Raw genomic sequence first — 216,074 nt, 5'->3', positions numbered from 1 at the left:
GCCAGTTTCCATACGTCTGCGAAAGTAAAATGGAGTGACAGGATATGCAGCACGGACATCGCACCATAACATGTGGCGAACTCTCTCACTTACTGTTTTGATATCAGCCGGCGAGCGTTCGACGTCCTTCCTCCAGAGAACGAAGGGAATCGACTGCCACCTTGAACGAGAAAAGGAGGAATATGTAGACAACTTCCAATAAAAACACCATTGGTAGGGCGATGAAAATGTTTCATCAGTCCGCCCTAGGATCGTCACTAGGTTCCGATTAATTCTAACCGTTTGATCAAGAGTGGTATCATCATTTGTAATAGCACTATCCAGATACACGAATACCAAAGGATTGCATTGTTACTACACGCCATTTAGCAAGTGATAAACCTAATCCACCTACAAACTATTAGGTGCTGAATTGAGCTCTAAATCGCACAAGCTAATAACAGCTATATGCAACGGCGTAACGGAAGATGAGCAAAACGTACCAGAAAATCCCATGCGAGCCGAGCGCCAGGCTGACACGTTATCTCGCGTCCTGAAAAAGAAAATAAAATTAAAATTCGTAACTGCCTTCCACTATGCAGGCAGTCGCAACTCAAGTAATCTACAACACGGTATCGTTAGGTACACTACGTGATAACTGATGCAGCCAATTTCCACCAAATAATGAATTATACATTTTACTGGAGTTCGCCTTGTTCAGCGCCTTCAGTGCTTCCCTAAGAGATCATAACCGATGCTGAGAAAAGCTAGGCACGTAGATTGTGGAGGTTTTGAAACGGTAGCGCCGTCTCATGCATTGCTAGCATTGCCACACGTAATTCCATTGTATGTTCTCGTTGGGTTGCAATGAACATCAGTGCTCTTCATCTCGTTGCCCGAGGCACGGAACTCATGGTATTGCTGTTCCTCGTCATTATTTTGCTACCGCGCATTATCTATAGCATCTAAAGCCTCGGTAAAATATGTCAGGTGTCTGGTGCCGGACTAGACATTTACTTCAGCGACCGGGCGAAACCAGTGAGCAAGAGTTAAAAATAATAGTGTCTGAATTAGTAAGAAATGACGCCGCTCGAATAAATTTCATCCAATCGTATTTCTATTATTCTCTGCAGACTCCGCGCCCAAATGATTTCTGTGATCTAGAATGTGTCGGACTTACTTGAATTATACTATTTAGAATTTTAGGTAAGATAATTTTCCATCGCTGCAGATCTCGGCAAAGGTAACACTGCACAGTAGTCCGCATCCCGAGAATTCTAATAACAATTTTAAAATTAATCGACCCTTCAGTCATTGGTCGACCTGAAACCTCAAGGCTAGTCTGAGCCGTTACCAGCTTCATATCATTGCGGACCTAAATGCAATCGACGTCTAATGTGAGCGTGTTGCAATGCTCGAGCATTGAGCTTTAGCACTAGCGATAGCGGAAAGAACACAGCTCAGCTCACCTAAAGCCCCTGTTACATCGGCGGAAGCGGACATCTCACACAATAATCAGTTCATAACTAACTACTAACCATTCGATAAACTCCTTCGTTCATCGTCATCCTCCGTTCTAGCCGCGTAGTTTCATGGTGGAAACCTTCTCATTCTGTGTCTGATATCGGCTCGACAGATCACTGCTGGGCAAGCATTTCACCCAGCCGTGAGTCGGAACAGCCCCAGTACAGCACTAGGTGCGGCCGGAACGGTAGCACAGTACGCTAACCGCTCACGTCGCGAGCACAGCCCCGCCTGCCCCGGTCACCACACCGCGCGGCCAGAACGGTAGCACAGTTCACTAACCGTTCGCGACTCGCCCCCGGTGGTGGCTCCATTGTGTCCATCCCTGCCTCGAATTCTGACCAGACAGCCCCCCGATAAATATGACATCCGCAGCTCTTCATCGATTTATTGCACACACATGGCGTAATGATGACGACAGCTTGTATTTATTTTCTCGAAAAATAAAACCTTTATTAGCAAAGATGACACTTCTTCCACTCGAGCAAATATCAAATCTTAAAATGACGTAAAAAAGGCGCGCATAATAAGTCACTAACGTACTTGCGCAGTCGGAAGCGTGGATGGAGAACAGGTCCTCCATCGCGGCCCGGCGCCAACTCGGGTTGATCCTGCAACAAAATAAATCGGACATTAGGAAGAACGTCTCTCTAGCAGAGCCCGCCCGTCCGCTCGTAAATTCGTCAGACCTGTTGAGCTTGATGCTGTCACGGTAATACAGTTGGGGTATGTGATCATCACAAAAAGTAAAAGCTATAAAAACTGAAGGTGCTTTCGGGTAACCATCAAGTGCACCGACATGGCTGATACCAAGTTGAAGCAGTCAAATTCTCACCATTCTAAGCTGGAGAAGCCGTCAAGCAGCTGCAATGCGTGAAGTCTCTGCAGCCTAGGCAATGGGTTGCACGAAGACCGGCGTCGTCGATTCCTGAAAATGGAAGGAACGGATGTTCAGAATAAGCAACGCACAATTTCCCAGTGGCAGGTAATTTGAAGTTTCAGGCGTGAATCCAAATCGTCACAGGGTTCAGGTTTGAGTACGTTTTGTTTTCATCATTGAATGAGTTAATTTATGCAGTGACCAACCAATATTGCACTGAAGACGCCCATCACATACCTTGCTGAACTGTTGCACTGAAGCAGCGGGTGCCCGACGGCTTCCAGAATGGTTGAGATCCACAGGAACGATCCATCCCCTCTCGATAAAAGAACCTGCGGAGTAGATAACACAGCAGTCAGCTGATGCCGAGCACCTGACAGCACACGCCGATGCCCTGCAGTGACTCAGATAGGGGCGAAATGATGCAATCACATGGATCATAGACCATTCAATCATCAGATAAAATGGTTTCGACATTCAACAGCGTTACGATTTGAGCACGAGCACTCAGTAACTCACCGAATCTTTTCTGGCAGTCCAGACTAGCTTCGCTATATGAACTTCGAAGCCTCCTGATGAAATGCCGCGCCAGCGGGAAACCTGGGAAACGGAGACATGTCGGTTAGTCATAAGTGCCAATAAGTCTCTCACATCAAAAGTCGCGACAGTTTTCAGTATCCTTTTGAAACCATCACTATTCGATCAGTCGGATTCTTTCATCATTTCATATCCTATCATTCTATTAAGACACATGATTGAGCATGCCACGAATCCTCACCTCGAGTTCAGGACGGTGGAAGTCAAACGTAGTCATCCTTAGCTGCCCTCACAGTACATGAACTGAAAGGAAGAGAATGACGTTAGCATGTGTAAGCAAAAAGGCTTACAACTATAAACAAGGAGACATTTTGTCAGATAGGGGCGAAATGATGCAATCAAAAAAGATCATAACCAATTCAATCATCAGATAAATGTGGTCAAAGGCAAAGACGTCCGAGCAATACAGACTTCACACTTCGTACCTTTGCGCCGATTCGACTTGGTATGACAGTCCAATTCTGTCCGGCCTCTGGAGTTACCTGCAAACAGAACAGAACAGGGTTGAACTTCATCGAGAACAAACATGCTATGTCGAGATTCCAATGAGGACTTCAGAGATCTTGGTGGTAAGTATTCTGTAATCAGTTGACTCAGATAGCAAATACTGATCATCACTAGAAAGAATACAGTAAGAATAATGTAAAAATAATAATGCAACCTTCAGGATCGAGCGGAGAATGCAATCAATAAGTAGCCGCGAAGTACGGTACACCATGCCTGTAAAAATCAGCGACACCTACCTCTTATCAGCATGGTTTACTTCGCAGAGGCGTGAGGATGAAGCAACTGTGCAGTGTGCAGCCACCCACCAGAAACCTGTAACAGAACAGATCACATCAGAAACAGCTCGGGTCTCCGCAATGCACGAATTGAATAAGGTTTTGTCAGACGGCTGGGCTATAATCCGGACGCCGCTCGGCGCGGTGGCGGCGGCGGCCCCGGCCGGCGTGTCCGCTCAGAGAACCCGAGCGGACGGCACGGCTGCCGGCACGCCGCCACTGCGAGGCCCACGTGGCGGCCACCGGCGCCGGAGGCGCGATCAGAAAATGGATCACAGTGTCATCAGGAAAGAGCCATTGAAAACTCAACACAGAACGAACGGCTTACCTAGACAGAGCGAATGAAGACTGCGAGGATCGACATCACCTCAACTTTTGGGTACCACGAACGCTGCAAAGAAAGCGCAGACGAGCAGACGAAGTTAGCGTTTGCGTAACATAAAACGAGACTGAAATTAGTTCATGTGATGTCAGTCCCGTCTTGAGGTTCCCAGCATTCATGTCGAGAGAGTAAAGGATCATCACTCAGAAGAGCAAGCTACAATACGCAAACACGAGTAAAGCAACAAACGTTACCTGTTATCCTTTGGCCGTGATGACTGACATCCGTTGAACCGCATGCGACATTCACCGACCTGTGGATGAAAACGGAACAGTCCTGAATAGAAGCCCGCATGACCATGATTAAGAGCAGAGGACCAATCAAATTCAGTTTACGAACGCTCAGCACTGCCCGAGAGCATCTATGTCCGCCCGTTCGCTAAGAATCATCAGCAAAAACCGCGAAAAAAAATGTTAACGCAAAAGAGGCAAGCATATGCGAAGATAAAGATTAAGTGCACTGGATATGAAGAGACGCACTGACCTTGCACTGTCAACTGGCAGCGGTGGTGACTTGGGCATCCGGACGCAAGTGTAGATCGAACTGAAACAGAGACGACTGGTCAGCTAAACTTATCCATAAAACCAGGGATGCGGAGCCGTGGAAATTTCAGACGGCTCCGGCTCCGGCTCCGGCTCCGGAGAAAAAAATCGGCTCCGGCTCCGGCTCCGGCTCCGGGTGAAATGGTATGGCGGCTCCGGCTCCGGCTCCGGCTCCGAGTAAAATGGTCCGGCTCCGGCGGCTCCGGCTCCGGCGGCTCCGGCTCCGACTCAGTACATCCCCTACGCAATCAATTAAATACGGGTGGAAGAAAAATTGGATTGGTTATACGCGTTACTCTTTGCCATGACCGGCTCACCGCGTCCCCGCGCAAACGCACCTCGGAGAGAACTGGCAGAACAAAGGGCTAGGAAGCGATGGCATTGGAAACGCAGTCGCCGCGAATCGGATCGGAGTTCAGTGAACCATCGTAAGCTGACACCCGTCTCGGCTGCATTGGGGGGTGAGGGGTGGGGGGGGATGAGACGGTGCTGGGAGTCGCAGTCCACTGCACTGGTTTGAAAACAATGGCCGTCACCTGATGACTGGTCCTCATGTTCTGGGGATGCAGTAGACGTGGGGGGGGGGGGGGGAAGAGCAAACAGGAAGTTGTTTGCGTACTGTGGGATACTGGGGATATTCGGATTTTTTCATTCACTTGATGGCCCATGACGTAAGTACCATATCGTTTTACTGCCTTGTACTGTCAAACCGAACTAGGTCAATTATTTTTTTCCTCTTCAAAAAATAAAAAGGAGCCGGAGTCGCCCCCTTTTTTGGCGGCTCCGGCTCCGGCTCCGGCTCCGGGCTATATTGTTTCACGGCTCCGGCTCCGGCTCCGGCTCCGGGCAAAATATGCCGGCTCCGGCGGCTCCGGCTCCGACTCCGGCTCCGGCTCCGCATCCCTGCATAAAACAGCATCGCTTATCTTGTGTCAAACTGTCAGAGAGTACAAAAGTTATCACTCACAACCTGCGTAACAGGCTAGTGAAGGATCGACTGGAAAAACATCATTCACGACTGGCCGTGATAAAAGTTGCTTTGTACAACGTCGAACTGTTCGCTTACCTTCTTCAAACATTTCAGATTCCTCCGACATGAAGGCAGTGCAGACCGAAGCCAGAAATTCTAGCTCGGTAAAACAAACGATCTCCTCCTGCGGAACAAAGTTTAGGAGTCACCAGACCAGCCAGAGGTAGCATCGTTGAATTTTGATCGATATTGTTTCAGAATCCTTTTGATAGAATCATTGCTGTTCACTTTATATTTTTTCATCACCTGAAAACTATGAAAAATGAGCATCCCCGGCGCTACAGCACGCGTCGCAACTCACCTGTCCCAAAGACCTGCGATGATTCGCAGTTCACAGCGTTTCAGCCTGGCCCACTTGACACGCCGTCCAGATCTGTGGTAAAAATCTTGCATTTAACGGACAGAAATACATCTAAATGATAATTACTTCGTAACAATGATCAGCAAAGAATTTAGTGTCATCCAGCGAGGTCAACAGTCTAACATGTACATCATGTTTACATTATACGTCATCCTGAACAAGCTTGACAACGCTCACCTTAAGTTGTCGGCTAATCGTCAGGCGGGGAGGTCCCATACCACTCTCCAAACCGCACCTGCGGGAGCAGAGGCCTCTTTGTGAAACAGGAAACCGTTACAACACACTGGACGAAACGGATGTCCATCAGCGTGAGGTTTCGTGTCATCCGAAAAGTCAACAGTCTAACATGTACGAACATCACCTGGACATTTAACCTCATCACAAGCCTCATTCATTCAGTGTATTCACTCACCTTACGGAAGTTGACGATACGTTCTCGCTCGGAAATCCAGGCACTGATTCCACCTGAAATGGACAAAAACTGTTAAAATCACTGGCAGCGGTAATATATCCGCACAGACGAATTCAGAAGTCAGTCCGCCCTAGGATCGTCACTAGGTTCCGATATTTTCTAACCGTTTGATCAAGAGTGTTATCATCATATAGAGGCATTAGTAAGGTTTCGTAACTCATTATTCGCGTTACTCACCACATAATGTCCCAGAAGGTAGACCGGATACGCTAGTTCCGAAATGTCGGGCGCGCAGAGAGACCCTGGTCCCATTCTGAAACGTAGAACGAGTCCCAGGTCAGCAACAGCGAGAACAAGGGCGGATATTATCGATGGAAGCAACCATCAGCCGCGTCGTTTTATCTCCAGTACAAAGTGTCAAAATTGCAGGACGTTCTCATCATTATTCATTAAAAACATACGGCTATGTTTAGACCATACATTATTTACTCACCATTGATATAGCACGGGCAAGACGGCGGCAGATACGAGCTGAAGATACCCCTCTGAAATAGAGGCGATGGCTGCATTAGTGTTTGGCAGAGTGAGGGGTGATTGGGTCATTGGCAGTGTTACATCAGTCCTATCATTTGGTAATCAAAGCAATCATTGGATTGGCTCTATGAAATCATCACATTATTGTTTGCAGTCACTAGTCAGAAGCAAATATTCAAGTAAAGTAATTAGGTCTCACCTCTAAAAAAAAAAACATCCAGATCTTAGGCCTCCACATAGGCTGCTCCTGTGGAACAAGGAAGGCCCGTTAGCATAAGTTCACGACGACACATACATCAGTGATGAAATTCAAACTTCAGAAGGAAGGCAGCATTATCGGCGAATCAACATAATTTGTCAGCCAATACCATCGAGTGTGCATCATTGCAATGTTAGCATTATAGTAATATTAACTTCACGCATTAAAAGATATTCCAAGTGCAAGTTTTGCGAGCGACCCACCTGGCGAAGAGCATTAGCCATCGTTCATCCACCATCCATCAAAGATCCATCCAGTTTGCGCTCCGGCGGCGTCCGTCTGCAAAGACACGAGTCTCGTCAAACAACCGTGCACCATCACGAACACGACAGCTCGAGGGCAAGCCATCAGGGCTACAAATGTCTCCACACACTGTCAGAGCGCGAACAGTAGACAAAACTCATCACGGTAAACAGTAACAAATTCACAGGCTATGACAATCCACAGAGACGTCAACATACCTGCACGCTGCATGATGTTGCTGAAGCGCCGTCCTGAAGCCATAAAGGTCTGAAAGATAAAATTGATAGGTTAAAGGAGCTCTAACAGCGGTTACATAAGAATGCATCGATGAATGTATCAGTTAGATAAGTTTTCCGGCACTGGCAATAGGAAGAACGAAAGTATTGAACATCATGAAAATAGTCACGAGTCCACAATATAATATCAGGCGTAAACAGCTCACAGAGAGTATCTCACCGAAAATATCATTTGGAGCGGCAAAGAAATCCGTTTCCTGCGACTGGCTGCCTCGACTTCCGCAGGACTGGAAAAATAAGATCATGGGTTTAGAACGCAGACGAGCTAATATAGCACGCATAAGTGGCGCAGCAAATATCAGCTTGGGTATGCTTTCCTTCAATAAGAATTAGGAAGAACGAAAGTATTGACCATCATATCAGCTTGATACACAAAGTACCTGAACGGCCCAGGTCTGCGTAATGTACTGTATACTTCCTCAGAAAAACACGGGACAGCTGCCACTTGCAGGAGGGCAGCGGTGTTCTAAAATTGGATATTGGTTAGGTGTGCCGATGGAGAAAAAAATCCTAGGATGAGAAAAAAAGAAAGGAAATAACCGAAGTATTTTTGCAATATGGTGTAATGCCAATTTTTATGCCAACTGATAAACCAGGATTTCATGTTAGAATCTTGACAGGGTGTGAAACAAAAGGATGTGGGTGCATCAACTGTCAAGTGACATGCGAACTTGCTGTTGGGAATACATGGAACTCTTTTCAGAGATGAAGTGAAGTCGGTCATTCATATTTTAGGGATGAAAATATTTTCCCCATTAGGTGTGATTTGCCACCAAAAAGTCTGAAAAATGGAACACTGGAGAGCAGCCAAAGGGTAACTCACCAGCTGTTTTAGCCGACTGTGTACTGTGTAGTCCCGTGCCGGACAGCTGTTATTGCAGGATGTCGTCCGATCAGAGGACGGCACTGTAGAATCGGGGCACCGAGGTCAGACACCAAAACGCCCGATTGAGTCAGGTGATATGTAATTCACATTTTTTCAGCCATACGAAATCCTCACGGAGGTAGGTTTAGAGGGATCGTGCGGTCATCATAAACCAGGAGGGCCAAATCAGGGCGATTATAGTTCAGTTTCTCACCTGAAGATATATCAGCCGTATCCGGTGCCGACACCGACGTCTGACTGTGACAATCCCGGACCTGGGGAAAAAGTAACTCTGGAAAAGTTGTCTGGGAACCTATTAAAGCTTCATAAATTTACTTAAGTGTTCAAAGCCATTCAGACCACATTACATCTGCAGCATTCCGTACAATACAAAGTACTACTTACTTATTACAAGTGGCACTTGCGTTCGTTTCGTCATTGTTCCCTGCCCTTCCAACCGACCAAAACCGTTGTATAACAATTGCATTTGTACATCAACATCAGGTCATATGAATGGTATCAGCATAGAACACACAAGAGTGTCTCCCACGAGTGAGGCATATATTTTCGGCAGTCGGGACAGTTTAAATCATGCGCTTCAGCAGCTCGTTGATCATGCCCTCCCGGTTGCCGAAGTCGCCGCCCTCCACGAAGTGAGTCGACTTGCGGTTCCATCCGCCAGTGGGCGTGGACAGCTGCCAAACACACCAACAGACAAAATGTCACGAAAGATCGCGGTTGGCAGCTATTATGACTTCGAACGATGTCGACATTACATCCATACGAGCTTGTCTGGTCTCGAAGTAAAACGAAGTAATCCGAAACCTAAACCCATTGAATGAATCATAACGAGATATGAAAAAAATGGCTGGACAAATCGTCCAATACAGCAGTAATTCGCTGAGTGTTTAAATAAACGAACTTTGACCCTAGAAAACTCCACAAACTTCAAATCCCTCACTGTTCGACACAATAACCAATTTCCCAGAACCGCTCGCTAACCTTGAACGGCCAGAGGAAGTTGGTGACCTTCCTGAAGTTGGGGCCGACCGTGAACACCTCGTGGACGATGTCCTCGACGCAGATGATGTCGCGGTTGCCGAGCTTGCTCTCGATCAGCTCGTTGCTGGTGATGGGCAGCCGCTGGTTGTTCACCTTGACGAAGCCGCGCTTGTAGAGCAGCTGGCGCACCGTCGACAGGCTCGGGTAGCCGTAGGCGATGTACGGCTCCGCGATACGCAGCATGTTGATGGTGGCCTGGTGAGGAGGTGGGCGTCAGTACGGCGGGCATTACTGAGAGCCACAACAGGTGCACGCACATTTTTGACCGATAAAGACCGATACATTACTGCCCGAACTGGATTTTCGAAACAATGATTGCAATACTCCAACGCAAATACTTTTTTAACGCAAGGCACACGCTAACCTATTGCTCCACTCCTTATCTTTTCTACACACGTCAATTTACTCGACAACCCTGGCCTCGACTCACCGACAGCCAACGCACTGCGTGCTCTCTCACCTTGTTCAGTTTGACGAAGACGCCGTTGTTGATCTGGCGCAGGCGCAGCAGCTGCAGCACCTTGCGCACCTTGGGGTGCAGGCCGAGCACACCACGGATGCGCACCACGAACGCCAGCTTGGCCTCCTCCGGCACGTAGAAGTTGCCCTCCTTCTTGGCCTCGCGCTTCAGCCGGATCACCTCACGCTCACGCTCGCGGTACTCCTTGACGTACTGCTCGGCGCGCTTGAAGATGACCTTCCTCTTCTGCTTGCGCTGCTGCCGGTCCTAAGAACAGACAAAGAAAGAACTAGTCAATTATGGGCCTGAAGTTGTCAAAATCAAAAGCAGGTTGCATGGTCATGTCGCGAACATGCAATTACCAACAACATGATATTAAATGATGCATGATTAACCCGCGCACCAACCAACTTCGTACCGACGGGGGGGGGGTGCCCCCCCCCTCCCCCCCCCCCCCGAGATCTCGGGAACAAAGCAAGATAGCGACAAGCGGTAAACGGCATGGGATACGCACGGACAAGGTCTACAATTTTTACGAAGATCATTTTCAGGTCAGGTCAAAGATGACGTCACAGGGGTCAAAAAAGTCAAAATGGAGGCGCTAGATACGGATAGTTTTTTCTCGAATAACTTTCGAACTAGTCAAGCTAGGAACAATCTAAGGGCATGATCGTGATCCTCTCGTCAATCCGCATGAAATGATATATATATTTTGACCTCGAAAGGTCAAGGTCAAAGGTTGACCTCAGGTCAGGTGACCTCGATGTCATGTATATCATTCGATGCGTCTTGACGAGCTGAACACAATGAGACCATCCGCGCGGCTGTATCTTGTTCCTGTACGGCAGTGGTCGGCAGGTCCTCCGGGGTCGTGCCCCCCTTTTTTGGCGCAAGGCAGCGCCATTACCCCCACCTGCCAGGCCCCATTGGTGATATAACCAAGTTTAGTGAAATTCCATACTTTTCCGCGACTCTTTGGGTACCATATCTGCGAGAAACCATAGCCCCCCCCCCCCCCCTGCGGTTTCTTGCAAATATTTCAAAAACGTTGAGCGCCACCATTTTGTCACATTTTGTCATACATCTTTTTCTGCACATGTTGTGAAAATTTCATGTTGTGAAAATTTCAGACCAAAGTCGCTCAAAGTCAGGTCACCAGATCACGTCAAGTGACCTCACCTCAGTAAAGACTGTAACGCCTGTTGTAGCTACACAGAGTGACAGATCTCTTTCAAACTTTCAGGAATTGATAAAGGCAACAGCATGTACAAAATTTGTATCTCGGAGATTTAATGTCTGTGACCAAAGGTCAGCTCACTTTCACGCCCTCTCTCGTTATCAATGGGAGAGGTCGCAAAGTCAATGGTAAAAATTGAAAGACGCCTCTTTTGGACGAGTGTCATTCCTAACACTGTGAAGCACTGAACCACAAGTAAACATGACCACTGAACCGGAAAACTACACCCGCAACCCCGCCATGTATGTCCCTGAGGTCATTTCAGGTCGTGAACGGTATCATAGTTTTTCGCTAATAACTTTTGATAAAGGCATGCCAGAGCGATGAAAATGCCTTAGATGTGTTTAGCTCGACGACACTGATGTGCAACAAGACCTTCGATGCTTCTCGACGGGAGGAGCACGATGCTGATAAAAGTGCGCTCTTGCAAGTTCTGAGTGAAACGCTATATTGAAGAAAAACTAGCAGCAAACAACGTACATTTTATCAGCAAACAAAGTACATTGTAGCAGTTTTTGTCTCCTGAAGGCTAAATCGTTATTCATTAGGTTAAATCTGGGGGCGTCATCAGAAAGAACGGAATTGCTAATTGAGCTAATTGAGTATCGAATGCGTTTTTCCACAGCGCTCTAACTCTATCCTTTCCTGAGCTATAGGCCAGTTTGTCGAAAATTGTCAAAGGTTGACCTGGAAATTGGCGAAATTTTACGTTCGATGACCTCTGGTGAGCTGACCTTTGACTTGACCTAAAAAGTGACTATAGTTTTCCTTCATCATTTCTTACTCTCTTTCGAACGCCGACTACGGCGTTTCGCTAGTGATCCAGGAGCCAAGTTAGTAAGGGGTGTTCAACCTCCACCTCCAGCAGGGTGTGGATACCCAGGAGCCCCATCGGGGCGCGGGTTAACCCCCATACGCATAGGGGTAGCGGGTATTTTTCGGGAATAGAATAGATCACGTTAAAAGGGTGGGATTACGAAAAATGTACCCTCGAGCCGATCATCTTTATCTGTCCTGAAAATGGCATGACCTTAACCCGAATAACCGTTGATTTGTGAGATCTGTCTTGAGATCATGGCAGGCCACAAAATCTCACTTCAAGAAGTTACAGCAAGAGCCGATTTACTCGGGACTTGTCATTGACCTCTGGAAGGTCACCAAATGACCAAGAACCTTTAAATTGGGTAGCAGCGGCTGCCTATCTTCATGGGCAGCACGCTCAATTTTTCTGCAAAGCTCCAGCTCAGAGGCCGAAATGCTCGGGTCAGGGTGCAATGGACAACTCCTCTCCAGTCTCCCTTGCGTTAGTGACTGTGAAAACGCCAATAGGCGAGCGCCAGTTCATACATGACAGTTACTTTTGCGCGACTGTACGGAATGGTGAGCAGCTATGTACATACATGAAAATTGGCATGCGCCAGCTAATCAGTTCATGTTTTGTTCGTTTGCCCTCGACTAATCTTTGAATCCTGGGGCACAACAGTTGCGATGTCTGTCCCATCAAGGGAGCCATTAATTCTAAAAAAGATGAGGCTTTCTCAGAGGCCCTCATTACCCCCCGCCGAAGGGCGCCATTACCCCCAAAGGGGGCATGCCCCACCATTTGCCGACCCCTGCTGTACGGAGTTATTGGCAAAAAACCTTTGGTGACCTTTGATGACGTCACATGACCTTACAGCTGCCCAACAGCAAAACAGACCTCAAGGTAGTGAAGGTTGATTGTATATGAAGTCATGTATGGTATATGGGGCCATTCCGACCCGCTTTAGTGGTAAAAACAGGGAGTTCATTTTTCCCCCATTGACTTATAATGGGGAGGCCGAGAAATTGCCCTGACCTCAGGTCATCGATATCAAAATTCCGAGATATACAAAGTGTAGCTACTAATGACCTAATGACATCCTGCGACTTTCAAAGGCCTCCGACATCTACTGTAGCTCTGGCACGGCGACAAAGTTGCAAAAAAGTGACTTGAGGTTGGGTCATTCAATGTGACCTGGTGACCTGACCTTAACCCTAGAACGCCTAGGGGGGGGGGGGTTGTATCAACCCCCCCCCCCCCCCTGAGGTTTTTTCGAAGTGCACGCTAAACGGCTTGTCGTAGCGGGCTGAAATTTTCAATACCCTCTGGGGCAACCTTTGCGCATCTTTTGCCGAAAAAAAATTGATCGGGTCATGTCAGGTCACGGAGTTATGACGTCATAAGAGGTACAGCCTCCGGCCGACAGTTACCAAACGTGTGCGCCGAATCCCTAGGTTTTCTGCCGGTGATACCCACATTGTTTGATGGATCATGATGAAACTTCCCATGCATGTTGGGGCAAGCATTGGCTATCGTGTGGTGCAAGAAAATTGACCGGGTCAGGTCAGGTCACGGAGCTATGGCGTCACAAGAGGAACAGCGTCCGGTACTATTTTTGAAAAGCGCCCGAACCACTATTTTGCTAATTCTTGTCACCTCAATGGGAATATGCAGCAATATTAGCTTCTATAGAGAGCAAATGGACCTCCCAAATCCAAAAATACAATCAGATTTCAAAAATTTAAATTTTGATTTTTCGAATTTCTGCCGCCGACTGTGACCTTGCCGACTTCCGGCGCTCCCAACGCGCCATTTTTAGAGCTAGGGAAACGAAATACATACCAAACGATAGAGAATTGATCAAGGAACACGATAGTGAAGGTTTCAAGTCGATATCTCCCACCGTTTTGCCGCAATCGCCGCGGAAAGTTGAAAAAGTTTGATTTTTTCGGAAAATTTGACCTTTGACCGGTCATAAGTAGGTCAAATGTTGATCTAGGACCAAAAAATATACCACCAATCGCGAGATCTCGTTGAGAGCAATCCGTTGGTTTTTTCCGCTAAGCTCTACGACCTTCCGTTTCGAAACGCCAGGGGGGGGTCGTAACAACCCCCCCCCCCCTGGTCGTTCGTGTTATGAGAAATGGCCTGGTCGTGCGAGGGTTAAAAGTTAGGAGGTTCAAACTGGCACACTATGTGTAAAATTGATGAGAGAATTGTCGTACGAAATTTCGCGGCGCTACGCGCCGCGGTTTTTCCGCTATTCGCGAAAAACCTCAGGGGGGGGGGGGGCGGATATCCGCCCCCCGTCGCACAGTGTGGCCAAACGCCAGATTAGCGCGAATTTAATCAAAAACGAATTTTGGAATTTTGACTTTTTATACCTATCAGTCGATAGGAAATTGTCCAAAGTATGTCAATATCACAATACTTTGGTTCAATGTCTTCCTTTCGGTGTCCAAAACGCTAGCTTAAGTGGACATACGCAATGCCGGTCCCGGCTGTGCTGAAATCGTCGAAAACCCGCGTCACGTTTACAACACATTTTGGCGTAATTGTCGGAGAGGTTTGGAAATAATTGGAGTGGCATATGACTACTGAGCCTATATTTGATAGTATACCCGAATTCTATAGGTATCCTTGGACTAACCGATGAGTTATGCTCATTTGAAAATGACCTTTTCAGACATCCCTGAAAACATTGTCCATCTTAAAAACGTAGAGATATAAGAAAATGGCCAAAAACTCCACGCAAAATCTACCATGAGAGGATTTACCACACTTTTCTGGACATGATCCATTCAAGAAACCCTGCCCCAACTTGCCCCCCGGCCTTTGGCTCAGCTTTGAACGTATCGGGTTGGCCCGCCCGGGGAGGTCCGGCTACAGGGTGGGCGCGGCGGCGGCTCCGTAACGTTACGTGGATGGCTTAACCGCTGTATTTCTGACTTGTTATATTGCAAAATACGGTCGCCAATGAAAAAATCTTGGCAATTTTTAACCCTCGCCCATATAGGGGGTGAGGGTGGGGGTCGAAAGGACCCCTCTCGGTTTTTCGCAAAAAGTTCATTAAAAAGCGGCCGATCGCGACGAAACTTTCAGTACCCTCGAGTTTATCAATTTTACACCTACCCTTTAAATTTCACGACCCTGACCCCAATGACCTTAGACCTGTGACCTATTTCTCGAGACCGTGTTTGGCCGGAATCGCGATTGGGCGTATGTTTGCTTGCATTAGCCGCGCGTTTGCAGTCTTTTCGTGGTTTCAAGCGTCTAAACATGTGACTGCCTGTCCGTTTGGGGAGGAGCCGCCCAGTGCCACCTCCAACGAGTTCAAAAGTCTCTGAACCTTGCGGCCAGAATGGTGTCTGGGGTGCGCCGCTCAGAGCACATCTCGCCCACACTTGCGGCACTAGGCTGGCACAGAGTGGACGACATGGTACACACGCACGACCGTGCCCTAGTGGCGCGAGCAGTGAACGGTAAATGTCCGCCTGCCATAACCGCAATGTTCACTCGGAGAGCCGATGTCTCACTGCGCAACTCTCGAGCAGCAGCCGCCGGCACCCTGGATCTTCCCAGATGCCGACTAGTGAGAACCCAGCGGAGCTTCACTTATAGGGCTGCATCCGCCTGGAACGCCCAATTAACACGCAGGTAGCCTAGATAGCACCGGAGAGGTCCAAGTTAATCACCAGCGCTGTGTCTTAAACCGAATGTTTTAGGTCTTGCAATGTGTCTCATTTTTAACCATGCTTTTACCAGTGTACACTGGTAATACTTCGGTAATTACACGTGTACAATGACTGAATTCGTAAAACTCACCATGTGGAGAAACCCACAATTCTAATAAATGACTGACTCTGACTCTGAGCACGATGGTGCTACAATCGCGGCTCTACCCCCATTTGTGGCGAAGTTATTTACTAAAAACCAAACCCCTACTTTATGACACTTGACCTGACCTCAGGGGTCACCGGTTGGTGCAAGACCTTGAAATCGGATACCAATCGCTTTGGTTTGTAAAGACGCACACGCTGGCTTTTTCCGCAAGGTTCTATCTCAATTAGGAGCGAAATGGCTAAGGAGGGGGTCTGATCTACCGTGTTACCCCCTCTTTACCGTGTTTGCGAACAGTTCATGAACGTTCGCGAACTGTTCGTTGTTTGTTTACCAAAATTTGACCGATGACGTCACTTGTTCGCGAACACATTTGTTCGTGAACAGTTTGTTTATGTTTTGTTTATTTGAAAAATTAAACAAACACCAAACCCTGCTAAGCAATGCAACTTCTACCACAAAATGAATTTTGCAGTGGCTACGATTGTTATTACAAGAAAGTTTCAATCATATGCTGATTCTTCTTTTTTTTTGAAAAATAAAAAATACCAGCATGCTACCGGCAAGACATGCCTATCGCCAAGAAAAAAACCTGCTGTAGTGAAAAATTACCGGCATGTCGGTAGTAAGATTTTGCAACTCTAGTTGGTGTATTTGTTCATGAACAGTTCGTGAACAACGTTTGTTTGTTTATTCGATAGTTTACGAATTCCTCCATTCAAGGTCACATGTTCACAACAATTATATGTTCAACAACAGTTCGGGAATGTTCAAGTGAGAATGAAAGAATCGTCATTTGTGATATCCTTCGCACTATTATTCTCATAGTGACGGTTACAAGGAGAAAAAGGCGCCAATCTTATGTCATGCACATGGAATCGTTATTGATAATGATTCTTGCAACGCCGAGGCTTAAATTGTGCCTTGCATGGCGTCACATAAGACGTCAATAAAGTTGTTTGGTGCAATCTTGGTTTTTCGCTAAAAACTCCCGATAAAACTGATCTAGCGAGTCGGTCTAGCCATCCATCGTCTCGGAAATACGAGTGATATGCAGCAGTGAGCTGTGTCGTGCTGCATTGCAGCACGACATCCTCCCAGCCTTGTAACCCGAGTGACTTTGACCTGACCTTGCCTTGAGGTCAACAGCAGAGTGACCTAACGCAAACAAAGGGCATATCATTCGACGCGCCTGGCCACGACGAGCACCTTGGTGCCACAATCACGGCTCTGCAACCATTTGTGTCGAAATTACTTACCAAAAACCAAACCCCTACTACGGAACACCTGACCTGACCTCAAGGGTCACCGGTTAGCCTAAGACCTTAAAATCGGATACCAGGCGCCGTGTCTCGTAACGAGGCACACGCTCCCTTTTCCGCAAGGTTCTAGTTAAATCAGGAGCAAAAAGGCTAGGGAGGAGTCTTATCCACTCCCTCTTTACAGTCTTCGCGAACAGCTCATAAGCGTTCACTAAATGTTCACCGTCTGTTCACTAAAATTCGGCCTATGACGTCACCTGTTCGCGAACACAATTGTTCGCTAACAGTTTGTGTATGCTTTTTATTTGGAAAATAAAACAAAATACAAGTCTTGCACTATTAGAAAGATACTTCAGCTGGAAACTACATAAATGACGCGATAAAAAGACACGTATTCGAAAAGAAGGCGGTTTCAAGAAAATTCAAACCTCAAATTGAGCTCGATTTGACTTGCTTAGCGACCACCTGCCCCCGAATGGTAATTAACACTTCGGTAATTTACAGTGTAATTAACATCTTAACCCTCGCCCTTCCAGAGGGGTGTTTATGGTTTTCGCGAATAGTTTATAAATGAGATTTGGCATACTAACTTGGGGCAACCTTTTGGCACCTTCCCATAAAATTTCAGGTCTCAGTCATTTCAGGCCAGGTCAGCAGGTTACAAATACCGATAAAAGGTCAGGGTAAAATTCAACTTGTTTAGCGGCAACGAAATAACAAGTTTTTCGTGAATAGCTGAAGCACCCTGGCACATAGCGCCACCAAATTCAGACAACTTGGGGCAATCATTTGACATGTGTGCTGAGTTTTGAGTCCAAGTGACCTCAGGTCAGGTCAGGTCACAAAACCCGGTACAGTGTCAAATTGGCACCGAAATTAATTTTTTCCACGAAATATAGCGCTAAAAATATAATTTGAGTTGTGCATCTATTTGATTCAAACTTGCATAATATGCTAAGATGACCGAATGCCATGACCTGCATCTCGTTTTTTTCCGTTTTTTTTTTTTTAGTGACCATCCCACCTTAACCCTCGCCCTCGCAGTGCATTTTTCATAACACGGCCTGGCAGGGGGGGGGGGGGGGGGTTGATGCGACCCCCCTCGCGATTGGCTCCTATGGCACCTAGAAACACCAAATTTGGTAGGTAGGTGGGCCCTCTGGAGTTCTCGCACCTGTGCAAATTTGGTTGCTCTAGGTCAATATTTAGGGTTTTTTTGGTGGGTATGAATTAGTGATGTCAATTACGGAAAATCAGAATACCGATACCAAACCAAATACCAACCAAAACCACGGGAAAATACCGAAACCAAACCAACTTGGGAAATTGAGGGAAATACCAATTTTTACCGATTTCTTAGCCTCTTATACATTAGTTAGGGTTTATGATACCAACAAAATACCAAACACATTACGATTGAAATACCAAATACCAAGTTGGTATCGATTTGGTATCGGTATACCAAAAAGTTGGTATCCGATTGACATCTCTAGTATGAATGTAAAAATTTCGCTAAAAACAGGTCAAAAGTTTTTCGCTTATAACTTTTGATCTAATGAAGATAGAGAAAAAAGAAAAACACCAAAGAACTCAGCACGTCAAGGCGCGTCGAATGATATACTCTTTTGTCTGCTTAAAGGGAGATAATGAGCTTTCTTTTTTCTTAAATAAAAATTACTCGACATCTAAACTATTTCTACTGTAGTTTCTATAAAATATGAAAATTTCCTAGCACATTTTCGTATGTGAAAAAGGTTTTTATTTTTGCAAAAAAGCAGTACTTGCAGTACTTGTAACACCCACCGAAATGCGTTGTCCTTCTCTATAAAAAAAAGTCGCAGTATATGGCGCTTTTGTTTCAAACAGCGACGCTTGGGTTTTTGTTTATGTTATCGCCTTGTCGTTGCTTGGTTGTAAGGATTCTAATTTGAATTAGAGTTAATTCGGTTTAGAATTAATTAGATTCTAATTCGGGGGTACATAGTGCCTACTCTTCTTTGTTTCCAAGTATTATTTTGCGCCACAAATGAACGGCATGCGCCAGAAACGCAGCTAAATCTTGCGATTGCGACTACGAAATTCATTATTTTGGCGTCAGAGCCTGAAGCGAAAAATACAAGCATATTTATTTCAAAAAGACTTCAGCTTTGTCGAACAGTGTTATGAGAATTTTGATAACAGTACTGCATAAGTTTTTCAGTGATGCCGCAAAAGTGTTGTATATATCTTCTTTTATTGTGCAGTCGGCGGGACCGATTCAAATTTGAGTCGTTGCTACTAAAACAGCAGCATATGGCGTCAGATGATGAACAGGAAAAATAGTTGCGTAAATTTAGACATAAACCACCCCCAAACCATGAATATCTTTTGAAGGCACTATAGACGACCACCCTCGCCCCGTTGGGGGGGGGGCCATTTTGGCCCCCCCCCCCCCCTGTGGTTTTTTCTGAATAGCAAGAAAACGGCGGCGCGCAGCGCCGCCAAATTTTCAGTACCTTCCCGGGCATCAATTTGACACCTTCACACCAAATTTCAAGTCTTAGGTCACCTTAGGTCAGGAGTTATTGAGGTCAAACTGAGGTCATGTTCGAGCAAAAATGAGCAAAAAACATGCAATCTTGAAACGCTCACCAAATCTACAGTTATCAAGCAATTTCAAAGTTCTTTATATGGTCTAGTAGACAAAAAGCGGCGCTACAAAACTGCTATCTCGTATTTTCAAAATTTTTGGTTTTTGACCCAAAAAAATTCAAAAAATTGATTTTTTTAGAAAAACTTTGAAAAAATCCAAAATTTTTCCGAATTTCGAAAAAAACCGGAATATATGTGATAGTCCCAGCGCTCTTCTATATACATACCAAATTTCAGATCGATATCTCTTTTTTTGGCCAAGTTATAGCGAAAAAAACTGTTCAAAAATGATGACGTCAAATTTTTGAACTCAATTTTTAGCAATTCTAGACCTCTTACGGCAAAACAAAGACCACCATTGAACTCCCCGTGACGAGCTGCATCGATTCGATACCCATTTTATGCAAAAATATTAACTTTGAAATTTGACCTAATTTGACCTGACCTTGACCTGACCTTGACCTGACCTTGACCAAAACGTGATCTAAGCTGGCCCCAAAGGCTGCCTGACCCATATAATTGCATTTGTCATGTAAAATGGACCATAAAACATGTATCACACGACACTTTCATATTGTGACCCCCCCGTGACCTGACCTCTGTGACCTGACCTGGTATCAGTGACCTCAAATAGCAAAATATGTGTTTGAAGAACATTTCCCCATCGATGATATTCAATGAAATGCATTTTACTCGATTTTACAACGCATTTCTTGAAGTGCCTGTAAACGGTGAAAATTGGACCTTTGACCTGACCTGTGACGTCATCGGTTTGACCTAGGTCAATAAAATTGGGTCACAAGGTAGTTCCCCGTTGGGGCTATCCAACGCCGTTTACCGCTTGTCGCTATGTTGCGTGGTTCTCGAGATCTTAGGGGGGGCCAAAATGCCCCCCCCCCCCAACCGGGCGCGTTGCTCGGCAGAGCCCAACGGGGCGCGGGTTAACTAACTAGATGTGATGAAGATCAAATGTAAGGAATACGCTCATTTTACAAAATTACATGCAAGTACCAAAAAGTGATGTAAGTACTTCTTCAACGGTCATTTTCAGCGCTCCCCGCTAACGTGACTTCAAGTTGAGATATTTGCGGCAAGGTACCGAATTGAGCAAAATGGTTTTAATTTACATTATAACTTGTTGTGTTTTGTCAGAAAATGGTCCTAACTCAGATTTTGTGGAAAAAGGTCATTATCTCCCTTCAAGTGTGCTTAAAGTTTTTCTTAATTTTTAAGTTAACTTTAATAAACAAATTTAGTTCAATTTAACCAAATTTGCATCATATCGCATATCATTCGATTCGGCTGCTCACCAGGAACACAATGACACCATTTTTTAAGCTCTAGCGTCATATGTGCCAAGTTATTGGCAAAAACGTCATTTGACCCTCAGTTGACCTGACCCATGGATAAGTACACCAAACAAAGAAAGAAGCACCAAGTGACCTGCTGTTAATTACTATGGTTTCAAAGCACAAAAATGATGGAACGAAGCGGATATCTCCAGTATTTTCCGAATTTAGTATTTTCCCATAGGCTTAACATTATGACGTAATGACCTCTAACTGACCTCAGGTCAGTGACATAAAAAACCCGAACTATATGTTATACAACTCGGTGAACTTAGCACATCCTGAAAGTTTGAAGGAAATCAGTCCCAATCTGTGAGTTGGACAGGTGCAAAAAGAAAATTGAAATTTGACCATAACCTTGTACCGGTTTTTCTGACCTGGTGACCTGACCCAAGGTCACCTTGAAATTTTCAGGTCATATGTAAAAAGGATGCCCCATAGGCTGTGTCAAATTTGGCGGCGCTGCGCGCCGCCATTTTTACGCTATCTTCGAAAAACCTTAGGGTGGGGGGGGGGGGGTTGCATCATCCAGGCCAGGCCAGGGCGAGGGTCAACATTAGTTTTGAGTTGGAATAGCCAAAATGGGGTCCCTGGCTTGCACTTACTGGTTTGAGCACTAACAAGATCGAGAAATGCCTCAAATCGAAAATCTCTCATTTCAAAGTTGTAGCACTTGGATTCAGAGGGGCTAATGCATTAGAATGCCCCTCTGAATGTGTGACGTCAGCGCAGATTTAACGATTTTAAATCTTTTACTAAAACGTTCGGTAGCACGCGGTGGTATATGCTGCTTTGCGCGCATCAAGTGCCGTACTTTCAAATAAAGTCGCTAGGAACAGCGGATATCCCAAAAAGTACACAAAAGTAATTTTAATATCAACCAGTGAATATCTTTTTATGAAATTTGGTAGATATTCGTTTTCGCTCTTTCTGAACCGAGCGAGATCACTTTCATGTCAATTCATTAATTTTTTAAGGTGGGAGGGTCCCTTTAATCCGGCTGACCTGAGGTCATCTAAAGGTCGTGACGAATTCTAAGGAAATTTGTCAGAATGCCTCCGTAAGAACATGAGATGCATGTTCCTCGTTTTTCCGCAATACCTCCTATATCGCTACCGATAACATAAAACTTGCAGACCTTCGGCTGCATAAATTTGGCACCTTGTGTGCGAATAAAAATTTCGTAGCTGCCATAGGTCACCAAAAATGACGTCAGAGCGACGTAATGTTCGGTCGCTTTGGATGCAAAACACTGAACTACGAGAAACGTTCTCAAGGGCTGTTTTTAAGTTCGATCGAATTATTTACACGAGAAGATTTAGAATACACGGGGCTATTAAACTGCTGTCCCGGATACTCTTAAGTTGGAAAATTTCAGAAACTATACCCAACTATAAAATCTCAAAAATTATCTTCAGAAATTGTTACCTATTCAGTTTTTTCCAAGAAAAAAAAAACGTAATATACGTGATAGAACACAGAGACGATCTACTCTAGAAAGCTTCAGCCTGAGATCTTCAAAAATAGCAAGGTTATACACTTAACCATTTCCGGATGGCCATGCTGCATATCTAATTTGGCAGGCCTTTATTTAGCTTGGTCGCATTCCCCAACTCGCTAGCTCAATCACATAAAGTTATTGATGAAAAAAACGATTGCAACAAGCAGCCTTAGTGGCAATTTTTGTCACAAGGTCAAAAATGCAAAAGTTCAGCATATTGCCATGCGGTGCATAAGGAATCACGATTTCACATGCTTGAGATAGGATTTAGGCATTTTCCACATCTACATAGAACAGGCCTGCAGATGTGCCTGCCACTTCAATAATATTGAAAAGGACATAAAAATAGTGAAAATGGTTCATGACTTGTTTATGAACAGCCTATCTTTCAGAATTTCAGCAAAGGAATTTGCAAGCTATCAAAATTCACAGTATATTACAAATGAGCAATGACACATTCCATGCACATGTAACACACAAGAGATTTAAGAATGTAACTATCCACTCTGCCAAGCATAACTTCTAATTCAAGGAAAGAACAGTACCTTGAGGGCCTTAGCAGTAGCTGCATTCTTCCTCTGATCCTTCAACTTCCTCCTCTTGAGAATAGTCTCGGTGACTGTGGGCAGCTTTTTGGCTGCTGCCACTTTCTTCCTGAAAGAAGGAAATGGTTAGGCACCTGCAAAGTGCATTATGTATGAAAGATCAGTTCCTTGATGATGATTATTGGGTTTGGTGGTGTGCCCAACCAGATCAGTTCCTTCAAAGAATAGATCAGTTCCTTCCAAGAATGGCAACAGAACCTATCTGGCAACAGAAGCACCAAAATATTTATTGGAGAATTGTTGCTACTATTGATAAGAACCTTCATCAGTCCATCACGCTCATTGATACCCCGGACTAGACCAATCTGCAGTGGTAGGGGGAAGCTTTTCAGTTTCTTTAATTTTCAGAAGATTTGAACTTTCAAACTGGCAGTTTGAAAGTTTGAACTTGCAATTTGAAAAAAAACTTAGTTTGCCTCAGCTAGCAAAATGTTCTGATTAGCTATTTTGCAGAAGCATCTGCTCCCAATGAAGCAATCTTGTGATTATCTTTTATTCCCTTTTACATCATATTGCTATTTTTAAAGAAACAGCATTGTGTTCAGCAGACAATATCAATATTTTTGTGAAAAATCAGGTGAGCTTCTTGAGACTAGCTTGTTTTCTAACAATTGGTGAAATAAAAAGGGTCTGCATTTATGCCCTAACATGGCTATTAAGGATAAATTTCAAATGCCTTCATTTTTGGACTCCAGAGACCAAAACCCAAGTTTGCCCAGATGAATTATGGTTTTTGAAGCAACTAATTTTTTTAGTTACATAAATTTATAGGTACCAAATACTTCATTTACAACATATAGATAAAAAAGTGCAATGACCTAAAAATGCAAACAACAGGAAGAACAAAAAACCAATTATTTGAAACTGAATTAGAGGTCAAACTCAAGAGTCTCGCAGCCGCAAAGATTCCATGCGATATCATAGAAACTTTGTCATTCGCAGAACTCTTGAATCCACCCTTATTCTTATATCTTAAAAATTATGGCTAATTGTAATTGATATGATAGGTAGTTGATCTCTCCTCATCCTAGGCTGGATTTAGATTTGATGCACTGAACTAAATAGATGAGCTGGCGATACAACAACATGAAAACAAGAAAGTCTTCAGGCTGCGTAACTCGGACCTCAATATTATCTGGATTTTTTGCCAGCTTGCACCATATGGTGGCACTATCAAAGCTTACTATATATCAATTCTAGATAATGAGGACTTAATTTCTATCTATTCATTTTCTATCACAATTAATGCCATTTTTGTTTAAGTTCATCTACTACCATGTTTATATTTAAATCACGGCGACTATCATGCGTCGCCAGCTGACTGAATTCAGTTGTTACCAAGCCCCGTAACTAAAAAAAAACAGAAACTAAAGCGACGAACGCGACGCATGTTTCTATCGAAATACAAAGAGATTCACGGCTCAGAAACCCACAATCAAGCTTCTGAAAGAAAGCCCAATGATTCCTTATATTGAAAGGCAAACTATTAAACGAAATAAGCAGCAAAAAGCCAAAGAATATGAATATCGCCCGGAACTCACGCTGTCGCCGGCGCCATGGTTGACACTTGCCGGAAAAAGGACCGTAGGCATAGCTCTGCGTGTAGAAACATATTATTATATTTTCACACAAAAATGAACATTTCAATTTTAATAAAAAAAATATTACATTTAAACTGTTTTAATTTATTCAAATAATTTTTGGAAGAATAATGAAATAATGTAAAACAAAAATAAAACACAAATTTTAAGAGTGGCAGGTTTTTGACATCAAACCCCTCGGAATCGGCCCAATAACCCATTTACGCCCTTCGTTGCGTTTTCGCAACGCAAGCAAGCGTCGACGTGATCGAAGCTTGAGAAGTGTGTAAAAGAGACTAACCGATGAGACAAGTTTCAGCGTGTGTAGCATGGTTGTGCGCATGATACTACGCAGTTACAAGTCTGTGCGGCCGGTAAGTTACTGACTAGAGCTCCCAGAGGGAAGTCGAAGGTTTTGTGAGTGATGACGTCACGAAAACCAAGATAAGAAGGCTAAGTGCTTAATAATATCTTAATGAAAATTGTGTAAACATATTCTGCAGAGTCCCTACAATAGCGTAGATATGCATTTTGTTAAGAAATAGGTACAAAAAGGGTTTGTGACTATTTTCAAATATGACTACGGTCGCGTTGCGGGAACGCAACGAAGGGCACATCGGAAAGACAGCGGTGTTGCGAAAACGCAACGATGGGCACATTGGCAGGGTAGCGGAAGTATGAATATCAACAGTAGACTTCACTCGTGATACGCTGTGGGTTCTCTCTTTCTCTCCCCCATCTTTCTCCCTCTCCTCCTCGTTCCCCAACTCTCTCCTCCCTCTCTCTCTCTCTCTCTCTCTTCTCTCTCTCTCTCTCTCTCTCTCTCTCTCTCTCTCTCTCTCTCTCTCTCTCTCTCTCTCTCTCTCTCTCTCTCTCTCTCTCTCTCTCTCTCTCTCTCTCTCTCTCTCTCTCTCTCTCTCTCTCTCTCTCTCTCTCTCTCTCTCTCTCTTTCTTTCTCTCTCTCATTTTGTAGCCATGAGGCTGTAGCGGCGGAACATCTTCAATTAAGGGGGGGGGAGCACTGCTGACTTTTGGTCTCATTCTTTCCATTTCCATTTCCATGCAACGCCTATCGGGATAATGTTAAAATGGCAAAATCAAGGGGGGTACGGTGCCCCGGTGCCCCCTCCCCCCGCTCCGCCGCCTATGCCATGAGGGACGTATATAGGTATGTTTAGTGCAAGGTGCGTTCGCACGTAAAATGTTGCGACACATTTCATATTTGCTGGCTCAAACAGCCACAAACACTCCTTTCTTTTTCTCTCGCAGATTTTCGGCCTCGGGCTGTTCGTTCACTAAGCAATGTGTTCCCATGCATCTGAAAATCACATGGTAGGAAAAGGACCCAGGCATCAAACGGTCGGCGATGCTAACGGAGCTGAGAGATAATTAGGTCCTTTGGAAATTGGATCTACTATGTACATTGTAGAGCACTTCACGGATAGGCTTTTTAGGATCCGGCCCGGCCCATATCCGGCAAGTCATATCCAGATCCGCCCATTATCCGCCTTTCTTTGAATATCAGAATCCGGCCCACCCATGGCCCGTATTGCAGCCAAACTTCCAAAAAATATCCGTAATAATCCGTTTCACCAATAACTGGTTTCACCCAAAACTGGACTAACAAATTCAATCTAAGGGACCAGACAGCCATACATCTCACAGACCATCATGGTTCCAAAAACCATGCTTATAAACCTAAAACCACATGAAAATCACCACATTGGTAAACTAGGTATCATCTTTCAATAGTAATACACAATTTCTCTAAGAAGTAAGAAGATAGGGAAGTTCAGGTCATCAAATGCATGTATGGTGGTAGTTGGTGAGTTACAAGTGCCCAACAGATATTACATAATTGTAATACCGCCCCATGCCCACTATCCACATCCCAGTCTTTACTCACCCACACGCTAAGTGCAAACTTCAGTGACTCCACTCCAGAAACTTAACCCTCGCCGGCCGAGGGGGGGGGGCGGGTGCCGCCCCCCCCCCCCCCATAGGGTTTTTTCGTGATAGCTCCAAACACGCTGGGGATAGAGAGCTGAAACTTGGCATACCTGATCTTTGATCCAAGCCGGATCTTTTGACACCAACCGAATTTTTGGGTCAGGTCAGGTCACTGACCTATGACGTCATAAGTGAACCTCTGCACGGTCTTCAGATGTCGCATCTTCGCAACGCCCTCACTGCCAGAGGAGATGTCACAGGGAAATGAAACTTGCAGGATCTAGTATCCATTATGAGTCCCACAACTTGTATGTCTCGGATTTTTCCTAAAGGTCATATGAGGTCAGGTCATTTTCGTGACCTCACCATTATAAGTCAATGGGGAAAAATGAAAACTGCTATTCTGGCGCCGGGAACGATCTCCAACTATCTCAAGCACACAGAATCGTGATTTGATGCACTCCTTGCAAGGTTAGATGCGTCACTTTTGCAATGTTGACCTTGCGTGACGTCATTTATGACGTCATCAAGGTCATATTAGTTTTTCGTCAATAACTCTTGATCAAATTGAGCTAGCGAGTCGGGAAAGCCACCAATGGACTCAGGAAGACCTGCCGAATCGAATGATATGCGACATGACCTCTTTCGACCAACTTCGTGACCTGGGGGTGCTGACCTGACCTTGACCTGAGGTCAACACCCCAAGTTGACCTGACCCGGACAAAAAGTATATCATTCGACGCGCCTGAGCGAGACGAACACGATGCTGCCAAAATCGGCGCTCTGCGGCCGTTTTTTGCGAAGTTATTCACCAAAAACTGAACCGTACCTTGGGGCACTTGACCTGACCTCAGAGGTCACCGGTTGACCTAGGACCTTAAAATCGGGTACCAATCTCTGCGTCTCGTAACGGCGCACACGCTCGTTTTTTCCGCGACGCGCTAGCTGCACCAGGGGCGAAACGGCGAGGGGGGGGTCGTACCCGCCCCCCCCCCCCCTCGGCCGGCGCGTATGTAGAAAACCAATAGGTCCGGCGAGGGTTAAGTGTCATAAAATGATGCCTATTACAGTTTAATCAAACCTCTGCTGCCGCTTAACACATTAGGTTAATTTTTAACTTCAATGTTGAATGTTAAAATTTTGATCCGTTTTGATCCGGGTTCAACCTTCAATTCCCAAATCCGGCCCGCCCATATCCGTTCTTTTTTAACAAATTTAGAATCCAATCCTATCCGGTCCGCGGATTTATCCGTGGATAACGGATTTATCCGGCCCATGAAGTGCTCTAGTACATTGTGCATAAATAATGAATAACGGGGATGTATTCTGGTATCAGGCGACAGATAGGCATCGCCATTCTCTGGATAGAATCTGCTGACTACCAGCATTTACGTTAGAAAAGATAACTGAGGGTCGGCAAATAGTGGGATAGGCCCCCTCTAAGGCTAGCTGAGCCCTTCGGCAGGGGTAATGAGGGCGGCCCCATGGGAAAATAATAATTTTTAGGATTCATAACTCGCATAGATTCATAAGCTGCTTGATGTGGAGTATACGCCTGTTTTCTTACTTTGATAGGCTTTTTATCTAATCAGACCATTTTTAGAGCTAGCAGGATTATTGAAATTAGGGGAGACATTTGTCTGACCGGACACGGTCAATCGTAGACTGGAGACTGAGCCCAGCCAGTGGGCAGCCGCCACCCATGACCCCCCCTCCCCCCCCCCCTCCCAAGCACTCACTGCACCCGGCTACAGGCGCGCTCCTATGTGAGCTGCCCGATTGCGATATACGTTGCCGGTCCAGCCCGGAACAGGGGGATGAGGCGTGGAGGAGGATTCAACTATCCTGAAGATGGAAAGGACGGATTGACGTCGAATCACCATTCTGTCCTGGCATTGTCTCGAGAAAGAGGTTACACGTGAAGGTCGCTGAGAGTGGGGCCATGACAATTTTGGATTAGGTGTTAACATGATAAACTGGGAGTCGATTTGTTGTGATGCGCTACGCCTTACGCGGGTAATTTGTTAGAGCCGGATCGGTCCTTTTTTTCTTTTTGCTGAGAGTGGGTACGACTAACCTGCAATGGAATTTAACTTTACTCCTAGGAGGGTGGTTAAAAATGATTGCGGATATACGCGCATACGAGAGGCACTGGTTTACTCCCAATCCTCCGTTTAATTGTATTCAGTGTGCACTGTGCAGGGTCTGATAGGTGGAGGTAATGGATCTGTCTAGCTTCCAAAAAGAAAGCATCACCCTGGATACGTGTCGACCACAACTTTAAATGAACAGCAATGGACAACGTAAATGGTTGATAATGACCGTGTTGCCATCTCCCCGTTCGCGAATCATGAAGTTATGCTTCCTCACTGAGGCTCTTAGGCGGGTTATAGAGCATGACGGATGTGGGTTCCGCATTTTCAAGCAATAGTTGTCAACAGTTGATTGATGTTTTGTCAAAACATATTAGCATATACGGCAGTTCAGTGTACTTTATGTCCGTCTGATGTGCCCGTCGTTGCGTTTTCGCAACGCTGATGGCGCCCGGTGTGCCCTTCGTTGCGATTTCGCAACGCATGTTTTTTACGTTTTTCTCGAGAAACTTTTGCTGCACGCAAAAATTATTTTCGATTCCATACAAGGCCCTGGTAGGAGCATAACATATTTTGATTTCGTCGATTTGCATGATGGTCAATATTCCTGGGCATAAATGGGATAAGCAAATAATAGCAATGAAAATGTCATTGTTGCACCGCTTTGGCAAACGTAGGTATGCTTCAAATAGTAATTCTTTTTTATAATTATCACCCCTCTTAAGAAAATTTCTTCAACTTTAGTGAAGGGTTCTTTCTAGTTTATGATGCTCGTATGCAATCATTAAAAAAAAAAAAAACGATGCGGGGACTTGCAACACTCTTGAGGCCGACAGTAGGTAACTTATTATCCAAGAGCCGACGCCACATCTATAGGTAGGTATACGTATGCCTTGACAAGAAAATGCTATGGCTCTCGGCTCGGGCCGGTAGTAGGTACTCCCAGCGACTATCGAAAACATTTAGGTACTGGATGAAACGAGACGTTACCCGCACCAGACCTGAGTTAACGAAGTGTGTTGGACTTAGCTCAATATGGAGCCATTTAGTACCATTATCATTCCATATTAGTTTAACGTTTTGGTCGGCGTTGGCTAACGATAGTGTCGGCCTGTCGGGTAACTTGCGCTCAATGTAGGTTCATTTAGGTATAGTGTCGTGGGATGCTCAGGTATCGGCGAGAGCCATCAGAAGCTAGCGTTGCGCGTAAGGCCTCAGAGTTCAAAGGTTAGAGGCCCTAAAGACCGGTAGGGAGTCGTCAGAAGCCAGTGTAACGCCCGCAAGGTCCCACATGTCCTCGCCGATGTACCTAGCTAATCATAAAGTCTCGTGATCTCACAAGCCAGTTTGGGGTCGGAAAGTTCACAAGCCCTGTGTAGCCGAGTATAGCGCCCTCAGAGATCAGGCTTGGCTCCCAGGCACCTGCATTGAGCACCTTATGGATCGGAGGTATTAGAAGACCATTTATCGCGACCCCTATAATGCCTGCAAAATACCTGCAAAATGGAGTCATCAAAGGCCGCCGGGAATCTCAGAGACCGGTGAGACCGCCGAAAAAGATACCTACGTCACTTAGAAGTCGGCGCCGGCCCCAAGAAGCCGCTACGGGCTTTTAAAAGCCGGCTACAGGCTCTCAGTGCGCTTAGGGTTGAGGATAATCACTTCCCGTAGCAAATGGCTGGCATAGCCGTAACCCTTATCCTGCTGCTCACATTTTCGATTTTTTTTTTCTCAGTGCTCACAGCCTATGTAGGCCGCATGGTGTTCCACGGGTCCACTGAGCTACCGCACAGCAGTTTGAGGAATTGTTATAACCCGCGCCCAGATGGGGTCTGCCGAGCAACGCGGTCTGATGGGGGGGGGGGCATTTTGGCCCCCCTCAGATCTCGAGAACCACGCAACATAGTGACAAGCGGTAAACGGTGTTGGATAGCCCCAACGAGGAACTACCTTGTGACCCAATTTCATTGACCTCGGTCAAACCGATGACGTCACAGGTCAGGTCAAAGGTCGAATTTTCACCGTTTACAGGCATTTCAAGAAATGCGTTGTAAAATCGTGTAAAATGCATTTCATTGAAAATCATCGATGGGGAAATGTTCTTCAAACACATATTTTGCTATTTGAGGTCACTGATACCAGGTCAGGTCACAGAGGTCAGGTCACTGGGGGGTCACAATATGAAAGTGTCGTGTGATACATGTTTTATGGTCCATTTTACATGACAAATGCGATTATGTGGGTCAGACAGACTTTAGGGCCAGCTTAGGTCACGTTTTGGTCAAGGTCAGGTCAAGGTCAGGTCAAGGTCAGGTCAAATTAGGTCAAATTTCAAAGCTGATAGTTTTGCATAAAATGGGTATCGATTCGATGCAGCTCGTCACGGGGAGTTCTATGGTGGTCTCCGTTTTGCGCTACGAGGTCTAGAATTGCTAAAAAATGAGTTCAAAAATTTGACGTCATCAATTTTTAACAGTTTTTTTCGCTATAACTTGGCCAAAAAAAGAGGTATCGTTCTAAAATTTGGTATGTATATGGAAGAGCGCAGACACTATCACATATATTCCGTTTTTTTCGAAATTCGAAAAAAAAGGAATTTTTTTGAGTTTTTCTAAAAAATCGTTTTTTTATTTTTGGGGGTCAAAATCCAAAAATTTCGAAAATCCGAGATAACAGTTTTGTAGCGCCGTCTTTTCTCTACACAACCACATAAAGAACTTTAAAATTGCTTGTTAACTGTGTAATTGGTGAACGTTTCAAGATGTCATGTTTTTTGCTCATTTTTACTCGAACATGACCTCAGTTTGACCTCAATAACTCCTGACCTGAGGTGACCTGTGACTTGAAATTTTGTGTGAAGGTGTCAAATTGATGCCCGGTAAGGTACCCAAAATTTGGCGGTGCTGCGCGCCGCCGTTTTTTCGCTATTTAAGAAAAACCACAGGGGGGCCAAAATGCCCCCCCCATCAGGGCGCGGGTTAATATGCCAATGTCGCTCCCATTCTGCTCGGTCGATAGCACAAGATTTGCATTGTGTGAACTGTGAAGTTACTGCGAAATACATATGTATTTTACAATATCGAAGCATCGCTCATCAACCTTCTTTTACCGCCCTTCCCCTTCGTGGACTCAGTTTTACTCCAGCTCAGTGGACCTGAGTGCAGGAGGCTCTCCCATAGGCGGCGGAACGAGGTGGGCAACGGAGCACCGTGCACCCTTTGATTTTGGCATTTTAACATTAGCCTATGGGCGTTGCATGAAAAGAATGGGACCAAAAGTCGGCAGGCCCCCCCCCCCCCTTAAAGGAAAAGGGCCACCTTTAACATGGGGATTGAAACTGAGATAGCCATCTTGTAGCCCGTGTCCGGAAACCTATCTGTCCACCTCCTTACGGCCGATTTCGGCCTCCATTCGTAGTTATCGGCAATTTTAAAAGAAAATACGCCAGGAATGCGTCCTTATCCCAGGAATGCGTTCTTATCTGACAATACAGCCACCCGCGGCGAGGCTTTGGTTTTTTACCAATCAGCTCCAACCAGCTCAGCTTTAACCAATCAGCTTATCTGACACAATCCGACGAGTCTGTCTTCTGAACGCTGATTGGCTTGAGTGTGACGTCATCGCTATGCCATCATACAGTAGGTGCCGTAGAGAGTATCAACATAGTACCAATATGTTAAATAGTTTTAAATACTTTTTCGCGAATTGTGCACTTCTGGCACCAGTTTTAAAAAGAAAATGAAAAATAATAATGTCAAAATGAAAAACAACGATATCTTCATATTTCACGAAGGTGGCCCTTTTCCTTTAATTGAAGGTGTTCCGCCGCCACTGGGCTCTTCCTTTATCAGAGTTTTACGGAAGCCCGTATTAGAGCTTAAGTAACACTAACGTCTTAATTTATACCACTTGCTTACTGTTCAGCAAATTGTAAATGTTCATGTTCAGAGTAAGTAATGTATTTATGTTTTTGAACATTAGACAGAGTACCAAACCAGTCACACACCATTCAGAACTCTAAATGCACACAATGGTGGACTCCGATTTTTTATTTCATCAAGCCACATTCAAACCACCAACATGACTTGTGTATGTGTAGGTATATCATTCGCCGCATTCTGGTATGTAAAGCTTGGCTGTAACACCTTACATAATCTCAACAATTCCTGAGCACCGAAGCACACCTGCCGGTTAATGTACAGACGAAATGATGACCGTTACCCGGTTGGCTAGTGCAGCCGCATATGGACTGTCTTTCTCGACGTACATGCATGCTAGACGAATGTTCACCGATCTATTTGCCTACCGTTCGTTAAAAACCGGCTATTTTATTTCCCGAGATTCTTGAAACGGACTTTCGTCCTTACGTGTGCTTTCTTAGTGGTAGGTATGTATTCTGCCATTTCTACGTATTTTGTTGGCGCTTTATTTGTAGATGTGACCTGATAATAGGGTGTAGTGAGGCATGCCAACAGTAATATGTATGATTTATCAGTTCAAGCGTCGCATTTTCCCCGAGAAGATGTTTTCGTCACGCGCCACACAGAAGTTATCTATCCAAATAGGAAGATAAGAAGGCTCGAGAGCGCAATTAATTTCAGCTGATGGTGGTTTATTTTCAACGCAATAGCCGGTATCTCGTATTTTACGTTACATATCTTAAATGGACGAAAATAGTCTTATAAAGGCCTGCGATTATATGAAAAGCGTATAAATAAATAGATAAATGGATCGCTATCGCTATGGATTGCTCTTAAATGTACAATACAATATAACACAATACAATAAATAGTTAAACAGATGATAGATATAGTAGCATCTACCATGACAATGTGACAGGAATCTCAATTCTTCTTTTTGTTGACTCCTAACTTGGAATTTATGAGCTCGAACTATTTGCTTACCAGCCTCTTACAGAACAGAAAGTACCAACAAATTACAAAACTTTCGTAAAAAAACGCACTCATGACTCAACTTGATACTGAAGCAGGGTCGACTTCCACCTTTTCTCTACACATACGAGCATCTATCGATGTCAGCTTCATTAAAATGATCATTTGCGTTCGACAAAAAAAAAAATGTGACAACCAGACACATAACTAATTAACTATACCTAATTCTTCGTCACATCTTGCCAAACTTCATTGTTCACATATATGTACAAACACAAATAGGCATAAGTAGCACAATTGAGCATAATCAGGGGGCTCTGTTGGGGCCTCGGTAGTCCAATCTCGTGGTGTTACGTTGTTGCGGCGTAGTCTCATCCGAAGAACCTCGGGTTTGCCTGGATGCCGGTCACCGATGTCTCATCGGAAGAACCTCATGTTGGTCTGAATGCCGTCCACGGGCCGCGTGGTGCCACAGAGCGTGGCCAGCTGGTTGGATTCTCCCCGGCGGGCGGCGTGCAGCGCCCGCAGAAACTGCACGATCTGGCCAGACGACGGCTGACACACCTGAAAAAGTGAATATTGCAGATGTTTTTGGAAAGCTGAATTGGATTCATGGTCGAATGGGGTCTCAAGTGTTTATGTGGGAATTTGGAAATGTGTAAACAATGCTTTACCGGGTACACAGCCTAATAAAATGCAATCAGGGCCTCGTCTAACATGTTAACTGGTGGGCCAAATGGCCCACCAGTGCTCAGAATTGGCCCACCAGTCACAGGGAAATGACCCACCAGTTAAATCTTACTTCATAGAGAAAAAAAAACAAAAAATGCGAGATTTTTTTCATTTTTCAGATATCGACCAATTCAGACGGGTTTGTTTTGTACATTAACTGGAAACTTAAAAAAAAAACCTACATAAGCGAATCTTTGAAATTTTCCTTTGTATCAGCACCTCATAGGTATGGCATCCCAAATGGCAGTTTACCTCTACGACAAAAGTGACGAATATGTTTCAAACGAAAAACGCTCTGTGGGTATCGACGTGTTTTTAATTCTCGCTAACGACGCGTTTCTAGCACTATGATATCTGTACGAGCATTCAACAACCAAAGAACAACCAACAGTCATCAACAGTGTAGACATGCTGTAAACTGTGTGTGCATTTCTTGATGGGAAGGCAAGAGACGGCGCCTGTGAGGGCTAGATTAGGACACGTGTGAGAAGCGTGAATTTGTTTGACTTTCCAAGTGTTATTTTTTTTGTGGAGTCCGTAATGTGCAAGCGTCACGGTCACAATGCCGTGTGATAGGTATGAGCATAAATAAAACTGGGTACATGCATTACTCCATTCGAAAAGGTCTCGTGAGTCGCGAGGCATGGGTTCTTCATTCGTTGTAAGGAGGCGATGACACGAAAACGCCAGACGGTAGAGGTTACCCTGGAAAACGAACTCGCTCCGATGTAATATGACCAATTGTCCATAAACTGGTCAATGAAGAACAACAAGAACAGAAAATCTTGCCTCTTTTGCTAACGATTAGGTCAACATCTAGGACTGGAATCAGCCTTGACCTAAGCTGGACAGTAGAAATGTATCTGTACCATCTGTACCTTAGCAACATTAGCAACATATGGCCTTGTTAGCAACAGTTTGTCCCAAGGCCCTAAATAACAGTTTGTCGTATCGGTGATATCGCTCGCACAGCCTTCATTAGGAAATTGCTCTCATCTCGTGCGGTGCTCGCAGTGAATGCTTTCGATGCCCGGATCCGGATCGTGGTGCAAACTCGAGACGCAACAAGTAGGTACACTCGGGGGCAGATTGATGTTCTACAACTCTTTATCCACCGGGTTCCTATGGCTCAGCATTGGCAGCAGCCGCCTGGTACCGGTAGACTGTGCCGCTTCACTTACTTGTCAAGCGGCACAGCCTACCCACACCGTATGACACCGGTCTGGGTCGGTGGCTGGAAGGTGATGTGGGCCGCCTGTGACGTCAGCGCAGCGGTGAGGGCCGAGCCCGGAGGCATGGCTCGGGTCGGCGCGGCGCGGCGGCTGGCGAGGGCTGGGGAGTGAGGTGGCATGGACCATCGCGCGGCTGAGCGAGTGTAGTTAACTTTCGCGTCTCAAGGCGGCAATTATTTTACCTAACAATTGTGCTAAAGCAGTTGTTAAAATATCCTATGCCCAAGACAGCGCCTATCATCATACTTGCCATGAGCATTACGACACACTTTAACGTCGCATTGGGACAGCCGATAGAATTTATATCACACGTGCATCGAGTTGCGGAGCTGCATTATTTATAACAGATAAGTATTAAGGCCTTGATTGAGCTCATTGGTGTCTATTATTTCGCACAGCAATCGTCCAGAGACGTGGGAACTGCGGTTTTTGGACAGCGCGGCAGCCAACGCCCCAACTTTAAGCAAATCTTACTGTTCCTCTAATGTGTGATCGCAGCCACCAATAGCAAACCGTTCAACTAGGAGCAAATAAGTCTCGCACCCGGGACGGTTCGAACCAGGGGCGGATCCAGGAAAACTCCAAGGGGAGGGTCATGAATCGAAGTGGTGCCCCTACCTATACCCAAAATTAAAAACTCAACGGATTTCGTCCACTTCATTTTGGTGGTGCCCCCATTTTCAGTTTTTTTCTTTTTATTTTTTATTTTTAGTCAGTATCTTAACTCTTAGCCACAACCACATTTACCAATTGTAAGCAAGTATATATGAATGTGCTATGTGCATAGATGCTATGTGTATATATGTTGTGGACGCTGAGTAGTGAGTACTTACCAGGAACGTTATCAGGTAAGCAAATCGTTGTCAGTCCGACGAACTTGACCCTGGCGTCTAAAGGGTCTGTCCTTGACACTTCAGGCTTGTCAGGGGCACCAAAGTCCTTCCAGGGACACCACAAACCTTTCAGGGGCACCTACGGCCTTGTAGGGGCGCCACAGGCCCGCCAGGGGCACCACAGGCCTGCCAGGAAGTAGGGGCACCACAGGTCTAGCAAGTATACACGACAGGCCTGTCAGGGGCACAACGGACCTGTTGGGCCCATGAGCACCCCTAGGGGCAGGGGCACCACAGTCCTTCCAGGGGCACCGCAGGCCTGTGAGGGGCACCAGCGGCCTAGCAGGGGCACCAGTCAACACAGGCCTGCCAGGGGCACCACAGACCTGCAAGGGGCACCAGAGGTCTGCCAGGAGCACCACCGACCCCGCAGGGGTAACTTGGGCCTGTCAGGGGCCAGGGGCACCACGGGCCTGTCGAGAGGCACTTCAGGCTTTTCAGGGGCACCATAGTCCTCTCCGGGCGCAGGGGTAGCAGGGGCACCAGAGGCCTGCCAGGGGCACTACAGGCCTAGCAAGGGCACCACTGGTCTATCAGGGGCACCACGAGCCTGTCATAGCCAGGCATCTCAGGCTTGTCAAGGCCCAGGGGCACCACAGGTCTGTGAGGGGCACCAGCGACCTAGCAGGGGCACCAGTCAACACAGGTCTGCCAGGGGCGCCACAGACCTGCCAGGGGCACCAGAGGTCTGCCAGGGGCACCACCGGCCTCGCAGGGGCACCTTGGGCCTGTCAGGGGCACCACGGGCCTGCCGAGGGGCACTTCAGACTTTTCAGGGGCACCAGTCCTCTCCGGGCGCAGGGGTACCAGCGGCCTAGCAAGGGCACCAGAGGCCTGCCAGGGGCACCAGCGGCCTAGCAAGGGCACCAGAGGCCTGCCAGGGGCACCACAGGCCTAACAAGGGCACCACGGGCCTGTCAGGGGCACCTCAGGCTTGTCAGGGCCCAGGGACACCACAGTCCTTCCAAGGGCACCGCAAGCCTGTCAGGGGCACCAGAGGCCTGCCAGGGGCACCACAGGCCTAGCAAGGGCACCACTGGCCTGTCAGGGGCACCTCAGGCTTGTCAGGGCCCAGGGGCACCACAGTCCTTCCAGGGGCATTACAAGCCTGTCAGGGGCACCAGAGGCTTAGCAAGGGCACCACAGGCCTGCCATGGACACCACAGGCCTGCCATGGACACCACAGGCCTGCCAGGGGCACCACCGCCCTTGCAGGGGCGCCTCAGGCCTGTCAGGGGCACCACGTGCCTACCGGGGACACTTCAGGCTTGTCAGGGGCGTTACAGTCCTGTCAGGGCCCAGGGGCACCAGGCCCGTGGTGTCCCTGCTAGGCCTGTGGTGCCCCTGGCGGTCCTGTGGTGCCCCTGTCAGGACTGTGATACCCCTGATAGGCCGGTGGTGCCCCTGGCAGGTCTTTGGGCCCCCGGGCCTCAAGGGGGGGGCCATGACCCATGTGACCCCCCCCTTGGATCCGCCCCTGGTTCGAACCGGGATTCTCCAACCGGTCACCCTACGGCACTATAGCGTGCATCCACTGAGCTACCGAGACCAGCGACCGCTCGTCGCGGTCAAACGCGATCAAATGTCACAATACTGTCATTGGCGGTCAGCGGGTGAATGTCACTTTGTTTTCTGCTGCTGGGGGCCATTCTTGGTAGCTCAGTGGATGAACGGTCGTATCGTAAGCTGACCGGTGGGGGAAGCCCGGTTCGAACCCTTCTGAGTGCCCGAATTTTTGGCTCCTAGTTGGAACGGTTTGCTATTGGTGGCTGCGACCACATATTAGAGGAACAGTAATAATCGCTTTAAATTGGGGCGTTAGCTGACGTACTATACCCATAACCCTAGTTCCCACGTCTCTAGACGATTGCCGTGCGAAACAATAGACACCAATCTGCTCAATCAAAGCCTTAATACTAACATGTTACACAAAATATAGCTCCGCACCTCGATGCACATGTGACATAAGTTCTATCGGCTGTCCCATTGCCACGCTTAAGTACTTCGTAATACGCATAGCAAGTAAATAATAGGCGCTGTTTTGGGCATAGGGCACTTTAACAACTGCTTTAGCACAATTGTTAGGTAGAATAATTGCCGCCTTGAGACGCGAAAGGTAACTACACTCGCTCAGCCGCGCGATGGTCCATGCTCCCACCCTCCCACCCCGCCTCACTCCCCAGCCCTCGCCAGCCGCCGCGCCGCGCCGACCCGAGCCATGCCTCCGGGCTCGGCCCTCACCGCTGCGCTGACGTCACAGGCGGCCCACATCGCCTTCCAGCCACCGACCCAGACCGGTGTCATACGGTGTGGGTAGGCTGTGCCGCTTGACAAGTAAGTGAAGCGGCACAGTCTACCGGTACCAGGCGGCTGCTGCCAATGCTGAGCCATAGGAACCGGTGGATAAAGAGTTGTAGAACATCAATCTGCCCCCGATTGTACCTGTTTTGACCGCAGAGATAAGTATTATTTTCTGCGTGCTCTACCGTGTAATTTTCTGGATGAGCCAGGCGAGCGATACGTGAGGAGTGCGAATCGGCCTTACTTATCCAATATCCAGTATAAAGTTAGTCTGAATTTAATAAGCTGTTTTTTTTTCTTTTAAGCCGGGGCGGGGCTCCCAACTACCAAGCACTCAGTGATACGGCTGAGCTGCTCAGCTGGTCGATTTGACTCTGCCGAATGTAAATGGTGTTTACGTTCCAGTGGACATCTGGATTTGATCTCATATTGCAGTCTGACCTAGGAACACTTGGTCGTCACTATTATCATCACCAAAATGGTCCACCTTTTTCCACTTCGGACAAAATCGATGTCGTTAGCAGGCCATAACCGATGACGACAGCTAAGGAAGAGACGACGGGGAGGATTAGGTCAATTTTTTATTTTATTTTTTTTTTATTTTTTTTTTTAAATACAATTTTGGCTTCGTCTCGAAAAATAGTGGGCCAAATCCGGGGAGTTTTCGGATTTTGGTGGGGGTACACCTTTGACCACCTGGTCGTCACTATTGCTATCAGCTAAATGGCCCACCAGTGAAAATTCCTTAGACGAGGCCCTGAATGCAATAGTGAAAATTAGAATAAGAGAAGAGGTTGACAGAACATAATTACTGTATGTATATTAATAAGCAGTAGGCAATACATTGCAAGGAAACACAATTTGAAAAAAAAACAATGGTTAAGATTTAAATCAGGGCTGTAACATCGGTAGTATGGACATCAACAGGCATTTACGATGCAGTGACCCACCTTATACTGTTCGCTCTGAAACCGGGCCGGGTAGTGCGTGTACTGCGCCGCCGGGCTGCGTTTGGCCTTGACCCCTGCCGTCGCCCCGGGCCGTCTAGAGGTCACCGGGTCACCGCCGGCGGCCGGCTCGGTCCGCTCGTCAGCTGAGCCTGCCGCCGCCGAGAGGTCGGGCGGCGGGAGGACGGCCGGTACCGAGAGACGGACGGAGGGCAGCGGCCGCGGGGCCGGCGGCCCGGGCCGGCAGGGGACGCCGCAGGCCTGGCGGGAATACACTGTGGACGGGGCGAAATGAGATAGCGGCGAAAAACGGCACGCGTCGATATCCTGACGAAAGGTAGATGAAAGATGTTAAAAGTTTGCAAACTTGTTACTCTTTCAGCACTTACATGACTTGTCATAGTTCTAGTATCAGTTATATTGTTAGTGTCAACTGTCAATCTTCTTGAACATCCCCTGTCGTGATTTTAAAGAAATTTAGAAATTGAACGCACTGCTCCCACCTCACCATGAGCTGTGCTCCTTTCCATCCATTTGAGAAATTATGCTGATTTACCATCACCGCTTCTAAGTGTCCATAACGAATTCCTGACCTGAATACTGACGCTCGAAGGCGCTGGCATGGTGAAGGACGGCCACGGTCATGAAGACGACTGTCACGGTAAGTTCCATGGCGTTTATATGTCTGTCGGAAACGATTGGTCACAGAAACACAACATACCTAAGAGCACGCTGCTCAAGCCCCGCACTATTTGAAGCAACTGTGTTCCGTTGTGCAACGTGCATAGGTATACCTACCGCCTACGTCCTACTCCTGCAAGCATATATTACATGCTTTAATCGGTAACTTTTCCTCAATAGTGGTCAGAAAAATACCTATATCAAAAAACTTTAACCCACTTATATTTTGCTATGCTTAACTTCATATTTCATACAATCTTTGAAACAGCCTACAAGGCAGCGCATATCGTTAAAATTCCATCAATAGATGGCACCACCACCGCGCGCCTAAACAGATACTGTGCCGCATGACTCGGGTGCTGCGGTGCAGTATACCCTCCAGAGTACTGCAACTCGTGTGCAGTTCAGCTGCTGTTTCGTGTCGGGCGGCAGTCGGTATAGCACGGCTTGTCTACGATCAAAAGGGTTTCACGTTGCAGCTTTTATTTATCGGTAATAAACTGATATTGAGAAGCCCTTTGACATGCATTTTTAAAAAGAAAGCAAATACCGTTACGGTGTGTAACGGTATTTTACGGTGTGTTTGTAAGACGGACGGTGTGTAAGCAAAGCTGAATTCCAAGTCATAGAGAGCACTAAGGGGTTTGACTACAAAGCTGCATAGCGAAGCTATTTATTGAGTAGGTCAATAGTCAAGTATTTGAATGGCCACCCTACCTCAGAGTCCAGACACCTATACATGCCCTCTCACCTGGTGTCGGAGGGCTGCTGGCCGCTGGACTGCCAGTGCCGGGTCTGCGTGCTCTGCTGATATACCGGCTGTCCCGGTGTAGGTGTGGGCGCCACACCGGGTAGCTGTCGGGGACACTGGTCGACCCCTCACGGCCCGCTGGCCCGGCCGCTCGTTCGTCATTTCGCCGTGAGACGGGGTGGTCACAGGGCGCGGAAAAGAGAAGTGCTGGTAATTGGTGATCGAACCGAGGTCTTAATCGACTTACTGTAATATCAGCCGTCATGCATAAGGTGTGGTGCAGACTGTAGCAAGGGCTAACCATGTTATAGGGAAAGTGCGGTTTACGGTGCGTGCTCGTTGCAATCAAACATCAGAAACCGAATCGAGCTTTACCTACACACTAGACTAGGGAATCTTGTGAACGCGATGTCCCTGAAAAAAGCAGAAAGTAGCAGCACGGTGTGATTGAAGATGTATACATTTGAAAGTTTATACTCTAATAAGAGAGCAGAATCTGCAGTCTGATCTATTCTTGTACTTTTTACCCGTCGTGTGTTCTCCACTCGGCCTGGTCAGTGCTCCCGACTTTTATCATTTGATCGGTAACCCATTGGGTCAGTCGGCGACCGGCAGGGAACAGCCGGCCGCAGCACATTACAACAAAAGTCATGTCTTTTCAAGGTGATGGAAATATTTCTAACTACGAGTGTTGTATAAGATCGAGTGTATATATAAACAATTGTACATGTTTTCTGGAAAACGTTAGTAACATGAAATCGTAACTTTATTCAGTCGATGAGCGTACCACATCTAAAACAATTTAGTTAGCTGCGAATAGAATTATATTTTTTTTCACGTGATATTTATTTCCAGCAGTATCCAAAAGATTTAACGATTCAGAAAATGACGAACAACGCGCACCGTTACCCCAAACTCCCACTTCTCACCACACTATCACATTCTCACCGATCACGCTCGCGACAGACTTTTTGGAAAACCCGACGCCAACAATGTCACCGGAGCCATCACCACCACGCGACGTGGTGTGGCCCGCCTGGTCAAGCCCATCATGGACTTAAGAACCGCCCCGGCCCCGGGGAGAGCTGGGGGATACGGCCCCAGCCGGGGAGAGCTGTGGGCTACCTCAATGAGATATATTTTTACTTTTGTACAAATGCTTAACAACTTGCGTCCAATGCGACAGCAGCCGAGTCAGTTTCTATTTCAACACTCGCCGCGCATGATTTCTATTTCGATTTTCATTTACCGGTTATAGCTATGTATATCTCAATCATTTATCAGACAAGTTTAGTTGTGCGCTCGCCCGTCTTGGCGGAATGACCAAAAACGATCAGTTATGGCTGTCGTCGACATGGAGATGAATTATCTGGGCGAAGAAATTAATAGCAGGAACATTTGTAAAAACAGTTCTTGTTCTATGAGATTGCACCTTATGGAGCACAACTCTCCCGAAGTAGGAGTTAAATCGCAGGATCATTTTATGATGAGCGGCAACAAAGTTCAACAATTGTTCACATACGCATGATATCTCTGTTTGGATAACCATTATGAAAATGAAAAAGGTTGTTATGCGACAAACACGTGACACGTCAAATTTCCTTGAATTTTGGACGCTAGGAGAGCCGTACACTCCCAAATCATCCCTGGATCAACCATCGATAACTAGCTGGCGTCACCTCTCCGCACTGCCACCACGTCTCACGACAATATGACGGACGACCGGGGCCAGCGGGCCGTGAGGGGTCGACCAGTGTCCCCGACAGCTGCTCGGTGCATGGCGCCCACACCTACACCGGGACAGACGGTATAACAGCAGAGCACGCAGACCCGGCACCGGCAGTCCAGCGGCCAGCAGCCCTCCGACACCAGGTGAGAGGGCATACGGTGACAGAACGCGGGTTCGAAGTAGGGTTTGTATTTCAGATAATGGATTAGGTAATGGCCTGCGAGATAGCTTAGCTAGGTGTGTAGCTCTGTCAAACAAATCGCTATGTGCAATCGCGGAATAAGAAGCAGAATTGGAAGTTTTGGACCTTTGGCATTAAAGGGACCCTCCCACCTTAACATTAGATTTGAGTTGAGATAGCCAAAATGGGGTCCCTGGCATTACCGGTTTCGGCACTCACAACATCGAGAAATGCCTTAAATCGGAAATATTGAATTTCAAAATTGCAGCATTTTGATTCAGAGGGGCTAATGCTTAGGAATACCCCTCTGAATGTGTGACGTCAGCGCAGATATCTAACGATTTTTAAATGTTTGACTAAAACGTTTTGTAGCACGCGGTGGTATATGCTATTTACGCGCAACAACTGCCGCAAACGCCGCACTTCTAAAATAAAGTCGCTAGAAACAGCGGAGATCACAAAAAAGTAAACAAAAGTAAAAGTCTAATATCTTGCAAACCGGTGAAGATTTTTCGGTGAAATTTGGTAGATATTCGTTTTCGCTCTTTCGGAACCGAGCGACATCACTTTCATGCCAATTCATAAACTTTTTTGAAGGTGGGAGGGTCCCTTTAATCTTATCTTTACATAAATTTGTTGGTAGCATACGGTGTCTTTGCGACCGCCGCTCGGTCAGAAAAAGCATGCCAGTATCAATTATAATTGATACTGGCATGCTTTTTCTATAATTGATACTGGCAAGCATGCCAGTATCAATTATAATTGATACTGGCATGCTTTTTCTTAATAATTATCAGCCAATATCAGGGTTATGCACGAGTTTCCTTGCTCTGGAGGGTATGTTGCACCGCAACACACAAGTGATGCGGCACAGTATCTGTCCAGGCGCTCGACCGTGCTGCCGTCTATGGGTAGAATTGTAAGGAGCATTGCGCTCTGCATGGGTGTAACTTTGTATACTTTCGAGGTCCCATGTGGGACCCCAATGCGAACATTTGGGACCCCAATTGTCATTTTGGGACCCCAATAGTGGAGGCCCCCGAGACGCATCAGCTACTTTGCAAACGGAGGTCTGATATTCATATAAAAGGTTCTCTGTTTAAATAGGAGGCCCCTTGGACAAATCGGAGGCCCTGTTGGACAAATAGGAGGCCCCCTGAACAAGTAGGAGGCCCCCTGAACAAGCATGGGTGAAACTTTGACATCACCATTGGGGTCCCAAACGTCCAAGGGGGCCTCCATTTAGTGGGGGCCTCCAAGCAATTAGGGGCCTCCAATTGCGGAAGCGGTAATTTACGAGCCACGCCAGGGCCTCCTCTAAGAAATTTTCATTGGGGGACCAGAGGCTCAGAAGCCAAACATGGGGTACCCCCAAATCCAGTTTTCTCGTCGGATTTAGGCCACTTATTTTTCGTCACAGCTCTGATGCCATGATTTTTTTTTTTAATATCGATAAAGAAATGGTAGGTCACCTGACCCTACTGGTGGATCCAGGCCAGCAGGGTGACATTGTATGTAAATATCCCCCGCGGCATCCGAAATCGACGAAAAATTCTGGCTTTTTCACTTTTGACAATAAAACACAATGCCTTTATAATAGAAAAAAAAATTAACGGCACAGCATTGCGCAAGGAATCTAGCCGTAAGCCGACCCCAGAAAGTGTGAGGGTTAACCTTCGCCGGCACCTGGGGGGAGGGTCGCCACCCCCAAGTTAGTTTTTCTGCTCTACACTTAACATTTTTAAAGCTAGAAACCTGATTTTCTTTGTATAGCTGCTTTTCTATCTTTTCTCAGCGTCCATTGAAAATTTCAAGCTTCTGCGGCATTTGGGTTTGGAGATATGACCTTGTTCTTCAGGTCATGTCATGTCCTAAATGACGAATACCCAATATCTTGCGATGGCTATGGGCCTTGTGAGCTTTTGACACGCTGATTTCGGCTTTTTTTGCCAGTCTTACCTCCCACCTATCATTGAACATGTTGTTCTGCGATGTACAGATGTCAGAGCATGGGTGTAACTTTGTATACTTTCGAGGTCCCATGTGGGACCCCAATGCGAACATTTGGGACCCCAATTGTCATTTTGGGACCCCAATAGTGGAGGCCCCCGAGACGCATCAGCTACTTTGCAAACGGAGGTCCGATATTCATATAAAAGGTTCTCTGTTTAAATAGGAGGCCCCTTGGACAAATCGGAGGCCCTGTTGGACAAATAGGAGGCCCCCTGAACAAGTAGGAGGCCCCCTGAACAAGTAGGAGGCCCCCTGAACAAGCATGGGTGAAACTTTGACATCACCATTGGGGTCCCAAACGTCCAAGGGGGCCTCCATTTAGTGGGGGCCTCCAAGCAATTAGGGGCCTCCAATTGCGGAAGCGGTAATTTACGAGCCACGCCAGGGCCTCCTCTAAGAAATTTTCATTGGGGGACCAGAGGCTCAGAAGCCAAACATGGGGTACCCCCAAATCCAGTTTTCTCGTCGGATTTAGGCCACTTATTTTTCGTCACAGCTCTGATGCCATGATTTTTTTTTTTAATATCGATAAAGAAATGGTAGGTCACCTGACCCTACTGGTGGATCCAGGCCAGCAGGGTGACATTGTATGTAAATATCCCCCGCGGCATCCGAAATCGACGAAAATTTCTGGCTTTTTCACTTTTGACAATAAAACACAATGCCTTTATAATAGAAAAAAAAAATTAACGGCACAGAATTGCGCAAGGAATCTAGCCGTAAGCCGACCCCAGAAAGTGTGAGGGTTAACCTTCGCCGGCACCTGGGGGGGAGGGTCGCCACCCCCAAGTTAGTTTTTCTGCTCTACACTTAACATTTTTAAAGCTAGAAACCTGATTTTCTTTGTATAGCTGCTTTTCTATCTTTTCTCAGCGTCCATTGAAAATTTCAAGCTTCTGCGGCATTTGGGTTTGGAGATATGACCTTGTTCTTCAGGTCATGTCATGTCCTAAATGACGAATACCCAATATCTTGCGATGGCTATGGGCCTTGTGAGCTTTTGACACGCTGATTTCGGCTTTTTTTGCCAGTCTTACCTCCCACCTATCATTGAACATGTTGTTCTGCGATGTACAGATGTCAGAGCATGGGTGTAACTTTGTATACTTTCGAGGTCCCATGTGGGACCCCAATGCGAACATTTGGGACCCCAATTGTCATTTTGGGACCCCAATAGTGGAGGCCCCCGAGACGCATCAGCTACTTTGCAAACGGAGGTCCGATATTCATATAAAAGGTTCTCTGTTTAAATAGGAGGCCCCTTGGACAAATCGGAGGCCCTGTTGGACAAATAGGAGGCCCCCTGAACAAGTAGGAGGCCCCCTGAACAAGTAAGAGGCCCCCTGAACAAGTAGGAGGCCCCCTGAACAAGTAGGAGGCCCCCGGAAAACAGGAAGTCCCCTGGAGAAATAGGAGGCTCTCTGGACAAGTAGGAGGCCTCCTGGACAAATAGGAGGCCCTAGACAAATAAGAGGCCCCTAGACAAATAGTAAGCCCCATGGACAAGTAGGAGGCCCTCTGTACAAATAGGAGGCCCCCCTGCAAAAATAGGAGGCCCCCTGGACAAATAGGAGGTCCTAGACCTAGACAAACAGGAGGCCCCTTTCACAAAAGGAGGCCCCTGGACAAATAGGAGGCCCCATGGACAAGTAGGAGGCCCTCTGTACAAATAGGAGGCCCCTGCAAAAATAGGAGGCCCCCTGGACAAATAGAAGGTCCTAGACCTAGACAAAAAGGAGGCCCCTTTCACAAAAGGAGGCCCCCTGGACAAATAGGAGGCCCCTTTCACAAAAGGAGGCCCCTGGACAATTAAGAGGCCCCCTGAACAAGGAGGCCCCCTGGATAAAGAGGAGGCCCCCTAAAAATAGGAGCCCTCTGGATAAATAGGAGGCCGCTAGGAAAATAAGAGGCTACTTTAACCAATAGGAGGCCCCTTGGACAAATAGGAGGCCCCCTGAACATGTAGGAGGCACGCTGGACAAATAGGAGGCCTCTTGGGCAAAGAGGCCCCCTAGAAAAATAACAGGTCCCTTGGACAAATAGGAGGCCCCCTGGACAAATAGGGGACCTCTTGAACAAATAGGAGGCTCCATGGACAAGTAGGAGCTAGAGGCTCTCTGTACGAATAGGAGGCCCCCTGGACAAATAGAAGGCTCCCTTAACAAAAAGGAGTCCCTTCAAAAAAAGGAGGCCCCGGGACAAGTAGGAGACCCTTGGACAAATAGGAGGCCCCTGCACAAATATGAGACTCCTAGTCGAATAAAAGACCCCTGGATAAATAGGAGGCCCCTGGACAAATAGGAGGCCCCTGAACACGTAGGAGGCCCCCTAGATAAAGAGGAGGCCCCCTGGAAAATAGAAGCCCCCTGGATAAATAGGGGACCTTCTGGAGAAACAGGAGGCCTCCTGGACAAATAGGAGGTCCCATAGACGAATAGGAGGCCGCTTGGACAAATAGGAGGCGCCGTTAACCAATAGGAGGCCCCCTAGACAAACAGGAGGCCCTCTGTAACAGTAGGAGGCTCTCTGTACGTACAAGAGACCGGCGCTCGACCTGTAGAAGCTTAGCCGTATGTACGCTAGGAGGCTCTCTGTGCAAGTAGTCGAAGTAGGAGGCTCTCTGTACTGTACCTACAATTACAAATAAGAGGCCCCCTGGGTAACTTAGATGCAACACAAATCGGAGGTCACCTATAAAAAAGCGGGACTCTGTTGGAATACCTGATTTAATAAATTATTTTCCTGATATTCAAATTACTTAGGTAATCCTCGTCCGCACATGGGGGGGGGGGCAGTGGTTGCCACACCCCCCACCCCGACCTAGGTAGTTTTTTCTGCTCTGCACTAAACATTTTGATTGCTAGAAGTCGGATATTTCGTATAGCTGCTGCTCTATCCTTTTTTAGCGTCCACTGAAAATTTCAAGTTTCTGTGGTTTTTGGTTTCGGAGATATGACCTTATTCTTCAGGTAATGTCATAACCCAAATGACAAATACCCAATATCTTGCGTTGGCGTTGGGTCTTGTGAGCTTTTGACACCTTGATTTCGGCCTTTTTTGTCAGTCTTACCTCCCACCTATCATGGAACATGTTGTTCAATGATGTAGAGATGCCAGGGTCAGGGTCAAGGTCAACCTAGGTCGTCTAAAAATATTGCGTTTTAGGCAAGCTGAATTTACTTTCGTGAAGTTTCTTTGACTGTATTTTTGGCAAAAGCTTCTCAGTTCATGATCTCATGTAATATGGACACATTCACAGTCGGTGCACACATCAGTATACTCGTACACACAGACACACACAGACATACAAACACATGTCATTGACCTTGAGCTAACTTGACCTGAAATGACCACAGCCAGCAAAAACCTAGTCGGATAGTGTGACAAAGAGGTTCTAGCTGGCTTGGCACCACAATACGGCAGCGTCATCGGTACATGATGAGCAGCGCACGTGATATTCCAACGGGCAACGGTGACCCCAAACAGCAACATTCTTTAGTTTGACCTGACCTGGAAGGTCAATGACTGACCTGATGAGGTAAAATTGGTATCATTGGATTCGTCACTTCCCAAAGAATCTGTTGCTCTTGACCGCAAGGCTTAAAATCTTGTAAGAAAAAATTGTGGTGATGTCGAATAAGATGCCTACACAAGCAGCGGGCCAACCCATCATATACCGATGACGCTGCCGTATTAGTGCCAAGCGAGCTAGAACAGCTCTTTGTCACACTATCCGACTAATTTGCTGGCTGTGGTCATTTCACGTCAAGTTAGGTCAAGGTCAATGATATGTGTTTGTATGTCTGTGTAATGTGTATGTCTGTGTATGTACTGATGTGTGCACAGATCGGTTTGTGTGTCCCTATTACACTTGATCATGAACTGAGAAGCTTTTACTAAACATACAGTCAAAGAAACTTCACGAAAAGTAAATTCAGCTTCTAAAGTAAGTAAGTAAAGTAAAGTAAGTAAGTAAGTAAGTAAGTAAGTAAAGTAAGTAAAGTAAGTAAGTAAATTCAGCTATGATGGGTTGGCCCGCTGCTTGTGTAGGTATCTTATTCGACATCACCACAATTTTTTCTTACAAGATTTTAAGCCTTGCGGTCAAGAGCAACAGATTCTTTGGGAAGTGACGAATCCAATGATACCAATTTTACCTCATCAGGTCAGTCATTGACCTTCCAGGTCAGGTCAAACTAAAGAATGTTGCTGTTTGGGGTCACCGTTGCCCGTTGGAATATCACGTGCGCTGCTCATCATGTACCGATGACGCTGCCGTATTGTGGTGCCAAGCCAGCTAGAACCTCTTTGTCACACTATCCGACTAGGTTTTTGCTGGCTGTGGTCATTTCAGGTCAAGTTAGCTCAAGGTCAATGACATGTGTTTGTATGTCTGTGTGTGTCTGTGTGTACGAGTATACTGATGTGTGCACCGACTGTGAATGTGTCCATATTACATGAGATCATGAACTGAGAAGCTTTTGCCAAAAATACAGTCAAAGAAACTTCACGAAAGTAAATTCAGCTTGCCTAAAACGCAATATTTTTAGACGACCTAGGTTGACCTTGACCCTGACCCTGGCATCTCTACATCATTGAACAACATGTTCCATGATAGGTGGGAGGTAAGACTGACAAAAAAGGCCGAAATCAAGGTGTCAAAAGCTCACAAGACCCAACGCCAACGCAAGATATTGGGTATTTGTCATTTGGGTTATGACATTACCTGAAGAATAAGGTCATATCTCCGAAACCAAAAACCACAGAAACTTGAAATTTTCAGTGGACGCTAAAAAAGGATAGAGCAGCAGCTATACGAAATATCCGACTTCTAGCAATCAAAATGTTTAGTGCAGAGCAGAAAAAACTACCTAGGTCGGGGTGGGGGGTGTGGCAACCACTGCCCCCCCCCCCCATGTGCGGACGAGGATTACCTAAGTAATTTGAATATCAGGAAAATAATTTATTAAATCAGGTATTCCAACAGAGTCCCGCTTTTTTATAGGTGACCTCCGATTTGTGTTGCATCTAAGTTACCCAGGGGGCCTCTTATTTGTAATTGTAGGTACAGTACAGAGAGCCTCCTACTTCGACTACTTGCACAGAGAGCCTCCTAGCGTACATACGGCTAAGCTTCTACAGGTCGAGCGCCGGTCTCTTGTACGTACAGAGAGCCTCCTACTGTTACAGAGGGCCTCCTGTTTGTCTAGGGGGCCTCCTATTGGTTAACGGCGCCTCCTATTTGTCCAAGCGGCCTCCTATTCGTCTATGGGACCTCCTATTTGTCCAGGAGGCCTCTTGTTTCTCCAGAAGGTCCCCTATTTATCCAGGGGGCTTCTATTTTCCAGGGGGCCTCCTCTTTATCTAGGGGGCCTCCTACGTGTTCAGGGGCCTCCTATTTGTCCAGGGGCCTCCTATTTATCCAGGGGTCTTTTATTCGACTAGGAGTCTCATATTTGTGCAGGGGCCTCCTATTTGTCCAAGGGTCTCCTACTTGTCCCGGGGCCTCCTTTTTTTTGAAGGGACTCCTTTTTGTTAAGGGAGCCTTCTATTTGTCCAGGGGGCCTCCTATTCGTACAGAGAGCCTCTAGCTCCTACTTGTCCATGGAGCCTCCTATTTGTTCAAGAGGTCCCCTATTTGTCCAGGGGGCCTCCTATTTGTCCAAGGGACCTGTTATTTTTCTAGGGGGCCTCTTTGCCCAAGAGGCCTCCTATTTGTCCAGCGTGCCTCCTACATGTTCAGGGGGCCTCCTATTTGTCCAAGGGGCCTCCTATTGGTTAAAGTAGCCTCTTATTTTCCTAGCGGCCTCCTATTTATCCAGAGGGCTCCTATTTTTAGGGGGCCTCCTCTTTATCCAGGGGGCCTCCTTGTTCAGGGGGCCTCTTAATTGTCCAGGGGCCTCCTTTTGTGAAAGGGGCCTCCTATTTGTCCAGGGGGCCTCCTTTTGTGAAAGGGGCCTCCTTTTTGTCTAGGTCTAGGACCTTCTATTTGTCCAGGGGGCCTCCTATTTTTGCAGGGGCCTCCTATTTGTACAGAGGGCCTCCTACTTGTCCATGGGGCCTCCTATTTGTCCAGGGGCCTCCTTTTGTGAAAGGGGCCTCCTGTTTGTCTAGGTCTAGGACCTCCTATTTGTCCAGGGGGCCTCCTATTTTTGCAGGGGGGCCTCTTATTTGTACAGAGGGCCTCCTACTTGTCCATGGGGCTTACTATTTGTCTAGGGGCCTCTTATTTGTCTAGGGCCTCCTATTTGTCCAGGAGGCCTCCTACTTGTCCAGAGAGCCTCCTATTTCTCCAGGGGACTTCCTGTTTTCCGGGGGCCTCCTACTTGTTCAGGGGGCCTCCTACTTGTTCAGGGGGCCTCTTACTTGTTCAGGGGGCCTCCTACTTGTTCAGGGGGCCTCCTATTTGTCCAACAGGGCCTCCGATTTGTCCAAGGGGCCTCCTATTTAAACAGAGAACCTTTTATATGAATATCGGACCTCCGTTTGCAAAGTAGCTGATGCGTCTCGGGGGCCTCCACTATTGGGGTCCCAAAATGACAATTGGGGTCCCAAATGTTCGCATTGGGGTCCCACATGGGACCTCGAAAGTATACAAAGTTACACCCATGGCCCCAGGAGAGTATGCTGCACCGCAACGGCGAGTTATGCGGCACAGTATCTGTCCAGGCGTTCGCAGTGCTGCCATCTATGGTTAGAATTGTAAGGTGTTGCGCCGCCCTAGAGAGTATGCTGCACCGCAACATGCGAGTTATGCGGCACAGTATCTGTCCAGGCGCTCAATAGTACTGCCATCTATGGGCGGAGTTTTAACGACGCGGGCCGTCCTGCATCAGTCTCTATTTAGAAGCCGACATATGAGGATTGAGGATAGTTGCTTGTAGTTGGATTTTTTTTTCACAGGCAGTTAGCCTTCCAACCAATCAATGAAGAGCAATCCAACCAATCAATCCATCCAATCCAACCAATCAATGAAGAGCAAAGCCGACTGAAGGACACGCTACGGGGTAGGTACTTACATTGCACGCAGTGAAACAGGATCTGACTGACGGTGCTACAATAGTGACGGGTTCGGGCAACGTTTATCCGTTACTGTGCTTCTGTAACCAATCGCTTCCAACAGGCATATAGCCACCATGGAACTGTCCATCACCGTCGTCTTTATGATCGTGGGTGCCTTCCACCACACCAGCGCCTTCGATCGTCAATATTCAGGTTAGTAGCTCGTTATGTTCATTATGCACATTTGGAGGCGGCCGGTCACTTCATTTACGAGTATTTCGCAAAAAGTGCTAACAGTTACATAAAACTGCAACTATGTCTCATCTGGATAACGACAACTCAAGAAACTCAAGATTACCAAACGATATTTATTTTTAAATTACTTTTAAATACACAAAGCTTTCGGTCACATACGACCTTGATCACTGTGTTTCACAATGTTATCTTGAGTTTCTTGAGTTGTCGTTATCCAACTGTCATGGATACTTTACATATGTCTCATCTACCTTTCGTCAGGATACCGACACACCGCTTCACCACCATTCCACCTCTCCCCGTCCACAGTGTGGTCCGGCCAGGCCTGCGGCGTCCCCTGCCGGCCCGGGCCGCCGGCCCCGCGGCCGCTGCCCTCCGTCCGTCTCTCGGTACCGGCCGTCCTCCCGCCGCCCGACCTCTCGGCGGCGGCAGGCTCAGCTGACGAGCGGACCGAGCCGGCCGCCGGCGGTGACCCGGTGACCTCTGGACGGCCCGAGGCGACGGCAGGGGTCGAGACCAAACGCAGCCCGGCGGCGCAATACACGCACTACCCGGCCCGGTTTCAGAGCGAGCAATATAAGGTGGGTCACTGCTGGGCGATGTATTTGGTGATGGGTAGAATGTTTTGTCATATATCATAGCGTTTGCGAAAAGAAATAAGCTGGAAATCGCTACTTAGTGTTGTATTCTTATCATTACCTTTCAAACGTAAGAAGTGACTCAAGCTAGCGTCGTGTCGCAAGATAGGTACATAAATTTAATCCTCTACTTCTCTTGCTCTTCTTAAAGTTATTGGGGTTCCGAAAGAACACTGTAACAAGAACATCATATTCCTCCTGACGCCGCAGACATTGACCCCGTCGAACCCGAAGCACATCACCATTTGTAGTCCCCTTGCAGCGTAGCTCACTCTACTCCAAAACTTATCCTTGACATCCATCTTTTTCAGGTGTGTCAGCCGTCGTCGGGCCAGATCGTGCAGTTTCTGCGGGCGCTGCACGCCGCCCGCCGGGGAGAGCCCAACCAGCTGGCCACGCTCTGTGGCACCACGCGGCCCGTGGACGGCATTCAGACCAACATGAGGTTCTTCCGATGAGACATCGGTGACCGGAGTAAAGACCAACCTGAGGTTCTTCCGATGAGACAACGCCTCGAAGACGGAACACCAGATCGAACCACCGAGACCGCCTACAGCTCCCCTGATTATGCTCAAGTTAATCAGCTTGCATATATGTTGATTGATTGTTGAAAATGTAAACGTAAAAGCTTATGCCAGTGCCGACATCACCGCACTTGGTATCTGATCTGATACAACGGATGAACACCGTACTGACTTTAGGACGGATAGGACTGGGACGGATGGATAACGACGTTGGGTGATATGGATTTGGATCTATCAAAAGGTAGCAAACATTGCTGCACTGCCTTCTGTTAACTACAGGGTATCTAAACTAACGAAAAGTGCTGGACGGAACACTGAAAATAGAGGGCACTCAGCGTTGTTCGCCATTGTCAGTCTTGAGCCGCGCTGAAAATGGGAACACTGTCTGAGGCAAGAGAGAAAACTGAACTACAGTCGCCTAGCCAAACATAGTCTCATTGTACTGTCCCGATACCGCCAGAGATTAGACGTGCCGGCAGGTGTGCCCAGAGATTATCAGACACCAGGGAACGCTACTTATGACAGCTACCTACATATATCTACTTGACTGCATAAATGCATGTGCATTGTAAATATACTCAAAGAATATAATCAAATGCCTTTCAATGTACTTGATGTCTGCACTCTATACATCTCATCAATCGTGCAATGTCATTAATCTTCGAACTGCAATCGCCAGAGAACCATAAATGCCATACAATGGTTAAACTAGTTCTTAACTTCGGATGAGCCCCGCTACGAAAACAATATAGCTGAGAAGTCATTAGACAGGCGGCAAGGCTGCTTCAGCCCATAAAACCAGTAGACACGTTTACAAACAACTTGTATTCTTTCTCGACAATGCGCGAACACTTCATAGACAGCTCCTTTTCCCAGCAAATCAGCCCTTCTCCCCTCCCCTCCCCCGGCAGCCACAGCCTCACCCTCTCAGCTCTGGGCTACCAGAACCACGAGTTTTTGACGCTGGCCTTCCTCCTGGTCTTGCTGGCCGGGTGTTGGCCGTCCAGGGTCGGATCGGGCCGGCCCTCCTGCAGGGCCGTGTGTCGCTGGGATACCAGGTGCTGCGGGAGGGGGAGGGGTGAGGTTAGATGACGCTGCAAGGCGCGAGCAAAAAGATGATGTTATAGAAGATTCGGTAATGTTTTTTTTTCGTTACCCAGAAAGTTACCGTCTTAGAAACTGTTATAGGGGTCAAGTGCCAGTGACAATTTTGATAAGCAGATACATAATAAATACAATTTACCATAGCTCTTTTTGGAGGCATCTCTATTCTCCACATTTATAAAAACATGCTTATCCACAAAAAGAGGCGAAAACTCGAAGAAAAGCTCAAAATGTTCAACGGAATACAAAAATGCGGTAAAATAACACCTACTCGCGATCATGTCAATGACAAAATCAAGTGATATGGATGGACTTGATTGATGTTGGACTTAAATGATAGAGAAAAGTAACAATTATGTACCGGCAAGAACTATCCAAGGAGATCCACCACAAAAATATAACCTTCCCATAATCTTGTAACATGCTTGCAAAATGCGATCAGTCTTCGCTTTACAACTGACTCAGAGTTCTGCACTTATCTCAACTCTCTATTCCCTTCCCCGGTCTCTCTACCGCTCTCTACTATCACCCTGTCTCTCACCTCCTGCACTTTGACGAGCGAGGTCAGCTGGACGGTACACAGGTCGCAGGTGTACGACACCTTCTGTCGCACCTTGCCCTCACACCTCCTGGTAATGCAGTCTGGCAGTTCACCCTCCTTCAGCGGTACCGGCTGCAGGCGAGCTGTGCGCAGACGACGAGAGGGGCGTTATTGGATTGGTGGCACGAGACAACACGCAGACTGCTTGGGCGTTAACAAATACATTTTTTCTTTTCTAAAACATGGCTTCAAAATGAACTAAGCTCTCCTTATAAAATATAAGCCTCCTAAACAGACAATTTGGCTTGTAAACTGAATATGTTTCATCTGTTAAGTATTGCATCTAGGGCCAATGTTCATACTATACGTCGAGTATTTCAAGAGGTTTCGCTTCTTTCCATCATTCCGCTTGCAGCATGAATAATATTGACCCCAAACCTTGGTTAATTGAAATAAAGGCTGTAACTTCGCTATTTAGTTCATACGGCCTACAGAAGCTCCTTCTGTCAAGGGCGTACGTGATAGACAAAATACGAAAAAAAACACGTCACAATGCAACACTGACTCGGTGTCCGGTGACCCCTGAGGATGCGCAAACCAACATTTCCAACATCGCCTTCCTATCAATCAGAACACATCAAAACACTCAAAAAAAACTGTGGGTAGACACTTGGTAGACACACTGGAGCATAGGCCTCTGTACACCGGTTTATGACTATAGTCTATTGCTATGAGTCGAGAAACCCCGCCCCAGCTCTCTGCTAACAACATACTGTTGCCCTTGGCCAGCCGGGCGGCCAGTGCCTCTTTGTCGGTGACCTCAGTGACCTGGGTCGTGTCAGCCAGCGCGGCCAGGATGCGCAGCTCACGCCGCCGCCGGGCGTGCCGCTTACCTGAGGACGGGGAGGGTGGGAACAGCGGGTCAGGGACGGAGGCTGGGAGCGGTTTGTGATCGGACACAAGAACTTAAGAGAAAGATTTGCGGTCTTTTATCATTTCATCATCTTTTCATCATCATACCCAATACGTACAATGTAAGTAAACGTAAAAGGCAACACTTTCGATGCAAGATTTGCTGCCTTCACACGGTAATTACAACGCCATCACTGCTTTGCGACTCAGAAGTGAAGGAGGCCCATATCAAGTTTCTTCATGCATTCTATCGCTCGAAATAACTCCGCAAACTCCTCGAGGGGCAAAGTCAGTACTTACTGTTCAGATGTGCCGACAACTGGGCAGAGTTCTTCATCTGAATATCGCAGGCCTCACAGGCAAATGTCTCTGGCGACTTCTCAGTGAACTGTGACGTGAAACCATCACTCTGTGACGTCACGTCAACGACCTGTGCCGTCACATCACCGGGCTGTGACGGTATTTCTTCATCACCGTGTGCCTCGGCGCCCTCAGGGACTGTGGGCCGCGCCTGAAAACGCAGATCTAGTGATCAACAACGCTTCACACATAGGGTGACTAGTAGTCATGCTAGCCAAATGAGGGAGCAAAATCAGTCTGCTTCTGGCTTAGCTATGGAACATTGAACTCTTTGTGTGGAAGCTAAGGTAGTAACCGTAAATGGAGAGCCCGAGGACATCATTTAACTATTCGACACCACCGCGGAAGCGGGAACAGACTGGCTAAAGGATTACGACTGAATCAATTCTGCCTGGTAACTAAATAGCACGTACCTAGTCCGGGGAAAGTTCGCAGGGGAAAGTTCGCAAAGTGTCTAAGGCAGACATTTAGAAAATCGCATAGGACACTTACCTTTTTCTTTCCTCTCCTTCTCTTGCTCTTCTTAACTGATGATAGCTGAGTTGGTGCGTCCTGTTCTGCGCCTTTCGTCTTCATCTTCAAAACAGCTGCAGACAAGGATGGAAAATGTTAGCACCGCTTTTGGTCTTTGGCCACGGTGTAGATGAGATAACGTAGCTTTTGGCAACACGGTTGATCACACGCATCAGTCCACCAGGAATACCAGTCTACCGCTCGCAAAAATAATGGATACAGTTAGGGCTTACAATGAATATACAAAAAGTGACTTACAATGAATACCGTAAGGTGGGGCTATTTGAGACAGTGGGGCTATTTGAGACAGTATTTAAAATTGCTGTAAAATAAAAACCACTTAAGATTCATGCTTAATTTTTTGCTCAGGCGATTTACTGCTCGATTCCACACCTCCCTGTGCAGAAATATCACACAAAAATCAAACGATTTTCATTTTATAGCGATTTTAAATACTGCCTCAAATAGCCCCACTGTCTCAAATAGCCCCACTTTACGGTATACATTTCTCACATCTGTGGACCAGCCTCAGGCAGCGGACAATTCGCCCGTCAGCCTCAGTAGAGTTAGCACGAGGCGCCACCTACAGCTGGTCAACCACCAGATGGCAATTACATCGATGTTGCAGATAAACCAAAAGGGCTTTTGTTTTAATGTTGTGACGTCACAGAACAATTGAATTCTGATTGCTGAACAGCCCGGTCCCAGTATCAGATCCCCGACAAGATGCTGATCACTGATCAGCCTCAGAGCAGCGAGGGATACCTAAGATCATAAATCGTCTACCTCCTCAGCCGTGGAAGACTATTGACTTGCCAATAAAATTAGACACTACGCAACAGCTCAGAGGTCTCCAGAATGTTTAAATATCTTTAATATTAAGTTGGGTTATAAGTGAAGAGGAAGTTTATCTGTTAATTTATATGGCCTTAATCTATCCCGGATTCCTAGCCCACTATCTTGAGCCTCAGCCTAAGCCTACACAAGTTTTGGGTAATGGGTGGTGGCCAGGTTTATCATCATGCTGGTTTATGCACAAAATACTGGGACTTGGGAGGGCTACTTATATGTAGGTACTGTTTGTTTATTGCAATATACCTTCATAACAATTTGCAATTTGCCAGTACCTGGTAATTAGCGAAGTCAAGCTGATCTAAGCACCTTAGTCAAACAATAAAACTTGGCACTTGGCAGCAGGGCCCACAAGCCACTTTGCCAGTGAGACTGACAAAACCACATGAGTCTGCACCAACCATGCTGAAAATCCTCCTCAGATTACACCAAGGCTAGATAACGCCAATTAAGGCTCAGGTATGAGATTTGCATTGCAGAATGCAAAATTCTACACATTTGAAAACAGAAATAGTGATTAAAGGGTGGTATCTGAATGGGCATACTGCCACATCCCCCACACATTATCATAAATAGCACCAAGCTGGCACCACAGTTTGATACTTACATTACTCTATCTGCACTACACAACACCATAATCTAAACCACAAGATAAGCATCTGCACAAGCTGAGAATCTGCATTGTTTCCCACTAAATCCACACAAACTGAGCAAACCTGCAGAAACTTGGCAGTAGAGCACCTCAATTTGTACCTACAGGTTGTATCTGCTATAAAATTCATATCATTGATCAGTTTTATAAGTATATATTTTGCTTAAAAATACAATTATGCACAGCTCATGGGAATGCTACCATTAGGGTAGACTGTCTCTAGTGTCTCACAGCTGGTTCAGGATGAGACACCAGCTTCAGGTTGCTCCAGGGCTCAATAATATCAATAATGGGTACAACACATCTGACAACCAACAACAAGGATGGTCTGATGCTGGTGGGAGCTGCCTCAGTAACATGAAGGCAGTCAAATGGGGCACACTGACACCAAAGCCAGTTTTGATGGCCAATCTTCCCTTTGGTATCAAATTTTCTGTGATAATATGCATCATTTTTCTGTAATATTTTTCTGTGATGATTTTACCGGTCCCATAGCTTAGTCGGTACAGCGTTGGAATCTGTGTGGTGAGAGCCAGCTGCCAGCGTCCAACGATAGCGAGTAGCGACACATCCAAGGTCTTACCAAAGTCTGGATTCGAAGCATGACTGGCGCTCAATGTTTATGAGCCTCCTAGTGACAGGTATGGTTGCAGTTGGTGGCAGGCCATAGCTAGTCAGTCAGTGAGGGGGACCAGCCATGCACTGCTTTGAGCACATGTTGCTAAATTTCAGACTCTAAATTCTGCCATAGACCAGAAACCCCGACTGGAAAAAATGCACGCTTTCGTCGAGAACTCGAGCGTAGTTGGGCGTTTGCGCCGAAAATTTTCGGCGTACTTCGGCGTAAATCGACGGCTTGCGCCGAAATTTTCGGCGTACTTCGGCGTAAATCTACGGCTTGCGCCGAAAATGTCGGCGCACTTCGGCGTAAATAAGCCTGCTCCGAAATTTCGCCTTGATCCAGTGCTTCCGGCCGTATTCGTATGCTCCCAGAGTTCCAAACAAATAAAAAATATCACCGCGACTGCGCGATGAGCTATATTCGTATAGGGCGGACGGTGGGACAACACAGAAGTTCAGGCTCTCAAATTGCATAACCCTCATTTATTTCATTATTTTTGGCCAATTACAACAGCCATACCTGGGACCATGTAAAGTTAACCCTCGCCGGACGCAACGGTTTTCTCTATCTCTCTATCGCAAACGGCTCCGGAGCAGTCGCGAAAAAAACCGTCAGCGGGGTGGCACCAACCCCCTCGGCCGGCGAGGGTTAAATGTCTTCGGGAGTTAAACATCTTAAATGTCACTTATCTTGTCTCGTGACTCGTGTTCGTCTCAGGGTATTTAAGTCATGTTCAGTGAACCTGATTGTGACTCTCCCACGGCGGGAACAGTTCACCGATCGAGAGTGAGGTTATGGATTGTCGGATCCCCTAGTTCAGATCACGTATGCTATCGTGTGCGAATTGACCGTTGTGATTCCTGTATTTCCGGCGTGTGGTTTGTGAGCGGACGCCGGCAATCGGTCCCGCGTGGCCTGGTATCTGCCCGATCCCATCGGCCGTGCTTGCACCATGCCTGTTGAAGGCCCCGTCAGGCGTCAGTCACCGGCTGGGCACTACTGCTGATCAGAGCCGGGCAACAAAATAAAGGTTATGAAATGGAACATGCCAGTGAGTTTGTGAGTCCGGAGATTTTGTGAATTGTGATAGCGAACGCTGGTGCTCGGTCCCGCATGGCCTGCTGATGTCTATTGTCTGCCCGATCCCGTCGACCGTGCCAACAACCGTCTGTAGACAGTAGTCACTGGAAGACAGCCACACACACACGCCAGCCAGCCCCCCCCCCCCCCACCTCGACGAAAAGTGCGTGGCTACAGCTTGCAGCCATCAGTAAGCCTTGAAAATTTTCGGCGCATGAAGCATGGCTTGGTAAAATAATTTCGGCGCATAAACCCTTGCGCAGAAATTTCGGCGCATCACCTCCGGCGAGAACTTCAGCGTAGTGGAGGCATTTTTTCCAGTCGGGCCAGAAACTGCCCGATCAAAAGGGCAGGGCCAACAATCAACAAGCTCAGGTTATCGGTGCTCTGTCCTTGTGGTTGTGAATTCTTCCAATAGCAAAATTTGGACTTAACTTATAAAAAGGCACTGATCCAAGGCACCAATTGACATTTTTCCAACAGAAGGAATTTCCTGAAACCCCTAAATTCTGAGGATAAAGGTTGGGCAATGGGCATGCACAACTTAAGCTGCTCTGCTGAGCTGGGGCTATGGCCTTGGCCTTCGGCTAGCTCAAGCTATCAAATCATCCATAAAGAAAAATTCGAACTTACTATGATCCCTTACTATGGTATGGTTAACTTAAGTTGAAGTACCATATCAATATTAACTATGGTAGATACTGCATACCAGCCAAGGCTATATAACTCACAGCGCAATATCAACCGGCAATAATCCCTTGCGCGACGCCTGGTATAAATCTAAGGCTATATTACCAATAAATCCCTTGAATAAATCCCACACTGACACTGACACGTGCTTCCCCTCCACATAGCCCCATTCCCCTAACACAAATTTCCCGATTTATGGGAATATTGTTTTTTTCTTCTCATAGACTTCAAGCGCAAACCACAGATATTCACTCTCTTTGCGTTGATTTGCTTATTAATGCTGTTTTTCTAAACATTAGCAAAAATTTCGCATGCTGAACACAGCTAAGTGCGTCGGTTTTGAAACAAGGTCACCATATCAGAAAAATAAGCAGAGCTTCCATATTTTCTGCATTTGAAGGTATAACTTCATTTGAGCAGCAGTTAGTGTGGAGGAGTAGTAAAGGAATCTTGGTGTGGATTTTCGGGTGGAATGGAACAAATCTATTTGTCGATAATTTGTCGATAATTGATATTTTCATGCGAGGCGTTTATTTCACCCGTTCAATACGTGAGCCGGCTCGGAGGACCAGACTGTTCGTTCGGACATATATGTCCCAAACGGCTGCAGATATCGCCACCAAACTTTCAGAACGCGGTCAGGCACGTACCCAGGATTTCGCCCAGGAGGGGGCCACCTGCTTCCGAAGGGGCCCTTAGGTCACCCGGGGGCCCCCAGGCCGCCCAGGCGACCAGGGGCCCCCAGGCAACCAGGGGCCCTCAGGGGTCCCAGGCAACCAGGGGCCCCCATGCGACCAGGCCCCCGCTACCAGGGGCCCCCTTGGCGATTAGGGGCCCCAGGCGATCAGGGCCCCATGCGACCGGAGGCCCCCATGCGACCAGGCCCCCCGGCTACCAGGGCCCCCTAGGCGACAAGGGACCCCAGGCAATCAGGGGCCCCCATGCGACCAGGCCCCGGCTACCAGGGGCCCCCTAGGCGACCAGGGGCCCAGGAAACCGGGGGCCCTCGGATGACTGCAGGCCGCAGGGGCCCCTCGGTAACCGGGGGCTTATAAATGAAACTTTGATATCATTTTTTCCTCCTAGTAAAAGACGTTTTATCCAGTGTTTGAAAAATATAGGGGAAGGTGGGGTAAGACGGCCCAGCGGGGCAAGACGGACCACCAGCCCTCCCGGCTGAACCGCTGCTGGTATCTACTGCTTTATGCACTCACTATGTTTGTTTTCCTTCGTAACAATGGCCACCTTGAGCTCATGCTGCTAGGATGCATAGCTTTTGAGTTATTGAGAAAAATGTTGTTTTTCGTCAAACCGATCTAATATAAGAGGTCTACGGGTGATTCAATTACGGCGCCTTTCTTGCATGATTAGTTTCTATTTTGCATTTTACTGTGAAGAACAAAGTTATAAACTTAGTTATAGTCACACTTTAGGAAAGACAAGGTTTTGCAATGTTGGGCTATTTGACATATACGTCATGATAATGACAGAATTTAGATTTGGGGCAAGACGGACCACTGTGGTCCATCTTACCCTGTGGTGGTCCATTGTACCCTGCATATGGAAAGTTCTTTTCCAAAACATTGACACAAGTTTAAGTAAGCTAATTTTTCAGGAAGGAGTCTTTGTTGCATGTGAGCCATGCATGCAAGTGCTCAGTTAGCATGCATTCATGCCAAACGACAATCAACACACATGTTCCCAGCTTTTAGCTGCACTTCCATCACACATGAGTAAAGAATAAAGGCTCATTTGTTATTCTGGTTACTTTTTCTCACAAGTACAGAGCAGAAGTGTAACACACATGAACGGATAGCAGGCACTGCTGGGTGGTCCGTCTTACCCCACGTTTTTCCTTGTCTGAGTTTTTGACATGTCCCTCTTTAAGAGCATCCACCACCTAGATGTCTTTAATTTGAAATTAAGTCTTTACACATATCAACAGAGGAAGGATTGAGCATTCCGAAGACTATAAATAATATGAAATACGAGAGCAGTGTAGCAAGATATGCGGCCTCAAACCTTAGCTGGTCCGTCTTACCCCACCTTCCCCTACCGGGGCCTGAGGGGCCCCCTGAGCGCCTTCGGCGCTCAGGAGGGGGCCATGGCCCCCGTGGCCCCCCCCTTGGGTACGTCACTCTGAACGCCTTCGGGCTGCGGGCATCAATTTTACACATCGTGACCAGTGGCGGCTGATTCGATTTTGGCGTGGGGGGGGGGGAGGGGCAAGATCTTAGTCGAGATGATGTCATAGACGGATGCAGAAAGGAGTTTTCGACGCTGTAGGGGACATACCCCCCAAAAAGTGTCTAAAATCCAAAAACTCCTCGGATTTCGATTCCTTTATACTGTTGAACAGTATAAAGCAAAAACATTCCTGATAAAGTTTTATTATTAGGAAACATAAGGCACATACGTTTTGTCTGTTTTGGGCGATGCAGGGGGAGGGGGAGTAAATATTTGCTTTAAATGCCCGCTCCCTGGATCCGCCATTGGACGATGTAAAGATTTTCGTATTGCTGTATTAGAAAAAAGCTCCAATGGGAAAAATTGTGCCATAACCCGATCGCATATCAGATATTGAAGAACGGTGCCGAACCTTTTGAAGTAGGCGAGCGCTATTCTTCAATGAGTAACTCGTTTCCATTTCCTCTGTTCATTTTACGTTCGATTTCCGCAGGGTTACTTTTACAGGAAAAGTCGAGAGGGGGAATAAAATTCGGGGAGGTCATGACCCCCGTCCCCCGCCGGTTTCTACGCCGACGCCTGTGCCGATATGCCAGTGAGTGCAGTGGCGGATCCAGGGGGGTCAAATATGGGTCATGACCCCCCCCCCCCTCCGGAGTCCGGGGGCACCAAAGGCCTGCCAGGGGCACCACAGGCTTGTCAGGGGCACCACAGGCTTGTCAGGAGCACCGTCGGCCTAGCAAGAGCACCACAGGTCTGACAGGGGCACCACTGACCTGCCAGGAGCACCACCAACCTCGCAGGGGCACCACGGGCCTGTCGGGGCACTTCAAGCTTGTCAGGGCACCACAGTCCTGTCTGGGCCCAGGGGCACCAGCGGCCTAGCAGCGGCACCACAGGCCCGCCAGGGGCACTACAGGCCTAGCAGGGGCACCCGGGCCTGTCAGGGGCCCACAGGCTTGTCAGGCAGGGGCACCACAGCCCTGTAAGGAGCACTATCGGCCTAGCAAGAGCACCACAGGTCTCCCAGGGGCACCACAGACCTGCCAGGGGTACCAGAGGCCTGCCAGGGGCACTACCGGCCTCGCAGGGGTAGTTTGGGCCTGTCAGGGGAACCACGGTTCTTTCAGGGGCATTTCAGGCTTGTCAGGGGCACCACAGTCCTGTCAGGAACACCATCGGCTTCGCAAGAGCCCCACAGACATGCCAGGGCCAGGGGCATCACAGACCTGCCAGGGGCACCACCTGCCTCGCAGGGGCACTACCGGCCTCGCAGGGGCACCACCGGCCTCGCATGGGCACATATTGGGCCTGTCAGGGGCAACATGTTTCTTCCAGCGGCACCACGAACCTGCCAGGGGCATGCCTGCGGCCTAGCAGTGGAACCTCAGGTCCAAAAAATGAAATTAGGGCACCACCAAAATTAAGTGGCCGAAATACGTTGAGCTGAATCCACTTCGAATCATGACCCTCCCCTTAGAGTTTTGCTGGATCCGCCCCTGAGTGAGTGCGAAAAGACAAGACAAGAGACGGTCCCACCGACCATCCGATCGGTATCGGGTCAAACCTGGAGTTCCGGATATTTTAAGTTCCGCCCGGGCGGTGCCACTGCCCACAATCATTGATAATATCTTAGCGCCAGCAACGTTAATTGATGACTAGAATCTGAATAACGATGACAAGAGAATCTGAATAGCGAATTAATTGAAAATGGGCTCACAAATAATTTTGAAAGGGGGAAATTCCCCCTTCCCTCCCTAGCCATTATGACACAATTTGAAAGGGGGAGCGGAATTTTCGAAGGGGGGAAATTCCCTCTTTCCCCCCCTTTAAAAGTAACCCTGGATTTCCGTTTAACCTTCCTTTAAAAAGTATTTCTGAGACAGATATCAACTGAAAATAGCTCACAGCGGGAGGAGACCGCTCAAACATTCAGAGACAGTCGGTCGCATCTAAACCTATTGGGACAGCGATCCGCCAGAAACCCACCCCAAGACAGTAGTTCGCCAACTAAGCTCACCGAGACGGGCTGTCTCGATGGGTTTTATACAGTAAGCCTACAGCAAGGCTTAACTAAGGCCCAAACGCTCGTCAAGCTAGGAACGGAGGTCTGAGGTGAGGGAGCGCGGCGGCGGGCTAGGGTGACGGAATGGTGGACTGGAACGAGAATCCAGAAGCTCTGGGTGGTTTGTTTGTTTGTTTTGTTGGGTTAGGCCCTTTCGGTCTGACAAGACCATTGCAGAGCCTGAAGGATGATAGGGATTAGGGGGAGACATTGGTCTGGGCAGGCACCCTAGTAGTGAGTCGCCGGGGCTGAGCCCGTCCAGAGGACAGGCCACCCAGCCCCAAGGCACTCACTGCACCCGGCTACGGGGTGCGCTCCCCCAGGAGCAGCGGTGCCGCTCCAAGGGAGCAGCCCGCATGAGATAAAGTTGCCTGTCCAGTCCGGAGGGGGGTTGCGGCGTGGAGGAGAAGGATTTCAGTATCCTGAGGATAGAAGCACGGAACGGTGTGATCTCTCTCTGGGTGGGGCGTTTCTTAATCTTTATTAGGGCTTTAGGGTGCACTGACTGCGGTAAGGTCCAAATTATCACACCAAATTTTGCCACGACATCTACCGGTTCAGGCACTAGAGAATCAGCGGCCAGTGATATCTGCAAAGACGAAGCATTTCCAACCCAGCTTCAGCCTGGTGTCCGGGCGCCTCAGGTGGCTTTAATTACAGTGGCACATATCAAACGACCTCAGTGCAGCCAGTCTGTGGCCGAAACCATTCGGAACAGAATTCAACGAAAAGTGAGACAAGGTTAGTGCTATCGTTAAGTGCCATTATAGACTTGGACCCCGATGGCTTGACCCACTGGAAGGTGGTAGTTATCCGACGCTGCGGGGCATACTCATTTTTCCAAAATGCCTTAGATTTTCCTTTCGTGTTCGATGCTCTGTATTCTATAGCCAGCCTTTAGCCAGAGGGGGCCCACTAATGATCAGTGCCCTAACCCTCAAAAGTTTCCAATATTAATTTTTACTTATTTAATAGTGAAGACTGAAATAAAGCGGATACTGAACTGTATATGTACGTACATCCAGTTTTTACACTGGCCCCACACAAGCCTCCAAATGCCCAAAGCAGATCTCTGATGAGTGATGACTGGCCTTTGGGTGTCATACCGTGCATTGGTCAATGTGGTCAATATGTACGACCTCGGTGTTTACCATTTTATGCACTGGAAACTGTTGCGCTAAAAGTGACTACGGTCACTACGAAGTAGTTCCGGGCCCCCAGCTTTTCCTAGACAGTAAACAATAAGGATTGTGTCCAGAAGTGCCACCCTCACCTGTCGAGGCGTAAAACCAATCACCAGCACCAGTGACAGCCGGTAGCGTTTTTCGACCCCTGTCTCTGTCGAACTCCGCTTATAATAATTCAGCTACGGAAACATACGGTACCATACTGCTCGCGCGTTTTCGTGTTCGTTTGTTCAATTCGTGCCTGCGTATTCGTACATGCTCGTACCTACTCGATAATTCAGTTCGTCACCAGGACGACCATATTAAGATATTGTTAATCTACATTTAAAAGTCTATTCTACATAGGTGGGTGCGAAAACGGTTAAAATGGGCGAAGTACGGCGGTCGCAAATGCAGCGCACATCGTCGCTCTTGTTAGACCACGTCAGCCACGTCGTACGCCGGCAGGGTCGCGCACCGCTGGAGTCGCGTCGAAGACTGTCGTGCCCACGTCCCGTCTCAGCCCTCGTGGTAAGTACTAACACATGGGCATGAGAACCAGGAGTAAGGACAGGGAGTCAGGACATGTGACACACACATGTGCACTTGCGGACCTACCGTGCACGGTGCCGGCAGTCTTTGCTCGCATACACATGCGCACGACCTGAAGGAGGTGATCCAATACATATAACTAGCCTACCATTGCCCACATACAGATCCTTGCCAAGCCAAGTAGAAACCTTTTTTTACCTTCATGCAATTGACAAAATGAAATGTTAAGGTTTAAGACTAAGACCAGCATCTTATAGTGTTTACAGTCTTTATAGTTATTCACGAGGAAAGCGAAGTGACAGAAAATAAATGGAATAATTACAAACGAGTTTAGACTACCTTTCGAACGTCATTCATCGTTTGACGCTACGCAAGCACTGAGTTAAGTACAAGAGCGCAGGGTGTGAAAACACCTCCGTGCCTATAACGTTTCATGAGCCTACCACCACCACGGTACAGACCTGTTTCTTTGTTTTTCGCGATTTGTGTAGGCATCTCCTCCCTTATGACGGTTAAATACTCCTCCGGCTCTGTCACTAGTGGATCGACGGGGTTTGTTCCGACCAATCCGATTTCGTCCAAGTGCTTATTTTTCTAAAGAGCTGCCCGTTACCTCAAGTCATCGCCACCATCATTATTGGCTTCAGTTAAAAAATCGTCGTTTGCCTTGGCTGAGAGAAATCAAGCGTTCAATGAGAAATACACAAAAGAACTTGCTATAGTTCGTTTTTTTTTTTCAAAAGGACGCTGGCTCAAAGTTCAATATCGAAGCTCTCACGTGAGTTTTGGCAGCTTCAGTGTCTGGCGAAGAATTTCTTACCGAAAAAATAGCCGATTTCAAATTGTGCACGGTAAGTAGCTGAAAATTGTTTCTTAAAAATGAACATACTATGATGACGTCACTGGTGGCAGCAGGCCCCCAAATGTCCGTGCAATGGGACAAGTGTCAACGAATTTGGGTGAAACTTAGTTTTTCACTGTTGCCGAGCTTATAATCGAGTAAGCAGTTCCGTACATGATAGTTATAAGTAAAGTTACATTGCAATACATGTTCGACAGTATGACGTCACCACTGTTCTCATATATGTTTCCAAAACGCACATATGGAAATTATCGGGAATAAATCACATATTAAAATTAGTCGACGTTCGATTTTCTCAGGTTCAGTTTTTGCTCGTTTTGCTCGCTAAAACACGTGCTTGTTCGAAAAACATACTTGGAGCCAGCGTCCTTTTGAAAAAAACGAACTATAGTGCGAACGATCATCCAATGAATGTTTGATATTTTCTTACTTGCTTTAGGGGAGAGCGGGGCCAGTTGAAACACGGGGTCAGATGACACATGGCTTTAATTTCAACAGTATGCAACAGATAGCGTTGCCAACACCACTGCGCATCCGCGCTCCACCACTTCATTTGTCAACGGCGTTTGGGCGGCGAACGGACGGTTATTTTGATTTGGCACTTGTTTTTGTGTTTTTGAGGGGCGTTTGGGAGAAATAATTATTGTGAATATTTAGTGATATCCTATATATCTTTGTTTGCTGAAAGAAACACTTCTGGCTCCGGAATGTCACCTTATTTGGCCTCTCATTCAGCATGATGCCGTCCCTCCAGCTCGTTTGACATGTGCTTTACGGCGCGTACGAGATGGCGGGAGCGGATGGGGTCAATTGAAACGCTTCTCTTCGCCCTGGTTCACTGAGAGTTGAACCAGGGCCACAGGCCGTTTCAACCGACCCCGGTGACCTTTGCAATGGTTATGTTCAGGGGGCTGTTAACATTAAAGGAAATAGTCTACCTTTAAAATGACGGTTTAAACAGAAAAAGCAGTTTGATGGAGCTCAATTTTTGACCCCTTTATCTCCAGCCTTTTGCTTGAAAGCACACTTTAGACTGAGATATTCCTCATTTTCCTCATCCGCCCATTTTACCATAGTCTATGTACTTTGTGTCACCTATTATGAGGAACTTTGCACTTTTAGCTTTCCAACGACCTATTGAATGTAGCATTTGGAAAAGTAAACCGGACAAAATATGTCCTTTAGAAAGTGGCCTTAAATATGGAAACATCCAATTGTTAAGGATAGGTGCAATTGACCCCATGGGCTGGTTCAATTGACCCTCGCATCGGGGTCATTTGAAACGGGCGTAGAGCTGTTTTATAAGCATGTGTTTGGCAGCAAAATATGTTTGAAACATAATTTCACATATCTTAAATTAAAGCCAAAAGAGTATATTTTTTAATGGTGCTATGCATTTTTCGATATGACAACTAGATCTCGCTGTGCATGTCAATATATAAAAAGTGGTTCAACTGGCCCCGCTCTCCCCTACATGTCTAGGAGAGGTGATATAATTTTTGATTTGTATATGTAGGAGCTGGAGTGCATCTCTTGGAATGCAAGTGCACCGCATTTGCATCTCCGCGGCCGGGAGCATGCTGGCGGCCGGCGGCCCGGGCGAGGGCGCGACCGAGGCGGCACGCGGGCTGTGCTCGGCGTTTGCATCTCTGCGGCCGGGAACGTACCGGCGGCCGGCGCGGCGGCCACGGGCGAAGGCGCGGCCGAGGCGGCGCGGGGAGTGCTCAGTGTTCGGGAGGGATTCGGATGGTTACTGCTGTGTCGGACGGTTATCCAGGTCGGGCTGTCCAGTGCTCGCGATGTGATGTTGCTTAAGTGCTCGTGAGATTGTGGCGTCACTCACAATACAGCAAAGTCGACGCAACATTCGCTTTGCAAGCTACAACACGGTCTACATATATAACAAATTGTAATGACATTACAGATCCTTGCCATTGAGCATGCAGGATTTTGACGCCGCTTGTGAGAATTGTTAATTTTCAAGACCAAAATGTTGTAGCACTGATTAGTGATTACTGATTATGCTACCAAATCGAAGAAAATTACTCGAATGCACAAAACAAATGGTCGATCTTTGTCTACAATCCGTCCAAGCTTATTATTAGAGCACAAACCAGACTTTTCATCAGAAGCCATGCATCCAGCATTCGGGTTTCCGCCCCCGGTCTTTTGTCTGCCTGCCTTTCATCGGTCTGCGCTGCAAACAGAGAGAAGCCCCCTCGCCTCCGACAGAGGGGGGGATGACATCTGCCGCCGGGAGCATCCAGAGGCATGCTCCCGGCGCCTCCGACCGCGCTAATGTGCGAACCAGCCCGCGCGCCCCCGAACCGAGCCTCATTTGTCGCGCTGCCGTGATGAACGACGGCTGCTAATTTGGTCGCCGCGTTCCCCGGTCCCGCGGGAGACGTTTAGCTGCGCCGTGCTCGCCGCCGGCCCAGTCACGCTCGGCGCATTGAGAGGCGCTCGATCGCTCCACTTGGGCAGTTTGAGAGGATATAAACCCGGCCGACAGCGGGATGTGGGAGAATATGGTGCTTGAAAGGCACTAGGGGAAGTTGGGGCAATGCCGGGGTTGGGGCAAAGCCGAAATTCGAGATATTTCGAAAACCGTACGACATGGATGACACCTGTCAGTGATGCTCTGAAGCTTAAGTGACTACCAATTATCGCATGTTTGTTACCAGTCGTCATTCGGAATACTTCGGCTGTGAGGGCGCCAAGAGCGTTTTCAAGGTACGTTTCCTTTGTACTACATGCGTCTTCGAAGCTGCATTTCCTACTCATTATGCTACCGTTTGTCTGGCCAATTCGGTCAAGTAATCTTCAGCACGTCTTTGCATAAGTGTGCTGCCTATTTGAAATTTATACAGCACGTTGAAAAGTTATGGGCCTGCAAATGGAAGTATGGCTGGCTGGGGTAATGCCGAAAACGTGCATTTACGCGTGTTAAAGCATGCTACGTGAACTTTACCGAACTTTAACTTTACCGTAGAATAGCAACGCGTATTTTTAGTCACACAAATTACACTTTTAACCGACACAACGGCCTGTTACCATAAGGAATGATTTACCTGGCCTTTTCTTATTATATCACACAATTATAACTTCCAGTGTGCACCAAGCGTCCTCAAGCTCTTAAAACGCGTGTCAGCTTTGACGAATTCTGGATAAAATTTGAGATAAAATAGCAAAACATCAATTTCGGCATTCCCGTAGATCATTTCTCCCATTTTCGGCTTTCCCCGCAGTCCGGGGCAACGCCGAAAAAGTCACTTCTTTGATATTTTTAGTTTGTGCGCTTAACGGTATGCAAATTCATCAAATGCGCCTGGTATGTTTGAAAGGCAAAAGACTGGCCTCTCGAATGACGCCAACAAGAATAGCTTATGTTGTCTACCTTGCGTGCTACGGGCGTCAGAAAAAAGTATTCGGCGTTCCCCCAACTTCCCCTACAGCCCGCAGTGGTAGATGTAACAAGATGTGTAAAAAAAAAGCAGGAAAAAGAAGCTGAAAAAACTACCATATGAATGCAGCCGTCCGCATCTAAGTTATTCAGGTATATTATTTTTTTTCAGCTAGATGAGTTCAGTTAAGTTTGAGCGACAGAGACTTCTGCTCTCAGTAAATATTCTGTCTGATTCTCCCCCGGTTTGTTGGATGCTTTCCGCTTTGTCTATCACTTGATCCGATTTGAGTTGATTCAATTTGGTGGCGTTTGTTTTCACTTGGACCAATTTGGTTTGGTAAGGCCACTTATGCTCACAGTGGTGTTGATTCGACGGGACGCAAAGTGACGCAAAATGGTCACACCGAAGGGGACTGTCAGATCACATGAACAATCAACTGTGCAGTCGACGGGAAATACACACTCGTGTCTGAGCTCCGCGTTCGCCGAATGCGTTAACCATGGGGACTGGGTTTATTTGAAGATGTGCTGGCGTAGATAACATGATTCATGTTATCAATGGTGCTGGCTTTAAAGACTCTCAGTTTTCTATGTTTATTAAAGAAAAAAGGAAGAGCAGTGCTTCAGTTAAAGGACTAGCAATATTGGTCCTTCTAAGCCACCCAAATTCCTCCAGACTATAAAGTAACGGATGCTTTTTCATCAGTGCTTATTCTCTCCTTCATACCGAGCTGAGACTCTCCGAGACACCCAGCCGTTTTTAACCATCGGGGCCACCATCAATGAGCTTGATCTGATTCACATTTTACTGGACCATACGGCTGGACACATGGATCGATCGCTGGCTTCGCTGCGGTCCTTGCAGGCAAAAGGCATAGATAATCTCAGGTTTTGATATGATAAGACATTCTTGGACTTCTTCACATCGGTGGACGATGAAATAGGCGCGGAACCCTTTCTGAATGGCGTAAGCTCATAAGCTCATTCCGTGCGTCGACATGAACTTAAAAAAAATGCACAAGAGTGTTTGCTTCGACAGGGCTCAGAGCATGCAAAACATTTTACAATTATGTTATATTCTAAATTATAGAATATAATGTGCTAATATATCATTATATATATTATTATATGTAAGAATGGTTGTTGTTGCTGTACATGGCCCGGGATCCTGCCCGATCTTGGATCTAGACTTCCTAGATCCGAGCTGGATCCTGTGAGATTTTCTCATAACTGTCAGCTTCGAAAGGAATGCAAGAGTGTTAGGTCATTTCAAGGTTATCCGAAGCCATGATTTCCTCATCAATTCCGCGCTTCCAATATAATTATTGGTCATATCGATTTTCGTATATCGGTTTTCGTGTACCATACAAGGTGGGTACCATATGGGGCCCACGTGGGCCCAATATGGCTGCCCACAGCCAGCCCACCTAAACCCCACTACATGGGCTGCCCACGCAGTGCCCATGTTTGCCACACCATACAGGAACACCGCGTGAATGCTTGCAAAAATGTATGTTCACCAAAATTCCTAGGTATGCCCCAGCCCTCCTATATGGTGCAGACAATCTCATTTCCAAGCACTATGTATGCCAAAAAATACACGGGCAGCCCATGTGGGGCCTACATGCAGCCCACATATCTGCCCATCTATAGCCCATGGCCCACCTAGCCCACCATGCCCATCAACTGCCCATGTGGGGCCCATATGGGCATGTTGGCTGGGAAATTATACTTACGAAAGAAAATCGACTTACGAAGTCGACGTGAATACGGCCCCTTCTGAGATCCAGGACCAACTTCGACAAAAACTAAAGTGACTACCCTCGCCTTTTGAGCCTGGGTGGAGCCTCAAGGCGAGCGATGCGCAAGAAAGAACGCGACTTGATTTAGGCAGTTGTAAGGTGATGCGTGCGCTGTGATTTAGTGTGTTTGCTTGCATGAGTGCTCCTCTTACCTAACATCTTTTCAGATCCTGTCTTAGTGCCTCAACTCAAAAGCCACCATAGGCTGCATGTCGTATGTCATAATAAATAAATAAAAACATTGACCGGAGCTCCACGGACTCATAAACCGACTGACGCCACCAACAAGCTGTATGCAGCAGAAGTGCACGCCAGCCTAGCTGATAGCATACTATCTATGTCGACCATAGTGTCTTTAATCATTTGAGTGACCCCGTGCACTCTCTGGAACCCCACGACGGTGACAGCACAGCTCAGCGCCCCCTCCAGACCGTTTCCAGCCACCTGACTGCCCCCATGCACCCTCTGAGACCCCAGTGTGTGACGGCGGCCGCTCTGGACACGGCACGGCTCTCCCGGTGCTTCCGTCGTCCCCGCCGTCGCTCGCGCCCGTCGTCGTCGCTCGGACCCTGCCGCCGACGCGTCGGACCGACCGGCGCGCGCCGCTCGCCCCCCATTGGTCGCCGCCGCCGGCCGTCGACGGCGCAGCGACGCGCCCATCTTGTGCCGCCTTCGATCGACGCCCGTGGGCGGGGCCAAGACACCACGTGACCGCGGCGGCAGCCTTCCTCTCCCCGGCTTTAATCAAGACTAATGGTCAGCGGGCCGGGGACCTGACAGCCCCATTTTTATTGGTCGGCGCAACAGAGCACTCGAGCAAATTAGACGGCCGGCGGCGGCGGCGGCGGTGACGGCGGCGGCCGCTCGGTGCGACGGAGGTGCGGTGACCGGTGCGGCGGCGACCTGACCTGACCTGGACTGACCTGTGTGAGCCATGACCGGTCTGGAGCGACCTCCGCCGGACGTGCTGCTGGCTCTCCTCTCCACGAACAAGGCGTTGGAAGGTAGGTCACCTGCTGAAAATTATCTGGTATGGGTGGCTCTCCTGCTTTCTGTCAACGGCACCAGTGTTGGTCCTAGTGTTGGTTGACACCTTTCGGTTCTAAACTTTGTGGCTAGTATGAATACTTGAACAGTCTTATCCAGTGTGTGTTGATTGAGGTCTGTCACGCGATTGATGTCGCACCAACTTGAACGACAAGTTAGTGGTTCATTTTCACCAACGGCTGGGACGATTACAAACTATTCAACTTTTCCCATAACATGATTCGCATACCTATCGAAGCAACCAATATGTGAATAGTTGATAAGTGAACCATGCTGAGGCTAATAGGCCAACTTTTGGTATAAAACATAGCTTCATAGCTCTGCTGTCTAATGCTAAGTACTTATGATTTAACAGCATTGCAATCGAATTTGATTGGGGAGCTTTCCACTGACATTGACGATTTTAACAACAAATATCATTAGCTAAGAGCAACAAAGAACCGTAGACAAATATCGCGTGTTTACACGATGACTGTTGTACCGCGGTTTTAGCTCAAGTTGATGGAAGTAGAATTATTCCGAGGCGTCAAAATCTGCATGCGCTTATGAGCGCTAAGCAATGACAGCATCATAAGTTCTTTGTATGTTGAACAGAGAGCGTTGGGTGTATGCTTCGTAAATAATTTTGGTCGTCCCATGAATATTTCCCACCGTATGTTTCAGTACACACCCATGTAGCATTTCGCACGCAACTTTTTTGGTCGCTTAAATTCGCCTTCAGATTGTATCGCGAACTGTGCGCAGTAGGCCGTAAAACCCGTGTCACACTCTGTTATCCTTAAAAAGGCATTGAAGCATGCAATGAATTCACCTGACGTCTTTTTCATGCATAGTTCTCCCTAGTCCGATAGATTTATACCGCTTTTTATATGACTGGTGCCGACTATTGCCGCAGTGAGTCTCCCTGAAACCCGAAACAAAAGCGAACACCTCCAGAGCACTACATAAACATATGCAGTATGCTATCCACTGGTGGTATGCTCTATTCTTCATTCTGTGGAACCGAAAGGAAAATACGATTTGTTGCATGATATTGAAATAAGATAAGCATGAAAATTCATTTGTGACGTTTGACTGCTCATAGAGCTCTGAATAATGAGGCCTATAGAAGGTCTTCAGAGGTATAGTTATACTGTAAAAAATGTTTTCTAATTTCTTGGTTATCCGGCCATTTTCCACTAACAAAATGCGAGCAGAGTTGAAATCTACTCGTATTTTGTCAGTGAAAAGTGAAGTCAACTCGCATTTTGTTGGTGAAAAGTGGCCGGATAACTAGGACATTAGTTCACATGTTTACAGTGCAGTTTAAGTGGTCGGATAACTAGGAAACTAGTAAGCATTTTATTTTACAGTGATATGCAGAGGCATATTTTTTTAATTTTAGCTCGAATGTTTGAATTAGAGTTGCAAAATTTCCCTACCGCACTACCGGCATGCCGGTAATTTTTCACTACCGCAGGTTTTTTCGTGGTATCTGGCATGTCTTGCCGGTAGCATGCCGGTATTTTTGATTTTGCACAAAAAAAATTATCAGCATATGATTCAAACTTTGGACACTAAGAGGCTATTGAATTGTAATAACAGCAATCTTAGCTACTGCAAAATACATTTTGTGGTAGAAGTTCCAACTTCCATTGCTAAGGGTAATTGTACACATGAACCTCAGCATTTCACAGGTTTGGCTCTAATAAGAATTGTCAAGAATCTACTGTGGTCTATCAAAGGAAGAATACTCATTCATGTTGCAAAAGCAAAACCAATTAGTAAGTCTAATGGTAGGTAATAGGCATAATACAATAAAATAAATTAATGTTAATGGCAACATTCCCTAGCAAAAGGCAGAATCAAAACTGAAACAACACAAAACACATTGTTTGGAAACTGGCCTTGAGTCCTGAGATGTGGTCTGAGATACTCTACAAATTTTTCTCACAGACAATGACAATAGGTACAAAAACAATGTAACCTATTGTCATTGTCTGTGAGAAAAACGAAATGTCTGACTCTTCTAATACTCTACAAAGAATTTGACACTGAAAATCCAGCTGAAAAGGCAGGTGTTAGGTAGCCCTGAGCCTATCTTTGGTCCCAAAATGAAATGAAAATGAATTAAACTGGCATTTTGTCTTATCTTTACAAGAAAACACAACATGCAGACGAAATCAGGCCCATGTCACTCCACTTTTGATGACATCATATGGGGGCCTCAGGACAATAATGGCGCGGCGCGCCACAATCGCTTCGAAGCTACTTGCCAACAGTTGCCATTTTTGAAAATATTATTTTGAAATAAAGTTCTAAGTAATAAAAATATTGTAATAAAGTTGTTGAATAAATCGATACCATATCTAAAAACTTACTGAAAAATGATTTATTCATAGTAAAAATATAAGCTCGATGCGTTTTTACGTTGCTTTCCTTCAACTGCAGAGGGTTTTTAAATCGTCTATATCTTCAAAACCGGCCATTTCTTAGCATATTGCTGCTCTTTTTTATCGCTAGAAAATTAGTTGGACTTTCCAATGACATCAATGGTTGAGCAATATGTGTAGAGTGTCACCAACAATCTTCAAATGAAGTTAGTCATTTTTACGTTGTAAAGGAATGGAGTACCCCTATCGAACATCAGGGGTGACGTCACTCAGGATCTGTCTCTGATTGGTCGGCGAGAGAGTGACTGTACCTTCTATAGATGGCCTTGGACGAAATGAATAGAAAGTGGCGCAGTAGATTAGCTGATCAAGCAACCAAGGATTGACTTTCAAGATCCTCTGTCCCTTAAAAAAAAAAAAGATGTAAGCTGATGACGTAATATTTATTCATATGCCCTTTTGGTTGAATTACTCAAGAGAAGTGGATTTTCTTGTAGTGAATAACACTCACAGTGTTGATTTTATTGGAATTTTATATCGTGTTGGATGATTTTAATCAATAAAATCATTCACGAGGCAGGAGTTTGCAGTTCAAAAACTTTGTTTTGGATGATTTTAATCAATAAAATCATTCACGAGGCAGGAGTTTGCAGTTCAAAAACTTTGTTTTGCAGTGTTTTAATCAGCTGGTTAAAAACTGTGTTATGGCGCATCTGTTTCGAAATCCTTTATAACCTTGTGTTTGTGTTCCCGCGTTTGAGATGGGACAGGATATTATATCATTTTTATACATATAGGGCCTTGATACATATTATTTGGTGACTTCTCAGGACAAGTGAGTTATTAACACATATTTTTGAATGATTCGTATCCTACTCACGAGCCAACAAGCCATGGCAATAGGAAAAAGCAGATGTTGATCTCGCTTCCTCAGTTAGGAACATGGCCAAATCTGTAGTTTTTTTTATATTGTGATTTATGACTAGCTATAGTTCATTTTAGGGTAATATGGAAAATAAGAACGCTTGTGGTAAATGTGATTGCTGCTCACTGTGCAGTCTTCAGAAACACATTTCAGTAATTCAAGTTCTTTTTTACCTTGCTTTTTTAATGAATGTGTTAATGCTTTTTGTAGGCAATACCTCTTTGATTGCAGGTGATAGGGGAAGCCGGGGGAAGCCCGGGCGCGGGGGAAGCCCGGCCACCCCGTTTCCGGCTAAATTATTCACAATAAAATGCTCAACTGTTTGTCCTTTCAGCGTGGCAGCTAAGGTAACGCCAGCAAAGAAGTCAAGGCTGACAAAAATTGCATATTGTTAAAGTTATAGCGCAAAAATGATATTTTAAGGGTTTTTAGCTAAAAAGTGAGATATGTTGCACTGTTAATGTTATACCATACAGTACTAATATTTATACGAATGTTATGTAAGGACCGTTTAAGTGTTTGTAGTGAGGGGTGACGAGGCAGGCTGGCTTAAGTATGACACTTTTTCGAATATCGCTGTTCTAAAATAAAAATTAGCACATTGGGGTAACCCCGGGCGAGTGGCCAAGCTTACCCCCAACCGAGAGCAATGCCACTAAACCACTGTTTTCCATGAGATAATAGGTACTGAGCAGGTTTGGTTTACACCTAGATCAAAGATAAATTTCGAAAATAAACATGTTATCATAGACAAAGCCAGTCATGTCACTTAAGGTCAACTAGGGTCAAACTACGTTTTTGCAGATAACGCGACAGACAATGAAGCTAGAGCTTCAAAAATGGTGTCGTTGTGTTCATCTTCATCAGCCGAGTCGAATGATATGCAATATGATGCATTAAGGTAAAAAGAAAAATAAATTTTAAGGAATTTTGAAATACACATTTTTTTGTCAATTTTGCATCACGATTTTCATCGACCTGTACTGTATATGTAGTAGACGCTAGCTAAAATACCAGTAGTGACATAAACTCTAAGATGTCCAGAGCTAATCAGTACCTTAATATTTCACTTTCCGTTAATATTTGGAAAACACATAATGGTTTCATCAACTCGTTGTAAAGCGCTGGGGAGGTGGCCGGCGTTACCCCTATGCCGGGCTTACCCCAGAAAATTCAACACTTTTTTAAAACTCGATTTTCTCAACCTTATACTTATTCCACGAAACCGAATTTTTGGGAAAACACGGCCAATGAACTTAGCTAGCTAGCAGGATATCAACATTTTATACAGCACGTATGGTATGCAATAAAAATGAAAAAGAGCTTACTATGCCGGGCTTCCCCCGGCTTCCCCTATTTTAACAGCTGTAAACTGGAATTGAGTTTCAAAATTGTGGTATTTGTGGGGCCAACTCAGCCAAAATCAGGCTGCTGGAGTTTTGGTTGGACAATGGGTGGCTGCTGGGTGGGGCGGTTACTGAAATTGCCAAAATGTGGCATCTCATGTACACTGAAAACAATTCAACCCGCGGATTGCGAGTTGGCCCGGGTATCGCGGGTATTTTGAAGAAATTACCCGCTCTGCGCGAGTTTTTGCTGCCGGGTAGGCTGACTACCCGTTTAGCTTCCCGCGTTTCGCAGAGCATCCCGTTATCATCGTAGCTTTCACCCGCTTCACGGGTGTCAACGCCCGCTATACTCGGGTAAAACAGCAACCCGTCATGCGCGGATACATGAAACCTCCTCTGGCGGGGTCAATCACTCGTCCGCAGCGGGTTGTGGCCGCAGGCGTTACTCGCGCCCACGGAGTAAGCGCATCACGCAGGTTTTGCATCGTGTAACTCGCTGCGCCAAGGTAGGTGACATGCTATACGCAGGTTGCCTTGATCACGCATGTGTCATGGCAGATATCCCACTGATGCACGGCATTGGTTTTGGAATTAATACTTTTGACTTCGACGCTCAAACGAGTGTTGAAATGTGACGCGCCACAATAGTCGCTTTTCGGCTCGGCTGCGTGCTTGTGCAGGCAGGGGTAGAGATGTGCAAGGCAATTGTAATCGTAACTGTAACAGCTGTGGGGCTGCGTTCTGTGAGTTAGGAGGGTACTTAACGGGCTTGGGACATTTGAATCATTGTTTGGATGACGTCACGTCTTGGCCGGCAGAATATTTCGCTGGAACGCTCAGCAGAATATTCTGCAGTCCGCGAATCTGGCGCATTGTGGTGAAGTTTGCAGACCGTTCTTAGCACATTTTATTGGTAAAAATAAGCCTGGATAAATAAATCTTTCCCGATGCAAATGAAATATTTGTCCAAACTATTCCTTAATATTTAAAGCACTATAGGTGGATTCATGTCAATTGTCTAAGATAAGCCTTTTTACTTTCTGTATTGAGTCCGCCGTCAGTTCTTCATTTTAATCTGATATACACCGACATTTCAGTCGCTTTGCGTCGGGTCGCCTGTGGCGCAGTTGGTAGCGCATCGGTTTGTAATATTAAAGATATCGGGTTCGAATCCCGGCGATGGCGGCGTTTTCCTCCTTGAACGCCGCCACTGGAGGGTACTTTACCCTCCAGCTGATTTGGACACCCTACCAGCGGATATTTGTACTCGCAGAAAGCGAGTTCCCAACCCACGCAGCGCAGGTAATACGCCATGTGCGGATTGTGTACCCGCTGCGAACGGGTAGGTTGCCTTCTGTGTGTGGGTTGAGTCCCCATCCTATGCGGGTTAGGTACACAATATACTCGGGTTGACAGCCTGCAATATGCGGGTAAACGCACCCGCTGGTAGAGTGTCAAATTAGGTGGTGGGTAGGTGTACCCGCCAGCAGCGGGTTTTACTCGCTGTACGCGGGTTGAATTGTTTTCAGTGTAGGGGTAAGCCAGAATCAAGAATGCAGGTTTTTTAGTATGCCGGTAATTTGGCGGTGTTTTTGCTTGGGGCGTGGTAGCATGCCGGTATCCCAGAAAATTTGTGTGGGGCGGGGCGGTGCCGGTAGCAGCCCATTGGGAAAACTTTGCAACTCTAGTTTGAATGGACGGATTGACAGAGCCGGAGCCCACGCTAAGCAGAGCTTGTTGCGTAGACCCCGACCCCTACCGTCCGATCGCGCAATTCCGTGTAACGGGATACTTTAGATGCCAAAGTTTAACGTGCCCTTCAAAGCCGGACACGGCCTGTCCCACTCAACTGACTTCAACTGGCTGCGGCTGCTCCCACCAACCGCAGACCATCCCCGTCAGGAGTCTCAAATATCGAGCGCCGGAGCGTCTCGAACCCGGGCTCTCACTACCGGGAGTCCAATGCTCTACCAACTGAGCTACGGGACAGGCATATGAGTTGCTGCTTATGATGATACGAAATCATTACATCATATTGAAACTTCTTGATAGCCCGCGGAAAAAAATTGCAAGGGTTTTCAGGCGCAGATTCTCAGAATGAAGAATATAAAGACTCATATCTATGAAGGGTATCAGCACCACAGCCAACGACCAACGTATCACTAACAAAATCATGCTGAGCGGAGGAATCCATAATCACATTTTCACCGAAAAAGATTCGTATGCTTACGACAAAATATCGCACAGCAGAGAATGTATCAAGCATAGATAAAATTTTGGTAGTATCTGCCATTAAGATAGGGCTGGAATCAAAATTTGGTTATCTCTGTTTGAGTGTTTATGTCAGCTAATCGCAATAAATGCTTGGAGGATCTTTTTATATTCAAAGTTAGCTTTACAAAAACAAACTGATGAGTGTGTTGGGCTTCTCGTGAAGTTGCGGCATAGCCATGCAACTTGTGTCTCATTTAGCTCACCTAATTTCGTGTTTACACTACGCTATATTATTTGAAGCTTACAGTTTAATTTAGATTTGAAAGGAGCATTGACATGTTTCTGATAGTCTTATCTTAAGTTCAAAGCTGCACCTTGCCAGCATTAAGGAAACTGAATTCTGACCACTAGTACCTAATAAGGTCTCATAACTGTATACATTTAGACGAGCTATAATATCCAATTATCCAATCTCGGAAGAGTGCAAAATAGTGAATCAAGTACTAACAGCATTTGTCCTTTGTCATATCTTACTGGTTTCTTCATCCAACCGTGCGGTAAATCGGTGACAGACATCTGTGTGAACAGCTGGTTGCGTAAAATATTTTAGTCGCCATCCACACAAGATAGAATGCTAAATATATGATCATATCGTATGACAACAAACAACACCATAACCTTTAGGGTGTTCAAAATGAGGTTCGATGAAATCTGCACAAGAAAAATACATACAAGCCAGCCAGCGTTATCAATAGAACTGTTTGCCTAAATATTCATTCCATGAAATACATGTCCACCCGATTGTTGCGCTAGTCACATGAGAAATAATACATAATTACATAACTAGGAACCAAAAGTAAATGAACCATGATGAGCCAACAATTTTGATAATGAACAACTGTTTTTGCCGCAATTTGCAGAACCGCACATTTCTTTTGAGACGAACATTCGTCGATGATTAGGTCTTTGGAGAGCTCAGATCATCATCACCATCACCTACATTAACGCAACCTCCAGCACCACCTGCAGCACCAGGTTTTTCACCACCAGAACAACCACTAACACCACCTCAATAACCTTCATCGGCACCAGCGCCACTAACAAAATCAGCACCACCAGTACCTCTATCGCCTCCCCCAGCACCAACAACAACACCAACACCAACACCAACACCACCAGCACCTCCGCTCTCCACTGGTCGTTCCGCTGCACCCGCACGAGATCGTCACCGCTCCGTGAGCCGAATGTCACTGGTGCATCCCGCCGCGGACCCTCCAATATATCCTGGCCCTAATTTAATTGTATGCCATTCTTGCAATTGCTCATTTTTTAATCCTCTATGTTATTTTCATGCCGGCACTCACAAAGATTAGAATCCGTGCCTATTAGGGAGGTTGATCGAATTACCGGTCGCTATTGCTGATTGTTCTCCGCCGCGCTGGGTCGCCGAGTGTCGCCCTGTCCCCCCCCCCCACCCCGCCCATCCCATCCCCTCTGCCGCCGCCAGCCCACCCCCGAAAGCCATTTCGAGGATTGGTTTGCCCGCAGAGAGATCTGCGGAGGATAGATCGACACAGGCGGTCTGACCTGACCTCAGGATGGCTGGCTGGTGGCTACCAATGTTGGAACTTGAAGTGTGCTCCTCATTGGAACCGAGGAACTGCTAAAACATGCTGAAGAAGTTGAAGCTGACATTGGTTGCAAAGGTTTCCTTACGGCAAAATTTATTTTGTTCCAATTTTGACGCGATGGCTCGATTATGCATTTGGTGAAAGTTTTACTTGATGATGGTTATAACGCATCCTGTGGCTATAATGTGGCTATAGCCCACCCGAAAAATTCTCTCATCAAAAGACTTTATTTCATTTGTCTCCGCTCACGGCATACACCAGTCTTTGCCGCCTGCCGGCGCAGGGGGACTGCAGCGCCGCGCCGTCAGAATGCCTGGGCGGGTAGACTGTACCGCCTTACACGGCTGTGCTGCGGGCTAGCCTACCATCCCGGCATTGTAACCGGCGCCGTGCACGGTTCCGTTTACTGGCAGCTGCCTGCTGCAGGTGTCTGTTGCAGGACATAAACCCAGAAACAGCACTGCAAGGTGGTGCTCGTTATTTATTTTATGGTTAAAGTCATTTGTTGTTGTTTTCCGGCCATGCATACGAAATGCGTATGAGTGCAGTGCAGCTCATATGACGGCTTAGTGCAGCTTCGTAAATGCGCTGTTTCATAGCGATGTTATTGATACGGCAGACTGAAAGTGCATTTTGACTGGTTCTTGCCGCTCAGCATTCACTGTATTGAATCACAAGTAAGGAAAGAGGATCATTATTGGATTGATAAAATATTAAATCGTAAGTACATATGTACATCGAAAGCTGTATCGAGGTATCTATAGATGTCTTCCATTTGTAGCGTGGCATGTTCACACCGCTGGCCGTTCCGTCACTGGGGCGGGCAGCCCGTCAGCGGATGACGGTCCAGCCGTCAATGGTGACGTTATAATGACAGGTGGTGACGTAAAAATGACGTGACGTGACGGCGGGGCGGAGCTCAATCGCGTCGTTCAACTGTCAGCGAGCGTGACGGTCAGGGGACTCGAATATCGAAATTGAGGAAACTGAATTAGCACCCAGCTACTGAAATAACGCTGTTTGGGTGGGGAATTGATACGCTGTAACCCTTTATTTCCTTGACCGGGCCGTGGTCTGATCAGCTGTGCCCATTGCTCAATGCGTGTCGCGGAACATTCATACGGCGTGAAAGCCTTTCAATATGCCGACGGTATCAGCAAAGAATGAAAAGAGGTACAGTCATCATTAACCCTCGCCCATGTAGGGGGGGGGGGGGGGGTTGGTGCAACCCCCCCTGATGTTTTTCTTAGCTACACGCCGAACCGTTTCAGAAAGCCTGCTCAAATTTTCAGTACCCTATGGGGCATCCTTTGCGCAACTTTTGGTATTTTTTGTCAAGGCCATGTCAGGTCACGGAGTTATGACGTCATAAAGGGAACAACCTCCGGCCAGATTTACGCTAAATTGGAGATTGCTTCACATTGGTATAAATGCCGACTGACCTGACACACTGATGGATTGTTTTAGAATCACAACTGGCTGATTTGACATTGGCACAATGTCCGTTGACATTTTGGAGGTTACTAAAGGTCAAGGTAAGGTCAGTGACCTCGGTTGACCTGTAATGACTTCTTGCACTTGTATGCCTTTTCGGGGTATTTTCATGCCCTGAATTCGAATTTGCTATTCATTTAAGGCATCGTCGGTTGTTTCTTGTAGTTCATTTTGGGTCAGGGTCAGGTCAGTGACGTCACACGCCTGACGTGACCCAATGCACAAATGACCTTGCAGACTTTCGATGCTCCCAACGCATCATTTTTAGAGTTATGACATCAACATACACATCAAACGATAGAGAATTGATCAAGGATCACGACAGTGAAGGTTTCAAGTCGATATCTCTTACCGTTTTGCCGCAATCGGCGCGGAAATCTGAAAAAGTTAGATTTTTTCGAAAATTTGACCTTTGACCGGTCATAAGTAGGTCAAATGTTGACCTAGGACCAAAAATTATACCACCAATCGCGAGATCTAGTTGAGAGCAATCCGTTGGTGTTTTCCGCTAAGCTCTACGACGCTCCGTTTTCAAACGCCAGGGGGGTCGCACCAACCCCCCCCCCTGCATGGGCGAAGGTGTCAAAACACCGTTTACGGGCGAGGGTTGATGCATTCGTAACAGGTGACTTAGAAAATAGGTATTGCCAGCTTTGAGCATGATTGCTGGTTGATGTTGAAGCGAAGCAGGCATCCTACATGATACATGCGTTCTTGCAAGATTAATAAGATGTTCAGTCAAATACCACCGGAGGCCGAAACGCATTATGTTGTAGCTTCATGGTGCTTTAGCTATATTGAACTACCGTATCTGTAAAGTGACTTGGAATTACACATGAACCCATTTTTCAACCTAGCTCATATTCAGGATGTTGACGTTAACTGACGTTTTTTTGCCAATGCAATGTTGCAATAATCCCTCACTGTTCATTATTACACCTAATTACAATGCTAATGGCATCAAATTGCAACATGAATATCAAAGGGTCGTTACGATGAATAGACCAAGACTATGCAAACCACAAAACTTCTTCGTTTGCTTGTGCAGTGTTCACTTTGCATTGTGCACTCTGCAGTGTGCATTGCAACGACCGTAGATAGCATTGTTACAATTAATTAAACACACGATGGTGGACGTTGACCCCGGCAAGAGAGAAAGGCAAATACATAGTACAATTTGATCCTCATCTACGGATTTTTCAGCTGTGACTATTTGTAAACATACATATATGTTTGCCAGTTTTTAGCCATAAAACAACTCGAATGCATTGCATGAAGTGTTTCTTAATGACCTATAGTTATGTATAATGTGTAAGCAATATGTGGCGATGAACGCAACTACGAGTACTACAGACAAAGGAACTTACATAGACATCGCGTGTCTACATATTTGAAAATTATTCTATTTAATGAAATAGAGGTCAGCTGAGACTGGGAGTGTTTCTCTTTAGTGGAGTTTAATAATTTCGGCATCTAAAAAGCATAATAGCTGATTAATCAATTAGGCATGCAGCACATTTGTATTTAATTCTAGACAGTCCAGGCTGCCGCGCGAGCCCGGAGTCGCCGGCCGTCGGCCGCTGAACGCGTCGCCTAGCAACAACCCTGCGGGTCAGCCTACCTCCCGGGCGCTGAGTAGGTCAGCTGGTCTGAGCCTGCCATCCTCCTCAGGGCAGGCAGAGTGGCCTTGGGCAGAGAGGACGTTGATGGATCGGACAGGGTAAGCGTCGGTGGTGTCTCCGTGTGACTTGCCTTTCAGTTGCTTTGTCCTTATATCAGGTGAAAGTTAAAGGTAGTGTGCCACCTTCGAATGATTTCCCATTTTATTTTTCCTAGGATAAGAAGCTTCTGTTTTTACGTAATATCGCAAAAAATCAAAAATGGGCCTAAAATAGTGCTTTTTTCGCCTAAAAGTTTATCGGTTATTCGATATGTATAACAACTGTAGTGGGCTGACCTGCAAACAGGCGTCGGCAACAATCACGAATGCGGCGCACATGTGACAATAAGCAAAGGTCATTATAGAGTTACGACGTACGGGAATGAGTTATCAGCTGTCTAATCGTATACAACACAATGTCGAATTTAAACTGTAAGCCTGTATTGGTATTGTTTCTTTAATTTGGCTGTTGAACATTAATTTATAGTTTGAAATATTATTTTATGTAAAATAATTGATATGAAACAGCCGTCTCTAAAGTTATGACCCCAGCTCACCACATGAAAGTGGCAGAAATGACAATGATCAGCTGACGCTTTTTTCTTGGCCGAAGTCAGAGCGCGCGGCCCGACGCACCACCACCGCACCACAAAGTATGAGCAGAAGCCGCGCCCAAAGCCAGGGCCCCGGTAACGTGAGGTAGCCGAGTCGGGGCAGCGTGCGCTGACCCAAGCCGGGGCCGCGGCTTTGGGCGCGGTCTACCGCATCCCCGCGGGCAGCCCCGGGCTATCACATGACACCGGGAGGACGCGCGGCCCCGGCTTGGGTCAGCGCACGCTGCCCCGACTCGGCTACCTCACGTTACCGGGGCCCTGGCTTTGGGCGCGGTCTACCGCACCACCTAACAGGCGTGTTCGAAACCGCAGGAGATGATGATGAACGGGTTTATCGAAACTTGATTGGATGAGCCTATCGGTAACAGCGATTTCAGTGTGTGCATTTATTGTTCATAGTGGTGTGAAATGTGGTTGGGGTACGACCGACAACCCGTCGGGGCGAATTTCGCACTGGGGTACTCAAAATTTAAAGAATTTAAGACGTTTCCATGAGTTTTGAAGGTATGGATAAGTTCTAAAAATCCGGTTCTCCTTATCTGGGCCATTGACTCCATACGGTCCAGGAAAGCTGGCACACTACCTTTAAATATTGGCCAAAATTATCTATGATGCACATGAACCAGCGCTAGTCGGCACTAGCATACCTATGTGAGTAGTTCGCTAGCAGAACATTCCCAGCCACGGTTTCCGTCTAGTTCTACGATCCTCATCACATCCCATACGGTTTAAACATATATCAAATTCAATCCGTATCAATCAAGCTTTACTCAACAAAGCACCATGACAAATCCCCCTCGACTCCGAAATCCCTTCCTCTCCCCGCCTTCACCACGCACAACCGGTCGATTGTCGGTACCGGGACGCGTCACTTATCGTCTCATCTCTACTTAAGCGGCGCGGCGCGGCGGCGGCGGCAGTGGTGGCATCCCCGGGGACTCCTGCGCCCGTCCAGCCCCCATCGACCCTCGAGTGACACGCGCCACCACACGGAGGTGTCGCCGTCACCGTCGCCCGTCGCCCGTCACACCCCGTACCGGCGCCGCCGCTGCGCTCGTATTACCGCCCGGGGCGAGGGGCGGAGCCGGGCGCCACGTGACCTCACAATACGGGCGCGGGCCCGGTCACGTGCGCGCTCCTGTGGGCAGATCAGATGCCACCCGGTGGCGGAGCGAAATTCGCGTGTAATTGCAGGCGGCGAGACGAGGCATTGTTGGGGGGTCGGCACGCTGGGAGCACAGAGGTGTCGGCGGGAGAGGCGCGTTTGTGTAGCACCGCCGCCCGATGCGGCTGGCCCTCTGCGGTTTCAAAAGAACGCACGTGCACTGCGGTGGGAAATCAGTGAGCGAAATGGCAGACAATGTGCCTAACACGTGGATTTGGAAACGTTTCCATTCTGCCTGCTGTTGGTAAATACAGGGCTGTTGTAAAATCGATTATAAATGCAATGAACTATTCCGCTATCTACCTTGAAACGAAAACAGCGTCAGTTGGCCGGCTTGGCATATAAAAATGTTCCCATAATCAGTTCCCATAGCACTGGCGGTCGCAGCCGCTAGCAAAAGGGGGGGGGGAGGCCAAAGTCACACTCGCGGGACATAACATTTATCCGTCATCGGGAGGGGGGGGGGGGGTGATCGGCAAATTTTTTACGTCCACGAGCGCCGCACAGTTGGCATTACTTATGCTTCATCCATCTCATTCTTGCGTGAAATCTTTGAGCTCAATTTAAGGCAAAATCACCAGTTCCATTTACCGTCTCACGGTGTGCCCACCGGTCGGGCCGCTGCACCATGACGACGGATCGGTGTAGCATAGGTATAGTATAGTGGAAGGTCAGGCACGCGGATTCATGACCTTACCACTATAAAACAATTCGGAAAAGTACAGATACCTCTTGCTAAAAAGTGCAGATACCTCTTGCTTTGAACAAGCATGTGAAACCCAGAGAGCATTTTTAGACTATGACATTTACCCATATAGGTACCTAGTTGTGTGGCGGCGGGAGAGAGTAGGTACACCGACCTCTGGAGACCCCCACAGGTTCCGAGCTTTCAGAATTGGCATCTGAGGGCCGCGCGCGACTCCTGCGGGGCTTCGCAACGGCTCTGTTGGGGCTCACTCAACCTGCCTAGTCCTACTGTTAAAAAGACTGGCCCTGAGCCCTAAGGACTTCATCAGTCTCTGCCAGCCCCAGGACCCACACCGGCTCATGGGGCCCCGACGTCGAAATATGAGGGAATCAGCGCGGGACCATCAGGACGTAAAGCAATCTCGATCAGGACCAACGTAAGGCTGTGCCGGAGACTGCGTGAGCCCTCTGATCTTCAGAAACCCACCCATGTATGTTTTCATGTAGAGGCCAGTTTAGGGCCCTCAGAGACCAGTACAGGGCCTGCAAACTACAAAGGCCAGTAGTTTGAGACCATCGGAGACCGAGTTGGGCTCTCAGAGGCTAATGTTGGTCCTTACTCATTACAGGCCAACATGGGCCCTCAGAGGTCAGCGTGGGGCCCTAAAAGACCGGCATGAGCCGTCGTTGGACCCCAGAGGCCAGCAGAGGGCCCTCAAAGGCCAAGATGGGCCCTCCTCAGAGGCCAATGCAGACCCTTAGAGGCCCGCATCGGGTCTTCAGCAGCCAGTGCGGGCCCTTATTGGCACCTAAAGGTTCGTCTTGGGACACTAGAGACAGAAATAAGGCCACCAGAGACCGGTGTGAGACCCTCAGACGCCGGTTGGGACCCCTGAGGCCGGTTAGGGGCCCTCATAGGCCAGATGTGGGGCCTCAGAGGTTGATGTAGGCTCTTAGCGGTCAACGTGGGCGCTTGACCGCCACTGAAGTTCCCTCAGAGGTCAGTGTAGGACGCTCAAAGACCGGTGTGGGAGCTATATTAATAGCTTGGCGTGGGTTTTTTTTTTAGCCTCGTGACGATCGAATAATTGCCAGGGCCCCATACACCTATATGGTGGCCCATTGGTTGTTTGAGGGGGGGGGGGGTCAAATGATATGATGGCCCCCTTTATTGACCTTTGGGGGCATGGCCCTGATGCCCCCCGGCCCCCCGCGAGTCGCGACCGCCACTGTGTACACATTACACACATGCCTCTGAGATTACATACTAGCTCATGCAAACTCTATGCAAGCCCCGAAGGTCCCACGCTAATCCTTACATAAGTAACCAAGCCGGCATACGGCATCACCACCGGGCTTCTGAGGTGCACAGCACCAACCCATGAGGTCTTACTTTAGTGTCTTGGAGCCAATCTCCTTTAGCAGGGCCCACCCGCCACTGCCGAAGAGGGTCGCATGCCAGCCATTGCTGAATGCTGGGCCTACGAGAGCCTTAAGTAAACCCACGCTGATATTCCATATAAGATCCGGCCATACTCGTGAACCGGTGCCAGCGACGCTGACCACCAAATTGACAGAATGCGAAACTGAGCCCACTCATGAGTGAAATTTACGTCCTTTGATGGCGCAAGAAAGAAAATGAAACATACGAAAGGCTTTTCTAGGACTTTTGTTCGATCTGAAAGGTGGGGCCAAAAGATAGTATGGCCCCACCTTTCAGCACCAAAGGGGGGGCCATGGCCCCCGTGGCCCCCCCCCCCCTGCGACCGCCAGTGTCCCATAGATTCCTGCTTGAAAGTACAACAGCAAGAGCACCGATTTGCCTTCCAAACACACGTCTACTAGCGATGACACGTGGACCGGAAACGCCGGAAATCCTGCTGTATGGCCGACTTCCGGGCCGGCACGTGCCCACTCAGTCGCTACTCACTAACAAAACCCAGCCGGAACAACGGTGGCCATTAGTCTGTGGCGCGCGCCGCCGGCAAGTGGGCGTAAAATTAGCATGGACTGTCGGGCCGCGTGACGCGTGACGGCGCCGTCACGCCGTCCATTGGCGCGCTACGGCCGTGACGCGGCGCCGCGGCCTTGCTGACAGTTTGTTACAGAGTGACGCTTTGTGTGGTATGCCGCCAGTCCGACCAAGGCGGCCGACGCGGCGCCTCGCACACACCCGAATAATACGGGCTCATTTGCAAATGATGGGTTGCTCTTAACGTCATCAATAATGCAGCGGTGGCGAGGTGCGCCACAGGCGCGGTGACGGACGCGGCGCGTGCCCCGCGCCATTAATGCCTCGGCGCGCCGCGCTGGTCGATGGCGCGCCACTGTTGTCTTGTCATGGTGCGCGGTGACATACTGTGACATGTGTTGTCGAACGCCGGCTGACATGCCTCACGACAGAGGCCTAACAGCGGTCCGCTATATAGCCAAATGGCTTGGAGTCAGGCCGAGTGCTGAGGCCAACCCAGCACTGCGGTACCTTTCCGGCATCTCACAGTCACATCTGCATTGGTATTCTGCTAGCTGCTTTATGATCGTGCTGCGGTATTTTTGCTTGCCAATAGCATGCATTTTGCAAAATTATTGAGTAGCCTGGCAGGTTTGCGCTCACAGACATCCCGTACTCGGGGTCTTCTCACATTTGGTCAGGCCTGGTCTAGGAGCTTTACTCTAGTTTTATATTTGTCTGACAGGAAAATATCTCATTCCAGTGCCTTTTTACTCATAAGTCTTAACATTAACAGCCTTTGAAAGCTAATTTAGTCAGCCAAGGCTGCGGAATCGGAATCGGAGTTGGAGTCGGAGTCGGTCGGAGTCGACAGTTCTGACTGGAGTCGGAATCAAAGTCGGAGTCGATTTCAGAAACTGGAGCCGGAGCCGGAGCCGGTGTCACCGGAAATCCACCGACTCCGCAGACCTGGCAGGGCTGCTGAGTCGGAGTCGGAGTCGGAGTCGGCCTGAGTCGATAGTCCTAACCGGAGTCGGAGTTGGAGTTGATTTTTGGGAGCCGGAGCCGGAGTTGGAGCCGGGCTCACCGAAAATCTATCGAATCCGCAGCCCTGTTGTCAGCTGCTCATTTTATTAATTTTTACATGCGTCTCGTATTAGACATATCATAGGTATATCAGACATATCATAGGCAGTATTAGATATTTTTTTTTTGTTATGCTATCGTTTTAAACTTGGTCTGTTTCCAATGCTCTCGCTATAAGAAAATATATACCCACTGAACACTCAATATATGACTTCCAAACCGCCCCCTCCACTGTGGCACTTCAGTGACCCATACATCATAAGCGTGACACGAGCGGGCGGCGGGCGGCCGGGTGGGGGGGGGGGGGGGCGGCCGGGCGGGGGAGGGTGACTGGGGAGGGGAGGGGACGATTCTCTAGGGACCGGGGCGTGTTTGCAGCGGACGACGCTCGCCATACCTCAGAACGATGACGGTCGTCAGTGTCGCCGGCGGCACGTGCATTATTTGAAAGGCGACCTCCACTGCCACCGAGCTGGAAGAATCAATGGTCGGCGGGCGGGGGCGGTGGTCGTGCGGCCCACTATCTTTAGCAAGGACGTGGCTGAATTCAATATGTTGTTTCTTTATAGTCAGACCTTGATTTAAATTTGTCTTTCCCTTCCTTACGACCGTCTGTTTGTTGAGGACAAGGACACGCATAGAACAATGCATTGAGTAACGACATGCATTGTGATTCCTGTCACATTTACATGCATTGGCATTGCATGGCTAAAATTTATTTTACAATGTGCAATGCTCCATCTTGATCCCATCAAATCACACCGAGCGACGCTGCAAGTGTAGCATTCAGGGTTATCAGAGACAACCACGAGGGTCGTTCGGTGGACGCTAAGCTGTTTGCCAATTGGATCAGACTCGCTGAATTTGTTCTTCATTGTTTGCTAATCCGTTGACTAATGCGATTTGCAAGGATGCAAGTCATTTTCACGACAGTCGCCCGCTAATTGATTATGGAAGCTAAATTCATGTTCGAGTGCTGTTAATCGTGCCTTCAATTCCATAAACACAAATATAAAACTATACGGCGCTAATGAATATGAAGAAGGTAACTTATTATTTCTTGACTGATGTAACCTTTGCTCAAAGTCTGCATTATTCCAGACATTCTAAACACAAATGAGCCCCTTGGAACTTCCATCAGTAGCAAGTTGTTTGCTTGGTGCTCTTCTTTAACCCTTTCGTAGAGTCGGGAGAGTAGCTTAGTTATTATTTAATTGTTATTGGTTTCACTAGACAGTTACAAAGAAGTCAGAGTTACGAGGGAATGGAGAGTTCCTGATTATTCAGCTTACACAGCTCAGAGTAATATGTGGTAGACCAACATCGGGAAAGGTGGGATGAGATCAGACGTCCTCTCGGCATTGAATAAATATGTTTGGCAGTGCAGCTAATGCGTGGTTTTAATCAGAAAGAAACATCGTTCTGAGGACGCAAGTTCGCTTCAAGGGCAACATTTTGCTCATATTCTCCGGAGGAACCAGTTTCCAGGCTCCACTGAAACCCACAGCTCAATACGTATGGATCAACCTCAGTCCAATGCCATCACTCCACCACTCCACTCGTTTTCCCATTCCGCACCTCCTGCGTGCACCACATCAATCGCTGCTTCCTCAGCCTTCGCCCCACTGGCCACTGCCCAGTAGCGTCCTTCTTACCCCGCCTTCTCAGCCCGTTACCGTCCTCTTTTGGTGCACCCTGCTTCCTCAGTTCCTGTCCTCAGCCCCAGTGCCTCAGCCCGCTCCCGTCCTCAGCTCCCGACTCCTCAGTTCGCTCGTGTCCTCACTCCCCGCTTCCTCCGAGCTCCTTGTCCTCAGTCCCAGTTCCTCACTAGCCCACGCATTTCTCACTCTCCGCTTCCTCAGCCCCTCCCCGTCCTCACCGTGTCCCCAACATCGCGTGACCCGACATCGGCGGGGCGCTGCCGATGATACCGGGATCCACCTCCCCGCCGACCGACCGGCTCACGCTAATCCCCGGGGAGACAGGGGGCTCCCCGACCCCTCCCGGCGCCCCGGCGCTCCCCGGCGCTCCCAGGACTCCCCGGTTCCCCGGCCACCGGTGCCATAAAGCCAATGGGAGGATACGCCGCACGGCCGGCATTGAATAATTGCCGGCTATTATTGAATTAGAAAAATGGTGCGCTGCCGGCCGGTGCGCCTCGCGTAGCCACTCGGTAATGGCACCTAATGGTGCGTGGTGGGTCGGACGGGCGGCTGGTGACGGCTGCGTCGGTATAATTTCTCCATCCAGGCACATGGTGCGGTGCTTCTGGGTGTTTTGGAGCGGGGGAGGGAGTGCATGGGTGAGGGGTGAGTGTGTGTGTGCTTTGGGAGCGGACATCGGCGCTGCACTGCCCAGGTGCACCTGCTGTTGAGTTGTTAGCCTGTGCACAGGTGGCAATGGGGAGCGTGCTAATTTCATCAACAGGTAAGTTCAATGGCCAGGTAGCACATTGCTCCCGTATTGCCGGCATGGCTTTATGAAAAGTTATCATGTTCATAGCTCACTATTTCGAACGTACCCAAAAACTCTATAGTCTCCAGCAGCATTTTTGAAAATGAACAGCTTATCCTTTATGAGCGGCAGCTCTATTCACGTTGCTGGTCGTATATGGTGATACGGAGTTAAGGCGTAAGTTATATATAGTTGTGACTGATAATGCGTAACGAGAACGCGATAGCACATTGTACATTTCTGGCATTCATTTCTGATTAAGTATGGCGTTCCGCTGTGGTCCCCATGAACGATTCTGGAAGCCATCGCCGCAAATGAGACAGGTATCACCCTAGATTTTATTCGTTTTTTTTTTCTCAAAGAACACCATTGTCTCATAAAAATAAAACGATTCTGAAGTGCTCACGAGATAAGTACGTTGTGATAAACCGCCGTTTTAGTGTGTGTAAGTTCTTGTACGTCTGAACATCAATCGGATGCCATTGTGCTTTACAGCCGAAACAAATTGATTTCTAAATCCCACTCTTTACCGCCAGTAAAAGTCGATCCAGTGGTCTTATCGCTTCATGATTTTGAAGCAACGACCTTACGTCTGTTTTCTTAATTCGTTCAAATAACCATGGTATGCACCAAAAACGACATAGGATCGTCATAACACAGGATGGATATATTGCAAGCACAGTATAACAATTTTAAGAACAAATAATCTTAGTTATGCCGGTCGGTCAAGATTGTTGGAAGTGTAGCACGCTACATCTTGAACATTTAACGTAGTATCTTTTCGGCACGGCTCGGTACGGCAGTTCCCCCCCCCCCTCGCAGTCCGGTCACAGGCCTAGCCCTCCATTCACACACCCGTCGCTGCTACCGGGTGACGCACAGCTGAGCGGAGCGCTGCTGCTGCGCTCTCCTCCCCTCTCATTATTCACTACCCCCCCCCCCCCCGTCACCAGGCCCGCCATCCCCATTCAGCACTTTTCCCCAACTCCCTCAACGAGCACTGTCCGTGAGAATAGCCCGCAGTAGACACATCTGCGAGAAGACGATGCCGGTCACATCAGTACGAACCGCCGAGGCACAGCTGAGTCAACAAGCTACGTCAGAACTGCGGCCGGCGGCGGCGGCGAGCGAGCACGTTAAGGTACTCTGTCACTTGTCACGTACTCTGTCAGGTACCACAACAGCTGCGCCGCGCTGAGTCCCACGGAGGGAATGGCAAAACCAGAAAGATCCTACGGCAAGCAAAAACGCTGTAGTTCCAGAGGTCTTCGCAATGGGCAGCCGTTAAACTCTCATTACGACGCTCGCCTATGGAGACAGCTACCGCAGGATGAGCGATCCGAGCCTCCTCAAATAACGCTGGATCAGTAAGATATGTCAACAGATCATGGAGCAGTGTCAAGGATGGATGCCGGCTGGAGCACACAGCCTCCTTTGTCGGGCACAGCAACCCAGGGTGAGTGAACCTGGCAAAACAGCCGGGTGACCGACCTCACAATGGCCTCATGAGGTAGTTCCAGAGATCTCCGCAGAGGAAGAAGGCGCTGACTTACGGCCACGCCCCGGTACGGTGGGCGGAGCAAGAGTGACGTCACAGGGGCGTTGGCGGCAGACGAAACGGAAGGAAACAAAAGTTTGAATAAAATGAAATTGAAGAATCAAAATTAAAACTCGAAAATCACAAACCTTTCGGGGATTGTTTTATGCCAGCGATTACTAAAATGATAAAGCACTCAACACGAAGACGATTCGACGGCCAAAAATTGCAGGCACAGAGGAGCAAGGTGACTAAACAGGACAGAGGGCGCCATCTTACGGCCCCACCCACCAGAAGAAGGCAGAGGAAGATGACGTCGCAAGGGCGTGGCAGTCACCCCTCCCCCCCCCAACTATAAAAGGGTGCGCCACCCAACCAGAGGGAGAATCACAGTCGAGCAGCCGAGAGTCACAGTCCACAGCTAGAGCCGGAGACGCCATCTGGGAGCCGCCGTCAGTCCGGGGTCACCCGCGAGAAGCCTCTTCAGTTCGAGCGGCCAGAACCGAGGACAGCAGCCGGCGCTTGTGACCACACTGAGAAGCGGAAGCGCAGAGGAACTCCAGAATGTGAGTGTTGTTGAAAAGTCTGCTCAATCCCTGATCCTTGCCCCCCCCCCCTTCTGCCCAGCTTGCCGTGCCGTGACGACTGCCAAACATTTTCGGTTGCCATAAAATGCACTCTCAATTGGAATTGGAAAACTTAAATTACTTTGAACTTATTGGTCCAGACACCCTAGTAGCATATTAGGATCTGAATTGTGAGGTCATGTCAGAGTCGCCAGCAAACCGTTATTGTCCGTCGGAATTCACGATTAGGCCGGGAGCGAGATGCTAACATTTGAATAAGCAGCTCATTGTCACGAACGTTGAGATTGATGACATGATGCGTGTCAGCATTGAATAACGAATATGTCTTTGTGTTTGGCCAAGCTGGTTCGTTCGATTTATTATCGGCGGTAGTCAGGTGCGTTTTGAGGTTGGAACGTTTGTGAAATTAAGGGTTTAGATTCGTGCTGTACTCACTAAAAGTTGCATTGCGAAATCATTGGTAACATTGCCGTAGAAATTAATTGCGAAGTCGAAATCAATTATTGAACAGGTAAATACGGTTGAGAGCGAATGTAATGTTTAAGGTGGCGACTGATTCATGCGATCGATCTATGAATATGGCTATGAGTTATGATTTTCGACAGATACGAATGCTTGAGCTTACGGCGGAATTTCTTCTGTTACTTAGGTGCAGAGTTGTGAGCAGTGGTTTGGGGTTGACGGTTTGACACTTTGCGACTTTAGATGGTCACTTTGCGTCATTGAAATTGCGAAATGTCGAGTAACAGGTAGATGTAGAATTGTTTGTGATTAGAACTAATATGCGACTAATATAGGTACCGATCGTTGTGCTTTTGTAAAATAAATACTAGAAAGACCATCTTTGTTGGAAACGATTAAATGGAACGGGTTAATTTAAAAAAACTTACGTGGAATGGAGCTGATGAGATGTCGAACAGGGAGATATTGCAGCGATATTTTACCAGATTCACACTCCCTGACACATTCGTTGAATCTACCCGACCCGAAGAGACCGCACACACCAGTACTGCACCGCGAGTGATGACGCGCCCATCGCGGCGCGGCCTTGACAACTGTCGACTGTCGACGCGGCGCCGGCCGGCGGCCATGGTAATCGTCGTTCCCGACGCGGGCGTTGAGCCGCCAGAGGGCGCGAGAAGCAGCCACAACAGGGGCAGTGGGCTAACCGTAATTGACGTGCGTACGGTAGGTCAAGGTCATCCTGACGGAATAGGAGCATGGTTAGTTGTGGAAAGTTGCGACGGGTTAAGAACGTTGAGGGTTAAGACATAATTTCAAATACGAAATGCTATGATAATATCTAGGACTGCAGTTCTTCTCATATGCATTGTTTACTGTTGATAATATGATTTAAATTAGGTTTCCTCTGAAAAGCTAGCGACCCCTATGACAATATTTTGGAACTCTATAAAGATAATTTGTATAGGTAACTATTAGTCCATCAGAAGCTATCGAGCGAAATTCAATGAGTCGTTTCCGTTTGAGCATTCAGTAGTTTACTATGATACGGTGGATCACAACCAGACGACAAATCGATGCGTGTTAATTGGTTCAAGATCATATGTCTGATTAAATTCAAGAGCGGTTCAAGGTCTGCTAGATTTTATACGAGAACTGATGATTACGATTTGGTTTGGATAAATAATGCGTTTCTGTTATTCGCGTTCTTGCGAGTTAGCGCCAATAATTACTCCACCAATATTGGCACAGGGCATTGTGAGGCACAGACGGCTTGTTTGCCCGTCTCCTATGGCGTAACGTTTACCAGCATGACTGTATGAGACACAGATGCACTTCTCTAAACCCACGTCCAGACCGGAATAATAAGAGGGACACACCGTCACGTACGCAGGGCATATGCACGTTTTCCGCCAGTGGTACCGGCCACTGTTAATTTTCCCGCTTAGGTAACACTGGGTGAGAAGGCAGTGAGAGGTTTCTACGGCAGGGGGAAGGGGAAGATTGGCACAGTGCAGTGGAGAGTAAGTTATGCCAAAGGCAATAAGCCGAGGGTCAGGGGTGAGTCACCCAAAGGGCGGATAAAGCGAGCCGTAGTGTCCCGAATAAGTCCTCATACTTATTTCGTAAAGGTACTCTAATCGGTACTGGACAGCCTCAGGGGAGGGAAGAATGTACTCCAGGACACGTAAGGCCTTGAAGAGTAAATCCCATGATTTAAGGACAGTTCCAGGATATGAACTGTGGTCCCTGGGTCGTGAACGGGAATGTTACACGCGGACCGGAAGAGGGCATAGGTAATCTCTCCCGGTAGAGAGATAAGTCGGATATAAATCGTGTATGTGTGTACCATAAGTCTATCGGACGTGTAGTGAATCCCATAAATTAGTAGGGTGGATATTTGTGCAATTATTCTGGACGGCCCTGCGATAAGTATCTTTGTCGCCGGTTAGCGGAGCATGCATATGGATTTCGGAAAGAGACATTTATCTCGCCGGGGAGATCGTTGTTGATCCGACGCCTAACACTATCGGAGGGAATTTCGAGGGCTACGAATTAAATTTGGGTGAATACATGAAAGGTGAATGTAACGCGAGCAAGGGTGTGAGAATGTTGAAGGATGAATCTTAGAATAAGGCCGATAGGAATTGCGTAGAATTCGGTTACGGCAGTCGAGCTAGCAACCCTCGAGGGCAACTAAACTATAGCAACGCTAATACGAATTAAGTGGGCAATTTTCGTTATGGGGAGGCCAGTAATATAGGAATGGGTGACTGGACGAATGATCACATTCAATTAATCAATGTAATTACCACCCATAAGTTTGGCAGTGGTCATCGGGACTTCGAATGCCCTGTCCTTCACCTGCCCAACTGTGCCGCAAACCCAGCTGATCGGATCCCTCTATCCCTAATCCGAGCAGTGAAGAAGCATCTCGTGCATCATGGTCTATACAATGAACAGAATCATCAAGCCTCTAAATTAAAAAAAAGCATCTTCCATCAGATGTATTTGTATGCAAGGTGGATCTATATCTACATCTATCTCAGGATCTCATCACTATCTGGATCTCTCTCTAGATCTATCTCGGGATCTCTTCACCGACTCCCAAGCTTCCCTGTATCACCAGCTCTACCATCGAGTCATTACAGAAGCAAATTGTTCTCTCTTCTGCTACAACCAGCCGAACAACAATGGACCGCAGTATTTGATGAACCGCAAAGAAGATGCAGCTTTTTTACTCCTTCTTTCTTCTTTTCTTTAAATCCCCTCGCTACAAATGGCGCCCAACGTGGGGCTTTGATAATTCTCAAATTGTGAAGCTGGTAGACTGGCACAAGCCGCCGAACCCGAAGTTGATGAATTGAAAGTCAACCGTATGGAGAAGAGGAAGAAGTTGAAGAATAGAGCAGGTGTTCGGAATACTGGCAGCAGTGGAAATAAGCGTGCTGCAGGGGTCGATATGAAGAAAGAGGATGAGCTAAAGAAAGCTGTGTGAAGATGATGAAGCTTATGATGGTGGCTGATGACAGGAAAGTTGAAGAATTGAGCAGGTGTTCGAAATACTGACAGCAGTGGAAATGAACGTGCTGCAGGGGTCGACGTGAAGGAACTGATGAGAGGAAGCGGTCTTACGAATACTGAAAAGGACATAGAAGAAGTTGTTGAAGATAAGATAAGGAAATGAAGCTGTCTCATGAACAAAGGATCAGACTAATACAGAAGACAGGCCGAAAATGCTTGACAATTGTTTGCATCAGCATATCAATTCTTCTACGTTCTGCTGTACAACAAGTCCAAGTCACGGTCAGCTGCTGTATTGCAAAGGAGAGCTCGAACTTTCTAGAGTATTGAGGATAAAAGGACAGCAATATCAAAAGCAGAAGAGGAAGAAGAACAAGCGGAATGCTCGTGTTGTACTGAATCAAAATCAAACACGGTCGTCTTCACAACACAGCCAAGGCGATTATCATGTTGGTGAACGAGGAGAGGGTGCCAGGATGCTGCAAGACCAACTGCCAAACGATCCATTCAGATGGGCTGCTGCAGAGATCACCCACCTGGGCTGCTGCGACGGCTGTCACCTGGTCCGCCGAAAGGTCGCTACCTGAGCTGCCACGGAGGTCACCTGTGCTGCCACGAAGGATGCATTGCCCTCGCGTGCTGCCTCGGAGGTCACTCATCTGAGCGGCCGCGGAAGTCGCCTACCTGAGCTGCCACGGAGGTTGTCACCGGGTCTGCCACGAAGGTCACCTACCCGGGCTGCCATGGAGGTCACCCACTTGAGCTGCCGCGGAAGTCGCATACCTGAGCTGCCACGGATGTAACCTGTGCTGCCACGGAGGATGCATTGCCCTCGCGTGCTGCCCCGGGGGTCACTCAACTGAGCTGCCGCGGAAGTCGCCTACCTGAGCTGCCACGGGGATGCATTGCCCTCGCGTGCTGCCTCGGGGGTCACCCACCTGAGCTGCCATGGAGGTCGCTCACCTGAGCTGCCACGGAGCCTGCCACCCGGGCGGCCACGGAGGTCGCGGCAGGGCCGGCCATGGAGGTCGCCTACCCGGACTGCCACGGAGGTGTCGTCCACCTGGGCTGCCACGTAGGCTGCCCACGCGGGCCGCCGTGCAAGCTGCCCACCCGGGCTGCCATGGAGGCCGCCACCCGGGCCGCCATGAAGGCCCCACCCGGGCTGCCATGGAGGCTGCCACCCGAACTGCTGTGGAGGCCGCCCACCTGGGCTGCCACAGAGGTCTTCACCCTCCTAAGAAGCCGCTTACCGGACGACAACCGACGACATCGGGCTAACCAAAGTGGTTGGTGCCCGTGACCCGGATCTGGTGAACGACAAACTGAGGTGGGGACGAGGAACAACAGGTGCGTGTGTGTACTGTACTAGGTATACGATGTCATGTTGTGGGCATTGCGGAAGCTCACATGATTGTGTAAATTTAGATGAGTAAGGGGTGTGACTTTTTTTTGTATGAGTTGCGAGGACGCAACTAGGGTTGTTTGGACTGAAGATGTAGCACGCTACATCTTGAACATTTAACGTAGTATCTTTTCGGCACGGCTCGGTACGGCAGTTCCCCCCCCCCTCGCAGTCCGGTCACAGGCCTAGCCCTCCATTCACACACCCGTCGCTGCTACCGGGTGACGCACAGCTGAGCGGAGCGCTGCTGCTGCGCTCTCCTCCCCTCTCATTATTCACTACCCCCCCCCGTCACCAGGCCCGCCATCCCCATTCAGCACTTTTCCCCAACTCCCTCAACGAGCACTGTCCGTGAGAATAGCCCGCAGTAGACACATCTGCGAGAAGACGATGCCGGTCACATCAGTACGAACCGCCGAGGCACAGCTGAGTCAACAAGCTACGTCAGAACTGCGGCCGGCGGCGGCGGCGAGCGAGCACGTTAAGGTACTCTGTCACTTGTCACGTACTCTGTCAGGTACCACAACAGCTGCGCCGCGCTGAGTCCCACGGAGGGAATGGCAAAACCAGAAAGATCCTACGGCAAGCAAAAACGCTGTAGTTCCAGAGGTCTTCGCAATGGGCAGCCGTTAAACTCTCATTACGACGCTCGCCTATGGAGACAGCTACCGCAGGATGAGCGATCCGAGCCTCCTCAAATAACGCTGGATCAGTAAGATATGTCAACAGATCATGGAGCAGTGTCAAGGATGGATGCCGGCTGGAGCACACAGCCTCCTTTGTCGGGCACAGCAACCCAGGGTGAGTGAACCTGGCAAAACAGCCGGGTGACCGACCTCACAATGGCCTCATGAGGTAGTTCCAGAGATCTCCGCAGAGGAAGAAGGCGCTGACTTACGGCCACGCCCCGGTACGGTGGGCGGAGCAAGAGTGACGTCACAGGGGCGTTGGCGGCAGACGAAACGGAAGGAAACAAAAGTTTGAATAAAATGAAATTGAAGAATCAAAATTAAAACTCGAAAATCACAAACCTTTCGGGGATTGTTTTATGCCAGCGATTACTAAAATGATAAAGCACTCAACACGAAGACGATTCGACGGCCAAAAATTGCAGGCACAGAGGAGCAAGGTGACTAAACAGGACAGAGGGCGCCATCTTACGGCCCCACCCACCAGAAGAAGGCAGAGGAAGATGACGTCGCAAGGGCGTGGCAGTCACCCCTCCCCCCCCCCCAACTATAAAAGGGTGCGCCACCCAACCAGAGGGAGAATCACAGTCGAGCAGCCGAGAGTCACAGTCCACAGCTATAGCCGGAGACGCCATCTGGGAGCCGCCGTCAGTCCGGGGTCACCCGCGAGAAGCCTCTTCAGTTCGAGCGGCCAGAACCGAGGACAGCAGCCGGCGCTTGTGACCACACTGAGAAGCGGAAGCGCAGAGGAACTCCAGAATGTGAGTGTTGTTGAAAAGTCTGCTCAATCCCTGATCCTTGCCCCCCCCTTCTGCCCAGCTTGCCGTGCCGTGACGACTGCCAAACATTTTCGGTTGCCATAAAATGCACTCTCAATTGGAATTGGAAAACTTAAATTACTTTGAACTTATTGGTCCAGACACCCTAGTAGCATATTAGGATCTGAATTGTGAGGTCATGTCAGAGTCGCCAGCAAACCGTTATTGTCCGTCGGAATTCACGATTAGGCCGGGAGCGAGATGCTAACATTTGAATAAGCAGCTCATTGTCACGAACGTTGAGATTGATGACATGATGCGTGTCAGCATTGAATAACGAATATGTCTTTGTGTTTGGCCAAGCTGGTTCGTTCGATTTATTATCGGCGGTAGTCAGGTGCGTTTTGAGGTTGGAACGTTTGTGAAATTAAGGGTTTAGATTCGTGCTGTACTCACTAAAAGTTGCATTGCGAAATCATTGGTAACATTGCCGTAGAAATTAATTGCGAAGTCGAAATCAATTATTGAACAGGTAAATACGGTTGAGAGCGAATGTAATGTTTAAGGTGGCGACTGATTCATGCGATCGATCTATGAATATGGCTATGAGTTATGATTTTCGACAGATACGAATGCTTGAGCTTACGGCGGAATTTCTTCTGTTACTTAGGTGCAGAGTTGTGAGCAGTGGTTTGGGGTTGACGGTTTGACACTTTGCGACTTTAGATGGTCACTTTGCGTCATTGAAATTGCGAAATGTCGAGTAACAGGTAGATGTAGAATTGTTTGTGATTAGAACTAATATGCGACTAATATAGGTACCGATCGTTGTGCTTTTGTAAAATAAATACTAGAAAGACCATCTTTGTTGGAAACGATTAAATGGAACGGGTTAATTTAAAAAAACTTACGTGGAATGGAGCTGATGAGATGTCGAACAGGGAGATATTGCAGCGATATTTTACCAGATTCACACTCCCTGACACATTCGTTGAATCTACCCGACCCGAAGAGACCGCACACACCAGTACTGCACCGCGAGTGATGACGCGCCCATCGCGGCGCGGCCTTGACAACTGTCGACTGTCGACGCGGCGCCGGCCGGCGGCCATGGTAATCGTCGTTCCCGACGCGGGCGTTGAGCCGCCAGAGGGCGCGAGAAGCAGCCACAACAGGGGCAGTGGGCTAACCGTAATTGACGTGCGTACGGTAGGTCAAGGTCATCCTGACGGAATAGGAGCATGGTTAGTTGTGGAAAGTTGCGACGGGTTAAGAACGTTGAGGGTTAAGACATAATTTCAAATACGAAATGCTATGATAATATCTAGGACTGCAGTTCTTCTCATATGCATTGTTTACTGTTGATAATATGATTTAAATTAGGTTTCCTCTGAAAAGCTAGCGACCCCTATGACAATATTTTGGAACTCTATAAAGATAATTTGTATAGGTAACTATTAGTCCATCAGAAGCTATCGAGCGAAATTCAATGAGTCGTTTCCGTTTGAGCATTCAGTAGTTTACTATGATACGGTGGATCACAACCAGACGACAAATCGATGCGTGTTAATTGGTTCAAGATCATATGTCTGATTAAATTCAAGAGCGGTTCAAGGTCTGCTAGATTTTATACGAGAACTGATGATTACGATTTGGTTTGGATAAATAATGCGTTTCTGTTATTCGCGTTCTTGCGAGTTAGCGCCAATAATTACTCCACCAATATTGGCACAGGGCATTGTGAGGCACAGACGGCTTGTTTGCCCGTCTCCTATGGCGTAACGTTTACCAGCATGACTGTATGAGACACAGATGCACTTCTCTAAACCCACGTCCAGACCGGAATAATAAGAGGGACACACCGTCACGTACGCAGGGCATATGCACGTTTTCCGCCAGTGGTACCGGCCACTGTTAATTTTCCCGCTTAGGTAACACTGGGTGAGAAGGCAGTGAGAGGTTTCTACGGCAGGGGGAAGGGGAAGATTGGCACAGTGCAGTGGAGAGTAAGTTATGCCAAAGGCAATAAGCCGAGGGTCAGGGGTGAGTCACCCAAAGGGCGGATAAAGCGAGCCGTAGTGTCCCGAATAAGTCCTCATACTTATTTCGTAAAGGTACTCTAATCGGTACTGGACAGCCTCAGGGGAGGGAAGAATGTACTCCAGGACACGTAAGGCCTTGAAGAGTAAATCCCATGATTTAAGGACAGTTCCAGGATATGAACTGTGGTCCCTGGGTCGTGAACGGGAATGTTACACGCGGACCGGAAGAGGGCATAGGTAATCTCTCCCGGTAGAGAGATAAGTCGGATATAAATCGTGTATGTGTGTACCATAAGTCTATCGGACGTGTAGTGAATCCCATAAATTAGTAGGGTGGATATTTGTGCAATTATTCTGGACGGCCCTGCGATAAGTATCTTTGTCGCCGGTTAGCGGAGCATGCATATGGATTTCGGAAAGAGACATTTATCTCGCCGGGGAGATCGTTGTTGATCCGACGCCTAACACTATCGGAGGGAATTTCGAGGGCTACGAATTAAATTTGGGTGAATACATGAAAGGTGAATGTAACGCGAGCAAGGGTGTGAGAATGTTGAAGGATGAATCTTAGAATAAGGCCGATAGGAATTGCGTAGAATTCGGTTACGGCAGTCGAGCTAGCAACCCTCGAGGGCAACTAAACTATAGCAACGCTAATACGAATTAAGTGGGCAATTTTCGTTATGGGGAGGCCAGTAATATAGGAATGGGTGACTGGACGAATGATCACATTCAATTAATCAATGTAATTACCACCCATAAGTTTGGCAGTGGTCATCGGGACTTCGAATGCCCTGTCCTTCACCTGCCCAACTGTGCCGCAAACCCAGCTGATCGGATCCCTCTATCCCTAATCCGAGCAGTGAAGAAGCATCTCGTGCATCATGGTCTATACAATGAACAGAATCATCAAGCCTCTAAATTAAAAAAAAGCATCTTCCATCAGATGTATTTGTATGCAAGGTGGATCTATATCTACATCTATCTCAGGATCTCATCACTATCTGGATCTCTCTCTAGATCTATCTCGGGATCTCTTCACCGACTCCCAAGCTTCCCTGTATCACCAGCTCTACCATCGAGTCATTACAGAAGCAAATTGTTCTCTCTTCTGCTACAACCAGCCGAACAACAATGGACCGCAGTATTTGATGAACCGCAAAGAAGATGCAGCTTTTTTACTCCTTCTTTCTTCTTTTCTTTAAATCCCCTCGCTACAGAAGCAAACAATTGTACTCTACCTTCTAAAGAAAATTCACACACACGGAAAACACACAGCAAGAACAGAATCATCAAGCCTCTAAATCTAAAGCACAGCAACAACACACCTAACACATCCCATGGGAGCAGCGACACACCCCTGTAAAACACCACTTCAGCGATCCCTGCTCTCCGGCCAGTGCACTTCACCATAATATATCACATTTCGGCTTAACTTATTTATTGGAGGGGTAGCAGGTTTTATGCCATTATCTCGATCCGTGTTTGTTTTTATGCCGGCATCAGAGCGTGTCGCCGCCTGTGAGGGGAGGACCGGCCCGGTTCGGGGAGCGAGCGGCTCGGCGGGCGGCCCGACACTGCGCAGGCCCGCTCTCCCGCTGTGGCAGGCTGTGGCTCCGTGACAGACCCCTGCGGAGCGGCGCGGGGCACATCTGTCAGTGCAGGGGGCGGCCGGGTCATCGTGGCACCCGTGTACGCCACCCCATCCATCCGGCCGGACAGGCAGCGCTGACACGCCGGCCACCGGCAGTGGGCAGCCGAGCGAACAGAAACCGGTGGATGAGGAACGGCGGAGAGATAGAGAGAGAGAGAGAGAGAGAGAGAGAGAGAGAGAGAGAGAGAGAGAGAGAGAGAGAGAGAGAGAGAGGGAGAGAGAGAGAGAGAGAGAGAGAGAGAGAGGGAGAGGGAGAGAGAAAGAGATTGGAGAGGAAAGTCGAGAGAGGAGATGAGAAAGAGAAACGAGAGATGTAGAACGTATAGGAGAGGAGGGAGACAGAACAAGACTTTATGTTGATGGTTTTACGTTCATTGTTCATGGTTTTACGGGATCATGGCTGAACAGGTTGCGTGTTGTAGGATCTGCACAGATATTTGCCATTGTTGGGTAGCATATGATCACACATGTTCAGATTCTAGGATCGATTTTTCACGTCGAATGCAATGAGATCATAGCTAATAGCTATCCTAACATGCAATGACTGATATCCAGCACTCTGAGATGGATCCATATACAGTTAATTCGTTGCACGTAATGAAATGATGCAAGACCTACGATTTTCGGACACCGAATATTTCTTTCCATTCTAGATTACACCAGTATTTAGCATCGTTTGGTCGTTTGGAAGGTTCACCTATGTTGCCATGGGCAGCTTTAAAAAACCGTCTGGCATTGCAGACTACCTGTCTGCCTTCTGCACCACATTTAGTACGCGGGCGAACGGACCTTCGACCGCGGCCTGCAGCTTTCGCCGCTAACAAGGCGGGCGTGCCACGTGACTGGACTGGCGTGGCTGCCACTGGACAGCCAATGGCCTCCTTCGCGTTTGACGGCTTCGTCTCGGAAATATTTTATACCCCGCTATAACCGCAATGTGGACACAGGCCGGCGCGCCGAGTGGTAAATTACGGGATATTCCGTAAGGATTGGAACCATTCTCCCCAGCCTTCTATTACGGCGACCGCCCGCCGGTCGCGATTAAAACTGGGTCTGGTGCGGATGCGGGTGTACCGACCGTCTGGGCTGGCCTGGAGGCGGTCCCGATAAGGGTCTGGAAGACAGACCCGTGGTCGGACCGTAACAGGGGCGGCGATGGTGATTCGGCCCGGTTATGGCTGAAAAACGGACGTTCGGGGCGTGTTTTGTTTGGAGTTGGTGGGAGGGCCTGGGATCGGAGAGAGTTGTTTACAGCTGGGGTAGTGGCCGAACGATATTGTAATTGAATTGTTTTGGGTATTTGTGTTAGTATTTGCCAATGAGCGCTCACAGCCGATAAGTAGAAAATGTTTATAGAGTTGGACGCAATGTATGATCGATGTTGATTGCAATTCGAATAAATTCAAATTACACGAGATGTGCTTTAAAATTGTGTCGGAGGTTACTAAGAGAAGTAAGTACTTACACGGCATGCATGTAAGTACTTAGAGCGGTCATTAACATGAACATAACAGGAATAGGGCAGATCAAGTCAAAGCAAAATACAATCAAAACAAAATAAAGGTACAGATCACATGTATTGAACTGATTTATCCTAATGGTGGATGTTCAATTTATTGCACCAAAAACTTCGACGAAAAATATGTTTGCTACTATTGCAGAATGTTGCTAAATACACTATCAATAAATTTGCTTGTGCTGTCTATCAAAATAAAGCAATCACACAGCAATTACTTGTCAACCAACCGAAGGCAGATAAGCTAATGTCAAGAAGTTGTCTGCGCCTTATAACGGAATCGTTTTCTGGTCAGCGGTGGAACTGGGTAGTTACTTATATTGTACTTATCAGGTAAGTCAGGTAAGTACTTACTTATCAGGTAAGTAAGGTATCAGGTTATATTATAGGTACAGTTGTACAAGTACATGCTTACATCAGGTATGCAAATGTAATAACCTATGCATAGGACCAGATGTAGAACGCCTTTGAAACCGCTGACTAAATCCTGAAGGGGTTGAAAACCAAAAATAAACATCAGCGAATCTAACATCCACTTTTTTGTTGCAATATTGCATCATAAATTCCTAAAGTGAGATGTGTGTGCTTTATGCGTGGGATGTGTGCGATGTGATGTGGTCGTTCATCTCTGCTTTAGGTGTGTTTGTTTTCGAGCAAACGCTTTCATTTGTTATTTATTTGAAGTGTTTAAAGAAATGTTTTTCATCAATTTCGGTGAAATTCAACACGCTTACACCTTTTGGCGGAACAGTCACTTTCCTATCTCAAATAAATAGTTATTGCAGCAATGCTATTAATTTTGCATACCTAGCTTTTGTTATAAAACAAAAGCTAAAACAAAGTTCTTGTTGACATCTGATACATCCAGAAATGTGGCACTGAACGCTGCGGCCAAGGACTTGTCCTCACAATGTTACTTCTAATTCAAAGACTTCACAGTTCTAACTTTTTTTTTGGTGTGTGCATTGAAGCACCATTTGAAACATGCTTTTCTATTTAAAAAGTTTCTGTTTGTCTTGATATTAAGTATAAGATACTTATTTTGGATTCTCTGTTGGCGGGGACGGGCTTAGGTTCCAAATGCCCTTTTGGGCTCACTGCAGGTGCTCATGGGCAGCGGATGCGATCGACAGACAGGAAACAAATTATTATCTAGCTTTTACCGGATGGCATACCATCACATGGTTCCGAGTGCTCTGTTCCTGGCATTGCATTGATAACTTAGCATTCATTCCAGCCTCTTTAGCAACCTACGCCGCACAGCAGTCTCCGTATTTTTCTCCTCCGTATCTCGCTCCGCTGTGACCGGCGCGGCGGCGGGCCGCGGCCGGCCTCGGCCCGCTCGATTGATCTGAGCTGCCGCCGGCGACCTGTCGGCCGGCAAACCCGGGTCGTCGGAGCCGACGGCTGATTGCAGCGACGGGAGGCGCGGATCCGGCTGTACCGTGCCGCCCGGCGAGCAATGGCGGTCGGCGCGGCGGTGGCTGCGGCTCTGTTTTGGATCGGGGTGGGGGGGGGGCAGGGGGGCGTGGAAGGTTCCCGAGTATGGCAGGAGGAAGTCCGTCAAAATCGGTAATCGGAAAAAGAAGAGGGGAATCGCCTCAAGCAGACACCATAAATTGACCCTTCTTTATATCGCAGATTAAATCCAACAAAGCCATACAAAAGGCTACCAGCAAGCCCGTAGTATCATTTTTGAAAACTTGTAACAAACGCCGTTAGAATCGCTGTCCGCATTCATTTTGCCATAGATGATATCTCAGTTCGGTGTGGTGACAGTGACATAAATCAATTTCAGTGCCGTTTTTTTATAAGATTAGCATGATTCTGTAGCCTGGACAGTAAACATCGGAGCCCTTTTGCTGGGATTTTCGGTTTAAAGTGCCAACTGCCAATAGAATGCAAAATATGCTATATTTTCATAATAAGGCTTAGTAATCATACATTGGACACTGGACAGCGGCTCAGGCTAAAACTGCATCCAAGGGAAGGCACAACGCTGGAAAAAAAAAACTTAAAAAGTGAGTGTAATGAGTGTATAAAATGAGACTATTGAAAGATATAAAATGCTATCGTCGATTCTAGTGAACGTACCTTGGGGTACCCGTACAATAACAACACAACAAATTGGTCTCTTCAGTAAGGCAGAGTCTCTACAGATGCTGGTCGCTTTGTTTCTGTCTTGTTTCTTCCCGCATGCGAACCATAACATCGCTGTTAGGGAGCAAACAATGTAGTATCACGCAACGAGCATCACCCCACATCAGCTTCATCAAAAATACTCGACATAAAACCTCAGCTTATGCATGCCATACCTCCCAAAGCCTCTTTACCAGCGGCGGCCGGTCTTATCTGCCGGGTGATCCGTTTACTGCTCGTTGGTCGCTGTAAAGCCTGTGGTCATTACCTTCCAGCCTACCATACTGCGCCATCGCGTAATGCCCGCCCCCCGCTATGTTGGTCGTAATGAGGCGACCCGTATGAGTTACGACGGTGTACCGACGTGCAATCGGCCCGGCACGCCCGCCCCGCGGGCTACCGGCTCACTGGTCAGTCGTTTTACGTCATCGACCGGCGTGGCCGACCCGATCGGTGCGCCGCGGGGCAGTGGAATGGCCCACTGAGCCCAAACGCCCGCCGCGCCGGCCCCCCGCCATCCGCCCGCCGCTCGACGGCCGCCGCACGCCTTCCATGGCTCGCCGCCCGCTGCCCGCCCGCCGTCAGCCGCTCGACCGATGGCAGAACATATCATTTGCATAGTTGACTGGCAAAAATTCGGAGGCATTATACGCTGTTGCATTGATCAGGGATGCATGATTGTCACATGGATGATTTGAGTCAGAATGGTTTTCCGACATGTTTTCTAGCATGCTAATTAACACAATGTATGTGTTAACCATACAGGAAAAGAAAGTTCCAGATATTGATCGGCGATGCGTAGTTGTTACTTTGATGCACATGCAAAACATTTTGGATGTATCTTTTCAATTACTTGTGCTTACTATTGGTTAGGATAGGGGGAAGATCAGGAAACATAGCTAATAAAGAAACTTTTAACCTCTACCTCCTCCATCTCTATTTCTCTTTTCTTCCTCTCTCTCTCTCTCTCTCTCTCTCTCTCTCTCTCTCTCTCTCTCTCTCTCTCTCTCTCTCTCTCCCTGTTTATCTCTCTCTCTCTTTCTCTCCCTCCCTCCCTCCCTCTATCTCTCTCCTCACCACCCTTGCGCCAGTTCCGGTGAACTCATACCTACCCACCGTTACCTTCCCCTCCCCGTCGCTCGGCGTTACGACCGGTATACCGGTGTGTCCTGCGGCGGCGTCTGATCTCCACCGGCCCTTTACGACCCCCTTGGGCCGCCAGGTGTGTGGGGGGGGGGCTGCGAGGGGGGACGTGGCTCGCCACTCCGCACAGGGGCGGGCCGGGCGGCACGTGCCTGTTGCTGTACTCTGCTTTATTATTCACGCTCGAGGTCCGGCGGCCGGCGGCGGCGGGGTGGATGTTGGTCTAGCACAATGTTTCCCGTGAGCCGTTTTACCAGAGTCGTTGCCGACGAGCCGATGTTTGCTCGGGACCAGAACTGTTTGCTTATCCACGCTGCTTCCATTTCAATCAGTGCAGGCGGGCGCCGAAGCCTCGAGGACTCGGGGGAGGCCGGTGAAGGGAAAGACTAGTGACTAGCTCGACTGACTGAGGGAACAGACACAATGGCGAGGGCTGAGTGCGGCGAGGAACCCGATCGGATCAGCGCGTGACCTCGGTAAACCTGGTTATCGGGCTGAAAGGCAGGTAACTCTTTTTAGATAGATGAACAGGTTTATATGATTTTATCCGTTTTGTCGTAATGTTAACCCGCGCCCTGGTGGGGTCTGTTTATAACGCGACCTGGTGGGGGCGGGGCTATTTTTTGCCCCCCCTCGTATCTCCGAAACTACTGGACGGATCCGCAAAATTCAAACGGCGTTCGAAAGGCCTGTCAAATTTGTCCAAGGAAACCAAATTTCATTGACCTCGGGGTCACCGATGACGTCAGAGGTCAGGTCAAAGATGAAATGTTTCACCGTTCACGGGTCTTCTAGGGAATGCGCTATAACACCGAGGAAAACGCATTTTGTCGAGAATCAGCGGTAGGGCGTCAGTTGCCTAGTAGATATGTTGCCATTAGAGGTCACTGGCAATACCAGGTCAGGTCACAGGTCAGGTCACCAAGGGTCACAGGTCAGGTCACATGAGCCCAACTTTACTAAGGTTGTGTGATACATGTTTTATGGCCAATTTTTCGTTTCCAACTCAATGGCGTTGGTTATAAGACTATCAGGTACGGCTTAGGGCACTTTCTGGTGAAGTTCAGGTCAAGGTCAGGTCAAGGTCAGGCCAAAAAAGGTCAAATTTCAAAGTTGATAGTTTTGCATAAAATGGGTATTTATTCGATGCAGCTCGTCACGGGGAGTCTAATGGTGGTCTTTTTTGCGCTACGGGGTCTAGAATTGCTAAAAATTGAGTTTGAAAATTTGACGTCATCAATTTTGAACAGTTTTTTCGCTATAACTTCGCCAAAAAAAGAGGTATTAATCTCAAATTTGGTATGTGGATGGAAGGTGGTAAGGACTATCACATATATTCCGGTTGTTGCGAAATTCAAAAAACGTTTTGGATTTTTCGATTATTATACCCAAAAAATATATTTTTTGATTTTTGGGGGTCAAAATCCAAAAATTTCAAAAATCCGAGATGGCAGTTTTGTAGCCCTGTCCAATCTACAGCTTTTATGACGTCACTCTGACGTCATTTCCGGCCAACCTATCATAGCCTTTGGAAAAATTTTTGGTCACAATGTGTAAAATTGATGTCCGGGAGGGTACTGAAAGTTTGGTGACGATCGGCGTAGCGGTTCTGGAGATATATCGAAAAGTCTGGAGGGGGGGGCAAAAAATAGCCCCCCCCCCACCAGGTCGCGGGTTAACCGTGAATGGAAGACGAAAGTAATGCTGATCTTATAAAAAAATTGACCATAACCAAAAGTACGGGGCACTTTTAGATCGTACTAAAACAAAATATACGTGTTTGCAAGAACAATGAGATGTTAGTTTTCCACCGCTTTTAGAGAAAAAAATGTGGCAAAATTACTATTCAATTCGATTAGAGACGTACGAAAAAACAGACTCGTATCTATCGTCAATATGCTTTGAGAAAGGCAACTCACCCTTTCAGTTCATATCCAAATGACGTCTAGCATCCCATGAACCTTCCAGCCAGGTCCCATAAACAGGAGGTGACGGACCGCATCCCATCACTGCCCGTCCCCCGTAGTCTCTACCCCACCCCACCTTCTCCCCGTCTGCCTCTCCCCTGCGAGCGCTGCCGCGCACCATTACCCCGTGACACGGGCACACAGAGCAGCGCGCTCGACCGGCCGATGTGCGCAGTGACGCGTCCAACACACCGACTGGTCGAGCCACCTGCCCTCATCTCTCTCCCCTCTCCCCCTCTCCCTCTTTCCCCGGCGTCACCCTTCCCCGCTGACGCGGCGCCGGTCGGCTCTTTCACGCCGATTTGTGCCCCCGAATGGGCACGTGTCGTAGCGGTGCAGACAGGAGCCGCCGGCCTCGCGTGGCGCCGATTGGTGCCAATAGCGCGGTTCCGGACCGGTTCTGACCAGGTTCCGGCCAGGTTCCGGACAGTTTCCGGCGGTGTTCCGGCGAAGTTCCGGCGTGGGTGCCGAGCCGGAAGTGAGTAACACGCGACGCCTGTTGACAACTCACCAGGGATCTAAGGGTCCGCCGATGTGGGTGCAATAGGCCACAGGATGTGGCTTCATTAGTAGCGTTATCAGGTAGGTATATGTTTGGCTGTTTCTGATGCTGGAACTGTCATCACTCCTGAATCCTATCGTAGAATCCTATCACTCCTAATTCCATTACATCCATTGTCCCACTCCTAATTAGATTGAAAACAAGTCCACGTTTGAATATGATACTTCAATTGGGTGAATTTCATATTCTTGTATTTAATGTTAATTTTCTTATGATCGTTTACCTGGATGCTGTTTTTCTATGCAGTCTGACAACAATCTGTTTTCGGAGCAGTTGAAAATAATCACATTGAATGAAAAGATAGCTGTGAGCAACACGAACACCAGTCAAGACCCAGCACTGTCTCCCTGAAGGCTAACAGTGCTACATAAGTGAACGTCACTGGTCGCCCCTTGTTTACACTTCCCCCCCCGCCGATAGCTGTCTCTAGGGCTCTTGGCGGCGACCAAACCGTCGTTCGATGGGGCTGTGAATCCATTGTCGGTCGACCGGCGCACCCCGCTGGCCGGCCACTCAACTAACCTGATTACGGCGAGCCGGTGTGGCGGCCACCAGTAATTGCAAGGTCTCCGCCCCATCGAATGGCAGGGTGCAGGGCCAAAGATGGATTGTGGCACATAGTGTATTGGAAAGCGTCGGAAAGTGTGGTAGCGAATTATCGTGTTTGTATACGTTGTCTTAGTTCGCATGAGATTCGAAGAAGAAAATAATGACCCGGGTCTTTTTGATAATATCGACAATAACATGCGTGCAGGTAGAGCTCCAACCTCTTCTACTTGCTAAAAGCAACAGGCAGCGGCTTCAAATGATTGTTACATGAATAGATTTTCCTCGGACATCGTTTGCGAAGCATGACCGTCTTGGCCTGCGGGCGCTCGCTTCATTTCATATGCAAAGTAGCGTTTACCGACATATATGGCAGGAAATAAATGCAGCTCCACCCAAGCACACAATCATTCTCAGTCGATCCAGATCATGCCCAGCAACGTCTTCTTGTGGCCTACTGAACGTCTTCTTACGCTCCGAGCGTGGTCTGAAACTTTGATGCGCACAGAGCTGTGCTATGCGGAACAGTCTACCTTCCAGGCGTTCGGGCTAGTGTGTTGCGGCAAGCATAACTCTCAGTATTTGCTACGGAGCTCCGAATCCTTGCTCCGAATAGCCAGCGGCCCGCAGAGCTCGGCGATGTGTAGCGGGAAGAAATAAATGAAACCAAATGATATCAAATCTAGACATCCCAATTCCCATCATTTTTTTTCTTCAAAGTCAAAGTCAAAGTCATTTATTAAAGACACGTCCACGATGTGGTTATTATGTGTCCAGTCAATGGAACATAATACAGCATTAAAATTGACACCCACCGCTCAGGTACACATATATGCATTTTATCATGACACGTAAGCTGCGAATAGCTGAGGATGAATGCGATGAAGGGTAAAAAGTTGAGTTTAGAGTGCTGCGTAAATAAAGTTAAAAGCGTGGAAATATATAAAAGTGATTCACTGACGAGGGGCACGCGACAAAGTTCTGGTAAAGGCAGCGCGGCTAGGCGCTTGTCTTGTCTGTGAATCCAATTTGTTCCATGCACTGGCAGCCCGGTAACAAAAACAGTGCTGAGACCGAGCGAGGCGTCGCTTTGGCAGCTCTAGAAGTCCCGCCGTTACCGCTCGCGTCATCCGCTCGGACACACTCCCTCGAGGGACTTCTTGCTTCCATTACGGAGCGATTTTGATCAATAACCACACAAGCATTTTCAACCAACACTCATCGCCCACGGTTGGTATGTTTTTATCCTGCACCCACACCCAATGCACCTGATTCGCACTAACTTTGGCTCATTAGAATTCCCCGCCACATTATCGGCCTAGCTGTCATCGAGACCCCCTGTCGTGCTAATGCACCCTCAGTGCACAGACGGCTGGCTTTTGACGCATGTCGCAGCCGCCATTCAGCGAGCAACATTAGCTGATTGGCACCAACGCCGCCCATTTCCATAAGCCGTATTGCCAAAGCTGAGCGGCCGCATGACTTACGGGAACAAAAGTATCTGCATTGGCAATGCGCGGTCATCGCGGTACGGCCAGCTGTCATCCGCGTATTATACAGGGTGCCAGGGGAGACAATGGGTTTGGTGACGGATGATTTATCAGAAACGAACGCCTGTATCAAATTGATTCAGATCCACCTGTTAGCTGATATCATCTTCTGACGAGAAAACAATCGTGGGAATCCGTTCAAAGATATTTACATGAAATGTTAGACAACAGTGCCATGTGGCTCCACAAAAATAAGAGATAAATGAAATGTGCTGATGCGTCAAAAGACAGGAAACAGCAGCCTTGCCGGAACGTCCGGTCCACCGGCGTCCAGCATCCAGATATCACAGCCGCAATTTGAAGTCCCGAGTCGGGCTGATACGAGGACCATGTCCTACCTCCCCCTGTCAATCCCGGCCGGGTGATCCCTTTCAACGTTCGGCGTGTCCGTCGCTGACCGCCGCAGATCTGACGTCCCAATCAGCTAGGGTGGCCACGCTTGGATGACCCGGGGAGGGTCTGTCTCTCGCGGGGGGGTGGGGGGGAAGAGGCAGGTGCGCCCTTACCCTCTCCCCGGGGGTCGGCAGAGGGAGAGCAGTGCGTGCGCACGCTCCACAAGTCAATCGGATCGTCACGGCGTGATCAGCACGAAAGCCGATCGGAGGGGAGGGGAGGGGACGGAAAGGGGAGGTAAGCACGAAACTGACCAGTGGCCAGCGGCTGCATTGCAGTGCGTCATATGAATAGCTGCTGGATTTCCACGGTTCGTTGTACGTATAATATGTTGACGTGACTTGATACAAGTTATTTTCTTATATTGTCGCAAGGAAACTGTTATAGCGAGTGAGTGGGCCACGTGGAGGCCGGCTGGCCGGCAGCCGACGGAGCGCCGCTGCCCCGGCCCGACGGGTCGGGTGTAGGGTTTCAGACCTAATTTATCTGTTCTGCTTCCGGCGGGACTGTTCTGTGAGCTGCTCTGTTCCTCGGCCGTCCCGGGCAGGGCGTGACCGTCGCCTCCCGGCGGAGAGAGGGGAGTCTGGCAAGAGGTTCGGTGCGGTGTGCACGTGGAGCAAATACACTGGAAACTACAAGCTATTTCGGCAAGATGGCAGAGACTCCAACCGACGCCAGGCTCGACGTCCGTCTCATAGACGCCTATGACGGAACCACGGACGTGGTGGAGTGGTACTCGCAGGCGGAACTGCTATGCGAGTACCGCGGGGCTTCCCTGGCCCAGGTGCTGCCGATGCGCCTAAAAGGGGGTGCGTTTGCTGTGTGGTCACAGCTGCCAGCGGAGGAGCGCTGCTGTGTGGAATCCGTGAGAGATGCGCTGTTCGCGGCGTTTGCAATGGACGACTACGCCGCTCATGCGGCATTCACTGCTCGCACGCTGGAGCCGGGGGAGAGCGTAGATGTCTACCTGGCGAGTCTCCGTCGGTACGCCGCTCTGTTCGGCGGCGTGTCAGATCGACAGCTGGCGGCGGCATTCGTGAACGGTCTACCTCCGTCCGTCGGTGATACCGTCCGAGCTGGTGCCAGGGCGGAAAAACTGACGCTTGCCAGTACACTGGCCCGGGCGCGTGCTGTGCTGGGCAACAATCAGGTCCGGACGGCGGCGGCGGCCCAGCACAGTGCCGGTGGGCGGTCTCAGGAGCCCGTACCGGTAGCAGCAGCGGTTCGCGGCGCCGGTGGACGGCAACCTGAGTCCGGACAAGCGGCGGCCGGCGGCGAGGACGGGTGTGAGCAGCAACAGCGGCGAAGCCGATTCTACCGTCCTCGGCGCTGCTGGACGTGCGGCGAAATCGGCCACTTGGCGGCTACCTGTCCGCGGCGGCCGGGAAACGACGGGGGAGCTACGCCAGCGCCAGCGCAGTGTCCCCAGCATTAGGGCGTGCACTCCCCGTGGTGGACATCCGTGTTGACGGACACACGTGTCGGGCGTTGGTGGACACCGGCTGCACGGACATGCTAGTGTTCAAAGGATACTGTGGTAGCTGGAAGCCGCAGCCGGTGAATATGACGGCAGTGAACGGCGGGAGCTTAAAGTGCAGCGGGGTCGCTAGTGTCGTTGTTGAGTACCAGAACCAGCGAGTGAGGCTCGCGGTTCTGGTTGTGCCTGACCGTCCGCTCGGGGTAGATGTTGTCCTCGGCATGTCGGGAATCGCGGCGCTGGGTGGCGTGTGTGTGAAAACACCGACAGATGTGACATTTCCGGCGGCGGCGGCGGCGGCGGCGGCGGCGGCGGCGGCGGCCGTGGGCCCGCCAGCCCTGAGAGTGGACGCTCCGGACTTCACGGCCGAGTTCGACCCAGACAGTGCCGAGTGGACAGTCGGCTGGAAGTGGACGGGCGGCGTCGGGCCCGACTGTCTCTGCAACACGGTACCGGAGTATAAAGTACCGGTGACCGCGCGGCCGGCATTCGACGCAGAGATCACGGAGTGGATAGAAAACGGGTGGTTGCAGCTCTATGATCAGGGGACAGACGGGCCGCCTCGGGGACTGCTCCCACTGATGGCAGTCGAGCAGCCGTCTAAAGTCCGGCCGGTGCTCGACTACCGGGAGCTGAATGGCCACGTAACCGCCCACACAGCCGACGCTGACGTGTGCGCCGACCAGCTACGAAAGTGGCGGCGGCACGGGAGCCGCGTGGCGGTGGTCGACCTGCGAAAAGCCTATCTGCAGCTCCGACTGGAACGGCGGCTCTGGCCGTATCAAACAGTGGTAGTGAGAGGCCAACGTTTCTGCTTGACGAGGCTAGGTTTCGGCCTTAATGTAGCGCCTCTCGTGATGAAAGCGGTCGTGAAAAAGGTGCTCGAGCTTGATGAGCGTGTGCAGCGTGGCGTTCTCGCGTATGTAGACGACCTGCTGGTCGATGAGGACATTGTGAGTGCCGAGGAGGTGGTGCAGCACTTCAAGAGGTTCGGTTTGGAGTGCAAGCCACCGCAGAGAGCTGCAGACGGGACGAGGATGCTCGGACTGCGGGTCAGCCCGTGCGGCGGCGAGCTGCGGTGGCGGCGGGACGCCGAGCTCCCGCCGCCGCCTGTCAAGGTCACGCGCCGGACTGTATTTGCCTGGTGCGGGCGGCTCGTGGCGCATCTGCCGGTGGCGGGCTGGCTGCGGCCGGCCGCTGCGTGGATTAAACGGCGTGTGAACTCGGTGACCACGGGGTGGGATGACGCGACAGACGATACAGTGTTGCAAGCGCAGGTTGCCCAGGTGGTGCAGCGGCTGCAGGAGGCTGACCCGGCTCAGGGCCCGTGGCGACTGACCGGCGACCGTCTCGTGGTCTGGACGGACGCCAGCTCGATAGCGAACGGTGTCGTGCTGGAAGACCCGGGCCGCGGCACGGTGGAGGACGCCTGCTGGCTGCGGGCTGAGAGCAAGGCAGACATGCACATCAACATGGCCGAGCTTGACGCGGCGCTCAGTGGAATAAACATGGCGGTGGCCTGGGGAGTGAAGGTCATTGACCTGCGCACCGACTCTGCTACGGTTCACCGCTGGATCTCCGATGCCCTGAGCGGCCGTGCGCGGCTGCGGACCAAAGCTCACGGAGAGCTGCTAATCCGTCGACGCATCGAAATCATCCGACAGCTGGTGGACGAGCTGCAGCTCTCCGTCACTATCGGCCTGGTGCGGTCCGCTGACAATCCGGCTGATGAGCTGACGCGCGTGCCTAAGCAGTGGCTGCAGATTGCCCGGGACACCGACCCCGCCCGCCGGGTGGTGGCCGCTGGTGACCGTGAATCGGGTGGCAGCGCGGTCAGCACCAGCTCTGAGACAGACCGCGCCCGTGCCCGTCGGATTCACGAGACGACCGGCCATCAAGGGATCAGACGGACTCTGTGGTACGTCCGGAGAGAGCTGGGCCCGGCGGCGAGACGCTCGATGGTGCGGGAAATTGTCCAGCAGTGCGATATCTGCCAGTCAATCGACCCGGCGCCCGTCCGCTGGCAGACCGGCTCGCTCGGTGTACAAGAGACGTGGGAGCGGCTGGCCATGGACGTGGTTAAACACAAAGGCCGAGCCTACCTGTCCCTGATTGACTGTGGCCCTGCCAGATACTGCATCTGGAGGGCCCTGCATCGGTCCACCGCTTCCGAGATTGCGCAGCAGCTGGAGGAGATCTTCATCGAGAGAGGAGCACCAAACGAGATTCTAACAGACAATGCTAGGGAATTTCGTGGCTACGAGCTGGCAGCGCTAGTAGCACGGTGGGGAGTGGATCTGCGATTCCGTGCCGTGCATGAACCGACAGGCAACGGCATTGTGGAACGGAACCACCGGACGATCAAAGTGATGGCAGCGCGCCAGAACGTGTCGGTTGCCGAGGCCGTGCATCGCTATAACATGACGCCGCGGGACGGCCGGAGCGCGGCCACGGCCCCGGCGGCCGGCGTGCTTGTCAGGCCCGGCCGTGACCTCCCCGCACTGAGAAACACATTTTAGAACTTATACTGACAGTACTCACCTGAGTACCTTCGATGGTTTCCATTTTGCCGCTTTGAGGAATTGGTCTTTCCCGAGAACTGTGCATGGTCTCCACTTCGGTTTCAGGAGTGGATTTGGTCTTGACCGAGATAGTTTAGTACTGGAAGTTGTCTAGCTACCCGTGTAACGCAAACAGTCGGTCTGCGGTGAGATTCGAACCAGCAGTCATTCGGTCAGAAAGGATGGTAAACTTCTCACTTTTTTCCTTATAGTTCTCGCAGCTGACGTGTTTTGACGACAGATGTCAGCACAGAAGGAAACTAAAGGCGTAGGTGGCGCTGTGTTAAGAGTAGAGCAGTTTGAAGTGCTGCGATTCCATTTTCGCTTAGGAAAATAGCAATTATTGATAAAAATAAAACATGTATTTTTCAGTAGAAGAAATAATTTTTAATGAAAAAGAGCCTTACTATATGACACGATGTTTATCGATATTAACAGTTCAAACCAATTCAAATGGATATCCCTAAGGAACATCTCTATAATGCCTCAGTGCTTCCGGTCCTTCCTTTCTCGAAAGCACTGCGAAGGCTGCCGGCAGCGTGGTTGTTCCTTTCGCGAGTTGGTGTCTGGCGCACAGCGCGAACGTCTCATGGTGAGTTTGTTTTCTGTATTCTTTGTGTGCACTTAACAGCTTGAAAGTAACCACAGCAAAGATAATTACTTACTCTGGGAGGTGGCAAAATCTGTGTGCCATTGCCCATTTTTGGGATATAGGTTGCGATTGCCATCTGTTTGCCAGTGTTAGCAAAATCTGCTTAAATACCAATTCGTGTGCTTTGAGGATATGGCTCAGAAATTAAGCGTTTCTGCCGTTTCTCTAATATTTGTCTTACTCTCCCTTTCAGAGCAATAAGCCGTAGAGACGATGCTCTCAATGTTGGACACCGAAGTGAGGCAACTCATCGGGCTTAACGCCAAAATGTCCCTGTTGTGTCCTGGCCCTGGGTCACGCGTGTCGCGCCTTGACAGCCGTGACCTTGAACGACCTTGACCGGCCGGGCCGGGCCGAGCGGCCGAGGGTCAGTATCGTCCGAGCGGCGCTGGTGTCAACACAGCTGAGTGCCGCGAGGTGAGGTGAGGCGTGTTCGCCGAGACGGTCCGGCCACAGTGAAATAGTGAAATAGTGAATCGATAATATGCGTGGCCAGTACGCGAGTGAGATTGACCCTGTGCGCGACACCGATTCAGAGACGCACATAAGTTAACACCGTCGTGTCGGATCGCTCGTACCGGTGATGGGAGACAACGAGCAGCTGGAGCGTCTGATGGCGCTCATGGTTCAGCAGTCAGCAGGCTGCCATGCTGAAGTAGCTCCTCCCCAGCCAGATGCAGCTACCAGCTGCGCAAACTGTCTAGAGCGGCCAACCGGCTGTCGTCGCCTCCGCCGCTCCTATGGCTAGACTTCGGTCTCACATGGACTGCCGTCGGTAGTGTTCACATGCCAGCCCATACATTTTACCTGTATTAACTTTTTAATGTCTGTGCCTGTGTAACTATTGTACGTGCCTGTACTTCACAGTGTTTGAATTGTATATCGTTCGCACAGTCTGTGGACCGTGGGGAACGCCGCTTGACATGCATTTTTGCACTTACCTGCATTCCGTGTTAAAAGTAAAGTAAAGGGACTGAGCTGTCGTGCACCGGGAGATATTATGGTCTCTTGCTAAACGACACAGTTGAAACTCAGCACGCTGGTCGGTACTGACTGGGGCGGCAAGCGAAAGGGTTTGGGCAGCTTTTGAAACAAAATGTTCGCATCGAATGACTGCATCGCATGTTCTGTTCCAGAGTGAGTTTTTTGACATATGACACAATAAATATACATGCCTGTTCTTTACCTTGTTTGTGCATGGAGGGAATGGGAAGGATCGAGAACGCGGATGCTGTGCCATGAAAAGCTGACGCTCTACAGGGAGGGGAGAGGGGGGGGGAATGGGTCGTGAGCGCGAATGCCGTGCCAGGAAAGCCGGCGCTCTTAAGTTGTAAAGTTCTCGGAGACCATACAGGATCATATTATGAGCGGGAATTGTGTTCGTTTATGATCTCATGACCTGGTAAAGGTTCTCATGGGAGATCATCCCGCAGTATAAGAGTACCTTATCCGGGCAAAGTTCTCGTTCAAGATAGCACACCATTCTCGCTCGAGAACGTTACGGGAAAAACCTGAGAACTTTACCAAACTGGAGACCAACAACTGTAAACAAAGTTCTCCCCAATTGAGGCTCTCATACAAGACCAGAACGACCCCTGCATGGTCTCCGAGAACCATGGATAGGCTTGAGTGTTTCTCAGTGCGTGCCCAGTGGTCTGTCTGCCGACCGACGACCAGTGGAGCACGGCCGTGTGCGTGGATCATTCCGAGTGGGTGACCCGGTGTGGGTGCGGTGTCGCGGTGGCCCGACCCGTTGCACTGACGTTTCACGGAGCGGTGTGGTGACACGGGTCGTGTCACCGCAGCAAGTGGAGGTGGACGGGACGCCGTGGCACGTCAGAAGCGTCCGGCACCGGCACGGGGCGGCACCACCGGCACCGTGCAGCGACTCCGAGGACAGTGATGGCGACGAGCCGCTCTGGGCAGACTGTCCTGAGCCGCCACCAGAGACAGACGCCACTGGTGCCGACGGAGCGGCTCCGCCGGACGAGAGCCGGCAGCCGACCCCTGTGGCCGAGAATGGTGACAATGGGCGAAACGAGACAGAAACCGTGCGGCGAAGTGAGAGAATCCGCCGGGCACCGGGAGAGTTGTACGGCAGCGCCGTTCCCGGTGACGTTCTGGACGAGATATTGTGATTTTTTGTCTGTTGAACTGTTGTCTGTTGTACTGTTCTGTTGTCTGTGTTGTACTGTTCTGGTAATCGCGTTGCTAATTGGTGTTGAGTTTGTGCGCATTGGTATTCGAGACCATCCCTACTCGGTCGTGACTGTTCGTTTTTTGTTTTGTTTGAGTGTATGTTTCTCGAGAAACAGGGGGAGGTGTTATAGCGAGTGAGTGGGCCACGTGGAGGCCGGCTGGCCGGCAGCCGACGGAGCGCCGCTGCCCCGGCCCGACGGGTCGGGTGTAGGGTTTCAGACCTAATTTATCTGTTCTGCTTCCGGCGGGACTGTTCTGTGAGCTGCTCTGTTCCTCGGCCGTCCCGGGCAGGGCGTGACCGTCGCCTCCCGGCGGAGAGAGGGGAGTCTGGCAAGAGGTTCGGTGCGGTGTGCACGTGGAGCAAATACACTGGAAACTACAGAAACAGCTACGCGACACATTTTACAAAAGAGAATTGCACATAGAATCTTACGTAATTATCTGCAGCGTTCCAGCTCTTTTGAAACAGCAATTTGTACGAGACAATCGCGTAGATCAGCATTTCTGAGAATCTTCCCGTCAGCATTAGCAATGAACGGGGTCATATGGAAACAGCCCTGGAATACAAGTACCCCATATCACAACGACCATCTGGGCGGTAATGGCGCATACTCAAGACTGACGTTATTTCCAGGGCTATAAACCTGTGGAAATGCAGCTATTGTGCCGCTCTGTTACATGCATTTCCGTATTGGACCAGTACGTAATCTGACAGAGCACTGCTAGCACGCGACCTGTCGACCTGTACCCGTTTTACGATAGTTGTATGCCAGTATGCAGAGTGATTACCATAACCATAAAATTGTCAATCAATGCAGTTTTTGAACATCGTTTTTTTACCCATGAAACACATGGAGGCTAGTGTCCGTTTATCCATACTCAATCATTTGCTACACCACCATCAACCATGTCGATATTCCATCAGGTTTGAGCACAGGCAATTGCAATGATTTTTATAGGTTCAGTGTGGTGGCTATTGGATGAGATCTCTTGCCTTAGTTCTGAAGTGCCTAACTCGTAATGACTGCGAGGAATCAGAGTTGTGCCCGAGGGACGAGGTGATACGAAAAATACACGGTATTTAAAGCAAGTTAAGATAGAAAATACCGTAATAAGCGCAGAGTGTAAAACTCCCTCCTCATTGTCTGACAATAAGCGTATATAGTAGGCATCTCACAGAGTTTTTGGTGCAGCATGCTCTAGTGGCTCTAATCTTCTTCACTTAGTCAACGCAGGGTGATCTATTCTCGCCCCACTCACCGGGGTGCTACTGCCAACGGGGGTTTTCAACGCGTCTCATCAATCATACACACCACTCGGTGCGGCGTTTGCGGGTCGCACCACACCCCAGCCCAGAGCCAGTCTCGCCCAGCCCCCGCTCAGCCCAGAGACGGCACCGGTCGGTCTGCACTCATCACTCATCTAATATCTTAGTTTTACTGGTCTATGTATACCGACGCAAGTGATGCAGGTGCCAGGCGTGTTGTTGGTCCAGACCATGGACAGTATCAAGCTAGCCCATGGCTTTTCGGGCCGGGTTGATCAGCTGTGTTTCAATGAACTTAAGGATAGAAAGAGAGAGAGAAAGAGATCAAGAGAAAGAGAGAGGGAGAAAGGGGAAGAGAAAGGGAAAGAGGAAAGAGAAGAGAGAAAAGGTGAGAGAGAGAGAGAGAGAGAGAGAGAGAGAGAGAGAGAGAGAGAGAGAGAGAGAGAGAGAGAGAGAGAGAGAGAGAGAGAGAGAGAGAGAGAGAGAGAGAGAGAGAGAGAGAGAGAGAGAGAGCGCAGATCAGAGCGGCGCCCCGGGCCGCCGAGATAGCCATCTTTAATTCATCACCGGGGGCGGGGTACATTATCGAAAATCTGGCAGCTCTACGATCGCCGGCGGGAGGGCGTTGATAGGCGGATTCGGACGATTAGAGGAACAAAACGGCCCGTCGACGGGATGACAGTCGCGTCACCGGCTCCACAGAGACCCGAGTCAGGGAGAGGGGAGTCAGGGGGCCCACAGAGCCCGGAGTCAGAGAGAGGGGAGTCAATGGGGCCCACAGAGCCTGGAGTCAGAGAGCCCGGGAGTCAAAGGGAGTAGACTCTGGGAGCGGAATCATCAGGGGGAGGCATGGTACGGGGAGTCACGGGATGCGGGGACTGGGGAGGATGAGAATCATGAAGATAGTGGGATGAAATAAGGGAAAGCTGTGATCTATAGCCTAGTCCATCCACATTGGGATGAAGCGCTTAAGTGGATTAGTGTGATGAATGGGTGCTGTGGGAAAAGTTCTATGACAGATGGCTGACAGTTGCTTGACGCAGCTCATTAGGTACAACATCGAGCGATATTTAAAACATTTTTTTGTTTCGGAGGAAGTAATTATTTATGTATCAATCCTTCAACATTGTAAATAGTTGAAGCAACTACTTACCAGATACTGTCTCAACGCTGAGAAAGTTCAATTCAAAACACACAAGCTGATAACATTGGGACCAACAGTCTAGGAAAACTGCTAACTCATCACACCCAGAACCAGAAAGCTGTGCGGCGAGATCGGTCGTCTTCCGCCTCACCTCTGAGCTCTAACGACTGTCGGTAACGACCAGCGACCAGCGACCAGCGGCTGGTCAACTACCCCCCAAAGCCGGCCGTCGGACCATTAGTCCGAGCCGCCATCTGTGCTCTGGGTGCTCTGGTCTGGGCCGGTCGCTGGAGCTCCCTGGTCTGGCGTGGAGGCGTGGCTGGATAGTGAACTGGATGGGGTGAAACGGAGGTGGCTCGGATAGGAGAGTAGTCATAGGACAGAAATAGAACAAAGGACCGGTACCGCTGGTCAAAGAGTTGGTGGTAAATGGTGAAGGTCACTACGGGAGATGGATACTTTCACGACAGAGTAGAGAGAACAAATCTGGATATCTTTTATAGCATAAATGTGAACAGGATGTAAACAAGTGCGTTGTCATATTTGGTATCCTGGTATCCTGGTCAAGCTATAAACAGTTTTCCAAAAACTCAGTGTGCCAAATAGCAATGATATTTCGCGAGACACTTTGAATATTTTCTTTTCACAACAAAACAATGCTTCAGTAATTCTTTTCTCATTTCTAGCCTGTCAACCAGACGCTTGCCGCACTAGCCTCGCGCTCCCTCTCCCCGCACCAGGTCAGCCGCTCCTCTCGCGTCGCTGAGCGGCACGCTGTTGCTCTCCGTGGATATCGGTCCAGTGCCCATTGGACACGCGGCCAATGAGTGTCAACACCATCACTGTCCCAGCGCCAGTCGGCTGGACGAGCCTTCGCCCTCCCTCGAGACGCGAAGTCGACGGACCAAGTGACGCGTCGAGAGGGCGAGACGGTGCAGGAGACTGTTTGACTGTTTTGTAGGATTTTTTGTTTTGCTGTTTTTGTCGGATAAATATTAGATACTGTGCACACTTAATTTGATTTAAGTGGAGCATTGTATTCGGCACAAGTGTTACCTGTTGTTTATGCAAGTGGAGCCAATTCCTAACGTCCTTCTTATCCTATAGCATTCTAACACTGCCTTGCTGCACGTTACCCGAAACGGATTTACAGCTGATAGGCTGGCAACTTACTCTGGGACTCGACAGTGAACAATGTTTGCTTCTTCACGGCCAAATCCATTATCCAATAGTATGTGGCTGCAGTGGAACAGTCGGGACCACCGAGGCTAACTACGAGTAAGTCAGTCAGTACCTGAGGAGCACGAGTCCTTCGGTCCGTCGAGCAATCAGCGCCCGAGCCGTGTCCCACCACCAATACCCTCGCGGTAATCGCCACAAAGCCCAGTAACATCCGGCAATATATTTCATTTACCGGACAATAGGCATTACATCAGCGGCTTAATTTTTAAAGCGGCATGAAAAATTCAGAGCTGGATCGGTCGTTTCGCCCGTGGTTGCGTTAAATTGCAGGCGATTGTCACGCAGAGCAGGGGTGTCGGTTAGAGAGGGGAGGGAAGGGGAGGGGACGGGGGCAGTTTCTCGCGCACGTCGACAGGTGGTGCATGCGCTAATGAATGAAAAGTAAACAGACCCATGGGTTTACGTGTTGACACGGATTGTGTCCCTCAGAGTCGTATTATACTCCAATCAGCGAGTGCCTCTGATTGTCAGCACCAATACACGGCCGCTGCAAGACAGCGTGAGTGCTGAGCAGCATGCAGCGCTCGCCGAACACCGTGCAATTTTCGGGAGTGATTACACCGGAAGTAAGGGTGCACACCACACAAGTAATAGCGCATAATGAGCGTGGTTTCAGGAAATACTCGGATTGATTCTGCTTTTGGGCACATTTAATCTTACCCCGATATTGTTTTGAATTAATGACGTTTCTACATGCAAATGGCATAAATACTCATGAAAAAAAACGTGTGACGTATAATTCAGGAAGAGTCCAAATTTTGACATATTAGGTAGATCTATAAGTTCACACCAATCTCTGTTTGTGCTTATTAAACCAATTTTTACATTTACCCACGCATTTTACCCATAACTGAAGCAACACCTCGTTCCAAATGACCTCAGTGTAGTAAAGTTAAGTGCTCACGGTCATTGCTTTGCATGGTATTATAGCTAAACGTCCAATTCACAAATAACTATCATCTGATCATGATCATCGAAAGAGCTACACGTTATCCCGAATGACGAGGCAGACAGAAAATCAATGCGAATGCCACCATGCTGTTTCTGAGCCCATTTGAAGTATGACTTGCATTCTCAGTCATGACATCGCAAAATCGTTCCAATGTAGGGGGAAATTCGTAATGGGAAGGTATTAAATAAAGCAAACAGATAAAGTCGCGTATTGTTGCTGAATGAGCCAATTTTACCATTACGTAGAAGTCATACTCGAAAACAAATTGAGTGTATTCATGATTTGTGATGCGAAAATTACTAGGCTGGAGGGCTTATTTTGATTTAAAGTTCCATATATCGTAAGTGAAATCCCTCGTTAATAAATGTCAATATCAATATGAGCAAGGGAGTGCCAATTGCATTTTGCCTACTGCTTAGTTTACTTTTGCTTTAAAAATGTAATAGCCTGGTGTTTTATGTGTTTTAACCTTCGCCCCAGTGGGGGGGGGGGGCATATGTTACCACCCTGTCGCGTTTTTTTGCGTGTGAATAAAAAACCGCGGCGCGTAGCGCCGCGCCGCTTGGGGTAGCTTTTGGTACATCAATTTTGGACAATGTGTGAAATTTTTGACCCCAGGTCATGTCAGGTCAGGTCACCAGGTCAAGTTAACTGACCAAGCCTAAAAAAAGTTTGCAATCATGTCCAGCCTGCAGTGTTTGCCAGAAAGGTTTCAAACTTGGTGGATTGCATGCTGTTATGAGCGCCTACAATTTGTATATCTCAGATTTTTCATATCCGTGACCTAAGGTCAGGTCAGTGGCGTGACCTTTCCATTACAAGTCAATGGAGAAAAATGAAAATGCCTCTAGATCCGTGTGTACGCATCGGAACAGTCCAAATATTTCAGAATCACAATAATTTAGTCCACTCGTGATGACCAAGGTGTCATTTTTGGTGATAGCCTCTAGACAGGTCATCCGAGGTCACTTGAGGCTACAAACAGTTTTTTGCCAATAACTCGCGATTGGAAAGAGATAGAACGCTGGGGATGATCTCATTGTGTTTGTCTTGTTGAGACGCATCGACTGATATGCAACATGACCTTTTCCGGTAAGGTCATGACCTTGACCTGAGGTCAAATTTTCAAGTTGACCTTTCAAGGTCAAATTATAGTTCATTCGACGCGTCTCGGCGAGGGGAACACGATTCTGGCCATAGAAATGTCGTGGCTTTTTGTAGTCGTAAGTTATTGTCGAAAAACACTTTTCGTAAAAACAGCTATTTTTGGAGTTTTTGCCCTCTGGAGGCTAAACCGTTGACCTGAGGTCAATATTGATAGTGACCTTTTCAAAATAAGAGTTCAAAAGCTATCGTTTGCTCTTACATGCGTTTTTCTAGCTACCATAGTTCCTGAGATAGCGGCATGTTTTCTGAAAAATATAATGACAATTGGCAAATTTTGACTTTTGATGACCTCTGGTGACCCCAATATTGCTCTATGGTGAAAAATGACTGAAATACTTTCAAACGTACGCATTGAGAGCTATTGAATGCTTTTTACCGCGTCTTTCTAGCCCTCTTAGTTTTTGAGTTAGAGGTGGGTGGTAACATATGCCCCCCCTCACTAGGGCGAAGTTTGCTGAGACCGCCACTGGGGCGCGGGTTAATCCTGTGTTTTAGCAATGTATAACCTGACGTGAGACCAGAATAGCCACAGCGAGGTTTCTACAATAAACTTAACTCAATTCAGGTATTCGAATGGAGACAAACTCGAATTGAATCGGGTTTTCAAATAGCTTTTATTTTTAGTTTTATGAGCTTTCAAAATGGAGCAAGTAGGTACCTATATGGCGAATGACGATGCTGAACTATATGTCGAATTTATTTCAACATAAGATAATATAAGTTGACATATATTGAGTAAATTTGTCTTAAATTTATCACCGGCATTTTCCTAGCTTATCATACACGAAGTATTGCACGGTATCTACTAATCGCACCACAATCAACTGAATTAGCATGTTCCGAGCACCACAACAATTGGCATGTTCCAAACACTACAACAGACCAGCGTGGCTGTTTGTCACAACAACGTCACAAATTATTTACACCTACTTTGAGCTTGTGTTTATTGATGTGCTGGCAATAAAACCATGAACGGTAATTACGATATTTGAGCATACGACTTGGATTGGCCCTGATCATTCAGCATGGTTTCTCTATTCCTCATCATGCGGGCCATATTCATGGTTTTCTCATTGCTTCTTCGTATTCGCTTTTGAAATACCCACTTATGCGAATATCCACTCATATTGACTCCACAAAGCTCTTTGGTTACAACCATAACAATATGACATCCGAGTAGCGACGACTCACGAAGGTTCATCGGGCGCTTCTGAAGTTGTATTTGTTCTTCACCGTCATCACCGCGTCACCGAGCGGCGTCAGCACGCGGCGTCTGACCGCCAACTTCTGGTGACTTCTGAAGTTGTATTGTGGTTATTTCACGCTTTAGTTCAGTCTCAGCTGCAGCTCGCAGCTGTGGGAGCGCCGAGCTGTCGACCTTTCCCACAGCTCCGGCCACGAGCACAAACAGGTGACGGCAGCATGGCACGCGCGCGGTCGACGACTATCATCAGCGCTCATTGTCCGCCTCCTCCCCATTAAATCTCGCCCTTAGCGACCAGCTGGTGCTCCATTGAATGAGCGCGGGCCGGGCCGGACCGGCGGACGGGGGCCACGACCGGCGGACGGGGGCAGAGGGGACGGCATAGAGGGGAGCCCCAGTGACGCTCGGCGCCGGCTGGCGGTCAGACGCCGCCGCTGACGCCGCTCGGTGACGCGGTGATGACGGTGATGACGGGTGGTGCCGGGGCGCTGGTGATGTCTCCTCTCAAAGGCTGCTCGCCGCCGACCGCAGGAGGCGGAACCCCGCCGCCTTTTGATCTGTTTCACTCCAGTTTACCCGAGAAACTGAAAGGTAAGGGCCGGTGTGTGGCCGGGTGGCTCGCCACGCTGTCCTGAGAGGGTTAAACGGGCGTATAGGAAAAGGAAAGACTGTTAATGGCTGTAAGAAGCCTGGAATTACTGCATTTTCTCTGATCTACGGTGAAGTGAGTGCTTGCCAGTTGCTACCAGCTATTTGACATCCGAAGCTCATGCCAGTTGCCACAACATCCTGCGCAAGTTGTCTTATTCGAAGTTCTTATCTGAAGTGGCTGTGATTGAGTTTCAAACCACATTCTTTGTCGCAGAGGGACTAATTTTCTATGTTTATGCAGGGTAATTATAGCTATAGTAACCAAATATCTACGTCAATAATAAATGATCATCGAATGATCATGGTTTCCAATGTGTATCAGCGTGGGAAGTGAAATACTATTGAAAAACTTGCCGTCGGCACAAGTGTATCAGGCAGTGACAAACAAGCATCGCGGAATAAATATGCCGTGTTTCAAATGAAAATGAATGCCGTGATTATTGATGAGCATAATTTAGAAGCATCCACGATTGAACGGTGCATATAAGACAACCTCGAACTTCGTTGTTAATGCGATGTTGAAGCTGAGCTAATTATAGGCCCAGGCCAGCACAAAACAAATAGATTGAGCACTGCAGCATTATACCCAGAGACGTCCCCCATCCAATGAATACAATGTGGCATTTCCAACGATTCCATGCTATCTAATTATTTCTATGAGAAAAAAAAACACTTTTAACCCTATTAGTGGCAGGCTCCTGGTTGAATGGCCTCCTTACAATGAAATACCAAAAGATAAAATAATGAAATAATTATTGATGATTTCATTATTTCATCTTTTGGTATTTCATTGTAAGGAGGCCATTTAAAAGTGTTTTTTCTCATAGAACTTATACCTATGCCTTACATACAGCAAGTGCTTCAACAAGTAAACTATCTAATTATTCATTGAATGATTGGAAGTACATATACCTACTTTCACGCCTGCTACCTCCAAAGATGTCCAATGTCCACGCAATATCCAATGTTAAAGTATACCAAGGGACTTTTATTATTTTGGCGGGAAAGATCAGATGTCAAATATCGATGTTTTCAGGCAAAACCGTTTGTCATCTCCACCCCTATAGCATCCAGCCCCCCATAGCGTGTTTTGAATATGTACTTACGAGAGTGGCTATGTCGTACAATACGAGTATCACACCTCCCTTACAACGTGCCAACTTATAAGTCACTAACGTCTCTGTTTCTGTTCCAGCGACCATCCCCAAATGTGGCGGCTGCGAGAAGCCCATTGTGGACCGGTTCATTCTGAAGGTGCTGGACCGCTGCTGGCACAGCTCCTGCCTCATCTGTGCCGACTGCGGCGCCAAGCTCGCCGACAAGTGCTTCGTCCGATCGGGACAGGTGTTCTGCAAGGAAGATTTCTTTCGGTGAGACACGCATGAGTTCATCAACTCAATTTCAAGGAAATGCCCATCGTTTCTTTTCCCATGCCTCTTTCAGTTTGTCTTAATTTAGGTGCTTTCACAGATCACACATTTACCGCTGTATAGGTACCAATGTGTAATGTCCTATGCTTCAAACGATCTATGGCTAGAATTCGGGTGAAATAGGTAAATAGGTGTCCCTCACGTCACATTCACAACATTCAGCAATCAGCATTACAACATGCCATGCTGCCTCAATCCTTTTATGTTCCTGATTTTTGTTAATTTTCTTGTTTATTCAGCATCAGCTAAACACCCCCTTTTGTGCCCACTATGCTCCCCAGACGGTACGGGGCCAAGTGTTCCGGGTGCGACGCCGGCATCCCTCCCGACCAAGTGGTGAGACGCGCCCAGGACAACGTCTACCACCTCAGCTGCTTCGTCTGTGTGCTCTGCAACGGCCAGCTGAACACAGGAGACGAGTTTTACCTCACCGAGGACGGCAAGCTGGTCTGCAAGGACGACTACCAGCAGGCCAAGCAGCGCGGTGATGCCGGTAGGTCAGCGAGGCCAGGGCGGGACGCTGCGAGCGCTGGGTGGGTGGAGGTGATTGGTTGGTAAAGGTCAAAGAAGATCGCCTCAAGTCGCAAACAGTGGTGTGATTACCGCTGAACTTTTAAGGGTTGGTTGTTTGTCGTATCTTACTTGACCTTCTCGACCGTTCAGAGTTGTGTCCTTTTGCGTCTGGCTTTCCCTTTGCCCTCTAGCCACCCAAAATATCTCAGTAAATGTCAACTCTCCGTGACATTTAGCGACCTGAACATCTCTCTAATAGCCAGTTCACCTTCCTAACATTCACCTCTCGTTCTGCTCAGAGGGCGACTCAACCAACAAGCGGCCACGGACGACGATTACGGCCAAACAGCTGGAGACGCTGAAGGTGGCCTACAACAACAGTAGCAAGCCGGCACGGCACGTTCGGGAACAGCTGAGCCAGGAGACCGGACTGGACATGCGCGTCGTGCAGGTCTGGTTCCAGAACAGGTCAGTTCCAAAGGGAGAGAGGGAGAGAGAGAGAGAGAGAGAGAGAGAGAGAGAGAGAGAGAGAGAGAGAGAGAGAGAGAGAGAGAGAGAGAGAGAGAGAGAGAGAGAGAGAGAGAGAGGGAGAGAGGGTGAATGAGCCGAATTACTCTCGTGAGGTGATTTGTCATGGATAGTTTTCTCGACGTTGCATGCATTATTACGGAGCGAGCGAAGCGAGCGGAGTCTTACGTAGAATAACGGAAATTTCTTACGGAGCGAGCGAAGCGAGCGGAGTCTTTCCTTAGATTAACGGAAATTTCTGAGTATGAGCGGCCGGCCGGCCGTGGGGACGCTCTTCAAAAGCTAATATCTTAGGAACGGGACATCCGATTGACAAGCGGTCTTCTTTACTGAATGTCACTTGGACGTAAAAGTTCTGTGGTGTGATGGCCACCATGCGTTCTTGCCAACCACCGCACGTGGCGCGTGGTAAAGTTGGACATTTTTTAAGAACCCCCAAAATTGCAACATCAATAACGGCACAACGGTTGGGCCGATTGAATTGAAACTCGGTACACAGTTAGGTCTCCATCAGGTAATTCATCTGCATGTGTTAAGGTTGGGGTGCTGCTGCACGTGCGCACGTGCAGGGGTCGTTTCCAGATCTCGAGAACGGCTGGACCGATGGCGCTCAAATTTGGTACACGGTTAGGGACCAGTTAGTAGAGTGCCGTGCACAAGTCAGTTGGGACCCATTTTGCACGTGCGCATGTGCAGGGTGCCGCTTCCAGATCTCGAGAACGGCTGGGCCGATTGTGCTCAAATTTGGCACATCGCTAGAGACCGGTTAGTAGGGTGCCGTGCACAAGTCAGTTGGAGGTACCCCTCGAAATTTCGCACGTGCAAGGCCCACCCTCTCGCTCGCTCCGTTAGTCGCCCCAAAAGGCGTTATACTGGTGAGTATGAGCGGCCGGCCGGCCGTGCGGACGCTTTTGCGAGGCTTATATCTCAGCAACCACTTGACCGATTTACATGCGGTAATTTTTGTAGGGTAGCTTCATTCCTTCTACCAAGTATTGGACTATTCCCGATGCATGTGGGTGACCCCTTATGCACGTGCCACGTGCAAAACGAAGAGGTGTCACTTTTCTAATTGTTGCAATATCTCGGTAACTACTTGGCCGATTGCGCTGAAAGTTGGCATGTAGGTAGGCACCCACTAGGCACTGCATATCCATGTGCCAGAGTTGGGGTGCTGCTGCACGTGCGCACGTGCAGGGGTCGATTCCAGATCTCGAGAGCGGCTGGACCGATTGCGCTCAAATTTGGTACGCGGTTAGGGACCGGTTAGTAGGGTGCCGTGCAAAAGTCAGTTGGGACTCATGTTGCACGTGCGCACGTGCAGGACGCCGCTTCCAGATCTCGATAACGGCTGAGCCGATTGTGCTCAAATTTGGCACATCGCTAGAGACCGATTAGTAGGGCGCAGTGCACAAGTCAGTTGGAGGTACCCCCTCGAAATTTCGCACGTGCATGTAAGGCCCACCCTCTCGCTCGCTCCGTTAGTCGCCCCAAAAGGCGTTATACCTACTGGTTATTTTCGTTACACATTTTGTTTACCAATCATCTGTCTATTTTGTCCACTTCTCACAAATTTATTTGTGTTTCCGATCACATCACCTTTACTAAAACACAAAAAGCAACAAACGATTCGGCTGAATTCTGAGCCCGCTCTCCTAGTCTCCCCTTCACCAGACTCCCCGGGGCTCAGACTCCGCCCTAATCAGTGGATGGTCGATCGCGCCAGGCCCGTTCGCCGCAGCGCAGCACTTTCATCTGCCGCCGCGCGTGTTTTGCGGCTTCCCGCCTTTCATCTGCGCTCGGCCGATACCGTTTCCATGGCAACGCCAGCTTCCTCCCGGCAGCCTCCTCTGCGCTGGACCAAATGTGCCGAGCTTCCGGCCAGATTTAGATTGCACGGCTTCGGAGCTCATAGGGCTTACAATGCTTCTGGGGGCAGTTGTATCATGCTATATGATTGTATCCAAAGTCATCGCATTACTTGATTAAATGTACTCCTGCTGTTGTGTTCCATAAGTGTAAGGCTACTGAAATTGCTGAACACTAGCATAGCAAAGCTTTTGATACAGGCCACCATATTCCACTGAACTCACAGTAGGTATCCTTTCAACACTCAGAAAACACTTTGAGAACATTTTTGAATAAGGGCTCATATGAGTGCCAAAACAGGGCTCAAATCTGTATGATTTTAAAATCGGTATCAGTTAGGCGCCGTTTTCGGGCATAAAGTACATTAGCCCCGAAAGCGGCTTCAGTTCGTCTTCCTTTTCGGGCTCAGTTCGTCTTCCTTTTCGGGCTCAATTCGAGCTGCGTTTTAGGGCTCCATACGACATTCCGCCATTCCGTCTTTTGCTGTTTTCAGTGCCATGTGTTGGTGTACCTACCGCCGTGATTTCAAAATGAATGGTAAGTTATTAGTCATCAGTTATCGCTATCTTTTAGAAAAAATCAAGATGTTGATGATCATGCCATTTTAATCCCTTATCAATTATAATTGTGGTGGCATTTGTTCAGAAAAGGTCTGATCTACAATTGTGGCGCCGTTGATACGAATACGCACGGGTTTGATTATTCGTTTTTCTTGTATTTGCGCCACATGAAAGCATCATATCTGGATTCAGGATGTCAAATAGTGTAAGAATGTGCAAAATTTTTGTCTGGTTCTTCGTGATGATGTGATTGAAGCAATGCTTTCAAGGGTAGGTAAGGATTTTGTTACTTGTTCGTAATTGGTTATCTTGATGCTCAACTAAAATTAATCCTAACCTTGCCTACTAACCTATTAAGTTAAACTTAGTACCAATACCTACCAACCTACAACCTATTTGGATCTTTCATATACTTATAACATGCTGCTGCTTCTGCTAACATGCTGCGGAATGCTGGTTGACATGATGGAATGCTGGTATCACAGCAGGGGTGTCGATTTTTCAAAATGGTTGGGGGTGCTCAACCCCTGCACCGGGTGAAAGATTGCAGCTTTGCCATGAGGCACAACCGTGCAAGGCATGGTTGGGTATCCCCATAAGGTACTGATAATCACGGGATTTCCCCCCCCCCCCATCAGGTTCAGGGGCCCATCGGGTTATTCGGGCCTGAGGGGCCCTGCGGCGCCAATTGGCCGCTGAGGGTCCACGTTGGCTATATTTAGACTCAGAAGGGCCCCACAGGGCTCGTAAGAACACCTCATGGGCCCACAAGTACCAACATTAAGATCTCCATAAGGGCCCCAAGCCAGCCTCTGAGGGCCACTTGCCGGCCTCTGGGGGTCTTAACCGGCCTATAGGGGGCCAGCTCTAGGAGCTGCACACCCGCCTATAATGGCCCCACACCCATTTCTCTGAGGGCCCATATAACGGCGACTGTAAGGGCCCTCACCGGCGCCCCTCTGAGCGCCACACCGGCGTCCCTGAGGGCCCCACACCCCTAACTCTGAGGCCCTACACCAATGCCTTTAAAACCCTACATGGGCGGTTCTGAGGGCCATTGTCAGTTACCAGCGACCCTGACGGCTGACACAGGTGACTCGGAGGGTCCCAGCGGCGTCTGAGCGCACCATGCCAGTCTCTTAGAACCCCACAAGGCTCCTGAAGGCACCGGTGACCTCTTGATATCTTTTTGTCGGCCTATGAAGGGTCCGTTCCGTAACAGCAGTTCTGAGGGCCCCACGCGCGCCTGTGATGGCCCTAAACCAGTGTCTCTGAGAGCCCCCACAACGGCGCCTGTGAGGGCCGTCACCGGCGACTGCGAAGCCCCCACACCGGCGCCTCCAGTCCGAGGGCCCCACATTGCCATATCTGAGGGCCCCACACTAGTGCCTCTTAAGGCCCTATATCGGCGGCTCTGAGGGCCCAGCATCGTAGCTTCTGAAGGCCCCACTAGTGCGCATGTGACGGCCACCCTGCCACCGGTGACATTTGAAGGCCCCACACCGGCGACTCTGAGGGCCCCATCGGCGTCTGAGTCCGTTCCGGTCTCTAAAGACGACCCCACAGGATTTCTGAAGGTACCACCGGCCTCTGATGGCCCTTTGCCGGCCCCTGAGGGCCCGTCGCCGGTCTCTGGAGCCCCCTGCCGGCTTGTAAAGGGTACGCACCAGCAGCTCTAAGAGTCCGACACCCGTGTACGACGGACCCACACAAGTGTCTTTGCAATTTAACGTCTTTTTTCGCCCTTCTTCTTAAAACTAACTTTTCTTTTCTTTACATCTTTATTTCATGCCTTGTAAATTGCGTAATTGTTTTATTTTTTTTGTAGTGAAAGACTGCAGAACAATTATTTTATCAGTGTCAGCGTGTCAGTGTCATATCTCGACATCACGCGTGCTACCGAGGGCGGTCAGCTCGAGTTGCCTCGGGCGAGGACTGAGTTCGCAAAGCGCAGCTTTTTATACGGTGGTGCTAAGGCGTGGAACGCTGTCACGCAGAACGCGGTGACAGCACCGTGATTAGGTATATCTAGATGATATGTTTTAGTCCGTTCCAGTTTATGTACCTGAGTATATTGCCTGTCTTTTGTGAATGCGCTATGTAGATGTATTTGCTTTTATTTTATCGTGCTGTAATGACGTAGACCCATAAAATCCATGCTATGGAGGTGTCTTAATAAACTATCTGTATCTGTATCTGTATCTGTATTTTCCTCAAGCAGAGTTAGTGGGAGTTATTGAGGGACAAAATCATTGGGGGTGCCCGGAAAACCATTGGGGGTGCTCATTTGAGCATTGGGGGTGCTGCAGCACCCCCAAAGGTATACAAATCGACACCCATGTATCACAGTGGTCCATGTTTCAGAATTTTAGGTGACTAACCACACATGATGGGGAAAATATTTTCATCCTAAAAATATGACAAGTGGCTTTATTTCATCTTTGCTAAAAAAAAAAATATATCAAAAGTTTGATTCAACAGCCAGCTGCCAGGTTACGCATGACTTGACAGTTGATGCATCTACTCTACATCATTTCATTTCAGATCCTGTGAAGGTTCTGACAAAATCTGAGGTAAAAAATGGCATTATGCAGTTTTGCGGAAAGACTAAATCTATCTCATTTTGTCTTCAGATTTTTTTTTGTTGGGACACCCAATTGAAATCCAATTTTAGAACACTGTGACACCATGCCTGTGTGCCAAGTAAGAGGAAGGGTCTACAAGTATACATCAAGATAACCAATTATGGACAAGTTGAGACTTGAGTCATCAGCTCTTATTTGTGGTTACAATACCTTCAACTGCATGATTTTGCACAACTTCCATACAGGCATCCAGACTGGAAAAGGTTCAAGTCCATACTTATTCTGGTGCTTGAATATGGCAGTTCAAAGATGGAAGGCATATGATGCTACAAAATGAAAAAAAGTAATTCAACTTACAAAAAAAAGGTATTCATATCTATCCTAAACTAAACTAACCTAAACTTACCTAACCTAATTCAACCCAACCCAACCACCCCAACCAGCCCAGCCCAGCCCAACCCAGCCCAGCCCAGCCTAGCCCAGCCCAGCCCAGCCCAGCCCAGCCCAGCCCAGCCCAGCCCAGCCCAGCCCAACCCAACCCAAAACCTACAGTCTAAAACCTAGAGCTAAAACCTGCAGCCCAAACTGGAAAACATCCATATGGTACGCCGGACGCCCGTGAAGCCGTCATGCGCCGAAGTTCGGCGCAAGCTATTTTGCAATTTGCGCTGAAATTTCTGCATTATTTGCGCCGAAGGTTAGTGCCCTTTTGCGTCAAAATTAAGCCACTTATACAAAAAGCACGCTTACATCTGCTGGCCAAGGTTTTATAAACCAGACAGAACGCTCTGGGCCTTAACCCTCGCCCGCACATGCCATTTTCCCATCCTAGAACGCACATGGGGGGGGAGTGGTTGCCACCCCCCCGCGCCATTTCGTTCCTGTTGCAGATAGAGCTTAGCAGTAAAGAGCAAAAAGATTCTTTGGGAAGAGACGAATCCAATGATACCCAGTTTTACCTTCTCAGGTCAGTCATTGACCTTCCAGGTCAGGTCAAACTAAAAAATGTTGCTGTTTTGGGTCACCGTTGGATATCAAGTGCGCTGCTTATCAAATACCGATGACGATGCTGTTTTCTGGTGCCAAGCCAGCTAGAACCTCTTTGTCACACTATCCGACCAGAATTTTGCTGCTGAGGTCATTTCAGGTCAAGTTAGGTCAAGGTCAGTTATATGTGTTTGTATGTCTGTGTGTGTCTGTGTGTATACTGGTGTGTGCACCGATTGTTTTTGGGTCCATATCACATGAAATCATGATCTGAGAAGCTTTTACCAAAAATGGAGTAAAAAAACTTCACAAAAAGTAAATTCGGCTTGCCTAAAATGCAATTATCTTAGATGACCTAGGTTGACCTTGACCCTGACCTTGACCCCTGTACATCGTCGAACAACATGTTCCATGATAGGTGGGAGGTAAGACTGGCAAAAAAGGCCGAAATCAGGGTGTCAAAAGCTCACAAGGCCCATGGCAAACGCAAGATGTTGAGAATTGGCCATTTGGGTCATGACATGACCTGAAAACAAGGTCATATCTCCGAAACCAAAAAACATAGAAACTTGAAATTTTAAGTGGACATCAAGAAAGGATAGACGAGCAGCTATACGAAAAATCAGCCTTCTAGCTCTAAAAATGTTGAGTGCAGAGCAGAAAGACTGCCTGGGGGGGTGGCAACCACCCCCCCATGTGCGGGCGAGGGTTAACCACTCCTGACTCCCATGTTTGAGCGTCCAAATTAGTTGATGTTTCCATGGAAGCTGAATACCACAATACGTGTAGCGCACTGTAGCATCGTGCCGTGAAATAAGGCTCGGGACGGAAGTTCCGGGGTCACAAAAATTGGTGTGGTGGTGTTGTCGCGGCTGGCGGGCGCCGGAAAGGGGTTTAAGTTTACGACAACACTCTTGTTTCAGGAGAGGTGTCAGCGATTCGAGACTACTTGGGCATGCGGGCAGCGGGGTCGGCGTGGCTGCCTGCGGCTGCGGCCACACATCTTGGCGTCCTGGAGGCGGAGATGCTGATTGCTGATGGTGGCATGAGTCATCACTGGCTGCCCGATTTCCATGCTCCAAGACTCGCCGTGAGGGCAGAGGCGGGCGTCGTGCCGATGGAGAGATGAGGAGGGATGCGCTGGCATCGCGCCTACTGGCGAAGGCGCTCTCCCTCCCGTCGGAGGACCCGCCGCGTCGTGGCGGAAGCCCCCCCCCCCCAACCGTGACTGAAGTCAGTGACCGGCTGGAGAGAGCGCGGGGGAGCGGTGTGGGACCACTGGAGTGGCGTTGCCCGCCGAGGCGCGCTTATCCACGAGACTGCCCCCGTAGACGCCAACAGACGGCGTCTAGGTCCACCTGGACCGGCTGTCGATCGGGGCGTCCGCAACAGCGAGGAGGAGTGATGCGGAGGCGTGCCTGGGAGCGCTCCCCCAGCGTGCGACGTGGGCCTGGGTCGACGGGTCTGCGACCGGGGGAGTAATAGGAAGGCTGCGCTGGGGTCCTCACCGAGCACCCAGACAGTACAACATTGGTACTGTGGGAGGCGGCGGGGAGGATTTGCTCCAGTTACCGATCTGAGATGGTGGCGCTCAAGACGGCAAAGCAACATCTCCTGGAGCACCCGTCCTTCGAGGAAGACCCCATAATCATTTGCTCCGACTCGCAGGCGTCGCTGGCGACGCCACGAGGTGGACAAGTGGCCCAGACACCCCCCCCCCTTATCCCCTAGGTGCCGCCATCTGGGAGTATATGATGGCCCTAGTGGCTGTAGGGGGCCGAAGAATCCACCATAGAAGGAGGGCGGCGATAGCCCGATTAAGCTGGGCGTCCAGTGGAGCCTCGGCTCTATCATGGGCATTGGGCAAGGACTCTGCGAGCACCCCCGTCTCCTCCATCTTCGACGGCACTCCAGTCAGAAAGCTGTCCCCACCCGAGTTTCCCAGCAGCATGGGCCACATGAAACCGAACAGCGCCGAGCCGCTCGACGCTGAGGACCAGGCGAGAGGAACAGTGAAAAGGTGAAACGCTCGAAACGGCGCGCGCCGCCGGCCGAGGGCGCCGAGCCGGCCCAGGCCGGCTGCGGGTCAAACAGAAGCCGTCTCCGCGGCGGCCGCCCAGTGACAGCGACTCGGACTGACGTCGAGGCACCGCTGCCGCCTCTGCCGACCAACCCGCCGCCCAGCAAGGGCAGTTTGAAGGCGGCTGCGCCGGTGAAGGTGGCGCGGCCTGGCAGGGGCCGCGGCCGGCCCACTCCCAGCTACCCGTCCCGCGAGGTGCTCAGTACCACCGACTCGTCCGATTCTGAGGCAGCGCCGTCGGCGGGCCGCCGCCAGCAGTGAGGACGACCGGCTGGCGGCGTTCGCGCGGGACTTGTCCGACTCCTGGTACTCGGACTTGCCGCCCAAACTGGACGCCGGCGGCGTGAGCACCAGCAACGCCAATAAAAAGTCCACCTTCATCCGGCTCTTCTCGCACCGTGTCAAAAGGACTACGCCGCGCGGCCGGCCGGCCAACTCGAATGAGCGCAGCGAAGGGCACACGTCCCCGACGGCGGCACTGGCGCCTCCCGCCGCGCCGCTGCCGGCGTTGCTGGCAACGCCGATCCAGGCCCATCGATTTCTACTGTTTTGTTGCCTACGTGCCGCTGCCGCCGCTCAGCCAGCACAATGGCGTGCCGGTGTTGCGCTGTCGGATCGAAAAGCGGCTCGTGCAGCGGACGGACGGGTGCGGCCCGCGCGATGAGCCGCCGCCGCACACCGAGCTGCGCCGCGCGGACGTGAAGGTGGAGCTGGCAGCGGCCTGCTCAGTCCCCTCAACGGCGTCGACCGGCTCTCCGGCGATTTGCGGTCAGAAACGCCGCCGCTTCTGGGACCCTGCACCCTGGGACCAAGGTGTCAGAGCGCGGCGCTGCCCGTGAGACGTTAAGTTAGCACAGGCAATGTCGTCTGCACTCCTTGCAGTTCATGTTGAATACACAACCATGTTGCGAAGTAATATGCGCCGGGTTTTTCAGTTCATAGAACTTTTTCCCTGGCTATTACACCCCACAACCGAACACTGACACCTTGCACAAGTATGACTGTGTGTATGAATGTTAATAAATACATGAACCAATGTTGTGTTTTCGGTTCCAGTACCTTCTTTGGGCACCTCGGCAACAAGTAAGTAATTCGTTAGCTTTGCCACACCTAAGATAGGCTCCCACGTTGTTATTTGCTCCCGGGTTAACATAAACCGGTTTAACGTAACTTTTGCATCCCGGCCAAAATTGCCGGGTTAACTGTCCCACCGCTCGAGACTGGCGCTAGGCTGGCCGAGCAAAAAAAAAAGTTTGTCAGCGGCTTCGTCTTATTCGCAGCTGCTGGACACGGGGGAGGGGGAAGGAGGGGCTGCATCGGACGAAAAGCGATGAGGTGAGCCCTAATATTGGCTTCACCACACAATTTGAGCCCTCAAACTGGATTCAGGTGAGCTCGAAAATGGGGATCGGGCTGAAAACTGGTTTCATAGTGAGACTAGTTTTAAAGCTTGACACCGATAATGGGTACTGACTGAGCTCTGTTTCTGCGATCAATGATATACCGATTAAAGGGATCGGGTTGAGCCCTCAAACTGGATTCAGGTGAGCCCGAAAATGGGGATCGGGCTGAAAACTGGTTTCATAGTGAGACTAGTTTTAAAGCTTGACACCGATAATGGGTACTGACTGAGCTCTGTTTCTGCGATCAATGATACCGATTTAAGGGATCGTATGATCCCATGTGGCGTTGCTCAGAAAGTATTCTCGAAATGTGCTGTCTGTTTTGAATATGGTACATTAGCCCGAAAACTGGTCTCTGAGACCGAAAATGGGGACACTGTTTTCTCAGTGAATATAATCTAATAAGGGAACATGCCGATTTAAATTCGCAAACAATCTTCTACTTTTACTAGCATATACTATCAACATATTTTCTTACATTGATGTACATTTTATAACCCTCTTTATGTACATCGAAACTCAGCATGCATGCGCTAAAAAAAGTTGAAAAACGGACAAAATATTTTTCTTGTTACAAGCAAATTGGAATGATAAGAATCATAAGCACACCTTGAGCGTCTTTTAGCACAGTTGACATATGATGACATTTCATTTGCCCTCTTGCAGGCGAGCCAAGGAGAAGCGGCTGAAGAAGGACGCTGGCCGTTCCCGCTGGGGTCAGTACTTCCGAAACATGAAGCCCGGAGAGAAGCGGCGGGGAGGCGGCAGCGGAGAGAAGACCTCCGAGTCCGACGACGATACCGTTTATAACAACAACGACGGTAAGTGGTGACGCGAGTCTTGTATCAAATGTCTCAAAGAATGCATTCTTTTATCGTTTTAGAGTGTAGGTAAGTTGTGCATTGTGAAGCATAATTCTAGTTTATCGTCGAAGATTGCGCTACGCATCATCGTTCAGCTGTTTAATTCAGCCACTAAAATTCATGTAATTTCTGTTGCTAATGTGGTGAGTGAGCATTGTCCAACACCAAAGGTCACGTGGGAAGGGAGCACACCACCCACCTGCCCGGGGCTCAGGAGTCAGGATGTTGACCAGGCTAGCTGCCTGCACTGGACGCCCGTGGACGGCCGTGATAATAATTTAGCCAGCTAATTAATATCCTACATATGCCCTCTCCCCTCATAGGTGTAGCATATAATTTCTTCATTTTCTTGCGTTTGTTTAAAAACAACTAACATCATAACAAACCTTCTAATCTCTTAAGAAAATTGAAAACCACACAGTAACGTTTTTTTTCAGTATAAGGGGAAATATTCCGGATATTGCACCAAGATAATAAACATATTAAACAGTATGCTATTGTTTCGTGTTTAATGTTAAATGTTTACGGTTATCGTCATATCTCTATTTATCCATTGCATCACTGCATATCTGATGACAAACTGCATCGGCGAGCCCTTCTAAATCTCTCCCTCTCCCTAACCCGGGCACTTTTCGTCGCGCCGGCAGCCCCTCGACACGGACTAATCGGCGGCAGTTTTCTGGTCTCCGGCGGGGCCGGCGCTCCCCACCGGCCCGGAGCCGCCTCCAGCGACCATTTTTCCAGCAGCTTTCCTCTCTATCCCGCGGGATTGGGAAAACTATTAACAAATTGACTGCAACGCCGAATGGGTGGAGCCGGGGAGCGGGACGACACAGAGCCGATGCATCATAAATTCGGGGCTCTGCCTCGGCTGCCCGCGGGGAGGGGGAGGGGGCTGGGGGGGGGGGGGGAGCGGTGCGATCAATGACAGACCCCTGAGGCGCGGCTCAGCGGCTCGGCGGGCGGCTTGGCAGCTCGGTGGCAGCGCTCTGCGTTCAGCGTTCATTGGCTGATGGGTGACCGGAGACGGGTGGCTGCCGTCGCGCCGTTTCTTCCGCACCATTGCCACGGCAGGTTCAGAGCAGGGGTCGACACCAACAGCAGATGGTGCCAGATGGGGAGAGCTGGCCAAATAGGCGACACGACCCCTAGGATGGCATTTAACCAGAAATGCTTAGCTTGCAGGGAGAGGAGAACCGGGTCACGGTATTTCGTGGTAGTCATCACATAAATTCACAAGCATGTAACTGAAATAACTGGAACGCTTTAAAACATATATGTATGTAAATGTTTAACTCAGGCAAGGATTGGCTAAAGCGCAAAAGGAAATGTTAACGCATTCAATACGCAGCTGTCGAGAGTGGCTGTAGTATCGCGACTTGCCAACAGATGGCAGCGGTATCACGCGCCGTAAAATAGACTGTGCCGCACGACACGCCAGCCTGCAGCTTTCTAACGGAGGGGCAGCTGGGGCCTGGGGGCAGCAAATGCGCAACTACGACTATGCGATTAGACTTAATGAGGGATTAACAGAGGAGTTACATCAAATTGGCCACAGTGTCAAAACTCACAACATACCAAAAGTGCCAACTATGCCAAAAGTCTCCCTTTCAGCTCGTGTCCGCTTGAACATGTCTTTGATATGCAATGTTAATTCGTTTGTGTCAGTGACATCTTATCTTGAGTCTGATGGTCTGTCCACTGTCCACTGGCAACATAGATAAGGAGCTGTTGGAAGGTGACCAAAATATATAGCATTGCACATAAATAGTTAGGTAAGTGCACTGCACAGCTTTAGTTCGCTGCATCAGTTCGGCTCGAACTGCTCGTTCGCATGATAGACATTCCATAGATCCAGGATTAACTCATTAAAAAATACGTACAATAGCAAGTACCGCATAACATGATAACATTAGTCATTAACGGAATGTCTTTTATAGCCAAAATTCACATCAAATGCTCGTGTTAAAAGGTCGTTTGTAAAAGGTACAGAGATGCGAACTGTAGGCTGTAGATCTAATACACGAAACAAGTATGATCGATGCAGTTGGAAAGAAATGCAGCACAATAAGCCGCCATACCATTCCATTCCATTCCCCGTCTGTGATTATCCTGTGGCTCTTTGGCCTTTACAAATGGCAGCGTTCAACGTTCAACCAATTCTCTGCCATTTGGCCTGTCACTCCCACAACGCATGGTGCCATTAGGTGCTTCATACCGCTTTGTGCAAAGCGCTGCGTCGCAACTAGCTATTACACTGCGCGGCTAAAGCGGCGCGTTTAGGGCAAATGATACGCCGATGACTGGGCTCGCGTCGCAAGCGGCTGACTCACGGGTTGTAACGGGTCTCCAGGGAGCTGCAGCTTTTAGGGACACGTGGACCGCCGGCCCGGCAATGGATCTATTCGGCCAACCCTTCACCCGGCGGGCCGATAAAGCGACGTGTTGGGTTTGAGCGATGTCCGAGGGCAAATTGAACTGTTGTGTTAGGGACACCCGAAAGGAGTGAGTGGTGCACCGTTCCGGCGAATGGTGGGGTGTAACTTACAGGTCAGGACGCTGTTGGTCGTGCGAATGCAATAATAATATGCATGCCCGAGGGCATCACGTTGCCGTCTTACCGTCTGTTTTCAAGGTTCAGTAGCGTCCAAAGAATCACTGAAAGCATCAAAGCGTGTTAGCAATAATCAGCGTCGCAACATTTTCACAAACATTCACAACGGAAAGTATCTTGCATTATCTTTTCTAGCCCCTCGAACTTCCACTTGATCACTGATATTCTGCACTGAAAAAAATCGGGGAACCCCATTTCTTACAATCTGACACCACATACTCCAAAATACTCCTAAATTAGGCTCCGTTTTCATGATTTTAGGATGTCATGGGTGTTGTGACACCCGACACGGGAGCCCCATTACCTTTTGACGCCGCAAAAATGTACATGACCCCCTTGGGAGAGGTTCGGCTAGCGAACTCCCCAAAAATTGCAGGCCCAAAAAATTGGAGTGTCGCTGAGACACCCCCGTTGAAACCCCTCTGGGGTGTCATTATCCTGGAGTGACACCCCGTGTTTTCAGCTTCAAATCCTACCGATAGATGGCGCAAACTAAAGTTGGTAAAATCGGGACCTGTTTTTCACGAATGGCTGGTGCATGTTTGGAGCTAAGGCAAAAGCGTGCATAGCGTAGAGTGGCCAACTATATCATGATGATATCTAGACTGATTACCGTGTCATACGTTGGTCGTGCACACTACAGGGCGCCGCAAGGCCGCGAACGGAAAGAGTAACTCCTCACCCGGTTATAAATATAGTCTGAGATTCTCGTTCCGAAGGACATTTAATCTTCGCCGGGAGTTTTTCGGAAGTATAGGGGAGTGAAACTTCTCTGAGAGATTCCCTCTGAAGGCGCGCGGTTCCCCGCGTGGGGGTCAGGAACAATATGGGGAGTTATATCAGAAAAATAGGGGAGTTGCGCTGCTATATTTTACACCCTAATTTGGGAGTTTGACACCCTGTCGGGTGCTTAGGGACCAAAAAGGGGTGCTCGGCTGATATTTGAGGGGTGTCACCTGCAGTCTAACGGAACCCCATGTGGGCCGGCGCTGACCCCCCTTTAGCGGCTGCGACTCCCCACTATGCGTCGAAACCCTCCTGGGGTGTACGCCAAACACCCCATTTATAATAGCTCAGCGACTCCCCTCAAAACACCCCACTCGGGTGTTATTTTTGACATGACCGTCAATACCCCGTACAGGGTGTCATTTTTTCTTTCAGTGTGAAAAACCGAACTTTCTGACAGCCCAACCAGGCGTGCGGGCTGTTTTCCAACATCTCGCAATCTTTTTTTTTCTAGATGAACTGCCCTCCGTCCTTTCCCAGATGGACTGACATCCCCTTCATCCCCAGATGGGCTGACGCTGGCCTATCCCTCCGTTCCTTCTCCAGATGTTCTGACGCTATAGAATAACACTCTGTCCCTTCCCCAGATGAACTGACGCTCGACTACCCCCACACGCCGGGCTGACTGTTCCTTTCCCAAAAGAGTTGACGCTATAGCCCTCCGTTCCTTCCCCAGATGAACTGACGCTGTACTACCCCCACACGCCGAGCTGACTGTCCCTTTCCCAGAAGAGTTGACGCTATAGCCCTCCGTCCCTTCCCCAGATGAGCTGACGCTCGACTACCCCCACACGCCGAGCTCGTGTGACATGGAGCCCGGACAGGTGGTCAGTCCGCACGTGCAGCATCCACACCACTTCATGCACGGTAAGAGAGCTGAAAATCGTGAAAATTTTTGGTTAAACGTTGTGAAGATGGTCATTGTTAATTTTGTTAGTCTTGCAGGGGAGAAGTTAATTCAATTTGTGCTTCGAGGCTCAGCGGTGGTTTTTATTTGTACAAATAAAACTAAGACACATTAAAATAGATAAAAAAGGAAACTAGCTTTATGTATATTTAGCGTCGCAACCATGAGTACCAGGATGCCTTTCATCTCGTCATCTCTGATGCCGTCGTTGTGTCGGCCGCGGCGCACCTAACGGTGACCTTTGACCTCTCCGCCAGGCCCGGGCACCCCTCCGTACGTGCCCGGTACGGGGTCACCGGGGGCAGGTCACCGGCTGGCCATGCCCCCTGCCGTGTTCCCACCATTCGGGGACGGCTCGGCTCTACAGTTCCCGCCGCATCTCGGTACGTTTGAGGAAAGGGGAAGTTTTTTTCAAGTGTTCATAAAAACTAAGTGAAAGTTTTTTATCTGTGACCGCAATGAGTAGATAAGTTTTTATTCATTTTTGCTATGAGATATGAGCTAGTTATCCCATTACTATTCGTTTTGATTGGTTATTTCAATAATCAGCATTCAAAGGCAGTGTAACTTATGGCCATATCACAAATTCTAATTTGTTTTAACTTCTAGCTAAATTCACGCTAGAGCTCTGAAAATTCCGTGGCACTTGACAAAGCTGCCATGCTCATCAACCGAAGCTGTCTATAGTGTCCACGACTACCCCTCACTAGTCGGCCCTGCCATTCTGACGTCTCCCCTGTCCCGCAGGCCGGCCGGGCCCGCTGCCTCCTCACATGGCCGGAGAGATCAGCAGCGCCTCTAGCACCGCCGGCTACCCCGAGTTTCCACCCAGTCCCGAGTCGTGGCTGGGGGAGGTGGAGCCGGCGCCGCAGCCGCATCCCTACTGACGGCCCGCGCCCTACCGGCCGTGACAGTGACAGACCGTGACGGGCCGTGTGACAGACCGTGACGGGCCGTGAGGAGACAGCCAATTCCTGGTCCTGAGAGACTAGTGAGCGTGACACTCACCTGGCTGCATCTATTACTTGAAACTTGGTTGTGCTGGGCTGCTTTAAGTTTGTGAGGCATTTTAGTAGCACAATTTCTTATTTCCCGTGATATTGAAAGCCATTAGATGTCCCTCACTTAGTACTTCTTTCTTACCTGCCAATGTTCTTTGTCTTATCTTCTAAAACTTAAGCTTGTGTCGCAGCGAAGCCAGTCTCCAGGCTGGCAGCCACGTCTCATCAACATCCATCTTTAGTTCTCTAACGAGAGCTACATAACCATGGGAAACCAGTGCAATCTTCGACATTTGTCCAACTGAGAGACAAAGCCCTTGCCTCCGTACAAGGCCCGCAAACAAGGGAAACACTCAGCCGGCGGGCGCGGCGCTACGGGCTGCTTCGCAGCAACACCTCCGTTTCATATCGGGCCCTGTGGCGCCCCCTGCACAGACCTCTCCCTGCGCTTGGAGGCATGACTGCTAGCGTCACCTATAAACTTGTGCGCCACGTGATAGCGACGCCTAGCGGTGACCGGAGGAACTATGATGTCGGTCAGACTTGACACAGACATTGCACAGTAGCGACAAGCGTTGCGTGGACATTTCGTGTGTATATTATTGTGTTTATTGTATTGAAGTCGGTGAATGGAGCGCCACAGTGTATGTGTTTGATGGGGCAGATATTGAGAGAGGAAATCAGCGTCCAGTGTTTAGCCGGTCTCACAGGAAAAGTGCATTCCCTAGGCAATTAGGCACCTTCGCGCAGGCAGGCGCTAAGTGCCAGCCTTAAAGTCTCGGAGCATGAGATACACTCGCGGAGTCGAGCTTGAGATTTATGTGTCGTGCATACCGACAGCTTTTCAACTGAGTTGAATAATCTCGACCTTTAATAAAGGACGCATAATCATAATTATGTACCCGAATTTAAACACGCATACAAGAACTGTCTAGTCAATTCTAATCATGCGCACATTATTTATCATTGGTGTCATGTATGTTGTTATATTTTATATGAGACATAGCCGATAATGCGTGGTAACAATGTCGAAATGTTGTACTTTTCATGATTTTCAACAGGAAGCTTGTGAACTTTGTGAATAAAGAAGTGTGCAGCTATCACTCAAACCATTATGTAGAAAATGAGCCATCGCAGCTTTGACGTTTCATAGGTGAATTTCTGCAACTTTTACCATCTCTATATAAACCTAAGTTACACATCCATAAAATACTCGTTTAAAGTGTGCGAATCTCTAAACTCCAACAATTCTACCGCATGCACCCATCTATAGAATGACGTGTGCATGACCACATGTACTGTTAGCACTTAATGCTGTTTTCATATCACATACCATGACTCTGTGTCTGTGTGTGTGCGTGGTCATCAGATGAGTCGTCGCCTTTTGTGTTACCACCTACCACAGCAGTCAGCAAGGCGGCAAATGGCGTCTTCTGGGGTTCAAACTTCAAAAGAAGGCCCGCAGAGGACCGAGACATGCCGTCTTCTGAGTGTATGCCGTATATTGATTGATGGAATGGAGTCGATATGCCTGTCGTGAGTATGTGTCATGTGTGCATCGTCTGTGGGTGACTAGGCTGTACGAACAGCTGATCTGCCGACAATACAGTGGAATGTGTGAGCGGAGTGTATCAGCGGGCGAGACGACGGATTCATCAGGAAATGAGACGTCAACGGGCATTTCTAATGGGAACATTGCCCAATCAGAGTTAACCCTCGCATGTGTGCGGCGTTTGCCAGCTTCTAATGTGTAGGGGGGGGGGGGGGGTCGGTTGGACCCCCCTTGCCGTTTGGCCCCTGATTGAGCTAGAGCTTCGCGGAATAAACGAGCGTGTTGCCCGTGACGAGAGGAAGCCGATGATACCCAATTTTAAGGTCCTAGGTCATTAGTTGACCTTCCAGGTCAGGTCAATGACCCAAAGTCGGGAAAATCGGGACCTGTTAGAAAGTTGTAAATTGTGGCTGCTAAGGGGTTTTCCGGGGTGCTGATCACGAATATCGTGTTAGTTTTGATCACAGGTGATGTCTTTAAGCATTTAGACCAGGTCGGGTCAGGTCAGGTCAGGTCAACCGGTAGAGGTCATGACGGGTATTCGTAGTACGTAACAACCGCCTCTGGCAGCTTCGTTAAATGTTACGAAGGCACCAAAACTACTTCGTAAATGTTCAAATAGCTTCTAAATTCGAATTCAGCTCCAAAAACTAGCCTAGAAACATGTAAAGCTGGAAAAAGTGAACCGAGGTCACCAAAGGTCAATGACCTGACCTGACCTTCAGGTGACCTTGACCTCCACCCAAATGCATGGGAGCAACATCAAATCACATGTGTGAACGTTTGAAACCACGAGAAGCTTGCAAACGCGCAGCTTATGTGAGCCGACATACACCGAATCGCGATTCCGGCCAAACACGGGTTCGAGAAATAGGTCACAGGAAGGTCACTTGGGTCAGGGTCATGAAATTTTCAGAGTAGGTGTAAAATTGATCAGCTCGAGGGTACTGAAAATTTCGTCGCGATCGGCCGCTTTTTACGCGAGGTATTCGCGAAAAACCATGGGGGGGGGGGGTCCATCCGACCCCCCCCCCCCTACACATGCGAGGGTTAAAACTAGAACACTTTTATGGAGAGGGACCAAGGAAGTTGTCGAGGTTTTGAAAGGCTTCGGGATTCAGATGTCAAACTGCCAACTAAAAACTATGCGCATTACGCAACTGTACGTACCCAAATTCGCTTTGACTTTCGAGCAAATATGCAAATCATAAAACACGTTAGTGGCAACAAAGTTTGATAAAAACAGCGCATAGCGATGCAATTTTAGTTTCAGCGCCAATAAAACCTACTGCCACGCATATGCTTGATCTAGTTTTTCGTTAGAGCTCCAAAAACGTTATTTCATGTTTTACTTACCCAATAAAACGTCTCGAGATTCCATTTAGCCAGTGTTTATTCAACTATCGCCGCATCGCTGCAATGATCACCTGCCAACTAATTGGTTGGTGTGTTCCAGCGTCTTTACAGTTTACAGCACTGCAACTGTACCACATGACCTCCCTCCAATGAGGTGATCTTTCGGCCGCTGCTTCTTGAGCTATTATTCCTAACAATAATAAATACAACAACAAGACACATTTACGAGATCATGCTGTCTAACAACTCCTACAAATAACACTTGCAAAACTTCTCAAAAGAGAAGCTTGTTTTCCCCAGCAGAAAATAAGCTTTGGTATAGCTCACGGTCCTCGGTCTAGCAGCCGTCAGCTGTCAAATTCCTCCCCGAGAGAAAGTATCGTTTCGCTCTTCTGTTTCAGCTTGGCAATGACCTGTGGACAAAGATGGAAAAGTGTGGAGACGTACTCATTTATCATACATTCGTCATCGTTGATATCGATGAGAGTGCGGTAAGCATATTCGTCGTTAGAAGTTCGCATTAAACAAACAAACAAACAAACAAACAAACAAACAAACAAACAAACAAACAAACAAACAAACAAACAAACAAACAAACAAACAAACAAGCAAGCAAACAAACAAACAAACAGACAGACAGACAGACAGACAGACAGACAGATAGACAGACAGACAGACAGACAGACAGACAGACAAACAAACAAACAAACAAACAAACAAACAAACAAACAAAAACAAACACACAAACAAGCAGATTAACACAAGAACTAAGTTTGTTCAGTAACATTTGGGTCATCAAAGATCAGTGTATAGCCCTGCCAGTTCGTACGTTTTTGAGTCGGGTGATCTCCTTGTTGTCGGCGTTGCGGGCGGCCGAGTTGGTGATCTGTTTGACCCGCGAAGCGTACTGCAGCGAGGTCAGCGTCTCGTCCAGGTTGTACTGCGCCGGGGAGATGTTGACGAACATCAGCGTCTTGGCGTTGCCGCCCAGACTGTCCTGCATCAGCATCGTCAGCTTGCTGTTCCTGTGGACGACAGAGAGACGAACAATGTCATGGAAATAAGCTGCAAAAGATAGCGAAAGGCTTGCCCCCCCCCCCCAAAAAAAAGTGCTAGTCCAACCAATGAAACCAATGAACCAAATCCATGGATTCGCTTAAATATCTTTTAAGACTGCATTTATCAAGCTTAACTGCTATGGTTTGCAGTAAGCACTATCTCACGTCATGCCGTGTCCTATAACAACTCTGATAAGCTCTGATAATTTTAGGCCACAAACACCGCAAAAACTACCATAGCATCGTACGTCCATAGTCAGCGCGCATGATACGTGTCTCACCTGTACGGAATGAAGTTCTGTCCCGCCGTCAGCGACGAGATGACATCCGCTAGGGCCGAGAGCGACTTGTTGATGGCGTTGGCCTCCCGCAGCTGGTCGGCGTCGGCGCCCGACTTGGCGGCTCGCTCGCTGCCGGCCAGGTCCAGCAGGCTCAGCTTGCCGCGCGTCACGGCGCCGTTGACGCGGCTGGTGGCCTCCACGGTGACACCTATGACCAGGTGGGAGCGGGAGCTGGCCGCGTTCATGCGCGTGGCGCCGGTGCGCCGGGCGCCGACGGCGCGCTCAAACAGCTGCTGCAGGTGGGCGGCGTCCTGGCAGGGCAGCAGCGCGGCGCCCGAGACCACCACCGTGCCCCGGCGGTCCTTCTTCACCTGACGGACGGCGGGGATTGGAGTAAGGAACACACAAGGCATGACACAAGCAAAGTTCTTATTCGTCCCTTTTGAATGTTAGCTGATTTAGTGAAAACGTCCATTCGATAATATGTGCTTGAGCTAAAAGATAAGCCTTTGATCGTTTTCAAACGGCTAATGTCACGTTGTTAAATCACTGGACATTGAATCGTCTAAGTTCAAACTTTTTAGCACTTCTTAACTTTGATTTCTTCAAGATATTTGCAGCTAATCTCCAAGAATACTCAGTCAAACTGACCGCCCGCCTCACCTCGAGTTTCTCGTCTGCTCGCGCTCCGGCCGGCGCCAGCAGGTCGACCAGCCGGTCGTTGTACAGCTCCAGCATGTAGGTGCTGATGGCGCAGCTGGTCTGCGCCGCGCGCGCCTGGGCCAGCTCGAAGAGCCGCCGGAAGGCGCGCGGCGCCACGCCCGGCGCCTGCTCGTCTCCCAGCAGCGTGTGCGTCTTCCCGGAGCCGGTCTGGCCGTAGGCGCAGATACACACGTTGTAGCCGTCCATACTCGACTGGACCAGAGACTGACGGCGAGATACAGGCGGAGTCAGTGTTGGCTGGGAGTGGAGGAGAGACAGATAGGATCAGTACCGACTGTCACTTGTCAGGGACATGCGAGATCAGCACCGACTGAAGAAGGTAGAGGATACAGATGGGAACAGGGTATATTGCTGGTGACCATTCGTGGTTTAATATGATCTTCCGAGTGACCACTGGTCATCAGCTGAACCCTATTACAGATGAGCAGGAGGCGTCGTGATTAAAAAAATATCATTAGGTTTTAGCACATTTGTTCAAAGCGGAAGACTCGTTCGTGTACATACCAAACATCTAATCCAAAACAAAATATATTTGCATTCATACGAGACATAAGTAGCAAGTACCATGCATCTCCAATAAGTGGAAGTGAACGGAACATGAGGAAATGGGGAATGACCTCACTAACGGTTTTCAGCAAAGCGAGCTAACGTCTTGAGCCTGACGCCAGCGAGACAGGGCGACTGTTTCGGAACGCTGCACTGCACTGTGTGCACTGACGCTTGAGTCTACCGTGTTGCTGTGAAATTCCGATTCGGCTGAAGCGCCTAACGGAGAAAGCATGGCAGTTCGCCCGGGTGACTTGGAGTTCCACTCGATGGCGTGTGGACACGCATGACCTCTTTGGACCATAAGCAGCAGCTCAGTTGCCTTGATGAATGAAAGGTCGGATGCGTAGGTGGGATCTGTGCAATAACGTCCATGACAAAAAGTGCAATGTGCCTACCAGACGCAAGAGATGTTCAAATTGAATATTGGAACCTTGACGTTGACCGTGATATTACTTCGTTCACCACATAATTTTTCGGTTAAGTGCATCCGATATAATAGTAAATGAATGATTATTAGGCGGCAATTAGGCGGCAAGGTGCAAGGTGCGTCGCCATGCGGCACCGATCCGGCGCAATAACACAGTTTCGGCAGGACAGTGATGAGCACGGACAGACATCTTATAATTCATAATATGCTTGGTGCCCACTAAATTTTACGTTATCGATTATAACAGTAAAATAAATTTGGTGGACACTCAGCCTAAGGTGAGGTGGACCTCGGTATTAAAATTTGATTGCGATTGATTGGTCCAGAGATGTGCCGTCAGCACGCGCTTGCGGGCGCCATAGGGTTAACACGTGACACGGCCAAAACGGCGAACGGACGAAAATCGGCCTGCCTATTGTTCGAAATTCGGCGATTGCTCGGCGAAATGATTGTCCAATACGCCGATACCTGACCAATCCACGCAGATCTTATTCGCCCTGATCCCTCTACCTACAGCATCCATCCATGTCTGTTTCACCGACAAGGAAATCAAACGCAAGGCTGATCCACACCAGCTCTGAGCTCTCTCACTAGCCGCGTGCGTCGGACTCGTTTCCGCGCCTCGGTAACGGACCGGACACGCCCCGGGCCAGAACGGTGGCATTTGTCGCTTCACACCGTCCGCACACGTTTCCGCTCCAGGACGGACGCCGCCGGCCGCGCGGAGCAGGCGGAATGCGGTACGCAAGGTGGTACACGAGTGCGGAGGGTAGAGGGAGGGGAGCGGAAGACAGAGTGGGGAGGGTAGGTAGGTGTTACGGGAACACTGGCTGAACTGAAACGGTGGTTGAGATTGATGGTGCCTGTAACTGTAACAATCCCAGGCCTTTGCAATGATCACTGTGAACTGGCGAATAAGCATGAATCCGAACATTTTACGTTACGACGGCTCGTGAATTAGCGGAATGACTGCGAGCTATTTTATGGTATGACACGCTTACAGTGCTTGGAGGAACAATAAAGTTACTTTTAATGGGATGTGTTCAGTTATTTTGCAAGCCGCCGGAGCGGAAGATTTTATTATTTAAATACACCAATGCAGATATGTCGAACTTTGGTAACGTGACATTTTATTTGCTTTGTATGTATGATTACGAGCGAGCGAGCGCAGCGAGCGAAGTGAGTCTTTTCAATATAACGGAAAAATCTCAGTATGAGCGGCCCGGCCCGGCCCGGCCCGGCCCGGCCCGGCCTGTAACGCTTTTGAGAGGCTTATATCTCAGCAACCGCTGGACCGATTGGCCTGCGGTCTTTTTTGTTGGGTAGCCCCATCCCTTCTACCTCGTAATTGACTACTTTTGATATATCTCAGTGACCGTCATAGGCGCGGGAGCCGGGGGGCAGTGGGGGCAGCTTGCCCCCCCCCCCCCAACTCTGGGGCCGTGGGGGCGGTGCCCCCACAGCTTTGAGACGGAATACCACACTTTTTTTTTGCAAATGTTCTCTTTTTTGTTGAAAAAGCCGAGGGGTGAAAAATAAGTGGCCTAAAACCGGTGAGAAAACTAGATTTGGGGGTACCCTAGGTTGACCTCTATTATGGTGTGCCCCCCCAGTCGGGAAGTAGTTCCCGCGCCCCTGGTGACCGTTGTGGCGCGTGCCACGTGAAAAGTCAAGGGTGTTCAAGCTGTTTTGCAAAAGTAGTGATTTTGAGAGGCTCATATCTCAGCAGCCGCTTGGGCGATTGGCTTGCGGTAGTTTTTGTAGGGTAGCAGCATCCCTTCTACCAAAAAATAGGATACTCTCGATGCATGTGGGTCACCCCCAGTGCACGTGCAAAATACAACAATAAGAGGTGTCATATTTGTTCCCATTTTAATAACTCGGTAATTACTGGGGCGATTTCGCTGAAACTTGGCAATTGGCATACAGGTAGGCACCCACCAGACAATGCATTCCCATGTGTTGCGGTTAAGGTGCTACTGCACGTGCGCACGTGCAGGGGGCGCTTCCAGATCTCGAGAACGGCTGGGCCGATTGCGCTCAAATTTGGTACACGGTTGGGGACCAGTTAGTAGGGTGCCGTCCAAAAGTCAGTTTGGACCCCGTTTGCACGTGCGCACGTGCAGAATGCCGCTTCCAGATCTCAGGAACGGCTGGGCCGATTGCGTTCAAATTTGGTACACCGCTAGCGACCGGTTAGAAGGGTGCTTTGCGCAAGCCCGTTGGAAGTACCCTCTCGCCCTTCCGCACGTGCAGGGCTCACTATCTCGCTCGCTCGTTCTTCGCCCAAAAGGCGTTTTACAGGTAAAATAATAGAATCATCCATCGTCCCTCACCTCGACCTCGTCGAAGATGCGCTGCTGGCTGGTGTCCTCGGTGAAGACGCGGTCGAACTGGAACTCTCGCTGGCCCTTGTCGCCGCCGACACAGAGCGTGTACGGGTCGGCGCAGTCGATGGGCGCCGCGCCGCCCTGGCGCCGCTCGGGCTCGCTCAGCGGCCGCAGCCGGCAGAACACCCGGATCCGGCCCTTCAGCTCCTCCATCTGGTTGAAGTACTGTTTGCGCAGCGTGCGCTCGCGCTGCAGCGCGTCGGCCAGCAGCCGGCGCTCCTCTTGGAGCCGGCACAGCTCCGACTCGCAGTCGCTGAGCCGCACCAGGCGGCTGCTGTGCTCGGCCTCCTGGCGCAGCACGCGGCTCAGGTCGTCCTTCAGACGGGTGTTCTCCGCCTGAAGCGCGTCCAGGTCCAGCTTCAGCATGGCGTGCTCCTCCTGTCTACATGCCAGCTGCTGTTCAGTCAGCTCGCAGCGGCGCAGGCTCTCCTCGAGGCGCGCCTCCAGCGCGCGCAGCTGGGCCGAGTCGGCACGCAGCTGCTCCAGCTCGTTGCGCTGGTTGTGCAGCTGCGTCTCGAGCTCGCCGATGCGCCGCTGCTGCTCGGCGTCCCGCTCGGTCAGCTCGGAGACGCGGCCGGTGAGCCGGCGCAGCTCGACGCTGTCGGGGCTGGTCACCTTGTAGGTGCCGCGCCGGTCCACGCCGCCGGTCCTCCTGCTCTCGGTGGGCGGCTCGTCCTCCGCCGAACCGGAGAAGGACAGGTTGGTGGTGAGGCTGCTGGAGTCGAGGGTGGCCGCGGCGCGCCGGCCGCCCGCCGGCGGCTGCTGGTCCAGCCGGAACTGCACACCAGAGCTGCTCAGCTGCTGCGTGAACTCGGACAGCTTCGACTTGAGCGAGAAGTTCTGCAGCGTCAGCTCGTCCCGCACCCGCTCCAACTGTACCTGCAACAGGGACACGGTGCGCTGCACACGCCAGCTGCCAGGTCGGCGCACCTTCACCGCCATCGGGTCGCCGGAGCCGCCCATCACCCCGCAGCGACCCCGCGGTCACCCACCGAAAACAGGCAACGCTCGTCACGAAATTGCGGGCTCCTCACCAGTAGCTGCACGACACGATTGCGTGAGATTACCGCGGCGCGGCAGAGCCATGAAGTGACGCAGCTGCGACGTGCTCTGGCGCACCAATTACGAACAGCGTCACTGTTAACTCGTGCAGCGTCTCACTCAAGACCAGCACAGGTACAGCAAAACTAAAACAGGCACCACTCATGAGACGCAAGAGCGGCTGTGGCAGCTACACCAAATCCTGGACACGACTGGGCTCCCGTGTAGACCAAACCTGCACGATTCGGGGCCGACGCGACGTGTTCTCACACTTTTACTGTTAGGCGTCGGCCGTCGACTGTCGGTAATCGGTCTGCCCGGACCGTGCGCCACGAACGCCAAGCGAAGCGAGTCGCGCGCGTTGCTCCCACGGGTAGCCATCAAACGATGTAACGCCGCGGGATGGCAGCCGGCCGTGCGGCGTTTATTGCGTTACCGCTTGTGGCGAAGATGGGCGGACCGCAGGCGGAATGGGGATGGCGCACATGGCGGCCTTGAGATGTGAGAAATATAGCGCGACGGGATGACAATCGAGGACAAACAGATGGGGTAAATGGAGCCAGATGGCTGTGGGAGAGTTTGAATGGGACGTGTGGTGAGCTTCAGTGAGCCGAACGGGAAATGACAGGCATAAGACCCACAGCTAATATTTACTGGAATGATGATGGAACAAGAAATAATGAGGAGCCATGGAAGGCTTGGTGCATGGGAACTTAGGGCCTTCGGTACATGTTGAAACATACCAGTGACTTGAAAGCAGATGATGTTGCACAATACCAGCTTGGAGCACACACAGCAAACATTGACACGGTTGTGTCAGAGGTCATTTAGCAATATATTTTTGTCAGCTAGGCAATGCAGGGTCGTCTCCAACTGGTATGCGGCGTGAGTACTTTTTCAAGCAAGTGTCTAAGAGAACAATATCAAAACAACAATCAAAACGATATCCCTCTTTCTCCCTCCCTTCCTCCCTCCCTCCCTCCATTACGGTCAGTCTGCTCTGTCTGTCTGTCTGTCTCCCCCCTCTCTCTCTCTCTTTCTCTATCTTTCTCTCGCTCTCTCCCCTTACCACGCTGCTCTGGAGCCGGGAGATCTCTCGCGCCGGATCGAGCGGGATCTTATCGAGCCGCGCCCGCTCCAGCTGCAATACACGGCCGCGCAGCTGCGCGATGGTCATATCACGCAGTTTGAGCTCATCCAGCAGTCGGTCAGAGCTGGCCAGAGAGGCCAGCGTCTCCAGAGAGGCCAGCGAGGTCTCGGACTCGATGTGCAGCGACTCGAGCTCGCTGGCGACCGGCTGCCGGCCCTTGGGAACGTCCGGAGACCTAAAAGAACAGTTATGAACATTGGTCAGGCATGGTGATTGTAGGAATGGCTATTTTCCGAAAATGACTGTTATAAAGCACTGAATCAATAATCTGGACAAAAATGTAAGGTAGCGAATGCTATAAAACTGCGAGCTAAAATACGATGCCGCTGGTAATGGCAGCAAATGCATTAGCACTGAGGTTTTGTCTTCGTGTTTGGAAAATAGGATAGCTACATATATCTGATAGGTACCTTTATCAATTAAGTGCGATTCAAAATATAATAATCCACTACCACTTAGTTGACGATGAAAAATAAGTAAAGCAGCTGATGCAGTTACAGTGGAATCCGCTTAATAAATCCTCGGATAATAAATCCAGCCGCTTATTGTGACCGCTTGAGCTGTTCCCGGATTTTCTCCATAGACATACATAGTTAATAAAACTGCTCAGTAAATCCATGCACTCCGTTAACCCGGCACCGCCTGGGCTATTTCCGTACCCACGACAGCCTGGGGGGGGGGGGGTCGGATCCGACCCCCCCTGTTATCTCGAGAACCAATGGTCGCATCGAGCCCCGCGAGGCGGCGTTCGAAAGGTCTCTACGAGACCTTCCCAAAGCACTCTTAAGATTTCAAGATTGAGGTCAACTTTCGGGTCAAGGTCAGGTCAAAGGTCAAATTCTGGGGTTTTGCATGATTAGGCTTACGGACAGCGGAATCGATAGCTGGGGCGTTCCACGACAAATCGACAAATAAAAAATTAAATTTGCACCCTCATATTTTATTTTTCGTTGAAAACTGGTGTAAGGGGTTGTGATGGGCGGGGAAGCCAGCTGTGGCAAGTATTTTTTTCTTCGAACAACGGTTTCCGAGATATAGCCTCGGGCAATTCCAGCAGGTCGCGCTGCAGCCCTATGTTTGGCGGCCTATAACTCAGAAACTATTGGTTTTCTACGATAAAAACTTTATATGGTTCAACTCACAATCAGCCAACAAACATTTTGGCTATCTCAGATTTTCAATTTTTGAAAATTTTAATCTCGTGACCTTTTGACCTATTTTTCGAAGAGTGACCTTGATAATTTCCTCACTGAAAGTTGCAATTTTATCTGATGACGATTAAAGCCTTATCAATTGTCATTCATATGCGAAAATAAAAAAGTGGATATCGCCCTGCGTTGACCTCAGGTCAGGTCATTTTTATGACCTGTCCATTATTACGAGCGGGAGCGACAGCGAGATCTCGAGAATAAAGCAAGATAGCGACAAGCGGTAAACGGTGCAGGGTACAAATGGATAAGGTCTATAATTTTTACTGAGGTCATTTTCAGGTCAGGTCAAAGATGACGTCACAGGAGCAAAAAGGAAGTCAAAATTGCGGCACTACATATATATGAAGTTTTTCTAGAATAACTTTCAAGGTATCCCATCTAAGAACAAACTAACAGCACCATCGTGATCCTCTCGTCGATCCGCATCGAAATATATGTATGTTGACCTCGAAAGGTCGAAAGGTCAAAAGTTGACCTTTGGTCACGTGACGAGCGGGAGCGACAGCGAGATCTCGAGAATAAAGCAAGATAGCTACAAGCAGTAAACGGTGCAGGGTACACACAGATAAGGTCTATAATTTTTGTACAGGTCATTTTCAGGTCAGGTCAAAGATGACGTCACAAGAGCAAAAAGGAAGTCAAAATTGCGGCACTACATATACGAAGTTTTTCTCGAATAACTTTCAAGGTATCCCAGCTAGGAACAAACTAATAGCACCATCGTGATCCTCTCGTCGATCCGCATCGAAACATATGTATGTTGACCTCGAAAGGTCGAAAGGTCAAAAGTTGACCATAGGTCACGTGACCTAAGGTCAACTTTTGACCTTTCGACCTTTCGAGGTCAACATATATATGTTTCGACGCGGATCGAGGAGAGGATCACGATGGTGATATTAGTTTGTTCCTAGCTGGGATAACTTGAAAGTTATTGGAGAAAAACTTCATATATATGTAGTGCCGCAATTTTGGCTTCCTTTTTGCTCCTGTGACGTCATCTTTGACCTGACCTGAAAATGACCTGAGTAAAAATTATAGACCTTATCCATTTGACCATAGGTCACGTGACCTAAGGTCAACTTTTGACCTTTCGACCTTTCGAGGTCAACATACATATGTTTCGATGCGGATCGAGGAGAGGATCACGATGGTGATATTAGTTTGTTCCTAGCTGGGATAACTTGAAAGTCATTGGAGAAAAACTTCATATATATGTAGTGCCGCAATTTTGACTTCCTTTTTGCTCCTGTGACGTCATCTTTGACCTGACCTGAAAATGACCTGAGTAAAAATTATAGACCTTATCCATTTGTACCCTGCACCGTTTACCGCTTGTCGCTATTCGACATTAGGGCCCCCTAATGAAGTTTAGTGGCTCGACGAGGCGCGAATTGAAGACTCCGCGAGCCGCCTGGTCCGAGGCAGGGTCGGGGGAACACTCTGTGGGGAGGGGGCGAGGACGGGGAGGGAGGGGGAAACGGGACGGAGGGGACAGCCGTCAGTCTGCGGCAGAGGCCGGCGGGGAGCGGAGATGGACCGCGGACAGCGCGTCCCTGTGTGATAGAGGGTGTGCTTTACGTCCTGTGAGTCGGGCTCGTGAGTAGTGTGGGTACGGCGCCTAGTGAGCACCATCGAGGACGACTCAGTGGAGAAACGGGGCATGGACACCGCTTATCACTACGACCGCGACAGTCACGGCATGGCAGGTGGGTCCGGTACGCCGGCACCAGCGTCCTCCACATGGGTCATGTGTGATATGGCTGGCTGTGTTGACGAGTTACCGGGTACCTGTTATGAGTCGTGTTGTGCGTGTGTTTGTTACACCGGCAGCGGAGGGTGCCGGGCCGTTCCAGGCTGACAACGCCGAGATTGGGCCGGTAAACGGCCGACGCCGGGCGAGGGGCGTGCAGGCCGACAGCGCCGACACAGGGCCAAGGCGGCCGACAGACCGGGTGCCGGGCCGTTTCAGGCCGACAGCGCCGACACAGGGCCATGGCGGCCGACAGACCGGGTGCCGGGCCGTTTCAGGCCGACAGCGCCGACACAGGGCCATGGCGGCCGACAGACCGGGTGCCGGGCCGTTTCAGGCCGACAGCGCCGACACAGGGCCAAGGCGGCCGACAGACCGGGTGCCGGGCCGTTTCAGGCCGGCAGCGCCGACACAGGGCCATGGCGGCCGACAGACCGGGTGCCGGGCCGTTTCAGGCCGACAGCGCCGACACTGGGCCACAGTGGCCGACAGACCGGGTGCCGGGCCTGTCTCAGGCCGACGACGTCGAGATTGGGCCGGTAACGGCCGACGCCGGGCGCCGGGCCGTGCAGGCCGACAGCGCCGACACAGGGCCATGGCGGCCGACAGACCGGGCGCCGGGCCGTGCAGGCCGACAGCGCCGACACAGGGCCACCGCGGCCGACAGACCGGGTGCCGGGCCGTTTCAGGCCGACAGACCGGGTGCCGGGCCGTTTCAGGCCGACAGCGCCGACACAGGGCCAAGGTGGCCGACAGACCGGGTGCCGGGCCGTTTCAGGCCGACAGCGCCGACACAGGGCCACAGCGGCCGACAGACCGGGTGCCGGGCCGTTTCAGGCCGACAGCGCCGACACAGGGCCACAGCGGCCGACAGACCGGGTGCCGGGCCGTTTCAGGCCGACAGCGCCGACACTGGGCCGGCTAGCGGCCAACAGCACGGGTGCAAGGCCGTCAGACTGTCAGCGCCGACACGGGTGGTGGTCGACGGGTGCCGGGCCGCCCGCGCGCAGCGGGGCTCGGTGGCGGCGGCGCGGCGGCGCCCGTGCCGGGCCGGCTGCGGTCGAACCGGAGGAGCCGGGATACAGATGGTTTACGACCCTGGGTGGCCGAGGGTGCCGGGCCGCCCGCGCGGCGGGGCTCAGTGACGGCGGCGCGGCGGCGTCCGTGCCGGGCCCGTGCGCGGCGGCGTCCGTGCCGGGCCGGCTGCGGTCGAACCGGCGGAGCCGGGCCACAGATGGTTTACGATCCTGGACCCCTCCCCCTCCCCTTTATGGCAAGCCCGCCCCAGACGGCGGGACACGACTCGACTATCACTGGTCCGTTGGGAGTATCACGTGTCTGGGGGGGAGTATCACTCTTCTGTCTGGTGGGAGTATCACTAATCTCCTGGGAGCGTATCCTGTTCGGAAGGTGTCACATGGCTGTTGGACCATAGCCGGCGTCAGCTGAGAGGTCAGATGTCGGGTGGGGGAGCGTCGGGCCGGCCGAGGCGGGCGGGACGGTCGAGGGGATGGCTGCATGGCGGCGTCCGGGGGGGGGGGCGAGGCGGGACCACCGGCCATTTGAGCAGTACGTGCACGGCCGTGATGGCGAGTGGGTGGCCAGGGTTTCCCAACGGCGGCGCGCATCCGTGCGACAGTGACGTTCCATTAGTGACGGTGACGTACGAATTGCTACGAAACAGCCTGGCGCCGGGCTCCCGTCGAGCCTATGAGACGGGCCAACGCCGGTACATTGAGTTCTGCAGGCGGTACGGGCTGACAAGCGTTCCGGCGTCGGATGACACACTCACATATTTTGTGGGTCACCTGAAACGGGCGGGACTAGCCGTCGCTAGCGTGAGGCAGTATTTGGCAGCAGTGAGACACCTTCATCTTCAGTGGGGTCGGCCGCTGCCAATGGGCATGCCCCCCTACACTGCGGCCGCGCTTCGTGGCTACGAGCCTCGGGGCGGCGGTACGGAGCCCCGCCGGCAGGCGATCGACATATCGGTTCTTCGCCGCCTGAAAACCCGTTTGGCATCATTATTGCCATCGGCTTGGGACCAGCGGTGCGTCTGGGCTGCATGCACACTGGCGTTCTACGGCGGCCTGCGGAGCAGCGAATTCCTCGTCACCGGCCACGGACGGGGAATACGGCATGGTGATGTGTCTTTCACATCGGTCGGCCTTCGGGTACTGGTGGGAATTCAAAAAAACCGACAGCATGGACCGCCAACGGCCGTCGAGCTCCCAGTAACAGGCACGTCCACTTGTCCTGTGAAAGCTATGTACCTGTACCGACAGGCAGGGCGCGCGGCGGATGAAGCGCCGCTCTTTGTACTGGACTCGGGAGCAGTGCGACGGCTGAATGATCTTCTCCGTCGCGCGCTTGGGCCCGGATTCTCTTCTCACTCCCTGCGGATTGGTCTGGCCACGGCTGCGGCGGCGGCGGGTGTGGCCGACCCTGTACTGCGCCGCTTGGGACGGTGGCGGAGTGCAGCGTGCGACGGATACGTCCGGGGACACAGGAGGGCAGTAATCGAGGCCTTGGTCGCAGTGGCGGGGTCGGGCCATTAGCGCTCAGTCTGGTACTATCGGTATCTTTTTTGTCGTGCGTGTTTGTCCACATGTATACTAGTCGAGATTATGACCGTGTGTACCGTCTGTCAGGATTGCGGCCGCTCAGCGCTGCCAGCGGCGAACAAGATAGGATCGACGCCCAACTGCGAGCGGAGTTAGACTGTGCACTCGCGATGGGCCGCCAGGATGGCACCATGCATCCGGGGTCCGGCGACGAACGCGGCGGCGGTCACGAAGGTGTGCGATCGCGTGCAGCAATCCACCATCAGAGCCAACAGCGCGATCACCTGCCCCCGGCCGCCGCTACGGTGACGGCGGCCGGCGCGGCGACGGCGACGGGCCCGGCTTTACGCAGTGGGCCCCCGGCAGTGGGGGCGGGGCCGTGTGGGCCGGGTACAGGGCCGGCGGCTGGCGGCCGTGACCGAGAGCCGGTGGCACGACCCCGGCGGCCCGGCTGTTATAGTGCGGAGGACTCGTACATACGGGGACGATGGGCCGGGACTGATGACGTTCTGGGGTATGATGACGATCGCGAACGGGCTGGTTCGGCGGCGCCGGCGACACGTTTCGGCGACCTTCGACGGCACGGCGGCGGCCCTGAGCCCCGGAACGCGGACCCGGAGCAGCGCGGCCGCACCGGGCGGCGGCGGCGCCGCCGACACAGCAGCGATGGGGGACCGGTGCGCCGCCGACGGCGGGACGACCTGTCGTCCTCATCAGAGTCGGAGTCTGACGAAGAGGACGGCATCGACCGGAGGGTGGAGTATCGGGCCGCCCCGACGCGGTCACGGACGGGGGCGGCGCCGACGGCTCTGCGGCTGCCTGCGATCCAAGTCAGAGCCGAGCGGCGGCTACGGAACAGGCGCCTGTATGTGTCAGTGGAGGAGGCTTACGATGCCGCAGAGGGCCGGCCGAACACGGCCATGGAGTATGTCGACCGTGTGGCCGGCTTGCTCACACACACAGTGTTTCACTTCCCTGAGTGCGGGCTGCAGGTGGTCGGGTACCTGAGCTGGCTTGTCGGGCTGTGTGCGCGGCGCTCGCTCCGCGACGTACAGGTGGCCGATAGCCGGGCGCGTCAGGCCATGGCCATGCGGCCGAGAAATTTCATGACGCATGATGATCTGGACCGGTTCGCGGCGCCCGCGGCCCCAGTGCGGAATGGTGGGAACCCAGGCCCCGGGGGAGGGTTTCGTAATGGCCGAGTGACATGTATGCGTCATGTTCAACGGAACGTGTGCCGTTTCCCGTGCCCCGAGAACAGGTATCACCCGCCGTGTACCGAGTGTGGTTCTCAGGTCCACCCTACAGGTTACCACGGAGCACCAATCGGCGGTGGCGGTTTTGGCCCGGCATTATTGGGCCGCGGCCGGGGACCGGTGAGCCGCGGCGGTGTTTTTCCCTAGTGCCCAGGTGAGTGCAACACCTGCCGCGGCGCGAGACGCGTGCCCGCCTACACCGGTATAGGCGTCGAGAGACTTGACCAAGTGTTCCGGGGCTGTCCCAATGTTAACCTAGACACGCGGAGGTCGTCTTGTACCGCTTCGCGTCAGAGCTCAGCGGATAGGGTTCAGAGGGGGCCGCCGGTGGAGATTCACCGCGACAACCGCTCCGCCGTGCGGCGCAGCAGGGCCGTGTGTGCTGCGATTACTCGGGAAATCAATAACGGATTCCCTAGGGGACCTGTTCAGACGCCCGGCTCTTTTTAGACCTGTCCCTCCCGATGGGAGCTTTGTGGTGTCGGTCGGGGTGACACGGACGACGCGGTCGCCGTCTACGATCACATTCAGGCGATATGTCGCTATATATCGAACTTTTGGGGGTCATAATAGACACCGTCGCCACTGTCCGGTTAATAAGGCTTTAATCGTCATCAGACAAAATTGCAGCTTTCAGTGGGGAAAATATCAAGGTCACTCTTCGAAAAATAGGTCAAAAGGTCACGTCATCAAAATTTTCAAAAATTGAAAATCCGAGATAGCCAAAATGTTTGTTTTTATGTGGGCGAGGATGGATGACATGATTATTATTAATATAATGAGGCTTGAAATGATCTCACGCATGTCAAAGTGTTTTTATTTTAGGCAAAATAAATATCTAAAACAGTAAAACAAGCTTTCGGCACTACGCCATCATCAAGTTTCAACTTGATGATGGCGTAATGCCGGCCAGAGCGCCCTAACCAGCCTGAGGGGCCTTACCAACCCATTAGGGGCCACCTCTAGGGGCCCCACATCCGTCTGTGATGTTCCCACTCCAATTTCTCTGAGGGCCCCGTCATGGCAACTGATAGCCCTCACCGGCGCCTCTGAGGGCCCAAACCGGTCTCGAAGGTCCCCCACACAGGCACGAGGGGCCCTGTGGCGCCAATGGGCCGCTGGGGTCTAACTGGCCATATTTCTGGTCATATTTCAACTCAGAAGTGCCCCACAGGGCTCGTAAGGACATCTCATGGGCCCCTAAGTAGCCACAAAGTTCCCCATAAAAGCCATGCGCCGGCTTCTTATAGTGCCCCTTGCTGGTCGCTGAGGGCCCTTACCGGCCTATTACGGCCACCTCTAGTGGCCTCAAACCCGTCTGTGATAGCCCCACACAAGTTTCTCTGAGGGCCCCATACCAGTGCTTCTGAGGGCCCCACACTGGCACCCCTGAGGGCCCCACACCAGTGCCTCATAAGGACCTAAATCAGCAGCTCTGAGGGCCCAACATCGGCGCCTCTGAGGGCCCCACACCAGCGCATCTGACGGCCACCCACCGGTGACTTTAAAGGGACCCTCCCACCTTCAAAAAAGTTAATGAATTGGCACGAAAGTGATGTCGCTCGGTTCAGAAAGAGCGAAAACGAATATGTACCAAATTTCATCGAAAAATATTCACCGGTTTTCAAGATATTAGACTTTTACTTTTGTTTACTTTTTGGGATCTCCGCTGTTCCTAGCGACTTTATTTGAAAGTGCGGCATTTGTTGCGCGCAAAGCAGCATATACCACCGCGTGCTACAAAACGTTTTAGTCAAACATTTAACGGACGTTCGAAAGCCTGATGACGTCATCAGATTCCCGTAATGGTTAAGAGATAGGGACCACGCTGGTCCCACCCTGCAAGTAAAGGGAAGAAATTTCTTGAACACCATAAAGCTGCAGGGGTTGCGACCAGGATAAATGGTGGTTTCTGAGCCTGGCCGCAAACTTGGCTATCTCAACTCAAAACTAATGTTAAGGTGGGAGGGTCCCTTTAAAGTGCCCTACATCGGCGACTCTCGAGTACCCCAACGGCGTCTGAAAGTATTATACCGGTCTCTAAGGACCCCACAGGGCTTTTGAAGGTAGCGCCGGCCTATGAGGACCCTTTACTGGTCTGAGGACCCCTTGCTGGCTTGTAAAGGGTTCAGACCAGCAGCTCAAGCCTCTAAGGGCCCCACATTCGTCTGTGACGGCCCCACACCAGTGTCTCTGAGGGCCCACAACGGCGCCTTTGAGGACCCTCACTAGCGTCTCTCAGGGCCTCACACTAGCACTTCTGAGGGTATACAACGTCACCTTTTTGGCCTCAGTCAGCAATAATACCTCTGAGGGCCCCACACCAATGCTTCCAAAGGCTCCTTGCCGGTGGCTCTGAAGGTCCTACACCGGTACTTCTGAGGGTCCTACCGAAGGCACCACACAAGTCCTTTATCACCTCGCTAAGCTTTAATCCCATACCGGCCTTCTGAGGGCGCCACGCCAGTGCACCCATTGCATCACACGGGCAACTGTAAAGACTTCACACTGACCTCTCTGAGAGTCGCACACCGGTGCCTTCCTCTGAGGGTCCCATACCGGCTCATTGCCCACGGCCCGGCCACTCACCGGTGACGCTGAGAGTTCTCACCGGTGACTCTGAGGGTCCTACACTGAAGACTCTGGACGCCCCCACCAGCTTCTAACAGCACCACGCCGGCCTCTGAGGGTATCACGCCAAAACCTCAATGGATCACACACTCGCCTGTGAGAGCCCCACACCGACGCCTCTGAGAACCTCAAAGGGCTTGACCGGTGCATCTCTGAGGGCGTGACACTGGCATTCTAAGGCACCACGCTGGTCTTTGGGTGCCCAACGCACAGGCCTTCTGAAAGCAGTACGCAACTTTTAAGCAGCCACGCTTAACTCTCAGAGCCCCACACCGGCCTCTGATGGCCCCTAAGCTTTCGAGCCTGCTTAAAGAGGACCCATTCCAGGCGTGAGCCTGCAGGACGGGATCCAGCCAAAGACCTCTCACCCACTCAAGGGCCCACAGTAGACCGAGGACTCTTTCAAGTGCTCAGCTTCAGATGACTCTGAGTCTCGCTGCGCGCTCAGGACACTACTCGTTGGCCCGGAAGGCTCACATCAAGCGATCACACAGGGCTATTTCTCGGCTTCGATGCTTGTTTGCGATCAGAGCGTCTCACCTGACGCTCTCATGGGCTGAATTCGCTAGGCGAGTCCCTTTGAGTTATCGAGCCCAAAATGTAACACTTTGTGTTGGGCAGCATACAGAGCCCGCCAAAACGTGCGCACGTCCTTCACTTGCGCACGTTCAGAGGAGCAACCAAACTGTGATACCTAGCCATGGAATTATGAATCCCCCGGTCCGCACGATGTTCACCTATATCGGACACGTTTCATCGCGATTCGCCAAGTCAATGCGTAGTTAGTATATGTAAACAGCAGCAATTTAAGCACCCCTGACTGAGCTATCGCAAATATTTGCCAGGGGGAGGCGCGACCCCCCCCCCCCCCGGGCCGAGAGCGGCACAGATGTCGATGGAGCGTTATAGGGAGGGGCGAATCATTAAACGTTTCGACGCATTCTGAGAAGGGGAGGCACGTAAGGGCAGAGAGGCGTCTGGGGAGGGGCGGCAGGTAGCGGCGGCTAAGTGCCTTGGGAGGGCGGCGCTACTGCGATAGAACATTTTGGAGAGGGGCGGCGTGTTGAGGGCGGTGGGTTGTTGTGGCGAGGGGCGTCACATAGTGGGTGCCGAGGTACTGTGGGGAGGGCGGCAAGGCGTCTATGGAGGGCGGCACAGACGGTGGTAAAGCGTTGTGGGGAGGGGCGACGCATTGAGAGCGGCGGGGTTTTGTGGTGAGGGGCGGCACATAGAGGGCGCCGAGGCACTTCGGGGGGGGGGGGCACATATATATGGCGATAGAGCATTGTGGGGAGGGGCGGCTTATTGAGGGCGGCGGGAAGTTGTGGCGTGGCGAGGACAGCACATAGAGAGCGCCGAGGTACTCTGGGGAGGGGCGGCAAGTCATCTGGGGAGGGCGGCACAGCGGCGATAGAGCATTATGCGGAGGGGCGGCACATTGAGGGCGACGGGGTTCTGTGAGGGGCGGCACATAGAGAGCTCCGAGGAACTTGAGGGGGAGTCGGTGCGGGGGCGGAAGGACATCTGGGAGGGGCGGCGTGTAAAGGGCACGAGTAGTGAGGAGCGGTACGTTGAGGTCAGGCGTATAGTGGACCGAGCAGCGCCGTTTCTTTTGCTTCGTTTTGAAGTCCGCGAGTCCCGCAATTGTAGACTTCCTCTACCGGGGGCGGCATTTCAGCATCCAAAAAAATGGGCTGGAATTTCCAGCGTTCCAGCCCGGTGGTTACGCCCATGGACCTGACGCTGCTCTGTGACTAGCCTGGCGTTATTCTCTGACTGACCTGAAGTTGTTCCGTGACTACAATAGCGCTGAACCGTCACTGCCCTGGCACTGCTCTGCTACTGACCTGGCGTTGTTCTGTAACTGACCTGCCACTGCCCTCTGACTGTCCCGACGCTGCCCTCTGACCCACCTGCCGCTGCCCTCTGACTGACCTGGCGTTGTTCTGGAGCAGTTGCAGCTGTCGGCGGGTCTTTCTGTGCGCGCACCGCTCCAGGTGCAGCAGTACGGCCGGCTCCAGCTCCGCCGGGTGCGGGGAGCAGGGCGCCGCGCGACGGCCAGGCGTCGGCTCCGGCCCCTCCGACAGCACCGTGCGCATCGCCTCCAGACTGTCGGGCTCGTGGCCGTCCGTGCCAGAGTCGTGCTGAGAGCCGCCTGCAGGCGGACGGAGAGACACGGAGAGACATTGGTTCAGTGGTCAGTGGCCACAGCTATATACGGACAGGGGGAGACGAGACACTATTACGAACACGGAGGGACGCGGGACGGCGTCAGTGATGACCGGCTCACGGACTGAGGGACACGGCAACTACATTTTTTTAGCAATAATTATTGGGATAGGTCATACTGGAATAGATGGTGACTTGTGTCCCATTGCATCAAACCCTTTCTCTCTCTCCTCTCTCTCTCTCTCTCTCTCTCTCTCTCTCTCTCTCTCTCTCTCTCTCTCTCTCTCTCTCTCTCTCTCTCTCTCTCTCTCTCTCTCTCTCTCTCTCTCTCTCTCTCTCTCTCTCTCTCTCTCTCTCTCTCTCTCTCTCTCTCTCTCTCTCTCTCTCTCTCTCTCTCTCTCTCTCTCTCTCTCTCTCTCTCTCTCTCTCTCTCTCTCTCTCTCTCTCTCTCTCTCTCTCTCTCTCTCTCTCTCTCTCTCTCTCTCTCTCTCTCTCTCTCTCTCTCTCTCTCTCTCTCTCCCACTCCCCGTGTTTCAATCGTGCAACATCTCGTCTCGTCACGTTTCGTCACACTGCGTCTGATCACGTCACGTCCGGCAGCTCACGTCACGTGTCTCAGGCCGTTATCAGGACACCTGCGTCACGTATCGTGTCTTCGTCACGTCACGGCTTCACGTCACGAGAGTCAGCGTGACGACCCCGGCGGCACTGCGGTCATCCAGGTCACTGGCACCTCGACATCGGTCAGCGGCGATCAGGAAGGCGACGTGCTTTGGTGCTCGTTATGAAATCACTTGAAAATAGTTTTTGATAGTCCGAAAATTGGTTTCATTCTCGTCAAAGCCGTGACGAGTTACGATGTGATTTTAGTTAGTGCGTTGTTGAAGTTCTGCAGAGCAATCTATAAACTCAATCAGCGCAACTACATAACTAAGAAAAAAGATCAAACATTTATCGTCGGCGAAGGCGACCGACACCGGAACATCTCGTTCCGCGTGCCCGCCGGCCACGACACACGATGAGTTTCTAGCCGAGTTTAGAGTGTTATTCGAGTTTCCCGATCCGAACGAGTACCTACAACAAAAACGTTCTAGCTCAGCTAAACCATTGAACCGTGAAGTGTTGTGGATGGTGAGGTTTTGTGAATGGGACTAACAGTCGAAACTATAAAACCATTTTTAGACACAGGCTATGCTACCCTCCCCGAATAACAAAACACTTCCCGAATCCCGAATAAGACGTGTTAGACCTTCGAATGGCTGGCTGCCAATTTGAAAAGCGTTTTAAGCATAAACAAACTTATTTGGGCATTGCTAATGCTACCGCGCTTAACAGCGCTTAACCCTATTCCTGGCGGGCTCCGCCGGGACAAGAAACTGGCGGGGGGGGGGGCCGATTCGGCCCCCCCCCCTGAGATCTCGAGAACGAAGCAAGATAGCGACAAACGGTAAACGGCATCGAATACGCACGGTCAAGATCTACAATTTTTACCAAGGTCATTTTCAGGTCAGGTCAAAGATGACGTCACAGGGGTCGAAAAAGTCAAAATGGCGGCGCTAGATATGGAGAGAGTTTTTCTCGAATAACTTTCGAATTAGTCAAGATAGGAACAAACTAAGGGCATCATCGTGATCCTCTCGTCAATCCGCATCGAATGATATATATGTTGACCTCGAAAGGTCAAGGTCAAAGGTTGACCTCAGGTCACGTGACCTCGAGGTCATCATGTATATCATTCGATGCGTCTTGACGAGCTGAACACAATGAGACCATCCACGCGTCTGTATCTTGTTCCTGTACGGAGTTATTGGCCAAAAACCTTTGGTGACCTTTGATGACGTCACATGACCTCACAGCTGCCCAACAGCAAAACAGACCTCAAGGTAGTGAAGGTTGATCGTATATGAAGTCATGTATGGTATATGGGGCCATTCCGACCCGTTTTAGTGGTAAAAACAGGGAGTTGATTTTTCCCCCATTGACTTATAATGGGGAGGTCGCGAAACTGACCTGACCTTAGGTCACCGATATCAAAATTCCGAGATATACAAATTGCACATACTGGTACCCTAACTAAAGCCTGAAGAGAAGAAATTGATCGGTCAAAAACTCTAGCTCTGGCGTGATTGCAAACTTTTCTGAGGTAGGGTCACCAAACCGCCTCTGGTGACCTGACCTGAGGTCAGATCAACTCAAAATTTTCAGACATGTTGCGTAGAAGCCTTTTAGGAAAAGTCAGAAAATTTGAGCTTCCTAGCTCAACGCGTTTGGAAGAAATAACCAAAAAACCTCAGGGGGGCTCCTGAGGCCCCCCCCGCCAGGAATAGGGTTAAGCGAAGCACAAATCACGAACAAGTCACAGCGTTGTGTTGAGTGACGTTGGTATTTTTATTGATCCTACAACTCGTACTCAGCTGTTTTTTAAATATCGCTACTTGAAGCTTCGTCACTCCCTTCACACATCCGTCTTCGATACCTTTCCATTCCCGTGATAGCCGTGGGAACTTGTGGCTCGCGACATCGATAGGCTATAAGTGATAACACGTGTCTGACAGGCGCTTCCATCCGAACACGCGGCCAACCAGTATCATTACAGCGCCGATCGGCCCACATACGCGGAAACCGTGAGGATAGCGACCGACATTCGACTCGAGCGCCGGATCGTGGTCTCAGGACCGGGACGGGCAGGTCGGCAACGACCGCGACGTTGGATCGCTGGCACGTCGGTGGCCTGGACGAATAATAGTCGGTCTGGTACGAATTATGGTCGCTGTGGAACGAGCTGGTAATGGTCAAGCTGTGGTCAGTCCGGGACGAATTTTGGTAGAGCGGTTCAAAATTGTGGTCGGTCTGATACGACCTGTGGAATATTGCTGGCTTGGGGTGAATAGTGGTCTGTTGCATGCGAAGTGTGGTCAAGATGAGACGAAATATGGCCGGTCTGCAGCGAGGTTCTCGTATGGTTGAGTCGGCAGGGACCAGCCTTGCTCAAATAAGAACAAGCCATGCTCGAGTCGGGACGAGCAGTGATCAGTCATGATTCAGACTCCAGTGGGGACCGACTACGCTCGGTCGGGCACAGATCGGCCACCTGGGGACGAACCGGGTCACCGCGGGTAGGGGTGACCGCGTCGGCGACCGACACCGGAACTGTTCGTTCCGCGTGCCTGCCGAGCACGACGTACGACGGACGGGTCAGCTGCGGATCACGGATCAGTTCCGTGAACAACAGCGGGTTACCGCGGGCCACTGCGGACCGGCGCGGACTGATACAGGCCGAAACAGACCGGGACAAACCGAAACAGATCGATATTCGATACAGACCGACACTGGCTGGTAAATACATAGAGACCGAAACAGATCGATACGGACAGACACAGATCAGCAAGAGCCGTTTCACGACGGTCTATATGGCGAATGCACCTAATTTGACCAAATCTAAGTATGAATAAAGTGTATAACATATAGCCGTCGTGAAAACGGCTAATGTCTTCGCGAGAGTATAGACGTTTATTGGTGTAGAAGGAGCTATTTCCCTTTGCTTGCTACTTGTTATTGCTTCGCAGCAGTGCCTAGCAATTCTTTTGGTGACATTTGCGGTTTAGTATGATTGTAATTTGTAACCACTGATAGACATATACATTGTTTATCGTAATTAAATATTCCTCAGTGGTCCCACGCTCATATCACGCCAAATTCCTTTTCAATAGTTGTATACCTAACGCTGTCTTTGAATTAGTGAAAAACACAGTATTTTAAAGGCACGGTTTACCTGCGTATTTTGTTTCCTTCTTTTTTAATATCTTAGGCCGGCTTTGAAAACCTTAACAGCTTGTAAAAAATTAAAGCTGTCAAAAAACAACTTCAAATTAAATATCGTCTATTATGTCACTACATACACATTACCAGTACAACCCAGGTCAGGATAAAATAATAGATCTTTCTTTAATTGATCTTATGATCGTTATGATCAATCATAACGAAGATATTTTTTTTTGCCAAAAACAAAACAAAAACAAAAACAAATACAGATGAGCATCTCGTTTGGTGATTGATCCAAGCATGCTATACCTACTTTATCGTAAATAAAACGTCGTTTCCATAAAACAAGGCAAGGACAAAATGCAGATGTTGTTGGACCCAGGTCAGGTCACAAACCGTCCAGTGTTCACTGTCAGGTGGCCATTAAATTCACCTCTTCGTAAGCCCACGGACATGCAACGTGCATCGTAGTTTTCTAACGAAACAAAGCTTCAAATGGGCATCAGATAAAAAAAACGCTTGACTTGACCGCCGTAACACTTCTCGCGCAAGTTTCATGCAAAAGTAAGTCCCACCTACCTGGTCGCAGTGATTTGAAGTAGCTGGCCAGCATTGACCTCGATGAGGTCTACCGCGGGAACCAGTCGAACCGCCAGGCCGCCGAGTCCGAATAGAGCAGTCGCTGGAAGACACCATCCACTGGGGGCTATGGTCGCGACAATAGGTTTCCGTTTTGTAGATAATGATATAACTATGAGGATGGTTCACTCTCGAGTCTCGAACCTCACATAAACTTTCAGCAGCTCTGTTGAAACTGTTCTGTGGTGCTGTTTGCTGTTTGTCACAATATGGCCTTCTCCGCCAATGGGACTGTCCCTTCCGCTGATTTGACTATCCTGTCCACCGCCGTCTTTACCCGCCTAGTCTCCGCACAATGCACGGCTTGTCTACGCCGTCTGCCGCGCCCCAGTAGCGGACAGGTCGGGAAGCGTCTCACTCAGCTGGAGACAGCGGCCCGACTGAAGTGGCCCGCTCCTGTGCCGGCCGGGCGGCAGGCGACAACGCGGAGCTAACAGTTTCTACGGATGGTGGGGAGGGGGTCGGGCAGGTCGGAGGGAAGAGGGTGGAGGGCGGAGGGCAGAGGGCGGAGGGAGCGGAACGAAGGAGAGGGACAAGGGTGGAGGGCGGATAGCGCAGGGCGGAGCGTTGATTTGTGCAGGAAGTTGCAGCTATGGGCAAGAGCGAGAGGTAAAACGGGGTCACAATTTGGAAGGCAACGGAAGAAAGCAACGTTTTTGTTCTCGGCTAGCGATCTTGCTAATGACAGACCTTTTCGCTTTTTTTTCTTGAGCTCGATTGCTCATGAGTTTGTCTGAAGTTTTTCGAAATATGTGCGCTTATCTATAATTATAGCTGGTTCGAGCTAACCCCTACCTATGCCTTGATTGGTGCGTAAAACGGTGACACATCCTAGCCTCTTGGTCTACTTATATACCCTTTTAACCCGCGCGGGGCTGGGGGGGGGTAAATTTTACCCCCCCTCGCGAATTTTTGCGATATCTCAAAAACGGCGGCGCGCAGCGCCGCCAAACTTTCAGTACCTTTTCTTACATCAATTTGACACGTTCCCTGAAAATTTGAGCGAAATCCGTCGGAAATTTTTTGAGAAATTGACGTTTTAGTGACGTCATGTTCGTCATTTTCGCCTCAAAAACGGCAAAAGTTCAAACGCCGCTAACATCTTCATTTTCAAAGGAATCAAGACGTAACAAAAAAGGTTATACGTAATTTTACTTTGTCTATCAAATGGCTATCTCGGTTTTTTGAAAATTTTGGATTTTGGCCTAAATTTTTTCAAAAAACTGACTTTTTTGGGAAAATCATTATAAAATCCAAAATTTTGAGTCTATCAAAAAAACCGGAATATATGTCAGAGAAGTGGTCTATGTGCACCTACATACCAAATTTTAGAAGAATCGGTTCAAAAATGTGGGAGTTATTTAAAAATTTTATGACGTCACGACACACAAAATTTTTGAAAAATGACTTTTTTGGAAGTTCTAGACCTCGTACGGAAACAAAAATAGCACCATTCGATTCGCCGTGAAAAACTGCATCAGATAGACACCTTTTTAGGTCTTAACAACCAACTTCAAAATTTGACCTCACTTGACCTGACCTTGACCTGACCTCGACCTGAAATTCATCCAGAGGTGGTCCATATCACTTATTGAGTGTGCCTATTGAATTCTATGAGTAAAATGACCCATAAAACATGTTACGCACATGCCCTTTTCTATATTTTGTTTTTTGGTGACCTGACCTGACCTGACCTTGACCTTGACCTCTGAATGATATTGTATGCAACGAATATTGTCTTGGTAGCCTAAGAACACGTTTTGGGCGATCAGTCTCAGTCCATGACTCCATTCTTCGGCAACTACGGTGCAAGGCCGATACTGTAGAAACTTGCAATTTGTACCCTTGACCTGACCTTGGCCTTGACCTCAAACTTTAAATTAAGTACATGTTTTTAGTAGTTTGTGATGAGAGCTTTCGATTGGCGTTTGAATTTTCTAAATCGGACCGTTAGTTCGGGAGATAACAGGGGGGGGGGGTAAAATTTACCCCCCCCCCCAGCCCCGCGCGTTCGGCTGGAGACCCCAGCCCCGCGCGGGTTAAGGTTTATTTTGCGTAAAGGCGTGAAAACGTTGAGAACATGAACCGGGATTGATTGTTGGTTTGTTTATGTCGCCGTTAATTAAGTAAATTGATAACAAATAAGTCGGGAATATTCATTTGTGCTTGAAATAATTCGTTTTCAAAACACGTAGTTGTGTCCATTACCTTCGTGCGTACCTATAACTATCTTCATATTATGCCTTAGAAAAAATGATTTTTGCTTTGATGTCGAGGCAAGCACATTGAAGGTGCCCTTCAATGTGTCTAGACTCCAGACTCCAGAGTCCATCTTATCAGACACATTCATCACTTTCATAAATAATAATTAGGTAATGTATCGCAACAAGTCTAAAAACAAACACCTGCTATTGGATTTTATTCGTGTAGGTACAAATCCAATGCAGAAAGCAGCTATGTTCAAACAAGATGATGTGTCATGGAAGACAAATACTTCATGCATCAACAACGTCAGTAGGTACCTACCAAAAATAGCATTGCACAAACTATCAGCGAATATCCGCACTGCTGAAAAGTCTTGACTGCACTAGCAACTAGTTATGCTGAAAAACTACCGATTTGTTAGAATACCTATTGCATACATCCATTCAGATCAAATAATATCACGTCCCTGGAAGACATAAACACTGCACAATACGCGCTTACGGTAAAACACACTGGCAAATCTCCAAAATGTCTGCCAAACTAAAGTGGCCAATCGGAACGGAACACAAAAATCCAAGTCTCTGGTCATCTCAAAACTTACATACCTCCCCACTCGCACCAAAACTCAAGAAACATTCCTAACGTCTGTATCCACCAAATTTCGCAGCGCCGTTCCGAACCCGAGGCCGGCCGCCCTGCTGGCAAGAGGGAATGCTTGGGCCATGTCGACTCCCGTGCTGACGCCGCCGCTGCCCTGGGAAGCGGCGGTAGGTGGCAGCACGGTCTGCGCTCGGTAGTCGGAGGTGGCGCTGGCGGTGGTCGTTGCTGCAGCCGAGCGGTGGCGTCCGTCGGAGGAGGAGGATTGAGGCTGACCCTCCTCCTTGAGGGAGGTGCTTTGCGTCGATTTCTTAGACGATTCCGTTGTTGACTCTGCTGGGTAGAAAGGAGGGTTAGTGAGTCAGAATGAATGCCTATGCTATCAGGGTTGTATACCAATCAAGTCGATTGAATTGATTGATTTGATTCAACGCGTATTTTGAGTTGATTGGATTGAGTCGATTGACTTTTCGAGATGACTGGTTGACTGACTCGTTTGACTTTAGCGACTGGTTGACTGATTTGATTCCCGAAAATTAGAGTGACTCGTATGATTGAGTCGATTGAATGGAAAGTTGAAATAAGTTTTAGTTGACAAAAAAATAATGACACCAATTGATGACATCAAAGATCACAAAACTACACTGAAAACTGCTTGTCATCACCACTGCAATATGGGGTAGATGGCCAAATAAAGAACAGGGCCTAAACATGAACAGCCAACTTTGACTTTCAACTGCAATAACCAGGGATGCGGAGCCGTGGAAATTTCAAACGGCTCCGGCTCCGGCTCCGGCTCCGGAGAAAAAAATCGGCTCCGGCTCCGGCTCCGGCTCCGGGTGAAATGTTATGGCGGCTCCGGCTCCGGCTCCGGCTCCGAGTAAAATGGTTCGGCTCCGGCGGCTCCGGCTCCGGCGGCTCCGGCTCCGACTCAGTACATCCCCTATGCAATCAATTAAATACGGGTGGAAGAAAAATTGGCTTGGTTATACGCGTTACCTACTCTTGCCATGACCGGCTCACCGCGTCCCCGCGCAAACGCACCTCGGAGAGAACTGGCAGAACAAAGGACTAGGAAGCGATGGCATTGGAAACGCAGTCGCCGCGAATCGGAGTTCACTGAACCATCGTAAGCTGACACCCATCTCAGCGGCATTGGGGGGTGGGGGTGGGGGTGGGAAGAGACGGTGCTGGGAGTCGCAGTCCACTGCACTGGCTTCAAAACAATGGCGGTCACCTGATGACCGGTCCTCATGTTCTGGGGATGCAGTAGACGTGAGTGGGGGGGGGGGGGGGGAGGAGCAGACAGGAAGTTGATTGCGTACTGTGGGATACTGGGGATATTCGGCTTTTTCATTCACTTGATGGCCCATGACGTACTATTGGTCTCAAGATAAGGGCCCAGGCGATCTGTAGTTTTGATGCGGTGAATACCCTTACCCTCGCCACAACTCGGGCCGAGTGCACCCCTCCTCCCAGCCAGCGCCACCCCCACTCGCATTGTGGCGAGGGTGAGGGTATGCACCGCATCAAAACTACAGGTCGCCTGGGCACTTATATTGAGACAATAGTACGATATGTTTTACTGCCTTGTACTGTCAAACCGAACTAGGTCAATTATTTTTTTCCTCTTCAAAAATAAAAAGGAGCCGGAGTCGCCCCCTTTTTTGGCGGCTCCGGCTCCGGCTCCGGCTCCGGGCTATATTGTTTCACGGCTCCGGCTCCGGCTCCGGCTCCGGGCAAAATATGCCGGCTCCGGCGGCTCCGGCTCCGACTCCGGCTCCGGCTCCGCATCCCTGGCAATAACTGCTCCAATCCTGTGAAAGAACCTGGCCATGGATGAGATAATACCTGGCGATGCACCTACCTACCTTTCTGCACTCAGCAGGAAACTTTTTTTTAATCCAGATGATAAAGTGCAAGGCCCTATATACTAATAAAGTGTGATTAATTAATAATTCACACCTCCACATCTCCTCAGAAACAACCCACTGAACTCTATAAATATCTGAAACCCCTACAAAAATAACTGAAACAAAAGCGTCGTTTTCGTCTCGTTAATTACGTTTACGTAAATTAATAGCTAATTTGCTGCATTGTTTAATTTGCAGCAGAACGTTTGTTGATCCTTTTTTCCTGAGAGCCTAAGTATAACATATTTAATATATTTCATTTTCCTTAAAATATTTTGCCGAATATTATTAAGTGGTTTTATTTCAAATGAAATAATAATGAAAACGAAATTGGTGTTGTACAACCGATTTATTTTATGATGACCTACCATACTACATGATAATCAATGACGTCATCTCACCAAAAAATCAAAAGACGTAGAATAAGGATTTATAAAAGCTTAGCATACTTATCGGCAAAACGTTTTGTCCAACGTTTTCTTTGTTTTTTCGCAGTCGCACCGTGCCGTTTTCGCGTTTTAACTTGTACCTACTTCCTTTGTCTTTAACTTATCCTGTGGTTCCAGAGTCCCTGTCCTTTCCATTTCCTTTTAAATATATTTTTAATGCTCATCCTTATCCCCCAGTCCTAACAGTTTCAAATTGTATTGCAATAAAATGTTTTGAATTCTTCACACATAACCTATCTACCTTCGTTGGTACTGTTGGTAGCCAGTGACACATCTAGGCAGGTAAGTAGGTACCTACCTGCTTTCCTGCTGTCTTCATAAAGCATACCTAATGAAGTTGTCAAATTTGTAGCACATTTTCAACACTTTCACATGGTGTCAGTGTGGCATGAAACCTAGCTAGGTTCATTATGTTCAAGCCCAGGGTTCAATTCAGAAGAGCTCTGCATAACTCACATAATGATAAGAGACAGACGGGGGCTTTACATGGGGTAGATGGCCTGATGACTTAGCTGGAATATGGCCAAAATTAAATTGACAACTTTTAGGTGAAAGGTGGTGATTTGGGTTAAGGGGCGTTTGTTGAAGTCAACTACTGGGTTATTTTGCACCCAATGAAACTTCTGCTCCAATTCTACCCATTGAACCTCAATATCATGATCCACCTGTCCATCACTATGTATCCTTCCTTATTACATAGAAACTTTGAATGGCATGGCAATTTATAATTTTAAATGACAATATTTTTATGTTTCTTCTGTAGGTAGGTAGGTAGGTAGGTAGGTACACCAGACTGCTATGGACACTTTTCCAAGTTGGTGGGGCAAAAAACCTAATGTATATCTTGGTTTGAGTCGTTTGATTGAGTTGATTGATTCCTTTCATTGTCGCGTTTGAGTCGATTGAATCAATTCCCGAAAACTGCTCTGACTTGATTGATTTGATTGGTTTCCCAAATTTGTCGTGATTGAATTGATTGCTATTGATTGAGTCGTATACAACCCTGTATGCTATGCGATTTAAGGTACCTGCCACGAAACGGACAGGCAAAGAACGAAACGTGAAGGTAACGGGCATACCTATCGATAGGCAGGTTTATTGACATAACGTTTACCGCGGTCGACAATCGGGAAAGGAAGCGAAAGTAAGGGGCCATGATTCATGAATGATCCGGGGATGCATTTCCAATAAATATCCCTCACAGTGTCCGAGATGTGTCAATTTGTCATGTCATTGCTGTCGCATAAAAATCTCGTTTTTGTTGGAAAGGGTTGGCCTAAAATTGTAGTGCTATGAAAACGAACATCAAGGAGCTGTTTTTTTTTTTGCACCGTTCCGTCATTTGGCCATCCTCAGGACATTCAAATCCAGGATATCGAGGCTGACCCTCCACACCACAAACCCCTGTTGCGGGCTGGACGGGCAGCTTTATCCCATGCGGGACTGCCCGTAAGAGCACGCCCGTAGCTGGGTGCAGTGAGTGCTTAGGGGGGTGGTCGGCCTGTCCCCTGGACGGGCTCAGCCACGGCGACTCACCAGGGTGCTCACTGCTCACCCAGACCAATGTCTCCCCCTAATTCCTATCATCCTTACGGCTCTGAAATGATCTTGTCAGAAAAGGGCTCAGTCCAACAAGATAAACAAAGCTGTTTTTTTTTTACCGTTTCGGGATTCATGCTATCGTAATGTCAATACCATCTTCTAGCTCCGCCAATGGGTAGGGATGAATGGGTTACGCAGATATTTTGAGCATTAAAATTGCATTAGAATTAGCCAGTAACCCAAATGCTACCATTTGGTGGTATGGTTTAAACATGGTGTTTTGGGGACCCAAGCTGGGCGGCAAATAATCGATAATTTCCAATACGTGTAACGGAGCATTGATAAGAGCGAGTGCTGTCTGTCACTCCCGTAAACAACTGCCAAAATCTGACACACGTTTGACGAGATGCACGATTCTGCAAACACATCTGGTGCGAGAGTGACTTCAGAACGGCGATATTTACCGAATCTCCTCAAAGCGACCCATCGGATTTGGACAGATCAAGGACCGCGTCATCGATCGATTTCCGATACGAATTCGATCGCGTTGCGATACAGGTTCTATACACGGCGTGACATCAGTTATAAAGGGTGCGGTGACCGGTGACGATTAGTAGATGATAAGTTTAAATTTGCTGTGTTGCTGATGTTAAGTCGGGTTGTTTATGCTTCTGGTGACATGGGATGGCTACCGGTGGTGCAGTGGCAGGGGGAGGGGTCAGGGTGGGGATGGGGCGAGGGTGGAACGGTGACGGTGACGAGGGAACTGGGGATGACTTCTCCACAGGAATCTCTTGATGATGAGCGCAACAGCGACAATGATCTATCTCAGCATGTGGTTTGTTTTGGAACAAATAACGACACAGCAATGTGCAAGCTGACCATATTGTTTCACTGTCACACGCTGTCACTCACCGTCCTTTTTATCCTTGCCCGATTCTTTCTTCTTGTCCTTTGGTTTGCGTTTTCGCGTCTGAATGCCGTCCTTCCTCATAGATAGGGGCCGTCGGATGCCGTGCAGCTTGAAGTAGAGCCCACAGGCGTTACAAACAGGCTCGCCTGAAAATGAAACATGTCAGGAGTGAGAGAGGTGAGAGAAGCGGAGTATTCGAAAGACTGGAGCAAGTAAGGTTCTGCAATGTCAGATATGTGCACACTGCACACATATTTAACCCTTGATGCAACCCACCCCTAAGGTTTTTTGCGAATAACTTGCGTAAAAAGCGGCCGATTGCAACGACACTTTCACTACCCTCTCGCATTGATCAATTTTACACCTACACTGAAAATTTCATGACCCTGAACCAAATGATCTTTGACCTGTGACCTCTTTCCCGTGACCATATTTGGCCGGAATCGCGATTCGGCGTATGTCGGCTCGCATTAGCCGCGCGTTTGCAAGCTTTTCGTGCTTTCAAACGTTCAAACATGTGATTTGATGTTGCTCCCATGCATTAGGGTGGGTGTCAAGGTCACCGGAAGGTCAGGTCAGGTTATTGACCTTTGGTGACCTTGGTTCGAACCTTGGTTCACTTTTTCGAGTTTTACATGTTTCTAGACTAGTTTTTGGAGCTGAATTCGAATTTAGCAACCATTTGAGCATTTACGACAGGGCATATTTTAAGGATTTTTCACTGCGTCCCAAAGGTGGCATAGGGCACACGCTTTGATCGGAAAGGGCACATTGCAAGCGAAATAGTATATAATGCAAGTGAGATAATGTGCAGATACATGGTGTACTGTGCTGGTGGAGGGGCACTGCAAGCGGGATATTGGGAGCGGGCTGTGATTGCTTTTGCCAGTCTCGAAATTCGCCCAGTCGTAGTGCGTTCTTTATCCGCATTCAAAAGGCGGACCGGCGATTTAATGACATTTACATTGTTGTTAGTCACTCGTTTTCCTGATCGGCGTTGGGCGTGTTTGACCTCCCTTGACGCACCAAATTGTACCTATGCTTAGAGAATAAAAATGAATATGCACATGATTGATACATACGCCTCTTCATGCGTTTTTCACCCTTATCAATCGATTCAAAATAGAAATTGACGTGTGAAACATTGCCAATTTGCATTGAAGATACCATGTGTTTGAAATAATTAGATGACGTAAGGTCAAACAGTACCCACCTAAGTTGTGACAAGAAATCATCGGATTTTAAAGCTACATAAAAAAATCCATCATAGATTAATGCTTTGGATGAACGGATGCTCTGGAATTGGATGCTTCGGATTTCGCTTCCTTACTGCATATCATGTAATATTATATAATACTGAACGAGGCCGGTGTAAATAAATTTTCAAGACCGAGGTCCTTACTGGATTTTTGAACGAGGCCGAAGGCCGAGTTCAAAAATCAGTAAGGACTGAGGTCTTGAAAATTTATCACCGGCCGAGTTTGGTATGTATTTTACTGTATGCCAACGATAAATTTATTTTCTGGACCGAAGCTCTTAGCCGACTTAGGAACGAGACCATCCAAAAATGTTGGCTTAAGTGCATTCTGGTAATGCATTTTTGACCGTGGTCAATTTGCTTACACCAGTTATTACCACACCTCTCTGGCTAATGTATTTGAATAGGCCAGGCATACAGTAAAACCCAAACTTTTCCCAATGGAAGTTCCTTTGTTTAATTATTATGCCCAGAAATGTGTCGATTTTGTGCCATTTCCGGGCGCTTTGGGGGGGGGGAGCATGGCCCCGTGGCCCCCTCTATATCCTCCTATGGCCAGACGGCCATGACGGCCCTGATCTGACCGTATGCCATCAAATGTCAAACTTCGCAATGATGCGATACTTTTTTTCGGAAAACGTGCATGTATCTCAAAAACTATGATAGCTAGGAGGGCGCAATCGATAGGAGAAAAGCAATCGATATATCTTGAACAGCTCTTTCGTCAATATTTCGTCAGAATTAAGTTCAGATCAACGGTTAAGGCTCCATAGCCAAAAATGGGTAAAATTACAATTTTGTCAATATAGGTTTCATGAAAAGCTTTTGAACTAAAAAAGGTAGAGAATTTTCGTTTGCACGATCGTTCTTCTCTCATTTTTACCTCGAAATGTCAAGGTCAGAACTTGACCTCACATTAAGGTCATTTCGTGACCAAGATAGATCATGGCGCATATCAGTCGATGCGTTTCGATGAGGTACCTCAAAACAATGATCCAATCCACTGTGCATGCAAAAGCCCTGTAGGGCCGGATTTTGGGCCAGGCTCCGGGCCTGCGGGCTCCAACTTGACATCTCTAAACAGGACTTAACCCGCGAGTTGCTGGGGGGGGGGGCGTTAAACGCCCCCACTTTTTTCGCCGGGCCATAGCATAAAAACGGCGCGCCGCAGGCGCGCCAAATTTTGGGTACCTGTAGGGAATTGATTGAAGTTTATTGTGACAAAGTTTCAAAAAAATCGGTCGGAAAATTTTTGAGAAATCGAGGTTTTAGTGACGTCATTATTTCTGAGTTTTCGACCAAAAACGGCATATGTTCAAAAAATCATATAAAATCACAGAATAGATATACAGACATGCCGTAAACGCCATTAGACTGCCAATACCATGGTCAATCAAATGGCTATCTTCGATTATTGATTATTGCTCCGAACTTTCCATAATCTTGAACTGAATCTTGGCAATTTTTCGTGACTACTTCACGACCATGATACATGAATTTCTTAAATTGAACTTTTTGGGCCAAACACGTACACATATGATAAAATGAATGTCACCATCGTGTTCTACGCTCCAAATTACCTATAAAACATGTGTCACAGGCTGCGAATATCAGTTTTGATTTTCGGGGATATGTGCCTACCCGGTTGACCTGACCTTGACCCTGACCTATGCTTGACTGACCCCTACATGGAGCTGACACTCTTGTTGGCCTTATAAGATGGATTGTGCACCGTTTTGACAGAGTTTATGGCGAGAGGCGCCCATTGCGAAGCCCTGAAGTCCATGCTACCGAAAGCCCGATTTCAGGTGTTTGACCTGACCTTGACCCGACCTGTGACCTCAAAATTCAACTTTAAAGTACTTGTTGGCGCAGCGTATCCGGCGCCGATACTTCGGCTGACTGATCCTCGGAAGTGGAAGAACCAGCGGTTTGCAACGAACGAGTTTGTTTGTGTATTGTGGAACCAGCCGGCTCAGCTTTCGCTCAGCTGACCGTGTCATTCCGCAAATGTCTTTGTTTGCTTAGTTTGTTTAGTTATGTGTTATTTTGAAAGATTTTGTCAACGGCTAAATTAAATAATTATAGTGGACAGGGCAGAACCTCGGTGAGTAATTTCATATACTTGACTATCTACTACTGTTACGTTCCATATCCTCAGTAATTGTCAGTATTTGTGTCAGAATTTGTTATGACGAATGCTTGTTTACTTTTGTGTTTTGCTTTGTTTCAGAAACCACTTTTACACTCTCACTCGATCATGTTCAGTTCAAATATATCGTCAAGTTCATTTCAAATAAATCACAAGTGATGAGTCGGTGCGTTTAGAGATCTGACCGTCTAAGAATTGGAAGAACAGAAAGGTAGCCGGCGACAACAGTTTCGAGGGTTCACCTACATTGAGGTATGGACAAAATGGAGACATTATACAAACTCACTGTTCATGAGCTAAAAAATGAGCTGTCAAGAAGGGGCAGAGCCTGCAAGGGTATTAAGAAAGACGTTTTAGTGAGCCGTTTGAAAGATGTTTTGGAATCGGGAGGTACTACCGTGGCTGATTTTCTCACTGAGTTCAATGCATCAAAAGCTGCTGATCTTGCTGAATTTACCCGTGGCCTCACCAGTAGCTCTAGAGACAATTTAGGATTTAATACTGTAGCTCCCGAGAAAGACTGTGCTCCTGATAAGCCCTGCAAGGATGCTGGTATAAATGTCAATGACAGTCAGGAGGCTGCTGAGGCTCAGGGGTTTGACACGAGAGATGACAACCACAAACGAGCTGCGTCTGAGGTAGCCAGCTCTATTGTGTCAATCGGGTCTACCTCATCGAGGCACTCCTCTTGTTCGCGCGCTTCTGTGTCGTCACTGAGGGCAAGGGAGCAGGCGAGGAAGGCAGGTCTCCGGGCAAGGATCGACATGCTGAAGGAGAAGCAGAAGTTGGAGGAGCAAGCAGTGGCGCAAGCAGTGGCAATGAAAATGAAGAAGGAAGAATTTAAGCTACGCATGGAAATCGCAGAGGCTGAAGCAAGGGAGCAGGTCTTTGCCGAAGAAGAAACGTCGGTCGATGCAAGAACAAGTCAACCACATCTGGTAAGGTCTGCATCACTCATAAGCCATGCAGCATATGACAACGAACATGAAGAGAGTACAGCCATAGTGGCATGCAAGGAAGAAGCTAGAAGGTGGGATGTAGAAGAAGAAGAGGCCAGAGAAAACAATTCTCCCAAGAATGATGACAGGGAAGGAGACACGCTGAAGGAAGCTGGTGAAGAAAGAAGCATGGTTCAACGACAGGTGAGCAATGAGAAGTACCAACATGTCGACACCACACAGGCACTCCTGACCCACCTCCAGAGAGGACAGTTACCGAATGTCGAAATTCCAGTGTTTAGCGGAGAGATAACAAAATACCGATCCTTCATCCGGGCCTTTGAAAGTCGCATTTTGTCGAAAACCGAAGATGACGAGGAGAAGCTGTTTTTCCTTGACCAGTACACCCGAGGAAAACCACGAGATGTTATAAGAGGCTGTTTGCACATGTCACCTGGTGCAGGATATCGGGAAGCTAGACGGCTGCTAGAGCAGAGGTATGGAGACGACGACTCTATCACGAATGCATTCGTCGACATGCTCATGGAGTGGCCCCTGGTGAAGCCTGGGGACGTAGAGAGCTTGGATAGATTCGCATTGACGCTCAGGTCCTGCCATAACGCAATGGGTGGAATCACATCAGAAGGGAGGGAAACCGACCACCCGAAGACGATGCGGAGAATACTTGGGAAACTTCCGTATCAGCTGCAAGACCAGTGGCGCCGTTTGGCTGACAGGATTCAAGAGGAAGAGAGGAGAAAGGCTAGGTTTGAAGACATCGTCAACTTCGTGGAAAAGGAAGTAAGAATACAAACCAATCCAATGTTTGGACGTCAACACAACAGCAAGAGCGGTGAGCTTGACGGTTCACGGAAGAACGTTCAAACCGTGTCGGCGACAGTCGTCGGAGCAGATTCTGGACGTCATCAGACCTCGCGAGTGTGCTTGTTCTGCTCCAGAGACCATTGGCTAGACCAGTGTGATGACCTTAGAACTTTGGCGCCTCATGAGAAGAACAAATTCATCAGAGAGAAGGGTCTTTGTTATGGGTGCTTGGGCAAGGGCCACCTGGTTAAGGAATGCGCAAAAAGAAGAACATGCACGATCTGCAAGATGCGGCATCCTACAGTGATGCACAACAGATCACCGTCATTGCCCGGTGCAAGCAATGATAATGACAACCACGAGGGGGACATCAGTCGGGACAACTCCAGTGCCAGCCAGTTGGTAACAAACGGCAGGGTAAAGCTAGACAGCGCTTTAAGGGCTAGCGCTGAGTCAACATCCACAATGATGGCAGTACTACCGGTAAAACTGCTCTGTTCGGATCACAGCAGTTCTGTGGAGACTTACGCATTTTTTGACAATGGAAGTTCGGCAACCTTCTGTTCGGAGTCTCTATTGAAGCAACTGAAAGCCGAGAGTAAAGAGATCAGGCTGTCGATGACTACTGCGTCCGTCGATAATCAGCAGCTGAACAGCCGTGTGGTCAGGGGCCTTGCGATTTCGGACATGAATGGCGATATCTGCATTCAGCTGCCTCCGACATACACCCTCAAATCCATTCCCGTGAAGTCAGGAGACATGGCATCGAACGACGAGTTGAAGCAGTGGACTTACCTGCAGGACATCCAGCTGACAAGAATCGACGCTGAGGTTGGCCTGTTGATTGGTAGCAACTGTCCTGAAGTGCTCCAGCCCCTGGAGGTGAGGCGTAGTGAAAATGGTGGACCATTTGCTGTTCGTACTGCGCTTGGATGGGTCATCCAGGGTCCAAGGCGAGGCTACCAAGCGGAGGCCGAGGAAGTGAAAGTAAACCGCATTCAAGCCGCTAGGGAAAATTCAGATCTGCATCGTAGCTTCATCGATCTTTACAATCAGGACTTTAGAGATCATGGCAGCTCTGTAGAGGTGGGTCTGTCCAGGGAAGACCAGTTGTGGCTGAAAGAGGTGGAGAATGGAGTGCGGCACGTGAACGGACGCTATGAAATTCCACTTCCACTTCGGAATGCGGGTGCCTTTCCCAGCAATAAACAACAAGCGGAGCGTCGTGCAGAGGGTCTGAGGAAGCGGATGCTGCAGAGCGAGAAATATCTGACTGACTACAAGAAGTTCGTGAATGAGCTGGTTGAAAGGGATTATGCAGAGAAGGTGTCTAAAGAAAATAGGGGTGCGCACTTGGGAAGAACGTGGTACATGCCGCACCATGGCGTCTATCATCCCATGAAGCCGCAGAAGATTAGAGTTGTATATGACTGTTCTGCGAGCTATAAGGGCGTGTCGCTGAACGACAGGCTTCTGCAAGGACCCAATTTGACAAGTTCGTTAGTTGGAGTACTCTTAAGATTTCGCCAAGAACCGTTTGCCCTCATGGGAGACGTGGAGAAGATGTTTTACCAAGTCCGTGTACCTGTCCAGGACAGGAGTCTGCTTCGATTCCTTTGGTGGGCTGAAGGGGATTTGTCTCAACAGCTGGAGGAATACCAGATGAACGTCCATCTGTTTGGAGCAGCTTCATCACCATCATGCGCAAACTTCGCACTACGAAGAACAGCCCAGGACTTTGGTGATCTGTATCGACCTGATGTGGCAAGGTGCATAGAGAGGAATTTCTATGTAGATGATTTTCTGAAATCTGCCGCAACTGAAGACGAAGCAGCTGACATCGCGCTACAGGTTCGTGATTGTTGTGCCAGAGGAGGCTTCAATTTGACTGGGTTTGTAAGCAACAGTGAGAAGGTCATGTCGCGTCTCCCGCAGGCAGATTGTGCACTGACTCGCACAATGAGCCTCTCTTGTGGTACGCCATCTTCACAGAGGGCACTCGGAGTGCAATGGGACATCATCAATGACACCATGAGTTTTCGTGTCGAGGTTGATCCAGGACCACCTACGAGAAGAGGAATCTTGTCTACCGTCAGCGCCGCCTATGATCCTTTGGGATTAGGCGCTCCATTCATTTTGCCAGCGAAGTTCATCCTCCAGGACCTGTGTCGTCTTAACTTGGGATGGGATGACACTATCCCTGAAGAGCATGCTGAGAGATGGACGCAATGGTGCAACGACCTGAAGGAGCTGAAACAGTTCAGTGTGAGCAGGAGTCTGTCACCTGCTGACTGCAAGGCGGTGAGTCGTCAGTTGCACCACTTTGCGGACGCCAGTGAGAGAGGATACGGCACTGTCAGTTACATCAGACTGGTGGACGAAGAAGGGAAGATTCGCACGTATTTGCTGATGAGCAAAGCAAGAGTGGCACCGTTAAAAGTATGCACTATCCCTCGGCTCGAACTCTCCGCAGCTGCCCTAGCCGTTCAGATGAACACCCTGTTGCTATCGGAACTCGAAGTACCGATGGACGCCGTCTTCTTCTGGACAGATAGCATCTCAACCCTCAGATATATACAGAATAAGACCTCGAGGTTTCAAACCTTCGTGGCGAACCGCCTCTCGATCATACATGCTGGCTCGAATCCCAATCAGTGGAAGTACGTGCCGTCATCTCTCAATCCTGCTGACGACGTGTCACGTGGTCTCACGGCGCGACAGTTCCTCGACTCCAAACGTTGGACTGATGGCCCTGAGTTCCTCAGCGGGCAGATACACGTCTGGCCTGATCAAACCAGCGCACTGCAATCAGTAGAAGGCGAAGAACCCGAAGAGATCAAGAAAGTGACGGTGAATGCTGCTCGTGTAGATGAAGACGATCCTACCTCACAGCTTCTGAACAGATTTTCAGATTGGCACAGGCTAAAAAAGGCAGTTGGATGGCTGCTTCGAATCAGAACTACGCTTCTCATCCGAGCGAAAACGAGAAAGAAGTTAAATGATGGCACGGAAGACGTGCAGAGCCAAAACGTTTCTGCGCGCCTCACTGTGCGCGACCTTCAGGACGCAGAATCTGCAATCATCAGATTCGTACAGCGACGGGTCTTCCCTGAGGAGTTGACCAGAACTCATGTGAAGAAAGGCAGCCCTCTGTATCGCCTTAGTCCACTCGTAGTCGATGGGACTCTGACCGTCGGAGGTCGTCTGAAGAACAGTGGGCTTTCAGATCTGGTGAAACATCCAAAGATTCTTCCCAAGCAAGGCCACGTCACAGACCTGATCATCCGTGACATGCACGAAAGAACTGGTCATCAGGGACGGGAACATGTTCTAGCGGCCTTGCGCTGCGAGTATTGGATTGTGAGCGGGAACACAGCTGTCCGCAGAGTTCTGTCCCAGTGTGTTGGGTGCCGGAAACGACAGGCTGGCGTCGTCACCCAGGTGATGTCTGATCTACCAGAGGAACGTGTAATCCCAAACGAACCTCCTTTTACGCGTGTTGGTACTGACTACTTCGGGCCATTTTTCACAAGAAGCGGCAGGAAGCAGATGAAGAGATACGGCGTGCTGTTCACTTGTCTCACAACCCGCGCTGTGCATATCGAGATTGCTGACAGCCTGGACATCAGCTCCTTCATCAGTGCACTGCGTCGCTTCCAGGCAAGGCGAGGTCAAGTCAGGCATATCCGCTCTGACAACGGAACTAACTTCATCGGCTCCGATCGAGAACTGCAAGAAGCGGTAAAGAACCTGAACAGAGACCAGGTTCACGAATTTTTGTTGAAAAGAGGCATCAAATGGGTATTCAACGCGCCAGGCGCTTCGCATCATGGGGGTGTGTGGGAGCGGCTTATCAGGACTTTCAGAAAGATATTAGGCGCGCTTCTCAAAGAGCAGACTCTGACTGATGAGTCACTCCGTACGCTGACGTGTGAAGTCGAGGCTGTGATGAACAGTCGACCCTTGACACCAGTTTCCAGCGATCCAGCAGATCTGGAACCACTGACGCCGAACCATCTGCTGCTGCTCCAAGGATGTGCTGAACCCTGTGGCGTGTTTGATGAGCAGGACACGTACTCCAGACGACGGTGGCGCCAGGTGCAGTACCTGGCAGACGTTTTCTGGAGACGCTGGATGGCAGAATATCTGCCTCAGCTGCAGCAAAGACAAAAGTGGATGAAGGTCAAGAGGAATCTGTCTGTCGGCGACCTGGTCTTGATCGTCGATCTGAATCTACCCCGACCACAGTGGCCTCTGGGTCGGGTGACTGAAGTGTTCCCAGATGCACAGGGTCAAGTCAGGACTGTGACAGCTAAGACCGCCAGATCTGTATTCAAGCGGCCCATCTCCAAACTGGTACTGGTGCAGGAAGCGATTGTGTGAGCGCCGGACGTCCTTACCTGCCCTTGTTGTTGAACCTGTGTTGGTTCAAGGGGGAGGGTGTTGGCGCAGCGTATCCGGCGCCGATACTTCGGCTGACTGATCCTCGGAAGTGGAAGAACCAGCGGTTTGCAACGAACGAGTTTGTTTGTGTATTGTGGAACCAGCCGGCTCAGCTTTCGCTCAGCTGACCGTGTCATTCCGCAAATGTCTTTGTTTGCTTAGTTTGTTTAGTTATGTGTTATTTTGAAAGATTTTGTCAACGGCTAAATTAAATAATTATAGTGGACAGGGCAGAACCTCGGTGAGTAATTTCATATACTTGACTATCTACTACTGTTACGTTCCATATCCTCAGTAATTGTCAGTATTTGTGTCAGAATTTGTTATGACGAATGCTTGTTTACTTTTGTGTTTTGCTTTGTTTCAGAAACCACTTTTACACTCTCACTCGATCATGTTCAGTTCAAATATATCGTCAAGTTCATTTCAAATAAATCACAAGTGATGAGTCGGTGCGTTTAGAGATCTGACCGTCTAAGAATTGGAAGAACAGAAAGGTAGCCGGCGACAACAGTACTCATCTGAAGCGTCTCGTCGCGCTCTTTCGTTTGCCGCCTCGTGCGTTTCGCTGCGCCTATTGGTTCTCGAGTTATCGGCTGGGGGCGTTTAACGCCCCCCCCCAGCAAACGGTGGGTGGCGAAATACCCCAGCAACTGCCGGGTTAAGGGAAGGGCAGGACACAGAGTCTGAGCCCTAAGGACAGGGCAGGCACAGGCCATGAAGCTAAGATAAGACGGATACTTGAGGGCTGGGTAGGATGCAGGGTCCGAGGGCAAGGCAAGGCGCGGGTCTGAGGCTATCATTACACAAGGCCGGAGAGTAGTGCAAGACACAGGGCCTTAGAACACCTGATGGTCAACACACCTGATGGCAGGGCAACACGCAGGATCTTAGAGCAGGGCAAGAAATAGTACCCAAAAGTAGAGCAAGACATAAGACACAGGTATGGCACAAGGCCCGAAACACCGCCCACGTCTTCTCATATACCTTCGGGCCCCGAAGGTATGACAAGACGTGGGCGGTGTTTCACGGACGCTGCTATCAAATTCCGCGAGCTGACGTCATACTTGTGGTAGTGTTTGAGCAATGGGCCTGTTGATGTCTCCATGGAAACCCAATTTGACACGTGTAATAGCAGCGTGCTGCTATCACCGGTGAAACAGGGCCAGGGTATGGGGCCTGAGGGCAGGGCAAGGCTCAGGGCATGAAGGCAGAACAAAGCACAGGTTCTGAGGACAGGTAAGGGCACGGGGCATGAGGACGGGAAACGGCACGGGATCTGAGGGCGGGAGACACCACAGGGCCTGATGACAGGGCAGGGCACAGCGCCTGAGAGCGGGCATGGGACACGAGACCTTAGGGCAATGCAGAATACAGGGCTTGAGGGCAGAGTAGGACACAGGGTCTGATGGCATGGGACGGCACAAGGCCTGACGACAGGGCAGAGCACAGCAACTTAGGGCGAGGCAGGGCACGGGCCTGAGGGCGATACAACGCATAAGGCTTAATGGCAGAATAGGGCACAGGGTCTAAGGGCAGGGCAATGCACATGAGGCCTGGAAGCAGAACATGACAGGACAGGGCCTGAGGCAGGGCAAGGCATTAGGCTCGAGGATGGGCGCGGGGCCGGGGCATGAGGACATGGGAAGGCACAAGGCCTGATGGCAGGGCAGGGCACAGTACCTGAAGACAAGGCAGCGGCACGGGGTCTGATGGTAGGACGTGTCACAAGGCTTGAGGGCAGAGAAGGGCAGGGGCCCCAAACTAGGGTAGGGCAGGGCACGGGGCCAAAAGACGGGAAGGCAGCGCATCCAATTTCCAGGCAGAATATATAAAGTATCGTGTTTGAGGGCAGGGCAGAGCGGGGCACAGGGCCTGAATGCAGAGCAGGGCACAGGGCCTGAAGAAAGGGCAGGGCAAGGTACAAGACCTAAGGACAGGGCACTGGGCAGGGCACATATCCTAGGGGTATAGTAGGGAAGAACATAATAAGGTGTATGACCAAGGGTAGGGCAGGGCACAAGGACTGGGGAGGGCATATATGTGCTTAGGTACATAGTAAATCAGGGCACAAAGCAATCGGAAAGCCAACATCTTTTACACAGTAAAAGACCGAGGCATGTTACTTATTTTTGCTCGCACTTTGCGGCTGAAACCGTGGCATTTCAGTGTGGGACGCAGTGGTCCAAATTTCGCGAGGGCTACGTCCCAAAGGCAGGGGGCTGCGTCCCAAAATGGGACGCAGTCAGTATGTTAAAATATGCCCTGATTTACGAAGTAGTTTTGTTGCCTTCGTAACATGCTACGAAGCTGTCAGAGGCGGATGACAGGTACTACGAATACCCGTCACGATCCCTACCGGTTGATCTGACCTGACCTGACCTGACCCGACCTGGTCTAAACGCTTATCGACATCATATGTGATCAAAACTAACACTATATTTGTGATCAGCACCAGCCACGCTTTACGACTTTCTAACAGGTCCCGATATTCCCGATTTTTGGGTCATTGACCTGACCTGGAAGGTCAACCGATGAACTAGGACCTTAAAATTGGGTATCATTGGCTTCCTCCCGTGACAGGCAACACGCTCGTTTTTTCCGCGAAGCTCTAGCTCCATCAGGGGCCAAACGCGAGGGGGGTCTTACCCCCCCCCCGTGCCGTCGAAGGACTCAAAATGGCCTGTGCCGGCGAGGGTTAATATTCAGGAAGCATGGCTACCGAATATTTCCTGTAATGAGCTTCATTACTTAAAATGCGGTCCGTAAAATACACCTATTGCATCGAATGCACTGAATAATCCTACTTAAAATCGAATAAAAATCGTTTCATCTCACCGTCTGCGTTCCTCCTCCAGAGTGTGGTCTGCGTGGTGCCACAGTTGGTACACATGGAGTGGAACCGGCGAGCGAACGGGGACTGCAACAGCAGACAAAGACGACACAGGGGGTCAGCGGGGCACCAGCCGGCAGAACATTTCACTGGTAGGGCACCAGCACGTCACCAACAGGGCCCCAGCCGCCAGAACATTTCACCAACAAAGCACCAGTCGCCACCAATTACGGCACTTCACCAAGAGAGCACCCACACATCACCAGCGGGGTAACCGTGCGTCATTAGCGCACAACCATGCCTACAGTTAGCAAACGACGTGAGTTCAAGCTGCACCACTAGTTTCTCCAGATGAGGTCACTGTGAACAAATTGGTCAGCGCCGCTGCATTTCGTCTTCTATGATGTGGTTACATCTGCAGGCTCTGGTTTGTGGCAATTTGATGTTTGAACGCTGCAACCTAAAATACTAATGAGTCTCGCATAGCGCTATCTACATGTTAGCCAAAATCAAAATAAACTCTTATTAATATATTTGTATATTTTAGATAATTGGCTGAAGATAGCCTATTCTAGCGGGCTTGTCAATCAGACCATTTCATTGGCTAGTTATTACTAATTATACGAGTCCCAAGGGGAGCAATGCGGGGCTATACGTACCCCTCTCCTGGCGCTGTAGAGTCGGGAAGGAGTGATGCCCTTCCACTTGGGGCTGCAGAAGCAGGTGCCACAGAGGAAGTGTCCGGTGCCGTCCGGGTAGCACGACTGGGTCACCGTGCCGCACTGCACGCACTCGCGAAACTCTGAGAAACACATGGTTTTGACCGTCAGTGTTTGCTTACAACATCCAGGTCATTCTTAGAGCCAAAGGAGAACACCTGACGACGGCCGGAGAAGAACTGGCCGAAACGTTGTGAGGTTTTGTTTTTTGTTTTGTTGGGTTAGGCCCTTTCGGTCTGACAAGACCATTGCAGAGCCGGAAGGATGACAGGAATTAGGGGGAGACATTGGTCTGGGCAGGCACCCTAGTGAATCGCCGGGGCTGAGCCCGTCCAGAGGACAGGCCACCCAGCCCCAAGGCACTCACTGCACCCGGCTACGGGGTGCGCTCCCTCGGGAGCAGCGGTGCCGCTCCAAGGGAGCAGCCCGCATGAGATAAAGTTGCCTGTCCAGCCCGGAGGGGGGTTGCGGCGTGGAGGAGAAGGATTCCAGTATCCTGAGGATAGAAGCACGGAACGGTGGCCGAAATGTTGTGAGGATTAGTGCTTACACCTTGAATCAGGACTGGGATATAAGATCGTCTACCAGTACCAGCATTTGTAACAGGTGAATATGTGGAGTCATTTAACACTTTCCGTACCATAGGCACCGCGCTGCAGGCTGGACAGGCCGGCCATGTTGTTGCAGCCCCAGGGCGTCATATTGCCGGCGGGGTAGCTGTAGCCGCCAAAACCCTGCGCCATCGACGGCTGTGCCATCTCCCGGCCACCGGCGAATTTAAAACCTCCAAAGTTCATCGCCAGCTGGGCGTTGTCGGCGCCGTTTTGCGCCGTGACCCCCTGCCACCTGGGGAAGGTTCGAGGAGGCGTTAGTTTTGAGGGAAGTTGTTGGAGTCAGATGTGTAATGACGTGCACCCATTGATGTGAAATAATTCAAATAACCACTATTAGCATAACTAAAATTGCAGCTGCAATAAAAATTGAAAATATAATAAAATCAAAATAATTGAGCCTGTAGTAACGCATCACTGTACTGTAAAATTCAAATAAATTGTCGCGAGAACGGCTAATCCATCTACCCCTTCCATCACTTAACAACGATGGCCACCCGCTCCCCAGTCCTTATTGCGAAGTTCATAAGCTTCGGAATAGACCGCGAAAAGAGCGAATAGCAAGTGGTCCACTTGCTTCACCACTTCACAAGTCTTCACCACTTGCTATTCGCTCTTTTCTTCCTCCCTCCCTTTCCCTTCTTTTTCTCCTTCCTTTCTCGTCAGCATCTCTTACCCTGTGGTGGCCGATGTGGCGCCGTTGACAGCCTGGCTGGACATCTGGGCGCTCTGTGCGGCCATCTGCGACAGGCCGAAGATCTGGTGCGCTGGCGGCATGCACATGGCGCCGGAGAAGTAGCCGCCGCCGGCGCCGCCCTCGAGACCGTAACTGGCCCCGTTGTGCACCCCTCCGTGGTACATGGCGGTAGGCGGAGCGCTTTAGAGGAAGGAGGACAGGGTGTTGTGAGGATGGTAGAGGAGGAGAGTTTCGGTGGTGGGGGCACCGGAAATGAGTTGATTGAATTGTCAGTCGTCTCAGTTGCTTCTCAATAACGCAAGTAAATCGGTTGTCTGCGTTAGAATGCTGTGCGCCGCATTGAGATGGAAGTGCTAAGCAGGCCAACGTGACAGTTTTTTTTCTGATGCGTCTGGCGACTCAGCAAACTGTAGGAGCTGATTGCGTTCCAGCCGGTATCTGGGCCTGGCGTTGTTCTCTTGGTTTTGACTCAGAGACAGAAAATGTGGACACGCCGCTCGAGGTGCTTTGCGCTGCCCGTGTGTCTCATAAGATGCTGACTGCGCCTTCGCCAGTGCAGCTATTTCTGAAACACAGAGAGAAACGTGATTACTTATAGCAAATGTACACCAGCAAGTGACGTATTTGCTGCTTACATCTACAGTTTCATCAGTGTTGCCTACATGCAAGCCATGTAATTTCGCCTGTGGTCACGGTGCCTCAGAAGAAAGCGAACGATTATATAACAGCTGCCAAACAGGATCATGGTCTATGATCTGATTTCAGAGTTACATGTCATTGCTCGAGTACCCTCATTAGATATCATCCCACAACGTCGTACTTCTTCCAATGTCAACAGGTCCGATTCTAATCAGCATACTGCTTGAATGATCTTGCTGAATTGCAAACTGTCAGTCTCAAGTACGGCTCATTTTAATTTACTCCACACCATAACATATAACCACCACCAGTGACCAGTGGCTACCGTAATTAACTTAGCACCTATCTCGCTAATTTCCGATCTCTCAGTGCATGTGTCTTTCATATCCCTCAGTCCCCGCACAACACAGACTGCCCACTGTGCACCACGGTCCCAAGTGCGCTGTGCACTCGGCCGTCCGACTCGCCGCAGTCGCGTCCGCCGCTCGTCTTTGTCACCCTACATCCAATTAGCCGTCATCGTGGGGTCACAGCCAAGCACAGAGCACGCGCCAGCGACGGTGTCCGTTACACCGTCAGCACACGGCAGCCGCAGCCGCGCCGTAGTGCAGTGTTTATTTGGAGCCATCGATAGCAGCCCGTCCCCGCCCCCGCCCCCGCCCCCGCCCCCGCCACGGCTACAGCCGCTGCTGAGCGAATGTGACTTCCGGGCATCCCATGGGCACTGGACAGGAGTGGTGTGGGTGAGGCGAGACGGGGATGGAGGTGGTTTGGGAGCTCTTAGTTTTCTGAGGGAGGAGCGTGGATTGTAACCGAAGGTTTGTTGTCAATAGTTAAAACACTATTCTTTAGAATTGTGTTTTTCTATTGAAAAACAAATCTGAGCTCCCTGACAATTTGGCAAAAGCTGCCTGAGATCAGTACTATGATTTGTATTCAACTTCTATATGCTGTGCGCCATCAAAAGTTTATTTAACGGTGACATACTTGGTGCAATTGGTGTTGCTATGTCTCCCATGCAGCCAAAGTTTGTTTATAATCTTCCTTTTTAAATTGTAATTGAATCATTTCAAAGAATTTAAAATCGCCCGCACTCATCAATCGTCCGGCAAAAACACCATGACATTCAATCTCTACACCGGCTCTGAAATGCTGGCGAATCCTCGCACAGTCTCGGTGGTTTACTTAGCGGGCCGCTCGGAAGTTAGGTGGGTCTAAATACCAGGAACGGTCGCGGGCTAGTGCCTGCGCCCGTGTCCAGTGTCGCTCGCCGCGGTTTTCTCTGAAACGGAACTGTCGTGTTGTCGCTCAACTTGATTGATATACGATAATAGACGCGTTTGCATCATGTTCATGATGTCTATCGCAGGCTGTGTGATATTGACGGATTTGGGCGCGAATTATTGGACGCTTGTCCGAAGATTGTTTGGCAAAGTCGGCACGGAAGTTATCGCCATTTCTTGTCAAACATGTAAGGAAAGAAAGCATCACTTTTATTCAGACCACAGGAACTGTTGGTCCACTGCCATTATGATAAAATCATTCCTTCAAAACAGGACGCTACAATTAATCTTTATTATTTTTATTTCATTTCACCACACCGTTCCAACATCACTTACTTACACGCTTAAAGTTAAACACAATACTTATTACAAAATTATCAAGCTCCAAGACAATGACAATCACAGCCACAACCTCACTCACAACATGTTCATGCCCTCATCTGGGGCATTCCACGTCAAATCGAACAAAAATCGGCTGTTTTGCACCTTACCATCAGCGATTTCATTATAAATTTGTGAGCGAGTTCCTGTTTGGCCCCGGACATTACATTGATGTTTTTTGCACATTCTGACCACAGGTCTTCTAAATATAGGGCATCAAATTTTTACAAAATGTTGCATCTTTATATTTTTGAACGACCATAACTTTGGTTGTACTTGTTTGATTTGAATGAAATAAACCTTACTGTTTAGGTAATTTCTTAAGCATTTGTTTAGAATTGTACCTACTTAAATATATGACCTTGAAATTTGCTTAACTCTGTTAAGCACAAATATTGAAATAGCAAAAAACACGTCACCTTCGATTTGGCTCATTTTCATATATTTTATTGCCTACCATATTCTTAACAACCTGTGAAAAAATTAGAGTGGGCCATGCATAAGTTTTGAAGAAAATGGCACATATGCAAACGTATGTTAGCACGCGCAGTGGAGGGGGAAGAGCGAAGTTCGCCCACCCCTCCTGTTTTTCGCCAATATCTCATAAGATTAATGCGAAATTAATTATGGCTTCCTGTCCAAAATTGAATTGGACATCTCATCGTGCAAGCAATAAGAAAATCGGTTCACAACTGTTCTAGTAATTGCGGTGTAAAGTGAACATCCTGTCGCCGCAGCGACGCGGCGACTCGGCAGCCGGCGCCCGACCGCTACGCGCCGCCTGAATTGTAGACTGTGCCGGGACGGAACGGAACGGTTCCGTCTTTACATCGCGCTCCCTACCGCTGATTACGTTCGATTCGCGTCAAATTTTGTGAGAAGACTAAAAAATGTACAGGCAATCTTATGGTGCAAGAATTTTGAAAATCGGTTGGTAAACAATTGAAATATGAACGTGTAAACACAAAATTGTGATTGCTGCGTTTTCCGCATCGGCCGAGCCCGCCTTGCAGCCGGCGACATGTTACACACATAAAAATATTAACACCGTTAGCGGTGTAATTGCACAGTACATATCTGAGCACTTGAGGAAAGTTAATTTAGTCCCTTCCCCGCTTAAATTACTCGCGCTTCTAAATGAACACCAGGAAGAAGGTAATAGAACACTGTTAGGAGGATTGGGTGTTTTGCTACATGTAGTAAAACACCCACCCCTCCTAACAGTGTTCTATTACCTTCTTCCTGGTGTTCATTTAGAAGCGCGAGTAATTTAAGCGGGGAAGGGACTAAATTAACTTTCCTCAAGTGCTCAGATATGTACTGTGCAATTACACCGCTAACGGTGTCAATATTTTTATGTGTGTACTCTAAGCAGGCCTTTAACTGCCATATTTATTATTGGATTAACTAGAAATTCCCCATACATACTAAAAATGTATGTTCTTTCGTATAGTGAAGATCAAAAGTGAAGATATCGTTGCGTGATAATGTTTTCGTTGAATTTACTTCATGATGCATTTCCACACGGCTCAAAATTCACCGCAAAATACAGTTTGCCTGAGACACTTTTACTATGGAACGTGAATGCTTGACTACGATGACTATGCATTTCCATTCTCGCAGAGTTTGGGATATCACTAATCAGCAATCATCCATTTCAGAAAGTGTACACAAGCATGTCTTGACTCTGTCTTTCAAGGTCACGCGCGGTTGCGTGATGTTGATGCATGAAAACGGCGTTTGCCGTGAAAGTTATGAATGGCCCACTCCAATTTTTTCACAGATGGTTAGGAACATTGTGACGGACATAATATGTAAAAATTACCCAAATCGAAGGTGACGTGTTTTTTGCTATTTAATTTTTTCTGTTTTAATTCAAGGTCAAAAGCATTTCAAGGTCACTTCAATTTATTTCTATAATTAAAAATCAAAGCCTTATCAATTGCCTATAAGACCCTGTTAATATCATTTTGATACCAGAAAAGGAACCAGAATTATAGCCATTTAAAAAATTGATGTGTGGCATTTTTCGCTATATTCGATGACCTATATCTCAGCGATACGTTATCAAATTTCGAAAATATTATACGTAACTCAGTTTTGAGCCATGCCCAGTCTGCCTACAAATTTTCAGAAAAATCGAAGGGGATGACGGATTTCGGTGTTTGATTTGACGTGGAATGCCCCATCTTCCTTCCACTCCATTTCACCCCTCCCAGCCTCCCCTCCCCTGGCCCCGGGTCGCCCCAGACTGAGTGATGACCCACCCCGGTCGTCGAGGCTGGTCTGAGACAGCGTCCCTTGGCTCCCGACACCACCGGTCGACATCACAGGTGCCGGGATGAGCTGTGGCCACGGCGTCCTGTCCGGTGTGTCACATTAGTGTGACACAGAGGTGTCGGAAACGGACACAGCTGTCCAGGCCGCAGATGGACGGCCGGTGTCGGCGGGACGACGGTAGCACGGGCCCGGCGGCTGCGGCCGGGAGAGATGCAGGGGGGAGTGGTGCCATGAGCGGTTACATGTGCTGTGGTGGAGTCGTAAAGACAGGCGGGGGTGATATTTTGTGGTTGGTTATGATTTTGCGGCAGGTAATGAATTAAAGGACATAGTTGTGGCAAGTTGAGTCCGCGTGTGCAAGAAATTATGTCTGTTTTCTATGAGACTTTAGTAATGCCCTAGAGATTTATCTAATATCCCAAACACTTATTTCCGCATATACAACAGACATGTTCGGATAATTCTATATCTCCAGTGGTGCACACCGTTTCGGCAGCAGGCAGCCGTACTACGCTACATTTATTTTCCTTCGAAATCTGCTAGTGCCGTTTGTTTATCAAACTCCGTTTGGTAATATGAGGTCGCAGCTTATCTGGCTATCTGGCTCGTAACGATGCACGCTGATTACGGGGCTTCCGAGGAAATTGTATATATTTACGGCGGCGGAAGTTGGAGCGGCCCAAACAGCGTGTTCAAGTGGGTGCGGCAGCTGCTCTCAGCAGCAGGGTGCAGCCAATGACAAGAAGAGGACGCGGAAGTCTGCCATCTACACACGAAGCGCATAGCGTGCCGCTCCCTGTGCGTCCTTAAGCTCGGGTCCTTTACGTTTATTACTGGCGAAGAGATGTTTTCGAGTGCGTGACGTCACCTTCAACTGCAACACGTAGAAATAAACATGACACTGAGGTGTATCGAGAATGAGATGTTTCGATCGTTATCGATTGGTGAGATCAGTTTCGGTGGTGTCCGATAGCGCGACCAAACAGCGATATCCGGAGTGATAACGATTGACGCTTACGGCTTACGCCTACGATTCATTTGGCTTTACGCATGTCCAAATTTTGAGCATTGTTCATTAGAGATGCAAGCAAGATAAAACGACCCTATGGATTAACGCAACGAGTCTGTTATTGAGCAAATGATATTGATTTGTTGGATGTAAACAATGGTATGTTTGAGGATCGTTAGTGAGGATCGTTTGTGATGAAAAACGAACTTATGCTCATGATATAATATGATTAAGTTTTGATCTTATTTCCGTTAAACTTAACCCTCGCCCGCACATGCCATTTTCCCATCCTAGAACGCACATGGGGGGGGGGGGGTGGTTGCCACCCCCCCCCCCCCGCGCCATTTCGTTCCTGTTGGAGATAGAGCTTAGCAGTAAGGACCAAAAAGATTCTTTGGGAAGAGACGAATCCAATGATACCCAGTTTTACCTTCTCAGGTCAGTCATTGACCTTCCAGGTCAGGTCAAACTAAAAAATGTTGCTGTTTTGGGTCACCGTTGGATATCAAGTGCGCTGCTTATCAAATACCGATGACGATGCTGTTTTCTGGTGCCAAGCCAGCTAGAAACTCTTTGTCACACTATCCGACCAGAATTTTGCTGCTGAGGTCATTTCAGGTCAAGTTAGGTCAAGGTCAATTATATGTGTTTGTATGTCTGTGTGTGTCTGTGTGTATAGTGATGTGTGCACCGATTGTTTTTGGGTCCATATCACATGAAATCATGATCTGAGAAGCTTTTACCAAAAATGCAGTCAAAAAACTTCACAAAAAGTAAATTCAGCTTGCCTAAAACGCAATTATCTTAGATGACCTAGGTTGACCTTGACCCTGACCTTGACCCCTGTACATCGTCGAACAACATGTTCCATGATAGGTGGGAGGTAAGACTGGCAAAAAAGGCCGAAATCAGGGTGTCAAAAGCTCACAAGGCCCATGGCAAACGCAAGATGTTGAGAATTGGCCATTTGGGTCATGACATGACCTAAAAAACAAGGTCATATCTCCGAAACCAAAAACCACAGAAACTTGAAATTTTCAGTGGACATCAAGAAAGGATTGAGGAGCAGCTATACGAAAAATCAGCCTTCTAGCTCTAAAAATGTTGAGTGCAGAGCAGAAAGACTGCCTGGGGGGGGGGTGGCAACCACCCCCCCCCCCCATGTGCGGGCGAGGGTTAATCATGTTATATCATGAGCATAATGTCATTTTGTATCACAAAGATATTGATTTGAATTGTCTAAAATATCAGTCTTTCAAATTGTATCTCGCTGTCGCAAACAAATAAACCTGGCGGCAATGCCTGGTTAATCTCGAATAAGGTGTATATAAGCCCGTTCCCCGTTCACCCCTTTTGTTCCGTTTCTGTCCCCTCTCCCCCTCTCCCAGTCCATCGGTCAGTAACCAGTAGCGGTCCAATTAGCCCACGTCCAGTGGTCTCCTCCTCCTGTCTAGTCCGCAGAGCACCGATCCGTCTACAACAGACCAACGGCCAGTGACCGTGGCAGGGCTGGGTATGCCCGAGCAGGCTTGGGTGCGCCACATGGCCTCCCAAAGAGCTAACTTGCGTGACAGTGCGTGTGCATTTAGTGTGCACGAATGGCACTGTGCAACCTTGCACACAATTCGGATGTTTGACCTCTATGTGTGCATGTGAAATAAGATACTATTTAGGAAAATAAATCTTGCAATATTTTGCTATCAATAAGCAAAATGAATCGAGGCACACCTTGCATTCTTTTCAACGTCATGATGTTATTTTCTATCAAGCTTATCCACATATTTTTTTTTTATAAAGCCTCTTTAGGTGCAAGCACATCTTATGAAGGAAAATAAAGATATGCAAGTGTAGACAAAATAAGCATACATCTCTGGTCCGATCACACAGCCCTGATCACTGATGTCACCGGATCTGAACAAGCTCCAAAACCGGCCCAAACACGCGTATGAATGACCGGGCCAGCCGCCTTGCGTTCGAAGAGTGAGCCGTGATTGCAAACATGAGATACATTTACCTCATTATTGACTTTAGCGGCGCGTTGAAACGCTGTGTTTATATCTGTCCGCGGACCGCTGTCAGCCGCTCCGCTCTATCGCGTGTCACGATCGCAGATTTGTTAGGAGCTGACCACGGTCCGGCGCCCTTCTGAGCTAGCGTCACACTCCGTCACAGATCGGGAATGTGTCACGACGGTGTGACGCTCGTACGCGCCGTTAGCCGCGCCGCGATGGCCGCCGCCGCGCCGGCTCCGTCGCTGCGCGCCATCTCGAGTTGTTTGTGCATCTACATAGAGCAGAGGCGATACGCAAGGAGGTGATAGCTGAAATTAGCAAAGTATGCTTTGCTTTGTGCCTTGCTTTGGGGTTGTGTGACGCATGCATTCAACGAGATGTAACTAACTAGCTAATCGAAGGCCTAAACTGCTTGCACGTAAAAGCTTTTTATCTTTGTGAATTGTTATCTTGTTGCGCCGTGTATTAGAGAAATGAAAATTGCATATTCAATTTGAATAAGTTTGAATAAGTCTGCGACCACTAACTGCTCTCAAGTCACTAGCGGGTGTAGGCATCTAAATACAAAACCGTCATCCAGTACCCCTCACCACGTCTCCAACTGACCTGAACCGGCTGGTCATCAACCCTGAGTCCACCCCTTCCCCATCCAGCGTCGCACGTGCGCGATGCTGACCATATCTCGTCGGCACGCAGGTACAGCTCGTCGGGACCGACAGTGGCGCCGCGCGTCGGCACCGACAGGGCCTTCGACGCGCCGCGGAGCGCGCGGAATTCACGCCGTTTCCTGTTTGGGCGGTGCGCGCGAGCGCCGCGCGAGCGCCGCGCGAGAGAAGCGCGAGGGCCGGGGTGCGGCTCGCAAGCCGTCGGTGTTGGCCGCCTAATGAAAATGTGACGCCCGATGAGTAATTGGGGGCGTAATGAGCCGGCACCAGCGGTGACGGGGCGTGACGGGAGTGACGGAACGGAGACGGAGAGGAGACGGGACGGAGACAGGACGGAGACGGGACGGAGACAGGACGGAGACGGAGAGGAGACGGGACTGGGACAGGACGGAGACGGATGAGAAGCTGATATGGAATGGCAATGGGAAGGGCATTCGTGATGGGTCGTTGAGTGAGAAATGGAGACTCTCTGTGCCCTGTGGTAAGATAATAACGCGCATCACAGAACCCGATCGAGCATGAAAAGTACCCTTTTTCATCGCGGGTAAGTGTTTCAAATCTTAGGAGGACGACTCGTCACTGTATATTACCTATACAGTATACATACACACTGGCATGTGCTTTGGGTACATTTGTATCTTTCTGTGATACTTTTGATGTTATTCTGTTAAACAATATCTCCTAAGATGGGTCCAGCCTTGCGATCTTGTGTCAAGCCAAAGTTATCAAAGATGCTGACAGATACGATCAGGAATGTCGCACATTTCCATGCTTTTCGAGATGCTTGTCACTTGGATTGATACGCATATACAAAGTGTGCCTAGTGGTGTCTTTCAGCGGATAACTGTTCGATAAAAGTGACAGTGCGTTGGTGCTAAGCATTGCTGCAAGTCAGACAGTGACGCAGGCACATGAACTGTGAATTTAACTGCGCGGCCATCTGTCGGCAGGAAGAAGCAATGCAGCATTCACATGATAATATAGACTGAGAATATATCATATATATATCTGATTGGGTACGTGCTGCATTTCTGGCTTTCGATATGGTCAGCCCCTTCATCCAATCCTTTATACGCCCAAGCGCTCTCACTCAATCACATCGGTCACCTCACGACCGTCTATTTCTGAGCCCGAAACGACGCGGCGCGGCGGGCCGTCACTTTGGTGACAGGGAGGGTGAGAGGGGCAGGCGGGGTGAGGCATTCCTCGGCAAATGCGGCGCGACGCGACGCGTGCCGTCGATCTGTCTCTGGCGGCAGAGGGCGGCAGCGGCGGCCGCGGCGGGTTCATTACCGTGAGCCCCGTACAAATGGTGGGCGCCCGGGGGTGGTGTAAAGGTCTAGACTCCAGGTGACTAGGAGCTCAGTGAAATGGGCAGGGAACTGATAGGTTCACGGCACTGAGATAATGGATGCAGGCAGCGGCAGACGTCTGCGGAGTGGAGCGGAGCACGCGACGCGTCAATGATGCGGCCAGTGCAGGGGCCATGGGCGCCGAGGCCACAGTACGCTGGGGCATACTTGTTTCGCAAACCCAGATAAATGATAGGGAATGATTAATAACAAGAACACAAAAACATCAGAACCTCCCCGGACAGCATGTTAGATGAACTTGGGACGGTGTCTTGCGAACTGTGAGAATATTGAAACAGGAAAGCTGCTGCGGAAATTAAAAGGCAAAAAAAAAGAAGGGATAAGCAAAGCTTTAGATGATTTCGATTCGGTGACTCACTGGGATTGCCGCTATAAACGCAGAAACGCCAACCTGTTTAAACAGACACGATGGCTAGCTTGTAATCAGAGACATCATTCCGAAAAATATCTTCTGTGGGTCTACTCGACAAGGTTCGTGCGATACCAGTTCGGCTCTTGGGTCAAATGTGTTATAAACTGTATGACCATTCCGCGACATGAACAAACAGTTCTGCATGCATTCACCCGGTGCAAGATAGCACGTGTGATTTCGGCACCAGATCAGAGCTTCCGACCATCACGAGCATGATGAACACGATTTGAGGACCATCTGAGTCATCGCCAACTCCCAAAGGGTGAATCACTCCATGTACCCGACTTTGGAGGTATCGATAAAGGAAATGTGTTCAATGTTGAGTTCATCGCATCACACTGGAGATAACTTTTGAGATTTGCCATCCTTTGCGTCACTGAAGGAGGTGCTTCAAAGAGGAGATTCGGATCTTGGAAGGAGTGGACGCCCCTTTCGAAGGTCAAAATGAGACTGTCGCCCCAGCCATGCATTTCTTTTCAGACAAGATAAGCTCACGTTTCTCAGCAATATTAACTCTCGAGCTTGTGTAGGAAGTCGGATGGACCCCCCACGTTCATTCAATAACATCTGAAGGAAAAAGTTTTTGGGAAACTCAAAAAGTGAAAAAGTTAAAAAAACAGCTAATTTAAAATTAGCGTCATCAACGGGGCTAAGCAGGCTACACATTTGCAAATTTTCGAAACTTATCTTACCCATGCTCAGCAAACTTCGCGTCAATGACAACGCAGTAGAAAAAAGACATCAACACAGCAAGGAAGAGTCTATAACACAGATTCCAAACATCCAAGATGAACAAAGAACTCATTCGCTCTTACTCGTTCCAAACCTCTCGTCGTCACCACGGCCCGTGCCATGTCCGGGTGTGGCGTAGGTGTTACGTCATCCAATCTTCACATTACGTCATTGCCCTCCTGGACTCTTGCAGCTGTCCTCGCCTCGCGGACTAGCGCCTTTGAGGCTGCAGCTCCTCCCTGTCGTCTCCCATCCTCTGTCAGCTCAGCTGCCTTCAACCAGCTCATGTCCTCTGTTCACTCTCGTCCTCTGCCTGCTCCCGCACAGTCTGCTCTCTCTCCCTCTCCCCGCCCTCACACTGCCCGGCCGTGCAGCCCCTGATCCGCCCAGAGGGACCGACCAGCAGACCGACCGGCAGCTGACGAGGGAGGTGTGCCGCTCGAGTGTCGAAATGGTGCTGTACGGGTGTCGAAGTGTCGCCTAGTTGAGGTGTCGATGTTTCGAGGTCAGTGACGGACCGCAGCGTCTCCAGAGGGGTTCAGAGGATCCGACAGGGGGAGGGGCAAGGGGAGCCGGCGATAGATCGAACTCGTTACTGCGAGTCAGTCTCAGGGAACTCATCCTTTCGATCCTGTCAGGACCAGCTCAATCAATAGGAGTACAGAGAGATGCATCAGTTCTGTGGGAGGAACGACGGCTCCTCAGGACAATTACACAGGAGAATAGCGTAAAACAGTTTTTGAGCTAATGTGCCTCATTTCGACTGCCGGTGAACTGCCTTAGAAAATCATAAACAGTTTCACTGAGTCATGCTTATGGGTACTGAGTTCAGTGAGATTGCGTTTAAAAGTTTTGAGGAACATAAAGAAGAACTTGCCATAAGGCTTTCTGTACTTATCTGTTTTACAAGCACGTCTGCTTTAGACACAAATAACAATATATTTTGGTTAAAAATCTAGGCTGGGCTCACTATCAAGCATGTGGACAGTTTCGTGGTATCTAAATGTGCAAAGCCGTGATATGTTCAATTTGCTGCAAACACACGCTAATCAAAAGACCATATAAATTATCCAAGGCTGTGGTATTTGACTTGAGAACTTATGACCGCAAACATATGTATTCATGAAAACTACTTTATATGGGGTTGAAACTTCCGCTTTGATTAAATAATGCATTCTTTAAAGATGTTTCACAATACCTACAATTGAATGGTGAAGAACCAGTGCTCACTGCCAATTGAACAGTTGAGTTATATCTATCCCACTGGTGGTTTGTATAAATAGCAAAACGGTGCAATGTGATTCCAAACTAAAATGTTTTCCGGAGACCTTGATCATTTCCAGACATCATCAATATCGATCTCCTCTTCCGCCGTTTCATTACGGCCTATCCATATCTTTACATGACCACTTCGTTAACTGCAAATCCGTCAGCGGATACCACCATGTCAGCTTCTGTCCCCTCTCAGCCCCCCGCCCCACCTAACGGTCCCTGCGGCAGTCTGCCGGGCCCCGGCCGGACCCAGGGGGCCCGCTCCACCGGCCGCTGCCAGCTGTCAGCACTGGTAAACAGTGCGCCGCGCCGTGACACGCCGCAGCCGCGCCGCCGCCGCCGCCGCCGCATAATGAGACGATTGAGGCGCGCTGCCGTGTCCCGCGCGCCCCGGTCACGTGACCGCTGCACCCGGACATGGCAATGGTCACGTGACCGATGGAGGAAGCGGAGGAGGTGACCTGACATTGAGTGACCGGGAGCGATGCAGGCTTGCGGAAACGCTTATGTTGATGGGTAGCAAATTTGTATCTCAACGTCTGCAAAAGACCGATAACACTTGCTAGCCTAAATGTTCACTGTTCAGCATGAAGTGAAAATAATGGCACACGATTAAAATTTAGTGTTTCTACTTAGTATCATTTACGAGAACGTTTGATATTTTTTCATCCTGCGTTCCATGGGAACAAGAAAAACGGTGGTCTCCGCTGGCAGATATTAATTAAGTTTGTATGATGTATAAAGCGTATTTACTGATTCATGATTGTATTGTACAAAAACTAAGAAGCAAAGCGCAAAGAAATGAAATCGGCTTGTAATATAGATATCCATACAATCCCAGGCAAGTAAATGCAGTCAGTATTGTGCAACAGTCATTCCTGAACTCAAGCTCCAGGACCAAAGTCCAATACTGAAAGCAGGATGTAAAAGCGTGCAAGTGTCATGTAAATCAAATTGTAAACACGAAATACACTAGCGCACACGCCTAAATGGGCTGTGCCGCAGTTAAGACGCCTGAAAACAGACTGCACCGCAGCGCACACGCCTGAAAGTAGACAGTAGGGGAAGTTGGGGGAACGCCGAATACTTTTTTTCTGACGCCCGTAGCACGCAAGGTAGACAACATAAGCTATTCTTGTTGGCGTCATTCGAGAGGCCAGTCTTTTGCCTTTCAAACATACCAGGCGCATTTGATGAATTCGCATACCGTTAAGCGCACAAACTAAAAATATCAAAGAAGTGACTTTTTCGGCGTTGCCCCGGACTGCGGGGAAAGCCGAAAATGGGAGAAATGATCTACGGGGAATGCCGACATTGATGTTTTGCCACTTTATCTCAAACTTTATCCAGAATTTATCAAAGCTGACACGCGTTGAGCTTGAGGACCCTTGGTGCACACTGAAGTTATAATTGTGTGATATAAAAAGAAAATGCCAGGTAAATAATTCCTTATACGTAACAGGCCGTTGTGTCGGTTGAAAGTGTAATTTGTGTGACTAAAAATTCGCGTTGCTATTCTACAGCAGTAAAGTCCACGTAGCGTGCTTTAACGTGCGTGCGTAATTACACGTTTTCGGCATTACCCCAGCCAGCCATACTTTCATTTGCAGGCCCAGAACTTTTCAACGTGCCGTATAAATTTCAAATAGGCAGCACACTTATGCAAAGACATGCTGAAGATTACTTGACCGAATTGGCCAGACAAACGGTAGCATAATGAGTAAGAAATGCAGCTTCAAAGGCGCATGTAGTACAAGGAACGCGTACCTTGAAAACGCTCTTGGCGCCCTCACAGCCAAGTATTCCGAATGACGACTTGTAACAAACATGCGATAATTGGTAGTCACTTAAGCTTCAGAGCATCAGTGACAGGTGGCATCCATGTCTTACGGTTTTCGAAATATCTCGAATTTCGGCTTTGCCCCAACTCCGGCATTGCCCCAACTTCCCCTACCGCAGGACACAAATCTGCACTTAGGCTGTATACCGCATTACACACTCCTGGAGGTAGGCTATACCGCAGTGCACATACCTGAAGGTAGACTCTGCTGGTCAACACCCGCCTGAATGTAGACTGTACCGCACTACGCACGCCTAAAGGTAGGCTGTGCCGCAGTGCACACGTCTAGAGATAGACTGCACCGCACTACACACGACTGAGGGTAGGATGTGCCGCGGCACATAGTCTGTAAGTAGACTGTAAGTAGACTGTAAGTAGACATAGTCTGTAAGTAGACTGGACTTTACACGCCTGAATGTAGACTGCACCGCACTACACACGCCTGAATGTAGACTATACCGCACTACATACGCCTGAAAGTAGGCTGTGCCGCGGCACATAGCCTGTGGGTAGGTAGACTGTACCGCACTACACACGCCTGAATGTAGGCTGTACCGCATTACACACGCCTGAATGTAGGCTGTACCGCACTACACACGCCTGAATGTAGGCTGTACCGCACTACACACGCCCGAAGGTAGACTGTAAGTACCGCACTAGACAGGTAGCCTGAAGGTAGACTGTACCGCACTACACACGCCTGAAGGTAGACTGTACTGCAGTACCTACACAATTATATACGAGTACTCCTGAAGATGCACCGGACTACACACGCCTGAATGTAGACTGCAAAGCACTACAACTAACGCCTGAAGGTAGACTGTACCGCAGTGCAGTCGTCTGAAAGAGGAACGAACATAGGTGCCCGAGTGGCGCCTGTTAGCATTGCTATTTAACAACAAACACATGACTCAACGGAGGACTTTGAGGGACAACAATGCGACAAAAGCACGAATCGGTAGCAGAGAAGAGCGCTAACTTGGACTCACTGTGCCATGTGAGTTTAGGGTAAGGTGTGAAATGGCGACTTTGACTGACTTACCTTATATTGCAGGTCTTGTTTGTATCACTGTGCACATCAGGATGCCTAGCGGTCTTACATGTAATCGTCACAGGAGCTGAAACAAAGTGAGACGTACCGTTAGGAAAGCATCTCATTTATGCAATGCAAAACTGAAGGCCTTTTAACTTGTTATCTCTTGGCATAAAATATAAATGGTCGCAGAGCCAAAGCCCTAATTTATATCATGATAAAATCTAAGGCATTGACAATGCTGCTAAATGTAGCGCTCTTTATCCTATTTCTGAAGTTACGTGTATGCATAGACCGTAGACGTAACATCGAGCAGTGTATCTGCTGCTCTAAATGTTTTTGGGAAATTATTTCAGACGAGATAATTCGTCCAATATGTACGTTTTTTGGCTACTATGCAGATGTTAATTGTTTCTTTCGACCTTTGCATCGAGATTCGAGAGCTTTTTTTAAAAAAAACAACTGCCTGGTCGTAATTACCTACCCAAACGTAGTTACCCAATTTTTTAATTTTCTTTTCTCAGCTGCTTTTTCTGGAAAGATTTTCTATGTCACCGAAGATTGAATTTGGTAATCTCACCAAATGACCAGCTTATCAGAACCAAGCATGCCATTATTCTTTTTCATCTAAATCAACTCCAAACCATCCATTTGCAATATATAGTGTATCACAGCCTGCAATGGCGTCGGTTGGCAATCCCGGCTGTATATCGCCACTGCTATCCGCGTCTGGGAGTGACCAGCCGCTCTGCCACTATCTGGCCTATCGCCGGGGCCGGCAGCCCCGATGGCACCTATCGCCGGGGCCGGACAGGGACGATTTGCACGTCGGTAGCCACTCGCCGGGTTCCCACGCCCCCGGGTGACACCGCGGCACCGACCACCTGACGGCCGTGGCGATATGGGCGGCAGATACTGCACACCGCGCACGTGCAATGCCGCGCACGAGCAGTGAAATCCAGTGACGTCAAACGGGCGTGAAAATGAGCAATTGAGCATGAGTGCTACACATTGTATCATGATTTTAATGGCTGCATATTGTGTGAGGGTCGCACATAGCCAAGAGACCTTCGAGCTAAAAACCGTCCATTGCAGGTAAACCTGAGTCAACGAAACATGACGTCACTAGGACGCGATTCTCGCAAGCTGCAGAGCTTAGTCAGCCAGTCAGTCAGTCTCGATTGGAAATGCCCGTAGATAGCAAGTTGTATGATCTCGTTTCCCAGCTTTTTTTAAATCACTAGAAGAGAGACATTGTTCATATAGTCGAGAACATATAAGTGCACATTCATAATTCATCTTTTGCGAATGAAATTAGGCGAACAATCCGAGGAATGCTAAATTTGAATTATTCACGAACTACGATGCGTAGCTACCGTTACTTCCTAGAATTAAATGCCACCTAGCTTAGTGTATGCAAAGTAAAACCATTTAAAAAAAGGCTATCCCTTTATTGCAAATCTATTAAATTCATTTTAATTGCATCTTTAAAAAGATCCTCCATCCACTTGGAAGGATAAATTCAGTGCGGTGACTGTAGCTCCCTCTGCCTTTGTTTCGGGCCCTTGCCGACAATGCCGCAATGGCCGCAGTTGGAGCTTGCAGCACTGGTGCTCTGCAATGATACCTCTGTCGTCTAGTGATGCCGTCCACTGTTCGGACCAGTATGACTCAGTGCAGCCGATAGCTGCTGAAATATCCACTCCAAAACGCTCCGATATCCGCTCGGAAATACGCAGACGGTCATCTGTGCCGGTACCACAAAACAACGTGCCCAGCCACGCTAAGTTTTCTCGCCTCTGCCGGTGCGCAAATAGTCATCTTTGCCGCCGCCGCGCCGCCGCGCCCGGTCTCACCGCCTTCTCTCGCCTCTGCCGGGCCGCGGCGGTGGCGGCGCGACTCTCCGGGCCGCCGGAGTCCGGACCGGTCTGACCCGGCCAGCGCCGAGCCGCGGCGGCCGCCGCAAAACATGGTGGCATATGAGCTCAGCTCGAGCCGAGTCGAAACGCCACAAAAACTGGCCCCGGGCAGGTGCCGGCCGAGCGGCGATTGGTCGCGCCGACCGCCGGCGCCCGCCGCCAGACGCTAGCTCCGCCCCCTGGGCCGTTATGCTAATGTGGTATCGATGTTTATCCATTTGGCGAGTTGTCGCCGGCGGTGGAGGCCGGTTTTTTGTCGACGCGAGCGTCGCGGCGCGGCGGCGCGGCGGCGCGGGCTCCGCGCTGCACGCGACAGGCGACCGACGGACCGGCCGCGGCCGGGCTCGCGGTAACCCAACAGCGCGGCGCGGCCGCGCAGAAACCGGCCGCCGTCTGAACGGCCCGTTCAGACGCAGCGTAAACGACGTCTCGTCGGCCATGGCGACAGTATCTAGCGCTATCACCAGACGAAGGATAGCGCTCATGAAAAGTACCGACAATAGATACACCTAAACATCTTAATTTTCGGGTTCCGTTATTCATAACACAGTGGTTTCGTGTTTCTCACGGTATCGCTCACCCCCACCACACCGACTACGGCAAAAACGGAACTGGTTGGCCCAGTTTGTAGTGTTGTTGGGCGTCTGGTGACGTTTTTCATGGACCTGTCGATGGTAGTCCGATCTGTCGGACTCAGGTGAGGAGCCGTCCGAACGGGTAGAACTGTGTGCCGGGGTGATTTCATGTAACCGGATGCAGTACGGGTACGCATGTAGAAGAGCCCCTATTGCCAAATGATTAGTGATGTCTATGCCTTTTATTTGTTATATAGACCTATTCTGGTTTTCAAATGATTTAAGCAAAAATCGTGCTCAATAATTATAATTATTTAGCTACCTATTGCCTACTCGTCGAAAATTCTATCAAGAAGGTGATATGCAGAAGTAAAAGGGATCCCGAATATACTTTAGTGGTCAAAATGCGGTATAAACTTCATCCATATTTACTTCCGAGTGTCTTCACAATAGCGTCCAGCGTGTATCTTGCCAATGCTGTTCCTTGGTGCCTGCCGTATATAAGTCCGGCTCCGCACAGAGTGGCACAGACCGAACAGCCATCCCAAGGCAGTTAGCTGTCATATCATACAATAATATATTCAAACAGCATATTCAAATTAGTCTGTTTGCATATCATTAAGATTATTTCACTAGACCTAGGCTCTGATAATATCCTGTTTATAAATGACCTGAGATCGCGGCCCATTAGAGAGATATTGTGAAACAGCTTTGGACCTGTGAATATTTAGACCTGTCTGATGTACAATGCAGATAAAATCTGTGGGGGTTTGCACGTTGAAGATATATGTAACTGAGCCACTTCGCTAGTTCTTTTTTTAAAGAAATGAATGCCGGATACCACAAAAACAGACGAAAAATATCCCAAGCACTAAGGATAGCTTAGCTGACCTTCGTTGCTACTTTATGATGTTCCCAAAGGGTCCCAAACGCATCAGCAAATGAGGAAACGGAGGTGAATTTCAATGATGTGATTTTGCAGGATCAAACACCATTTATACATCACTCACCGTGAAGTAAGCTCTGACGTTAAAAAGTAAGGTAGAAAATTAAAGAGCTTGCCACTTGATCAATGGCTGGTTCTGCTTCCCCACTTAGTTTTGCGGTGATGAAGCAAAATGTGTTTGTACATTAAAGCGAACACTATTCGTTAGGAAACTCGTGTATTTTGTAACAATTGTACGTTTGGGAGCCTGAATGGTAGAAATTGGTCTCCACGTAGCCAAAAATAAGTCTGTTATTCGATATTTTATAGCCGATGAAATTCAGCTCATGTGTGGGGCAGTATTACATGTGGAAAAGCACATAGTGCCATATAAATGATCAACGATCAATGTTCTTTCAAATTTACCTAAATCAATCACTTAAAAAATATACCAAATTTTCAAAAATATTTTATAGCATGCCTGCCTTTTAAATGGGGTTGTTAACCCGCGCCCTGGTGGGGTCTGTTTATAACGCAACCTGGTGGGGGGGGGCTATTTTTTGCCCCCCCTCGTATCTCCGAAACTACTGGACGGATCCGCAAAATTCAAACGGTGTTCGAAAGGCCTGTCAAATTTGTCTAGGGAAACCAAATTTCATT

The 216,074-nt window shown here is 49.2% G+C and overlaps 6 protein-coding genes and 2 long non-coding RNA genes across 15 annotated transcripts; 3 read left to right on the top strand and 5 right to left on the bottom strand.

Annotated features, from left to right (window-relative positions):
• Positions 1-9,226: 9,226 nt before the first annotated feature.
• Positions 9,227-25,049, bottom strand: LOC122391329 (60S ribosomal protein L7-like). Its single transcript, XM_043385130.1, has 5 exons — positions 24,977-25,049; positions 23,376-23,484; positions 10,209-10,475; positions 9,689-9,943; positions 9,227-9,381 (listed from the first exon to the last, which is right to left on the bottom strand). The coding sequence occupies exons 1-5, from the start codon at positions 25,045-25,047 to the stop codon at positions 9,271-9,273; spliced, it is 813 nt and encodes a 270-aa protein (XP_043241065.1). The 5' UTR covers positions 25,048-25,049; the 3' UTR covers positions 9,227-9,270.
• An 8,678-nt stretch (positions 25,050-33,727) lies between these two features.
• LOC122391328 lies at positions 33,728-40,330 on the bottom strand. The gene is made up of 2 exons (XR_006258332.1): positions 40,059-40,330; positions 33,728-34,514 (listed from the first exon to the last, which is right to left on the bottom strand). It is a non-coding gene; the product is annotated as an uncharacterized LOC122391328 (long non-coding RNA).
• Positions 40,331-54,635: 14,305 nt separating this feature from the next.
• LOC122391327 lies at positions 54,636-61,331 on the bottom strand. Of its 6 annotated transcripts, none has more exons than XM_043385127.1 (6): positions 61,261-61,326; positions 57,239-57,333; positions 56,687-56,897; positions 56,248-56,367; positions 55,475-55,617; positions 54,636-54,890 (listed from the first exon to the last, which is right to left on the bottom strand). In XM_043385127.1, the coding sequence occupies exons 2-6, from the start codon at positions 57,320-57,322 to the stop codon at positions 54,768-54,770; spliced, it is 681 nt and encodes a 226-aa protein (XP_043241062.1). In that variant the 5' UTR covers positions 57,323-57,333; positions 61,261-61,326; the 3' UTR covers positions 54,636-54,767. The 6 variants fall into 6 exon arrangements, with proteins under 6 accessions (XP_043241062.1, XP_043241058.1, XP_043241061.1 ...); XM_043385123.1 differs by having other exon boundaries at positions 61,293-61,325; XM_043385126.1 differs by having other exon boundaries at positions 61,299-61,325.
• A 12,705-nt stretch (positions 61,332-74,036) lies between these two features.
• On the top strand, positions 74,037-150,075 carry LOC122391324 (LIM/homeobox protein Lhx3-like). 2 transcript variants are annotated; one of them, XM_043385122.1, is made up of 8 exons: positions 74,037-74,199; positions 131,530-131,704; positions 132,046-132,257; positions 132,577-132,745; positions 142,956-143,110; positions 147,318-147,419; positions 147,717-147,842; positions 148,207-150,075. In XM_043385122.1, the coding sequence occupies exons 1-8, from the start codon at positions 74,130-74,132 to the stop codon at positions 148,344-148,346; spliced, it is 1,149 nt and encodes a 382-aa protein (XP_043241057.1). In that variant the 5' UTR covers positions 74,037-74,129; the 3' UTR covers positions 148,347-150,075. The 2 variants fall into 2 exon arrangements, with proteins under 2 accessions (XP_043241057.1, XP_043241056.1); XM_043385121.1 differs by lacking the exon at positions 74,037-74,199 and adding an exon at positions 130,097-130,274.
• LOC122391326 lies at positions 120,296-121,693 on the top strand. Its single transcript, XR_006258331.1, has 2 exons — positions 120,296-120,448; positions 120,702-121,693. It is a non-coding gene; the product is annotated as an uncharacterized LOC122391326 (long non-coding RNA).
• Positions 150,076-151,387: 1,312 nt separating the features above from the next.
• Positions 151,388-175,351, bottom strand: LOC122391323 (kinesin-like protein KIN-14I). The gene is made up of 8 exons (XM_043385119.1): positions 174,910-175,351; positions 170,335-170,554; positions 158,907-159,162; positions 156,743-157,675; positions 153,371-153,634; positions 152,708-153,078; positions 152,198-152,393; positions 151,388-151,781 (listed from the first exon to the last, which is right to left on the bottom strand). Exons 1-8 carry the CDS (start codon positions 174,941-174,943, stop codon positions 151,716-151,718), a joined length of 2,340 nt encoding a protein of 779 aa, XP_043241054.1. The 5' UTR covers positions 174,944-175,351; the 3' UTR covers positions 151,388-151,715.
• A 2,031-nt stretch (positions 175,352-177,382) lies between these two features.
• Positions 177,383-197,514, bottom strand: LOC122391337 (transcription factor GATA-4-like). Its single transcript, XM_043385140.1, has 6 exons — positions 197,044-197,514; positions 196,397-196,602; positions 195,697-195,839; positions 195,043-195,124; positions 182,591-182,734; positions 177,383-178,104 (listed from the first exon to the last, which is right to left on the bottom strand). Exons 1-6 carry the CDS (start codon positions 197,226-197,228, stop codon positions 177,800-177,802), a joined length of 1,065 nt encoding a protein of 354 aa, XP_043241075.1. The 5' UTR covers positions 197,229-197,514; the 3' UTR covers positions 177,383-177,799.
• Positions 185,717-192,652, top strand: LOC122391322. 2 transcript variants are annotated; one of them, XR_006258330.1, is made up of 3 exons: positions 185,717-185,953; positions 186,080-186,250; positions 192,572-192,652. XR_006258330.1 is itself a non-coding variant. In XM_043385118.1 (2 exons), exon 1 carries the CDS (start codon positions 186,763-186,765, stop codon positions 192,142-192,144), a length of 5,382 nt encoding a protein of 1,793 aa, XP_043241053.1. In that variant the 5' UTR covers positions 186,362-186,762; the 3' UTR covers positions 192,145-192,445; positions 192,572-192,652. The 2 variants fall into 2 exon arrangements, 1 of the variants encoding a protein (XP_043241053.1); XM_043385118.1 differs by lacking the exons at positions 185,717-185,953; positions 186,080-186,250 and adding an exon at positions 186,362-192,445.
• Positions 197,515-216,074: the final 18,560 nt, after the last annotated feature.

This window comes from Amphibalanus amphitrite, unplaced genomic scaffold (genome assembly GCF_019059575.1).
Source record: "Amphibalanus amphitrite isolate SeventyFive unplaced genomic scaffold, NRLGWU_Aamphi_draft 000432F_arrow, whole genome shotgun sequence".
In the NCBI taxonomy this organism is placed as follows: Eukaryota; Metazoa; Arthropoda; class Thecostraca; order Balanomorpha; family Balanidae; genus Amphibalanus; species Amphibalanus amphitrite.
This window is presented reverse-complemented; position numbering and strand designations above follow the sequence as displayed.

Coding starts and splice junctions, on each gene's coding strand:
- LOC122391329 (XM_043385130.1), bottom strand. CDS start 25,047: ATGTTTCTACACGCAGAGCTATGCCTACGGTCCTTTTTCCGGCAAGTG. Junction 9,944..10,208: donor TCTTCGTCAAACTGAACAAG/GTGAGAGAGCAC, acceptor CCTCCTCACCAG/GCCACCATCAACATGCTGCG. Junction 9,382..9,688: donor ACTTCCTCTGGCCGTTCAAG/GTTAGCGAGCGG, acceptor TGTGTTTGGCAG/CTGTCCACGCCCACTGGCGG.
- LOC122391327 (XM_043385123.1), bottom strand. CDS start 61,317: ATGTGGAGGGGAAGCACGTGTCAGT. Junction 57,334..61,292: donor GAGGGGAAGCACGTGTCAGT/GTCAGTGTGGGA, acceptor CCTTGTCTGCAG/CTGTTTTGAAGATGAAGACG. Junction 54,891..55,474: donor CGCTCGTCAAAGTGCAGGAG/GTGAGAGACAGG, acceptor CCCCTCCCGCAG/CACCTGGTATCCCAGCGACA.
- LOC122391324 (XM_043385121.1), top strand. CDS start 130,142: ATGACGGTGATGACGGGTGGTGCCGGGGCGCTGGTGATGTCTCCTCTC. Junction 130,275..131,529: donor TTTACCCGAGAAACTGAAAG/GTAAGGGCCGGT, acceptor TTTCTGTTCCAG/CGACCATCCCCAAATGTGGC. Junction 147,420..147,716: donor TCCACACCACTTCATGCACG/GTAAGAGAGCTG, acceptor CCTCTCCGCCAG/GCCCGGGCACCCCTCCGTAC.
- LOC122391323 (XM_043385119.1), bottom strand. CDS start 174,943: ATGCTGGCCAGCTACTTCAAATCACTGCGACCAG. Junction 157,676..158,906: donor CCCGGCTCCAGAGCAGCGTG/GTAAGGGGAGAG, acceptor TCCCTGTTGCAG/GTACAGTTGGAGCGGGTGCG. Junction 151,782..152,197: donor AGATCACCCGACTCAAAAAC/GTACGAACTGGC, acceptor CTTTGTCCACAG/GTCATTGCCAAGCTGAAACA.
- LOC122391322 (XM_043385118.1), top strand. CDS start 186,763: ATGCTGAAGGAGAAGCAGAAGTTGGAGGAGCAAGCAGTGGCGCAAGCA.
- LOC122391337 (XM_043385140.1), bottom strand. CDS start 197,228: ATGTACCACGGAGGGGTGCACAACGGGGCCAGTTACGGTCTCGAGGGC. Junction 196,603..197,043: donor GCCACATCGGCCACCACAGG/GTAAGAGATGCT, acceptor AACCTTCCCCAG/GTGGCAGGGGGTCACGGCGC. Junction 182,735..195,042: donor CTGGAGGAGGAACGCAGACG/GTGAGATGAAAC, acceptor TTTCATTTTCAG/GCGAGCCTGTTTGTAACGCC.